Source organism: Acanthopagrus latus, chromosome 19, assembly GCF_904848185.1.
Source record: "Acanthopagrus latus isolate v.2019 chromosome 19, fAcaLat1.1, whole genome shotgun sequence".
Taxonomy (NCBI): domain Eukaryota; kingdom Metazoa; phylum Chordata; class Actinopteri; order Spariformes; family Sparidae; genus Acanthopagrus; species Acanthopagrus latus.
The window spans coordinates 5622162-5910519 of NC_051057.1; the positions used below are offsets into that span (position 1 = coordinate 5622162).

Sequence of the window (288358 nt, forward strand, 5' to 3'; positions counted from 1 at the left end):
CTGCCTCTCATCCTCATCTCTTTTTTGCTCTTTCCAGGTTTAAAACTCGCTTGCAGAAATGCAAAGAAAAGCGTCCATTTTAAGCGTTTGACAAGATCCACCTCTCTGGGTGACACGCGGCTGAGATTGTGAAAAGCTCACCTATACAGGCGCGGATGTAAAACGCTTCCTTGGATGTTGCGCGCACACTCTCTGAGGCTTTTTAATAGGAAGCTTGGCTTTATTCCATCTCTCAACTTTCTCAGGCGGCAGATCTTGAAGAATAACAAAACACCAAAGACAGGGACCGGCGGGGATGCTGCTGCTGATTATCTCTGCTTCCCTATCAGGCTTCTCATTTTTGTTCTGCAAGTCATGCAGTCATTTTTTTTTTTTCCCCCCTCACATCGAAGTAGCAATTTGTATGGTCTGCTGAACTAAAAATTAATAAAAATCAGATTCAGGCTTTAATGAGTATTGCGCAAGATGGCTTTGACTTCCTTTTTTTTTTTTCCTCTGCTGCTCTCGCCGCCAAAATAAAAGCCTCGCACGCAGCCAATTAGCTTTATGCATAGGTTCAAAATGTATGCGTTCAATTTGCATGTGTTAGGAGAACAGGTGTTATCAGCTTTCTTTGCTGAGCACTAATGAGTGTGTTACAGCTCGACTGCAAATATTCATTGACACTGTCCCCGGTTCTGCTTCTATGGAGAACCACTAATTACACTAGATTGAACAGCGGAGCCAGTCAGAGATTAAACAAAGGTTGGTCGTATTGAATAGCACTCGTACGGGAGCGACATTATGGATATTTCTGCTCCCGTGTGAATACTGGACATGGACCAGTATGCTAAGCCATGCTGCCACAGCAACACAGTTGGGATGCAGAGAGCTTAGCCACTTGTTTTCTTCTCATTCTGTTCCTCCGCCGATAAATCTGCTTCTCCATCTGTAGTTTTAACAAACAAACAGTTACGCATATTGTAACCTGCAACAGGGTTACACACATCTGCAGACCATCTGATAACAGATACCACCAGGCTACACAGCAGCTTCACTCCTGAGGCTGTGAGACCCCTGAAATCAACCTCAACACTCCACCATAAAATAAATATTCTTTGACTTGATTATGATGAATTAATTGGACTGTATAATACTTGCACTCAACGACAAGAATCCTTCAGCCCGTCTCGCTGAGATAGAGCAGTGCAGCGGTGTGATTGTAGTGATGTTTACACATCTTGCGTTATGATTTAACAGTGACAGGACAGGATGCATCCCTTTAGGCGAGTGTGAAACCGCGGCGATGTTTGCTTATACATGTCCAAGAGCCGTTAATCAGCTCTGTGGGTGCCTCAAAGGGTTAGCGCAAGGAAGAGGCCCACACAGAGGACTGAACTGAGGTCAGCTCACACACCAGAGGTTCAGAGATCACTTAATGTATACATTTCCATCTAAGTATAGAGAGAACATCCGGTCCACTGTAGGTGACATCAGTAGAGATGAGTTATTTCATAGGGGGTGTGAAGTAGACCAATCCACCTTGGATAGATGGACCCTCAATCCACCAAAGTGACCAATTAGAAGAAGTAGGTAGGTGCGGGGGAATGGACTTTAAAAAGGCCCCACAGGCAGAGAAAGTGGAGTGGTTACTTGTAGATTTCCTAAGATGGAAGGCTTGAGAGGATTTCTGATTTCTGAGCAGTCTGCTCTCACGCACAGAAGATATTTTCTGACCTGAGTGTGATCTGTTGCCCTCTGGCTGAGGATGTATAGCAGACCCCAGTGTAACCATAACCATTATAAAAACCCATTTGTGCCTCTCTCAATTAAGATTTTTTTTTTTTTTTTTTTTTTCAAACGCTGCTGGAGGCTGCAAGGACTGTGCAATGATTTATAGTGTTCTTGCCATCACTGGTTGTGTAATATTTGTAATATGTGCTCGTATTTATTATCATATTTATATTATTCTGCTATAATGTCAAGGTCCAAGACAAATTTCTACTGGGGCAATAAAGTTTATCATGTTCAGATCACTTCCAACATTTAACACAGAAACAATTAAAAAAAAAAAAAAAAAAAAACATCATTAATAAATAGTTTCATTTAGAGTTAATTAAAGTATGGGCTTTACAAACTGCAGCCGCAACTTTATATTAAACAGTTGTTTAAATAATGTGGTTATTATGGTGTTACTCTAACACTAACTCATTTATAAGTCCATGTTTGAAACACATCCATATATGAACCAAATATTTAAATGATTTTAAATAATCATGTCGTGTGAAAGTAAATAATCCAGTCGACTCTTGGAAAAGGGCGTCGTGTTTAATTCCTCGATCAACCCTCTTGGTGTTAAAGCATGACAAAAGTACAAAAGCAGAATTATGATGATTATAATGATCATCAATAAACGGCAGAGGTTCAGGCTCGCACACTTCTGTGTTACCTCCTCCACCACTCCTATATTTCAGAACACACACTGCTGTGACCTTACAGTCCCACACAGCAGCTATTTAGTCTCTGGACTGTAAAAGCTCAGCCGTTCTGTGTCGTCGTTTCAGCCAAATTGCATCAGCTCACCTTTGTCTGTTCAGTGGTGTGTATTCTAATGCAATGTTCCTGCTGAACCATGGGTTTTGCTGAATGTTGTATTTTAACAGGATTTACATAAAAGCTATTGATTAAACACAGTCTCAAGCACGTAAGTAGAAAAAAGGGGACTCTCCTCCTTTACTTCCACGAGTGAGTGGGAAACCACAAGTAACGACTGGTAGCACACTGTATGTACAGTCGTTATCTCAGAAAATGAGTTTTTATCTGCTGCCCTCGTTTCTGGCATACAAGAAAGGTAAAACGTCTTGGAAGCCTGTTAAACTCTCGATGTGACTTCATTCGGTGATTAACTATGAGGACATTCTGAGTCAGGCTGAGCACCTCTTTGGGACTGAAATGCTCACGACTCCTCTCATTAAGAAGCAGTAGGACAGGACAAGACCCCTGGTGATTGAGATTCTTGTAGCGGTCGGCCCGAAGATTCAAGCTGTGTGAAGTGAGAATTCTGCCATGAAATTGTCACACAGGAAAGGTCAAGCCAGTTAACGTCACCGCGAGCCACTCACGCCTTCACATTTTATGTGTCGCAGGTACCATGGTGACACAACAGAACATATCCGATCGTGTTCACGCTACATGTTTATGACCTCGTAGCAGGAGGTGGTGGAGTTACAGGTGAGGCTGCCAAATGTCCACTTTTGAAGGCTCTGATCTGCCTCGGTGTGTGAGTCAGTACACATTTTGAAGAACGCTGGTACGTTTTGTCACCCTAAAGTATACAACAAAGGCTGCGATGCCTTGTGAATCCGACCGGTTGTGCAAGCATGGATGACTGACAAAATGCATATTTTCACTTCATGAAAATTTTATTTTATTTTGGTTGTTATGTATATTGTTTATGTTGCTTCTACTGCTTTTTTTTACTTATATTTTCTATATTCTTTTAGTTACTTACTACGACTGTTTTTAATTGATGTTCTCAATTTTTGCAACCACTTTGCTGTTGTGATATGGCAAATTTCCCCATTGTGGGACTTCAGTGTGTGTAGAATGTCCTAAAATTATAGCTATATTGTTAAAGACTGTAACGTTAGCTCTGTTAGCTCTGACATGAGCAGTTCTTTACTCCCAATCATTCTTCAGCATACCTGTTCAACAAGCATAAACATGTTGAGATGTGCTATTTTAATGTGGCGTGACTGCACAGTGCATCCTTTTAGTTTTTTGCATGTTTTTGTTGTACTGCATCATTTCTATTGTGTTTTTCCTTTCATATTCCAGGTATATTTCAATTTCTTTTTTCTTTGTTTTTACATGTGTCATTTCAAAAAGTTATCTCAAAAAAGGAGTCACGTCAGTCTGCCTCACAGCTACGAAAGGCAAAAACACCAAAGTATGGCGAGATCCTGACCCACGTGATGTCAATAAAATGTGGAATCAATTCAAGGTTTATTGGGACACCGGGCCGACCAGACCAAGTGCAGTGCTTTGCTGTGTGTGTCTCTTAGCACGAGATACTGCAGTTCGAAGCCAAAGTGTGTGAAGCGTGACTCAGAGCCACTGTTGTCTCAAAGTATTACAGGTAATGTGGCTTAACCTCGGAAATCATGAGTCATGTTTCTCTGACAGGCACAAGCTCCAAACATTTAGACTGGATCATAGGATTTCTGCCCAAAACTTATGCACATATATATATATATATATATATGGAGGCAGAAGAAATAAGGACAGATTTTGTTATTAACATTCTGACAAGTAGCCTGGACCTAGAAATGTTAACTAACAGATAAGCACCTTCGCTCTCCATCATCAAACTGCCTGCGGCTGATTCTGCTGTGAACTTATGACTTAACTTGATTCCAGGACCTGATGTGAACAGTGCACTACAAGGCTGAGCAGCAGCCTACAACGTGGCCACAGAAACATCTTCAGTAGATCATCGATCGCTATTGTGTATCAGGAATGAGTTTGTGTGAAATCAGAAAGTATAAGGGAGCATCAGATGGACTGATGAGCCAGCTGGATCGCTTATTAGACTAGCTTATAGGTGACAGAGGGGGTATGTAATTGTGAAAAATATATTAATTAAATACGCTGTACGTTAAAAGAATGAAAATAAAACCAATGAGTTGAGTTTGTTTTTTAAAAAAAAGTATATGGATTACATAATGTTAATAATACAATCTGCTCTGGTATAATTAATGTTCTCAGATACAGATATTTCATGTTATGAGTCACGACTGGTTCATCTTTACTCGTGAACTCTTGTGCCTATATTGTCAAACACTGATTTATTTTACTTGTTTCTTTAATATCATATCTTAACACAGTGGCGCTGGATGTTGTGCGTGGGCGTTTTCATGTTGTAGACTTTAGCAGCCGAGAATGAACCTTGAAATGAAACTGAATGTAATTTCAGGTATCTACTTAAATCTCATACAGTTATACACAATGACATGACCACTTAAAAAACTTCTGTTCATTTTTTCCATGTGGCCTTAAGACCCCGGCACTTCTCATTGCATAGTGAGGACCTTGAATGTATAACATTTTTTCAATTAACCTTTGATTATAGAATACAAAGAGCATCATTTAGCCACCAGTAATTGATTATGAAAGACCTATTAAAGGGCCAGGTGATGGTCAATGCTTTCATACAGTCGTAGGTTTTTGCCATTGGCATGCTTCAGCTGGAAGTGTTCAGGGTTGAAGATTTTCAGGGGCCTATGATGATGGTAAATGGTAGATGGTCTTCCATTTTCAGACCATTTTCCAGTCTACTGACCGCTCAAAGTGTTTGCCATGTTCACCCATTCACACATACATTCAAACACTGATGGCGGAGGCTGCGATGCAAGGTGCCAACTGCTCATCAGGAGCAATTTGGGGTTCAATATCTTGCTCAAGGACAATTCGACACGCAGCTGAGGGGAGCCAAGATTCAAACCAGCGACCGTCCGATTACTAGACGACCCGCTCTACCTCCTGAGATACAGCTGCCCCATGATGACGATGATTTGAGGCAATTTCAGTACCCAGGAGTGGTTCTGGTGGAATTGTGAGCCGAACTTGGCCCAACTTTAGAGTGACCAACCACAAAGGCCTAGCAAATACCAGTCCATTTACACGTATTGACCACTCAAACAGACCACCAGTAGACAGACAGTTTGGGGTTTCGCCAACGCCCATCGAGCCCAGTGAAAGCCTCCATGTTGGGATGGCACAATTAGAATATTCCAGAGATACATCAATTTTCACTACACTGCATGTGAGCATGTCAGAGCAATTTGCAGCAACATATGTTTATGCTCAGATATAATCGGTACAGTCAACTGCACTCATATTGTCAGAAGGGCACCTCGGGGGGAATCTGAGTCAGTCTTATTCCATCAGTGTCTAAATTATCTGTGATACTAATCTGCTGTATGTAGCTGGTTGATAGCCAGACTGAGGCAGAGTTAGCGTAGGGAGCGGGCTAGAAGCGGCAGCTGTGCATGATGGTTAGAGGGGCAGTGTGCGCCCACACTGGCTTTCAGGGCGTTGTGTTTTTAACTGACTGTTTAACTTTCTTAACTGTCTTGCAGGCAACAGGCTATCTCCTGATTGCACTGAAGCAGGACGATGACGATACTTGGATGTAAACGTGGCAAGATGTTGAACCGCCAGACAAAAAAGTCTGCCACAAAGCGCGTCTCCTCTGCCCCTGTGATAAAAGCTAAAGACATACTAAAAAGACGCCGACATCGGCCACTGCTCTCTGCCTCGTTTAAAGCAACTCGGAAATGGGCTCCAGCGATTTCTACATCGAGCTGAGTAGCACTTATCTGCTCTGATCAGTTCAACCACTGGATGATAATGTGCACTGATCTTTATTGGTGAGGGAGCAGCGTGAGTCAGAGCTGTCGGGACAATGAAACTCGCTCGCTAGTTCGTAGATATGATTCATTTAAGGTTTGTATTAGGTTATGGAGTTACAGCTGTAAGCCAATTTTAGCTAAGCTGCTGTTCTGACTAAAGTCAAAGTCACTCCTCTTGTGGAAACTGTGACAGTTATGAAACAGCTTCAGTTACATTAATATGATCACAACTACAATATGAGCTGTGGGTCTGTATATTCTATATAAAGACGCACTCTATTATATCTATATATTTGCTGTATTTCTGTATATAACCATAATCCATCACTGCAGAGAGGCATGATTTTGTTGGGTGTTGGGAGTATGGTCGGAGCAAGGTTAGCAAAGTGTTATTCTACCTCTAATGAGTTGTGAAGGAACGAGTTCAAAGAAATCAATGAAAAGGTCATTACTCAATTGTCTCCTCTGTAGGGGGTTCTTTTTTCCTGCATGGTCAGTGGTGCTAAAAACAGCTCTGGACATATGAAATGAATGAGTTTTTTATTTCAGACAAGGAGGCAATCCAGACACGGCAAATACAGTGGCTCCTCATCATGGCTTTATAAACTAAAGAACATAAAGCAGGGCCGCAGCTTAAGATTTTCATTGTTAATTTTTCTCAAATAGTTGGTCGTAGGGATCAAGCAATTTTCTGACATATGCAGCATTCCTCTGATAAGGCCATCACTTTTCCCCTTATTGTTACAGATAAAACAAAAATGCTACTTTGGTTCTGATGCGGCCTCCATCACGTCCCGCCCACTACACGATCGGAATGATTACACCGTTGCATGTAACAGCAGATCAAGCTGAGTGCAAAACAGCCGAAACTGAAGTATTTAACCCCTTGTGAGTGGGCATGACGACGATATTGTGCGAGTGGAGGGAGGAACAGCTTGCCAACAAGATTTAGGCCGACACTGAACAGCAGCATCGTAGGCCACAGTGGTCGATGTGGGAAATACTGCAAAACATGGGCATACTTTAGTTTGCGCGAGGCTGTGCGGCGGTCGAGTCATTGAAAGCAGCCTGTTGCTTTGGTGAAGAGCATGGAGACGGCCTCCACCACAAGCTGCTCGCCCTCTACCTCCATTTGCCCCGAGATAAGAGACGCTGAAGGGCGGAACACTGAAAATGATTCAGTTTCAAATTCAGGTAAGAAAATATTCGGCCTTCATTGCTCCTGTTGATTTGTGTTGTCTAGCTGCTTGCATGATGAATCACTGTAGAGGCAATGGATAATGTTTAGCAATGGCAACGCGAATTTGATATGCGTAATTGTTTAACAAATGTAGTTATTTTTGCTGTTATTAGTGTCATTCACCAACGAAGAAAAAGGAAAGGAGTCAGTCAGTCTGTATTCCAGGACCAGATCTCTCTGAGACCATGTTACACTCTTCTGTTGCTATATTTCTGAAAGTGAAAATTGTATTCCTCATCTTGTCTGGCTGTGTTTGTAAGTAATACAAAAGTTAAAAGTTCAGTTGACTTTACTGCAGCGCTCATCAGTCCCATACCATATTAAGTATCTAAAATTGGCTACAGCTATAGCAAGGAGTGCGCACATGCATCCCAACCAGAGACACAAGAGTTATAGAAATCATTGGAACTGAGGACGGACACAATGTACATGTTCTTACTATTCTTGATATAAGTCCCGCATGTGCAACAGCCAAAGTGTCCCCATTTTTTTAACAGCTGGATAATTCATCCGTAAATCACTGAATGTACAGTTAGGAAAAAAAACATGTCAGTAACGCTGACAGAGATTTCCATGGCCTGGTAACATCTAGTCTACTGGACAACAAGCGGGAGGGAAGCCAGCGGGACCCGCAGCAGAGTGCCAGATCTCCTCCTGTGTCCACAGCCCCGGGTGCCCTGGTGGCTCTGCTGTACAACCAGAGGGAGCGGGCTCAGTGTGCTAAACCGTCGAATCAAATCACAAAAGAGACAGGAAATAGGAAATGATAACATCTCAGTGGTGCTGACAGAGATTTTCGGGGGGGGGGGCTGGTGCTGTTGTCTGCTGGAAACGAGGGAGGGAGATCAGTGGGACCCGTGCCCACAGGCGAGTGCCAGATCTAGGCTCTCCTCCAGTGTCCACACCCCTGGGTGCCTGGGTAGTCGCTGTACAACCAGAGGGAGGGAGTCCTGGGCCATGACTTTTACTCAGTGTTTGCCATTCCATTATACCATAAAAGAGACGAGCGTGCCATTTCCTAACTGTTTGTTCTAGTCTGGTGTTAATGTGTTGTGCTTAGTTCATAAAAAAAAAAAAAAAAAAAACAGCCAGCCACAGAGCTGATGTGGCGGGTTGTGAGGTCGCTGCCCAGCCGGTGAGCACACCGATGCATTGGCTGTCCTCCCACTGCTCCGCCACTCAGCCTGTTCGCTCTTCCCTACATGCTGCACCTTAAGTATAGCAGAGGGGCCGAGTGAAGAGCAGCTCCGGATAATGAGCGACCCTGAGAGGAGCTGCCGAAGACCGAGGGTAGAGGCCGAAGAGGTCGTTGTGTCTGATTCATAACGACGTGGCTCGGAAGTATTGGGAGATAATGCAGAATGGGGGCTCCGTAGTTTCTCAAAGCCCTGAGATGACATTCTCAAGAGTCTTGTTTTGATCCGCATCCATAAAACATTCTGTTTGCTGTCAAAGAGGAGGAAAGAAACCAGAAAGTATTCACAAACAGCAGGAATGAGATCATTGATCAACCACCAAAATAGTTGGTGATTAATGTCGCAGCTGACACCTCGTCAGTTCATCGATTGATTGTTGCAGCCCTAATTTTCTGTAGCAAGAGCGAATGGGAGTGCTGGATCTTTGGGGCTGGTTCTGATATTTATCTAAGGGAGTTTAAAAAATCTGATATTGATCGGATATATACAGAATACATACAGTGATACACACTGTATGCAAATGTGGTTATCAGATACAGGTATAATGTTCGACATTATCACACTTTATTGTCCAAAATAACATCAGGGCACTGAAACAGTAACTTTTTCTGTGGATTTGAAAATTATAGATCATCCCAGGCATCTTTTCCTCCACTGGCTTTTCATATCAGCACTTGGCTGACAACATATACATTATACCAACAAACTGACAGATACAGTTAGTTAGTCGGGCTTATAGCATGACAAGTGGAACACACTGAGGTGAAACGAACTGGAAAACAAAAGGAACATAAGATGAGTCTGAATGCATTGCTGCTAACACGGTGCAGTCAGCCGAATGAAAGGCACACAGCAGACGTGTGCACCCGTTCTCCTGTTCCCACTGGTTACATAACGCAGCCTGCCCTTCAATTGGAATCAATGGCTTTATTTTTTTTTGTTGTTTTGTTTTAACCTTGAGGGAGGTGTGCAGAGTCTAACCTGCAGCTCCTTATAATGTGAAATGGTGGGAATGTAAATGGCGAAAACAACCTCACAAACGCGCAAATAAACAGCGAGAGAGAGAGAGAGAGCCGGAGACGGGCAATTCATTTTCGTATTCAAGGCTGCTTCAAATCAGTCATAGGTCTCTGCAAGAACAAAAGACAAGAATTCCCTGCCTGGGTCTCATCGGGTTTGAGTCCTGTGCAAAAATTGATTAATTTCAAGTAGTGAAAAAGGGAAAGCTGCAATGCTTGAACACAAGTTTCCAGACTTAATTAGTTGTAAGAGCTGGTGAGAGGCACTTTCCATCGCTGCATTTCAGTTGAAATGAGCTTGCCTCCCCAGCCTGAACAGATTACACCATCCCATTTCATTCCCATCACCTGTGATATTGGTGTTGTTGTTTAACCTCTACAGTTTCACAAAGGTGAGTAAATATCATATATGACAGAACTTACATAAAAAGCCTGAATGCAATCATTTTAACCCCATACTATGACCTTTTCTAACTAAGATGATGTAAATAACACTCTGACAGTCATAATATGTCATGATATGTGAACTGTTTTTGAAAAAGTTTTACTTTGTATGTGTAATAAGACATTGTAAATTGTTGCTGACTTGACCCCCAGAGTCTTTGTTTTAAAGTCTAACCCGATGTTGTATAAAACATATTATTGTGAACTTGTCACTCCCGATGTCCTTCGTTCCTCTAAAAGTTATAATCTGATGGATCCTTACTTTCAGCTGGGAGACGTAAAAGCAGCTGGTTCTCAACTTAAGTCTAATAAGTCAACAAAATAATCTCACAAAATGTAAAGAAAGGAAAAAACCTTACACCATCTGAGTTCAAGTTTCTCTCTTTGACTGAAAGACTTGAGACGAGATTAATCGCCTTGTTAATTCATTGTAAAACACACTTCATTCAACTGGATATAAATTGAATCAAAGTGACCAGAACATTGTCTTCACAATCATGTCTGGTTTGGTCCAAATAAATCCTCAGTTCACGTATTAGTTATTAGTGGGTTAGTTAGTGGTTAGTGGCTCCTCGTCCTCAGAGTCATGGTCCTGATTATAGCTGCAGTAAATCGCCTCTGTCACCACATATCCCTCCTTCTATCTCAGATGCTGAGTTCAGTCCAGCTCTGGTGTCCAGCTGTGTTTACTTGGAGGGGGTCTAGTTGAGCCGAGCCCCGTTGCCTTCAGTGACTCCTCCCATCATCAAAGGGTGTAGGCACTTAGCTCCACAGCTAGCAAAGCTATTGGTGCTAACAGAAGCTAGTTACATATACTTTTGGAGCTACTTATTTGGTCCAACATATAAAAACAAACTGACACACATACTACAAGAGACAAGAGAGCCGATTTTGTATCTATTTTAAAACCTCCTCTCCATTTGTCTTGGCACTGAAACAGAAAGTTTGAAATGACACAACACATGTTAATCCTGTCATTTGTTTCTCTTCCCCCCCGCCCTCCCTGCCGCTGCATTTCTCCACCTACGTATATGTTAGGTGTGAGTTACAAACCACAGCCGACAGAGATATGGAAGTGTTAACTGTCTCCACTTCCACACCCAATCCGCTCCCTTCACCCGGGGCCCTCGGGTGACAGAGTGAGGCGCACGGGGCTGCCGTCAGCCATTAATACAGAAATGAGGCCACGTGGGTGCTGCTGGGGAGTAGGTGGTCACTTGTCCAGGTGAGGGCCGGTTCACAGCAGAGCCTGGTTTTCTGACAGATATTAGAGGCAGCACAACAAAATGTGAAAAAAGTGGACCTGAGCTGAAACACCACACAACACTGAATCCACAAAAAAAAAAAAAAAAACACCAAATTATCTCAGGCAAACAAATCCACAAAATCCTGCAGTTGCAGCCCTGACAGATTGACACGACTGCGTTTCTTGTTTACTCTCTGTTTTCCGTTTTTCTGATTTTTGAGAAGGAATATATTGGAGGGGCTGTTATTTCTTTGACCTTTAATTGACAACGCTGTGACGAACGCCGGACCGGGGCTGAAATTTTTGTAAAAAAATCCTCTCGAGTTCGCAGATATTGATTGGCAGTGCAGTAGAAAGAGGGTCGTCATGAATAATGCGTGTTAATGAGCACACTGCTGCAACACAAGAAATCACGCGTTCATTTTTCTCATCGTCTGAAGAAACAACCGAAGATGTGCTTAGACTGTAAAGTGTATTTTCACGGCTGGGTGAGCGCAGCTTAAATGTACCCACATGCAAGAGTCCGTTCCATAGTAGGGCTGCTTCAACTCAAATCGATAGCACCTCATTGCAGAGGGCTCTGTGAGGTCTTGGTTGCGCCATCTGAATTTTAAAATTCATTGAATCAACAAACTTTTCATGTAAATGAAAGCACTGTTTGCTCCTCTCCATTAGCGGCTCACACAGCGAACATGCTCCCAGTTCATGAAAAATTAACTTGTTGTAGGAGACGAAGAAGAAAAAAATATGTCTAAAAAAAAAAAAAAAATCAAAACTGCAATGACTGATGAAAAAATCACCCCGTCAGCTCTGGTTTCTGGCTGTATAATCACACTGAAAAACCCTCTCTGGAGCAGAAAAAAAAGAGCCAATCAAACCCTGTAATCTTCGTCAGCAATAGTTCAAGGTGGCGTTTGGAGAGATTGGAGTATCCAACTGAAAAGACACAAGCAAATTTGCCGTCATAGAGAGCTGATCCTGGGTGGAGTTCCTCCATTGTCCCTTTTAGCGGCTCCGAGTCAAACTGCGCTGTGCCGATTTTCATTTCCATTACCAGCGAAGACAATGACTGAAGCCAGGCCTAACCAGGATGGACCGTCACCAGAGGGGGGCCGAAGCCCGCCCGCACGCCCGCCCTATAACTTCATGCCTGTGCAGGAGTATGGCGACACAGTTATGTGGTAACTGAATCTCTGTGGTTCAAAGTGTGGTTTCTGTCATATGTACCTGTTTCTACTCTACACTTGTTTCAAGAGGTGATGGTAAAAAACCCAACATTTAATAACAGGGGGCTTTTATTATGAAGAATCTGCAGGAAGTGTGTTTCTCACCAAATTAGTGGATCTTTGTTGGCGACTGACCTTCAGTAATAATGCGTAAAGGAGGAGCATTTACAGAGGCTGCTGCCACCACTGCACCACAAGCGCGTCATTAGCCAGACACACCTTTCTGAAGCCAGGCCTGCCAAGCGAGACTGAGTCAAGCCAAGGTAGCGTGTGTCAATGGAAAAGCCCCAGAGGTGGTTTAGAAATTCAGAGAGAGCCGGGTGAAATGAATGAAGTCTCACCTCTAATTGGCACGGCTCCTTCCGGATAACCACATCATTTCGACATTATGGGTCATGTAAACAGCTGAATGAGACCTCCGCCTCGCTGCCACGGCCGCTAACGATGCTAAGATGAACAGCCGACGCGGCTTAAGAATCTTTGGGAGTATTTGCGGTAGCAGGGAGTGCTTTGTGTGAGCAGAGCGATCTTAAATTGACATGTATTTGGAGTCCTGATGTGACCATTTTCCCCTCTCTGATGCCCTCTGAAATTCTCCTCTTTATATCTACTGTAATAGGTGAAACGCTGCCAGCTGTAGAGTTAAAGAGAACTCTGATGAATGAAGTCATTCTGAGCCAGGTGTTTCATTTAGAATGGGAGTCGAAGCGAATAATGGCTCGCCAAATGAGCTATTTTACTACTTTTTGTCTGCAGCGGCATGAGTTCCAATCAGGAACTGAATTGCTCCCAATGGCAGCAACTGTGGCACTGGAAGGGCGCTGAAAGAGAGAGAGAGATGTGCTCTGGAGTCTTTTCTTGGTGTGTGGAAACGAAATTGAAAAATGGGATGAGAGCAGAATCCCCCCCCCCACCCGCACAGAAGTGGCTGAGCTATAATCGGTAATATCCAGTAGATCGAATTAAAGAACAGTCAAGTTTTCCAGCTTTCTGTCGTTATTATGGGCATTCTTTAAATTGCAGTCATCCTTTTTTTCAGCTATTTTCAAAGTTAATGTTTGTCAGAAAACAGTGTTTTCATGGAGGCAGGAAAGCGTTTAGTCATGACTGGAAAAACCAAGCCGTGGCTGCGTGATGCTTCGGTTCTATTTTTTTGCCGGTAGCCCAGGAGACGCGCCGGTGCACTCGCCATCCAATCACGTGGTAGCTTGCCCTCTAAAAACTCCGGGGGAGGCCGTCATCCTCCAAACACTCCAGCATGATAACGCTTGTGCACGCGTGGAGACCTCAGACTGAAGAGCGTCTTTACCTTCCGGTGCCGCAGTCGATCCTTCAAGTGTTTTACCCCCCTCGGTCGGGTTGTGACCACAGTCATGCTGTTTTTTTTTCCCCCCACAGAGCAACTAGTAAAGGCTTTCAAACAGCAAGTGTGTGGAAACCAAGCAACTGCTCTTCTGTTACAGTTGAGGGGCTTCGCTTTTCAGAAGATGTTGCCCCGGAGAGCCATAACAAGGGGTTTTGCCTCATTGCCCGAACTTTACAGGGGTGTAATGGTGGAGGACATCTGCTCGGCTGTGTCATAGCAAATGCCCGAGTAGGAGATAATGATATTTGATTTTAATCAAAGGGAGAGCCTGCTTAAGGCCCAAAAACAATGTGCGAAACGATGCCAAAGTGTCTCCAAGCCGGGGCTGTTTTTCAGTTGTGATTAAGGGTTGGTCAGTGATTGTAGAGGCATTTTTTTTTGTTATATATGTCGAAAATCTCTTAACATGCCAGCAGTAATCAATAAATCAAATGCTCTGACTGGCATGAGGTCAGTCTTCCATACGACTTGGCAGATAGATTGCTGATTGATGTGGCATGTTAGCACGTAAACAGTGGTGAGTGCTAAAGACCTCTGAGGGTGTCCTGTGGTGTCTGGCACCAGGGCGTGTTATAGTGCATCCTCTGGGTCCTTTCGCGGTCCTGCTGGGGGGCCACTGCCATCAGGTAGTGGTGTTGTGATGTTGGGGGGTGGGGGGGGGGTGTACTTGGTCCCTTGGTCCACAACAGTGTTTGGATGGGTGCTTCGTGTTGCAGTTCATGTTTTTTTTTTTTTTTTTTTCAGCATGCTGACACTAATGTTCTTCCAGCTGTGTGTCAGCAGTTTGGGTTTGGCCCTTTGCTGTTTCAACAGGAGAACACCTGACAGAGTTCATTTGAGTTGGTCGAACAACGTGATTTACTCAAACGAAGTTGCTTGCAATGTAAATCTTTGCCTCTCTTCACCCACATAGAATGCAACTTATACACAAGAGATTGTGCCTTGGAACACATTCTGACTTGAAGTCCAAAGTGGAGGAATTGCGTCAGGACAAACACAATCCAACTCTGCTGAATGAGAGGATACACAAATGGAGCCCTGACAGCAAAGCCGACGGCAGCTGCGACGCGACCTGGAAGTACTTGCTGCGGCTCGGAGCCGCTGCTTTTTCTCCGTTCCACTTTCTGGAAGCTTCGACACTCAGCCGCGGCGGTTAAAACCTTATCCAGTGTGTCTTTAAATGACAGCCTGCATGATCCTTCGTGCTAATACTGTCAGTTAATGTTAGGGCCACGCACATACGCGAGAGATAAATGGGACATTCGGACTGCACGCTCGAGAAAATTAGGGAACAGTTGTGAGCCATGCCGCGGAACAAGTCAGCCATGCAGAGTCACGCGGTGCAGGTAAAAATAGGCCAGTTGTATGTTGTGTTTTCTACACAAGGTACGCAGTAATGTGTCATGAAGTGTTTGATGTTAAAGTAGCAGCGCACAGAAAATGACAGCAAGCGTCAACCCGTGTGAAGTCTGAACATTTGCGTTCATCCTCTTGTCCTACCGATCAAAAATGACACTAAGCCCCTTAAATAAAGCAGCTCGATTGAATCCTAAATCAAAAGTCTGTTTTGTCATTCACCACAGACTTTGTCAGTGTTATCCCTCTCCATAGTCCAGAAAAGACAGCGCACACCAATCATTTTTATTACAACACGCCTGTCCAAACGTCTTCCTTTACTCAGGGAAAGGTTGATGATTACTATCATCATTATAGGTAGGGCACGTGTTAACCTTTTTTTTGTTTTTTTGTTGTTTTTTTTTTGAGCACAAGATAGCACTTGTATAACCAAAGAACGTAGCAGAAAAGTGTAAAAACTGGTTTACAGTGTGTTTTATTGAGGGGCAACAATATATTGATATATTCTCATATAGTGAAACTTGCAGTCATGGCTGCAGCTGAGAGAGATTTCCACTGGTAAACATGGCCGCTATTGGTTTCACCTTGTGGGTGTGTGTGTGTGTGTTTGTGTAAATGATTTTATAACTAGCGGTTCAACCCTGCCGTATTGTAGTACACTGGTGGTGCACATCCTTCCTGTGAAAGTAAACAAAGTCAGTGTTTCACTTTCACTCGTGATTGACTCATTTTAGGAAGAAAAAAAAACAAAACTCAAATTTCAGGTTTCTCGGGAGATCATTTAGTGGGTTTTCGCAGCTGTTCAGCACAGTGGCGGGTCATTTTTGACCCTTAGGACAACACGGGGGGGAATCAAGGGAACAGCATCTTGTTTTTGGGAATATTCTGAGATTTACACAGATGCTAAAGTTGAGCCTAAGGTCAGTATTCTGTCTGCCTGTCTACAAAGCATGTAAAAGATGTTCGCCAGAGGACATGATTTCTGTTGGAGCTTTGAACTAATGGAACCCTTGAGAGTTCTACAGGCACTACGGTTGAACTTACATGTTGTAAATAAACATTTATATATGACTGTGAACATTTGATTTCAAATGCTTTAATGTTAAAAACACATTTAATCTCAACGCCTGCTCTGTGCTCATCACATCAAGTTCCATTTAACTCTATTATCTTATCTTTGATATCACAATACAAACCGTATCCATAACATTTACTACTCTTAGCGCAGAGCTTTGCTTGGTTCTGCTCGGTTAAAGCAGAAATGGATCACTATGACCCGACGCGTACATACACTGCATTAGGCCTACAGCTAGCAGCCTGGCTAATTTCTGAAGCAAAAATAAACAATCAGATTAAAAAGAAGGAAGGTTTTGTCTCTCACTGATCTAGTAAGAAAGAACGTTGGTTCTGACCCGCCTCAAGTCTCTGTGGTAAGAGGAAACCCAGTTCAACAGGGAAACAGACCAGTGAACGTCCGCTCACTCTTGTTTTACCTCGTTTTCTTGATTCGACCGTGATTTTTGCAAGAGAACCAGAGCCACAAGTGTACATAGCATGCTGCAGTATGCAGATTTTACACAAGTTACACCACACTGTGCTGGGTTAAACTCCCACTGTAACAAAATGTGTCCCAAATGACGTCATGTGTTTTTTTTCAGATTACAGAACACTCAGAGTCATTTAAATACTGCAGTCACTGCACACAGACATACATGTGAGACATGCTTTGACTTGACAATTACACAAACACATGTGTGTTTGTCCTCTGTGACCCGGTCCACCTCTCATAGTGTTTGTGTGTGTGTGTGTGTGTGTGTGTGTGTATGTGTGTGTGTGGGCATAGCAGTTCCTCTTAATTAGCCGCGATAATTAATCAAGGAAAGCAGCAGCCTTCCTGTGCTGAGAGGGCATTATACAGCTATGCATGGGCACAAAGCGTGCGCACGTGCAGGTGCACGCACACACACACACACACACACACATACACTGCAGCGGAACAGAATTAAACAGCAGCCAGTATCAGCCTGCACAGGCACTTAAAGAACAGTTCTGCTGGTTGATGTCAACATCTGTAATTACAATAATAATAGTTCACAGCTGTGTGTGTGTGTGTGTGTGTGTTTGTGTGTGTGGGGGGGCTTGCAGCTGTTCGTATGGATGTTAATTGTCGGGCTTGACAACAGTCATTGATGACACAATAGTCATTGCTTTCTTTCTGGCTCAGCTGGACAGTAATGCTCTTTGTAATTGTTGTGCTAACATGCTATTCTTAGCATTAATGGGGCTAAAACAATTCTTAAAATCTAAGGTTAGTCCTCGCAGCAGAATGGCAGGAAAAAAAAAAAAGAGCGTGAGGTCGGCGAAATCAGCCGACCCTCGAGGCACGACTGAGTGATCAGTGAGAGAATAAGTACCTGTGGGGGCTTTTAGGTTTTGTCCTGGTGAACGTCCATTTCTATTACCGATCACATCCTGTAATTTGCCATGTTAAAAATGGTGTATGGAGTGATGAGTAAAAGCCACAGGGCAGCGCGGTTAATATTTCATTCCGTACCTCGCCCTGTCTGACCACGGAAATTGCACAAATCATCGTACCATCAAGCTTTACTCTAAACCTCTCTTTTTTTTTTTACATCTTTGATTTGTGACTATTTTTTTATATATATAATTAAGACACAATTTCAACTCTGGATAAGCACTTTAGTTGCTAAAATAAACCCAGCGGCTTTGTGGGGCCAGTTCGAAATTCACCCAGCTGCCATCTCTGACCTCGCTGACATTTATCAACTTGGATAAAAAATTTGATCAGATGCACAATGCACCGACCACGACAGGCCGAAAAAGTGTTTTTGCCCTACTGTTAAACAAGACGTGAGCATGTAAACCACAGCCTTCACAAAAACACTCAACCCCTGTAGCGACCAGCTGCGATCAAAGATTCTTTGCCCGCACGTACACAGAACTCTGGACTGAGATCTGAGCTCATCACACAGACAGGACTTCTCTTTCTCACTTCAAACAGACACAGGGACAACTCCAGCTTCAAGGACTAAGTCGTCTTATCTAATTCATTTCACTGAAGTGTTTTTTTTTTTTTTTTAAAGTCCTTGACACTGGTAGAATTAACACCCAACTCTGCAGAAGAGCACCAAAAAAAAAAAAAAAAAAAGGCTTTTTGAAATGTTTCAAGTTTGGTTTCTGTCATTTACATCACCTAACTAACTAACTGCCTGTGATCAAAATTATTTGAATTTTATATTTGAATAATTCGGAAAATATGCCTTCATGCTTTCATGCCAGGGGTTAGATGAGAGGATCAGTATCCCCCTCATGTTTGTACATTAAGTGTAAAGTTACTTCTAGCCGCCAGGATTGAGCGATTCAGTCTAAGTCCTGCAAGCCTTTGTAACTGTTGCAAGGTTGGACAAGCTTGACTGTAACTCGGGAAATTCCACTGGTGGTGTGACGGGGTTAGTTTTTTAAGTTTGCATGTTTTGTCACTTTGTTCCTTTTAATTGTGATTTAATGTTATATCACATATTGTGTTTTGACAGAGTTTTTTTTTGATTTGCATGTAGTTTTTTTACGGACTGACCCTGAACTATGCACCGACCCGCCCAGCAGACTAATCAGTGTAAGGAGCCACAGGTGGTGGCTGGTGCAGGTGTGATGCTTTTTATCTCAGAGCGGCAGTGAAGCACAGGATAGAGATGGGGAGAGGCGGAGAGGAGAGGAGGCCAGGACGGCAGGCATCAGGAACGGTGGGCGCCGGGAACGCCGGGTGCCGTGATACCGAGGACGTCAACGCCAGGACGGCGGACGCTTGGAATGCCGGGGCGGGCGTCATGATACAGAGGATGCCAGAACTCCAGGACGGCGGGCACTGGGAACGGTGGGATCCTCAGGAGAGACTTGGGCTGGGTTTATCTTTTATTTGTTTTATTATAATAAATCATGTGCACACTGTCAGTTGGACTCGTAGTTTTTTTAACTCTGCTCACCCTGATTTTAACTAAGAACCTGTGTGTTTTTTAAGAGTCCCAGGCTCTTAAACCTAGGTGGCATTGTCAGCTTTTTAACTAAACATCTTTTTAATCATTTTAACATTTTTTTTTTAGCCTCACCCTCACCACATTTTCTGCCACTGTCGGCAGGATTTTTTATTAAAACATCTTATGTATTTTAACCTTTTTTAGACCACTTTTTAAAGACGACGCCATAGTTGCATGTACATTGCAGAACGTTCAAAGTAACTCATGCCATCTTAAACATTTGTCACCATTCAACCTGTATGTCCTTTTTGTAAGTCTTTTCACTGATAACACAGAAATATAGAGGAAGCAAACCTGGTCTAACTCCTCTTGTTGTCACATTAGCGAACAGAATCTGTATTTGTGGACAAAACCAACTTCCTGTAAGGGTTCCTGTCACTTTAAACCATTCTCCTGTTTTACTTTTCTTCATTGATGAACAGGGGCCAGCTGACACCGTCCGTCCGGGTACCGAGCATGCTCGACTGTTGGAGTACAGTGTGAAAATGGGCGGGACTTAAGAAGGGCCAGTTGTGTGTTAACCAATGAAAGGCTCTGACAGTGAGTCTAAGAACTCAGACACCCAGATTCATCACAATGAATACAACTCAAGCGCATCCCCACAAACACGCACACGCGCTTACGCTGCTCACTCCGTCGCTTTCAAGCCGCTGCTATTTTCAGTGTTTGTGCAAACATTTTGTCTGGGCCTGTCTCCTGCTGTTGAGACACGCTGAGCAGAGTAAGAGAGCCAAGTCAATGCATCTCTGGCTCTGTCTCTCTGACCTCCTTTCACATCGAAAACGTTGCTCCTTCAATCACGAAACAGTGTGTCTCTGGCAAAAAAAATAAAATAAACTGCCCAATCTTCTTTGCAGATTTAAAGCCGGTAACTGCAGCAGCCGTTGGTTTACTCGGCATGTACAAGTTACTGTACATTGTCAGGCAATAGCGTGTCTCCTTCAGCGGTGTTGTAGCTGTCACATTAAACATGGTAGAATCTTGTTGGTGAGGCAATGGGTGATTTTAAAGTAACATGTCACTTTTTTTTTACCTTATCAGCTTCAGAATCATGCAGATGGTACAGCACCTTGTAACAGGTTGAATGGTCTCTCTGTCACTTGTTTCTGCTCCATGATACGTCAATGGGAGGGGAGGCACCAACTATCAGTGATTTTTGGTGAAACTGGATCACGTCCTCCGGTTTTCCCTCTAGCTGCTCTGTGAGTTTCCTGAAAGCGACCTGCGTCTGCACGCAGCAGTCCGACTGTAGCTACAAGCGAGCCGACTGCTCAGCGCCCCGACCAGCATTGGTGCTTACAGCGCCATCGCAGCAGCTTCGAACCACGGGGGGAAGGAAAAAAGGCGATCAGGTCCGGGGCTGGGATGGGCAGAGGAACCGGGCTCAGCGGCCTCACAGACAAAAGGTGAAGGTGAAGACGCTGAAGAGGATGCTGATGATGAGAAAGAGAGACAAGAAACAAGAGAAAATCTCAGACTGGCTGTTTTGACTGTCATGGGATAAAAGGCTTGGCTTGGTTGTTGGCTGTTAGCAAAGTTTTCAACAAAGTAGGTGTTGATCTCAGTGTAATTTTAACATATTTTGGACCCATGAGATGTTGCACACAGTTTGGCCACAATGTCAAATTGCCCTTTAAAGCCTGGCGCTGTCTGTGGTTCGACGGTGAAACAAAAGCAAAAAATAAATAATTCCATCCTCTTATCCTGTGTCACTGTATTCAGTTTTCATTAATCTCTTATATTATTCTAAATCAATGTCTAAATCAGTATCATTGGATTTTGCTTGCAGAGGATTAACCCTTTCCTTGCCAGGAAAAAATTAACATGATTCATTAATTTGTTTGCCCCCATGTGGATACAATCATCCAATTCAATGTGATTTGGGGTTACCGGCTCCCTCAGGATGCCGCGTCACGTAAAACTTCTCTTGACCTTTCGGTCGCTGAGCAGAGCCATATCTTAGTAGGAGTTGTGTGTGTTTGGATTTCAGCTGGTAAAAACGTTGTTTACGTTCCCAAAAGCTGTGTTGTTTTTTTTGTGTGTGTGTTTTTTTTTTCATCTGATTAATTTATTTCTCCCCATCCGGATCTGTCAGTGTGGTTGAGGGAGCTGTGTGTGTGTGTGTGTGTGTGTGTGTGTGTGGAGGCCAGCAGCAGTCAGCTCGGTAACTCACTGCAGCTCCCCTGTCTCTCTAACAGCTTCGCATTCGCTGACCCGACGGCCGCTCTCTGGTCATCGGATCAAAATTCCGTTTTTAAACACGCTCTTGTTGCTAGACAACCCATTCATTCCGTTGATCTCGGACAGCTTGATGTTTCTGAGGATAAAATCACATAAGTGCTGTGCTTTGGTGACTTTAATGCGTTTTAGGGCTTTTTACAGAATCGGACCCCCTGCTGTGCTGAGTCCTGTAACTGACCAGCTCATCTATCTGCTCCCTGGCTGTACACTACATTTCTCCTTTGCTCTCCTCGGTGTCGCCCATTGCTGTAAATGCACGGATCCATTAAGTGCCTCGGTGTGGGCTGACAAGTTCTCGTGATCTTGATCTGTAACGATTAGGCCGGCTGTCCCGTCACGCATTGACCTGACGCAGTTTCATTGCATGTTTATTGCATAAATGATCAATGCTGTGGAAGCTGATTATGAGATGACCTTAACCTAAACAGATTTTAATGTGGTTACGTTGATTGGATTCCGCAGATGTTTTTTTTCCTCGTTATTGATATTGATGGAAATACTGAACGCGTGTGTAATGAAAGTGGACCGGTCTCAAGAAGGTGTGCGTGTGTGAGGAAATATCAGTTATACCACACGGGCCCACGAGCTGATTAACTCTCATAATCGGGTGTTTCCTCCTGTGTCTTCGCACTAGCAACCCCTCTCTGGGGCACTCCGATCTGTTGTTATTCTGGTCCCGCTGCCTCTCTGCCTCGCAGTTCTTAACATTTCAGTCGTCTTTTCAGCGGTCAGTACGGCAGTACGGTCAGTACGGCTACTGGACATGGTTTTACAGTAGTTTTGACCAGACATGATCTTTTTTTTTTTTTTTAAGTCATCGGATCTTCATCCAAACATGATGGGAGCTACTAAGTGTACCTCTAATTGTATCAACTACATTGCTTTAAATAACTTTAGAGGACTGTTCCTCACATTTCAGCCCTTCCACGGCTCCTGCTGGCAGCGGCTGTTTGTCACCTGGCCTTGGTATCTTTCAGTCCCGTCTGAATTACTATGAGACAGTGTAATTCTCCGAGATCTGTCTCCTGTCCTCTCAGTAGGAATGCTATTAATATCAGGACTACCGCAAACAACACCAATGTCTCACTCACCGGCGAGTCCTTTATCTGTCAGGATTTTATAATGACTGAGAAAATTGGCTTTTTTGTGATTACCGAGGCTTGGCTCACTCCTGGTGACTGCGCTCCCTTCAGCTGAGGCCCGTCCTCCTGGGTTCTCCTCCCTCCGCCGACCAGATCGGGCTGGAAGGGGTGGCAGTTACCCACACGGATCTTTTGAGATTCTTAGCTTTATTTTAAAGTCTAGTGGGTTATGTTTAGTGTGTGTTGATTCACAGGACCCCCAAATTCTACTTCTGATTTAATTCTAAAGTTTTCTGATTTCTAAAAGTTAACACGGTGTCCGTCCACATGGCCAAACTTTTTCCGGCTGCTCTCTCCCCCGATCCCTCCAGGCCACTTTATCAGATCCTCTCTCTCTCCCTCTAAACTCTGAATCAGTGCATCGTTTGCCAAAACCTTCACTTCGGCAGCCAGCCTCTTCAGTTCATAATTCGCATTCTGTTGATTGAATTTTAACAGCATCTGCTTGCCCATTTTAAACTCCACGGCGCCCTGTTAATATAAAAAAAGGCTAAACCACCTTCTCTGTCCCAGATTAACGAGGACGTGTAGCTTTTAAAAGGGCAATGCAGTCGAGCAGAGCGCAACTGGAAGGAAGATGCATTTCCCTATTCTCATGCAGAGTTGCCGCCAGTAGTGCCCGATTTCAGCCCAGAGTCCTTTTCAAGACCAGCTCTGTAATCGGTCCTTCATTTAACTCTTCCATTGTTGCATGCTCTGAAAAATATGAGGAACTTGTTGATGAAGCTCGTCAGTCATCCAGGTCATGGTGAATCTAAGCGCTGGACTTGTTTAAGCTTCTTGACGTTGCACCTGCCATCCAAGAGGCTCCTGCAGCTGCAGGCTTTTAAACTCTGTGTGGGAGTGTCCTTACAGAGTCCAAAGTTAAGGACACATGTGAGCTTTGAATTACAGAGTCAATAGGGCCACTTGTGGGTTGTTGACCCAACCGGCCTTCATGTGGGTTGTTAGGGCTAGGTGAGCCCAGGTGTGAATGGTTGTTAATCTGTCTGGAGAGGGAGTTCAGCGCTGAATTGTAGGCGGGTGATAGGTAATGTCGTAGGTCACCCCGTATGCTCAAAGACGCTCGTTCCAGTCAGACAAAGATGGAATCTTTTACTCCTCTTTCAAACCATCTGCCTTCTGTGGCCAAGATGTTTACATTGTGCTTACAGGAATGGTTTTTCTTCTACCGATGTAAGTGGACAGTGTTGACCTGAGGAGTTGGCCCTGCAGCGCTGTGCCACTGGTTTATGGAGTGATTGCTTTGTCTGCGCAGGCCTTGCTGGGTATTTCGTCCTTAGGATGCACAAGTTTCTGCCTCAGTGTGTTGGTGGGTTAGAAGTGGAGAGGGACGCACTGTTTATTATTTCTCCGATGTTCCTGCGTCATTCCCTCTGTCGCATGATTAATGTCCGCCTGTAAGACACCTTGTAACTCTGGTTTTGAAAGGTGCTTCATAAATAAACGCTATTATTACTATATTCCACAGATGTTTTCTCGTCATTTATATTGACTGTCTAATGAATGTGGACATGTTTGAAGAAGGTGAATATCTCTCAGAAAACATGAGTTATTGGCAGTTACAGCGCGGAAAAAAGTATCAGTATCACCCTCAAAAGCCGAACAACTCCAGCTCTAATTCCCTGAGCTCTTTGCCAATCTGAGTTGGGGACGGGGACATGTATGTTGGACAGTACATCAAGACTGTTGAGACTTTAAAACAGTTTGTTTGCAAATACATTATAGATAATGTAGGGTTCAGGGACTGTAATGGAAGAAGAGTGCGTGGAATACAGAAGGCGATGTTTCTGTTCTGATGTATTGATTTTGATCATTCATTTTTTTAAACTGTCCACAATGAGACCGACGCTGCTTCTCAAAAGGTGGTGCCCGCATTGCCCACAATTACTCCCACAGTGACATCAGTCAGTTTTCACACCGAGGGAGGATCCACTCGTCCCACGAGACAGAGCCGCTGTTACAGAGAGCTCTTCAGGAAGGCAGTCAGCAAGAAAAGAAGGATCAGCCGCCCCTTCAGTGTACACGTGAGCATGCATGTGTCGCTTTAAGACACGCTTCTAAATACGTGATCCCTTCCTTTGAGCCGGGTCGCTCTCCAGTATTTACTTGGTCTGCAATGTAAACGGCCCATTGGTAAATATCATTATAAGATTTAAGCTGTTTATTCAATCCTGCGTCGTGTATTTGCATAATCCTGGTATTTAGTTATCGCCCGTGAACATAAAGACCACAGAACGTGGTGCTAGATTCTTTTTTTTATATATTTTTTTTTATTTTATTTTGTTTCTCTGTCTGAGTGTCACAAACAGCTCAGTCCCTCAGAAGAGCAGTCCTCCTCCTGCTGAAAGTTAATGCAGGACGCTTCATAAACAGTCTCAAGTCGTACTCCGGCTACAAGTGTTTCCGTGTTAACTTCCAGCGCACTTGCCGTGGTGGGATTCTGAGACACTCGATAAACACACTGAGCGCTGGTGACATTTACTTCTATTTGCTCAAGTTCAATTGAAACTCCCCCCCCCGGCTCGCTTTTCTCTCTCCGTATGCAGATGAGAGTGTCCAATAACTAGACTCCGAGGTGTCGGCTGTTCATTCCACTGATTAGGCTGATAAAAATTGAGCGCGGGCGTCACTGGAGCACGCCGTAAAAGATTTTATTTGACACTTGCAAGGGGAATTTATAAACATGTATATCAGCGGTTACTGCAGCGGCCGGAGCCAGTACACCTTTTCAATCGCGGCTCGCCGTTTAACGACGCTGCGAAAGCGACTGCTGTAAAATGGCAAACGTGAGTGTTAAGCATGAATTAGAAAGTTGTACTGCTGCTGTAAAAAAGAACTAAGCGCGCCCTCCTCTCGCAGTTGCAGCGGAGCTCGAAACCGACGGTTTTTGATTTGTGCGTGTCTTTTAAGTTAATTTTTGAGGCATTTGAGGCTGTCAGGTTTACCGTCTTCCTCGCTAACATTTGGGCTCGCGCCGAGCAAAGTGAGAAGAGGATGTTCGGGAGAAGGGGAAGGTTGAATAAACATACTTTTCCTATTCGAGCCGATGGCAAGGCCTCGGGCTGGAGCCCAACGGCAAACCAGCTTCCATCGCTTTCCTCTCCGCTTCCCACAAGTTGTCCTGTTTGTTTTATATTTCATACTTTCTAAAGTATACTTTTTATACTTCCTTCCTTGAGGTAAACACCTCAGTATCAGAATTGATTGACTATTTGAGAGATTTCGACGTGTTGTGCAAAACAGAGGCGGGCGAGGAAAGTGTTGAACGTTTTTTTTGAGGGGGGGGGCGCAGCGTTGTTAACGACTAAAGAAAGACTTCAGCCTCTCTAACAGGGCACACAGGGAGAGCAGTTAGCGAGCTGAATCAATATAAAGGCTCCAAGCCTTGAGAGCAGAGGGAGGAGAGGAGTGAGAGGAGGAAGAGGAGGAGGTGGAGGAGGAGGTGCTGGTGATTCATCAGGAGCAGATCCCCTTTCCGGGGTTGGATGACTTTTAAGGACTTGCCTCCATTCTGCTTCTTGGGAAAGCACAGCAGCTGTCTGCACCATAACGTCTCATCACAGGACACTGGTGTGTGTGTGTGTGTGTGTGTGTGTGTGTGTGTGCGCGCGCGAGGCTCCTCGCGGTCGCCCACACTCCGATGAAATCTGCTCACTTCAGCGTTTGTTCCAGAAGCTAGAAAAAGTTCTGTGGAGCATCTGAAAATGGTTATTTAAAGCGGGCTACCTTTAACTTTCGCTTCCAATGTGTTATAATTACTTTGTGCCAATGAAACGTATCTGTTGGGTTTCCTTCAGTGAAAAAAAAAAAAAAAAATCCATTAGCTCCACCTTAGCAATTCACTTCGCATCGCTTGATTCCCACCTATAATTTAGCGGGTGTTGTTTCGCATCAGCAGTTCCTCCGCTAACGAGCTGTGGCTGTGACTGGCAGGGAGCCGGGGGCCTCCAGGATTCACTGTCAAGCCCTTTTTCCCCCCTCACGACTCCCTTGACCCCTTCCCTCATTCCTGCTCCCTGGCACTTCATCAGACCAAGACCACAAAACGTGTCTCATTCACCTGAAATGAACGGAAATCCACAATGAACGTATACCAGAGACTATTAAACACGCACCATGATAATGAAGGAAAACACAAAAATCTCGCCTCAAGATCCATCCAGTGGCTCCTCTGGAGATTTAGACTGCATGATGTTCATGAGCGAGCAAATGTCCGGTGTTTCTCAACCACGGCGGTCACGTTCCTTCCATAATTTCTGTCTTTCGCTGAACAATGACTTAACAGTGATGGAAAACTCCAACGGCTGTCCGTCATTTTGACAGATTATATTATTGAGGGGGATACACCGTAACATTAGTAATTCATGGGCAACACTTTCAATAAGCAGTCCGGGGGCTGACAGAGCGTTATAGAGCTGTGGACTGGAGGCCCTGGAGCACATCTGTGACCTCTGCAGGTGACATGATGCTGATGGGCCATGGTGGAATCGAGTGGGGGGGGGCTCCTCCTGCCCAGGCCTCTGTGGAAGAGGTGGGAGTGAGAATGAGCTGAGCACAACGCGCCAGAATCAGAGCTGAGGTGCATCGTGGGTAATGCAGCCAGGTTTTGACAAGGAGGAAACGTGTGGGAAATACAAAAAAAAACACTAAATCAGTACGGCAAGCACTAGTTGTGAATGCCTGACGGAGTTTTGCTGCATTCCAAGGCTACGGTATAAAGTGTCATCCCTTAAAGTGATTTTTTTTTTTTTATGTCATTTGCGTTCACCTTCTTTTTATCAGCGGCCAGAGCGATCACTTCACAACGACAGCCGTTTCCCTTTTCGTGACATCTGTTTCTGCACTGTACCGCAATGAAGCAGAATCCTCTCCCCACGTTTTTTTGTTTTTTTCATACTCTGTCCTGATATTCACTTTCTGCATTCTTTCATCACTTCTGTCAAGTCACTTTTTATGACACAAGCGCTTGTGAGGGAGGCGAGAGAGAGAGAGAGAGAGAGAGTAAGCAAAGACAAATGGAACGCACCCCTAGCAGCTGTTTAACATGCCCTGCTGTACTTGCCCTGGGCACTCCTCCTCCAGGGGTCCCCGCTGGCATCTTAAGTGGCGTTCCATTACTCTGAAAAACTCCAGCGGATGTTTGAGATCGAGCCTTCAAGGGCAGAGCTGGGATGCCGTGTGATGTCCCGCGCACAGAGCACCGGGGTAGATTTAGCAGATATGTGGGCATAAGTAAACAAACAGTGTTTCAAGGTTTCGGACTTAAGCAAATGACTCATCCTCTTTGTTGTGGGTAAGTCTCATTATTGTTCATTAATGCTTCATTCTTATGCGAATCCCGATGCATTTACGCATGAAACTCACCAGAGCCGGATCCTGCGACTCTTGCAAGCGGCATCACGCACTGGGTCCTGATTTAAGGTCTGAGGGGGAAAGGAAAGGTAAACAGTTACATGCAGCATACGCAGTGGTGTCCCTGAACTGAGTTTTCTTTAGATTAAGAGGAAGGTTTGACACGTTGGATTTCTTTTCCAATGTGCGCAGTGCAGCATTCAAGTGTAGCATGAGGATAAGTCAGGACATGAGTGACAGAAGGACAAGTGAACAAAAAAAAAAAGGATTGTTTGTAAAATCCATCACAACCTGTGTCAGGGTTGAAGGCGACATCCACAGTGGCTCCCGTCATCGGACGAAATCAGCTGTTTCCCTGGATGTGTCACCACGAAGATCGTTCTTGTAAGCGTTCTTGTAAATGTAGTTTTCTATTTCAGTGAGCTACTTTCAGGATCCCGGCAATGTTCACGCTGACTCAGAGATGTGGCTTACTTCAGTGGCCCGAACACAGGAATATATGAAGAAACGATATATTATTTAAAAATCAAATTGCAGCCCTTTAGGTAGAATCCATTTCTCCTTCCACATAAAAAGGAATTCATCTGTAGTCAATAAGGGAGCGCCAAGGATCCCCTGTCTTCCAAAACACGCACCTCGACCATTAAACTTAACAACACATGCTCTTACGGCCTCTTGTCCCTTTGTCTTGGCCTGACTCTTGACTTTTCCTCATCAGGTCAGGTCGTCCGTCAGGTATGGCGCTTATGGTCTCACAAATGAGCACAAAGGAGTCAGCCCACTCTCAACACGTTCGACACAAAAACCAAGCAATTGAACCCAAAATTCAATATCATTAACTTTCATAAATTCCACATAAATAATGCACTCAGTTGTGCATGCTATCTCTACTTTTGAATTATATAAAAAAGGTCACCTCAGAATACTGTATGAACAGAGCTTTTGCTCTCAAGGTCTTTTCCTGAAAACCTTTCATGATTATTACATAAACCATGCTTGAGACTTCCGTGATGAGGCTCTGCTCATCGCGCAATCGTTGCCCTCGTACCACTCAGACAACGGCCTCTGACCAAGCTGTCGGTTTGGAAGAAACAGGATAAAGAACAGAGGGACAATGGCAACATTTTGGCCCAAACCCGCAAAAAAAAAGAGGCATGTCCGTCTCAAGTTGCACATGAACGTACAGCTGTGTCCTGTGAGTCTACCTTTGTTTGCATCCACTTCAGATTAGCAAAGCTGGATCACTGAACTATGCAAAACAGGCGCCAGGCCTGAGGCACAGCACACCCAGGAGTCAATTAGCACTGACAGTTAAATCAAATGGTACAAATGTGCACCACAGTATCAACAAAGTCCTTTATTGTTCCCTGATCAAGTAGTCCTATCCAATCGAGGGTTTCTTTTTTTTGTATTGTGGGTTATGGATGAAGGATTTTAGGATGAAGCTGCTGAATATTTCTGTGCAGGGGTGTTTCTTACCAAGGGTGCTCAACAGATACATCAACGTCAACAGTGAATGCAACAGGGTGATTGATCTGTCATTACGCAACACGGGCTCCCGCCCTGCTATACAAACAATGAACATTTACACAGTTATGTACGCAGTTATACACAGTTGGTAACGCATTTATTTTTGGCTCAATAGGCTTTACAATCTGAATAGTGAACGACATCCTTTGTCCTTAGTACATGTCATGGGCTGCATAACATATTGAGGCTTCTGCAATACTTGTTGCGAGGGGGCTGCCAAGCCAGTGACCACAGTGCAAGACTATGTTTCAACATTTGCAAGTGTCCAACCACTGGATATTTTTTAAGGAGACCTCGAGACACAACAGGCATTTTAAGCCAAAACGCCTGACCCAAACCAGATCATTAGCACAGTGTTGTCACAGCGTCAAAAACATTGGACATTTTTTTTTCTGGTTTTGAGTGGTTGGTCTTAAACTGCATATGGACCTGAAATAAACATTCAGTTAACTAGCAACAACCCTGAGCAGTCGTGCAGTCAGCAGGTCAGCAGCATGCTCTCACAAAACATCAGTGATACGGTGCAGAGTTAGATCTTTAGTCCTTTTATTGTGGCCAGTCGAAGGCACACCTGTGCATTCATAATACTGTTAAATCAGCATTTTGAGCTGCAACTCTGACAGTGAGCGACTTTTGCTCTTCACTATTTGGGGCCAAAAACAAGAAAACTTTAGCTTTCTCTGCATACAGTTGTTGAAAATGTTGGCAAGTCAACTCACCGATTCGTTCGATGCACGTACGACGCAACTACGTAGAGTTGTTTATTTATACTCAGCCATAAGGAGCATGCAGATGTTGAAGCGCAGATAATAAACCCCGAGGAACTAAACAAGTGATTTATACATTAATGGTTAGTGTGTAGATAAATATTTTATAGTCGGCTGAGTCGAGTGCAACACTGAGGTCCAGTAACAACAAAAATCTCTCCATTGCACTAGCTGTGTTCACATTGAACGTATTTATCATAAGTCTGGTATTACTTGGCCTATTAACACAATTTAAAGGTCTCATATTATGAAAGACATGTTTTCTCTGGTCTCTACATATACAGTGGCTGACCCCCATTGGACTTTTCCACATTTTGTCACATTTTAACCACAAATGTAAATTTATTTAGTTGGGATTTTATGTGATGTCAACACAAAGTGGTGCATTATTGTTATACATGTTTTTTTTTTTACAAATAAAAAACAGAAAAGTATGGTGTGCAAAAGTATTCACCCCACCTTTACCCTGATACCCTTAAATACAATCGAGTGCAGTCCAGTTGCCTTCAGAAGTCAACTAATTAGTAAATGGAGTCCACCTGTGTGTAATCTAATCTCAGTGTGAATACAGCTGTTCTGTGAAAGCCTCAGAGGTTTGATAGAGAACATGAGTGAACAAACAGCATCATGAAGCCCAATGAACACACCAGACAGGACAGGGGTAAAGTTGTGGAGAAGTTTAAAGCATGGTTAGGATATGAAAACGTATCCTAAGCTTTGAACATCACACATGTTCAGTTCACTGTTCAGTCCATCACCTGAAAATAGAAAGAGTATGGCACAACTGCAAACCTACCAAGACATGGCTGTCCACTTAAACTGACAGGCCGGGCTTGGAGAGCATTGATCAGAGAGGCAGCCAAGACAACTATGAGTATTAGACAACTATTATCGGGCCTTTATGGAAGAGTGACAAGAAGAGAGCCATTGTAGTTTGCCATAAGTCATGTGGGGGGGGGGGCACAACAAACATGTGGAGGAAGCTGCTCTTGTCAGATGAGACCAAAATTGACGTTTTTGACCTAAATGCAAAACGCTGTGTGGCAGAAAACTAACACTGCACATCACCCTGAACATGCTTTTCTTCACCAGGGACAGGGAAGCCCGTCAGAAGTGATGGGAAGATGGATGGAGCCACATACTGGACAATCTTGGAACCTTACTTCTACAAAGTATTGACTCAGGGGGGTGAATACTTTTGTACACCACACCTTTCTGCTAGAAAAATAGATTCTTGTCCGCGAGGGCCACCGTAGCTTCTGGGGGTGAGCGAGGGAGTGTTGCGATCTAGAACCTCACTGCTAAATGCTGCTAAGTACTTGCTATAGTACACGCTATTACTTTAAGCCTTTAGGGTATATCAGAAATCTGATGATCAAAAAGTTTGTTTCTGTAGCTGCCAACATTAAAAGGAGCAGTGCAACTAAATTAAAACAGACACAAATGCAAAATGACGTCAAACCAACATTCAGCAGCGATTGAGGTGTCAAAGATGTGAAATTTAAAAAGAATCGCTCGGCAACAAGCTGTACAGTAACAATCTACGACACACATTTTCAGATTTGTGTCAAACACAAACACCAAGCTGAATGTGACACACACCGTCTCACACACACTCTCACCCACACATAATCACTGCCACACGTATTTTGTTCAGCTTTGTGGGCTTCCAGTGGTGATGTAGCAGGTTGCATTGTGGGTACATGCCCTCCACCCATGTCATTTCCACACCAAGCAAATTATTCTAATGTGGGAGCGTGAAATTATCCCTTTAGGGCGAAACTGCATGTACTCAATCAACCTTGCTAAGACAGCAGAGAAGCTGGCTGACCCTCTGTGTGTGTGTGTGTGTGTGTGTGTGTGTGTGTGTGTGTGTGTGTGTGCCTATACATCCCTCAGGTTTTCAGCTCAAGCCTCCTCATCCATCCTCACCAGCCATCAAACAAAACACACGTCAAGCTGAGACACTGGTCTTGTCTAAGAGGGATGTTTTTTTTTTTTTTGGAAGGCTTCAACAGTTAAAGGGATACTCCCGAGCTGTAGCACAACGTCGTGACACTCGCAGGAGAACAGATAAACACACACAGTACATCACTGCAAGACAGAATCACCACACCCACCGACGTTTTTTCACGCTCCATACCACCAGTTTGTCACACATCCTTGCTTGGGGGGGGGGCGTGTTATCTCCGAGCCAGGACGACGTCCTGCGGATGACATGATGCAACTGTTTTCACACGTTGAGTGGTACTTACCATGATAAGTACATTTATGTGAGACGGTTCCCCTTTTTCATCAAGCTTGTCATCACATGTGTTAGCATTTAATTAGCATAGCATTAGAATGTAGGGACGTGTACTTTCGGATTTTTTTTTTATTTTTTTTTTTATGCCAGACAGAAGTTTAAAAGACTCAAAAATAGGACTATTGAGACCACTGTTTCAGCTGATGTTTCAACATTTGTAAGAGTGAAACTTCTGGATATTTTTAACATCATGTTAGTGGCATCAAAAGCCAAACTCCATCTCTCGAACCACAACCAAGTGTTTTGGGGGGTTTTTTGCGCCTTAACCAGACCATAAGAACAGGGGTGTCAAAACTGAAAACTGAACTTGAAGAAATGTGAAGTTTCAATATAACCGTGGTTCGCAGGGACATACCCTGCCAACATTTACTTTTGGCGATTGGGTCGGTTTCAAACAAGTCACAGGCAGTTCCACCATGTGTGGAGAGTCCACGGAGGAATGTTTTTTGTCGTGTACTGATGTGACGGGATGCAGTGTCTGTACCAACACTTGGGACTGAATCAAGATATCTCATCCCTGGCTGCACAAAGTGTCAACATTTCCTTTTTTTTTTTTTTTTTTAGTTGTCAGTCATTTTCAATCCCCAAAGTTTATTGAAGTGAACTACAAACACCAAAAGTATATACCATTTGTTTGTTTTGGTCGGTAATGTGAACTTGAGATCCTCTAAAAAAAAAAAAGAAAAAAAAGCAAAGGCTTCGATGGACACTGTGCTCATGTGTGTCTTTATGTAGCTGTTAATATAATGTGGCAGGATGACCTTCCCCAGCCGTGCTCCCCTTATGTGAGAAATTAGTGACTTAATCTTAATGAACAAACTCTATAAACTGGTTTAACTGATGCAGCCTCTCAAAGTCTGATTTTGATATTTTTTGGGGGGGAATGAAGCTGTCAGTAGCTGTTAGGAGAAAAAAAAACACTCAACTCCTGCAGGAACGCATCCAAATCTCAGTTCAGGTCCGGAGCTCTGAACACACAGCCACAGATCAATCGTGCCGTAATGTACAAGTCAAACTCTGTCTTCGTCAGGGGGTTTAATCGGAGCGTAACGCAGACTCCATCCAAAGACACACATGAGCTTTATAGCCACAGAGTAACTTCTGACCCGAGTGCGTGTCTACAACACGTGCCACGCGGCGACAATATAGCACAAGTGATGTACACTCTAAGGCACGAACATGAACATGCCCAGGAGCAGAGGAAATGTGTCAGGCCCTTGCAGAACATCAAATGTCAAGGTGCCTTTGAATGCGGCTCCCATCTGCTCTATCAGGACGGCACATCGTGTCCGTTTGTTCTCCACACAGAAAATTGAGGACAAGGAATCTGTTCCCACAACAAGGCTGGCACTGCTGCCACAGCGCTGCCCAAATGTGTAAAAATGCCACAGCAAAGCTGTTTTAGTCCCTGCTGGAGATCTCCACTGACTTAGTCAGCGCAACATTCCACCTTAAGCCTGTCTGAGCGGGACTCAGCAGTGCCTGGTAGATCAGGTAGTCATTATGGCGCAAACCAGCTCAGCCGTTTAACTGTTTGGGTGGATTTTCACCTCAGAGCTGAACATCAGGAGTTAGCTTCCTAAATTCTACCTTTTTAAGCTCAAATCCACACGGAACATCACTGGTACCCATCTACCAAGTACCTGATATATCTGTCTGGCGGTCTGACAAGAGATACAGAAGTATCCGCTTCCTTACTTCCATGTGTCGGAGCAGCTTCTTTTTTCCTTTCAGGCCGTGGAGGTATGTGTCCACAGGGGTGTCATTTGACGATAGAGCATGACGCGTTCCCAGCTCTGCACATTCTCTGTCAACCACACAAACGCTTACTGGCGGCATCCGATTGGCTGAGCACCACTCGCTGGTCACGTGTTTCAAAAATGGTGATTTGGATGAAGTAACTATGATTTGTGTCAGATCCTTTAAACGGATCCTGGGGACAGGAACTCATCCTCACCACATCACACATTGTAAAAAATATTTTTTTCTTTTTGTTGTGCCACCAGGTGTTACCGAATGAGAAATGAATTAACCTTGAACCTCAGTGAACAGAAGGAATTTAGCCTAATGTCATTTTTGCCATCATTTTTTAAATTCTTTTTTCTTTAATTACATTCCATGTAGGTTTGTTTTAAGTGTTTATGTAAATTATGAATGGCTGACCAGCAAGACATAAATGAATAAAATCGCATTTAATGTGACATAAAGGATTAGGTTAGTAAGAAATGAATGAGTGGTGGCCAGATGGAGAGGGGCTCTATTGCAGTGTATTGGATGGAGGTTATGATCCATTCGTACCTTTTTTCATCGTGTAATGTTTGAACCGTTCTTTGATTTCCAGGTCATGATGATGGCAATCGTTCGGGCTATGAGGAGAAGTTTACTGTTTCTTGACGTATCTGAAACCTACCTTAACAAAGCAAAGTGATCCTGTACAGTATACTGTAGTGTATTGCTTGTAGATTTGCAGTTTTTTTGACATTAGGTAAATGTTTTGGCAGATTTGGTTCCAGAATTTGGCGTCGGGAGCAACATGTAGTCTGACACAATAGCATGACCATTTCTAAGCACGATTAGCTGGAAACTATAGTTTATGCATGTGCAATACGTGTCATATTCAGCATTCTACCAGCAGCACCTCTTAGAGCAGGGGACTCGAACAGCCGCATCATTGCATCTAAAGGGTAAAACAGCGGATCCATTTCAAATATATCAGGGAGCAGTTTTATTCAGTCTGTGGGAGTGTTGAACGGAGAACGGAGCCATTAGATGCAAAGCTGCAGGCAACAGGCTCTCAGAGAGGTAACAGCTACTTTTCATTGGACTGCTTTCACTTTCTAATGGGAGTTATTTCCACACTGCAGATGTTTTACCCACAGGTATACCAGAGTCATGTCACGTGCGTCTGCGCTCTGCCACAAATTGTGCTCTGGTGGGGGAAAAAATAGGGCTTGGGTCCACGTTCAAAACTGTAGATCCGTGATCAGTGAAAAAATGCATGATGCATATTGGCCATCGCAGGACATGTTATATAATGTAAAATGTTTCCAGCAGCTTCTTCTTCTTCTTACTTGGGGATCGACACATCTGCGTAGAGTGTATGTGGTTCAGTTGAGCTATGTGTAGAGACCCTGGTGATACTACGCGCAAAGTTTCATGTTGTGTCGAGCTTTAATGCTTAAAAGTGCCCCATGCACTCCCATCGAAAATGAGTTTGAGCCGAAAACGAAAATACGGTCAATCGTGAAAGTGTCTCTCTCGTCCTAATTATGCTTTCACATGAAGGTTTGACTCATATACATTCACAAGAAAAGCCTAGGTTGCATTTTGACAAGAGTTTCACTTTAAGTCTGCCAAGGCGCAGTACTGTCAACAACTGGCATCACGAGACCAAGAAGTTCCAGCGATAATCACATAATCACTCGCAACTGCAGTTATAGGTATGTGTTATCAAAACAATAACAGGAAGTGTTCCTGACTAAAGGATCAGTAGAAGAGCTTGTATTTGTGTCTTTTTTGACATTTGTGTGCTGGCATCAACACGGAGTGTTTTATTTTGAAAAGTAACTGGTTGTTATATTGTTGTTTCAGTGTGTGACTTCCTGTCTGCTCTGTGCTAAATTCAGCTGAATTGCTGCGTTGAGCTCCGGAAGTCCTGCGCATCTGCTCCGGAGGGCTTCGGACTGCCGGAGCTGGGACGGAGCAGATACGCGGCGCAGCGGACCTCGTGGAGGTTAACACAGTCTACAGTGAAATCTATCAGCACAGCTGGCGTGGCAAAGCCATTTATGCAGGTTTATGTAAATGACAACTTTTTTTGAAAACAATGTTGTGTGCACGATGTTATTTTTGAAAACGGAGGGGGGGGGGCATATTTGTTTCTCTAAATACCCAGCTATGTGTAAATGTAGCCTTAGTCGCACTGTCTCAATTTCTTTTTTTGTTTGCAGTCTGCAGCCCAGCGTGCTACTGACTTTTTAAAAAAAATCAAAACAACAGTGTGGGCAGTGGGCAACAAATCGCTGTAAGCCCGACCACCGGGAACACAGACTTCCACAGCAAGCAACATATGAGCAAAAGTGCTGCCAGCTGTGTGCTAAGGAGCACAAAGGCATTTCATTTGTTAGTTCAGTGCAAGGTTTCAGTAAGTTATCTTCGAGTCAGGGGAAAGATTGTACTGTTAAAAACGTATCAAATAAAAAGCTCTACAAACTGCTGTTTGCGTCTTTGTACTAATAACAATGGAACTCAAAAAACAAAAGAAATATGCCTGTTTTGTAAGACTTAAATGCTGTAGTGGCATTAGAGGCATGCTGGAGAGCTGATCCTCTGTCACAGCAGTGACCTGCTGGCTGCTGTTTATTCTGCTTTAAGCCTGTGTGTGTGTGTGTGTGTGTGGGTTGAATGATATAAAACACCACTGTGTGATGTCGTGCCCTTTTTAAAGCTGCAGCGTATACACGGATAGTCACTGACAATTGTGTAAATGTGTCAGAGAACATTTTGTCACTAAATTAATATCAGTCACTGTTCCCTTTCTAAATAGTTATTACAATACAACAGCACCAGCACTGATGGCCTCAGTGTGTCTGAAACATACAGCACTGTGCTGATGAAAGAGCTTTTTATTGTTCCTTCTCATTCTTTGCTCTTTTTCTCTTCCGCGTGTCACTTCCACTCAGTTTTATCGTATGTCAGTCACAGCCCATAATTCCGGCTCACCGGGAGGATTCAGGTCGTATCCGGCTCATTTTGGCTGCTCTGCCCGGGAAACCGACTGGAATCCCTCATTTTTCGGGGGCGGGGGGGATGGCAGCACTTTTTCTGTGCAGCACGGGGTATGAACTTTTACATCCATCGCTACTTCAAATAATACACTCTACTTTACCGAGAGATGGAGGCGCCGACGGTGGAGCGAACGCCGCCTTAAAACCAGCAGGGAGACGACGCTGCCGCGGGAGTTAATGGGGTATCGTATGCGGCCCTCGGTGGACGTGCCGTTTGTTACTCTCACATTCTCACTGCAGATCGAAAGATGTGAGTAACAAGTGAATTGAAGTAGTTCGACTGAGGCATTTACATGGTTGGGAGGAGCCTAACTTTATGTTATTTGACACTCAGGTTCAGAGCTGTACGCTCGCCCACTGGAAACATCTGGAACATGGACCAAGAGGACCGTCAGCATAGGACGGTGATAGTTGGACAGCTGGACACAAACGCACATTAAAATGAATCCTTATGTTGCTGTCTGCCAACATGTGCACCAGCTCAAAATTGTGAGCAGCTAATATGTTCATGTTCAACAGAATGTCTGAATTAAAGTGCTGTTTGAGTAGTACCACGTGGTGAAGAAGTGTGTAATCCCCAGCTCCATCTCATCCCGTAGCACCATTGGGTCACTCAGTGTACGTCTCTTAAAGCTTCTCCCAGCTGGGGTTGGTAGTTGCAGCTAATAGCATGTACATTTACCAGGTTCCCCGCGGAGCTTCTCGACCATCAAGCAGTTTCGTAATGAATGGGTCCCCATTTCGTGTTTGTCTCCTACGTGATAAACACTCCTGCCTGTGGTTTTCCACTCCGCCAATCCGCGGTAAATGAAGCGGCGATGCGGCGGCTAATGCAGTGAAGCGCAGAACGGCGACGAGCACGCACGGATGAAAATGTTGAGCTTTTCGAGAAGTTCAAGAAACGACAGCTCAATGTTTTACGAGGAAGGAAACGCAATCGACAGGTTGGTGGGAAGCAAAGCGTCTGACATGTGCGTTTCAAGGTACGTCTGCTGTTTTAAATGGCTGATCGTGCATCAAACTGCCTTGACACCTGTACTCAGTGAGCATGCCTGCTTTTTTTCAGCTGTGGTTCCCATTTGGAGAGAGCTAAAAAAAAAAAAAAAAAAAGATAAAACTTAGGGAGAGAGCGAAACAGCCATCTAATATCTGTGTGGTTGTAATGTAAATGACATGTTTGGGCTCTCTGAACCTGCCAATGTCGGCAGCAGCTGTTTGTGAACACGCAGGCTGTTTCAACTGATCCAACCACTGAACCAGTGACCACAGTATCACCAGATCATAAAGTCAATTAAGAGTTGCTGAGTTTGTGAAATGGCTATGTTGTTTGTCTCCTTGTGAAGAGTGTCAGTTTGTGGCAGCCTGTCTGCTTCTGTGTCTGAAAGTGTGCTTTACCTGCCAACATTTAGCAGCTGTTTAAACACACCGTTTACACTGATTTCACCATTTGCATTTCGACATCAGTCTTTGCGTCAAAAACATTGTGTCTGTTTGTCAAAGTGATGGATGGGTTTATTTGCATGTAGAGCAGGAAGTGACATCAGATCGCAGGCGGTCACTCAGACAAAGGTTAAAGTCTGAATTACTTCTTTTTTTCCTACAAAGCTTAACAGGTCACCTTTTGAACTGTGAGTTCTACTGTGTAAAACATGATTACAGGTCATTCTTAGTCTAATTTCATGTATTCTGTGGGTGTAATGTCTGGTGTATTTGCCTTTTATTTGCACAAAGATTGGGATTTTTCACTTCTTCAAATCTACTTCCGGGAGTGAAAAAAACATCAAAATTATTGGGTCACACATTTTAGTGTAAACTGGTGGACATAAACCCCCCGTGCAGCACGTAAATGTACACAGGATTCATTACAGTTAGGATCAGTCGGATATCCTGTGGATGTGGTCACATTGCATGTGGGACGTCCACCCGACAAGTTGAAAGGTGGCTCTTCACTGCCTTGCTATCATAAGGGGAGTCCAGCAAAAAGCCATCAAGAACCCTCCACCTTCTGAAAGACCAGCAAGAGCCCATCGAACAGCCATAACTCCCTTCACCGTCTTTTTTATTTGTCCACATAAATCATGCTCAAATATTTGGAGCAACGTCTGATGGGCCTCATTTTTAATGTCTTTCGCCCGGGCAGGTTAGAAGGTGTCAGTGGTTGTGATGTTGATGACCCTAATTGCATTTAAGACAATTTAACCAGCCAACTGTGAACAGGATATGTCGGTTTCCTTTTCTGGCCCCCCTTTAATCCACAGAGGAGCGCAGGTTACATCTTAAAGGTGCACCGACGTTCGACCCAGGCAGACACGACTCATTAAAACGTTTGAAAGTATGGGAAAATAGATGAGAATTCAGAGGAAGATTGTTCATTAAATCATCCGATGCACACAGAAAGCTTCTGAGAGGAGGAATCAAAGAGAATGCATTTGTGATCAGAGATTAAGGGAAAAAAAAAAATTCTCCATATTAACAGCTGAATGACAAGCTCGGGGTAAACACAAGATCAAGGCAATATTCAAAGGCATTGCAGCTTAATGGGTTGTTAATATGAATATTAAAAATTCACCACACACACACACAGAGAGAACTCGTGTTTGACCACTCCGAAATCTATCAATAGCTATGTCGGAGGAGCAGAGGGCTGCGATGACTAATCCGGCGTGCTGGATTCAGAGCTCAGCTCACAACCACAGCAGTGAGAGGAACAGGCTGGCCACATGTGTGTGTGGTGTTTCATTCTGGCGCCCATGTTAACAGGTCAGAGCGGACACACTGACGGCCTCAGAAGTGAGTGTCGTTCGCGGCGGCCGCAATCGCTTCAACTAGAGATTCTGAGTCTCGCCTATTTTTACCCACAAACGCGCTCGAGGTTCTCAGTTAAAATAGCCCAGAACAGGACCTGAAGACAGTCGTGTGGACGGCATAGCAGCGTTTCACTCCAGTTTTTAATGTCTTTTTTTTTTTTTTTTTTTTTGTGCATTGTTTCCTTCTCTCCTTCCTCTCTTTCTCCCTCTTTCTCACTCTTTCAGCAGGGATAAAAGGAAAATCACGTCACATTTACATCATATTTATTGATAATTATCAGAGTCAGCCTCAATGTAAATAGACAGGGCAGCACCAATGGCGACACTTCGAAGTGTGTGGGGTGTGTCGTGTCCCATTTGTGACCAAGACTTGTTGCTAATTCATATAATTTGCTGTAGGTATGTTCTTAGTCTAGTTGGTTACGTTGTGTGGGTGGCGTGAGTTTCGATTGTAGGCATCTTAACCTTTAGCGTGACATCTTTCTCAATCCAACCAAACCAGGACCATTAATAACAGTCCAAAATTCATCGTGTAGAGTGTTGGTGACAGGCTTTATTTGAAAGAGTAACCAGATGTTGCAGATTACATATTACTGCTAACGTGACCGTGAAGCCCTTGACATGCAACACCGATACAAGAGGGGCACAGTAGGTAGGTAGAGCGCCCACAGTCGGCTTCATGTAACACACATAGCTGCCTGTAAACAGTTGGTTGACATTAATATATACCAACGGCTGTGACAAACATTGAGACCGGCGGTAAAAGAAGACATTTCACTCAGTTTCGAATAAAAGTTCTTGTTTGCAAAGTCGAACCAAAAAATGGTGGTGGGCATCACTCATGCCTCAGAATACGGGAGCGTCATCGACGTGAAAAAAGAAGTGGTCTGACTTGAAGCAGGGTGGCAAAGAGCACGTCCCTTTACACTGGCACAGTATTTGCGCCACAAATGGGGGACGAGGGGACATCTGAGCCCACCCACCTATCTGACGAGCTGGCCGGGATTATTAGAAAATCCCTCGGCAGTGGAACATTGACGGAGGCGAACGGGGACATAGATGTCCCCGGATGACTCAGGCGTGTAAACCTTGTGCATTCATGTTTTGTTTTCACGTTCTGTAGAAAACGCTTACATTTACACCGACAGTTTCTGTTTCTGTTAGTCACTGCATGTTCCAGCTTGAGCTGAGCAGCCGTGTGAACCCAGCGTCTCCACTGCTGCACCTCGTGCTCCTCAGCCCTCCAGCAGCAGATGTTCCCCCACAGGTTCGGTCCAGCAGGGCCAGAGGTGCACAATCGACTCGGGGCTGCCAGGCAGTTAAGAGAAGTAAAAACAAATGTGTCTGTGAAATGAGCTCAACAATGAAATAATATCTGACAGACAGCACAATTGTGTACATAGCTATTATTAGGTTTTTTTCACAGGAGATGCACACGTACGGCAGCGGGATTTAGCTCCCGTGTCCGGGAAGGGGGAGTCGGGCTCAGGGCCAACCTAAACATCGGCGTCATGGAGCCACTTTATGTACACACACACACGGCTTCGTAATTTGGCACGTTATTGGGCTTGTATGATGGTTTTCCTCATTGAGGCAACGCCATCTGCCCTTCAGAGGCCTGATGGTGCGCTCCGCAACTGGCACACACAGTTCCTCTCACATGAGCCCTGTGGGTCGGGGAAAGGGATGAGCAGCCACCACTTAACAGAATTCATGAAAGCGAATTCATTCTCACTCATTGCCCTTACAGCAAGGTGTGAGTGGAGTCAGTAGAGCCAATTATTACCCTGTTTTAATTTGCCTGTTCACGCCGACCATATAAGGAAACTTTACATACGCGGTCTCATTCCCAGCTCATCAAAAACTGACGCTTTGGGGTGGTAGGTCGGGACAGTCGCCACCCCAGTGAGACTCAAAAATCAACTTTTCTTGATAATAACACGACCTTTAAGGTGGGCTGAGATATCCCCGACCTGTCAGCCAATTCTCTCTGTAAGATGCTGTTTGCCAGATATCCCAGAGTTGTCAGCGCTTGCAGTGGGACTGGCACAGCTTCAATTCTACTGGTGCTTCTCTTATAAAGCCTGATAAGGTACAGAGCTCTGACAGAATGACACATGGAAGTCAGAACTGACTGCTAAGCCATGATCGTCATTAGCCAGTAGATCTGACTCACCTCTAAAGATTTTGCCGGGAATCACCCTTATTGTACATAACAAACAGCTCTGCACACAGAACATGTTATGAAAGGTTCATTAATAGTCATTTTACAACACTAGGGTGGCAGAACAAAATGTGAGCTTTAGTTCTTTATGCTATGAGAATAATACACTTGTTTTCAGCAGAAACGTGTGTATCTGTTGTCAGATGGCAGCAGGGTGAACAGACTCTGGCTGGGTGGGTGTTGTCTTTTAGTATCTTTGGGTTCTTCCTCCTGAAATTAACTCTCGTTGCTGTTTATTATATGGCTGACAACTGTGGTGTCGTCATCATACTTCGCAGTAGAGTTCTGTTGATGTCTGCGAGCGCTGTCATGGGTGCACAGTGTGAAAAGGAGGGGGCCGAGCACACAGCCCTGGGGAGCTCAGGTGTTGAGCGCTAATGTAGAGGAGGTGTGTCTGCCAATCTGAAATGACTGTGTGGTCTGCTTGTCAGGAAGTCCAATAACCGGAGGCAGAGTGCTGCACTGAAGCCCAGAGATTTTAGTCTCCCAATCAGCTTCATGGTGAGATTGTGTTTGAACGCTGAGCTGAACTCAACAAACAACCATCCTGATGCATGTCCATACCAAACTGAGGTCAGGAAGTCTGTGTTTTTTTTCGAAGTGTATATAAAAATAACGTTACCGTTGTGTGGCAGTTGCAAAGATAATACGATGCCAAGAGAATGACTTGCTCCTCTGATAACAGTCATTGACTGCCTGTGTGTGGGTGGGTGATGAATCGAGCGCTCTTGTCGTCAATATGCAGTCTTTGGTGCTTCGATGCGAGATACTGCAGATGAGGTGACATAACAACATCCTTTTACATGTGAACTAGTTGTAGTGCAGTGCTGTTCATCCCCAGTCAGACGTAATTCTCATCATTATAGCCTGTTGCGTTAATACATGCGCCGTTAAAAAGTGGCCATTAATCATGCCGGCGCAGTATCAAGATTCATTGGAATAAAAGAACCCTTAGCTGGCGTGTTGAATCAGATATGGGTCGTTCCAGAATTGGAGGACATTTGAGCTTTGGAATTTTAAAAAAATTAACCTTCTATTTGACAATTTTCTGTTTGATGATGTCGCTTCCAGTCTATCATGTGGCTAACCCTTCTTCTCCATTTAACAGGCTAAAAAGTTTAAGGTAACAGGGTCACATGCAAGTTGTGGGACACGGGTTTCTTGCATAATAATACTTAATAAAGTAAATATAAATAATAAAACATTATATTTTATTAAAAAGATGCTTCCCCATCTACAAGAGACATCTATGAACAAAACAATACATAAGAAAGTAGATTTAAATGTCATTTTGACAGTTTTCATCGGAGTTCAATTTGATCACCAACGGTGTGGGACAAGAGAAAAAGAACATATTAGGTGGTACTCCAGACTTATTTGGTATTTTTAAAAAAATATTTTCAAATTATTTTTTTTCTCCAAGTTTGTTTAGAGTTGGTAAAGTTACACAACAACTGCATGATTTTGTATTTTGTAAATGTATTATTTGAAGTTTCATGGGTGGGCTCAGCTTTTAGAAGAAACTGCATCTCCTGTGAGAGTGAGATGTTAAAAACTTCAGCCAGCTGATCAGCACAGGGTTGTAATACACAGCCACGGTTGTTATCCAGACCAGCAGCTTTATTTATATTCAGTCTCTCCCTTATAATAACAATAATGATAATAATAATAATAATGATATACTTTCTTTGTGTAGAAAAACACAGTTACAAAGTGCTTTACAATTAAAATACATTTTAAACACAGACATTAACAAAATAAAAGCCAGAAAATAAAACACATTGTCAAACAATATGTGAAACTACAAGTCAGTTTCCTGAGGAGGGCCAAATCAAACAGATATTATATATTATGCATGATATTTGAGGTCATTTGTTCCATCAGCTGTTGGGTTCCTAAACGAGCTGTAGGTTTATAGTTGCTATTGCACTAAACATGCACTCTTAGAGCTTTCTTGTACTTATTTTATTTTTATTTCTCACTGTATATTTTCATGACGACCTGTATGTTATGTCACAATATATTGTATCTGTTTAGGATGATGAGTACTGGTTCTGTTGACAACTGTTGCAAACCAAATTGCATCTCTGGGACGATGAAGACTCTCTTATCTGATCTAATCATTCGATTGGGGCAACAAGAATTTGCTTCATCGTTAATGTGACCTATCCAACTGTTAACCTAAATTTTTTAGAATACATTTCAGTAACAGTATTGTGTAATGGTTACAGAACATATTTGATGAGATGTTTTGTAGCACCAGATATCCCTGTTTGTATTTCCTGTCCTAAAATCATCTTTGTTTGTGTGTGCACTTCAGGGACTGTCACTGGTTGTTTATATGTTTTAAGAATGGCTCCTGTCACTTTTTGTGAATTATTTTTGATATAAGAATCAGAATTGCTGTAATTTCCAAGTAAGTTTACACATACAAGGAATTTGCTGCGATCTGTAGGTGCAGAAAAACAGAAAAAATACTAAAAGTACATAAAAGATGAATAAAAACTTGAGTGTGAATATAAATATGAATAGTCCAATAGTGCAAAAAGTTTGACCTAGATTGTTCAAGGTCACAGTAGACACTTATAGTGCCATGTGCTACTAGCCTTTGTTTTACACAATGTGATCAGTTTCAAACTACTCATGTTTTAGCTCTGTTTAAAAAAAAAACTTACTAATTAACAAGGTTAGAAAATAAGAAAGCATGAGTGTTGATGATGCACAAATTACAAAGTAGTTCTGTACTTTACCCGTTTACCTTGCAGTGTCATTGGGAGTTCCGGTACTCCGCACACACACACACACACACACACACACACACACACACACACACACACACACACACACACACGACATGACTAAGCAACACCAACTTTTCCATCTTCCCTCCCGTCAGCTCATGGTGGAATCCTCTCGCATTAGTTCCGCTGAGGGGCTGGAACCTCATCAACACTGCTGGACACACCAGCGCCAAATCAGTTTTATGTTGGATAAGTCCTTCCCTCAAGGGGCTCCAAATCCACTGAGTCATATCTCTTGTTTGGATTGCAGGACCTTCTCAGGTGCCAGAGGGACGAACCGGAGACGGGGTGGATACAGTAAGTCTGCCAGGGCTGTGCAGTGGTACGGCTGTGGTGTCAGCCGGGGTCACTGTTTTACAACACAGGGGGATAAATCTTTTGAATCAACATTACACACCGGGCACCTTGACGTATCGGGTAATGAATGGCCTCTTTTTTCTTTTCTTTTTTTTCTTTTTTTTTTTCGCAGGCTCACCTAGAACACTGTATGATGAAGAACCAGAGAGCACAGTCTGAGAAAACAATGAATCATTTATTTGCTTTAGTTTTGGACAGATTTTAAAGGGAGTGTGTGGTCAAAATGGCTACTCTCAAATTGGCATCACATCAGACAAAATCCAACTTTAACCAACCTTGAATCACACCCACGTCAGGTCTTTCACACATGAGCCTTATTTACAAAGGAAATCACCAACTTCATTGTACAAAGTCTCATTAGAGCAAAGCCAAATTTCTGGCCGACCACTGCACTCCTTGACAGTGAAACAGTTAAGCTCGGGACTCCTCTGGAGAGACCTGTTTCCAGTCAAAGGGAGGAAACTGGGACAGAGATCAAAGTGTATATTGTTGGCAAATACAATAGCATTTTATATATGAGATTTTTAAGCGAAGATGAAAAATCCAGATGAAACGTTAATGACCCCTGTAGGGAAATCAACCTGCAGCTATTAAAATTACTGGTACAGGTTTTCCAAGCAAAAACCCAAAGTGGCTTTTTACAGCCTGCCAGGATCAGGCAATAACAAAAATACAAACACATGATTTCAGTTTGTCTATCATTTTTCACAAGCTGAATTGAAGGATTGAAGACTTTTTTAATGCACATTTTAGACATTGACCTTTCATCGCCAACAGTCCAAAGCACAGCTCTGTGCTAATCATGCTGCAGTCAGTGCATCCCCCCTTCCTTTTGTCTCTACCCCACCATTAATACATCCACGCTCGTACCACTAATACTCTCACACTGTCAATATGTCAAGACGCTATTTATTACTCTTGTCAGGCCCCAGGAGAAATCCATTTTCATTGCGCAGAATTATTTACCATTTGAAACAAGTGACACTTGTACAGAAAGGTCAAGTGGGTTGGCTTCCAGCACACCGTCCACGCTCATCTCTCACACGCTCACCAGCTGCAGCCTGCTGAACTCCAGCGCCGTCGGATCTATGAGATACTCGCAAGAAAACGACATGCAGTGTTTATCAGTGCAGTCACCTGGTAACAAAATGCACCTGTTATTATTATCAGTTATTATCATATATCCTCAATAATGCTAATCTGAACAGAACACATGACACCGTCACATGAAATCAGTCTTTTCACATGAGAAAGTCTAAATTTAACATCCTCTATATCCTCTATCACCCTGATAGGAAACTGTGTTTAACATAACTCAATAATGAATTAGTTCATACATTTTGAACACACCTGTGTTAAGCGGGCAGTGATAGGCTGATAGGTTCAGGCTTGTTTTCGATATGGTGAGTCCTTGTAAGGACAACTCTGTAAGGACACTCCCACACAGAGCTGAAAATCCTGCAACTCGCTTCCAGTTGGTAAGAACTGAAGAAATGGATGAGAGAAATGTGTTCAAGGAACTGAAACAGGTCCAGCTGCCTATGATACAGCACTTACATTACATACATGAATGTTTAAAATCTGAAAATTAGACAAATTGAAAACAAGTAACGGGCACATCTGCTTTACGGTCAGCATGTGACTGATGCTGTCGATAAGAGTAAAGAAGCGGGATAATACATAGAAGTTACCAGAATCCACAGGGATAACATCTCAATTAGGAATTATATTTAAAAGGAAACCATAAATATTCTCATACACTGGCTGCCACATAAGCCAGCTAACAGCATGTGATGGTGGTTAGCTGATGAGAGAAGCCCCAGTTTAGAGGAAACAGCAGCCGACAGGAGAGACACTCCGCCCTGTGCTGTGATTTGAAATCCAAACTGTGAGAAGGATGAACTTGACTTGACTTTCTCTGAAATCTGATGTATTTTTCACATCGCAGATGAAGAAAGGCATTAAAACACGAGTCGGAGGCTGCAGGTAAAACACACTGCTGCTCGCTGATAAAGAAGTTCGGTGAGGTGCTGACCTGAAAAAAAAAAAAAAAAAAAAAGATGAATGGCTCAGATGCAACTGATAAAATCCAGACTGGGGTACAGCCCTGTCACATCATCCTCCTGATACACTTGACTACACAACTGTTGAAACTAAGCAGCGGTTTATTTCTATGCTTTCAAAACGTCTCCTGTTCGATAAAGCCTCATCCGTCATCATCATAGTCGACACAAGAGAATACAGGATCAATCAGAGCTGAATGTTCTTCACAGTCCACACAGTTCATTTATTCACAGATACAAAGTTCGCAGCCTGGTGTCTTTTCCGTGTTGATATTGAGTTTCCATTTGTGCTTAATTCAACTTGGATTTGTTCTTCACAATGCAGCATTATCAACATCTTTACCAGGACCGCATGAGTCCTTTCACTGACGAGCTGTGGATGAGGAGCTGTAATAGTATGCAGGGCATTTCAAAGAGAGCTGCATTCAGGGACAGGTCAGATTCTTTGTCCTACCCTCACGACTACCTGTATGAGCGGTACAGGCTCCAGAGAGAAGGGAGCTGCAGATAAGTCGAGGCCACACTGTGCAAGCAGCACGCGCTGCAATAAAGCGCACGCGGTCCCATAGAATGTGGCCCGAGCTCAGCCAGAACCGTTGCGATCTATTGAGGGGGCTACGGCTTCGAGCGGCTTAAGCCTGTGAAGGACGTGCAAACAGGCCACAGTTTGCTAACGATGATAGTCGTAATGGTGATGAAATGTCTTAAATAAATTAGTTACATCTGAGGTTTGTTAACAAGTGAAAGCGGTTACGGGGAGACTCTCTATAGCTTTTTCAATTAGTGGAAATGACTGCATTAGTGTTGGCGCTGGATTTTATATCAGTATAATTAGCAGCTGTGGTGGCTCTGAAGGCGTGTTGTCACTGCTTGGTCTACACCTCTGTTCACCAAGTTAGAGACATCACAGCTGTCACAGATGCCCGATCCTCCCAGTTTGGAATCTCATCGCGGCTCAGATGAACAGTCTTTACTGAAACACGGTGCTGGTCCTGGTAGCTCCACATTCACAGATTTGTGCTGGCACCTTTGGGTCGGAGTCTGGAGTGGCGATCTTATCCGTTCATCTGCCTCTAAACCCATCATCCTCACCTGTTCTTTCTTGTCCTCTTCATTTCACCGCTTTCTTCCTATCCATTTGTTTTAGTCTCATTTGCCATCTTCCTGTCAAGTTTCCCTTCTTCCTACCTGGTACACTCTCTTTGTTCAGTGCTTTTTTGTGGCGACGGTCTGTGACGGTCCGCCTGAACTCAGCCGCCTGGCATTGGCACTTGATGGCACAATGACTGGTCAACGTTTGCAGAATATTTGCTTGTGTGTGTTCTCTGTCAATGTTCCTCAGTGGGAGGCAGCATTGAAAATATTTGATGGGGTTTCATTCATTTGGGCATTCTCTCAATAAGAAAAGGCAAATGGATTGAATAACTCATGAAGAACAGACGCAGCGGTCTCATAGAAGTCAGTGGGACGACTAGTCATTTTGAAATGTTATGCCTTGTTTAATGGCTGCTATGTCCATAGTGGTAATTGAGCATTTATCGATAATGTAGTTATAAATTACTGATTCAGTTCAGTTGAACTTCATTCAAGAAGTCCCACGCTCCTTCTGGATCTTGTTCGAGTTAAAAGGTAACTTCAAAACTGTACGGGGCGGGACAGGCCAGGCCATGATGGCATGCTAACTTCGTGCCTTCGACATAACATCAACACCATTGTTCGCTGACTCTGGTGATAACTGTTAGAGATGATGTGGACTAAAATTCTGTCTGGATCCGACAAACTGTCTCTTTAATCTGCTTCAGTAAACACTCGTCTTTCTCCACCAACCACTTGATCACTCTGTGCAGCGTTTGGGCGCGAGACAGATCTCAACTCCAATAAGAGGAAGCCTCGAAGATGAAAAAAGGCAGTTTTTAATTATGAAGTTGATTTAATGATTCAAAGTTTAAGTTAATTATGCTTCCTCTGCACAGCTCTGAACATCTGGCCTTGTTCCACATTTCAGCACCAATGAGCGTTAGCGAGGGCTGAAGATACAGTTTGTACGGGAGGATTTGATGAAGGTGATCACACACAGACACAGACCTCGTACAAAAAAACACTTTCTATGTTTTGCCACATTCACTTTGCCGGACAAACTCAAGTCAATTTCTAAATGAAAATAATAGGTTGCTAGGTTAGATGCATGTATCATGTGTAGCCGTTTTGCCAAATCATTAAAAGGCCCACGGACCAACAGCTGTTGGTCGGATTCCTTTCCTGAGTTTACTGAATACCAGCAGCTATCAAACAGCACAAGGATCAATATGTACACACATGTGGCACAGCAGGAATAACTTCAATTGCTTATTCAGGAGTATTAAACTGAGACAGGATCTATTTTGACAAGGCATCAAGTCCTTTCCAAAGCCTGACCCTCAGTGTTTTTGTCCTTAAACCTAACCAGACAATTAGCACTGCGTTGTAACTGAACTAATGAAACACAAAACAACATATCCATCATCTGCAGAGATGTAAAGTACCGATATTTATCCTGGTGTGTGGGTTGGACAGATACTTAGAAACTAAGACTGGCTTATAATCTTTATACCTGGCAGTCCTTTAACCATAGAACGGTTTTCGCAGTTTTCATGAATCTGCAGTTATCCACTGATTTGTTTCTGCGCCTTGTTCTCAAGCGTTACCTTCGCAACGCATAAGTAGGTCAGCCTCTCATTTGCCAGAGCTGCCAGATGGTCAGTCGTGTCCACCCAGGACAGAGTTTTGATAACGTCTACAGTCCTTTAATAATGCCTTTTGTCGCTCTTAGGGAATATTTAAGTGCTCTCTCAACGGGACCAGTTCACACAGAGCAGCTGCCGTCATTAAGCAGGAATATTACAGGTCAGTGGGCAGGGGAGCCACAGATTAATGGTGAGCATTATCTCCTGACTGGGTTCATTTCATTTGTCAATTCGCACAAACTTTTTGACCACCGACGATTGTTCACAACACGCAGTGTCCATTACACATCATGTAATACGCAGTGATTAAATCCTGAACAAAGCTGTGCTTTTTTTTTTAAAGCGCTCCACACTGTCACAGTCACAGTTGGTATCTGCCCAGTTAAACCACAGTCTGCTCCCTTGGCCACCCATCAGCTTCACTGCAGCGGCTGGGGATTAAGTGCCTTGCTTAAGGGCACGTCGGCACTGAGATAAAAGGCGAGCACTGTTTCATTATTTCCGACCCAGATTTATCCCAGATACAAACTTGTCCCTATTTGCGGAAAGTTTTAGCTCCTTTTTGTTATTCATAAGACAGAAATGCCCACACAGTCGAGGATTAAGTAAAGTGATGGATCAGTGATACAAAACACAGCGTGAGGCAAATTCGGTGCGTGGCTCAGCTTTGGGGTCATGGTTTGGTACAAGTTGGGTACAACGGACAAAATACCAACAAAAATACCCAAATGCGTGAGGCTTATCTTTTCAGTTGATTTTCAGCAGAGAGCAGCGAGTTACGCTTTGTTCCCCCTGAGACAGTTGGTACAGTCTGTACTGCATGAAATGGTAAACACACACTCTCATAGCTCATTTTGTGCAGGACTGATAAAAACACGTGTAAAAGTGATGTAAGTGCTGTTTGCTTTGGTAATGTCTTTGCCACCGTCGGCCTTCACGGGATGCTTAAAAACAGCAGGAGAAGCTGTTGGACTTGTGATTGACACATCTGTGTTGCCACGTCATATGTGCCAGCATGTCACATGTGTTTTCAGTTACATTTCACATATTAGGGCATTCAAGCAGACACTTTTATCTGAAGTGACTTACAGTAATTCACACATACATCCATACATATATTGAGGTGGCTGCCATCCAAGGTCCCAACCAGCATATCAGGAGCAGCTTGGGGTTCAGTAGTTTGCCCAAGGGCACCTCGGCATGCAGACCCGGGGAATCTAACCTTCCGATAACATGTACCATTACACTCCTCGTTATCAGGTATAAATAAAAGTATCAATACAACTATAAAAAAAAAAAACCTCTCCTGACTGATCCCTGGACTGCTCGCTGGTCAATATTTTATTGATGTCAATCCTATTAGCCTCAGCGAATTAGCAGTGTTAGCATTCTAACAAGCTGAACAAAGTTGTGTTTAGTTTTGTGCCTGCGAGTACAGGATTACACAGTTGCTGCCATGGCTGTAAACTCTTACGCCAAATCCCAAACACCCCCTGCCCCTACAACTGAACACTACTGATGAGGCATGAGGGTTTTGAGGGGTTGTCCCATTTCATAGAGGGAGACTTAAACCACTAAGCCTTGTGCCTCTGTCAGAATGGGCTAAAAGCGCCCTGGAAAGGGAGGGTATAGGGAAAACATCTGGAAATGGGACTGAGCCTTGATCTTGTTTGAACCTAAAATCTTAATCTGAAAAGATAAATTCTGACATAAACCCAGCAGAGAGCGGTTTTCTGTCCTGAGTGATCCCTGAGTGAAAGTTAACAGTATTACATGTACTGTGTCCATCACATGACATGCTGTTTGGTGGTGTCCTCTTTGTTAGATGTGGCCTATTTATGAACTTAACCTGAACCAGAGCTATTCTTATCAATATCGACTCATTTGTATTCAGTTTCAAATATCCCCCCACCGCTATTTTGCACTCCGCATTGAGGCGCTGCGGGTTTTGCTGATGAGTTTGCGGTGGAGGTGAGGCGGAGGCCCGCCAGTGCGATTCGGACAGGAGAGCTAACCTGTAATTTATTTTTACCTGTCACTTTTGCTGCCATATTGGTTGGACCGTCATCGACCACGGTGAAAACCTGAAGCTGTCAGAGAAGAGAGCTGGCGCCTCGCATGGCAGCAGGAGTGTGCCGGCGTGCCAAGCACTGTGGGCTGAGCCAGTCGCAGAGCTGCCAGCCCGCCGGTCCAACCAGTAACACTCTGATTCTGTCAGGGGCCGAGTCTGGACTCATCCCACCACATGCTGTGCAGCTTAGGTTCCAACGCGAAGCTGCTTCCCTTTTCGATCAAATATAGAGCGCAAGGTGTCACTGTTAAACTTCTGCTGTCTTTTAATTGAGCAGTGTTTCCTTTATGTAATCATACGTGGTGTAACACCGGAAGGTCGTGGGAAGAATGTGCGCACAGGCGAACAAGCGCACAGATCCAAAAGTCAACGGGAGTCGGTGTAGGTGCATCAGAGAGGATATGAACTGTTTTCATATCTGCCAATCAGAGGGCTCTACCATTCTGCGTTACATGGAGGGGTCCATGATATGTTCAAAGGTCTGTTAAAAAAAGATGCAATTGCTTTAAAAAAAAAAAAAAAAAGTCTCTACAAAACAACAAGTCTGAGACATGCGTGGAGAGCAATCGGTACCAAGGTCCGACCCCACTGCTCATAATAATCTCATCTCCGTCTGAGTGGAATAAACAAACGCAAGAGCAGGAGCTGCTCTCTGTCCCTCTGGAGGAGAGAGCTGGCTAATTAAAACATCACCAGCATCACACATCTGTCTGTCTGTGCGTTTCTGTTCTTGTCATGCGATCCAGACATTCGTTCCAGGTCAGAAACACTTCCTGCACTTCCCGGGAACTGCTGTTGGCTGGTTACAGGCAGAGCTGAAGCCATCGATTCATTTTCTATCAGTCAACGCAAAGCTACTATTTTTAACTGTGCGGCTGAAAAAGGTTGACAGTCACAAAAGCACGCAACACTAACAAAGTGACACACTGCTTAAATACAGCCTACAATTACAATGGCATACATATTGCACTGGAGGCGTGTCCAGGGTCACATGCAATGAGATCAGGTCAAGATCACAATCAGGAAGTGTTAGTCATACTATCTCTGTAATCACAGAGACCAAGAAAAACACTTTTGACTTTAGTACTATATGAGCAGGGAGTCAAGTTCATAGCATGTAAATGCCCCAGAGGTTCCCACAGCTCTGAGATCATCCATCATGGTCGTAATGTTTTAAAGCATCTGTTCTATATGTGTCACAATAATCAGAGGCACTGGGGAGTGAGAGATACAAATAACAAGGGAGGCAGAGAGAAATGCAGCACTCTTATTCAAAATAAACCTGAAATATAACCTAAACTGATGAGGGGATGAGATGCAGGCAGAGAGATAGGAAAGAGGGGGCTCTTTATGTCAGTCTGTATGTTTGTCAAACTGCTGATCCTTGATTAGACTGGTCTTAGGACTGACATAGCACAAAAAAGAGGCAAAGACACAAGCCTCTGACTATCTCAGTGGAGCTGAGCAGGTGTTAAGAATCATCAGTTTTAGGTTCCTGGGACGTAACATCACAAACAGCCTGTCATGATCTACACAAATCTCCACCATGGTAAAAAACAAACAAACCAAAAAAAGAAGAAAAGGCTTATGAAGGTTAAATTCCAGAGCTGAATTCCAGTCAAGGAGCAACAGAAAGCATCCTGACTGGAAACACAACTCAAACTGGCATGGGTCACCACAGCCCAGGACAGGAAGGCTCTACAGCGGGTGGTTTCAACCACCAGGACATCGTTGAAGTGAGATGTCTGCACAGAGCCTGAAGACACTAAAAGACAACACCCACCCAGCCCCAGTCTGTTCACCCTGCTGCCATCTGACAACAGATACATAAGTATCTGCTGCCGTACCACCAGAGTAGACAGCAGCTTCACTCCTCAGTCGCGAGACTCCTGAACTCATCCTCGCCACCATAAAAAAAAAATGTTTTTCTTGTGTAATATAAAGGGACTACAACTTACAATCTGTTGTACAACCCTGTGTTGGAGAACGACAAATATGTGAATCTGAATATGTAACCTGTCAGGTACACACAAAGAGTTTAGGTCAATCCCTTAATCAGTGAATTTATCACCGAACAACATACAATTACTGTTGCCTTGTTTCAGGGTTAAGGTTACATCCAAAACTTCAATTCGAAAAACAATAAATGTGACCTGATAATAAATACAATCAGCCTGAGGGGACAGCCACTGTTCCCCACCAATAAGTGACATCCAGCTGGGACAAGATTCCTCTCCATCAACAGCCCGAGGCCACTCTCCAGCAGGAGGCAGAATTACGATTTCAGCCATGCCACGCGCTGACCATATCAACAATATTGTCTCTACCATACAAAAAAAACAAAAAAACAAACACCAGAGTGCCCATGCTGTCTTCTTATCCTTAGTTGACACACACAGCACACATGAAACAGGACTTTCATGAGCTATTTCGAGTCGCAGGGTGCAACCTGGGGAGACAGCATGGAGCACCTAGCCACACGACATCAGCCAGAGAGGGGTGATAATGATGCTGTTCAGACGACAAAGCCGATGTCGTCACAGGTTTCACATGTCATTACATTCTCACCCCCAGCACGTTAAAAACAACAGCCTGGTCGGTGGCCTTTAGTTTCATACAATGTATACTGTACCTACCACTAGTGTCAGTTTTACACATTTTTACATTCAGAGCCTGTGGTCAAGTTAGCAATAACACATGACATCCAGTTTGACTTTCAAATGTTGACAATAGTTCACATTCTGACTTCTGGTTGTTCATTACTTTATTCAAGTTAATAGGAAAAGATCTGAGGAGATGGTGGTGAAGTTACAAGCGAGAAGGTTGAATGCAGTGCTGACCACATTACAGTACTGCGTTTGACACCACTGGATATTTTCATTGAGATCATAAACACGAGGATGTTTGAGGAGGCAATTTCCAGTCATGTCTGCCTGTGGGCGATCAAACGGCCCGTCCTCATCAGAAGACCAACCGCATGGGTCAGCTGTGAACGCAGGTTATTACAACCCATATAGACGTTTCTTGTTAGACTCCTAGTGGCTGTAGTCGTTATTGATCATCATGAATGAGGAAGTCAAGAGGAGTGGTGAAAGGAAGGAAGTCGAGAACAGATGGTCGGGTCGAACAGGCAAAGGACTTTCACCCAGGAGAGCGCTGTTTGTGTTCAGTGTGAAATAAAAAATCAACAGCGAGTTCTTACTACATTACATCACACATGTGACGTGACTGCAGCAGTTACATTTGTTACTGAAGTTACATAAGCGATGTAGTTATATTAAACAAACCATGACCTTTTTCTAACCCTAACCCGCCAGACAGTCTGGCACAGCTGTTTTGGAGTCACTGGCGATCGACCTGTTCCGACGTTCAGGTATCAGGATGTGTCAGACTGTGGGCGACTGTGGCTCAGGAGTAGAGCCAGCGTCTTGTTATTGGAAGGTCACTGGTTCGATTCCTCTGGTCTCAAGTGACCTTGGGCAAGATGCTGAACCCTAAAGTGCTCCTGATGTGCTGGATGGCACCTTGCATGGCAGCCACCGCCATCAGTGTATGGATGTAATTACTGTAAGCTGCTTTGTACACAAATGTCTGCTAAATGCCCTTAAATGTAAAATAGGCATTTTAAGCCAAAACAAGAGCTTTACCAGTGTTTTTTTCTGCGTAAACCTAACCAGACTGTGAGCACAGTGTTGTCACAACATGATATAGGAAACTGAACCTACTGACATAAAAAAAACGAATAATAAAAAGCACAGTATGTGGCGGTATGCATCTTTAACATTGGTTTGCCAGCCACCAATAAGAGACAGAAAAGAAGAAGAACAACAGTGCTGTTCATGACATAGAGCTGTTGCACCTGTGTAGAGCCGCGCAGTGTAGACAGGAGCCATACATGTTGTCGCCTGAATGTGCGTTGTGTTTCAAGCTCAGATGAAGACAACACAATCGTAACTTGCAGTACATGTTTCCAAGTGTTTGGAGATGAGGGAAAAAGTACATGAGTGACAATAAACACTATTAGAGCTATGAATAATAAATCATCCTTTATACCTTTGCAAACTACAGGTTATGAACTTCATTTTAAAATACAAAAATGCAAAACTGCTATCGAGACTGGCTGAAAAAATCTGTATCCTGCATCCCTAAAAGAAGTGTAAAGTTTCAACACGTCTGTGCTTTGCAGGAACGCTCACTGCCGACATTTATTCTGGCGGGCGGGTTGAACGTTAAAACCCTCTGAGCGCCGCAGCCTTCAGTTTGTTAGTGCAGCAGTGACTCGGTCTCAGCCTGCATCTATACAATACAATCAAAACCACAGGCAGCGATAATGGAAAGCTTTCATTCTCAAAACGCACTCTTCTTGCAATGTATTCAGTGTCAAAGAGCCCCCCCACCCCCACCCACACTCCCTGTATTTGGCAGAGCCTGTGCTGTTTTCTGTAGAGCTAATTCAAATTTCCAATTTCGTCTCCAATCAGAGGAGCTGATGGAGCAGCGGCGGCGGGAGCAGGGCCTCGAGCGAAGGGGGGGATGGAGGGGCAGGAAGCAGCAGGAGTGTAGCCTTGAGCTCCGGTTGAACTGTTTGGCCTTTTTAAAAAGAGACTTATTGTTTCAGCACACACATTATCCTGTGCAGCCAACACACAGTATTCTTTGTTTGTGTTAAGTCAGTAATAGCTGGTTAGGGGTTAAATCACTTATCAAATAAAACTAATGAACTCCGGTTTTTCTCTTTGTGTTTCAGTGCAGGAAATTTGTAATTTATGCACTAAATGAAAAAGCAGATCACTGAAGAAATAAATGACAGACAGATGATGAAAATAATCCATAGTTTTGGCCCTAGAATTCATCTTCTTTAATTGAATGCACAGCCAATGATGTCCTCGGGCATAACTGAAGGAGTCCCTGTGTGCTTTCAGCATTCAAAATTGTCTGTTGGAATAGAGGGAATCCTACCAACAAGGTCTTTCTGGTCCAGCACTACAGCGGAGAGCACTAAAATCAGTCATCTTCACATCTGTCAAACATGCAGGCTTTGACCAAACTTGATGGATAATGCCTTAAAAAGGGTAAAACGTTGGTAGCAAAACACCTCAGTATACCTTACTGTGATCATGCATTTGATAGCATGAAGCTGGGTGACTGTCCTGAAAAAATGACAAGCCAAAAAGAAAAAAATAAAAGAGGAACGTTTTTTGTTTAAATTATATTGATAAAAGGCTGAACATTATATTTACCTATCAACGTTTTTTTAATCGCCTATATTTTTATTGTACGGAAAAGTAATTTCCTTCGTGATTTTATTTTCAAATTGGACCAAATACATGTGAGTGCATGTGTGTTTGTATGTATGTGTAAAGAGGATGATGATATAAGCTGTTGTGCCGTTGTAAACCATAAAGGGATAGTTCATGTTTTTTCAAGTGGGCTTGTGTAAGGTTCATGGTCAGTGTACAACCCACAGCAGATCAGGGGTCAGCGGGACTGTGTTCTGTTAACTCATTTCAAGTTTTAAAACTGTTTCTGATTTTTAAGCTCTTATCTGTTTCTGATTCTCGTGTTTCTGTTTCTGTTGTACATTTCTAAGCGAGCAGACTGTAACTGCAGACCGTTCGAAGGTCCGGGTCCTTCGAAGGATGCAGACCCTGAATTGACACACAGCATGTGTGTGGTATAAGGTGCGTTCAAGTTGAACTCCTGCTGACTGACTTCATCAGCGAGATCTGCGGGCGACTGCAGGGGCGGGGCTACAAGGGCAGGTCCTGACATCATGAAGGTGGGTCTAGGATCTCGCAGTACCTGGAGAGCAACTCCAACTGCTCTGCAGCCACCTTGCTCCTGCAATAACTTAAGGTCATGTGACATTGAATGCAGAGCAGACACCACTCCCATCCAGGCAGGTCATCGTGGACACATTTTACACCAGCATGCATCACGATTTAGGCAGCGCTGCGTGATCTTGAACTCGCCTATTTTCCTGGGTCTCAGAGGTGCTCTGCAGAGGCTGGGCGTGGCTCCTGCCTCCCACACACCTGCAGCCCATCTAATCATCGGTCCAACACTCTGCTCCTCTCTCCACTCGCTGCCTGATAGTTTCCACTCTCCGCTGTGGCATTTATGGCAAAATCGCTGGCGCCACCTTTTGTGACTTTCTGCCTGTGCTGAACTTTGCTTTACCCCTCACGACTGATATCTGATTTTTTTTTTTTTTTTCGTCCTCGTCATTCCCCCGCAGCCTGTGCGACTCCAAAGCTCCGGCTCCACGGCTGCCCCTGCTGCCTAGCCTCCTGCACCTCTGCCACCAGCCAAGAACCCTCTCTGGATCCTCCACCTAAGCCTCAGCCTCAGCCTCCCAATATCTTGAGCCCCAGCTACTCCATCTGCTGAGCCACCAGCCTGAGCCTTGAGCCATCCTGCTGTACCCATCCACCTGCACCACCTAAATCAATTCCTTTTAACCTTCACACCCTGTCTTGGTCTTTATTGAACATGCAAATTAATATTTTGTTTCTTTTTGTTTATATCCAGATACAAAGTGGTGCAGGATCATGCTAGACAGCGATGTTTCTGTTCACTGTTTGCTATTTTGGCATTTTCAGTTTTATGGTGACGGGTAAGAACGTGTGTAGTCTGTCTCTCTCTCAGGTTGCAGTATTATCACATTAATACTTCCAGTGTTGAGTGAAGTCTTGACTGGCTTCAAATGTGCACCAATACATGTTTAAGGGGTTGGAAATAAACTAGTCACTGTCTTTGAAACAAGTTATCAATTGTTATCAGTGGCTGTAACACTTTCAGTTTTATTATTTCGAATGATATGGTCAAATAGTCAATCTGCAAAAAATAGATTTTGAAGTGTAAACAGCTGGAGTTATTCAAATGTACGAATTTAAATCAAATGTACAAAGATAACACAACATGCCACATTAGTTGTGTTGAAATAGATGCTTAAGTTCAAAGAAATGCTGGTGTAGGTTCAGTAAATTAATGAATTTAGTTCAAACGACCAGATTAATTAACCTTCAGTAGATTTTCAGGTCCAAGCAATTACCCTAGACAGTTCAATCAATTAACAAATATTTGAATTAACCAAGCACACAAGTGGCCATTTTAATCAAGCTGGAATAGATTTGCAGGTTCAAACAACTAACCTGAGCATTTCGTTGTACACAACGAGGGACATTCAATCCAAATTAGGTGACGTTGGTAGAACAAATTGTACTTTTTCACCGAACTTGAAACCTTACAGCAGCACTAGATTTTATCACGTGATGACATCACTACATCACTGTACACAGTGATATCAGTGAGACGTCTGCACAGAGCCCAAAGACACTAAAAGACAACACCCACCCAGCCACGGTCTGTTCACCCTGCTGCCGTCTGACATCAGATACAGAAGTATCTGCTGCCGTACCACCCAAGTAGACAGCAGCTTCACTCCTCAGGCTGTGAGACCCCTGAACTCATCCTTAACAACTTAATTCTTGAGTCTTATTTATTCATCAGATGGCGCAGCTTTTGTTTAGTCCTTGTGTGTGTTTACTCTAGAACTACATCACGAGGCGGAATGTGATTTTGATTTTATTAAGCGTGCTTTTACTTTGAATTGGTGTTTTTAGTGTTTGCTGTCTTTTGCATGCTTTTATTTTGAAATGTGTTGTGTGTTTTTAAGTGTTGGTTTTACTTCCGCCTCGTGCATTTAAGATTAAGGAGTCACACCTGGGGGCCCAAAACGTTTGGACTAGGGTAGAAAAAAGAGAGAGAGAGAGAGAGAGAGAGAGAGAGAGAGAGAGAGAGAGAGAGAGAAAGCATCACGGAAGGATAAGAACGGCATCGACATCGGCCTGGAGGAAATCAGGGACCACACACAGAAGAATACATAAACACCGATTGCTAGCGGCGACAAGTGGGAGAAGGTGACACTTCTCCCTTCTGCGTAAGTCCCTCAAAAGACTGGTGTGTTTGTTGTGGTGAATAGTGAACAGAACTGTGGCGGAGTAAAGAAGGACGTTTGACTGGCCCTGAGTTTTTCCTCCACAGGCTCTGCCGAGGGAAGGAGAACTGAGAGTGGACGCTGGCAGTTGACACATGAACTCTTAACCTCCTGCCCCTGTGTTGCCGCATTATTTCAGTCTATACGTTTTATTGTTTTATCTGTTTTAGCTGTTGTGCTCTTGTTTTATTTTCCTTTTTTTTTTTTAGGGAGGAACTTTTGGTTGTTTTTAAGCGCTCTTCGAATAGATATTGCTACTCCTCCATTTGATTGTGTTCACTATTTTATAGCACCACTAGTTTTTCACTGCTCTCCCCTGATTAAAAAGAACCTTTTTAATATTTTTGTCTAAATTTTAATCTTGGTTATTTTAAGAGGTCCTAGGTCTCAACCTAATCCTAGGTGGCGTTGTTGGCTCCAATTTTAACATCAACCTTCCCCGGTCACAACTACATCTTAACACAAATTTGATTTAATTTGTGCCCCGCTGCATGTAGTGGCAGCAATACTGCATTCTGTTGTAACTGTGTGACTGCTGAAATAAAATCAAAGTTTCCTGTGAAAACAAAGGAGCCGCCACTGCTCAAAACCTCCGGTGTTGTGCAAAACCGATAAAAGACAACACGATTAAACATGAAACGATATATTTATGAGCTGTTTTCATGCAGGAAGTCATGATACTTTTCATGAAATTTGATGACTGACAGAAGTATAGCCAGCATATTTCTTTCATAAAAGTCCATGTTTCTTATCCCACGTGGATGACAGTGTTCGAGATGACTGGTTGCCAAGGTAATGAATGAAATGTAATAAAGATCCAAACTGTTTGGTGCTCCTGGAATTTTATGCCCCTGTAAAGCAGTTTGAGTCCGAATTAAGACACAATATATTAAAAAAAAAAAAAATGTATAGATATAGAAGCATGAATAAGAAAGGAAGGAAATATTAAAGAGCCTGTTGGGTTGTACAGAAAACAAGTCAATCTGCAGTAGAGGCCAGGAGACTTTAACACGTCAGTCTGTGAATCCAAAAGGTTTTCTTTGGTTAGGTTTCCACATTCCGTGGAAGAACGCGAGACGCGTTTGTTTCTTCCTTTTTTTTTAATATATATATATATATATATATATATATATATATATATATATATATATATATATATATATATATATATGTGTATATGTATTTATTGCTCGGGAGGGGATCCAGACTTTAATAACAAACTTTAATAATAACCCTTTTCTAGTGTTAAGCTGTGTGAAACACACAGCGCAAACCTTCGAGGAGCACCTTTATGAAACACTTTATGAACATGGACCCAGGTGATGCAGTTTAGTCCCAAACATATTTTTGAAAAAAAAAAAACAACAACAACAAAAAAATGAACATGAACAGTGGTTCTCGTTCTTTTACTGGGCAGTGGTCAGGCAACATTATGCCCCTCCCGAAATACAGTTTAATATAATGGACGAAGACAGCGCGCCCATAAAAACAGTGTGTGTCTGCGACGACACTTCGGTCCTCAGATTTATGTGTGGCAAAACGAGGCAGCTGAGAAAGCAGCATGTCTCTTAGACGGAGGACGGATCCGCGAGCAGCCTCTTAAACAAAGAGCGCAAAGCAGAGTGCGGCATAAATCATCAGCAGTGAGATTAAAGTCTGATATCAGTAATCACCTGCTGGCTGCTCCTCCGACTCAACTTCAGTTTATAGAGTGTGCTTATTCATTCACAGTAGCAGAGCCTGTGTCTTCCTCTGCTAGCAGGAATTAAGCTTTACTTAATTTTTGCCGGTTTAGCGCCAAGCTAACATGGATCGGGATAAAAATGGAACCGGGCGACTCTTATAGACTTTCCAAATCATATTGGACCAAATTGCCCAAATTCTGAGTCATGTCATTAAGTTAAGTAACGCTGCAAACACTGTAAAACGTGTAACTCAAGTTGAAGCTCAGCTGATTTCACGTGAAGTTGTTTAAAATTATAATAACAGGTGGAAAATCAGTGATGGCTGCAGCCTTTGAGCTCCGTTTTCTCTAACAGAGCACAGAACCATAGCTGGCGTCCTCCTGGCCAACTGAACAGAGTTAATATGCGATAAGGGATTTTCACATTTTGCTGATGGCGTACAGTACATTTCTGTTTGTAGGGGGGAAAAAAATGAGACAAAAGGTTTGAAATTGAAGAAGCGGAACCAGATCAGTTATCTTTTTTTCTTTTTTCTTTTTTTTTTTAAATTCCACACATTCCCCCTCTCCTCCTCCGCCTCCTCCTCCTCCTCCTCCTCCGCCTCCTCCCATCCTGGAGCCTCCACCGCCTCCAGCAGAGATGAGGAGCTGGGCTGCAGAGGGCTGCTCAGCTCACTGCTTTATAACTCCACACCAGCAGAGTCCTTCCATTTCAAACGTGCAGTGACATCACAGCGCTCTCTGGACACACTGAATGCTTATACAACTTTTTTTTTTTTTTTTCAAACACACTGGCCTTTCCAGCACGATGTGACAAACCCATCTGCCGCTACAGGCCAGGTTTACCTTCTGCTTTCACGAAAATGATTATCAATGATAAATTAATGAGTAAATTCCTTTTTTTAAGAGCGGATGAACCCCTGCCTCTGTGAAGGGAGAATGCAGAGCATGAATGTTCAACAACTTTTTTTTTAAATTCCTACAGAATGTAATTCAGTCTCTTGCACGATCATACCAAAGTACTGAAGGATGTCTGTGAAGTCCAGCAGCTGTAATACGGTTCAAAATGATGAATTTATTGCCTTTTGCTGCAGAGTTCCGTCGGCGCTAACATGACCTGGACCTTGAGAAGCAGAGGAAAAAGGGCCGGGGTAAGACGCTCAAGCAATCGCGGAAATTCACAAAAGCTCATTTGAACGTATGAATTTTGCAGCAGGTCAGAGGTCCAAAGGCAACGCCGGTGGAGATTTTCTGGCCAGTTTCTGCTGAAATCTGATACCCCGTGTCTCCTTCGAGTAGCCGGAGCCGTGTCAGAGTGATCCGAGTTGGCTTTGAAAGTGTGGATTTGATCCGTTGCTGTGCTCGTGCAGATTACTGAGAGCCCGGCGTGCCCGAACCGAGCTTCACCAGAGAGCCGAATAATCCCACGTTCAGCAGTTAAACCACCGAGTGTGATGCACATGTGATCACAGCAGTTTTGTGTCTTCGTCGTTCCATGCTCGGTTTCCGTCCGCAGCGGCACAAAGCTAGCCTCTTCGGCGCCGCTGAGACCAAATTCTTGGAACGAATGCCAGGAAAATACTGGCTACCATTCAGAGTGAGTGGCTTTTCCTCCAGAGTGAAACGTAAAGCTCGGTGGTCTTCGTACACGCAGTGTAATGCTGAACACTTGTGCAACAGCCTCTTCAGATTCTCTTTGAATCGCCACTTGCACATGATGTCACATCTGTGGGGCTTTGACGGATCGCGGGACAACCGTTTCTAAAATCCGGAACCCATTCCACTTTTTTTTTCTCCGTTTGAAGCTGCACACAACTTGGGAGTCTGGGCAGAAATCACATCATTTAGCACACGGCCTTCAAGCCACAAATCCTGCAATCATATCGTATCACACAACATAGCTGATTACCAACCGGTCCAACTCACTTCTCACCTGTTTAGACTCAATATGCAAAATAATCCAGTCACCTGTCAGAGTGTAAAAGAGGCCTCAGGTGGGAAAAAAAATGGTGCAGAGAGGAAGAGGTCGGAATACTGACGTCTACAATATATTCCACTTCCTCTAACACAATCCCTGCCCTACTCTAACCCCTAAATTCCACCAGATCCGTGTTCGGTTCCGTCTCTGATCCACCACGGCAGTAGAGGTTTCACTCTAATCTATGTGCGTACTTCCACTGGCGTGGATCTACTCCATCCAGACCCTTCCACAGCAGACACGCAGGGCTTATATTCTTGCCTCATGCCAGAGCAGGACGCATCAAATCAGCTGATTTCAGCACAGAGCAGACAGGAAGTCACACACCAAAACAACAACACAACATCCGCTTACTTTGCAGAATTAAGCACTCTGAATCTAGAAAAAAGAGACAAATCCAAACAGTTCCTCTAAATTCTTCAGTCGGGAACAGTTGTTGTGTTTATAATACATACGTTTAACAGCCGGTTGCACGTGATTCTGTAATTATTGCTGGAACTCCTCAGTCTTGCCAATCCAGCCATCCGGCAGCTTCACTCAAAACAAAGCCGCTTGGGGTTGACGGGCGACTTGGAAACAGAGCAAAACCATTCCAGTGGAGTTCCCGAGGTAACAGTGTTACAGTCTGAACTGTACGTGTGCAGTCTAACTCTAAGAAGCTGGCTGCTGGGTTTCACCGCTTGGAACAAACATGCATTGGATCCTATTCCGATACAATGACCGTGTTAATGCAACACTGGGATGATACTGGTGCGGCGAATTCCGTCGTTTGGAGCACGATCAATGACAGCGTGCCTCGTGGATACGGAGCAGCACACCTGCCCTGGGGTCAGGCTGGGCTCACACTCCAGAGCTCCAGGGCCAATTGAATCCTGCTTTCTGTCCTATGTGGAGGAGGCACATTTTCCACATCAGTGTTCAAGTTGATGCTGTGAGAGACATCAGTATGGTAATCGCGTGTCCTGTTTGGTGGAAAGTGAACGTGTTTTGTATGACGGTATTATTGGTGCAAAAGGTGTGAGCACCTGTAACAGTGGAATATGTAGTTGTGTACAGTGATTGTGTATGTGCATCAGTAAATCCTATCTTACACGCTCACATTTTTGCTCCTGTTGTAGTATATTTGGTGCAAAACACATTAGTGCACCTGTATCAAACAATGTGAAGTTGTGGACAAATTTTGAATATGTGCAAATCTGAATGTGAACTCGTGCAATAAATGTTCAATGTATGTAAAATAATTTCTCACGAAAATATCTTATAAGTACAACTGCTGGAATCTTCCCCTCGAGTCACAGATTCTGTTTCCTTCAACTAAGAATCGCAAATCCAGATATGCGCGTCGGTAGAGACTTGGCTTGTGTACTGGAGGGAGGGTGGCTGGTTCAAGTCCACAGAGACCACAATATGGAAAGTGGACTGGTAGCTGAAGATGTGCCCGGTTCACTTCCTGGGTTACTGCATGGGGCAAACCCCCATGAGCTCCATGAGCACCTGACATGGCAGCCCACTGCTCCTAGCTTGCAGTGCGTGTGTATACTTACAATGTGCAGCTAGTGATGGACTAGTGACGAACTAATTTCAGGTGTGCTGACCTGAGATCGACTGATCCCACAGCCAATCAGAGGAGAGGGGCTTAAATTTCAAGTGTACAAGTATTCTTAGCATTATGGTAAATGCGGAGAAACAGCGTATTCAAAATAAAGGTATTAAGAACAGTAAGCTATAATTTGAACCTCCATTTAAAATAAAATATGTTACATTAAAGTGTTTCATGCATCCATGATGAATAAAAAACGCTTAATATCAAGTATCTTTACATGACCACCTGAAATTAGTTCTCTGCATTTAACCCATCACTAGCTGCACATTGTAAGTATACACACACGCTGCAAGCTGGGAGCAGCGTCAAGCGCCCGGGGAGTTTGGTGCCTTGCTCAAGGGCACATCAGCAGTAACCCTCTTCAGCTACCAGTCCACCCTCCAGTCCCCCAGCCAAGTCTCTATCGACTGACCTACTGCCGCTAGTTGATTTTGTACACAACTTCACATTGTTTGATACAGCTGCACAAATATATTTTGCACCAAATATGCTACAACAATAGGAGCAAAAATGTGAGCGCGTCAGTTCTTTAGTCTGTGACTTGTAAAATAGGATTTGTGCACCTGTAATTAAGAATTTGTGAATGTGTTGTGTTGTATTTGTGGAGGGAAAACACCAATAATACCTTCATAGTTTTGAGAGCTTCGCATTTCATTATGCAAAAAAGATTTGTTGAGTTTTAACCAAATTGTAGGCCAGGGAAAACCTGTAATCATCTGGTATTACTTCTGTCAGAGAAAATGTTCCACAGTTTAGCTCTGATTTTTTTTTTTTTTTTTTTTTAAGGGCCCCCTCTGTGAATCTGTGTGACAGTCAGAAATGATACACTCAGACCTTTTCACGCATTCAAACCTGGTGACGGCCTCAAAGACAAGGTTAGGGAGTAAAGCCAGCATGCACAGGGAGCTCAGGGGAACCTCCGGGCTGTCAGGATAGTAATGCTGCTCAGAGCGAGCCCGAAACTCAAAGTCAGCTGCGAAACCTGTGGCACGCAGCTGCAAGAGTCCTGCACTATGCGGATGCTTGATAAGGACAGGAAGCCTGCAGGGAGCACTGCTGAGAAAAAAAAAAGGCCGAGCCAAGTGGCGGAGGACCAAACGGTCCAACCATCTCTGCCTCACAGACATCGCATGCACACAAGGAAAGTCCTCACCCCTAACATCCATATTCAGACAGAGACCCAGTGAATCCAAGTGATGAGAATGATGGAGCAGCATGTGTCTCTTCACCACAGTCACAGGATGGATTCGACTCCGGCGTCACTCGATTCAGTCAGCTATTTTTAACCTGTGCAAGACTGAGCATGTGGATTTTTGAGTGGAAAAAAAAAAATCTGCAGTCGCACTACGTCTTCATCGGCTGTATTAACGTGCACTATTTGCTATTTTACTATTACACTGAATATTGTGCTTTTAGGCGGGGGCAGTGCGAAGTCATGATGTGAATGCGCCGATGCTTGATTTAGTCAGATTGCGTTTGTCCATGGACCACACAGGTGTTGTGCTTGGAGGGAAAAGTTGACAAGTGGGAACAAGACTCCAATACCAGCCTTCAAACTGGCAATAGACAACTTTTGTATTTTTTGCGTTACGGTTTCATTATGAAGTAGATGTTGACTGCGCGATGTAATAGCTGTGGAGTATTTACACCACCAGCCCTTACATCCGCCCCTGTAAACGAATTTGTCTGCCACTGGGCATGAAATCTCCCCAGCTGGCAGCCTGGAAATGTTTCTCTGCTTTCATGTCTCCATTATATGAATATATAAAGTCGTGTTTTTGTCCCCTGTTGTTGGCGGTTGACAGTCTGATGCAAAGAAAAAATGATCCCGTGGTCTTCAACATGACACCGGCACCAATAATACCACTTGGAAACACAACGGGAGGCAGGGGGGTTGTCTTTTTATTCATTTCATTGCACATACGTAAAGAAACTCATTATAGGTCAGTAAAAAGAAACAGAATTCATAGAGAGCATAATTAATTAGTTAAGAGACAAATACGCTCAAGAGCAGAACAAACCCATCATTGAGCGGCTTTCCTGATGACAGAGTTTGGTACAAACATACCATGACACGGCTAAATGTTCAGCGGTGTTAGAGAAATACGACTAGCGAATAAAAGTGTGGCAGGGAGTGATTACAATGTCGCCCCGCTTAACTGGACTAATAAAAACCGCATGCTTTGCCTCGCGAATGAATTGAAGTCAGTTTCAACAAAGAGCTCCTCTGAGTGGCACAGAAAACCGAGACAAAGGCTGTGCTGAACGAGGTGAAGACTTCTGAACGACCTTGTGTCGGGACGACGGAGCCGGGAATCATAACCCTGAGACACGTTTCGAAAAAACAAGACAGAGTGAGTTGTGAAGGGACTGAAAGAACAGAGCAAACGTGAAAATGGTTTGGATCAGATTAGCGGAGCCAGAAAATCTGTCAGATCATTTTGGTGACACATTCCTACAGAGGGAAAACAAAGTTGAGGATGCTTTTAGTGGTGCTAGCCCATACAGTGTTCCAGTATGAGATGTGTGGATAAATCAGTGTGTGATGTGGACTGAGGGAGGATTTCTGATGTTGCCACTGAAGAGTGAAAGCCGTCTGCAAGATGGAGATGTGAAACCTGCGACACATGCAGCAGGGGACATCCAGTACAGCACACAGACGCCAGTGTTTCCCACAAACTCAGACTATCCGTGGTGGTGGCTGTCCAGCTGGGGTACCTTAGAGCATGTGCTCTCGGTTGGTAATCTTCTGGACTCTCCAAATTTTATTGGACGCGTCTTACACAATGTTAGCTTTTGGGAAAAAGTCCCAGGTGCATCGCATGATGATGTAATTTCAAAGCTTGGCCACGACAAAAACTGCCTTTCAAGGCCTGGCACTCTTTGAGGCCAGCCGTCTTCCCTGCAGAGGGAGTTAAAGTCCAGCCAATTGCGTTAAATAGTCCTCCTCTTCTTCGTTGGTTTTACCAACAAACTAAAAACCGCCATCCACTGTATTGGAGTCTGTAAGCTCATGCTTTTCACTGACGGGTGCGCTGTCTTGAGAGAGTGAGAACGAGACACGCAGCTCCAAAAATAGAAAGTCAATACGTGGCCGGCAACGTTCCAGCTCCAGTCCTCTGCAGACAGTCATTGAGAGGACCAGCACTTATTTTCTGCTTATGTTCCAGTCACAGAAAGTTATACCGAAAGTCATTAAATCACGGATCTTTTTAATTGAGCCGATCACATTCAGGGTTATTATTTCCACACAGTCTTCTTCTCTCGGGGTGAGTGCACACCCGCACCTCTTTCACAAGCAATCCAAGTTCAACAGCAGAGCAAAAACAAAAAAAAAAAAACGTTCTTTTGCAGTGAAAACAGTCCGACAGATCATATTTAGCTAAACGGCATGTAAATCAGATGAAAGCCAGCTGGTCTCATTCAGACCTGTGACACATATTACACATGGGACAAGATTAACAAATATAAACCCTAATGTTCCAATGGAGCATCGCTGCACTTGAACCCAACACGCTGCATTCATACCACCCACCTGTCTTTTTCATCCATTCACAGGCTGACGGCTGGCATCAAATCACATCAAAAACTTATACCAAAGTGCAACTGAATGTTCCGGATCTCCTTCTGGAGCAACTTGCAGGCTGCGAAGCAAAGCCTTACTTTTTTTTTTTTTTTTTTTTTTTTTTACTGTCTGTGGATTCCAGGCCACAGCTCCCTGAGTAGCAGTTGAACACAGAATGTCTTAAAAATGGTCTGGTACACATCCAGAAGAGAGAGCTATTAATAATAGAGAGCACATTAGAGCGTATGGCCCCCATTATCTCTCCGGACAGTCTTGTGGGGATAATGTCACAGGGACTGGATGGGGGTCTCATGCCCAGCTCAATATTCATAAGTGCATGCAGTGAAAGTGGCCTGAGGCCCTTCAGTCAAATTTAGAAGTAGGTAGGAAGTGTTTTTCACAATCAGAAGCAGAGGAAAGCCGCCGGCCTGCAGGTCACTGGACTTCAGTTCTTCTGCAGGTTATTTTAAGGCTGCGGATGTCACCCACTGTGTGCTCTCAGGTCTCTCTTATATGACCTTTACATGACAAATATGTTTCTTACATGTGCCCTTTTAGGTGAGAAATTGTCAAATGCATTCATTCATTTAAAAAAAAACAAAAAAAAAAACAGAATATTTTACACGGTGTCCGCTGCATCGGAATTAGGACACGCATAAGAGATTTTAACAAAGTACTGTACATACATGTTGATAGAGTCGTACGTACCTACACACACACACATAGTCATCACTATATCTGAGTGTCTCCACCGGGAAAACAATAATTAAATGATTCATATATTTAATTATATTAAGTCAGTCTTGAGGTCATTTACATTTTGGGGTTACTTTACGTTTTCCCTTCTAAAAAGGTTTCCACACCGTAACAACAATCTTACACACCACGTGTACAGGAACGCTTCACTTTAAGTCCGCTTATGTAGGCTTTATGAGCAGCAGTTAAACAATTAAAGGAGCAATTTGTAAGACTTTTAGTTTCAAAAGGGCCAAAAAGGTTTCTTTGGTACGTGAAAAGCTGCGATGCTAAAAGTCTTGCACGCCGGGTCATGTTCAAGAAAATGTCCCCTAATACCTCTTTGTCCATTCGCCCCTGTAGTTTCAGCCGAGAAACACATACCGGCAGTGAGGTTGCTATGCTTCACAAGCTCTATTAGCTATATACAGCTATTAGCTGCGGGAACATGAAATACTCTTATACCTGTTTTTCTTACTCAATAGCAAAATACAACTGGACACATTCTGCATTTAAGTTTATTTCTTTTACCGAACGAAGATGAGTTGAATTTGCCAGGTTTATTCACAAAACACTCTTCATTCAACTGGACACAAACTAAGTCAAACTCATCAAAGTGGCATTGGTTGGTCTCCACAATCACCTCTGGTTCGGTCCAAATTCATGTCATATCTCACAGGGTAAGATGTGATGTAGTAATATTCTGGTTTTACATGTTGTTTTTGCCCACCATTGTTTTTGTCACAGTCCTGGTCAAAGACGCTGTAAATCACCTCCTTCTGTAAACTGACCTCTGCTGGTCCCTGTTCAGTGTTTGGCCTCGGTACGGACAAACTCCAGGGCCACTGGCTCTACAGCTAACAGAGCCAAGAACTGATCAACTAATGGAAGTTAGCAAAAGCCGAGGACAGCTAACAAAGAAACATTTGTCGGTAACTCTGGTGATATGCTGGCCCCCGATATTTTGTAAGATATTCATTAATTCTGGCCATATTCTGCAAATACAACTTTAATCAATGTGTATAACACACTATGATGGAAGAAGATGCGAAGACACTTTAAGATTCAACAGTTGTTTTCTTAGGACATAACCAGGATCTGCAAAATAACACAATATACTGCAGGTCAACATCATCAAAGTCAATGCACTACTGAGTCCTATACTTACTATGCAGTACACAAGTAAGAATAATATGCAGGATCCTGATATAATGCCTCATTTACAAGTAAATTGGATCTTATCCCTCATTCCACACATTTTCCAGCATCTCACTATCATCTGACTTTTTTTTTTTTTTTCTGTTCTCTAACTTATCACTGATCATTGGCTTCAGCTGAGGCATCCTTGTCAGATTTCACTGAATCTGTTCCCCAAAACTGGTTCAGGGAGAAACTAGAATCTTGTTATCATGTCAGGTAAAGGTGAAGTCATGTAGTCTTGTCTGTATTTTTTTTTTTCCATTTCTTTTTTTTTCTTGTGGGAACAGAAGACCTTTCTGATCCTGTCACCAGTTAGTGATGATGTGTGTCATAAAAGCGAGTAAAGCATGGGAGGCCGGTTTTGACCTCAGATCCTCGAACACCTGAACCCTGGTCCGCTGGGATGTGGTCGACTTTTACAGAACGTGAAGGGTAAGCATTGTGTATCCCTCCTTGTAGCTCATGTGTACGTATTGTGCACGGCATAATTATGATTTTCAGTGGCAGTTGTTGCAGCCAGAATGAGTCATGGTGCCTGTGTACGGGAGGTGAGCTGAGGTGACTGCGCAGCCCCCCCACCCCTCTGCACTGTTCCCATAGCCTAGCCCTAACATCATTGTTTACCCATCGACAAATGAAACGCACCTCCACGCATTCATCCCCACATTCATTATTGACACACTCCTAATTGAAGTTGTGGGCTGTGGGCGTTGCACTGGTACAACTAATTGGCTGCTCATATAGCTGCAGGAAACGAACGGCTGTCTTGAATTCCTGCAGAATTTACATCAGGGAGAGTCCTCTGCGATATACTCAAAGTGCTGTAAAGCAGAGAGGAGAGGTAAAGTCTCATTACGGTGTGTGCACAGGAGGTAGAGTCAGGCTCCAGCGACGACCAGCCCATCCTAGAACGGCCCTCGCAAGGCACTGACACCACAGTGGACTCAGAGGGGCCGATGACTGTTTCCGGACTCTGGCTTCGTTTTAACATGTGTGTGGAGGTGTGTAGCACTAGGACTCAGAAAAGCAGCAGGCTCTGTAAAGAGAGTCTGGGAGTCTGCCTGGGCCTGTGTGTCCTGCACTACAGAAAATGGAGGCCCTGTTCACATTTGGTATCACCATCCATCACAAGTGGGCAGCTTTAAGTACAGGTGTGGACACCCCCAAGATGCATCGAAGACGCATTTTGGGATCCGATTACCCAACGGACGTCTGAAGAAGAAGAAGAAACAGCAGCAGAATGGATCACACACCGTCTGGTCTCCAGGTGCTTCACCGTGACGTAAATGACATGTTTGTTAACCTGACAGTGTTAGCAGCACTGTTACAAACATTTACACTCACATCATGAAAGCAGATATTTTACTGATGGTAAACATGTCAAATTTAACAAGTGCAGTAAACAGGAGCTATTAAAAGCCGCTCCTTTGTTGTCCATGGAGAAAACCTCCAGACTCCCTTAAAAAAAAAAAAAAAAAAAAAAGCTTAGTTTTAAGACTTGATGAGTCAGGAGAAACACATTATTAACTGTTTGGGCCTTCTTGTTATTAGAGAGTAGAGTAATATCAACCTCAGCCATGCATAAAATTAACTTCTCTTCCCCTGTCAATAGTCAGATTGTCAGGCTCATATCTCCCTCTTGCTGAGCCAGTGAATGAACAGAGGTTAGCACATTTAGGGCTCTAATATTGAGTTTAGTCAAATATTGACCAGGGGGGGAAGCATTCAGGCCGGTGCACACCGCTGTGTATGTGCAGCTGGATCGCAGCAGCGCTCCCCAGGAAATAAAAAGGTTTTATTAAATTAGCTCTTGTCACATGTGCAAAGATACATTTGAGGCTGAACGGAGGTTTGATGACTGAATTAAATAGGCACTGCTTCTCCAGACCGCTCCCGGTGAAGGCTTCAAGTCCAGGTCGGGACTCCTGTTTGATGTCAGGATCCTGGTCTTACCTGTAAAATACCTCCCATCACTGGTTATCTAGGCAGAAGTAGCAGCAGGATGATGTACGGCGGCGATAGCTCTTTCATTCTGATGTTACCGGCGGCTGTATTGGAGATAACTTTTACCTCGCGTATCTTTTCTTTTCAAACTGCTGATGGAGCCATACCATGACGTAAGCTCTCTACAATTAACGCTGCACACCAGGTGGTCACATGTACAAAATCTGTACATGTGTATGGTTTGCATCCAAAAAGGCATCAAGATCTTCATTAGAGTGGTTAAATATGTCTGAACAGTCATTTTGGTGCAGTACTAGTCCAAATACTTCTCTCCTGCAATTGTTGGCATGTCATATATTCTTCAGTGCAGATCATACAAGTTTAACAGTTTGACTGAAAAGTTGAATGAGTTTGATTAACATTGCACTGCATTAACATCAAGTTTGTGGAAGACACTTGTAAGAAACGTGCCTAACCCTAACCTGCAAAAACTCATCATGAAAACATCTGTTGCTGTGGAATACTTACCTTTTAAAAGAGGAATACGGAAACGCAAATGCCGCTTGACGATGATCTGTCAGCCAAGCGCTGAAAAATGTAATCATGACCTGAAAATTGAAGTCAAATCAAATCTTGGATTTTTTTTGGGGGGGGGAGAATTGTTCTTAGTATTCCTACACATTATATCTGCAATCACAGAGAGCATCGTGAGGACAGTTTGTTTCCCTCTTACGTGTCTGGAAACAAGAAAAGAACAAACTAAATTAACTGCACAGTTTGCAGCCCGCATTGTGACTCACACCGTGTGTTTAATCCTGCTACACTGGTATTTATTTCCAGCGGATGAGAGGAGGCGGCGCACAGGGCTGAAATAAGGTAAGCCCACACCTTGAGGAGCTGTAATGATGTTCAAGCACGATGCCGGGGAGAGGACTTTCAACACTTCCAACACTTCCAACATGCTGGCGAGGTGAGGGGAGGCTGGGACGGCATCCGTGACATCACACTGTCCCCCTGGACATGGCTGAGCACATGAACGTCTTGTTATTATCAACACCATTTCTGTCTCACAGGTGGTGGCGGTGGTGGTGGCTCCACTTGTCACCACCTCTAACTACCTGTTGTCTGGTAACGTTAGCCTCCAGGCTAATGTTCCCCTCTTCAGCCCGGCTGGGAGCTGCTTCTTTTTTTTTCCCACTTGTTTATTAGTTGGGTCTGACACAGCAAGCGTTTCTTCTTCTTTCTTAGCCGGTGTCTGAGTTACTTTCGGATCTTAACTAAGATCAGCAGGTGTGTCAGGTCATTGGCTCGTGTGATTTTCGGGGGCAGCGTCTCGATCACACAGCAGGCCACATCAGGGCGGGGAACCTCTGGCAACTGTCACGATTCAATATTGATTTAGATTCTCTAGAGTCCAAAACAATGTAGAAGTGATTTCAACGTTTTCATTCAAAATTGACCATTGTGTTAATTCATTGTTATCGAATAGTTCAGTCTTTTTGCTCCGGTTTATCATGTGCTCAGCCATCAACTTCAATGTGTCCTGGCGGTGTTCTAAAAAACATCTATTTCTTTGCCCACCCCCAGGCTTCGTGTTACCAAAGCAACAACAAACTGAATGTTTATGTCAATTGTTTTAATAAGTAATCAGCTGGTTGAACATAAAACTAGGTTTTTATTGCTTACATTATGATGAACATAAATATTGCTCGCTGTCCAGACAGGAATAAGTGGGACCTTTCCACTTGTTCCACTGTATAACTCAGTGACGGTAGTAGAAGTAACAGAAGTAGGGGCAGAGGGAATTCAGTAAAAGTACCAGTAGTAGCACTAATACTTTCAGTAGCAGTAGTAGCAGACGTTTTCCTAATATTAAAAGCAGTAATAGTGGTAGCAGTTGTAGTGCTATTAGAGGTAGTGTTGGTACTAGTTCCAGCAGTAGTACTGGTTGCATCAGCAAGAGCAGCAGTTGCATTAAAGCAAAACTCTCGCCAAAAAGCAACCTGGACTTTTATTGAACGTATATGAGTCAAACCTTCATGTAAAAGCATAATTACGATGAAGGAAGCACTTTCAAGACTGACCGTATTTTAGGCTCAAGCTCATTTTCAATCGGAGTGCATGGGGCACTTTTACAATAGCATCAAAATCGCTATTTTCTAAACACTAAGAAGGCTCGACGAAACATGAAAATTTGCCCGTAGTGTCACCAGGGTCTCTACACATGAACACGAGCACTGAGAACATTGTTTGTGAACATGGTTTGCTAAAAAGAACTTTTTTGAACAACTCACGTTAGCCGTAGCTTGTTCTGCTAGCCGTCGTCATGGCAGGCCAGACGTATTCAGGGATGGACAGAGCAAACTCTGTGCACACAAACAATGTTCTCAATGCTCGTGTTCATGTGTAGAGACCCTGGTGACACTACGAGCAAAGTTTCATGTTGTGTCGAGCCTTTTAAAAATAGCGTGCTAGCGTAAAAGTGCCCCATGCATTCCCATTGAAAATGAGCTTGAGCCGAAAACGGAAATATGGTCGATCTCAAAAGCGCCTCTTTCGTCGTAATTTACACGAAGGTTTGACTCATGTACGTTCACAAAAAAAGCCTGGGTTGAATTTTGGCGAGAGTTTCACTTCGAAGGTGATATTAGCGGGGGTGGTACTTACAGTGAGGGCATTAGTACACAGCCGTTCGCAGTGTTGGCGCAAAAGTGTTGGAATGCGCCCTGTGAGCCGGTGCCGGTGGAAGCCCCGTTTGATCGTGTCACTTTCACGGAGACGCGGGGCTCAGGACGAACACGGAAGACGGGGGAGAGCGGGGAGGACAGCGAGGTGAAGCTGGTGGCACAACAAGATGTTTTTTTTTTGTTGTTGTTCACTGCAGCAGATGCTCTGCCGTGCCGCTGCCACCGGCCAGCCAAGACAAGGCTGAACCAATACTGCGACGAGTCACACTCACACTCACGCACACACACACACACACACACTCCTCCTTCTTATGTAAATACAAGATTGTGCACTGGTGTGAGAGAGATGGATAGATGGAACCACACGATGTTACAGAGAGCACACAGAGATCCTTTTCAATACTTCAAAAACACAGGGGGGAGAAGCTGCAGCCCGCCCGGCTGCCAGGCAGGACCACACTGCCCTCTAGTGCAGGAGGGCGGTACGGCAGATGGAACACTGCAGATGACTTCATCCCCTCCCACTCCAACAGGATAACAAGTGGTTTCTCTCTATGACACTGTTTTTAGTCCGCCTTGTTTCTCTCTCCCTCTCTGCAGGCTCATCTCCCGTGGGTTTGAACAGCGTGGCATCTTTATAAAGTGATGCTTCTGTAGTCGGCCGCGGCTTTAAGACACGCACGTCTGAATCTACACTATGGAAGTGTCACAGGACGCTTTGTTTGTTTGCATACGCCACATGGCTTTATTTAATAGATATGTGAGTGAGGAACTACGGGAATGTCATCGATACTGAATAAGTGGAGGAAGGTTGTGTTGAGATCGGGAGACAGTGAAGGTCACCCTCATCAAACAATGAACCCCTCATGACCTGTGTACAAGTGTTTACTATATCTAAGTCACTACTACTATGTATTAATGAGCTGACATGTATTTGAATATTTTTTTTATCATCCATATGTGAGCGGATTGTAAAGTAGCATGACAAATGAGATCTTCCAGTCTTCTCTGGTGTGGAAAGCTGCTGGATTGTGGATGTTTACATTTTAGGGCATTCAGCAGACGCTTTGTCCAAAGTGACAACTGACGGTAATTCATACGTTCATACACTGATGGCGGTGGCTACCATGCCACCATCGGGAGCAGTTTGGGGTTCAGCATCTTGCCCAAGGACACCTCAACCAGGCAGACCAAGGGAATCAAACCAGCGACTTACCGACAACAAGAAATAATGAGAGTTATTAGCTTTTCAGCCTATTTTGCGTCACTGTTTTGCCCTCCCCCCTGCTCACTAGGCAGCAGCAGGTAGCTACCTTTTTCAGTGAGGAGCTGAATAAAATGTTCAAGATGTCTGGACCCGCTACCCACATCTCCAATTTGTCCTGCAAAATGAGTTCTTTTTCATTTCTGAGACTGGAGACACGGGCACGATTATGGAGGATGGGACGTTGTCTTCCTACGAGATAGCGGGCTACCGAGTTGCGCTTTGTGGAAAAAAAAAAAAAAAACGCCAGCAGGCTTGGATAAAACCTCGGAGTAATTACTTCAGATCAAGATTTTGTAAAATTCCTCGTGATCAATATGAAATGTGGTTTGTAAAATGCCATCAACTTGTGTGTTGACAGAGAGTGATGCTGGAGGGATGGACGCGTGACTCGCTACTGATTAGCAGGGCTGCTGATAGGGGAGGGGGGGGGTGGGCGCTCAGTCATTATCTCATCACCCCCACGCTGATAGAAGTCTGGTGAAGTCCACAAGACATTTTCTGGAGCCTCACTGAAATGCAAAGAAACAATCGGGGGGCAAGAAAAATAAATAAATTGGCTCATTACAAAAAACTAAACTATTTGCACTCTCGACATCTGGTTGAGCTCGTGCAGTGTAGTGACAGTTTTACTTTACGGGTGAACTGTTCCTTTAATGCTGACGGCTGTCTGGTGAGCCACTGTTTGCTAACATGTCCACACCATCAACTCTGACTGGGAGGGTTTTTAATTCTTCATTTCTGTATAACCGTTTTAAACCGTGTCGTGAGTCTTGCCGAACAAAGAAAGAAATCGTTTTTACCGTGAAAACCAAGTCGTGTCAGTCTGTGTCGGATTTACTTCAACTTTCTTTTTCTTTTCGTCCCTTCATTCACAGTGAGGTACGCGGGCTTGTCCTCCCACTTGCCAGCTCTATTGGGTGATTGTGTGTCACTGCTGTGTATTCAGCTTGTTTCAATTTGCTCAAGTGGCCAAAACAAAAATATCAATCAGTTCATCTGGGAAAAAGAAAAAATGAAAAAAAATCTACAAAACACCACAGAAATCGAATATTAACACGAAATGCGACAACTCAGTGCTGCCGTGATTTATAACTTGAAAAGCACGCAGCTTTGAACCCCCGAAAAATAAACCCAAAACTTTTGGACCTGAGGAGCCCGCGTCTGTCATCGAATTCTCGGTCGAGCGTATCCCCCAGGCGCCCTGCGACGGCTCCGCAGAACCTCTGGGGAACTGACTCTCTAATAAGGGAGGGAAGAGTGCATTTTAATTACTCTCTGCAGTGCTTTTGCACGGGCAGCCCAGAGCAGAATTTACAGACGATGGTGTCAATTTCTAAAGGTAAACAGCTGCAACTGCTTTAACTGTGCTCGCATTATATCGTCACTGCTGTTAATTAAAGCCAAAATACCTCCATGGTGGTCACGTGGAGGGCCCACTCCACCTCACCGCCGCTGAACCGCGATTTCAGTGAGTTCGGGCACGATATTCAGCTGTCGACATGAGCAGCGAAACGCGCCTTCACGACTTTTTTAATGGGTGAAATATGAAGCGTTTGGATCTGTTCCATGCGTTTTGTTCTCCTTTGATCGGATTGGCTGACCGACAGGAGGTGGCGTGACATCACTTGTAGCTCACGGAGGAGTTTGATAGCGGGGAAAGCGTTGCATTAATAAAACATTATGGTAAATGGCTGTTGAAAGGCTCTCTGGGAAACACTCCTCCTGGAGTAGATGTGTGAAGCAGGTGGAGGGAAAAGAAAAAAAAAAAAAAGTGGGCTCACCATGTAATTATCCTCCTTCATCACAATGTAAATCCAGCAGCGTGTTAATGAGTCATGGCAGTGTGCGCTAAGTTTTCCCGTTAATGCTCTGCTGGCTCTTTCTGCAGGAAACGGAACATTAAAGGAGACGTATTGATCTGATCACGTATAAATATGCATGAACGTGTTTTATGATGGGAGGTATATGGTAGTTTCACCGGTAAAAGTGATGGCGGTCGCCGATATGCTAATCACGGCGCCACCGGTAGTAATTAGCATTAGCAATCATTATTTAGCCAGAATGCAGCATAGGGTTGTTAATGAGGAAAAGGCAGACCGGCTGAAACATTCAAGGTTTCAAAATGAAAGACCACGCTGTCAATACGCACTAGACCAGGGGGTCTGCAACCTGCGGCTCTGTCGCCCCTCTGCAGCGGCTCCCTGTGGCTTTGACATTTTAAATGGAAATGAAAGATATTTTGAAATGGACTGAAATAAAATACAAACTGTCCTGTGTCCTGTTTTTTTTGGGGGGGTTTTTGGTTTTTGGTTTTTGTTTTTTATTCATACTGTTTTTAAATCTAGCCTGCCGCTGTGTGTTTCATTTATCATCAAATGAGGCTTCTTCTTTATTTTGGACATTTCCACAAACACAGGGAGGACTTCAATAGGTCTGCATGTATAGCTCTGTATTGCCACTCTGTTTCGATTTATTGAAAGCAAATGTACCAAAAAATATGGCATCATTGAATTGGAAATATAACATGGGCACAAATAGTCCACTACAGTGTTGCCACGTCATGTAGAAATATAAATGAATGCTAAATTAGACCCATTATAAATCCCTATAGGCTACTTTAGACTTACTAGACAGCGTTACGTACATTATTAGGCACAAAAATGTTTTGCAGCTCCAGACAGATTCGTTTTTTGGGGCAAGGGACTGGGGCGAAAATGCCTTTTTTTATCGTAAAGGTTGCTGACCCCTGTACCAGGCCAATTTATAATGACATGTTTACTAAGAACATAAATTTAAAATAGCTAGTCTACTGCACGCTGAATGACGCTGGCTCAGAGAAAAGTGAAGGCCACAGGTCCTCGTTTTAAAACAGATGGAAGAAGAAACGCGGGAGAATCTTTATTCACGTCATACAGTGTGCAGCCTGGTGAAAACGACGCCATGCGTTTAACCAAACCCCAGGGAGTCATTTGAGCCCAATTTATGTATTTGCTGTTGTGTTGTTGGAGGTGACGGAGAGGAGTGGACTGTGTGTTCTGTGAAAGCACAGCTCCATCCTCCTGATCAACACGCTGCCTTCACCTCCGCCCAAATCCAACCCAAACCCCGGCAGTCGCAGTATCGGGTGTGATTGTGTGGCAATTGGACATCATGAAAAAAATAATCCTGACTCCCCCTCCTCCTCCTCCACCTCCTCCTCCTCCTCCTTCATGTCTCCGTCAGTGAAGAGATGAATAGGCAGCTGTTGCTCCTTGTACTTCAATGAATCAGCCGTAATGGAGAATGGAGCTGACTGAGGGGCCGGGAAAATGAAACACAGAACTGGAAGTGGGAGGGGGAGGAGGAGGTGACGGTGTGAGCCTGAGGAAGAGAAGAGCGGGAGAAGACAGTGAGTGAGTGAGTGAGTGAGAGTGAGAGGAGGTGAAGAGGAAGGAGCGGCAGATAATGTGAGGGGGTGGAGCGACAGGGAGACGGGCAGACTCCGGAGGACAACAAGCGCAGCCAACCAGGAAGATGTGGATGTCGCTCGCTCATTTGCATTCATATGAGCACATTCTCTCTCTCTCTCTCTCTCTCTCTCTCTCTCTCTCTCACTTTCTCTCTCTCTCCAGCTCTGTCCCTCTCGATCCCCCCTCCTTCACGAATCCATCCATGATTGTAAAGGTCATCAAAAGCATCTCTGCTGAAAGAATCCAGCTGCGTTAGAGTCACGGCCAGTGTTATGAACCGATCCTGGTGATTTGGACAGAAGACACAGATGTTCCAGTGACGTCATACAGAGGCATTAACAGCTTCTGTCCAGCAGATGTCACCAGAGGAGCAGCACCCTCTCTCTTTCTCTCTCTACCTCACTGTCATCTGCAGGACAGGGCCACAGTGGTCAAATCTCCTCCTGCAGTCGCCTGAGGCCGGGGATCCCAACACGGTCTGATCACGAGCTGCATGCCTCGTACGCAGCGAGATGTTTACGTATTTTACAGGCCTGAAGATGTGAAGGATGGTTCATTGTCGCAAAATTTGCAGAAAACTTCTGAAATATTACGTCGCTTACATGTCCAGTTTAAAGTTCTCTGAGTGTCTAGGAAAGATTGTTTTTATGTGTCGAAATCTTGACAATTTGAAAAGAACCAGATGTTTTACTGTAATGATATTACACTTACGATTTGTGTATTTATTTTTCCACATAATCTTTTCTACTTTATGCTGTATGAAATGCCATAAAAATAAAAACTATGAACTTTATTGCAATTGTGTTTTTAAAGCTAACTGTGGTTTTAAATGTGCAGTTCCAGTAAACTATGATATCTGTGTGAGGCAGATATAATCAGGGTGACCAGGCGTCAGGGACCCCGCCACATTTTTCTGTCATTTTTCATCATGTTTAGTAATGATCATGTAGATAGGTGATAAGTCAAACATCGTCACATCATTATTTTTATTTATACTGATCCTTCCCGTCCATGCGTCCCCACATCACGCCCTGGTTACAGGTCGCCTGGTATCCACCCAAATCATCATGGGGTACGACCCCACTGGAACATTGCCAGTGGCAGGAAGTCCTGGCAGTGTTGCTGCAAATTTGGACGAAGGGCTAATGGTTCCATCATTTACACACTTGCATACAGCAACATACTGGATGACAGATGAGAGATGGATGTGAGTCACTGTGGTATTCTTTAAACTAGCATCAGCTTCTCTGTTGTCTATCAGGTCCAAAGACACACACAGCTGTCAGCTCCTGGCAGAGATAAGACCGTCGCTGTCAGACTTAAACAGCGCTGAAAGAGAGGGGGTTCCTCTCGGTGGCTCTTCGAGGATTCATCATCGACATCTCTCGACTGTACGCTTCCATTAGAGGCGCAAGGAGGAACCCTCCCCTCAAACGTGTTAAACTGGTCAACGTGGGTTTTTTTTGTAAGAGTTTGGAACAGATTGACTCCTTTCCTCTGTCTTAACACAAAGAATAGCAGACACTTGAGTGGATTCGAGTGCTTTGTGCTCTGTGCTCGTTTCCTCTGTAAATGATCGTTCCATTAAAGATGGAGCAACAGATGGAGCCGCAGTTTGCTCAGAAGCACCACTCTCCAGCCCTCATACTGGCCGTTACATTGCTCATTCGGAGGCGACACAGACTTAAGATGATATGTTTTATTTGAATTGTTTACATTATTTAAACATGTATTCAATCGCTCAGTTACTTATTGTTTCCATAACATTATTACTCTGGTCATGTCCGAACATGACTGATGTTTTATTAGTTGTCTTTCAACAGGCCTAACTTTCTATGACTAACTTGTGTATTTGGTTTTAATACACATAATTTGGCTCAATAATACAATGTGTTACTGATGGTGTCCAGCGTGTGTGTGAGTCATTCAAATATTGATATGAATAAATTCTCCTTAATGAAGCCCTTATGAAAAGTGGCAATAAAGTCATCGACACTGCGGGGGATGATTGACTGTTTCACAAAAACTAAAAAAACATTAGGAAAAAAATGCCTGTCTCCTCCTGTCTCCTGTCTCCTATCTCCTGCCTCCTGTCTTCTGCCTCCAATGTCCTGTCCTCTGTCTCCTGCTTCCTGTTTCCTGCCTCCAGTCTCATGCCTCCTGTCTCCTCCTGTCTCCTATCTCCTGCCTCCTGCCTCCTATCTCCTGCCTCCTGCTCTCTGAAGGAGACCTGGCAGGAGAGGGACAGTGATGAGGAGAACGACTTGCGCGTGACACTGCGTACGCGTGCGTGGGCTCTGCGTGCACGTGCGCGCGGTAGGTGGAGGCAGAGACGAGGAGGCAGAGCACGCGAGGATGGAAAGCGCGGTCTCTGATTGGCTGCGAGGCATTTGGTACCCAGCTCTGTGAAGCAGATTTAGCACCGATGTCACCGGAAACGGCACTTTCAAAACGCTCGTGAGGAACCAGCATTTCAGATGAAGCTCGCCCTCGCCCTTGTAGTTTTCACGTGTTAATGATCCTATACGTATTTTACGGGAAAACATCAACACCCGAAAGAGTTGGGAACGCCTCCAGTCACGACGTTGTGGTGTTTTATTTTGGCGGACGGCGGAAGTGCGTGTTGTATTGCGGCGGGCTTCACTGTGGTCCAGAGACCGAGGAGACGATGTGACTACAGCCTCCGTCGTGTTCCTCGTCGGCCCTCTGCTCGCTCCGCTGGTTTGTTTGTGTCCCCCTCCCCTGCGTTTTTACCGTCGACATGGAGCTCGGTGGAAACTAGCAGGCGCTCAGCTCCACGTCTTCAGCCTTACATCGGAGAATGATCCACCGGCAGGTTTTTTTATCCCAGGTAGGTGGCCCTCCATTGTTGCTGTCTACCCGTCAGGTGATGTAGCGTCTTCGGGTCAGTCTCAGCAGCGGCCCAGCGCTCGGTTCTGCCCCGAACATCGACTGACTCAGTGGGGTTTGTCGGTAACAGGGTTAAGGTTAACCCGGGAAAATGGTTTCATTCTGCATTATGGAGCCCACTTGCATCATTGGAGAGAAATTGTTCTCCCGTAGCATAATTATGTCGTTGCTAGCAAACCACATCACCCCTAAAAGTTGGCATTATCCGGGATAAAAAGGGTTAATTGAGTCACTGTGAGCTATTAAATGTGTGCCGAAACACAGAGCAAAGACAAATCTGAGAAAATCTCGAGTCATCTGTCATGTAAAAACCCTCATCTGTCTCAGCAAGACGCGCAACATGAATGTAGTTAATTTTGTGAATGGTGTTTGGCGTGATGTATGGGCGCTGGAGACGTCAGGGCCATGCAGCTTCGCCCCAGTTCCTCCTGATTTGGGATGTACTACGAGTCCCAGAATGAGGACTCCCCCCCTCCCCTCTCCCCTCCCCTCCCTCTTTGTGTTGGAGGTTCTCATCCTCAAAATCCTCTTAAACACTGGAGCGGCACGGCACGGCAGGGCTCTGTTTCCTTTTGTCTCGTCTCCGTGGAGCTGTCATGAGTATCAGCCTCACGTACTTGGCAGCAAATCACTTTTAATATCTGTGACTTTGGGTGACACATCACCAGTGATGGGGAGGTGGAGGAGGGGTTGTCAGGTTGTCAGGACGGTGAGTAAATCATAATGTCCTTCAGCTGGTGAGCTTCACACATCCCTGTTGACACACAGCATATAACACTGTTTTTCCACACATGCAGTGTTTTCTTTAATTGCCATAATCACACATCTTGTCAATTTTTTCGGCTGTATTCCTGTTTACATCTCAACAGAGGGAATAAAAAGCTGTACGTGCATCGACTCAGCTCCGCCGACAACAGGGAGGGTAAACTGGGTTTGGTGGTTTCCTGTCCCACTCCATCCCCAGATGAAATCCCACTCTCTATTTTTAACCCTCCTATGAATATGCATGCTAATGTTCGTTTGGTGCCAGTTAAGGACGACATCATCCAACGCTTGCAGCGGAGCCGCGGTTTTAGGGTTTCCTGAGGATGTCGCGTGTTGTGTGTGGAGCGCTGCAGTGGTTGGCTAAGGTCCCTGAGGTGTGCTCAGGTAGTCTATGAGGACTCTGAAACACTGAAGATCCAGAGCATTTTAGTAATCAGCTGTTCAGGTAGCCATTTATCTCCCGCGTCTCCAAACAGAGGCTCACCTTTGACGCCGTTGACATCTTACGTGAATAGAACCTTTCGGCACACATAAATCTGGTGGACTTCTAAACTAAATCATGACACCCCGAGCTCTCTGTGCGTGAGATTTTTGTGCCGGCGCTGCCTTCTCTGCGTGCATTCTTCAACTTAAAGAAAAGCAGCAATTTGACGTTGACAAACACTGTTTTCTTTGAGTGACTCAGCCTCCTGCAGAGAAGATATGAGGCTGTGATAATTCTGCCACACACTGGCCCTGATCAGACAGACACAGACCAAGCTGACGGTGCTGTTTCTCTCTGTTAATCACGGACAAATCTGGCTTTTCCTCTGACATTTACCAAAACACAAATCTAATCACAGATGTATCGCTATGGGCCTAAGTGTTTTCCAATATGAAACCCACAGTCAGCCCACAGTGGCATATCAGAGATTTTTTTACAGAGCATAATGCAGAACATGATGCTTGGAGTCATTAGTAATTATTCAATTTCCAGTGTGTTCGCAGTTTGATGACATTTTGGACAGGGAAGTTAATGGTTGAACTGTAAAATAAGTTGCATCCCTTACATCTGTATCTTTGTCAGTGCACGTAATAACCTTATTTGGAGGACCATTATGAAAAAATCTATGTATGCACTCTGTTGATATCAAGACTATATCAATTTGTATTTTTGTTTACTCTCCAGTAATGGTAACCACATCAGCCCCAAAATTCCAGTATCGCTTAGGCTCCATTCTACAAATCCTTTGAGAAAGGAAAGAAAAAGTAGAACAGTGATGGAGTGATGTATTGTTGTGTTGACAGGCTGAGATGGATGACACAGGATGGCTTCATACTGAGTGCATAGCTTCCAATGTCGCCACCATTGCTGAAATGTACAGATCTCTGATTTTCTCAAGCAAAAAGAGGTCCTAAACACTTGACAGAGGAACCATTTCAGCGTGCCTGTATAACTGGGTGGACTTTTCTTCCAGGTCTGCCTCAGTGACACCTGGCAAATGCTCACTGTTAAATCATACGTTCCCAGAAAACAGGCACTGCAGAGACAACAGTTGAATTTTGTAAGATGCTGTGAGTGCAAAATCAGTATCACCTTCAGCTGCTCCAGGAAAGCTCTTTTTTTTCAGGAAAATAAGTGGTGGTCAGCTTAGAGAGTTTAGAACGGTTGGGTTTTCACCAATGTTAGAATCTGGTCTAAATCCAGACATTTTCTACTACTTTCTGGCAGTGTTTTTGCGAGAGGCCCTGCGGATATTTGCTGTAGTGTGGGTGAACAAGCTCCACAGACATATTTCAGTGAAGCAGCAGCCTTTACTGAACAAGAGAAAACACTCTCTGGGTCCATTCTCTGAAATAACATTATCTGCCACATCTGTCTGATATGATTATATTTATATATATGCTTATATGACAGTTTATATAGCTGCAGGCAGCCCCACACATTGCACACTGTAGTGTGATAGTGTGCACCACCTCTATACTGAAAGTGAACCACAGAACAGTCTGTTGAGAACTTGCTCTGCTGCTGTTGAGACGTGACAGAGTCTTGTTACAGAGAAGGCTAGCTACTGTAAGTTGCTGGCTGCAGTCATCACACAGTGCTGTATATAGAATTTGTATTGATCCACAATACAGTATGTCGGCCAGTGCAGAGACAGACAGGAGACGATCTGAAGCACAGAGCTTCAGTCCAGCAGGGTGCTGGATGAGTAATGAAGTGTTACCAAGTGTTTAAATTCATTAACTGTTCTTCAGTAGGGTCCCAGATTTGATTTACATGATCTCAGATGGATTATCATTATGGTTATGATAACAATTTAGAATCATTGTTGGTAATTTGTTCCCATTAGAAGGAAATACTCACCAACTACTACATTGTTTCCTGAAGATATCCACTGTTTTATACTTGGAAATAGTACCTGCTGAGATTTGGTTTGATTTATTTAAAATTTTAGGCTTAATATGTAAACATTTTAGCTGACTCTGTCCGGGCTGGGAGCTCAGAGCATCGGGAGGGATTGGTGTTGTTTACCATCAGACTTGCACTTACCATCACATCTTGCTAGCTGGTTAGCATTTTTACTTCAATAGACCTCTCTGCAACACAATACATGTGTGTCTTCATAATAATGTTCATACTGTTACTTCTTACTATTGTGTAGATCATTTCTAATGTTTTTAATGATTTGCACCTTAAATGTAAGTCTTTTTTACTTTACTTTCTGCAGAGGTGGCCAGGCTGAGACCAGTGGTGGCACAGAACTATGTGTCTTTATTAGTCATGCTAGCAACATGTCTCTGGGATTGGACATGTCAATGTATGACTCTGTCCACCACTTTGGACCAGACTGAAATATCCGCATGACGACTGGAGTGATTTTCATTGACATCCTACAGTTTTGGGCTACCTTAACTTTCCACAACATCATTGCTAAATTGTGCACTATTGTCCAGATCTCATTCTGTAGGCGGCAGTGACTGCTACATGAGGACCAAACTTTCTAGCTCTCTATTAGGAATTATTCTAAATAAAATTGGCATCATGATGTGACATTATAGCTGCTTAAGACAATACAGAAATAGCAGTGATGAGTTTGTCCATTTGAATGACTTGAGTCAAGAACTTGATATATGTTGTAGTGAGTATTGTCCACAGGGAAGTGATCATGCTCTTCCTCTGTCGGTATCCTCTGTTACTCTTTCTCCATGGTTTGCTCTCAGTTACTATAATTTGGCACCACTAACTGCTGGTCAGTAGCTTTCGTATAATTCTGACGGTTCCTCTCAACCCTGATGCTAGCTTGTTTTTGAGGATTTTTTGGTAGTCTCAGCTGCCATACTTTACAGGGAGTTCATTTGATATTGAATTATGTATAATCAATTATTAACATAATCTGATTTTATTTGAATCCAACTGTTTTTTTGCTGCCAGCAGCTGATGGACTCTGCAGCTGCATTGGTTGCTACCAGGCAGAGCACTGCATTAGATAACAGTTGGGGGAGAGGGGCAGATGTTCATGTAAAGCTCTTTCAATGTAACTGCATTTCTTTTGATGAATGAATCCATCTTCTAGGCATTGAGGTCTCATGTCTCGCTGGAGGCTGTATGTCTCGATACTGTCTCAGGCCCCTGACACACCGTCTGTGTAAATGTTGACAGAAAGAAATCAGTTTCAAAGCAAAGCTATCTTAGCTTTCAGCCACTTCCAAGCTACTGCAACATAACTGGTTGATTTCATTTTTCATGGCTCAATAAATGTGTTCAAGATGTGATGATATTTTCGGTCTTATTGAGTATCAAACAGTAATGTTAGCTAAAAGTGAAATAATGCTAATGTTTGCTGTTGTCTCACAGACGTTAAGGGGATTTATCAAATTGGTTGTTTTAGTTCGAAGTATGACCCAGCATCCCTCTGGATCTTTAGTTTTGAAAATTGGTATGATTCTACCACAGCACTACACAATTGACGGGCTAGCAATGATCCAACTATCTCAGCAGAACCTGTTCAGGGCAAGAGCCACCACTGGCAGCATGATTTCTTCGTTTTTTGATGGGGGATCTTTTTCATGAAACACTGAGAGTGCGTATCAGCTTTCACGTGAAGTGTTCAAGGGTGAAGGATTCATGAGGACAGTAATGATTAGATCATATATCGAGTGAGTTAAGGTTAACAGTAAGCGTGAGGAGTGGTCAGGAGATCATTAGTGAGCCACAGGATCATTTCGTGTCTCTACTGTTCTGCCTGCCGTACGTGTCTGCCGAATTATGAATCCTGTCGTCTTGAACACAATTACAGTAGTTAATTATGCAAGTGTCAGAACAAGTAGGAAGGACAACTGGGGAGATTTCCCTGGAGATTACAATGCATGTCTGTTCGTGTAGATAGATAGGGTGCCATGCTAATATGGCACTACACGTCTAATGAGGACTGTAGGGACCGAACATGAGCGTGGAACATGACGTTGTGAAGTTTTTGTTTGTGCCCGTGCTCGTAGATATTTGCATACGAGTGCCCAATTGTGCACACAGCTGTGCCTACACAATCCCCTCCTCCTCTCTTAGTAGTAGCTACAACAGCGGCGCTGCTGGAGTCTGTCGTAAGTTGGCTGAAGGGACACATTCATGCTGGTCACGCCGTCACAGTAAGCTGGGACAGCGTGGGGACAGTTTGAAAATATGAACATCAGGGAAAAGATCACTTGAGTTTGATTGTGTCTAGGATTTTCACCATTGCCATTCAGCAGCCGACTCTCAAATCGGAGATGTCAGACTGTCCTTGAGTACACCAACAAGAGAAGAGTGTGTTGTATTTTCTGTGCGGACAGAAGTCAGAGCAAGGTCATAAAAATCTGACAGTCTAGCTGTGTTGTTTGATGAGATTTTAGGATGTTTTCTACGGTTAACCCCATCAGCTCACTGGCATAATGCTGAATTGGTGAAAAGCAGGGTAACAAGGTGATTTATCATTATACAACACAGGGTTGAGAGAAAATGAGAGTCTGAAGTAGGACTCAGTAATGGGGATTGCTCAATTGCCCATGGCAAGTAAAAACAGAACTAAACAAATCTTTTCTGTTGAGCTATCTCCCTTCCCTTGCTGGTGAGAGTTGTGTAGGTGCTGTTGCGATTGAGTGTTTGTGAGAAAATGGCGGTCGGGGGAGATGTTTATGAGCTGAAGCCCAAGAAATCATTTCAATGTTACTATAAACACATGTTTTGGTGGGTGGCGTGGTTGCTTCATATCTATAACACACTGTCCTTGTTCTGGCTCATTTACTTAAAAAAAGATTGAACATGGCAATTAACTTTAATCTATATGTATTGTGTTTTGTATAAAGAAATTCAAATAATTCATTTTGTACCTGCTTCTGGGTATAAAGGACACCACTTATTAGATGCTTTGATTATTATTATTGTTATTAATTATTACTACCAGGCTCCAGTGGAATGTGTGCAGCACAGTATTTTCCAGAGGTCAGCTTAATGTTACCTGTATAGCAGTTTAGACCACATTTTATCATCAGTTGAAAACCAAAACACTGAGGTAAGCTACCCGCAGAGTTTACATGTCGAAGCTTCATTTTGCGAACCCCAGTGGCAGTGATGCATCGAAGGCAGTGATGGTATCTGCCGTTTGCACAATGATCAACACATTTGATGCCTCTCTGTATGAATGGTCGGCCACATGATTTGGTTATTTTAATGTCAGCGCTTTAAACCCTCTTGTGTATTTCGGGATGACAGACGGCAGCTGTGTTCCCTTTTTAATCTCCGATATTAGCCAGTATTGCTTATCTACCAGGGCAGTTGTTGGGAAAACAATAACTGGATGAATGAAACGCTACGCTTTATTCTGTCATCTGTATTTATTCTACCACTATGATGGAATACATGCAGTGTTACGGACTACTTTCTTAAAAGGCTGCTGTCTGGTACAGCAGTGTGGTGTTTTATTAATGCATTTCAGAGATCAGAACACTGCTGTTTGCTTTGTATTAAAGTACAACATACACAGCTAATGCAGTATTGATGAATGCAACCAGCGTCATGTCTTTCCTTCAGAGGTGAATCAGATATGACACCATATTCCTGCTAATATGTTCTTCCTTTGCAGGCATGTGACCATCCATAGATGCACATGAACGCCGATGAAATATGTTAACATCATTATCTCTGTTCTGATGTTACATGTGTTCATCGCTGTGTGTCTTCTGTTCTCCATCTGTCTGTGTTGAGGTCACGGCGTCTTTGTCTCTCTGTGTTGGTCCATCGGTTGCTTCTGCTCCTCCTCAATAATTCATCTTTTTATCTGACAAAGATGAAGTATGAAAGTATGATGATACTGCTTTTTTTGTTTTGTTTTGTTTTTTGTTTTTGTTCCCGTCTAACATAAGTGCACACGGATGCCATACTTGATTTCACCTGCTGCATTCACTGCCTCTGCTTTTTGTTTCTGGTTTGTAACCCACCGCCCTTCTCCTCCCACTTCCCTCAGGTTTTGGTCTGCTTTGGGTTGACTGGTCATTATGCTGATGCAGCTCTGTAGTATCAAGGTCAGTGCCCCCCCACCCGCCACCACCATCACCCACCATGTTCTCCATTTGCCTGCTTATCAGTACTCATCACCCAGTTTATCTGCAGGAATATGGGATTTAGAAAGCTTCCGACAGTACAAATATATATTTATGGGCAGTGTAGGCTTAGTCAATAATGGTGCTGTCTTACATTAACATTCGTATTATCGTACAAATGGCACTGTGCGTGCAGAAAACCTTTGTTCGTCACTAACTGCACAAAGTGTTTGAGCATTTAGACCAATGCGTCAAGGCTGGCTGAGTGGTGCCCTGCAGCTCCTTTCTAACTGGAGCATCCTCTGATCTGAGCTGAGATCCCAGGATGGAAAACTCTCCATCACATTTGGACCTGCTGGCCATAACAGGGCCCACGCTCAACAGACACCGGACTCTTAGTGGATCACGCCGCACCGTTAAACCACATTTAAGGTTGCTGAGAGGTTCAGAAACGTTCCTTTGATGAACCAAATCCTGGTCAATGCAGTTTCTTCAAAGTAGGATCACTGGCCAAGAAACTGAACCTTTTTATACACCATGCTGTAAGAACCGAACCTCCCTATAGTTCTGTGCTGTTACGGTGCATACTATTGTGGTAAGGTTATTCTGCTATTGTGTCCACCCAAATTCAGAAAATGAGAACAACAGAAATGCATTGTTTTGATTGCACTGTCAGGTGTTTCTGTTGATGCGTTTCTGGTTCTGTCTTGTATGGATCTATATCACACAGAAGTAAACCAAAGCAGGCTACTGTATCTGCTGAAATGATTGTTTTAGCCATAGTTAGCCAGTTAGTTTGAAGAGTTTGCTAAAAACTCTTCAGTTAGCCTTTTAATATTTACATGAGACTCTTTTATAAGTGCTACATCGTAACAGGTTATGGGAGACTAGTTAGAAGACATAACTACATGAAGGTTCTCAAATATGCATATGATGGCCACGATGTAATAGTAAAAGGCTGAAGGCACATGTTCCGTAGGTTTTAGCAGGAGGGCAAATTTAATGCTTTCCTTAACAGATTTGGCTGTGAAGTGTAATCCAGTCCTGAACCAGGATTTAACCCCTAATCCTTGAATATCATGAAGCTAGCTAAATATAAGTAATTATGGTCTTTGGCTTTTGCAGTAACACAAGGCAGAGTCTTCTGTCTTTATGTTGTCCTGTAAATATCTAGTTAGCTTGCTAAAATTAGTGCAGACAAGCATGCAGTTAAATCTGTTTCGTACACTTTCACTCTTCTATTTTGGGTTTTGGATATTCAACAAAACAACACCCTTCAGGTCAATAAGAGTATCTGTCTGTCCACAGCTCCATGCACAGTGCTGCAGTATGTGGAGCGATCCAAAGTCTTGACAGACCTAAAGTCCTGCACAATTTAAAAAGTCTGTTCAGACTGTAATGTTGAAGGATCGATATAGCAGAGGTCCATTTACTTCATGAGGTAACATTAATGTTTCTCTTTGCAATAAAAGTGCAACATTCAAAACTGACAAATTGACTATAATAAACAACTAGATCATATGGATTTATGTTTCATTCCTCCCTCATACTTATCATCCATTCCACTTGAGTGACCACTTGGGCCTACCAAAAGGCCTAGACTAGTTTTCTTTAAAGCAAACAAACTTTTGGATGTTGTAAAGTGTGATGTACTAACAGTTGTTGAAATCTCCATCTTCTCCCTCACTGTGAAGAGTCATGTCAGTATCTCTCATCACCACAACGTCTCTTAACTGCCTTAATGATGGTCCTCTACCCATTTAATCTTTTGTGTGCACTGGTCCAAAAGATGTGTCAATGCATGTTTGTTCCCTGTGTGTTTTTGTACAATCAGAGTGATTTGTCAAAGGATTTCTCTGCCAGTGGGTGTGAATGCTGTCTTTTCTGGCTCATTTTAGAAATTATCATCTTTTTCATTCCTTAGAATGAGTAGTTCACATAGCTACATCTCCATTTGATGTTGTTATTATGCGTTTCAAACCTTTTACCCTCAAAGCATCAAATACCGGCAGCAGTGTCACTGTGAGTGTCTGGAAATTATACCACAATTAGATAATAGACCTTTCGATCCAAAAACAGTGCACAAGTACAAGTACGCGATGACAGTGATGTCCTGGAGGATCAGCACAGGGTATCAGTTTGATGAACGTATATCCCTTTATTTAACAATTTAACATTTATCACTTAAAAACTCATGGTGACATATTTCCAGAGATTCATTTAATAGAATGTTTTTTTAAATATTGTAGAGCAGTAAATTTAAGAGACAAGAAGCAGACTTTATAGGTCCAACAACAGTATGATAACATGAATAGGCTGGAAGGACGGAAAGATGTCAACTATTACCAGCATGTCAGCTACTGATATCATGAACCATCATGACAGACCTTCTCCTGCAATACATCAGACTCCAGACAAACCAGACAAACTAATATCTACTTCCAGCTGATGACGCAAATCTGAGGAGAAACAAACTCCTCCAAGGACGTCATGTTTTCACCTGTCTGCTAGTCGGTTGGTATTTCAGCAGGATTACATAAAACCTACTGAACAGATTTCTACAAAACTTGGGTCTTGGCCCAGAATAGACCACGTTAACCTTTGGTGTGGATTCAGATTAAGAGACAAATCAGTGATTTTTATGTTAATGTAAAAAATGTATAATTATTACTAAATATTAAGGATAATCCACGAATACTGAATGTTAAAATGAAGTTCTTACTTGAAAAAGGATGTGCTGATGGAATTGGCCCAGGGTCTCACCAATGGTTTTTCTCAGGAAAAAAAAGAAGTTGCAGTGTACAATGAAACCAGGAGTGCGTGGACGTGTACTAACTCTCAATGTACTTACTCTCTAACCTATAATGGCCTGACACTGAGTTGAAAAATTGTGCTCAGAACAAACAAAATTTAACTGTTTGTTGGTCTAAAGCTTCTGCTGTGTCTTGTGTTATAGAACTTGTACCAGAATCGGTTCCTGGGCCTGGCGGCCATGGCCTCCCCGACCCGCAGCAGCCAGACCCGCCAGCGCTGTAAGGATGCGGTTCGTCACAGTTACGGCCCAGAGAGCTACGCTGTGAATGGTCTGAACCAGGAGGCCTTCATGCTGGGGCTGTCACGGTCGACCAGCGACACTGATCTGGTGTCGCCGGACGCTCGCTCCACCCTCACCATCAGCTCCTCCCACTACACCATTGGCCAGTCCGAAGACCTGGTGATCACGTGGGACATCAAGGAGGAGGTGGACGCTGGAGACTGGATCGGAATGTATCTCATTGGTAAGTGAAATAAAACATGATGATGTTGATTTTTTTTATCATAGCAAGTTGAATATTTATCATTTCAGTTTGTATTTACTCCCCTTAACCAACATTACCAATGTTTGTTCCATTGTCTTAACTCCTGCACAATGGACCCAGCAACATCTTGACATTCACCGTCACACATTGTATTTCTGCTACACAGAGCCATAATGTAAATACCTAAAACACTTTGCAGTATTGGAACTATTGAGAGAATTGTGGAGGGCTGGAGTATAAGTGTGGTTTCATCAGGTTAGTCTCTCCTCCCAGATGAGGCCTTGTCTGAGAACTTTCTGGACTATAAGAACCGCGGCATCAATGGCTCTCACAAAGGACAGATCGTCTGGAAAGTCGACTGCAGCTCCCACTTCAGTGACTGTAAGTAACAAAAACTCCTGTTTCTGAAACTGTTCCAGTTTTTCAGCCAGGTTATTGCAGTGATCTACAGCCTTTCACATCAGTGTCTGCATATTCATAAGCCATTAGAAACTAAACTGCCTGTGCCTTACTACTTGAATTACAGTTGAATTGTCTTCAGAAATATGGAGACACTCACTCACTCTGCTTAAAGGTGCTGGACAGTAAATGTTTTAATGATGAAATAAAACATCTCTGATCTCATAGTGGAGCAGCTCAATGGCACAGAGCTGCTAATAAACAGTAAAAGCATGTAAGAAACAGAAGAAGCACTAAAATATGGTATAGTATGGTTTACTTTGTCAGGAATGAAGAGACAGCAGTTTCATATTTGAAATATGCAGAAATTGTCTGCATTTAAAGGGGCAATATAACAGATATGGCCAAAATTAGATTAAAACATTCAATAAGCGAAACCAACATTAGAACATTTAGAAACAACAGTGCTGACGTTCTTCCAAAGACGTCTATGTATTGTGTTACCAGATGTAAACTCAACAAAATGACAAGAAAATGTGTTTTTTTTAATATGTATTGTCCTTACCAAACAGAAAAATTCAACCATACACCGTCCAAATTCAAGCATCTCTCTTTGACTGAACTAAGACGTGCTTAATCGCCTCGTTAACTCATTGCAAAGCACACTTCATTCAAACTGAATCAAAGTCACCAGAGCAGTTTGGTTTGTCTCCACAATCACCTCTGGCTCGGTCCAAATAAATCCTCCATTCACAGAGTAACATGTGAAAATATTCTGGTGCTACACGCTGCTGATCTCTCTCTCTCTCTCTCTCTCTCTCTCTCTCTCTCTCTCTCTCTCTCTCTCTCTCTCTCTCTCTCCTGACTCTCTCTCTCTCTCTCCTCGTTCTTGGACTCATAGTTCTGATCGGAGCTGCTGTAAATCACCTGTGTACTATATCTCCTGTCTTCAAACTGACCTCTGTGTTCAGGCCCAGCCCAGGGAGGCCAGTTGACAGACTGCCTTCATTGGGGACACTTAGCTCCATGGACAACTGAAATACTTGCAGCTAATTATTTCAGCCAGAGGTAACTGCAGCAAAGAGTAGCTGGAAAGGTATAGTGAGCAGCAGTAGATTTCTTACAAATGACACCTTAGTTGAACCTGATGTGTTTCTGTCTGTTCTCTGGTGTCACAAAGAGAATAGCAAGAAGAGCTTCACTGAGAGCTCTCATAGCGGTATAAGCAAAAAAACTGGCTGACATATCAGTTTGTTTTAACGGCAGGTTAGGTGGCAAGCACCCTCAGTAATACACAGTATAAGGTCAGATATAGGAGGACCCAAGACAGAACATTCACTGACCGTCAGGTGTCATTTTAAAACTCTTCCAGGTATTCACTCTGCCCTCAAACAACCAAACTACTAATATGATATGACTTGATATAAATTCATCTCCCTGTTAATGTGCATGAGATCAGATCAAACAAACACTGAAATCAGTTCAGTTTAAGGCCTTCCAATAGACAGCTGTGTCACCGTCACATGATAAAGCTTTGTATCTCCTACAAGTTTTCCTCCTTTTCCAAACCAAAGTGCTCTGTTGTCTGAACATAACCACAGATGGAATTTAAGATGGTCTGGACCGTCCACCATTCACCTGACCACCTCCTGACCACTTTAGTGTAGCATTTAAATGTACAGTAGAGCTTTATTCACACCCAACATAGTCCAAGTAGTAAGTGAAGGTAATTTAGACGAGACAGGGTTGCCCCGTGCTGTAGTTGTTACGATGATTATTATCTTTAATGACTAGAAGCAGCTGCAGTTATGACTCGCACAAACTGTTCTCACTGTTAGTCTTTGTACATTTCATTTATTTCACTATTACTGTCACCGGCATGTACAGTAATGGGATCCTGGTTCTCATTAAAAGGTACTTAAACTAAAGACTTTAACTGCGTTCATCATATGAGTGTTTTCAAGACATTTAAGGCTGTCCAAACAGAAGTCACAGTGTTTTTTTCCCCTCTCTCTTTTAGACTCCAGGCACGCTTGTGTTCATTCAGTCACTTAGGTGCAGTGCTGCCGTGTGTTCCCCCTCCTCTGGCCAAACATGCAGGAAAACATGGAGCTTTAGTATGACCTTAATCTCCTCGTGACCCCCAAGCCTTCTGCTTTTGTGTCTCTACTTTACCTATTCACCAAAATACATTTTAATTGAATTTGTTACAGGAATAAAGGTGCAGATAACTGTTTTGTCTTCATTTGAATCACAGCACAGGCAACGAGAAATTCCCACGACCTAACTGTTATGAAAATACTCAAACAGATTAATCAAGGTCAGATATTATCATGCTGTCAAGAAAGTATTAATTGAAATACAATTTTACATAAATATTTAGAGCTTGCTCTGAAATATGGAAGTAATACATGCATTACATCATGCATGTTATTTCTTCAGGCCTGAACCCTGGGCCCCTGCAGTGATAACAAGGCCTCTGCACATGGGATGCACACTCTACCAGCTGAGCTAACGGGGCGCCCTAAAACTTTTCTGTGTCTTTTTACACACCTGCTCATAGCTGTATATCCAAATTCACTTTATGTTTTTCCCAGCTCTCATCAATGCAATTCAAATGAACAGTGTAGACCTGTTTCACAGCAGCTATTTTGACATAAAACAGTACAGTGAACACGTGGGTTACCATCGATACTGATTAAGATTCTGTTCAGGTCAAACAGAGTCAAGAGGCTGCTGTCGTGCATGTTAGCCCACTACAATAGTCTCCAATACACTAAATGGAATTGAGCCTTTGTTAATTGTCAATAATTACTCCTGTTTTTACCTGCTATTTGATATAAATATGCGTGTCATTGAAAAGGTCTGTTCCATTTGACAACAAGAAGGAAGTCACTTTCTTCAAAACCATTTTGAATTTAAACAAAGGGACGAAAAAATAACAAAAACAAATTATCTTGTCTGGAAATAAAATCATGCTGGTGAAAGGAAAGTAAGTACTTGCTTTTCTCTCTCTCCCTCTCTCAGCTGAGACACAGGTCTGCTTCAGGTACTACCACGGAGTCACCGGAGCACTGAGGGCAACCACGCCCAGCGTGACCATCAAGAAGGGCCCTGTGCCGGTGAGTGTCACCACACCTCACAGCTTTATGTTGACACAATTGGCATTTTTGGGCTTCACTGGGCACTTCTTCGTGGTGAGGATACTTTGTAATTCGTAATAGCTAGTCTTCAAGTAGGTTTTGCTGCAGCCACATCTCTGATGAGAGCACCAGAAGACACTGAGTATATCTCAGACAGAGTTGCAAGTAGTTATTCACTTGGAATTGGTAGGAAAAAAAAACCTCTCTGCTCTCTGAGGGAGCTTTCAAAGAATCTGAGCAACGAGGAGGCTTGAGCTGAGAGCTAATCCCTGAGGATACAGTGTCAGATACAAAAATTCACATGAACACAGAGCACAGAAAGATAACAATGCTCCAGCTTCAGTCACAGGAGGTTGAGGTGGGATGGTGGGAGAAGGAGAGGGAGCAATCAGTGTTGGCATTAGAGAATCAGCACAGTAATAATGAACTGACAGGTTGTAAAGGCTATAACACTTACATGAACATGATTGGATGATACTGGTCAGCTGGTCGCTGAATATATCATCAAAAAGATAATAACATTGTGACTGCTGATGCTGATGAGCTGAGGTTAGCATGACTTCAGTGATCTACCTTGCTTTAGTCCCACACACACACCACACACCCCAAATCCAGAGAATCAACTGTGATATTGATGCAGCACAAATGGGTCTTGGTCTTCCACAGGTCCATAAACCTCTGACAAAAAAGTCTTGTTAGATTCCCAAAGGCTCACTTGATCTAGTCCAGTAAAACACAATGTTGCATTATAAACTGAAGAATCGCAGTTGTGTATGTTGTTATCTGTCCAAATCTTCCAGTATTTTGCTTCATCATTCTATGTATTCATTGTATTTCAGCCATATTTCTGTCTGAGTAGAAAGGAGAGAAGCTCTCTCTTCCCTCCCCTCTCTCCTGAACCACTCACAATCCAGTTACTGGATGATTGACACAAATTTCAAAACAGCAATATATAATTTTATTGGGTTGTCTAAGGCTGTAACTCTGACTGCACCTTATGCACAAATCAGGTAAGAAAAGAACTTCAATGGGTTTTAGCTTCTGTTACTCTAAAGCATGGGACCCTGTAAGATTAAATAAAAAAAGACAAGAATAAAACTATTCAAACTCCTATAGCTCAGTGCCAGACTTCACTGTGCTGGGTGCTCCAAATTCAAGAACAGCTTTCAATTTGCTTTGGCTATGACTTTTAACAAAATGCAAAACAACACAGGTCCTTTGTAAAATGTTTTAACTAGTAATCATCTTGTAATGAATGTCACTTCAGTTCTGCGTTCTGACTGTATGAGTCATCACAAGCAGTAAACGACACAAAAAATATGTACGCACTTGTAAAAGGTTTCACCACGAACTCAACCGACTGGCTTCTCTCCCGTGATTTCTCATTAGTCTCTTCAGACTGTAGCACTGTGCGTGAACTTAGTGTGAGCTTCTTGCTTCTGCTTGAAGCTGTGTGTGACCCTCCAACTGAACTCGTTTCCACAAATTGAAAGGAAAAACTGAAAAACAGTACAAAACACAGAAAGTGTTATTTTTAAGTGCAGAACTTCATCAAAGTAGAACTCTCTCAATACTTACAGTGCAAAGAGAGACCAAACAAACTTCTCTTCAAGCATGACACAGAGCTGAGAGCTGGCTACATCTACACTGCCCAGCTGAAGATATTCTAGGCTATTACACGCATTGTCAGTCACAATAACGATGCTATGGTTTGGCCTTTTAAGCTCCCGGTCAGTGACAGCTGCTTGTAAAACTTCAGCTATGTTTGCCCCTGTGTGGGATTCTGAAAGTGGGATTACAACATTTACCATCTTCCCAAGCATTTGTCAGCGTTGTCTGGCCCTTTGATTTCCTCACAGGTGCAATTGATTTTAGTAGAGAGCTGTGGTGGTTCTGTAGTTGTCTTTGCATAATGCTCATTTTAGCCACAGTGTACTATTTCTGTTTTCTTACAGTGCTTACATATTGTTCGTGTCTTGTCTGTCACAATCAGACTCCGTCATGCTGGCTGCTGCTCTGTCTGTTATGTAGCATTTGACCTCGACAAAGACATACCATGTTTTAATATTTGTCATTCCCCTAGTAACTAGAGTATTACAGATTGGAGCAGTGTGTTATTTACTGCATGAGAAATATCACACAGATGTAAATGTGTTCTCACTTGTCAAGAAGCATGAAGGTTGCCGTCACTTGATTTTGAATTGACCTTTAGGGCTTTGGCTGAACTGTTCCTCGATAATTAGAGCTGATGTATGAAGCACCATCACAAGTGACATTGAGAACCTTTTATATAAAAAATTAAAATTGTGTATCCTGTGAGGGCTTCTGACGTTGATCCCTATTAAGGTCAGGAATTCCCACAGGTAATGTGATGTACTGTAGTAGTGTTCATGCAGTGCCTGTCAATAAAGATTGCACCTCTGATAATTTGACATATAACATAGAACCCTTGGTAACCAAAGAATAACATATCAGCCATGTTTTTAGTGTTTTATCCTCAAGAGAAAACAACATATAACAGTGCAGCTTTTGGTCATGTTGAGTGCAGCATGAAAGTGGAGCACTTAAAGGATAACCCCACCATTTTTACACATTAAACTGTGTTTACAGGTGTTGGGGAGTACTGCTGTGAATGTGAAACATGTAGCATAAAGCCTTTAGCGACTCTAGAGGAAGCTGCATGTGATCTGATAAACTGCCTCAAGCGATGTCACTCAGCATCTCAGCTGCATTGTGGGTAATGCAGTTTTAAAGAAGACGACGGCCGTGTCATTTGTTTTTGTGCAATTATCCACCAGCAAACTACTTTTCAAAGCCTGGTGGCCACGTTACCCACAATGCAACTTAAACACTGACTGACATCAGACGTAAAGAAACATTCAGCTTCCACTGGAACATACATACCTCTTATTTAAAAAAATGTGTTTATTTGTGTTTTTTAACATTATGTTTAAGGGGTGTCCATCTGGGCCATTAAGGTCTACTCATAATTAAGACATTTTAATGCAGAAATGTTCCATACTAGATCTTTAAATGATTCAGAGCTATAGCCTGGTGACCTATGCCTGGCCTTGAGACTGTGTGTCCAGTGTCATTTGACACTTTCATAGCTCCGATGTCCAAACCAATCAAACCCAAACCTCTGTCAGAATCTCCCCCAGAATCTCTTGAGATGAAAATATATATATCAGCGTATCAGTGTTGTCATTGCCCTTGTGAAGCCTCGTTCAGTCAGACAGACAGCTATGAAGAGGGTGTCCAGCCGAGCGATTGTATTTCAGTGTTTGCCTTGCCATTCTGCTGCTGTGGGCCCCTGGAATTGCTGATGGGCCCAGAACTTGATCTGCACTTGCTTCCTGAGGACAAAGGAATAAAAATAACTGGCATTAGGAAGGGAGAGAGGGGGAAGTAGAGATAGCAGAAGAGAGTCCACTCCAGGTAACTCATTCAAGTTTATGGAGGTGAGGGCTGGAGAGCACCAGGTCAAACTGCGGGAGGCAGACCCAACAAAGAGAGATCGAGGAGGAGACTAACGGTGATGGACAGACGGGAACGCAGCACAGGGAGATTTGTCTGCTTCGCCTGCCGTTTACCGTAGATCTGTCAGACGCTGCAGACAGAGAAGACACAGCGGTTTTGTTTGTGTGTGATGGACGGCATGTGTTTCCAGCTTGGACTGTTGTCTCCCAGTCACCCTGAGAGAAGGAGCGGCAGGAGGACGAGGCTCAGCTGGATAGCCTGGGTAAATGTAGATATTCACCCATCGCCTTTCTCTCGTCTTACACACACGTGTGACAACTCGTTCAGTTATCTGTGTTTTCTGTTGTTTTCTAGCAGACAGGCAGATTGAGTAGGACATCATTCATTTACACTGAATCTGTTTACTGTCTAGATGATAGATGGTGCGCCACATGATTAAACACATTGTTGATAATTGCTTTAATATTTTAATGTTGCATTTATGGCAAGCTGGTGCATTATTTGGCAGTGTCTACTTCAATGTAGCCTTTAACTTGATCTATCTGATAGATCGCCTTCGCAATTGTAGATGAATCGATAAAAAGACCAGATTAAACATTAAATGAGTAGTTCAACTTTTTGCCAAATTTCTGGCTTTCTCTGCTAGAGTGAGGTGAGAATGTCCATACCAGTCACTGTGTGTTGAGTACAGAGCTGGAGTCAGGACATGGTAGATTTGTTTTGCGCAAAGACAGTCTGGAAGCCGCCTGGCTCTGTTCGAGTAAGAGAGAAATGCCTGACAACAGCTCAAACGCTTACTGAACAACAATTTATGGGTTTAGAGGGACATTCCATTTCCTTGACAACAGCAGGTGTAGTGACTTTACTTGTCATGAATGAGGTTCCCAGGTTTGGCCTTTACAGAGAATGTGCGGCCATTAAATATCAGGCAATAGAGACTGAGGTGTTGTGCAGAATACTGGACTGATAGATAAACAGCAGGATAAGAAGAGAGGCAGGTGAAGTGATGCACTCATCATCTGTAGTGCCTATTGTACAAGCCTGTGGGGTCATGTTATGATCTGGGGTTGATTCAGTTGGTCAGGTCTAGGTTCAGCAACGTAATGTGCCCAGAAAATGAGGTCAGCTGACTACCTGAATATACTGAATGACCAAGTTTTTCCATCAATGGATTTTTTCTGCCCTGATGGCAGGGGCCTATTCCAAGATGACAATGCTACCAAGTTGTGAAAGAGAGGTGAATGAGTGCCGTAATCAAAGCTAAAGGAGTTCCAACCAAATATTGGCATGTGTGACTTTTTTTTTGGATAGAAGTTCCTAACCTGTAGTTTGTAGTAAGCAAAGGTGGATGCTTGATATTCCATGGCTCTAATAAGATCTGTTGTGTAAAAACTCTGAGGCTTTTTTCTCTCCTCTCCTAAAACCTCTCCGAAACCCTCGCTGGACATGTGTTGAAAATCGCCATCATGTTGCCCTTGCCTGAAACTCAAGTTAAGGTGGATGGTTGGGTAAAACAAACACAAGATCTCAAGATCTGTGAAACCAAAAGTCACCAGTGAGTTCTTTTAACTTACATGTAATCATGTTACGGTATGAGTTCCATAAGCACTGTAGTTTTTTTAACCCAAAATGCATTCTTTATTAACCCTATCCAAGTAGATTCCTGCATAAACCCAAACAAACTGGGTTCATACAAAGAAGGTGCAGCACCGTTACGCTGCAACCTTCATGTTGTTTTTCAGAAACAGTGACAGATGTTGTTTTGGGAGTCACTGGCAATCACCCCGTTGACATTTAGGTAAGAGGATGTGTTGCTTTTTAATTCACTGAAAGCAATTCAGCTTCATATTATCTGTTCTATTTATAATATGATTATAGCTGATGCTAAAAAAGTTCCCATCACTAGCCCAATACGTCACTCATCCCCACTTCTGCTCTGATGATTCAGAGGATTCATAAAATATGATGTTATGATGTTACATTGGTATGGTGATGAACAAACTCATGCTGTTCCCTCATCCTCTATCACATAAGGACATCAGGACAACTAGAAAGTTAACTGTAATGACAGTTCATTTAAGATTCTAGATGATAAATTCTCCATGCCCCAGACTATCCTAACAACTATGTCATGGTTATCTCCACTGAAGGACGTACAGCACCAGGTCCATGACTGCTGCTGACTGATGGACATTGAATTAAGACATTTGACAAAGCATCCCGCCAGACCTCCTCTTAACACTGAGCCGAGTGTGACATAACCTCCTCTACGCTACCCTGTGCCTCTGTCCACCACTCTAACTCAGTTAGATCACTCAGCCTCTCAGTCTTAAGAGGCACCGACATGTATTGAAATATCTTATACCCAATCACCCAGAGGTGGAAGCCTCGGTGTATCTGACCTGTAATCAGATGTGGATCCACTTTGTACATGTAAGCTGTCTCTCTCAGGGCTCGTCCTGGTGGGGGGTTGGGTGCTCTATTGTGTAAAAATCCCTCTCCTCTTACATCATTTAAGATTCGCGCAACCCTTGAAGGATGCTCATGAATTGTACATACAGCTCCCTCTATATTTTGAAAGTGTCTGTCTCTGCTTCCTGCAGCAGGATGGTAGATTATATAAAGTGTGTTGCGGATGCGTGAAGTTGTCATTCGGTTTTATCTGCGAGATTAGAATCATTGAGGAGACCCACGCAGGCACTTTCCTCTCTGACGATGCTCAGCAAGGCAGATTAGCATCTCATTAAAATGAATTGGTCCAAACATCTGTCACTTCCTTTATCCCTTTATCTTGTTGTTCCCACCACCAGTTCATTTTTTTTCTTCCCAGCCCGTTGCGTAAGCTTTCAGAGCTCATGGGGAGCGTTGGAAGGAAATACTGCAGCATTTCTGAAAACTGTGACACACTGCCTGTTTACATGTTCTTTTACTGGCTGCATTTAGCAGCCTAACTTCCTGTGTCATACTGCTTTCCATCGATAGTTAACAGAATTATCAGTGGGTCTAAGATGACTCTATATTACAATTCACTATGATTAAAAAGACATCTAATTCTTCTTTACAATAGAAATGAAGTTTCCACACCTGTCCGTGGCAACAAAAAGGGCTATTTTGACAGAAAGTCGGGAAATCCCTAGCAGAGCCCGACTGATGTATTGGTTGGCAGATTTTATTGGCTGATATTGGCCTATGACAGATAGATCAGTTGTGGCGTATGTGTTGTCTGATATGCTATAGTATGGAAGATTCAGTGCCCCCACAGATTCTAAGTGTTACTACAAAGAAAATTTATGACATCATAACAATGTTATGTGTTGAAAACATGTATATTGAAGTCAACATGTATGTAACACTATGATCCTACCCTCTCACTGAAATTATATAGAGCAGAAAGAAGTGGGGAGACACTATTCACCTTATTATGTGTCTCGCATTACTCACTTCAGTTTGGGGTATACATTTTTATGGTGCCTACTTGCACCAGTGTGTTATTGTGCAGCTGGTTGTCCAGGATTACTGATAACTGTCCTCTCCTAATTGTGTTTCAGTTCACTAATGTCATTTTGACCTATAACATTTAAACTATAACATATCCTGCCTCTGTTAGATATCTTTGTTTGAATACCTCTTCTTAGGGATGACTGCAAAGACTGTGTCTTGAATATATTCTGCACATAACTTACCCTAACCCATACAGAATATATTTTATTCAAATAATACAGGTCGATATATTGACATGTGAATTCTTTGCCTCTTAATATCAGGACTTGCTCAGGTCCCAGGGTTACCGCTGGTATCGGTCGGCCTCTAATCTCTACCCATTGCACAAGATTATGATTGTGTCCCCATTGTGTCCCCCCATGTTTTTGTAAACCAAACCATCAGCACAGCATTGTCACCACATAACTTTGAAGCTGTTAAAACAATATGTTGCATTACAAAGAAATGTAACGTTTCACTTTATCTGGGGTTTGCAGAAACATGTGTAAGATTTGTTCTGGTGATTGGTTGCAACAGCACTGAAAGTTTCATCTAGACTCTGGTCATATTTAGTATGAATGTTACTTTCCACAAAGCATAATTTATTAGACTTGGTGACCCCCCCCCCCCCGACGTCTAGCACCACTATCACACCAACACGAAGGTTCATTTGACTTTTTCACTTGCACCAGCAGGCGGATATTTCAGTTTATCCAATTTATGACTAATCACCTGCAAAATCCATGTAATTCCCATCAACCTCTGCTGTACTTTGTGCTAATGCAAATTTGCAAGTGTAAATATTCTGAACACTGGTGGTTATGAACACGGAGAACATTAGACCTTCTTAATATCGGCAAGTTAGCATTGTCCCTGTTAGCATGTTAGCACATTGACATCTCACTCTACGGCAGCTGTGTTTATAGAGCGTCACAGAGCTGCTAGCATGACTGGAGATAATTCAGGAAGAAATTAAATGAGTTGTCAGAAGCCACTATCTTTAACACCATCCTGAGAACATGGATGAATATTCATTGCCTTAAGACTGCTAAAGCTCCAAGAAAACATGAGGTCTTGTTTGCGTTGATAAGGTGTGTACTTATCACAGAGGGGAAAAGAAGTCCCGAGGGAAGAATCCATAATGTGTGAGACTCAGGATTATGGCTGTAATAATTTGGTGTTTATCCCTTAGAGATATGCCACCATGTTTGTTTTTCTGCCTGGTCATATGTGACTAGGTTCAGTATGATTGGGACATCGAGCTAAACATTTCCGCTGCATGGTGTTGCTGACACATGACAGCAGTATTTCCATCTCCCTCCACCACTTCCCCTCTCTCTCTCTCTCCCTCCACCCCACACGCTCCCCCTCTTCCGGGCTGCAGAATCAATGTCAGGATAATGAAGACAGCGTATTGATCGCAGGATGCTGTCAGGCTGACTGAAAGTGGAGCTTTAAAAAGGCTGTTGAAATGAGATTGGATGTTTTGTCCCTGACTAAAAACATACATGTATCTGAAATCATGTCAGTATCTCCAAGATCCGTCATCTGTCAGCTTTTTACCCTGTAAGCAGTCATAAATGTTGTCGCAGTGTATTTAATTGATGTTTGTTTTGCTATTGAGTATTCACTTTTTTTCCTTATTCTCTCTTGAGTAGAAGTTTGTTCTGTGTTGCTTTTATACCATTATTTGGCTGCAGTGACCTACTTTCCTCCTGGGCATCATTAAAGTTTTATCTTACAGCGGAGACGGCGGTGTAGAAGAGAAGGAAGGACCGAGCATTTTTCACGTTTGTTTCATTTGAGGACAGTTCTTAACTCCTCGTGTCTGTCTGTGTCTGCAGGTCTTAAAGCCGGTGGTTAGTCCTGAGGTCAACCATGGACTGGGCAACAGGAGACTCATTAACTTCTCCCTGTCAGGTAGGAGCATCCGTCTTCTTTTTCCCATCCATCCCCGTGTTTATTTGCTGCTACGCTCACACTGTTCAAACACACTGTCCTCATCTGACCCGTCTCTAGTCCTACAGCCCTCTCCATCAGTGTCGCTCCTTTTTTATGCTGTCCCTCTTAAAAGTATATAAATCTTGACACTTTGAGCCCCTCTGTCCCACTATAACCACTGTCACAGCTGGAGGATGTTAGCAGTTAGCCAGACTCAGCGTGCACCACAACAATGTGGGTGTGTTTGATTTGTGTCACTTAGTGTGCTCGCCAGGTGGTGCATCAAGTCAGTGATTCATTTAGGTAGATGCAGCCTTTCTCTTACTATGTTGAAGTAATAATGCTAACCACCACATACCCCATAATGATGTAATTATTGAACTATTGATTAATTGCAGCTAGGACCAACCCTCCTGACACTCGCCTGTGATGGTTCCCACTCAGCATGTGTCTTCTGTCTCCTCTCTGGAGCTCAGCCCTCCTGCAGCTGCAGGCACACCGCCAGCTTACAGAGTTTTGACAAACATGTCTGCGTCCTTCCCTGCTCTTTCATTGCTTCCATGTCCCCCCTCTGTCAGACCTCCAGGCAGTCGGTTTGAAGAAGGGGATGTTCTTCAACCCCGACCCGTACCTGAAGCTCTCCATCCAGCCTGGAAAACACAGCATCTTCCCCTCGCTGCCTCACCACGGCCAGGAGAAACGCTCCGGGGTGGTCTGCAACACAGTCAACCCACAGTGGAGCACAGAGGTGCGTGCCCACACATGCTTTATCCAGACATATTGATGTTTTCAGACTACATTTTCTGTATCTATACTGTTGCTGTGTGCAGTGAAATTGGGGTACAGTGGGTCAACATGTGAGGGGAGGACAAGAAAGAAGTAGCTGTCTTTTGAATGTCTATGAATTAAGTTGAAATGATGTCACAGAATCTTTCCCTCTGGCTTCCAGTGGATGTCTTCTGACTGTTGGACAGAGAGGCTGAATTGATGTCTCTGGATATGTTTTGCTCGGTGGGTTGTACCGTTTGTGTGCGAGGCTGTGTCAAAAGGCCGACTGAAAGCCTCACAGACCTTTGCTGAAAGTCGTCCGCTGTCACTGAACATGAGGTGGAGGAAAGTTTCACATCACAAAGAACAATTTCCGCAGATTAAAAGAAAAGGTCAGGACTGGAAGGTGGACGGTAGAAATGTAGTGATAATATAGAATAATATGTTAAAGTATATATGTGAGCATGTGTGTTTGTGTGTGTGTACATGCATGTGCACGTGTTCTTGCTCTGTAGATAAGGATTGTCTCTGACTTTGAAAGGATAAATTACAGTGTTTTATTGGTAGTTTTAGTTTCTTTCCTTTTCACGTCTATGTTATGTTATCTTTGGTAACACATTTTCTTGTTTTTTTGTTCTAATTTACTCTAAAAATCAGCTTTCCTTCTAGGAACTGATTTTGTTTGGTAACATCACTAAAATACTGCACATGATGCATTTTTTGTCATATTTTTTTCTTTCAGTGCTTGCCTTTCATTTAGCTTTTCTTTTTTCAAATTTTTGACCTAGTTCCCCCTGGTGCTGATGCATCGATGTGTGATGTGTGTCCCGCGAGATAAAAACCTGAACCTGGAATAGATGTTTTCTGTTCATGGATGGAAGGCAAACAATGGTTCTTAAAGGTTTTGTCCAACATAAGTCATCTCAATATTGGATTTAAAGCATTTTTGAAAGAGACAGTAGGCGGCAACATTCTGCCCATTATAAACCCTGTACAGCAGAGTGCACAGCACACAAAGGGGGTGATTGGTTCTTCTTTGGTTTCTGCAGCAGAGTAAGAGGATCAATGTAATCCATGAAAATCATGTTTGCTGTGTGGAGAACACGCTCAGCCAATTGATTTTCTCATTTAGACTTTTTCTTCAGAAACCAGATGTTTTTAGTAAGTTGACCAGTAGTAATCAGTCATGTGGTGGATGCAGCAGATTAGTTGGATGAGCACACAGGCTCATGTAATAGTTTGAATATACAATGATGATAAAACTGTGTCACAACACACTGTCATGATTGAAGCAATTTGCGATGCTAAAGTAGTGATTTAGTCGCTTTGAGATGCTGCAGAAAAATTGTAAATTTTAAGGAAGAAGGTCTGGTTACTGCTGCTGATGACCCAGATCCAAACACAGCCGCTGGATCAAATAAGCCACCTTTATTTTGGCCGATGTCCAGTGTTTTCTCAGGGCCTGCTGCAGCCTGTCAGCTGTGCTGCCATTTTACTGGTCCACGAATCACCGCCGAGTGTGAGTGTGACATGGAGAGACTGAGGAAACAGAACCAGGAGAGACTCCATGTTTTGTGTATAAAATGACGTGGAGTTGTTTTGTGTCTGACTGCACCGTCTCTCTCTCTCATGATGCTTTTCAGCCCAGTCTCTACCGTTCATTATGTCCCTCAGAGGACTCCATACACTGATTTAATGCAGAGTCCCTCTTGGCAGCATCCACTCAGCTCAAAGCCACTTTCCTTTTCCAAACGGCTCCCATGTTGAGTGCAGCTCGGCTAGCTTGGCAGTAATGTACTGTATAGCTCTAATGGGTCTCCTTAGCATGCTGGCTCAGTCAGCGTCCGTCCCATGCTGCAGTCCAGTACTGGGCAGATTTAGGAGACGAGTCTGCACCATCTCATGATGAAATAAATTGATGAAATATCATTAGTGCAATAAAAAATATGAGCTGTGATAAGAATGGAGCCCGAGAGACGGCTGTAATACAGCACAGTGCTTCCCATAGAGCTGAATTCTTTCTGCAGATGTATTCTATAAATAGTGGGGCTGTAAAGCACTTTGAATAATACATGCAGGGTTATATCTGCTTTCATATTAGATCAGTGTTGACCATGATGAGTGCATTTTACTGTTCTTCAAGTTTGCAGTATCTGATATGGCATGATTGACTGTTGATGATAAGAATCAGTAGAGTATTAATCCTCTGGAGTCTAAAATATGTTAATGTAGATATGGCTAACAGTCTGTAATAGTATGTTATGGTCCAGGAGTTGTGGGCATGCCCCAGTGGGCCCTATTATGATTGTCTTGTGTGTCCAAATGAAACTAGCCGCCATTTTAGATAGATAGAATAGAGCTTCTGTCGGTAATACATCTGTATCGGAAAAATTGCGTTGGTTGGGTGGCAGTGACCCTCTCCCAGTTGTCATTAGTTGTCATTAGATTTGACTTGGTTTACATGATCATCACGTAACTGTTCTGTGTGACTTTTATTCAGTATTCCCCCTTTACCTGAGGGTACAATTTGCAAGACGAGTAGTCATATTTGCACGTAGCTTTTTCTATGAATATTTTGCAAATTGGTTCAGCAAGAAAAGCCTGCTGTTCCATGAAGCAGAGGTCGACAGGACCAGCTGAATTTGGCTCCGATAGTTGGCGATTGCTGCACGGCCTCCGCCGACTGCGACCACCAACCCTGAGTAACACTTTATTCGGCAGGTTTCTGCGTACAAGGAATTTGTTTTGATGCATGTGTCAGAAAAGCAAAGTGAAGAAATAAGAACGCAATGAAAAAGAATAAGCATAGATTTAAGAAAAAGCACAGAGAGTGCAGAGACACTACTCATGTTGAAGTCCAGTTCAATCAGTTTTTTTTTTCGACAAACACACTGTACAAATATTCAGTATACACAGTGGAAAATGGATTTATGATTTTAACATGCAAGACACATACAGTGCATATAGATTTTGTAACAATCAAACATTGAAAATAATAGAAGTTATGAATGAGGAAAATTGCAGCCAAAACTATCAGACTACCAGACCAGATCACAACCTTTTTACCTTGTGCAAATGTAATGTACCTATGAAAATATGCATGTATGTCCAGTGAACAGCTCAATGCAAACGACTATTTCTGTGGAAGGATCAATACCTCTCATGTGGAGAGAGGCGTGATACCAATACTGTGTGTCATTATGATCGAACAGTGACTTTTGTCGGCATCTCATGCACATGTTGTCATGCTAATGAAATGGTGCTCTGTACCCGTGACAAGAGGGTTTGGCTCAGGTTGACCTTGAGATGACGCTTTCAAAAAAGTAAAATAAAAATGTAAAAAGAAATAAACAAGATTGTGTAAAAGTGGTAAGTGATACATGCTAATGCGAAGTTAGAAACAAGTGAGCTTGTGGGGATTTATTTGGCAGTGAGGGTCCAATGTAGAGACAGCTCTGTTGAGTTCTTGTGTCCAGTTGCATTATGGGAAATGTAGGGTAGGCTCCCATGTTTCTTAAGTTTGACCGATATTTAGTACTGACAGTGAGGATACACTGTGTCAGCCTCTGCTGCACGGATTTGGACCAGTCATTTATAATCTTTCCTTGCACAACTGCCCCAAATTTGTGGCAGTGGAGGTTCCCTTCTAACCTTGTCTCTGATTGGCTATTTCTGCTCTGAGCATACATGTGACTAATCACACGATCCCGTGAGCTGCTTTTAAACGATATGTCTTCACTTTGCTGTCAGTCATTCGATACATTTGTCTTGTTCTTTATTAGTGAGGAGCCTTTTTTACCCTTAAATTCTTAAAATTAAATCTCACAGCTTTTACATGACAAATAGGCTCAGTTTCCGTTATCCCGCTAGATTCTCTTCTTCTCGTCCTATCCCTTTGTCTCCTCCCACCCCTCCTCCAACACCACTGTCCTCTGGTCCTCCTCTACAGCTTGATTACACTCCTCTTTCCACAGATTCACATTGCATTCTGCTGCTGCGACAACACACTCCCTCCTCCCCCCGTATCTCCCCTCTCTCTCTCTCTCTCTCTCTCTCTCTCTCTCTCTCTCTCTCTGTCTCTGTCTCTCTCTCTCTCTCTCTCTCTCTCTCTCTCCCCCCTGTACAGCTCACCCTCTTTATTGAGTTTGTTGTGCATCCTCCACTCACAAACACACACTTTTGCTCTGTCTGCTCCCTTCTGGCTCATCTTGTAAATTATTCACTCTGACTCCTTTTCATCCTGCACGCTGATTTTTTTCCAGCCCAGCCTTTCTCCACCTCCTCTTCTCGTCCTCTTAGCACCACAATGTCATTTCATTTCATCCCATACAGATTGTTTTTACATTTCAGTGGCCTCCTTTCCTTATTATTTGCCCTATTCCTCCCCAATTCGTCGTTCTGTTTTTCCTCTTCGTCTGTCATCTAGGATTACAACCAAACACAGCCAGTATGAAACACACAGAGTCCCAGACTGTGATGTTTGCTGAACCATGCATGCAATACTTGAATCAATTGTTAGTGTATATCATTTTGAGGGAATTGGCTGATACATAATTTAAATGAAAACCAAACTGAGGCTGGTTGAGAAGGAAGACCAGAGAAAACATTCAAGAGGAATTGCTAGAAATGATCTGTTAAAAGCAAAGAAACACAATATACTGTACAGCTTTTATTCTTGAGTCTGCAAGCACAGGCAGAAGTGAGGGAAATTCAAGTTTTGTTTAATGTTTTTAAACTTTTGTCCAAAATGTCACCTAGTAGATGGTCCTTGAGTATCTGTGAGGAAGAGACTGTGTGTTGCACCAGAAACGATTTCTGAATCGCTCACAACAACTTAAACTACTTTGTGCACGCCACTCATTGAGGAGGTAAGCTCTTTGCCTCTTTAAAGCACAGATTTGTTCGGCCGAGCAGAACCAATACAATTTACAAGAAAAATAACGTGATGCAGCCGGCCCGACAGCAGAGCCAGATTACAATTATGTACCCGGAAAGCGAGCTATGTTTTCCAGTTCATAGACACCTAAGAGAACGCTGCTTCTGCTCCAGGCTAGTTGTGTACCTCAGCAGAGCTGTCTCAGCTGTAAAGCTTCAGTATGGTTCCCTAAACACCACACTCACATGTTTACACATTTATGATGCCATAAAAATACCTTTCATAAAGTGCTCTGTAACAATACATGTAGGAACTGGGATGTCCTTTAAATCACTGTGAACAACATATGAAATGGTCCAAGTCAGCCATGATACTGACTTCATTATATTGAGCTATCTATCACCTAACCTGCTTACCCTGGTTACTACTGGCACTTACCAGTCATGGTAAAGACTCAAACTTGGTAGGTCTGGTCTTTTCATGCATATGCTGATATCAGAATGAAATGTGAAATTTTTCTGTATAACGGGCATGACTGAGTCACTGTGTAACAACTGCTTTTCCTCTCAACAAGGTCTAGGTCCCAAAGTCTTTTTGAATAATCAAGGTAACATAATAAATGGAACATTTGAAATATTTGTTGAGATGTGTGTGAGTGTATACAGAGGGATGATGCAGCTGAAGCTCCAAATTTAGCTTACCACAGCAAAACATCTAAAGATGACCTCTGTCAACTTTTATGCTAATAAAGCGAATCAGAACAAAAATTAGAGAGGTTGTCCTACAGAGCACTCGGGCAGAATCTCCAAGTGAGTCATGTTTGTACATCTGTGCCATTTAAAAGTTCTCTTATATGTTACCATAGGTGCATAAGGCTGAAGGCTTTTTCATGATGAGGTTCTCATGTTCTAATTACCATTGTAACCACAGAAGCCACTGTTCAGCAACAGTCACATACTGTAGTCTGGCTCTAAGAAGAATAAAGAATATGACCATTAACCCCAGTGTTGTCCCCACATGTAACCTAAATCACGGGGCTATGAATAATATGGACAAAGCAATCTAAACATCCAGCAGTCACTCACCAGAGCTGGTGGCTATCAGGCAGAGCTGTGTTGTGACTCCTGCTTCAGAATGCAGGTGGACGTTTTGGAGAAGTCATGAAGGAGAAGTAAAAGTAAAGAGGCGAGGAAGAGAGATCTGTGTGTGGAAGCACATTCACTAATGTACAGTACATTTGCAAGTGTTGTACCACTATGGCTATTTGTGGATTAAAGCCACTAATAGTTTATAATTAGAGCCAATATTCATTTAAGTGTTAACAATTTGAATGCTGCAAATGTGGAAGCATGTCTCAAAGGGCTTTAAGCTGCGCTCAGTGTTTCTGTATGAATTATATTTTGGTCGGACTGGGGAAACGCTGTGGAGGATTTGGACAGTTGAAGCTCCGTGTTCTGAAGCGGCGATTAAGAGGCTTGGACAGCGATCAGACCCCCGCTGAGAGAGACGGACGGGCAGTGAGCGGGAGAGCGAGATAAATTATTTCATCCACACTATAGCTTTAATAAAAGAGACCATCAGCCAGCTGTAAGAAGAGAGATATGACAGTACCTTTTACAAAGGAGAGGAGAGGCATTATCAGTTGTTATTCCCCCCCCCCCCCCAAGCTGGTGGAGAGTCGGGGGAAGATTCGTAGGCAACAAACTATTTCTGGAGCTTCACAGCAAAACAGTGTTGCAGCGTTCTCCTAAACAACTGAAGTAGCTGGGGACTCGTTTTAAGACAGAATAACAACCAGAAAAACACCAAATGGCATCCATACAGCTCGTCTGCTGTAATCCAAGTGTGCACAAGTCCCAAGATCACAGTTTGAAATCCCCAACTGTAATAGAAATGACGGGGACTGTTTGGGCTCTCACTCATTTTATGAAAGAAGACAACAGTTTAGTGAGTTGTTGAGTTAGGAGAAGCTTTATAAACTGTTTGAAATTCTGTCTAGGACAAATTCTTCACTATTATTAACTTCTTTCTTTTCCTCAGTTTGAATTTGGATTGTCTTTGATTGGCTATTTTCCGGATACATTGGTTTGTAGTTTGTAGTCATCTTCCTGATCCGCTGACACTGTGGTTCCACTGTGAGTGGATCGTCTTAATGGTATTCTTCCCTCTGTGTCTGTCTGTTTCTCCAGAGGTTTAACTTTGTGTCTCTGCCCACTGACGTTCTGGAGATTGAGGTGAAGGATAAGTTTGCCAAGAGTCGGCCAATCATCAAGCGCTTCCTGGGGAAGCTGTCCGTCCCAGTCCAGAGGCTGCTGGAAAAACATGCCATTGGGTAAAACGCGCAGACACAAATGCTTCACATTCATGCCGCGGTTTATTTTTGTTTGATTGTGTTTGTCTTCAGAACAAATATTACTTAGTGCTCGATGATTCAAGTCTGTGGAGCTGCGGAAGGATTCCCACACATGTCCATGAGCCCACACAGACAGTGAATGAGATGACGAGATGAAGGATGTGGGTGTGTGTGGCCTGTTTACGTCTCATGTGTCCATCTGATGTTGACTGTGTTATCATCAACCTTAATCTGTACGGACAGTCTGCGTCTTCTTTAGTCCGGGTTCTTGCTTGTCAAAAACAGATATCACAGCAACTTATGGATTTTTCAGTTATCCTGTTTTCTTCCTGTCTCTCAAAGCTCCCCTGCTTCACACACTCATTTTCTCCCGCACTCTGTGTGTCCCTGACTTTTTTCCACAGGGATCGGGTGGTGAGTTATACACTGGGGCGCAGGTTGCCCACGGATCATGTCTGCGGCCAGCTGCAGTTCCGCTTCGAGCTGTCTTCTTCTATTCACCCAGGTACATGAGGCATCATGTCACTTAGTGGCATGAACAGATGTTATTAATCCGGCTGCTGGTTCACAACGAGAAAGAAATCTGACAATGTTACAAGAGTGAAAAGAGAGAAATGCTAAAATGTGTACGAAACGTCAGTGTCATCAACGTGAAGGCACCGTCCGACAGTGAGTTCAGGTGATCTGTAACATCTCTGTGTGTTCTTGTCTCAGATGATGAGGAGATCTCTCTGGTGATAGAGGCAGCCTGTCCTGAGAGGGAAAACGCAGCCAATCACAACCATGTTCTCGAAGCACCTGATGACGACACACTGAGTGTGGGACCTGACATGCCCGACCTCCCGCTGGACGCTCCCCCAGACCCTCAGACCTCCCCGCCACAGCCCCCAACACCCGAGGGGGCTCAACCCGCTGAGAAGGAGGAGGCCGAGGAGACACCCGAGGCGGAGGAAGGGACGGTGGAGGAGGAGAGCACGGTGAGGGAGGAGCCCCCCTCTGCAGAGCCACAGGTGGGGAGAGAGGAGGTGGCCTCTGCTGAACAGCAAGAGGAGAACTGTGGAGTGACAGGGGAGGAGGGAGAAAGGGAGGAGAGGCAGCTGGTGGATGAAGTGGAGGAGGAGCAGGTAGCAGAGTCTGCGACCCAAGCTGAGCAGGAGGTGACCGGAGAAGAGCAGGAGGTCCGGGAGGAAACACAGCCAGAGCCTGACTCTGACAGTCCTGCAGCAGTTACCGCAAACAGCGAGGCTGCTGCTGACGAGGCCCCCGCAGAGGAGAACACCACGGCCCAGGAGGCTCCTGTACAACCGGCAGAAGGAGCCACACAGGGGGTAACAGAGGGAGGAGAAAGAAGCTGTGTCCCCTGCGCCTGCCAGTCCCTCTTCTCAAACTATAACTCCCAAGGTCCCTCACGCCGCAAAAACCGCCCCTGTTCCCTGCCGGTGTCGGAACTGGAGACGGTGATCGCGTCAGCCTGCGGTGAGCCGGAGACACCTCGATCACACTACATCAGGATCCACCACCTCCTCCACAGTCTCCCCTCGGCCCAGCAGAGAGCCCCCAGCCAGGAGGAGGAGGAGCCCGGGGAGGGAGACACCACCTCCACATCACCGACACTTAAAACCTCCAAGGACGGGGAGGGGCATGAGGACGAGGAAGACGAGGACACAACACTATCTCCCTCTCAGGTACAGCTCGCAGACACAGCCACAGTGGGCAATAATAAGTACATTACTGAAGAGCAAGTTGAAGTTAAAGCAACATCATTTAGAAACTGCTATTCTGTGTGAAAGTTTCTGAGTGCAACACCACTGTGGTAAATGCAAATCCCCGGTGTTTAACAGTTTGTCAGGTGTAATGTAGGTGCTAACTACAAACACAACTCATGACATCATCACAATGTGATGTGTTGAAGTAAACACTGTGATCCTCCCCTCTCACTGAGGTAACAACAAGTGATCTTGATTATCTACATTAAGACAGTTCTTTTTGACATTTTTCTGAAATGTTATGTTTAAATATCAAAATGGGGCATTATCTTACTATAAATGCACTGATTTGCCTACATTTACATCAGACACAAATCTGAATAAAGGTTCAAAGTGTTTCGTTGACACACTAGAGTCAAAGATTTATACAGTGGGATTCCTTGAAGTGTATTTTTATTACTCCATAAATCAGAAAATACTGTCAACAGCCATAAAAAGCCTTGTTTGTAACAAAAGAATGTTCTATAAATGTGGCTGTGAATAATCTGTGAAAACCTTGTGAAAACAGAAAGGAATAAAATGTTTTCAAATATTGCTATACAAAAAAATGGTGAGTAGGGTAATGTTTGAACCCATGAATACCACAATGAAATGTCCCCAGTTGATAACGTACAGTAATTTGTCTGATAGTTTATATCTTAATATACCAGTAATCATTAAATATGGGCAATACAGTAAACACATAAATGTGTATTTTGGATGTTTTCTTGTCAGCAAAATAACCCAAAATCTATGGTGTCACATGGTGTTATCTCTCTGACATGTATTGTCTCCACCCACCACAGTGTTGTCATGCTTGTTGTCCCCTGTACTGTTTCTTGGGAAAAAAATCTTAAAAACAGACACACATGGTCCATTTTGTCAAAAAGTACACATACATGATTACTTGCTACAGTGTTGTTATTCATTCAGATAATTAGATTTCATTCAGATAATATAGATTTCCCATTCCCAGCTGGTATCACAGACAACCATGATTGGGTGTGAGCCCTAACAATCCAGGTCTGTCCATCCAAATGAAAATAATCTTATTCAGATCAGAAGGCAAAGAACACAAAAGTATGCCCAGAAACTGATTGCCTCGTTGTCTTTGTGTCCCTGCAGGTCCCAGAGTGTCCAGGCCCCTGCTGCCGTCGCTCTCTACCCCGCAGCCTCTCAATTGAACGTCTCTCTGAGCTCACCCAGCTCCTGGACGGTGGGGGAGTCGGACATGTTGTCAGGAGGATCTCTCCTTCCTGCCTGGAGAGCGAGGAAGGGGATTCGAGCAACGGAGGTGGGAGAAGAGTCGGCGGGGGCGCCCTCAGACCTCCAGGCGAGAGCGAGTGTGAGTTTTGCGACACCTCCTGCTACAGCACCTCCTGCTACAGCACTTCCTGCTACAGTACGTCGTGCTACAGCAACTCAGGCTACGAGGGGAGGAACCGCTTCTGCAGCCACACCCGCCTCTCCTCAGTGGACAGCAACAGACTCTCCGGCAGCACCGTGTTCTCCTCCCAGGATGAAGACGAAGACGAGGAGAGCGCCTTCGAGTCGGTACCTGATGTCGGCCAAACGGCAGAGGGCCAGGAGGCGGGCGGGTCGGGAGGAGAGAGGAGGACGGGCAGGTGGAAGGAGGCCAGGAGGGGAGAGCAGGGGGAGCCGGCTGTGGCGGGGCCCAGTGACAGGAGCAGCTTCGGTGAGATAAACCATGATCCTGTTATTGGCCGTCTGCTCGAGTCTCATCTTCACACTTTCAGTGTAGTGTGCGATAGCGCGTGATAGGCAGACATATTATGATGACACAAATCTGAATGTCTTCTGAAGGCCCTCCTGGTAGCCTGATGGGTTCCATTCTAGCCAGGGATCTCTGTTAAATGTAGCACCTCATCCTTATCACAGTGTTTCCTGTCTCAAGTCTCTGCAGTGCAACTTTCAAAAAATAAAAAAAATACTTTTGTTAGTTTATAAGTAACAAAGTCACAATTTAAGGACTGACTTAAAAAACTGCATTAATAACAGGCAACCATTAGCATCAATCAAGTGCCTTAATGACTCAAGTTTAATATTATAATTATACAACTTTTACTAGGAAAGTAAAAAGCATAAATGAAATATATTCATGTTGTGGGGAAATTAGCTGTCAAATCCATAAACTTTTTGCTACTGGAAATGTTCCTGGAAATACACAGGCTCTAACTACCGCCTGGATATCTATATAAGTAATTTATAATAATGACCTAGTTTGCTACTCCAGCAAGTAGACAGACCCTTAGTAACCATCTAGCAACAGAGATGGTTTCTAGTCCCTATTTAGTCAGCCCTGAGCTGATCTTAATGCTCTCTAGAGATGATGGGATTTCCCAAACTAAATAACCGCCACACATCTAAAATACAAAAACGCTTAGCTAGCTCTTGTTGATGAAAGTCATCCAGGTCATGGTAAATCTGAGTGCTGCATCGTAGGCAAGTGGCAACATAGATGGATTATATTACTCCTCTTTCAAACCATCTGTCTTCTCTGGCCAAGATGTTTACATCGTTGTCCTCCAAGGAAGGATTTTTCTCCTTCAGATGTAAAAGGACAGCAGAGTGTTGACCTGAGGAGTTGGCCCAATTGTGTTGTGCGATGGGTTTATGGAGAGGTTTTTTGTCACCCCACTGTACAAATTGTAGCTAGCTCTTGGTATAACTAAGATATCTGCTGAAAAAAGATTATTGTCCACAGGCAGATTCAGCTACTACATCCACAATCTTCACATTTATCTTTAAGCTAGTAGCGTGATGAGCCCTGCTCCCCTGCACAGCCTATTAATGAAGTACCTGACATAAAGGCTGAACAGTTCCTAAGTGATCCAAACATTCCAGTAACTCCAGAGCATCCAAAAGTCAAAATGAATCGAAATAAAAAGATGTAATCATATCAGATGTTAACAGCATGTGTCAATATAACTAAATAGTCTTCTTTAATCATATTTGTTGGTGTAGAGCCTTTCACAAATAACATTTTCAACGCGTTCACAAACTGCCCTTCATCAAAGAAAGTTGATCCAGTAAAAAATAAGACAAACCGTATAAGCTGACAGAAACAGCCAAACTGAATGTTAGAGACAAAATATTCTCACTGTGGGTCGAGATTTAAGAAGTTTCAGAAACATCCCACTCTGATTTTTTTTCACAATTTTCACCCTGTGTATTACAATGAATATGTTGGCCTTGGCTCCTGATCTGGCATCAAATAGGAAAACTACAATTTCTCAGATAGCAACCTTTTATTAAATTAAATGGCAGAGAGTGTTTTATTAGAAAGGCCTATATTAGAGAGAGCTTCCAATTCCTAAATCTCTGGTTCAATGCAATCTAGTCATCTTAATGAATTCACCATCGCCATGAGTTAGGGCTAACCTTAACCCTTCTTTACCAGGTTTAATAAATAATGACAGTGATGAAAAATGTATCACTGTTATCACTGCGAGAGGAGTAGGGGGACGTTAATTAACGGAGACCTCTGCATGAAAGCCCTGAAGCCATTAACATTTACAGGATAGATGGAGCCAGAAATGTGACATGTTCCGGGTGTGAAAGGGGGTTAAAAGGAGGTTAAACTGACAGACACACGACTGTGAATGTTGAGGCATTTGATCTTGATTTATTAATGAAGTATGGAATATCAGTTGCATGTATACAGGTGTCCTTTATCAGATAAAAGTGAAAAATTGAATATGCAAAATAAATGAAATAACCTCATTAGAAATGCTAGCCGCTGTGTTTGGCCTGCAGTCTGACTGTTTGACTGGCCCTCCACTGAATATGGCTTTATGTTTGTACATTGAACGTGACGAATTTTACAGACTGTGATGGAAAAGTAGGTCACACACACACACACACGCACACACACACACACACTCTTGCAGAAACAAAATGAAATTTCCCTCCTGTGAAATGCAATCAGCGCCCTGCCAGACTCCCTGCCAGGTCTTATTCTTTCACATGGTTTTTCTTCCCTTTTTCCCCTTCTGTCCACGTCAACACACATCACAACATAATCTAGCTCAAGGTGTTTCTTATTTGGAACAATGCTATTTCTCAGACTGTCCACACATGTATGCAGCTACTTTTCAGTGAGAATCTGATCTGGTTCAGAAAAGGATAATCTGATATTGTTTACAGGAGTCTGTTTGATTATATATCTTAGATCACTCCAGTGCATGTTTGTAGGGAGGCCTTGCATATCTGGTCTTTTAAGCCAAATATATAGTAAAAGCTTGAATAAACCCTTTAGTTTCTCTAGACCACTCTGCTGTAATACAGATATGATGTGTTATCACTCACTTAAATGATTAGGAACACTGTGGCTGCTGTGCTCAGATTAAGAGTCCTTGTTATATATGCAAATGATTTTGAACGTGGGTGTGAGGAAGATCAGATTTGGGTCTTCCACCTCCGATAGCGTGACGTAAAAAACGGTTGAAGACCCAAATACAGCAGAGTAAACAGGGAAGCGTGTGAGTAAATGCTGTGCTGAGTTTGGAGTTGTGGCTATTTAAAGACATCTGCAGAGTGAGTGTCATTGTGTAAGAGTTATTTTTGGTCCAAACTGTTGGAGGCTGTGACGGCCCGGTGGGTGTGTGCCGGACTGCGGCTTTGCTGGAAAACATCCGAGTGATGCGAAGCTTCGTGCTGAAGACAGTACATGTGTATTCTGTTATTATCAAATGACTGTCTTTGATTTTCAAATATATTAGTATTATTATTAGAATTATATAGTGTCAAAGGGACAGTGGCAGATAGTCATGAACAACATCCAAGCTCAGGCTGAGTGCTTTGTGGGGACTGACCTTTGCTTAGACTTGTCAATTTGTACAACCTGATGAGGTGACTCACACCTACCATCAACAGTGATCATATTACACCTGGCATCTGGTCTCATTTCCACCTGGTCTTAAATTCCTTGCAGACGATGCTGGTGATGTTTCTCTCAACCCGCATTCATTTATTGATGTATTTAATTGGCGATGCCAGGTAGCTGTAGCTGATGTGAACCTTCCTCTGCTGCCAAACATTACTTCAGCTTTTTGGTTTGAGTCATGACTGTGTGTTACGTTGCAGTGGGCGTAGCCTGTGTTAAAATGTTCCTAATGGTGCTTTCTCTTACCCGCTGTGATCACAATGATGTTTGTGCCTTTTCAATGATGCGTCTGCTCATGAATAGACTCACGTCTGCTCACCTTTCAACAGTGTCTTTGGTGATAATGTTTCTACTGGGGAAAGGGAATTCATCCTCATTAATGTGATAGCAGCTGTTTGGATTAGGTCTCTACCAGACAGACTCCAGCTGATCTCACCACAGTCTCCTCTCAAAACATGCTGTGTTCTTTCATTGAGCATTAACACACATTTCCCCTCATCTGGCTTGGCTGGCATTGTATTAGTGGATGGAACTCTGAGGAGCCAATGAGAGTGCATCTTACAGTGAGGTGATGTAGAGTATTGTTTCATGTTGAGATCACTGGTTCTTACGTTGGTGACGCGACAGGAGACACTTGATGTATCTTGATATCTGCAGTAATCACTGTTCTGATATTTACAGTGGCTCACATGACTTTTGTGATGTGAGTGATGATACGGGTGATGAAGGCACAGAGGATTCTCAGTTATCACTAACTCTGCAGTTCACCTCAGCTCTATTACATGTCTTATCCTCTTTCCGTTCATTGTTTTTATTTAACATATTTTGTTTCAGAGACAGTCAGAGACCAGCCGGCGAATACAGCGGAGCATTTATCAGCTGAGGAGCCAGATAGAGAATGAGTTAGAATGAGAATGATTAATGGACCAGTATTCATTTATTGAGCATGAACACCGCTCCTAATGAATGCTGTGTCTGCTGGATGTGTCAGCAGACAATTGTTCACTACAAAGTAATATCAGCTTGATGAGTTGATGGTTTGTCAGTGTGTTTGCCCCTCGCTCTGCTGCCCCCAAGTGGCTCCAATCAGTCCCAGCTGCTTTACGGTCAGTGAACCATGGTTAAGGTGAGGCAACTCAAACACTTCAGGGAAAAGTAAGGGAACGATCGCTTCATTGGTTTAAAAAGGCATAAGTTAACTGTGACAGCTGTACTAATTCTAATGTATGATACAGCCAGTGCACCACAGGCACATCCACCAACCCATATGTCAACACTCTGGGCCCAGTCCCAATACACTCCCTTCCCCAACTGACCTCCAGCTCAGCTCGGCTGTGACGAAATGTGACACTACATGCTCCACTCCTCTTATAACACACCACCAGCGGCCAGATATTGGAATAGTGTTTGTTCTCTCTGATGACTTGACTGAAGTGTTGATTGTTTGCCTCCATGCTCCTCTATCTTCATCAGATAAATGATCGGTCTCAGGATTGCCACGGTAACACAAGAGAAATCACCACAGCTGAAGACAGCATATTGGAAACATCTTGGCACATCTGTTTACATAAACGCCATCCACGGCTACTGATGACATATGAGGGTCTTGATGGGCTATTCTACAGTATATCATAAGGGGAGATTTGAACCACTTGCCCCTTGTAACTCTGTTCTGACGGCCATGATGAGACTTGAGGGGTACAGGTAAAAAATGTAAATGCGATTTAGCCTTACATTCACCTTGAGAACATGAAGGGGAAATCCATCCTGCTTTGGCAGTCAGTGTTGTCTGCTGGACAAAAACCTCCCTGTACGTCCATAACTGCCAGGGATGCTAGACTGGAACTACACGGTCAAGTGTTTCCACATCCAAAGCGTGTGATGAGCAGTCTTCTCCTCGTCTGACAGCTGTCGTAGTATCTCCCCAGCCTTGTAGTGATTGATACCATCCTGTCTCTCTGATGTCCTGTAGGCTCAGACCTCTCCCCTCCTGTTGGCCATCTTCCAGTCCTGCGACCCAGCCATGACCTAAACCATTTTCCTGCTGCCACTGACCCAGCCTTACCTCCAAGTAAGAACCTCCACCTCCCAGTCTTACTCTGGAGTCTCATCCATGCACCTCGGTTTGTTTGTGTGTTTGTTTCAACCATGTGCATGCTGCCATGTATGTTTGCTTTGCAAACATATTCCATCTCCTCTGTGTTCCCGCTCATCATCTCATCCTCACTCCTGCACACCTCTTTAGGTTTAGATGTACAGCGCTAGACTGCTCTGGCTCCGTGGTTCATGGTTGGATCTGCACTCAGTATTAAAGGTTCACTGCAGGCCTCCACTGTTTCAGATCGTGACGGTCAGCAGAGGGAATGCCAAATTCATATTAGGGTCTGTATATCTGTATATTGTTTTTTTCAGACAGAAAAGTGCTGGCTGTGCTCTTAGGATTGCTGAGATGAATTTTTGTGCACTGAGAGAAAAAACACTGCAGGTGCATCTTGTCTCCATGACAACAATTTCTTGACAACTGCCTTTGTATGATCGACACCGATCCTTTATGGTTTACTATCTAATTGTTTTTTTATTCGACATCGAGACATCAGAGAGAGGAGGATGTGGGTGATGACATAGGAGATAAAAATACACTGAATATTATCGATTAGACCAGGAAGAAGAAAGAGAGCCACAGTGACATCACCAGCGCCTTTTTTGAGAAGTTGAGAGATTTTCAACTCAAAGCGCTCTGATTGGCTGCACAAAAAAAAAAAAAAAAAAAGGACGCTGCACCTTTTCCCATGGTGGTCATTAGACGCTTCCTCCTCATTGTCAACAATTGGCTTTCAGAAAAAAAAACACGGGCCCTTAGCTGTTACATTTTCATGCTGTTTGCCTTACATGTGATGTTTTTTGATTAAAAAAAAAAACAACATTTTTAACATTCTTTCAAGTTCATTCCAGCTGGACTTAAAGAATGTGGAGGTCAGTAGCAGTTCAATTGAGGCAGATACTTTACATCACAGAGGCAGTGTGCTTAACTGACACCGTGGAGTGGATCCACTCACACCACCGGAGAATGCTAACTCCCTGTATATGGACTGTGTGTGTGTGCGAGCGTGTGTGTGTGGGTGTTTGTGTGTGTGTTGGTGGGCAGAGGAGTCGTGACAACAAACAAGAGGGTTTTTCTGTCTTGAGTCTTCCTCTTCCTTCAGCAGTTAGTCATAGGTGGTAAAAGCTGCTACGGTGGCTGCTTCACACATTCACACCGCATGTTTCCGACACACGTTGTGGCACATCCATTAGCCAAATCAACAACAGTGCCCTAATTTCACTTCCAACCTGCAAACGTCTCTGCCCTTCAGCAACAGAAACAAACACAGATGACGGAAGTAACACGCTGCACTGAGCAGAAGAGTTAGCCAGATAATCAGAAACAGAGATTAAATGTCTTTACTTTAAAGACAGCAGAACATAATGTGTGACACGCTGCCCAACGATATTCATACTGTCCTGAACAAAAGGTTTTTAGTGTCTAAAAGCAGAACTGATTACAGCCAAGAAATACAAAACATGACTTGAATCAAAATATCCTTTATGTCATGATAGAATATGTGATCATGTTTTTTTATTTTCTAATAACAGTGAGTCAGATGTGTAAGTAACAAGCAGCTCCCAGTGATGAACTGACTGCAGCTCACACATCTACTGTCCCAAGTCTCTAGTAACAGAAGACAGACGCAGAGATTAGCTAGTGCACATAGTGGAGCATTTAGCAGCCAGAGACAGATGTTTCCACCAGGGACCTTAGCGAGTGACTACTGGACTTGCATTCATCAGGTGATGACAAAAACACAACTCTGCAAATTGGGAACAGGTGGAAACAAGATTGCCACAACAAATTAATGTAACAGACAGAGCCCAAAGCGGGGGTTCATAATGCGTGTCGTCCATTAATTCCTGATTATGAACACCTCAAAGGGTATTGTCCTGCTGTTACCATGGTGACCTAAAACACTAAGATCATTTATTTATATTTCCAAGTGTTTTTAAATCAAATATATATACAGCCAATTTAACTCCCTGGCAACACCTGAGGATATGGCTAATACCTGAAACAATAATGAACTCCTCTTTACACAATGAATTTTGCCCACTACTCCAGTAAATAGGATGGACCTTAAATATGACTTAGAGATAAACTGGTCCGCTCAGTTCACTGAACCCTTCAGCTCAGCTGTTAAGATAAGTTATGCTAGAAAGATGCACAGCCAATAACACTGTGTATGGTCGACAAATAATATGTGACCGTATGTGTAGGAATTGTAAAGACTAGATGATCATGTCATTGTCTCCTAATGATGTCCATGTGCGATGTCAGCCACGGTGAATGGGATGTGAGATGATCGCTTGATACCAGTAAAGCTGCGTTTTTCACCCACGTACTTTTGGTATTATAGCCTTGGAACCTGTACGTAACTGAACCTAAACATCTGTTTTGTGTTTCCACCGCAGACAGTTTCTATACATGTAGGCAGGCTTGTTACCATCCGTCGCCAGAAGCTGCTGATACACTGTGACCTGTGCTGCACATTACTGCCCTGCCACACGGCTGCAGACAGAGGCACAAAAAAAGGACCACTTCTACATCAGAGCGCAGAGGATAAGAAGACAACATTGCTCCGACTGACCAATCGGGGGTCTGGGGTGTTTTTAACTCCACCTTTTAGTACCATCCACCACTTTTGATAATTGAAACACTAAAATATCCTTTTTAATGTTTGACCAAAGGAACCAGTGTCCTTGGTGGAAATGAGGCTTATGTTCAGGGGGACAGTGTAGGCTCCCTGCTGGAAAAAAACAGCATAGGCCAGCACCAAAACCACCACCAAAACGCAACATATGCTGCTCTTGTTGAAGAACAGCATATGTTGTGTTTTGGTGCTGGTCTGTGCTGGGTTTTCCAACAGGGCTACTTCCTGTAGCTTGTGTGTTGAGGCACCATCCTGCAGCAATCAGAGAGTGATACTCTGAAGGATGACACTCAGCTTCATACATAGATTAGTTAAACTCATATACAGGCTGCAACACATTAATTTAGAAGGGACAGTTTCACTGGAACTGCTTGATTAGTTCCATAGGTGTGCACCTATCAGGAGTTAATTGAGACCCTGCAGCCAATCAGAATCAAGTATTCAGTCAGTGACAGAGATGTTTGCTGCTCTTAATAATGATGTGTTTCAGTAAGCAGGTTTCATCAGTTGTGGACACACATGGTGCTTCACTCTAACATTTGCTGTTCTGTTAAGATTTATACTACTTTCACAAAATGCAGAGATAAGCATACATTATCCAATCATTTGCTCCGTAGGCTTGGATCCCTCCACCAATCAGTTTGTCAGAACAGACCCGAGAGTCCTGGTGATCTTCAAGGCAGGCATCAGAGCGTGCCTGAAGGGATTAGTCCTGCACTCAGTTTTGGTTTTATGATGTACAGCATCAAAGAGGTGGGAACACGCCCTGCCTCCCCATCGCTCTTTAAAGTAGAAACTCAGTCTTTGTGGAAGGATGGTGGTCGAAGCAAAACAGATCTGAGACAAAATACTGTCTCTGTATGCGCTATTTTCTCAGCTTCAGCTGTGTGAGAAATTTATGTGAACTAACTTTCAAGTAAAGCAAGACAACAGTGCGCCTCCTTGAAGGCCACGCTTTTTGCAGATAAGAAATAATGACATGAACAGTTAAACGGTGCATTAGATGTTGTATTTGAGCTCTTTTAGATCAATTGATAGGCAGTATACGTTTTAGCTGACAGAGAAGAAAATAACAATTCGGCCTAAACGAACTAGTTGAGATCATCCAACTAACTGAAATGTGATGGACAGCCTCGGTCCTCACAGCGGACTCCTACACATAGCTCATATATTTGTGTAACTCTCCCCCACCTCTCTGTCGTCCACAGACTGGGAAGCTCGTATCGACAGCCACGGCAGAGTTTTCTACGTCGACCACGTCAACCGCACCACAACCTGGCAGAGACCGAGCCACAGCGGCAAGTGTCACCACGGCATCCCCCGCTCGGGATCCACCCAGCAGATGGAACAACTCAACAGGAGGTCAGACTATGATACACAGAGACAGACAGACAAACAGAGAGAGAGAGAGACAGATTCTTTAATAAATTTTGTATATGATCCTGCGCTGTCTCAAGGTCAGAAACAAATTGAAACCATGTGTGGTTTGACCAAAGGTCAGATTTTGTTGAATCACAAATACCAAATAACATCATGCCCAAAATATGCAATTTAGTGTACATCTGACTATTGACAATCATTCTGAAGTGAAAGAGCTGAAACACGATGGAGCGGATGCACAGCGTCAGTCAGTCAGTACACCGAGCTGCATACATGCAGTGTAGTGGCGTTAGGCTGACATCTGCTGACGGGATAGGAAACTCAGAGTTGGCTTTGAGCTAGTGAAAGCTGCGGATACCCGGCGATACTTCAGACAAATAAAACATGTTCTGTCGTCTCCTCACTGTGTGTGAAGGTACCAGAACATCCAAAGGACCATGGCGACGGAGGAGGATGGCGGGGGTCCGAGGTTAGAGCGGAGCAGCAGTACAGAGGCCGACTCAGACGCTCCGCAGACAGGTGATTATAAAAACATCTCTGATAATTTCTCACCCTAATGTCGTTTACAATATAATATGATTTTTATTGATTGTACACACTGCGTCATACCTCGCTCTTAAAACTGTTTAAACACTGAACAGAGAGAGTGATATACCTGCTGTCTGTGTGCAGGCCCCTCCTCTCCTGTCAATCACCAGAAGATCAATCATCTCCTCCAGTCACCTGCCGTCAAGTTCATCACACACCCTGAGTTCTTCACTGTGTTGCACAGTAACTATGTGAGTACTACATGCTGTTACACTGGGAGACATGTCCCCCCCATACAGCATCTGGTTTAATGCTGCTGAAAATCGTCCCAAACAAACATGCCATGCTCTCCTGTTGTTTTGTTTGATGTTTGATAAAACCACAGTGTCCACATGTTTAATGAATTGTTGAGCCTCTTGACTTGTTTTTAAAGATCGAGGTCTCAGTAGAAATTGTTTGAGAGTTATACTGCGGGTAGAGAAGTAGAAAATAGTTCTTTTTTATTTATGTTTATTTTCTTTTTAACAGAGAAGGACATTCTCTATTAAAAAGAAACCTTATGTGTCAAAATGAATGCAATGAAAACTTTTAAACATGTTTTACGATACAGTGTCGTAAAATAAGATATCTTAACAAAAATCTAAATGACAAAATATTGCCTGCATCAAGTCAACACAAGACAGATAACAACTGATAGTCTCTCATCATGAACTAATAAAATGAGTCATGTAAAGGACATTGAAGGCTTTCAGTTTTCTGTATGTCGCGGTTTCTGCTCAGTTAAATGGTAAAAATGCAGTAGTGATTAATACTGTGCCGAACCATTTCATAATAAAAAGACGCAGGCACATCAAGCGTATTCACTGTGGGATTGGTGTCACTACAGCATAACACTGATTTATTCAACACAAAGACGTGGATGAAACAGGCCATTATAAATTCAGTGCAACACTGAGTAACACTGTCTGTTCACAGAGCAACACTCACCCGTGTTGGCTCACACACACTGTGACACACTCTCACAAATCCATAACCAAAACACGGCAGTACTTTATTCGCTCCTTTGAGGGTAAATTTGTGGCTGTTGCATCTCCAGGCAGCCTACCGGATGTTCACCAGCAGCAGCTGCGTCAAACACATGATCCTGAAGGTGCGGCGCGATGCCAGGAACTTTGAGCGCTACCAACACAACAGAGACCTGGTTGTTTTCCTCAACAAGTTTGCAGACACTCAGCTGGAGCTGCCGCGGGGCTGGGAGATCAAGACTGACCCCCAGGGCAAGGTGGGTCACATGTGTGGAGTGGCCCTTTATTGGATCTGTTATTGGCCTGAAAATGCCTCTGTAGCTATGAACAGAACACTGACTGACACAAACTGACATCATGTTCAGCTGTTTATTAATGTGGAGTTGAGGCAGTATGAACCCCAGAAAACATACTGTACATGTAACACACATACAGACCTCAAAATAAAATCAGTAAATGCACAACAAACACTGTTTTTTTTTGTCTTCCTTTCTGATTTCAAAGCAACAAAAACATAACACACACTTCCCAAAAAGATATACTGTAAGCTCTGCTCTCATTCAGGGTTATCAAACTTTCCAAACAGTTTGCCTGTTAAAGAGGCTGGTGACTAACATGAGAGGTCACGTGTCACGTACATGCTCTGCAGTGTCTATCCTTTCTTTCCCGCCTTCCAGTCGTTCTTTGTGGACCACAACAGTCGGGCCACGACCTTCATCGACCCTCGCATCCCCCTGCAGAACGGCCGGCTGCCCGGCCACCTCGCCCACAGGCAACATCTGCAGAGACTACGCAGCTACAGCGCTGGGGAGGTACCCACACACACACACACACCTGTACAACTGGTCCACAGTTACACACTTCACTTTGAAAGCAATTACAGCTTCTGTAGCGTGGAGAGGCTCTCCATGCGCTGATGTGGCACAGCGCCACACAAGGATTCACAGGATTGCAGCCTGAATGTTAATGTGCGGCGACGCAGCAGTCAGATGCATTAACAAGTAGACACTGATGGTTACATGACTGTGTCCTGCTGATATGCTAACGCCCTGCTAATGTGCTAACATCATATAGAAGCACATTAGACGAGATTCATCAGAGGAAACATGATGAGCAGAAGACAACTGTCAGAAGAATAAGCAAACAATGAGCTGGTCACTCGAGGGAGTGTTAAGTCACACGGACACACAGCTCATGCAGGCAGTTAAAGAGCTTAAGCTGCCTCATTTCTGAAGCTAACTCATCATGTTTTTTCTTGAAGTCAGTGTGACTTTGTCCATAAATATCCTCAGAAATCAAAGAAAAAACACACATGTCTGAGAATCATCCATCAGTCAGAAACTGCAAAAAAAAAAGTTGCACTTTCTATTTCCATCCTTGAAAGCATTATGTGGGGAGAGTCTGTGTTTCTCAGTAACACCTGTGTCCCGGTGGTTTTTGTCCCCAGGCGTCTGATGTGTCCAGGAGTCGCGGGGCGTCTCTGATGGCCAGACCTGGCAACAGCCTGGTGGCCGCCATCCGAAGCCAGCATCACCCTGACCCACAACAACTGAGCGCTCCATGTAGGCACTGTCATAACCTCTCTTCATTCATGTGGAGCCACAACCAACCCGATACGATACATTGTTTGAACTCTGACTGATTCTCTCTCGCACTCTGGCTGTGTTGATGTCTGACGGCGTCTGTCTCTCTCTCTCTCTCTCTCTCTCTCTCTCTCTCTCTCTCTCTCTCTCTCTCTCTCTCTCTCTCTCTCTCTCTCTCTCGCCAGCTTACAATGACAAGATCGTGGCGTTCCTTCGACAGCCCAACATATTTGACATGTTGCAGGAGAGACAGCCCAGCCTGAGCAGGAACCACGCACTGAGGTGAGTTTTTTCATTCCTTCTTGATCTGAGAGCTCAGGAAGTGAAGGAGAATGTGTCTTAGTACCAAAGAGAGATATTTAGGTGTGTTTACTCTTCAAAGTAAAATCAAGACATTAATGGAAGAACTGATCAGAACTTTGTCTTGTTGACTGTTCAGGGAGAAAATCCACTACATTCGGACAGAAGGGACTCAGGGGGTGGAGAAGCTGTCATGTGACGCAGACCTAGTCATCCTGCTGAGGTAAAGCGCACACCGAACCCTGTATACACATTAAGGCTCTACCCGACTCTGAATTCGGTCTGGCGTTTCACATTTGGCTTTTCAATAGGAAGATTGGACTGTTTGTTCAAACAGAATCCGACAATCTCTGTGATGTGAAAACATCATATTTCACACACAGTCGGACAAAGTCAAAGTGTTCATGCTGCTCAGAGTTCAGTTATAAGATCCCGGCTCCCTCCTGCCGAGCCGCTGACAGAGCTGTGGGGTGAAGAGTCGGTCACTATGGACGGCAGTGGAGGAGGTTTTACCACCGTCTGCTTCTGAAGCGCTTAGGCTGACTTCGCTGACAGTCATGACAGCGTCTGAGCAGCTAACAGACTGAAGTCATGCTGGCTGCCTTCTGTTTACATCACCCCTCTGTGCCTCCAGCACACTGACTTTTGTAGTTTGTTGTCATTTAAAGACTCACTTTGTAGAGTTGACTTGCTGCCATGCTGTTGCTCCGTGTACACTGATGCAACTAAACAACAACAGTGTCTCAGTTCACCTGACAGACTACGAGTCTACCCAGGGCCTTCGACTTGTACTGGGCAGCCATAATACTGATGCAGTGTAAAAACAACTCTTTTCGGTTCCCAGTAATGTTCTGTGAGTTCACACACACAGCTATTGCTAAAATAATAGCACAGTAATGCTTTGATAACATCCTCCTTGCCTCTTTGTGTCCTGTTCCTGTAGTTTATATGAAGAGGAGATCATGTCTTATGTCCCGCCTGTCCCTATCCACCCTGGCTTCAGCTTCTCTCCTCGCTGCTCCCCCGGCTCCTCGCCACAGAACTCTCCTGGTAGGTCCTCCAGACTCCAGACAGGGACAAACAGTCGGAGCTCGCTGTTTCTCTTCTCTCATCATTTTAACTGGAAATACACATCGACACATCATCAACATCTAAGTACAACACAGAAAATAGAATAAGACTTGTGGAGCATTTATATACCTGAATTATATATATATATATATATATATATATATATATATATATATATATATATATATATATATATATATATATATATATATATATATATATATATATATATATATATATATAATATTAATAGAATATATACACACTGTGTATCATGTGTCAATTGATGTGACTGCAGCCGACCCAAAACCAGACATCATTTTTACATTTTCGTCTTGACCCAGCCTGGGTTAGCCAATTATCCATGTTTTAATCACAGAAATCAGTTCTCTGTATACTGTGGAGTCCTGTTGACAGTGAAGATCCAATCTAGCAAGCTAGACACACTCACACACACACACACACAAACACAGAGGAACCCTGTAACAGTAATCACTGCTGTTTGACAGAGCCTGCTGTGCTATGTTAGGGTGCACTAATGTTATCCTAATGAGCTACTGTGTGTGTGTGATTGTGTTTGCGCGCGCGCGTATGTGCGTGTGTGTTATGAGAGGTTCTATAAAGAGGAAGTGGGTCACAGCAGGGGAGCCTGGCTTGTAATTGTGCTTCATTCATTAGCCGTGTGTTGTTGTCTGTGAGAACCTGAAGTGGAAGAAAGAACAGAGTTATAAATGTTGTGAACTGAGCTGAACTGCTCCACATCATCAGTGTCACTGTGAGACAGAGCCTTCAGAGCTCACTTTGTCCATATTGATTCTTGACATGCCATTGAATATCTATTTTGTCTTAAACACTGGCAGTACAAGGAAGATAATCAATGCTCGACTTGAACTAAGGCAGACTTAGTGTGAGGTGTTTGTCCATCAATGCTCACTGTGCTACAGCTGACCCTTCAGCCTGCTGACTGGCAGTGCAGTTAGTAAGTATACACGGCTCGATAACACTGTAATGTCTGATTACGATAAGACTACATTGAGTATCTGCCCATACTGTTATCGAGCCGATACAGCCTTTCCCTCTGTCTCACACAACAGAGCTATAGATGATACATACGAACTGTAGAACTGATATTCTACTTCTCTAAAGGAAGCAGTACAGACACAACAACATGAAGCAGTTTTTTTCTTTTTCTTTTGACTAACTTTCTTGACTAACAGAACTTTTGGCTCTGTTCATTCAGTTATAAGCATGATTCATTTACTGACTTCTTCACAATAAAAGCCCCATTTATTAAGTCATTTAATGCTTTTATTATGAGGCAGCATTACAGAAAACGTAACATGAGCAGTAACTAAACATGACTCCTGAAACAGCTGAAAGTGAACACAATGAAACAGTAAAACATTTTCCCCGATCAGATATCTGATCCAGGGATTTTGGGCAATATTGAACCCAAACCGATACTGAATATCAGATCGGCACATTGCTCGCAGTAACAGTCACATCTCGGGTCATTTCCAGGCTAAAGGTAAACACGCAGCAGCTAACTTAATGAGGGCTGTGGTCCGTTTCAGTGACCCAGTTAACCATGTCAGTGTGCCAGTATAAACAGCAGCAGGGCCTGAAACTGGTGAAGTGAAATGGAATGCAGCCATTGTTACTTTTGTTAATTGCACCTCTGTTGACATGTCGAGATGTCTGCCGTTAAAAATGTCAGTTATGGGTCAGCTGTTGTGGTTGTCAGGTGACTGACTTGACATTTTGCGGTCAGTTCACACCTTCACTGCTGTTCAGTCAGGAAACTGTTTCCTGTTTCCAGCTGATATGTCATGTAAATGTAAACTTTAACACTTTTACTAGCATGTATTTTATTACACACTGTTGATAATGCCTCTGCTCTTCAATAAAGACTATATTTTGACTATAGAAACTACTCTGACACATGGTTGAGTGCTTGACTTAAAGGTGCAATATGTAAATCAAAGCCAGAATTTAAATTTAAAAAACATTCAGTTAATGAACTAACATTATGAACAGAAACAACAGTGTTGATGTTCTGTCATAGACATCTGTTTCTGCTGAAGTTAGCATGCTAACCTGCTAGCCTCGGCTCGTCCCGTGTCCTAGCACCACTTTGTCCTTCAAGAGGTTAGGAAGCCAAAGTCAACTACAGCAAAGGGTAGACAGTCCGGTATAGTAAGCAGTAGGAATCGGTTCTGATGATCCCTGTCGTTCTGGAGGAGCAACCTTAAGACTCAGACCATTCATTACAAACTGAATGAATTTTAAACATTTACAATACTCATTTTTTAGCAATCACACCAGCTGTGACAGCAGTCAGCATGTTCACACTCCCAGCCATGACCGTTCATTAGCTGTTAGTATGTTATCACATTGGACCACACCCACTCAGACTCACCTTCACTTTGATCCGAACCACACATCTGTAACCTGTGCTCCACTGTTGTGATGCAGTCGTGCTGACGAAATCTACTCACAGACAAACTTACTAACACCACATCACATTAGAAGGGCCAACTTTAGCTTGCACACAAAGACCTTTGGCAGTGTTTCATATGAACATATGGTGTTTGTTTCTGTTTTTTTTGTGCGTGTGTGTGTCTGTGTGTGAAGGTTTGCAGAGGGCCAGAGCTCCAGCTCCCTACCGCAGAGACTTTGAGGCCAAACTAAGAAATTTCTACAGGAAGTTAGAAGCCAAGGGATACGGCCAGGGACCAGGCAAGATCAAGTAAGACAAGAAACACTACTAATACTCTAATTATCCCTGAGCCTGACACAGTACACATCCTCTCCTCTGAGTATTTCCAGAGTATTATAAACTGTTATCTTTTGTGTAAATATTTTGTTTTTATTGTAGTAGTATACTTACACAATACTATCCGTGGAGACAGCGTACCACAGAGACAGTGAGGTGACTTTCTCTGAAAGTTGTTGTGTTTCAGCATAAAAATGATTTAAATTTGAAATCGAACGTTTTGAAACTGAATTTAGACTGAATGAAGGGAGTCCGGGGGAGAGTCCTGTCTAAAGTTGTGTCATGGGGACAGTTTTCAGTGTGTGATGTGTGAGCTGTGCTGGTTGGTGCAGGTTGCTGATCCGGAGAGAACACCTGCTGGAGGGAACCTTCAACCAGGTGATGGCGTACTCCCGCAAAGAGCTGCAGAGGAACAAACTCTATGTTACTTTCCTGGGGGAGGAAGGGTAAGACACAAACACACACATACACACACAGACACAAACACACACGCACACTCACACTGCATTCACCCGTTTGTGATTAACCATTAAGTAAACCATTCACCACAAACCAACCACCCAACAAATATGCTTTGAACCAAAAGTGTGTCCTCACTCTGTCCTCCTGTGTCTCCAGATTAGACTACAGCGGCCCGTCCAGAGAGTTCTTCTTCCTCCTGTCTCAGGAGCTGTTCAATCCGTACTATGGCCTGTTTGAGTACTCGGCCAACGACACCTACACCGTTCAGATCAGCCCCATGTCGGCATTCGTTGAGAACCATCTGGAATGGTAAGATGTGCGATAACTAAAAGACGCTCACAGTCAATCAGAGGACAAACTGACATATGAGGCAGTGCTCCTGGTAATCCTCGAGGTAGCACTACACCATTTAATTGTTTCCTCACTAACTGTCAGTCGTAGCGTCAGTTTGACGAGAGAACACACTGAACAGACAGCGCAGAAACATGACTCAGTCAGTGAAGAAGGAAAGCTTTTTAAACAAATGTGTTGCTGTAATCGACCTTATGTTCAACTGTTTTTATTCTGGATTATAGTGTTTTATAATGTGTTTGCGTGTGTGTGTGTGTGTGCACGTGTCCAGGTTCCGTTTCAGTGGTCGTATCCTGGGCCTGGCTCTGATCCATCAGTACCTGCTGGATGCTTTCTTCACCAGACCCTTCTACAAGGCTCTGCTTCGACTGTCAGTACTCACGCATACCATAATATCCATCATGTGTCCTTTACTGCTAACAACAAACAACACAAGTACTAATGTGTGGCTATTTGCATGTTTTTCTGTAGTCTTACATACTTGCTCTTACGTGTGCACAAAGAGGTGCACGTATGCAGTGTGTGCGTGATAACGCTTCCGAAAACACAATCTATAAAGTATTATAGAGAAGTACTCTGGAGCTGTGAAGTGGGAGGAGTGATTTGGGAAATCTCAGGTTCTGGAGGTTAAGTGGAATTTACTTTCTGCACAGTTAGGAAACTCTCCCAGTCAGTACAAGTCTGAGGCCCTGCCCACAGGTTCACTGTGATTTCTGACAACAAAGCTTTTCCCTTACTGTTTGGCCTTTAGACAGATTTTTGGAAACAATGCAGACAACCACATTTGTGTAATTGTGTCTGATCAGAGTGTGTAGCATCACTGTCAAATGTGAGTGTTTGAGTTTGTATAGTGACATGATGGATGTTTTATTGTCTATTCACAAAACCTAAATACACAAACCAACACTGATGACAGGCCAACACTACTGGAAAAGCGAGACAGAACAGCTGCTGCCAGTGTTTGACTAAAAACAACATTGTCCAGAAGGGGTTCTGTGAAGAGATTAGTCTTCATTTTGTCCTGTTTTCATGAAAGGTGACCTGTTGCTGGCACCAGCCCAGGTACCTGTAATGTAAAGTAAAAGTAGAAGTAATGAGTAAAGTAAGTAAAGAGAATGGGTTGTATTATTTTTGTGTAACCAAGCAACCAACCACAGAGAATGCAATCTGCTTCCTGTTCACATGCAAACACCCTGTGTGATTATTTTAACAATGTAGAGAGGGGTAAATACCTCCAGACCCAAATCAGGAAGAACTGTCCTTTTACTTAGAAACACTTACAGTAACTTCCTTCATAACAGCTGTAACATTATCGTCCTTGTCCTATTTTCTGAGGTTGACATGAAAGTGTGTTAGCTAATTGCCGCACACTGCGTGAACACGTTATGTATGTGTGTCGTTTAGGCCCACCGACCTGTCTGATCTGGAGTATCTGGACGAGGAGTTCCACCAGTCACTGCAGTGGATGAAGGACAACGACATCACTGACATCTTGGACCTCACCTTCACTGTTAACGAGGAGGTCTTTGGACAGGTCAGCGTGTGTGTGTGTGTGCGTGTGTGTCTGTCTGTCTGTCTGTCTGTCTGCCTTATCTGAGATTATTATTATTATCTGTGTTAAATCTCATCAGTCCTTTATGTTTTACATATACATGCTTCCACAATGACAGTCTCCACTTGCTGCTCTGGTGACTGACCGTTGCTTCCTGTGTTGGCAGGTGACGGAACGGGAGCTAAAGTCGGGTGGCTCCCACATCCAGGTGACCGAGAAGAACAAGAAGGATTACATAGAGCGGATGGCCAAGTGGAGGGTGGAGAGAGGAGTGGTGCAGCAGACGGAGGCGCTGGTCAGAGGCTTCTACGAGGTAAACGATTCTGTTTCACCTTCTCAGATCACACCATCCGATCAGTTCAACAACATCATCAGAATCTATTTTTATTGTATCAAGCCATACGTCCACCACATTATCAACACCTCCAAGTAACTGCTTAAACCAGTGTCCACACGGACTGTATGAATTCATCATAACCCTAACCCTATGTATAAACAAGTGCAACAAACAAAGCAACCACACACACCTAAAGATAACCGAGACTCTTGTGTGTTGTTCTCCGTCAGGTGGTCGACTCCAGGCTGGTATCTGTGTTCGATGCCCGGGAGCTGGAGCTGGTTATTGCTGGGACGGTAGAGATCGACCTCGGTGACTGGAGGAGCAACACCGAGTACAGAGGAGGTGTGTGTGTCCATTATTTCCCCTGCAGACCCTTTCTAGTCACACATAATCACATTCAGTTTCCTATTACAAACAATATTCATAATGGAACTGGTCAGCCCTCAATCTGAGCTCATTCTGATGTCCCGTGTTAACTCCCAGGCTACCATGATGGTCACATCGTGATGCGTTGGTTCTGGGCCGCCGTGGAGCACTTCAACAACGAGCAGCGCCTCCGCCTGCTGCAGTTTGTCACTGGGACGTCCAGTGTGCCCTACGAGGGCTTCGCCGCGCTGCGGGGGTCCAACGGCCTCCGCCGCTTCTGCATTGAGAAGTGGGGCAAAGTCACGTCACTACCCAGGTACGAAACCCTGTTTTATATAAAGACGTGTTCACAATGGCTGTGTCTCAATTCAGGGTCTGCATCCTTCGAAGGACCCGGCCTTGGCGATCTTCGAAGGCGAGTCCTTTGGAGCGACTTTTGAGGGCCACGTCAGCCGTTGTTAAATGGGACGGTCTAGCCTTTGGAGCATTTCCTGGTTGCATCACCAGATGTACCCATCTTTACCCTTATGTCACGATTTCTGCTGCCCAGGCCTGCGAAAGTAACGATCTACGCCACACGTTGTCGCCATTTTCTCTGTTTCTTTCTTCTTTTTCGGGCGTGCAAAGCATCTTGGGATATGTGAGGCCACAAAGGTGGCGCATCCTCCAAAAAGAGGGAAAAGGAGGCTGCATTTTTGGGCTGCATCTGGAGAAGCCTTCAGATTGGGACAGCCTATGCGTGACTTTGTGACCTAATTGGCCTTCAGATGCAGCCTTCAAAGGATGCAGACCCTGAATTAAGACATAGCAACTTGTCCTCCTCACATTGTGTTGTTTCTTAAAGTTAAATGTCTACTTGCTTGATGAAAGTCATGCTTCTCCCCTTGGACACTACAGAGGTCTCAGCACTATTAAGTGTGTGTGCATAAATCAAGAAATAATCCAAAATGTAGCAGCATATTGTTTTAGCAAGTATTCATTCATCACAGGCCCTGTAAGCTACACATAATGCATAAACGCTCTGACTCTACAGCGCACCTGCTCAATACAAGAGCTATTTTGGTATTTCCCCCACTCTGTGGTGCAGGTGTATCTGATAATGTCTGAGGTGTGTTTCTCTGACCTTACAGTAGGGCATGAATTCAGCAGACAGCGGTAAAATGTGAGCGTGCTCAGCGGAAACAGAGGACAGGACTCAGGTGTCAGTGCAGAGCAGGAGCAGCATCACAGTTTGACTTTGTGGACAGTGTGAGCATCAGCAGTCACTGTTTACCGTGTGTACGATGATATGAGGTATGGAGATGTGTGTGTTGATACAGCTGAAGTCGTATAAAGTGGAAAAAAAAAAAGTAATCTTCTGTACATTCAGGGGGCTTTCTGCTCCAGCTTCATCTGGTAGCTAATGATGGCTAATGCTTGTTAATGTCAGCTAGCTGTAGATAGATATTACTGTGCAGTGAACTTTACAGAGTCACTTTATATCTGTTTTCTTTTACCAGCATCATGTAGTTGTCAGTTGTGGGCGCTAATGAGCTGAGTTAAAGCAGCTTGGTGGAGTTTTATGTTTTAGCCCTGACAAATGTGTTGAACACGTGTCACTCACATGCGTACCGGAGTAGAACTGTAACAATTTATCAGTAGTTTATAACTGTGTATTCATTGACATTAATTTGTTTTACTTTTTAATAAAGCATCATTAAACCAGGTTTTACAAAATACTTTGGTAGACAAAGCAAAAGCTGGAAACTCAAAAAGACATACAGAACAAAACAACAACAACAACAACAAACAGAATAAGTTCTCAATAGTCAAGCCTTGTGTATGTTGGGGCAAGATATAGAGGAGCTTTAAAAGTCATCAGTAGTATCTTAAACTTAGGGTTAGACTGAAAATCTGCCCTGGTTGATTATCAGGTCAGTATCCAGCTTTTTCCTGATTATATGTATGTGTGATTTTTCTGTCAGATTGCTGATAAAATAAACTAAATAAAACATGTGCTACTTTAGCTATGATGCAACATAATCTGAACCTGCAAAGTAACTTCTAAGTAAAGTTATCAAATGAATGTAGTGGAGAGGAAGAATAAAGTAGCAGAGAATGGATATACTCGAGTAAAGTACCTGAAAATTCTACAAAAGAAAACAGTGCTTGAGTAAATTGTACTTTTATTTCTGGTTTATTTCATCACAGGTCATTGAAAATTGTGACAGAGAGCTTCACTTTTTGCAACTGAATATCAGTTTTCAGCCTCCTTGATTTCTATTAATCGGTATCCGAAAAAGCCATACTGCCCCCCCAGTTAAAATCAATCAAAACAATCCAAAAAATCAGAGGCGGACAGGGGCTTCGAAAATCGATTAATTGGTTTGATTCAGAAAAAGATGTCAGCTTGTTAAATGTGAGTATTTTCTGCCTTCTTTCCTCCTCTGTGGTGGTAAACTGAATGTTTAGGTTGAAGACAAAACAAGACATTTTAGATTTGGACACTGGTCGTCATTTTTCATCAATAACTAACTGATTAATGGAGAAAAGATGAACAGACAAGGAAAATAATTGTTCCAGAGGACTTTCCATCATTCCTTTTTTCTTTCAACAAGTCTACATGTAGGTTTAAATGTGTAGGGGGAATTGTAGACATGACAGCGGTATAAATCTGATCGACCCCTGGTCAAGAAAGACAATGAGCATATTACCCAAAATGTCAAACTATTAGTTCAGGTGTCTTTTGGTGACATACTAAACATACTAGGCGATATTATATGTTGAAAACGTGATGTAGTAATATAGAAGCATGTTCGCGCTGGTGTCCTAGAGCCTCCTCAGTGTTTTCAAACTGAACTTAAAAAGAAAGAAAAGTAAAAGCTGTGATCAGAACCATAACTCTTCACACCGTCTAACAACCTGCGTGTCTTTGTCTTTCTGTCTCTGTCAGGGCTCATACGTGTTTTAACCGCCTGGACCTGCCTCCGTACCCATCGTACACCATGCTGTACGAGAAGTTGCTGATCGCGGTGGAGGAGACCAGCACGTTTGGCCTGGAGTGAGACGGCGTGTAACACTGGCTGGGCTGTGACGGGGGGGACAAAAAAAAAAAAAGAAAACGAGCAGGAGTCGCGTCGCTTAATATGTCGTATAGATTACCTGGATTGTACCGGACAAAGTTTTGTGGATATGTGTACGTCACTGTCACGGTCCTACGTGTTGGAGTCTCTCACTTAGCTTTGAGGATCTCATGACAGGCAGGACTACCGTTATTTTTCTATTCATCGCGAAGACCGGAGCAAATGAAACACTGCAGCGGCGTTTTTTAACGAAAAAAAAAAAAGATTTCTATTTATATGCATACAAAAGGGTACGGAAATGGAATCAAGATCATTTAAAGTTGCATGTAGCAAAACGCATCGTCCGTCCCACAATGAAAAACACTTGACAAAAATGAGTAAACCAAGTTACACAGCAGAGCTGACGACAAGGACTTTATATCAAATCTAAGATATTATTATGACATACAGATACTTTGGATGAATACTGGGCTGAAATGTTGAATTTACAGAAAAGATTAGAGTAGTGAATAATAAAACCCACAGAGTGCTCATATATTATAAAAAGAAAGCAGAGAGAAACAAATAGAATACATCAGAGAGATAATAAAAGAAATACTAGAAGTATTTAATATAAACAGAAAGTACTACAGAGCAAATACTGCAGACAAAACAAAGCTCCAGGTCTGCACCCAATCAGAACTAGAGATGATATATTACAGTTACCATTCTTAAGATGTTGTTTATCCAGAAACAGAAGAAATCTAATTGAATATGTTACGGCAGAGTTGTGACGTACACATCTGCGCATCTTTTCTGTGAATTCAAGCTTGGACGTGTGCGATGTGCGCACACCGCAGCACAAAAGATTCTCAGGTGGTTTGCTGCTCTCGTAAAATTCAGAGGAGTCTGTAATATATGCGGCTTTGAAAGAAGTCGTTCAAAGACGTAAAAGAGCTCATCAGATGAATGCAAAGCCAGAGAGCCCTGATGCCAAAGGAACAATCATGTCTAATCTGTGATCAGCCCTCAAAGATCAGTATCTGTTTTTAATCTGGGAGGATCTGAGACTGGAAGTAAAGAATTAAAGCACTGCGGTGTCGTTTGCTGAACCTTACAATCAAATCTAACGTTATACCCCATGTACAGAATTATGTTGCATCTGTCTGTCCAGCCAGGAACACACAGAGCTGCAGAAGCAACGGGATGGATTAGTTTTCGAAAACCACTCAGCGTCCTGGTTTAAGTTAAAGAAAAACTGGTGATTAAGGAGCCCTGCAGTTTGCCAGGTGACTAAAAATCGGGAAGAGCTAAGCCATCCATGCACACTCTCTTGCTCTGCTCTCAGTTAACTATAGCAATTCTTTATCAAGCAATGTCAATAATTTGAAACTCTTCAACAAGCTCCTCAGCAATGAGCAGAGACACAAGAGAAGTGCTAGAGTCACTGAGGAATCAGAGGGATTTGGTTGGAAATAGGGATGTAATACAATTAAAATAATCTAGGAAAACTTGATGAACTCTTAACAGCAAGTCCACGCAAAGAGTGTCATATACCTTCTCAAACAGGAGGCCCTAATGAGCCAATACAGACTCAACAACCACTACAAGACTGTGCATGTCTGATACTCAAGAGGTATTGATGTGGTACGTATGCATATATCGTGAGGACAGCGGCTGGACGCAGACCCTCCATGTTCTCAGTGGACGGAAATGTTACTGACAAAACTCCCGCGGCCTGTCGGAGCTCTCCCCTTCTGCCATGCTTCTCAAAAGCAGACACAGTGATGTCACTCTATCATAGTAGCCATCATTGCCAACACAAGGGCTTCTGGGAGTGTGACCGTTGTCGACCGAGCGAACGGGAAGTTCGCGATTCCTTGACAACAAAGAAACGCACGCACGGACGTCGAATCTCCAGCCGGCTGAAGGACTTCCTGTGATCCTGTTGGCAGGAGCGGTGCTTCACCTCTCAGCATCTCTCTCTGACTGTATACCATCACCGTGGTGTTGCTCCCTTCGTGGAGCAGGCACTCCAACGTCCGAACCTTTACCGTCTCAAACAGTGTGACTGGTGCAAAGCAGCATGTAGGTCTCCAAGGGCCTGATCGGGGGCCCCTCTGGTACAAACTCATGATGTGTTCTAGGGCCCTTGGACAAACCAGTGTAATATATGCAATAGTTAAGACCTTTACTCCGATCTGTCCACAGTCTACCGCGATCTTCCAGACGATGACCGACTGCAGTGTACCCTCAGCATCCCCAGCCCCCTTGTCTACATTTCTAATCCAGTAATGAAACTGTGCCTCAGTTACTTACTGCCTCGTGTGTGGGCTGTGGGGTCGTGGAGCTTAGCGGGTAGAACTTGAGCCTGACCGGAGGAAAGTCCCGAGTTCAGAGATATAACAGTTTGCATGTTCTCCTAACATTTGGGTGGGTTTCCCTCAAACTCCAATCACAGGTTACATTCATAGACCATACTCTCAGGATAGGAAGCTCAAATGTCGTACTGCTGTGTTCCAGGGTTGTAAGTCACAGAAAACAGAGGGGATCCAACAAATCGTTGTCATTTCACTGCTTCCTGACTGATCAGCAACTGGAAAGACACTGGACAGGATCAGTCTGCAGGGACATCGGCCACATTTCGTAATAAAACAACATATTCAGTAGCATGTTAGCATTTAGTCGCTTCCTAGGTAACATTACCATTTGTACGACAGGACAGGTACATTAAATTAACTCTAAAATATCAACAACACACATCTTTTTACACATTTATTTAAGCCTGGAAGTGAAACTCACTGGATGTAATTAATCGGTAATGTTAACCGGGAAGTTGTAGAATGCTCACGTTAGCTGATGGATTATCATATTATTGTTTTACTTTGAAATGCGGCCTGATGTCAAACAGTGAAATGATCATTTGTTTCCACTGTTTACACTATGTGCAGCCTGTAACACAGCAGCATCCTGAGCACGACATCAGAGGAAACTAGCCCCTGTGTGACTATGGTCTGTTGCAGACTGATGCCCCATTTACACTTAGCCACCTCGTGCGTCTGGGCAGCTAGCTATGGGATATCAGAAAGCGTAACAAAGAGTAAACTGAATAATCTGATTGTTGAAAATGTAAAAAAGCCTTCATACTTTATCTATACTCCCACATTGTTTATCTGTTGAGTGAGCTGTATAGTTAAAGGGAAAGCTCCACTAATATTACACATTGGACCCCGTTTGACAATGAAAAACATGTTGGTGTGGAGCTGGACAGAGGTGAGCTCATCAGACCTCTGCAGCTGTACGATCATGGCCCTTATCAGACGACCCAGCAGCAACACTCAGTGCCCTTTAGTAAGGCAGTGGAGGTCCAGGTGATGGGCGGAAGCGTCCGTGTGTCAAACCTGTCCCCTCACAGACCTGAAATTAACCTTTTAACCTTTTAATTAATCCCAAACAATCCCAAACCGTGACGTGGTGAATGGTCGCCTGGCCCTAGCCGCGCTTTAACCACAGTTTAATCGCCATGACGACAATCTGTCCCTCACTGTGAGCAGGCTATAGACTGAAGACTGTGTGCAACTGTCAAAACTTGCCATTTGGTGTGATAGAAAATACATTTAAAAAAATATATAATATGGACGCTCCCAGCTGGCTGTGGGGTTCAGTGAAATGCCAAGTGTAAATGGGGCCTGATTTGACCATCATTACCCATCAGCAGCCTGTCAGGTCTCATGACAGGGTCTGCTGCTGAACATTGACAGGTTCACTTTTTCTGTTATTGTATCATTTTCATTTTAAAAGAATAATCAAGACAAACATCTCAAATGATGCGCGGTGACAGCTGAACAGTGCTGTGTGTGTGTGTGTGTGTGTGTGTGTGTGTGTGTGTTAGCTGCAGAGATGATCACGGGGAACGTGAACACAGGATGTTTCTGTTAGCGACACAGTCCTCTTCTCTCCCGCTGAACTCGCGCAGACACCCAGTCCGGTTGTGCTGCGCTCACGGGGCGGCGGTGGCGAGGCCTTATCCTCTCATCTGTGCGAGCGCGAGGAAACAGCTGTGATTATGTTGCATCTCCCCTCTCTTCTTTTCTACAATCTTTTCTACTGTTATTTATACTGTATCATATTTATAAGTGAAGGGGAGCCCCGGAGCTTTCCCTTGAATGTTTTGTTTGTTTGCAGTTTTGTTTTTTTTTTTGACGTCGTGACAAGAAGCATCATTCAAAGAGTTTGCCTTCACTTTTGAAGCCTTTTGTGTTTTGATATGTATCGATATCTTTTTTCTATTATCTATCTATCAAGCTGGCTGGTTGGGAGATATGCTACCGCAGAGTCTGTTTCCGTTTTATTTCCATTCAGCTCGAAGTTTCCCTCTTTTTACTCTGGTGGCATTGCCAGGTCCGTCATTGACATTCTGTCTTTTTCAGGATTCTTTCTTGTTTTTTTTTTCATGTCACAAATGTATAACTATGTCATATATTTCAGAGCTGCATGTCTCCAGCGAGCCATGTGTGGTTTGGACAGTTTATGGCAACGAATGACATGCAAACGAAAGAAGATTTTTGTATGTGATTTGCTGAAATTGTACAGAGGTCATGTTTTTATTGTTGACTCCACACACTGTAGATCTCATATTTATTGTGGAAAAAGGATCAGAGAAGACCACTCCCATGACACTGAGGTGTAAGCGCATCGATAGAAGCTATTATAGAAATATTTAAATAAGCTTTTGGGGGAAGTGAAGAATGATGGGATGTCTTCAGAGAGGTACGGTGGGGGGGCAAATTGTAGCAGCTGTTTGTATCTGTGTCTTTATTTATTTATCTATTTATTTTTCATTCTTTTTTTTAATGGAACATGTAACTGGTCAGGTGGACGGTGCTGGAAGGTGACACTGAAGCATGCAAACTCTCCATCTGGTTTCTAGTTGTGTGTGTGGGAGTGTGTGTGTGAGTGTGTGTATGTGTGTGTGTGTGTGTGTGTGTCTGTAGATATACACGTGTCCATAATGTTGACGGGTACAGTTCTGATTTGTCTGAGAACGGGTTGCTAAATACTCAGGCTGTGCTACCGCTCCACCACACAACACAACTGTTTATGAATCTCAATTAAAAAAACAGCTCACTTTGTTACCCTGCCTCCTTTGTCGTCTCCTTCTAGTGGTTTTGCGTCACTTGTTTTCTTCCACTAATAGCAGTCATGTCTTTTTAGTCCTCCATCCGTCTGTCTCGTTGTGTTTTCTGTCTCTTTGTGATCGTTTTTTGTGGTCCTTTGGGCTCAGTAGATGCGTCTGTGTTGTCATTTTGCATTTCTTTTCGGCCATTTGTCAGAGTTCACACGAGTTTAACCGCAGAATTTAACTAAGATGAACTTCTTTCTCTACGGTGAGAAAGCCTAGAACAACACAGCACTGCCTGCCTCATGGCTGAGGAACGAGAGGAGGACGTGCTTTGAACAAAAAGATTATTTGACAGTGAAAAAACAGTCCCCAGCTGTAACAAATAATATCAGAGTTTGACTGGAGTTACATTACCAAACATTTAAAAATGTAAACATGAGCGAAAAGTAAGTATGACCAAACAGAAATGAAGAGATATTGACAGAGAAGAAACCTGAAGCAAAACTTCTCTTCCTCCACATGCAGCGACATCTGCAGCTCCATTCTGTGTGAGATATTTCTATCAACGTGCAGTCGTGTAAAGTTGAATAAAAGAAAGGTTGGTTAGGATTCGTTGCTGTTTCTTTTCTTGCAGCAGCAGTAGCTGGTGGGTTGTTTCAGGACTGTTTTGGCATTATTGTTGCTCCAGTTATCAGGAGCTGACTGGACACATTCAGTCACAGTTGTTCTTCAGAGACTGACTGATAATGAACGCATCATCAAAAAAAGAATCCTAAATACAAAGGGACATGTGACATCAAATGTGTCTTTACAGGCTTTACAGACTTTTATGTATGAACAAAAAATCTATAATGAAAGAAGGAACTCAAATCAAAGAATCTGTCAAATGAATCAGCAGGTTAGTTCTTTGCAGTTTTATAGGATCTATTAAAGCAGCTCTGTGTGGTTCTGTTGAAGAAATGAAGAAACTCTTTGTTTTCATGACTGAATAAACAACTGACATTAGAGGACAAACAGTTTATACTGTTCTGCTTAGTTCATATGTGGCGGACCCTGCCACTTTTCCAGCTTCAAACAGAGTTCTGGGACCTCATTTTCCAGCTTGGTTACAGTTTACCTCATTAATCATGTAAATACTAAACTTCTGAGTTTGAATGTATTCTCCAAAACTACACAGTGTTCCTTTAATGTGATATTTGTTTGTTTAGATAGATAGATAGATAGATAGATAGATAGATAGATAGATAGATAGATAGATAGATAGATAGATAGATAGTACTGTATTTTGGAGTTCTCAAAGTTTTGAAGTCACAACAAAGTGAGCCCTTGCAGCAGAGCCCCGCCCCCCTGTATGACTCCGTCTGATTGGCCGGCCGGCCTGTCATTCAGCACAGTTGCCGAGGTGACGGAGCAGCAGCGGTGCGGTGAGTGAGGAGGTGACAGACAGAGCAGAGCAGCAGAGAGGAGCGGACCGAACCGGAGCACAAATATTACCTTCAAGATGAGCCCGTCAGCCGCGTTACCTGTCACAACGTTCAGCCGCGCGGGTCGCTCCAGCTCCGCCTCAGAGCAGCACTGATACTTCTCGGATGTTCTGCGGAGCCTCCTGTCCAGCGGGCCGCGTAGCGTCGTACCAGTGAGTCAAACTTTCACCTGCTGAGCAAACCGTCACCTGAAACCGCGCCATGATCCCCGAATGTCCCCGCGCCGGGGAGGCGAGGAGCCGAGCCCGCCTCCAGCACAGCCCGGCGGCCGCCGAGCCGAGTCCGAGCCCCAGCCCGCGCCCCGGACAGGGGCGCCCCAGCGCCATCAGCGGCTTGTTGTCCGAGATCAAGACCGCCGTGAGCCGGGAGCCGTTCACCGACCACTACACCATCATCCCCGGGAGAGAGCTCGGGAGGTAAGAGGGGCCGGGTCGGTCCGTGAAGTGTTCTGACTGTTTACTGCTCTTTTCAACGGTTTTATCCATGTTACCAAGTGTGTGCCGTAATAAAGTCACATTTTATAAAGTTACATGTTGTAAAGCATGGGGTTACATATGTGCCATTATCTCTGTGTGTGTTTCTGTGTCTGTCTTTGTGTGTGTCTGTCTGCGTGTGTGTGTCTGTGTGTCTGTCTGTGTATCCATCCGTCATCACTAGGACTGGTTATAACTGACATGTTTACTGCAGTTGTTCACAGCATGTCCTCTGTAATGTCTTTAAATGAACAGCTGATGCGTGCAGACCTATTGTCTGTTACAAGTGTCTCCTCTGGACTCATCAGGTTACTTGAGAACAGCTCCTGCCTGTCAATCAGTATCAGATTGTATCACCTGCACTTCTGCTGTCAGCTCATCATGGGATTGGTATTTTTTCTAGAACTGTCAGTATGACTAAATTAAACTCTGACTCCTTAGCAGAATGTGAACAAAGTCAGCCCGTCGTCATCAGATCCAAAAACACTTTAGTGGATTTATCAGCGGTAAATCCATTCTTTGATGCCGGGGATCAGACTGTGAGCAGCTAATGCTTCACAGGATTTCTTTCGAGGTTAATTATTGGAGGAAAGGCCCTCCCTCCAAACGTCCCCTCCCCAATTGGCTGAACTGATCTGGGATGGAGCCTCTGGCAGAAAGTCACAAGGCCAGTGGCTTTTTGATTACAGTATGCTGTTACTGTGACTGATCAGCCTCGGTCTCTGACAGATCTGTGTGTGCGCGGCTACAACCCTCCGGACCACAGCCAAACACTCCCTTGCTATACAGCTGTGTGTGTGTGTGGCTTTGCGTCGCATGACCTGACATTGTGACTGAGATTAGTTGCCACAGGACTACATGAAAGGCTACATTAATCTACAGCATTGTGTGCAGCAGATCAGCTGACACCGAACTGTACTTCTGGCTCCGTCTTGTCTTAACGTGTTGTCTGAATGAAAGCGTGCTTATAGCTGTAGATGTGGTTATGTAACTCACTTGTTTGAAGTTTTAAAGCTGTGCGTAATGAAGGCCAGCCCTGAGGGTCAGGTGTCACTGGACGTGACCTCTCAGCTGTGTTGGTGGTGTGTGGGTGCCTGCTGGAAAAGTTGCATGCAAATATTGGACAAGTAACATTAGCTCTAATGTGTACCAATGGACCGTAGAAAATGTTTTTGCTTCTATGACTTGAATCAATATTCATATTTTAGAATTACAGTACTGTGTGGTCACCCTCCTGTCTCTTTAAAGCCCCCTCCTGCTCTGATTGGTCAGCCCACACAGGCCTGAGCCAGCACCACTCCCCATGCATGAATCTACTTTACAGAACCGGGTATGATGGCGCTGCTCAGCCCCACTAGCTAAAAATTCCCGCGTGACCCAAAAAGCATTTTCACTGTAGGGCTCCATTATAAAAGACGACCCTGTAGAACTGTTGACAGGAAAGAACTGAACAAGAACTGCAAACAAGCTCAGTTATGAGCTCAGTTATCTTTCATATTTGTAACCACTCATCTATTCAGAGTGCTGCAGAAACAGGAAGTAAAGCCGGAAGCTAGAAACCGTCTTTGTGTGTGCACCAGGGCAAGCAATGATCACGTGACTGAACAGACGCCATCTTTGCCTTTAGCATCAGGTTCCGTTATAAATCTGGGTCGCTGTGTCTCCCGTCAGTTCTGCATCTGTTTTTAGCCTCCAGTTCGCAAAAGAGGCTTCTGATACAAAACCTTCATCGCTGCTCACGTCGGAGAAGGAACATGATGTGTCACTTCCCAGAAGGACGCTGTAGCTACAGCTACAGCTAGCTACTGCTGGGTGCTAGTCAAAGTCACAAACAGCTGACAAGCAAACTAATTCCTGCAGTTTGACCATTTTTGTTTTGTATGCACACATACTGTTCTTTTTCTATCAAGTAAGTGTACACATAGCAGCAACACGCACACGGATATCGGCTTCATATAACGACAAAGCTAATGCTAGCCACGCTTGCGGTGCGGTGCAAATGCAAAAAGCGTCACGAAAGAAAACACATTCACAGGCATTTAAAGTTATTTAGCATGATTCAAACGCGGCGTACCGTTCACACACTTTCTCTTGACTGCGTCCAACATCAGTCCGACATTTCCCCCGGACTGGGAGGAGCCACATTAGCAGGATGCTAACGCCTGCTTCAACAGATGTGTGTGTAACAAACATTAAACCAAACGCGGCAAAACTTGCAGTTCCCCAGTTTGACGTCACTGCCACAGACAGCTGGTGTGGACGGTCCAGTTACTGGCCCACAGAAACCCGACTGGATGTCCTATTTCACAGCTTGGGGTGGTTGGCAGGCACCCCAGACACCAGACTGTGTGAGCACAAGCAAATGTTTTTCATAATAATTGTGGGTCTGCCTTACTTTCATATCAACACAGGCTTTGGTGATGTGTTCAACTGAACACTCGTAGCTGGCAGATTACTGGCTTCAGCTGCTGGGGCCTTCCAAACAGTCTGGATCCAAGTCAGACCAGACCAGTTTAGGTTCTGGTCCCTCTCAGGTGACTCTGTCTCCTTCGGTCAGTGTGCCGCTGGCTGTTGTCTTCAGCGGAGGACATTGTTCTGGCCGTTAATCGGTGTAATAACAGATGAAGGGGGATGCCATTCATCGGCCGTACAGCTTGTGTTTATTCCCCAGTGACTCTTGGCCACTGTGCCGGTTGATCCCTCTGAACTCAGCTGTTGAGGAATTCCATTCATGAGGCTTTATTTCAGATTAAAGCCTCGGCCTTAAACTTGGCTCAGTCTGCCCAGGGTGTTGTCAGGTTTTACCTGGACAAACACCATCAAACGCACGAAAAGAGATTTAGTCCCGGCTGGAACAAAAACATCACTTATTTCCTTATGTATGATTCTGCCATAAGTGAAATTGTTGTTTTTCTTTAGTAGGTTCTGTGACATTATTCCAGTCTGCGGTGTCTCTGCTGCGGGTGTTAACAGCCGTATAGACGGGCCTAAAACTGAAGCAGGATCGATGCAGAACATTCTGTCTATAGCACGACGTTCTAGCACTGTGTGTGTTGATAAAGTGTGATGTGCACGGTGGGCAGTTTAAGTGGACAGACGCTGCCCAGCTCACGTCTCTCTGCCCGGCTGCCCTCCCATCAGCCCTGCTCTGTGGGGAACCCCTTGTATGCAGACTGAACAGCTTCTCACAGGACAGGACGATGCACAAGGTCCCAACAAAGCCTTTGCTTGTACATACACGAAACACTTCCTACGATCACCTTCCATTCTTACTGTAAACGAAGAGTGTCGAGAGAAAGAGAGACAGACTGAATGGCGGAACCAGGTCTGTGAGGACTTGAAAGACCAGAAGTTGGTTTTCCTTCTTCGCAGATTGTCCGTTTAAGTGACAGAACAGCTCGACAAACAGTTTATTTTATATGAAACGGTAAAAATGATTGATGATCAGACTTTATTCCTGTTGTCAGATGACACTAGCTTGCGTCACTACCTTAACCATTCAAAGAAAAAAACCTTCTTGGTAGAGATGGTAGAAAATGATTTGACCTTTATTGTTGTTGCTTACTTCCTGTAAGGAGGCGAACTTAACCGGCCTACTACTTAACGACACAGTGACATGTAGCACACGTGGTTAGCATACCACGGTTAAATCAGGGGATAGAGGTGACTCGGGTAGGTCGAGTTAGTTGAGCACACATTTTGGTAAAACATGCAGGGGGGTCAAAAGTTACACAAGGTACAGTGTGTATTGTTGTAAACTCTATAAAACACTGTTGGAGCATTAAAAGGACTTCTGTCCGACCCGCTCCAACTGGCTGCTTTCCACATTTGGGGGCTGAGGGAGGATGAGGATGGGGGAGTTAAGGTAATACCCTCTGTTAGGTTCTTTACGGTGGGAGTCCCAGATGGCCGGCGGCCAAGCTCCTTTAGCGACTACGACAATGGGGAAGCTGTCATTGAATTCCATATGGTTAAGACCCAAAGCTTTTTCCGCGAGGGGTCTTAGTGACAGGAATGGCCACTCTCTTATTAGCCCATATGGTCCTGGGCAGAGCTCTTAAGTGACTGCAGGGGGTGTCTCACCGAGCCCATCGTCATGGCTGCGTTACAGTGAAGTGGAGACTGAAATCACTGATGGCTGACAGTCATTATTTTATTTTTTGATGAATTCCATTTTAGATGAAAATAGTAACCGATCTGTTTAGATTAGCTCTTTTTAGATAGGTGATCATAATTTCTCACCAATTCTGAGGAGCTGGCCCTCCTGTGTTGTGCCGTTCATTTATAGAGAGGTTGTTTTGTCTCCCTAGTGTACAAATCTGCGCTGGCTTGGCTGGTGTCTTTCATGGGCTTGAACTCTATGGTGTGTCTGCAGTGATGTGATGATCCAGACTGTCTGTATAGTTCAACCTACAGTCCCTGAGGTGTGACCGTCCCTGGGTGAAGGACTCAGTGTCACCAGCTGATGAGTTTTCGTCCCTACAGGACTGCGTCTCAGTCATCCCGCCCCATGTGTTTGTGGCTTCAAGCCAGCCTTGTTGTGCACATGGGGAATTTGTTGATGTCAGTGGGAGTGTTTGGCCCAGGGCCAGTGAAAATCTCTATTTCATTAAATGCATCCAGGGCTGCCTGGCAGCTTGTCACAGAGGACAGCCATGAAACTGCAAACAGCCTCCGCAGGCTACATGAGCAGACCCAGGGATCCAGACACGGGTTTATAAAGCTGATGCACTGAAGTACATCTGGACAACATGCCTTGTTTTTTTTTTTTCTCCACACTGTCCTCTGGTTTGTGCTTTTATTGGCCTGTTTGATCATAGCCACAACAGACATAATTTACACCCCTCATTTGTTCGATGGAGACGATTATTTTTTTACATTCAGAGGGAAAAGATGACTTAAGTCATCTTAAGTCAGTCAGTCTCATCATAGATGGAAAGAAGATCAGGAATACTCAAGGTTCAAGGTTCATTTTATCGTCATTCAGAGTATTGAACTGAAGCTTGGAGTGTTTAGTTTACAATCAGCTTCATGGCCAGATTGTGTTGAATGCTGAGCTGAAGTCAACAATCAGCATCCTGATGCAGCAGTTCTCATTCTCCAGGTGTGTGAAAACTGAGCGAAGAGCAGTGGATAGGCGTCCTCTGTGGATCTGCTGGTGTTGAAATCATACTGGTGAGGGTCCAGGATGGCAGGGATTTTATCTGTCGGTTGTCAGTTTCCCAAAGCACATCATCAGTTTGGGTTAGAGCCACAGGGCGGTGGCCATTAAGACACAGCTGACTTTATAGGAACAGGAACGATGATGGCTGTCTTGAGGTCTCCTCTGAGAGTGAGACGTTATCAGGACCAGCGGCTTTACTTTAGTTTAAAAAAGATAGAAAGTGGTCGGTTCCTCTGGAGGCAAATATCTAAGGAATCTGCACGGTGCACAGAAAGTTTAGCTGGTCATCCCTTTAAGATGCAAGGAGGTGATGGAACTGGGAGACAGGCATGTCAGTGTCGTGTCAGCACTGTGATGCAGCGGTCAAGACACAGGGTTAGATTGTCCATCAATGATGAATTCATTTCAATTTTTTGAGGAAATATCTCTGCAGTTTAGATATTTACTCTCATCATCTCGCTCAATACTAGTTTGTGTTTTGCAACTCTTCTCTTGGTAATCACCTACACAATAGGCCATATTGAACCTCTGAACAGCTGGTGCAACCTGCTGCAGCTGCCCACCAGATGTATTGTGTTCAGATCTTTTCAGTGCATTAAAGCGACGCCGAGGCTCTCTGCTGCAGCGACCCGCAGCGACCCACCCCAGAGCCAACTCTAGCTCCATTTCCACTTCTTTACAGCAGTGGTAACCATGCCATCACCTCTGGCTCAGTTTGTGTGTGCACACACACATGTAAACACACACACACACAAAAGCCAACTCTGTCAGGGTGTAGTCTGTGAATGAGGCTGCTGGCTTTGGAAATGTGCTGACGCTGCTTTAGAAAAGGCTGTGGTGGCCCAGTATGGTTTCCAAAGAGCGGGCCCGGACCATCTATCTGCTGCGCCCAGGCAGGACCACACCCACACCAAAACACACTGCTTCACTGCTTCCACCGGGAGAGTGTGTCCTTAATGTTAGTGTCCTGTTGATGCTGTGATGCTGCAGTTTATTGGTATACTTCTACACTCTAATGCTTCTATTACTCAGTCTTTACAAGCAAAGATATATTAATAGTCCCAACTGTGTAAAACTGGTTTGAAATTAGTGAAGTGAAGTTTGGAAAGACTTCACACGACAACATGCACAAAGTGAATTGGTAGTGCACCACAGTCCCTGAGTTTAAAGCAGCAGTAAGCCACAATAGCCCCATTCATGTGGCCCTTTCAGTGCAGGAATCATGCTCTTTTCCGCAGTCGTCTGTGTGAAAGTTACGGATGTGGAGAGGGGGTACAGCTTTGCTCCGGCTCTGATCCTCCAGGAGGTAGTGTCAGAGCCACAGCAGAGGCGAGACGGCGTCTTGTGTGAATGGAAAAGCCGGCACCGTGAACAGGAGTGTGTCGGGTCTGATGGCGTTCACAGTCTGACAGCTAAACAAATCCTTCACTCACCGCATAAAAGAAAAATGTCCCACACAAAGCAACGTTACAGGACGAAGAACGGTAACGGGGTAACTGGTCGTGTCTTTGGCGACTTTACAGGCGAAAGTTTATTATTAAACTGGTCGGCGTCGTCAGATCTGCTCCAACGTCCATTACGATCCAAGTTTGAATGAATGAAGGATTGACAGAATGAAAAGGAAATGCCACAGCAAACTCAGTGGACAGAGAGGCCTCTGTGAGAGTCGGATGTGAGGAAGGCGTCATTGTAACATAAACGGCCTCCTTCAAAGCGTCCAATGAAAGGAGATCTGAAGCTGCAGTGGGCCTTCATGAATTCTCCCATGTTTAGAGTTAAAAAAAAAAATAAAAATCTAGTCAATGGTACTAATGTCTGCCACGTCAGCAGAATAAAATGCTGGCCGTTAAAGTTTATTCAAACTACTGATGCATTCAGATTTGCATAGGTCATATCTATCATCTATCGCAATCATTCGCAATTGTTTTTTGTTTTTTTATTCAAGTTCAATTATTTTAAAGATGGAGTTTCACCAGTAAATTGACGAATAACAAGTGTCTGCCAGGATTTTACAGTATTTAAGGAACAGTTCACAGCAAGTGTCAGCCTCATGTCGATGGAAAGTCGATTGATAGTTGACGTCTGGAGCTTCACAACGCAACATCGACAGAGACTCGTTTTAAAATGTAAACAACAAATGAACTGAAATAAAATGGCTCGATACAGCTCGTCTGGTGTAATGTAACTCTGTGGAAGCTCTGACATAAAAAATGTATGTGAAGGGAACATTAAGCTAATGCACCCGCTTCAGACAAGCTGCAGCTACACAGGTGATTTCAGTTGGAAAAAAGGGTGTACAGGGGCTTCTGGAGACTTGGATTACAGCAGATGAGCTGTATGGAACCATCTGATGTGTTTTTTAAAAAAAAATTTTTTTGGTTGTTTTTAAGTCCCCAGGTACTTCGGTTGTTTTGCTGTGAAGCTCCGGACATGTTTTGTGGTCTACGAAACATCACCTGACTTTCAATCAGCATGGGGTGGGGGGGGATGATGACTGGATTTTCATTTCTAGATGAACTTATCCTTTAATGCAGGACCGTGTTGCTCGGGGCTCGATCAGCCCCATGACTCTCACATGAGGCCCGCTGTGGATGAGGCAGCCCAGCGTGGCGCTTCGGGCCCGGAGCTTCTCCTCGCGCTCTTGTACCCTGATACAGGCTCTTTATTGCCGCCACACAGTCTTCTTCATTGTGTTTTTATCTCACCACTTCTGTTCTCGCTCTCAGCTATAATTTCATTTAGAAAAGGAATGAATTACTCATCCCAGACGTCTGCTTTGCTCTTGTTGTGCTCGTCTAAGTTTGGATCAAGTTTTAACCGCCCCTCTAGCGGTGTACAGTGAATATAATACTCCTCTTTGTGAAAGTCTGAGAGACCTTGAACTTTTTGTTGGTGTATTTTTTTGATCCAGTCACTCTGCACTCTTAATGTGTCCTTATACTATTGATGCTAGACAGTGTTTCCATCAGAGTCAGACTTTAATTGTGGCGGTGGCTGTCCAGCTGGGGTGCCATAGTGCATGCGCACTCAAGACTTCCGCTGACAAAGTCAGCTATCTTCCGATTTACCGCTGATCGATGTGGATGGGGATGAAGTGTAATCTGGCGGCTCTTGTAGACTCTCCATTTTATTGGACTGAATTGCCTAAATTCTAACCATAAAACAAGTGATTTTGCAGCGGTTGTGAGACTTTTGTTACTACTTTACAGACGCGTCTTTCACAATGATAGCATTTGTGAAAAAGTCCCCAGTGCATCACATGATGATGTGATGACACAGCTTGGCCACAACAGAAACTGGCTTGAAGGCCTGGCGCTCTTTGTGGGGGCCTGATGTTGACAATGAGGCCAGCCGTGTTCTTTGCAGAGGAAGCTGCTGTCAAGCCAACCGCACTTTATAGTCCTCCCCCTCTTCTTCGTCAGTTTTACTGGCAGACTAAAAACAACACTGCTGTCCACTGTATCGAAGTATATAACATCATGTGTGCGTGAGAACGGGACGCCCAGCTCCAAAAAAGAAAATCATGTGTCCAGCAAATGTTGATATTGTGCTGGACTGCCACAGATAAATGAATGTGTGGGAAGCACTGCTAGAGGAGATGGATCATGGATCATATGGATCATGGTATTGATCCATAAGTCTGACCCTTTCCAGATATGTAATGTGACTGGACACCCTGCTGGTCGATATCTCAAATCAACTCTGGATAACAACACATTTTAAACCTAATGAGGCCACACTCACCATGTTGGATCCTGAAGTCATGTAGCCAGCAAAGGTGTTTGAAACATGTGAGTTCAGTCAGGTTCATATACTTGCTCTGTATCACCACTAGAACATCACTACCTTGACAATTTTATTTTGTTCTGATTTAGGAGTTGTAAGAACTTTGCAGGTGCAAACACTGAACATGTTCATCTTAAAATGTTCATCGTTTGCATGTGAGATGTTATAATCCAACTGAAATCACATCCAGCCATCCCTGTCTCTCCTCAAAAATTAGCTTTTTGTTCTCAAAAAGAAGAAGGAAATAGATCAGTGTGGAAAAAAATTGAAATTGCGCTTTCAGGTCTCAGCAGTGTGGAGGGGCGTGTCATTGTGTGTGTGTGTGTGTGTGATTGACAGCAGCTGGCGAGCTGCCAGAGCGCCGATGTCACACAGAGACACGGCAAACACACTCGTGTCGCCTAGGTGTCATGTCAGTTAGTGTTAGACCCACACCAGCATTGAAACAGACCCAGGTGACATTAGCAGGGGCTGTTGTTGGCTGCTGTTTGATGTGCTGCAGCAGTTTGTCTCATGCTGGTTATATCTGCACGCATCATTTTTCACAGCGTCACTACAAACAAATTCAATCTACTTGAATGTGAGGCTCAAGCTCTTTTCTCTCCTAAGTGGTGAATAACTCTGTAAAGCTTAGAACCAGTGTTTTATCACATTTCATTATTCTCTGTTGATACGAGTGTTGTAATGGTATGAGATCTCACCGTACGTTAACCGTCTTAGAAAATATCAGGCTACACAGTACACAGTTATTTGTCTTATTTTAAGTTACAATGAGCCTCAAAGGAATGAAAACAGAATGGGCTGAACAAATGTTTTAGTTTAATTTCACAAGTTATTCTGTCCTAACAGACATGAACTTTGATACTAATATTGTGAAGAACATCTCTGCTCTTCACAACTTTTGAAACAGTAAAGAAAACATTTTTTAGACTTTATGTCCCATCATTTATATCAGGTCACACGATGACTTGCAGCGTTTTGAAAAGAAGCAGGCCGAGCAGCTTTGGCGCGTCGCTGTGAGTGAGCCTCGGCTATGGACCGGTCAGGTTCAGCCAGGGTGCTGCTGCTGATTATTGGAGCATGGACCGCCAACCAGTAGCCAGAGGGAGGGCGCGATGTGGGCTTGTCATCTCCATCACCAGCTGCATGTCAGAGGATTTCCCCTGGGCAGCGCGCACATGTGTGCACACCCGGCGCTGCTGTCCTCACATGGGAGCACCTTCCAGCCTGGAATAGAACTGGGTCAGGCCAAATGCCTGCGATAGAGGGAGAGGGCAACGCTGCCAACAAACATCCACAGCCACGTCCACCAAATGTTTGACTGCTCCAAAACCCAGCACTAACGCCAGCACTGTACCCGTCTGTGTTTCACACTGATCCAGAGCCAAACTGACCTGGATGGCCAACTGAGGAGGCCAAGAAGAAATGTAAACAGCGTGTCTGTTGTAAACATTTATTACCATTTGAACCTAATGGTTCAGCTTCCATCTTCTGTTGCGATCCTCAGCCCTTGACACATTACTCTGTGATTTGTTCACCAGGGCTCCAAGGTGCCACATGCATCCAAAAAATCTGTCTTTTTCGTCACTTGCTGGTCTGATTTTTTTTTCCGTTTTTAATATAATGCAGCCTTTTATTTTGGAGGTCGTCACATTTTTTTTTTTTGTGCATGCTGTTTAAATTACGGCCATTATCAGCTGGTGCACCAGTGCAACCAATGTAGACAGTTAAGCCCGAATTTGATTAATGATTTTCTGTATTTCAGTCTGGATCAATTTGTTGATTCCATTTGTGAATTTGTCATTCTACAACAAAATCTAAGTTGTAGCTGGTTTGTGCACCACAAGAAAAACATTTTTTTTTATGGTGGAGAGGATGAGTTCAGGAGTCTCACGGTCTGAGGAGAGAAGCTGCTGTGTAGTCTGGTGGCATGCTGTTTTGTTGACATTGGATGCGATTAAATGTCGATCAATGCCGCTCATGTTTGCATGATGCATCCTTACGCGAACATGGCCTCTGTGTGTACAGCACTCTAATGTATTTCTTGTCTTGCAGGGGGAAGTTTGCTGTGGTCAGGAAGTGTGTGGAGAAATGCTCGGGCCAAGAGTATGCTGCAAAGTTCATGAGGAAGAGACGGAAAGGCCAAGACTGCCGGACGGAGATCATCCATGAAATCGCGGTGCTCGAGTTGGCCACGGCCAGCCGACGAGTGGTCAACCTCCACCAGGTCTACGAGATGGCTTCTGAGATGGTGCTGGTCCTGGAGTTGTGAGTATCCAACCTGCACAGCACGCCAAAACACTCACACAAGCCTGAAATATGAATGCACTCTTCTATACAGCTATTGAGGAATTCACATGTCAGTTTTTGATAAGAAGCATATCAGAAGAACCATAAGTAGAGAGCAGACAATACGTTCTTCTGTTTGGTTTGCAGCTGTCCGATTTGTTGCTGAGTTGCAGTTAAGTGTTATATTTTAACATTGTCCAGGGCTGTTCTTTAGAATATGGACCTCAAGTGTTTGTTTGACTACTCTGAGATTTGGTTTGCCTGTGACTAAACATAGAAAACCCACAGGACATGAGCACAGTGATGTTCTCAGAGGAGACGTGTGAGCAGGGATGTTTTAAGGCCTGCAGAGCTCCAGGCCACACTTTACTGCTCCAGCAAACACCAGCTATTCCAACAATGTGCCTCGCTTGTGTCCTTTTGTACTCTCACACACACATAGACACACACAGTGTTGTAGCAAATGGTGGACGGGGTTTCCTGTGATTCTGACAAGAGGGGTGTCAGACTGACAGCAGTTAAATCCATCAGTTACAGTGAATAATGACCAAGTGGGGTACAGCTCAATGTGACCCAGTGTCTCACACACACACACACACACACACACACACACACACACACGTGATCCTGTATGGTGTTGACTACAGTAGCTGCACCAGTTGTCGATGATCTCATCTCTATGGTCATGCCTGGGCCATGCTTGACCTGATTCCCATCGTGTGTGTGTGTGTGTGTGTGTGTGTGTGTGTGTGTGTGTGTGTGTGTGTGTACATGTGCATCAGTATATGGCACGCCCGGCTGAGAGACGGTCTCTTTCACTTCCTCTCTGCCTTCACATGCCATATCGGATTTTGCCTGCATCCCTCACCATAGTGACACACACACACACACACACACACACACACACACACACACACACACACACACACACACACACACACACAAACAGACAGATGAGATGTTATTGACATGTTCTGAATCAGCTGTCGTCTGTGGTTTCTGTGTCCTACAAGGCTGTTAACATTACCACCTTGGACACCCTTCACTTCTGCTCTGTGGGTTGGATGGAACAAACAACTTAAAGATGTAATCTCGGGCTCTGATGAACGCTCATGAACATTTTCCACTATTTTCCGACATTTTATAAAGAAAAGAAACTCATTCGTGTATTGAAACAGTGATTAACAGATTGATTTAAAAATCATTTCTCACTGTAACCGCGCTCTGTGTTTAAATGTGTTATTGATCACGTTCAGATCCATCTCCACTGCATTCACATCACCACTCGGCTGTTGTTCGAGTCATCTGCCCCCTCAAGTGGCTGCCAATTTGTCATAGCTAATGTTGCTAACACAAGTTAGCTAAAGTTAACGCAACACTAGCTAACTAATATTTAAGGAAGTACTGCTGGGCGCATACTGCAGAACTGAATCTTTCTTACCCTTTTTCACACAAACTGGCAACTAGTAAGACTGTTGATGAGTTATTCTATTGGCTGACAAACATTATTAGAAGCTGGAACCAACTTTCAGACCTCTGAGACAAACAAAAGAATCATTTTGGACCTGACAAACATTTAGAATAATTAATTCACAATCATTATGATTATGAGATTTGAAGGGACACGATGTAGTTTTGGAAAAGAAATTAAAACTTGGGAAGGTAATATTTACAAAATTTACGAGGTAATGACACTCAGTTATGTATTATTTTGAAATAATTATTAGATTTTTTCCATGAGTGAATAATGAAGATGTTCTCAAAGAAAAAATAGTTCCCTGAATACTGTTGGAAGCGAGAAAGTGCCTAGGCTGTTCAGTTGGAGGGTCCTTTACTGCCTTTGAGGTACTGCAGGTCCACAAGCCACAAGGGGGTAAATAAATTTCCCTTGGACAGCACATTCCTAATTCCTAACTTGATATTTTTTTTAATGCTGATCATACAGTCATTTCCTGCTTCTTTTGCATACCTTCAGCTGGCATTTGATACAAGTACAAGAACAACTTTGTCTGCCACATATGAACAACGTGAACAAATATGTCTAAGTGGACACCTTATTACTATTATTGTATTATTCATACTGGAGAAGAAGCCATGTGCACAAGGTGCAAATCAGAGTTGCAGCAAATTCCCAAACACTTGTTGTTGCAGCTGAGGAGGAAACACATCTGTGAAGTTTCATCCACTGACCCAGAATCATAAGCCGTATGAATGTTCTCCACAGTTTGTGTTTGTAGCAGGATGTAAACTTTGAGCTGATGACCGCAGTTGCTTTAAGTTTTCGGTCTAAATAGCTCCTCCCCCTTCACAGCATCATTAACTTTTCCATGTAACCTCAACTTAACTTCAACAGTCAGCTGTGTGAGCCCACTCTCTGTCTGCTTGCAGTGAGACGTGAAGGGAGACCCAAGGCTGCGGTGTTGTAGGATTGTGGAGTTTTACAGGATTATGTGCTGTCAGGAGTACATGCCATACAATGCAATCTGTCCTGTTAAGGAGATCCCATAAATGCTCCTTTAAATGCTCCAGTCAGCCCAATCCTCCCCCACCTCGGCCCATAATCCCAATCCCAGCCATTGTTCATAAAAAGGATAATCCCTGAATTAACTGCTGCCCGGAACCAGGGTAGTGCTCCTTGTCAGGGACACACACACAATCGACAGGGCCTTAGTCTCGTGCACACACAAGCCATAGTAACACAGGAAGATGCCAAAGTTTTGATAGTGTTATAAATCCATTTAAAAATTCCTGGAAGCGTGAAAGAGTTCCTGAAATGAAGGAATAACCAGAAGTGACTTAAAATGATGATCATTGTAATCAGGCAGTAAAACAACTAACAGTACATTTGACTCCTAATTCATACAGGAGGTGTGGCAGAGGGCTCATGTTCTCCTTCTTTTAATTTCTGATCAAATAAATACCTCTTAAAATATGACACAGCTGCCTCTCTTTGCCTGTAGTCACTGGGTCGTCTCACTCTCCTGCCCACTGATACTGTTGACCACTATACCATGATTGGACATCTTACAGCCACTGGGTTTTCCTGAATACTGACATACTGCAGGTCCACAAGGGGGTTCCACAAGGCTCAGTCCTGGGCCCTTTATTAATGACCTTGTACATAGATTGCCTTGGAAAGCACATTCCTAATTCCTAACTGAACATTTCATTTACTTCTCCTACCTTTTAGCATTAGTGTGCAAAATGTTACATCTGATTATCTGAGAGTGTATTTTCTGTTAATTTGCTGTTTTAACTCTGTGTTGCTGCCATTCTTGGCCAGGTCTTCCTTGTTATAGAGATCTCCAATAGTTAGTGTCATTCATTACCTTCACACTCGAGCCTTCTGCCAGGCGAGCTGGCTCACGTACTGTTTAATGCTTTAACTTGAATGGGGATAAAATTATTTAATCATGCGGCTGAATTCACTCTTAAGTTGCCCTGAATGTCATCAAACACACTCAAACACAGTATAAGACAGTGTGTACAGTCATCAGTCTGTGTTAGTGTGTGTGCATTGTTTGAGATGGAAGATATAGCCAGTTCAGGTCTGTGATATGATGATGATGATGATGATGATGATGATGATGATGATGATGATGATGATGATGACATGACTTGACATGACCGAGAGTGTCTCATGGAGGAACCTCCTGTGTGAGTATAAGAGCTGGTGGCTGCAGCGATCAGTCCTTTCTAACCCCCTCTTTCTTTTTTTTTTTTTTTTCATAGCGGAGGGAAATAGAGCAGAATGCTTCCATTCTTTTTGGGGGAGTGGATGTTGACAACACTCTCCTTTTTTCTTCACCCCTCTCCATCTTTTATTCAGCCGACAGCTGACAGATATTTCGGGCAGTGGGGCAAGTGGCGATGACGGAGGATTGCGGGATAAATGGAGGGGGGGGGGGGGGGCAGATATTCTACGAATGAGGGTCAGCCTCACATAGAAAGCTATTCATGTGGTGATGGGTTGCGGGGGTGGAGGGGTGGGGTGTTGGAGTGGAAGGGAGGCAAAGGGGCCACAGTTTTATTTGATGCTGGAGGGGAGAGAAGGAGATGAAGAGGGAGGGAGGAGGCAAGAACAGTGTAAATGAGAGGGTGATGGAGAGAACAGTTAGAGAGAGAGAGAGAGAGAGGCCGTCCACACAGAATGAATGAGAGCGACACACACAGCTCTATGGCCTCATTGCTGGCTGAGCTCCAGCCCAGAGTTCATTATGTCAGTTGAGCCGCACGAGCGCACGTGACCAGCCAAAAGCATGGCCGCTCGCCCGGAGAGAGAGTCATACAGAGAAACAAACACGGTTTTGACTGGATGCTCTATATGGACCTGTTACATCCAGGCTGACTGAATGTAGTCGTACAGATTCTGTTATTGACTCCTGTCTGCATTTATAAATCTGTGCATGGGTTTAAAGGACCAGTTCATCCAAAAAGTACTCCAGTCATCATCTCCTCCCTCCATGCTGATGAAAGATTTTCTGGAGCCTCACAGTAAAACAGAGTTGTAATTATTATTATTATTATTATTATTATTATTATTATTATTATTATTATTATTGTTATTATTATTATTATTATTATTATTATTATTATTATTATTATTATTATTATTATTATTATTATTATTATTGTTATTATTATTATACAAAATAATAAATAGATCAAATAAAATGACTCCATACATCTTGCCTGGTGTCTCTGGAAGCCCTGAGATCACAAACTGACTTTTAAAAGTGTTATTTAAACCCAATAGCTACGGTGAAGATATCAACTTTAAAAACTACAGATCAGTTTGGGATCTGAGGGCTTCTGCAGTCTTGGATTACAGCAGATGAGCTGTATGAAGACATCTGACATTTATTTGCTTGCTCTTTGGTTTTAAAACAAGTCCCCAGTCACTTCAGCTGTTTAGGAGAATGCTGCAGCATCGTTTTACTGTGAAGCTCCCAGAAATGTTTTGTGGACTATGAAACCTCACCAGACTTTCCATCAGCATAGGGGGAGGAGATGATGGCTGAGTTTTACTTGTTGGTTGAACTGTTCCTTTAAGTTTTTCTGTAAGCTAGGTGATCAGACAGCTAATATTAATTATCTTGTTATTTAGTTTTTTTTCCCAGTGTATTTGACAGACTCTGAGCTGTACTTCACGATGAAAGGGGCATCTGTTTAAATGTGAGGGACCAAGAACTTTATTATTAATTAGATTTAAATCAGTTTCCCGAAAGCTTTGTTTTTGTATTAACCATGAAGCACAATACAGACTAAAAATGTAAATATAGGATCTTTAATAAAACGTTGCATATTTCAAAATAATAAGTTGAGAAACGGTCTTCAGCATTGAATCCTGGTTTGTTCCTGTGTCTCTGGGCAACATGAGTCTCAGAGATCATGTGTAGGGGTTTTTGTCATTCGGGACACACGGCTCATTTTTGCCCCAGAACCCCATGGCAGGTTCATTTGACCCTAAACACAGTAAATGGTCATGTCAGATTTCAGGCATTTGGGAGGATGTGCGTTTCTGTGTCTCTGCAGCAAACGGAGGCCCCCCCCCCCAGTGTGTGGGAAAGTCCAGTTTGCTGGACACAAATACACGATGAGGGCAGGATGGAGGGCTGACCTCGCTCTGACTTTACCGTCCCCCTCTCTCTGTCACGCACATGCATCCCATTGTCTCTGTCGCTCTACGGAGAGGCTCTCCTCCTCTCGCCTGTCTCCGCCGCTGCGTCTCTTCATCCTTCGCTGTGATTTAGGAGCTTCGTTTCTCGCACACTGGGCCCCCTCGGTGTGTCGTATGAGTGGGTGTTAATGGTGTGTAAACTGGAGCAGGTCAGATATGAAGCTGGTTATTTAGGTCAGCTGACGTTCATGTTTTGATCTGTTTAGTTTTTTTTTTTTTTTTTTTTTTTTCTCCCATTGTGACGGGCGGCTGATCAAAGCTGAATTGATCCGTTCCCACAGCGCTGCAATTTCATTAATGACATTAGCAACTCGCCAATCAAACTCTTGACTGCTCACTGGCCTCATGGGCCACCGTCAGACTGCCGGGCTGCTTCTGTTTTGGACGGTATCAATGGAAAAAGTTTTTTTCAGGGTGTGTGTCCACTGCTGGAAGTGCGGATGACGTAGTGAGGCTTCTCGGTGACTTCGTTCTACGCGTTAACTCAACAGATTCAACTGGAACGTTGACGTTCTGTTGATTCCTGGCAGGCTGTTGTTACTACGAAAGCTCTGTTTCTTTATCTTTTCCTCCTCTGCTTTAAATGTCGTGTCGTCACATGAGCATCAGTGAATTAAATCTTATATTAAAATTATTTGAGTGGTTTCAATTTATCAAGGAGATAGTAAAAACAGAGGAGCCCAGGGCGCGACGATCTAGATCCGTCAATACGTGAGCGTGTTGTTGTGTATCGAAGCATCAAAAGGTGAGCGAGTGCAGTCGCAGTTTTAACTGTTTTCCTGTTTGTCAGACTGGATTATTTTCTGTCTGATCCTCTGAAGAATGAATGTTCATACCAACGGTTTAATGCACGTGTAGGACGGGGCCATGACTGCAGGTGTGTGTGTGTGTGTGTGTGTGTGTGTGTGTGTGTGTGTGTGTGTGTGTGTGTGTGTGTGTGTGTGTGTGTGTGTGTGTGTGTGTGTAATGGTGTCACGGGTCAGAAACCAATCACTGCTCACAAACAGGCCCTCAGTTGACCTAATTATATATCATAGTTCTCCTCTTCTTGTGCTCTCTGGTTTCTGGCACTTTCTGGTTAAAGCAACAGTGTCTTACACACCAGCGCTGACTTACTTAGCATCTGCCCAATTCTTTAGCTAAACTCAATGAAAGGTTCAACAATGATGCTGTTTTTGATCTGTGAAATGACCTGATTTAACGATCAGCACTGATTGAAGTCTCTTTCTTCTGTGGTCAAAGTTAGAAGTTGTACCCGCAGCGTGGCCTCTGTCCGACTGTGGACGGATCAAATACAAAAGACATATTCACACAAAGAGAATGAATAAAAATTCCAGTTTATTACAACTTCAGTTTTATTTTTTCAGAGTTTTGGAAATAGTTTCCATTAGCCATAAACACTCTGCTCTCACTAAAATGTCATTGAACACCTGGGAACACTGAACAGTGTGTTCCAGTCCAAGATGTTGTTAAAGACAGTGATCAGTGATCATGAGCATAGAGTAAATTTAAGGGATGCAGCATATACAACACAATATTGAGACATTTATATTATCAGCTACTGGCTTAGAAATAAAATAATAGCCAATATACAGAGCCAAATTGCTGTCATTGACATAAACGTACATGCACTCTCCTGTACAGTAGGAGGCAGTGTGCACATTTAAAGGTGGTTTACAGTCCACCAATCAAGAGCTGCAGTGAGTAAGTGATAGATGACAGCATGGTGGCACACTGCTGCCTGACAGTTAGGTCCTGGCTTTGATTCCCGCTGAGGGAAGGGTCTTCTTGTGCCGACTTTCAACATGCTTGAGTGTGTTTCCTCTGGATACCCAGGTTTCCCCCACCATCAGAACATGCACACTAGCTTAATTATCCGGTCAGCGCCCTTGACCAAGGCAGTTGGTCCCCCGGGCGCACACACGCCACCCACTGCTGGGCAAACGGAGTACCAGTTTCACCATGTTGTACATTATATATGTGATCTAGTCTTCCATTCTCCTTCCCAGTTAGCATCACCCTAGTTCTCTCCACAAAAACCCGATGGGATATTATTAATTGTATTTTGATTACTGAAGGAAATAATCTGTCACAAACACCCATTTATGACGCTTACACGTTTTGTTCAGCATGATAATCTTCGCAGGTGGACGCCACTCAGTGATTTTTGAGGGGTGAATGAAATCAGCAGAATTAAAAAGGCTAATGTTGGGCTAAAAACTTTCACAACATTTAACAGCAACCTCTGTAGTCTCATTCAGCCACTTGCTAACGCAAACGTGTTGGCATTCACAGACGTGGCATTTTATGTTGCCGAACAGAACGTGAACACCTCTGGTGCTTGTGCTCGGCACGGACCTCATTTCAGATATCTGACCAAAGAAAAAAAACAACAAGGACAGACGGTCATGATACCGTACCGCCGTACACCAAAAGAGACACACACATCATAACTGCTACGTGCTGCTTTACACAACAGCTCTTAAAATGAGCTGTGAACTGACGGCTCACCGCACCTGAGCCTTCTCTCACTCTCAGGCGTGTCTGAACTTGTCTAGTTTATTTAATCATTGACTCATTGACGTTCTTTTAGTATCCCCCATGATCACGGAGTCAGTCACAAGACTGTAAACAGTAGAGGTCGTGGGAACAAAGTCCAACAGGTGAGCCGAGTTATCCTTCAGGGAATGTTTGACTCGACCGAACAGAGCACTTCCTGTGCCGCATCAGGTCAAAGCTCCGCACTGTTTTCCACTTTTTTTATCCTCTTCAGGCGGGTTAAAGGCCTTCTTCTTTCACCTTGAAAAACCAAAACACACCCGCCCGCCTGCCCGCCCCCTCCCGCTTCCTCCGTCTCTCCACCTTCCTCTGAGATAAAGCCTACTTCAGCAGCACCCTGAGGGGACGCCTTGTCTATTCCTGACTGCCCTCGCTTTTTCTCTCCAATCATGCGCCCGGTCTAATTGAGTTTATCCATCGGAGTTAATGTCCAGGCAGAGGAAATGAAAGGCGCTTTAAAAAGGAGGGCAGTAGTGTGAGACTCTCTGTCGGTTCAGATGTATTTTTGTTTTAATATGTTTAAGTTTGTTTTATAATCACAAGCCTGTTTGTGACGGGAGAGCCAGAGAGGAAGCGTTCAACAGTGCCAGCGGCCTCGTTCAACTTCCAGCTCATAATTAGTTTGCTATATCTGGAGGTGTTCTGCTATTTTTTGCTGCTTCCTCCAGCAAGTCTTAACACTCACATGCGCACACACACACACACACACACACACACACACACACACACACACACACACACACACACTCAAGCACATTTATAGTTTGGGGCCCGTGGGATTGTCCATAAAAAGCCTGACGTAGGACGAGTCTCATGATTATTGTGGTGAGCCTTTGGATAAAGCGGGAACGCAGACTGTAGTTTGGGTTTCCTGCGGTGCTACTGTTTCCTGCCACAGTCCAAACACACACTGCAAATGGCAGATTTATGTGTTAGCCTGTGTCTGTGCGAGACAGGCGACCTGTAGCACGTGGCCCTCCTGCATGGTGGGAAAGGCGGCAGCTGAGCAAAGTGTCATTTTTGGGTGAACGAATCGGAGGAAATGAACACGTGCCTGCAGAGCCGACGGATCTACGATGTTTTTACACGACAATGTTTGCGTTGTAGACTGATGTCCTCCATCTCTTTGTGTGTGTGTGCGTGTGTGTGTGCGCGCAGTGCGGCTGGAGGTGAGATCTTCAACCAGTGTGTGTCCGATCGAGAGGACGAGGCCTTCAGCGAGGGGGATGTGAAGAGGCTGATGAGGCAGATCCTGGAGGGAGTCTCCTTCCTGCACCAGAACAACGTGGTCCACCTTGACCTAAAGGTCAGTTGACACACACACACACACACACCCTCTGTTACTTTATCTTGCCTTTACTGTGTAGCGCATTCATCTCCTCTCAGTTGAGAGGACGCTAACATGCGCTGCGATGTCCCGTCAGCCTCAGAACATCCTGCTGACCGGCTGCTCTCCTCTGGGGGACATCAAGATCGTGGACTTTGGTCTGTCCAGGATGGTCTGCAGCCACCGGGAGCTCAGAGAGATTATGGGAACTCCAGAGTACGTCGGTGAGTCGGTGCTGATCTCTCACTCCACCACCTGACGCTCTTTTTTTTATATTCATATTTATTTTGAATAATAACTAACAACTCTGTTCATTTTTCAGCTCCGGAGATTTTAAACTATGAGCCCATCAGCACGGCGACGGACATGTGGTAAGAGCACTCCTCTGATTGCACAATCGTCATTATCTTAGACCGGATACTTCACCTCTCTCTTCACAGGCACATACTGTAGGTCTCTAGCTTTGATTTGTCAGGTCTGAGAGCCTACAGCCATGCTGCAGCCCTGTGAGGCAGGCAGCAGTGCTTCAGGCTAAATGCTAATATAAACATGCTAACTCATCATGCTAATGCTAAGCAGGTATAACATTTACTATGTTCCCTATCTTAGTTTGCTAACATGCTCACAGTCACTCATTAGCAGTACACTTAAAATACAACAGAGGCTGAAACAGGTGAACATTTAGACCAGATGAAGTCATTACAGTTCATTCTTCAGGGACCATGGTCGTCTCTACCAAAATTTATGGCGCTTATTCTGTAGTTATCAAGACATTTCAAACTATGAATCTTGACTGTAGAGTGTAGCATCCATCCTCTGTGTCCGCAGTCCATCATTTAGTTTAGATATGTAGGTCCGGATCAACTGAATGAACCCCCCATCCACAGAGCATGGCTACAACTGAACACCATTAGAGAATGAGAGCGATACAGTTATCACATAAACCTTCGCGTGACCTTTGGTGACGCATTTGCGTGTGTTCCAGGAGCATCGGCGTCCTGGCCTACGTGATGCTGACAGGGATCTCTCCGTTCCTGGGCGAGGACAAGCAGGAGACGTTCCTCAACATCTCCCAGCTCAACGTGAGCTACAGCGAGGAGGAGCTGCAGCAGCTGGACCCGGCCGCCCTGTCCTTCATCCAGACGCTGCTCCGCAAACAGCCACAGTCAGTCCCACAGGACACACACACACACACACACACACACACACACACACACACACACACACACACACACACACACACACACACACCTATCTGCTATTCTGTTCCACCGTTCAGACAAGCAGCAGGCACACACCGTCCATTTTTCACCTTACCAACACCAAGTGGAACCAGTGGCGTTCATTAATAGAATCTGGTTCTGTTCCTGTCATGTGTGATTTTAAAAAAATCGGCATCATTTTGACGAGTGAAAGAAACAATCAGAACCATTTCATCTAATCTTTGTTGTACAATCTGATACAAAGACTACACAAACTCAGGTACAACTAACATACAAATAAAAAAAAAAAATCCAGGAAACAGTCAGCTCCATCATGTAGTTGTAACAGTTCAGAGATGCTGGTGTTTCGATCAAATCTAAAACAGAAAAATCTTGGTTAGAATGACATTTCACTTTGTTGTTGGATGGTGGTACAGTGTTACATTCATAGCAACCTGGGCGGTTGATCTGACATAAACCAGATGTCGTCAGGGCTGCAGATAGAATTGTGACTTTATGATCATGAAATCATCAGACAGATAAACAAATATACAAATTCAAAGAGAGCAGCTGTTTTTTATACTGGTCAAACAGACCAAATGAACTGCTTTATAAGTGTGGCAGCTCCTAAAGCTCCTTCCTTCCTTCCTCCTTCCAGTGGATGCTGAAACCACTGAGTCTGTCTGATAAAATCAAATATCTACCTCATGTTTACTTTGAAATGTGCCTCTTTTGCTATTACAGAAATAAATTAAATAGTGAGACAGTTTTTCTTTCCCCTGCACTCGTTATATCTTCACCAAAGAAGAGGGCCATGACCCTCTGTGGTGTGTCGGTGACAGCTAGTGAGCACTGATGTTGGGAGGATTAGATGAGTGTTGAATTTCACAGATGCTGAGGTCATCGCGCGTGCCTTAGTGTGCTCACATTGGATTACAATGTCAGTTAGAATGATGGCTCCAATTTCTTTCCTGCCATATTTTGTCATTTTAAGAGTTGCTCAGAGAGAGTTCAGAGAAAGTTTATAAAGTTTGTGAAACGGCTATGACGAATTCTGTTTACTCTAATTTCAGCATTTACACTCAATCTATGAAAAAAGACGACATTTTATTGATGCTGAACATGTCACATTTGATATATACACTAAATGGTAACCGATATAGGCTAATTGTGGGAGACTGTCCCCAGACTCCCTTTGAAAATGTCTCAATTTAGTGAGTTGTTGAGTTAGGAGAACCTTTCTAAACTCTGTGAAACACTGTCTCTGACAAATCCGTCATTATTTGGGCCTTCTTGTAAATTCAGCAAAAGTTCTACGTGGACTTCTTTCTGTCTTTGTGTCAAAAACATTGTGTCTGTTTGTCCCAGTGATGGACAGGTTTATTTGCTGACAGAGCAGGAAGGAAAATTTCATCACAAGTGGTCAGTGCATGATGTTAATGTCAGCTGTATGTGGTGTGTGTGTGTGTGTGTGTGTGTGTGTGTGTGTGTGTGTGTGTGTGTGTGTGTGTGTGTGTGTGTGTGTGTGTGTGTGTGCAGGGATCGGGCCACAGCGGAGGAGTGTCTCCAACACCCCTGGCTTCAGACCTCGGAGCCTCAGGAAATCCAGACGGCGGAGGACATCCTCCCGGTGGAGGACCAGGAGGCATCCAGCTCCAGCAGCAGCTCCACCAGCAGCCCTGAGCCTCCCGGCAGCACGACCGCTGCTGAGGAAGAGGAGGAGGGGGAAGACCCGGTGACGGAGGAGCTGATAGTCATGGCTGCCTACACCTTGGGGCAGTGCCGCCAGTCCTCCACCTCGGAGAAGGAGGCGCTGGCTGCTGAGCAGAAGGCCATCTCCAAGCGCTTCAAGTTCGAGGAGCCTTTCAGCGCCCTGCAGGAGGTCCCAGGAGAGTTCATCTACTGACCACGCCCCCCTGGATCAGTTAGTGTTGTCATGGTAACAAACATAGACCTTCTGATTATCCCGTATGCATATAATCAGACGCTGTTTCACAGTCAATCTGATACTATTTAAGCAGTTGGGTTTTAAGTGCTTTTTTTTTTTTTCTTCAGGTACCCACTTACATTTTTTCCCATAATGCATCACTTTGGTTGACACCCACCCAGCCCAGCTCCTTTAGCAGTTACAGCAGGTTCATGTCTCTTGTATTTCATTTGGTTTGCTGGTGTATTTTTCTTTACCCTCCGCCAAACGTAGACACTGCCACCTCTCCTGACCATCCAGGAGAGTTCAGAGGTCAAACTTCTTCGGCTGTTGGTGTTGAAGAGCGGCGTCTTCTCTCTAGAGGCAGGCAGAACGAGGCCGTGAACAAAGATCCACGTCCATGTCGCGACCGCTGTCAACACCAAGACACGAGTATTTTTTCTGAACAAAATTTAGACTTAGTGAATTGACACATTGTGTGCGATGTAAATATATAAATAAACTTAACATTAAAAAGTTCAAAATATTGATCCAGATTTTACTTTTGACCTCGAAAAACAGCACTTGGCTAAATCTCACCGCAGCTTTCGATTACCTCACACAAGCGCCCTCAGTTCTCTTGATAGAAACAAAATGTCCAGGGGGGACGTCCTCCAAAAAGGTTTTTGAAATTTGAACTGCAGTTCCATGTCAGCTGGCCTGTAGTGTAGCACGTCCACAACCTCCAAAACAGCTGCAAAATTGGACCCCCCAATAATCTAATCCTTGTCTTACTGTTTGACACATTAATCGGTATTATTATTACTATTATTATTATTAAGGGACACAGCGACATCAAGTTTCCACCAGAGACAAACTGAGAGGGACTGTTTCATAGTTGAGCCCTGTCAGCCAATCAGAATAAAGGATTGGGGATGAAGCATGAAGGCAAACTGCATTCTGGGAATCGAGACATCAGTGACCAATGTAGAAAACAAAAAAAAGGAGAAGTGTCCAGCCACAGGCACCAGCTGATCCACGCACCGATGACTGAAAGCACAAAGCTCTCTGCGGGATGTAAAGTTAGTGTATATAACGCGTAGTGACACAGTTCCAGTCATCATATATGTGCATGTGGTCTGATGACTGAAGGGTTGATTTGCGGCTGGGACTGCTTCGTCGCACAGTAACTCACCTTTCTTACTTTTTTTCATGACTTTTTCTTTTCTTTTTTTTTTTTGAATTCCGAAGCCAAATCTTTGTTTTCTTTTGAGTCCATTTCCTCGTCCGTGCCGCTCTCCTCCGAACACAACCAGCTCCTCGTCTGTACATCGTCTTCTTTTGTATTTGGTGCCATGCTTGGAGAAAAATATTTGATAATCATAGCTCTTGCCATTTTTTTTAAACATTTTCATTTCTGTTTATTATTGCTGACATCTCTGAGGAGTTTCTGATTCTGTGTAAATAACGCAAAAGACCCGTGTTGTTTTAAGAGGTATATTCGACAGTACTGTGTGACATCCTCCTCTGACATCGCTGACTGAACCACGCTCCCGCCGGGTCCGTACTGTAAATGTATGTTTTATGAAACAATAAGCTGTTACTGTGGGAACAGATTTGTACATGAATGTCTTATGCTGTAAATAAATATTTCAAAAGTGAGTGGAGAGGACTCATCATTTGTGAGCAGAGGCAAACAAACACACAGCTTCCTTATACAAGAATCCCAGCAGTGATACAAAACCTTCCCCAAAAACCAACAGAAGGAGGAATAAAGAAAACCACGGTCAGTCCTATCACATGCCTTCACCTGATCTAATGAAATGATTCAAACATTGATACAGTACAGTTGACACATGTTTCACAAGTCTCTGACATATGATTGGTCTCAGTGGATTATTAATTCCAGAAAGTTTTGTTTTTGTTTTTTAAGTTTAAGCCACTGAACACCAGTATCAGTCCTATTTGTGAACACACTTGCATCACCTCACACAGGTCGTCTCGCAACCATTATGGCATTTATCAGAAGCTTTTGTCCAAAGCGACTTGCAGTAATTCATACACTGATGGCGGTGGCTGCCAAGCCAGGTGCCGACCAACTGATCGGGAGCAATTTGGGGTTCAGTATCTTGCCCAAGTGCACTTCAACGTGCATACCAGGGGGAATCCAACCAGCGAGCTTTTGATAAAAAGGGTCTCTTCCCCTGAGCCTGAGACACTGCCAGAAGTGCTTATAAAGATCTGTAGGCAGTCCGATCCAGTCCAGGGGCTCAACCAGGAGCAGCAGGGGGGCAGAGAGGTAAGAAAATGACTAGCAAAGACATTTCTGTGAGCACCAATCACTGCATCCACTGAAAAGAGGTTGGAGGTCATCAGCCAGTGGACTCCCTGACACCTGACGCCATCTTAAAGCAGAGACAGGTTACCAATCTCCACCCATATACAGCCGCCAAAGGAGCAACTCCATCTGCTGAAACATGACTGAAAAGTCCTTAAGATTTCTAGTAAACTGAACTTAATCCAGTTCTATCATCATGGTAAGTGATTAACCTCAAGCTCAACCAAAACATATGGTTGTGTTCTGTCCTTCTGTGTTGTTGTTGTTGTTGTTGTGTGATCTCATTCTGCTCACATGAAAGGACATGCCTTCAACACATGCAAGCCAGCTGACACATTGCAAAGCCGCAGCACTACCTCCACCGACCACCAGATGGCACTAACGGTGTTCATATGGAGGGCCGTGTGGAGGACGTCATCACGCACCTTCTATGAACTGATTTTACAATTCAGTGACAGTGACGCTTTTGGCGGGTTAACTCAAAAAAAGTCTGTTATTTGGAACACCTGTTACATAATAAGAGAATAAAGTAATTGGCATCAACTACAGGAAGAGAATTCATGTCCACCAAAACACACTGTAAAGATATGTGTCTTTGAAGGAATCTGTTTCCTCTGTTCTGCCTGACCTTTTGCTGTTTTTTTTTGTTTTGTTTGTTTGTTTTTTACCGGACCTTGTAAAATTAGCAGTGCTCTTTGTTTGGGAGGCTGACCTCCTTTGTTAGTAACTGAGCGGTCCTGAGGGTTGGGGCTGTTTGCAGAGAAGAGAATGTTTTGACGTGTCATCTGCCAATCTGGCGGCCACACACTTCACATCAGAAACGTCTGCCTCTCACTATCGTTGTGACTGGATGGCGTTCTTGTGATCTTACTATCACCGCTGAACACACGTTTGCTTGGATTTGATAACATGGTGTGGGAAATGAATGATTCATGTTTTGAATTCAGCCATCAGCGTGTGGTAGAGAACATATAAGGATGTGAGAGGGGAGGAGATTGCCCCGACACCTAAGGTGTGGGGGTTTGTTAGTATGAGAAACAGGTCAGAAAGTCGTATGAGGGGCAGTTCTCTTCGCCGGAGGTGTTTACAGGAAGGTAGAGAGGATGACATTTACATTCAAATAAAACAACAGATGGTCACTGGCCTGGGAAAGGCAGTATCGAAACAAACACCAGGGGGTCATTGTTTTGAGAGGGAGTGATTAGTAACTATCCTAAAGTTTGCAACCACTGTCTTTATGTCAGAAACAATTGAAAGACTGCAGAGAACACTTGTCTTCATGCTGCATGTGTTAAAGAGATCTGATTCATCACGCTGAATCTAAAATTCTATAGAGAATTAGCGACACTCTGCCTCAACCAGGAGAATTTCCCTTACGTTTGTGTAGATTGGGACATCATGTACAGAAGCTGAAGGGTACACTATAACGAATTGACTGTAGAATTTACAGTAAATACGTGACCAAAAAAACTGCTGTTAATAACTGTAAAAATAATTACAGTATACTACTGGACATCTTTTACAGGTTTTTGTTGTACATAAATTACACTTAATAAAATAAATTAATTTGTTACGGTGTAATACTACTGTAGCCCTGAATGAAATACATTTAGACATCTGGAGATAAATAATTGATGTAGACACATGAGCCTGAAAATATTCTTTACAAATATGTTTTAATATGGTTAAAACGTTGATATAAATAAAGTTTGTAAATGTAATTTGAAGTTTAAAAATATCTGGAAATATATGAGTATTATTAAGTATTAATTCATTCATTAATTAATCTTTATAGTTCTAAGTTTTATGTCTGTCAAACTGCTTCTCTAACAAGTGAATTTCCCCGATGTGGGAAGAATAAAAGTCTAAAGTCTGAAGTCGAAGTTCGTGGATCATGTGAAGTAGCATAGTTTGTATGATATGCACATGTATTCAGTCTTACAGCCGAATTTACAACCGAATATGTCAATCTTGTGTTTTCTTTATTTTAATTGGACTGTCGTAAAACAAACAGCCAATCCATTTCCATATCCAGGTAGAGTAGCGGGGCTTAGTCGCAGGCAGCTGCTATCACCAACAAGAGAACAGGAAATATAACGAGAGCCACAACGCTATAACTTCAGGGATTGACGAGCAGTTATCCTTTGGGTTTTGATGTGTATGATGTAAAAGAGGTAAAATTAGTTTTTGTATGTTTTTTTTAATACTGTGACTTCACGCTATTGTGCAAAAGCTATGTGTGTCGCTAATTGCGGTTAGCCGTTAGCCTAGCATAATGTCAACAGCTTTGCTATCAAACTGTTAGCTTGGCGTTTGATTAAAATTGATTAAACAAGATAACGTTACTTTTAAAACGCCAGTAAATAGCACTTGTTGCTTAGCTGATTCGTATGATTCTGGACAGGGACAGCTGTGACTGCGGAAGGACCGGGAAAGCTCCCCTGGACCACTGTGGAGAACAGGTTCCCTCCTGCTGGTGTTGTCTGTCCCTACTGTTTTTTTCTGAGGAGGTCTCTGCTGAGCGGGCTCTACCGGACCTCCATTATCCTGTTCCCCATGCCTGCCTGGTCCAATGCTGGATTCGTGAGTACTAATATTGACCTTAAGCGTTCCTTTTTTATATTTCTTGCTTATGTAAACAAGTGAAACTACCACAACATTCTGAAGCCAGCACGCTCCCAAGCATCGACCCAGGCCTGCAACAAGTGTTTTAGTCCATTCTGGCTTGAGTTGCAAGTAAGGATGTGTGTGAGAGAGTGTGGGCCCACATATGGTTAATGTTTAAATATTAAAGATGCTTTGCACTGTTATCAAAGCTTAAAGGAGAACCTTGGTCAATTTAAACATGCAGCTTCATTGCTCAAGCTACCCTTGACTTGCCAGTGCCAAAGACGTGAACACATTTGGTCCAACCATTACAGGGCTCTGTGAACGAAGAGTTAGCATTGACAGCTAACAGCATGGGGTCAGAACTTTACACTGTGTTTTAAGGGCCTTAACATGCTCCAAATCTCACCCCAAAAGTCATGCAACATCAGCAGACACCTTAAAACATAGCACTGTAGCATGTATGACTCAAAATAAATAAAAACAGTGTGTTTGTGCAAGGAGCTACATACCGGTTTGTTGACATCCATGTCTTTTGGTAGCCAGACCAAACTAGTATATCCATTGAGCCTGTGCTTAACAGGTTTAACAGGCTATTGTAAGGCTCATGGCTTATGACAGGCTGTAACAAGGACATGTACATTATGAACAGAAAAACGAAAATGCAGGAACACGTTTCTGTCTGCAAAATTCAAGTTTCCGTCTCTGCCAGTGAGGGAGTAATTGCACGCTTACATCATAAGCAGACATCATAAACAACAGTGACAACAGATCAGTCTGTGTATATATCAGTATGTATATACACTCCCCTAGTCAGTTAAACACCTGTAGCTCACATCAGTATCCTCACTGTGCTGCAGTATTATAAACTATATTGAACTCATATAAACTTGGTATCTGGAAACCAAAGAGCAATACTGCCCCAAACAGGAGGCTCACTGCTGTATTCACTTTCTCACAGTTCATTTCTGTGAATTAAATGGTTAAGGCAATGGATTACAAATACATTGCCGTATTCCCATGACTGTTACAGCAAAGGTTGCCCATTTTACGTCACTAAAACTGAGGATCTTTTAAAAACATTGTCTAGTATCTATAACTTTCTGATTTATTCTTGTCATCATCTGCTAAGAGTTTGTCTTGTAGCCTCAGTTCTATATTCAATATTATTGTCACATTTAGTTTTTTTTTTTATATAAATATATGTTGAACTGCCTTTTTTCTGTTGTTCCTCCTCCCTCTTTCTGTTTTTTTCGCCTCCTCTCACTCACTCCCCCACTCCCAACACTGATGTAGAGTGCTGATGTGGCAGACATTCCAGCTGTTTTCATGCGATGGTGGTATAGTGGTGAGCATAGCTGCCTTCCAAGCAGTTGACCCGGGTTCGATTCCCGGCCATCGCAGAATGTAACTTTTTTTTCATGTCTACTTCCTGAACTCAGTACTGCATCAACAACATGAACAACATTAACAAGTTCATGCAAGAGAGGTCTATTATAACAAATGTTTTGATTTCCATATTACGCCACTAAAACTGAGGATACTTTTAAAACATTGTCTAAAGTGGACATTTTTCGAAAGGCTGGTTTCTGTGTGTCTGTAACTTTATGATTTATTCTCGTCATCATCTGTTAGGTGTTTTCTGTTTTGCAGCCTTGACTCTATGTTCATCATTAATGTCCCATTTAGTTGTAAATATGTTGAGCTGCCTCTTTTCTCTTGCTCTTTCTCCCTCGTCCTCTCCTTGCTCCTCCGTACGCAATTTGATCTCCTCCCCATTTCCCAACACTGAGGTAGGCCCCAGACGTGGCAGATGTTCATGCTGTTTCCGTGCGATGGTGGTATAGTGGTGAGCATAGCTGCCTTCCAAGCAGTTGACCCGGGTTCGATTCCCGGCCATCGCAAAGCATGACATGTTTTTTTTTTTGTTTTTTTTTTAAAGCTTTATTCATGTCTACTTTCTGAACTCACTTCTGCATTAACATCAACACTTAGGCTCCAGATGTGACAGACGTTCGAGATGCTTCATGCGATGGTGGTATAGTGGTGAGCATAGCTGCCTTCCAAGCAGTTGACCCGGGTTCGATTCCCGGCCATCGCAGAGCATGCCTTGTTTTAAGTTTCATTTCTACTTCCTGAACTCAACTTAACAACATTGTCATTCCCTATGTCGTGGGAACATCTGAGAAATTCAGGAGGATGAACATAATATCCCGGTTCACTGTAATCCTACTGACACACTAAGGCAGAAACATGTCCGTCCTTAAGACAAAGCAGCCAGGCATAAGCTGAGCAATGTAGCTTATGCTGTTCAATGCAGCCAGGACTGCACAGATTTATACGTAAAGGCAGGAACAGACCGGCCTAACTGTTGGATGTCTGAAGTGTTTGGAGAGACTCGGACGAGGTTGGAAACAAATATGTTTGATGTGTTCAAAGCTTTTGGAGCTGCTTGGACGTTGTCTGTTCCGATTCAGCATGCGAAGTCTGAGGAGGTGGGCCGTCTGAGCCATTGGATTCTGTGATTTGTTGTGTGCCAGCTGAATGGCTGTTCTGATTGGTGGTGTGCTAGCGAATCAGCGTGGTGTGTGGGAGGGCGGAATACTATATGCGTTTTGTTTTTCTATGCATTCCGTTCTGTCGTTCCCTGTTTTCATGCTTTGCAATACTGGCATGAGACTAGTTGTTATGTCTGTTCAGGACAAATTAATTTCTGTTTGTTTGGTAATCCTTCGCTGCATGTATGCAAATGTTTTTATCTGAAATAGTTAAGTTTTGTTTTGATTGAAAGTAAAGAGAGTTGCGTGCATAAGCCTCTGGTTTACAGCTCACAACACAAGCGCCACCCACTTATTGCATCTTGTGCAAACGCAGAACGTACACGCTACTGTGGAGTAGGCAGCACATGGGAGTGGTGTGTTTCCTTTCTTTGAGAACAATGTGAACATCTTGGCTGGAGAAGTTCAGTATGACTGAAATCCATGTGAACATATTTGTGATGATGACAGAGACAGATCATGGCCTTGCTCATATGCACATGACAAACACTGTCCTCTGCAGCAAGTGTTTTCCAGCCTTCACTCTATATTCAACATTAATGTCCCTTTTAGTTCTATACATATGCTGAAAAGCCTCTTTTCTGTTGTTCTTTCTCTCTCTTCCTCTCTTTGCCCCTCTTTATGTGACATACTCTCCTCCCCATTGCCCAACACTGGCATAGGCTTCTGCTGTGGCAGACATTCCAGCTGTTTTCATGCGATGGTGGTATAGTGGTGAGCATAGCTGCCTTCCAAGCAGTTGACCCGGGTTCGATTCCCGGCCATCGCAGAGCATGTTTTAAGATTCATATGTACTTCCTGAACTCAGTACTGCATTAATATCAAGGTCATCAAGGATGATGTCAGAGGAAACAGTCTGCCCTTCTTGGACTGTGTAGTACATACTGAAGAAGACGGAAGCTTCAACATTAAAGTGTACAGAAAACTTACACACACATATCAGTCCTTGCTGTTTGACTTTCATCACCAACTGACACCCAAGGTGGGGGTGATCAGAACCCTGAACCATCAGGCTGAGAGGCCGTCCACACAGAAACGCTCTTTTGTGTATATGAAAATTTTTTGCATTGTTTTGGCTGATTACTTCGTCTCTTCTTCTCCGTTTTTGGTGAATTGCAAGCACCATCTATAGGCATGGAATATGAACAACAGCGCTTTTGGTCGTTTTCAGGGGATCCATATGGATCCGCTGCCTTCAAAGCAGTTGACCTGGGTTCAGTTCCCGGCCATCGCAGAATGTTTTTTTTTTTTAAAGATTTATTGTGTCACTCACTCACTCACTCAGGGCAGAGGAGTTGATTCACGTTCGGTAACCGTACTGCTAAAATAAGCGCTGCGTTGCTAACATCAATGTAGCATCATGTTAAGTGTCATGCTGGGGTTAAAAGGGGGAAGACTATGGAGATAGGAGGTGGACCCAAATGCAGTTTTCTCTCAAGACAAGAGGCAGGATTAACAGGGAAAACAAAAGGCGAGCTTTATTAAACAAACAAAACAGCCAGGTATAAGCAGAGTAATGTAGCTTATGCTGTTCAATGCAGCCAGGACTGCACAGATTTATACGTTAGGGAGACAAAACAACCTCTCCATAAAGGAATGGGCCAATTCCTCAGGTCAGTCCAGTATGACTGAAATCCATGTGACCATATTTGTATGATGACAGAGACAGATCATGGCCTTGCTCATACGCACATGACTGTGATAACAAACGCTGTCCTTTGCAGCAAGTGTTTTCCAGTCTTCAGTCTATATTCAACATTAATGCCCATTTAGTTTTTTATATATATATATATATATATATATATATATATATATATATATATATATATATATATATATATATATATATATATATACACTATATTACCAAAAGTATTCGCTCACCCATTCAAATGATCAGAATCAGGTGTTCTAATCACTTGGCCTGGCCCCAGGTGTATAAATTCAAGCACTCAGGCATGCAGACTGTGAAACAAGACATTTGTGAAAGAATGGGCCGCTCTCAGGAGCTCAGTGAATTCCAGCGTGGAACTGTCATAGGATGCCACTTGTGCAACAAATCCAGTCGTGAAATTTCCTCGCTCCTAAATATTCCACAGTCAACTGTCAGCTCTATTATAACAAAATGGAAGCGTTTGGGAACAACAGCAACTCAGCCACGAAGTGGTAGGCCACGTAAAGTGACGGAGAGGGGTCAGCGGATGCTGAAGCGCATAGTGCAAAGAGGTCGCCGACTTTCTGCACAGTCAATTGCTAGAGAGCTACAAACTTCATGTGACCTTCAGATTAGCCCAAGTACAGTACGCAGAGAGCTTCATGGAATGGGTTTCCATGGCCGAGCAGCTGCAGCCAAGCCACACATCACCAAGTGCAATGCAAGGCGTCGGATGCAATGGTGTAAAGCACGCCGTCACTGGCCTCTAGAGCAGTGGAGACGCGTTCTCTGGAGTGATGAATCACGCTTTTCCATCTGGCAATCTGATGGACGAGTCTGGGTTTGGAGGTTGCCAGGAGAACGGTACATTTCAGATTGCATTGTGCCAACTGTGAAATTTGGTGGAGGAGGAATTATGGTATGGGGTTGTTTTTCAGGAGCTGGGCTTGGCCCCTTAGTTCCAGTGAAAGGAACATTGAATGCTTCAGGATACCAAAACATTTTGGACAATTCCATGCTCCCAACCTTGTGGGAACAGTTTGGAGCGGGCCCCTTCCTCTTCCAACATGACTGTGCACCAGTGCACAAAGCAAGGTCCATAAAGACGTGGATGACAGAGTCTGGTGTGGATGAACTTGACTGGCCTGCACAGAGTCCTGACCTGAACCCGATAGAACACCTTTGGGATGAATTAGAGCGGAGACTGAGAGCCAGGCCTTCTCGACCAACATCAGTGTGTGACCTCACCAATGCGCTTTTGGAAGAATGGTCAAAAATTCCTATAAACACTCTCCTCAACCTTGTGGACAGTCTTCCCAGAAGAGTTGAAGCTGTAATAGCTGCAAAAGGTGGACCGACATCATATTGAATTCTATGAGTTAGGAATGGGATGGCACTTCAGTTCATAGAATGAGTAAAGGCAGGTGAGCGAATACTTTTGGTAATATAGTGTTTGTGTATATATATATATATATATATATATATATATATATATATATATATATATATATATATATATATATATATATATATATATATATATATATATATATATATATATGAACTACCTCTTGTCTAGCTCGTCCAGCTGTTATTGTGCGATGGTGGTATAGTGGTGAGCATAGCTGCCTTCCAAGCAGTTGACCCGGGTTCGATTCCCGGCCATCGCACAAAGTGAATTCTTAAATTTCTTTTCCTAAGATTTATTCATGTCTACTTCCTGAGTTCATGCAGGAAGATTTCAGAGGAGACAGTCTGCTCTTCTTGGACTGTACAGTACACACAGAAGTAGTCAGAATTGAGTACAGAAAACCAACACACACCGTGCAGTACTTGCTGTTTGGGGGTCATCAGAACCCTAAACCATCAGGCTGAGACTTTGCCCACAAGAAAGAGGTGAAGGAGAAGGAACAGGGAGGAGGAAGACAAAACAACCTCTTCATAAAGGAATGGGCCAGTTCCTCAGGTCAAGACTCTGCTGTCCACTGACATCTGACAGAGAAAAATCCTTCCTTTGAGAACAATGTGTCGAGTGTCATGATATCATTGTTCTTAATGAGCGTATGGAAACTTCTGACCATGACTGTATACTCAATCTGTTTTCAGGTGTTTGTGTTCGGCAACTTTAACATTGACTGGAGGTGGAACATACGCTACTGCATGAACAACATCACAAAGGGGAGAGGAGAGAAGATGAGAGAAGCAGAGTCTGTGGTGAGTAGGTGACTGAATGTAACCACACAGAAACAAACACCCTCGGTGTGTATACTTGTTCTCTAATGTTAGCTTAAGGCTGATTGAGCTGCCTCTTTACTCTTGTTCTTTCTCCCTCTTCCTCTTTTTGCTCCACTTTATGTGACACACTCTCCTCCCCCACTCTTCACACTTACGTAGAGTGCTGATGTGGCAGACATTCCTTCTACTTCCATGCGATGGTGGTATAGTGGTGAGCATAGCTGCCTTCCAAGCAGTTGACCCGGGTTCGATTCCCGGCCATCGCAGAACCTGATGTTCTTTTAGACTTTATTCATGTCTACTTCATTAGGTTGCTGCTGCTTCTTCCTTAGTGTTAATTTAAGCTGAATAAAACTCCCGGAGTCACACCAGATAGATTTACTCATGGAGTGCTTATGAGCTCCACTTAGTTTACTTTACTGTACATCAGCCTTAAGCTAACATTAGAGAACAAGTATACACACCGAGGGTGTTTGTTTCTGTGTGGTTACATTCAGTCACCTACTCACCACAGACTCTGCTTCTCTCATCTTCTCTCCTCTCCCCTTTGTGATGTTGTACATGCAGTAGCGTATGTTCCACCTCCAGTCAATGTTAAAGTTGCCGAACACAAACACCTGAAAACAGATTGAGTATACAGTCATGGTCAGAAGTTTCCATACGCTCATTAAGAACAATGATATCATGACACTCGAATTTGGTGTTTGGTTCAATAATGAGTTCATTACAGGTCTTCTGAAAATGTGACCAAATCTGCTGGATTATAAATATACATACATTAATTCTAGTATTCGGTTAAATGTCTGTCTGTCTGGCCTTTTTCACCATAGTTAACTGCTTTTGATAGCCATCCACAAGATTCTGGTTGTCCTCTGTCTGAGTGTCACTCTTCTTGACAGAATCGGGGAAGTTCAACTCAAGTTGTTGTCTTCCTGTCACAGACTTGTTTCTTCAGCACGATCCACATGTTCTCAGTAGGGTTCAAGTCAGGACTTTTGGAAGTTCATTCAAAAACCTCAATTCTAGCCTGATTCTAGCCATTCCTCTACCACTTTTGATATGTGCTTAGGATCATATTCCTGTTGGAACAACCAACTGCACCCAAGACCCAATCTTCAGCTAGATATTGGAATGCAGTAATTAAGAACTCTGCAACTGAATGTTCTTAGGTGATTAAAAAGGAGGGATTTATCACCATGTTGAGTCACAGCAGTGTAATGTTTGTCAGATGTAATGTCACGTGTGCTGCAAACAAACACATCACAGCAGTGTCATGTCATGAAATGTCTCGTGCACGATGAGACATTTTCGCCATGTGGCAGTCAAAGCTTACACAAGCACTTGACACAACTCAGTCACAGCACACCAAGCTAAGAAAACATGAACCAGCAACCAAAACAACACATGATCCTTTAGTTGGCAGCTGATCGTCCAGTGTAGTGGTCCAGTCATGACAGAAACTGATCACTGATTTTCTATTCACGTCCTCTATCAAAGCCCCCTTTGGTCCCTTCACCCCCTCAAAGTATTAGCAGAGCCTGCTGAGCCCAGGTCTGCTGCCCACTCGTCTGGCTTGGGTTCTGTTGCTAGTCTTATGTTGTATTCAGCAAGCGACACTGCGGATAAATGTTGTGTTCATTGACTCAACATGAGAAATCTACTACCTAGTATCACCAGCAGATGGTAGCGTCCGTCTGTATCTTCACTGGGAAACCACTGACTCATTGCGCAGGCTGTCACCGTCACATCAGACTATGTGGCAAGGCCCTCCACAAATGACGCCCACTCACATGTGACACTTTTAAAAAAAAGAAGAAACTGCCTGCGCCACCGATGGAAGGAAAACACTTCACACATTTTAGTCAGTTGGGTTTCCCTGATGCAAATTCTGTAGAAGATACCACCTATGATTAAAAATGAACCATCTAAGGCAACATAATACAGGGCCTTAATAGAAAAAAAACTTGACTCATGCCACAGCAATGTGATTTGCCTGCTAGCTGGGGAATCCTCAACAAGCAGCTTCAGGTGAAATGCTACTTTGGGTTTTTTCATTATTTTATTGCTCTTTCCTGCTCACATACTGTAGAATGTGTAGCAGGAACGCTATCAGTCACGCAGCTTCGATTCATGTTTTCATTCCCCTTCACCAGTTTTCAGCATGTTGGCCTTCAGATGTCCTGTTGCAACTAAATGTACAAACAATATTCAAGATGCTGAATGTAAAAATCTCAAGACATGGAAGAAGTATTATTACTATTATTATTAAAGGAATACTGTAAAAAATACTCAATTACAAGTAAAAGTCATGCATGTAACATCATACTCTAGTAAGAGCACAGCAGTATTATCATAAAAATGTACTTGATATACCATAAGGTAAAGATACATTATGGGATTATTTACAGTAAAGTGTGTAAATGATGATGTCAGTTGTAGTTAACTCTGAACATTTTCTGCAGTCTATTTTCATAAAACCTCAGTTCTTCCCTAAAATCTTTGCACAGTGAAAAATCATCATTAAAAGTGCGATGGAAAAGCCCATGACTCGAAACTTGAGAAAAGAAGGTTGGTTGTTGCACTACGATAACAGGAAAGTTGACCTCAGAAGATAGTAACGATGATTTGCAATGAACAGGTTGACATTTCAATACTACAGCTGTCAAATGAATGTAATTATTGAACATTATGCTTAGTTTAAAGTAACATCATGATATAAAGTAACAAGTATGACTAAAAAAAGAAACACTCAGGTAAAGTACAAGTACTTCCTAACTACTGCAGTACAGTACCTCAGTAAATGTACATAGTTACTTTTAATAACTGGAGAAGTCTTGGATATTCAAAATTGAAGTGAATGTGAAACATTTGAAGAGGACCAAAACTGATCTATTAAAAAGTTTGTGGTGTCTTTTTTCCCACCAAAGCAAGAACTATTCCAGGAACCTGATTTCCAGAATAAATGTAGGCAATGAAATAAATTCCTGCAAACCAGATGTTTGTGTAAATCCATATGTTGAATGTCTTTATGTTAACACTGTGCTTGTGGTCCAGTTAGAAGATCATGGTTGGTCTTTACATACCTGGTTTAAATACCTGGCTACAAACAAAAAATGACATTACCATCAGCCTCAGCTGCACGTTGTGTTTAGAGCGACTTAAGCAAAAGTTAGCATGCTAACAGATGCTGAGAATGTGCTTTTGCTGACAGTGCAGCCTCACAGAGCAGAAAGCATGGCTAAAATAAATCATCTCATATCATGACACTTACATGAATTCATAAAAAGAGTCTACGTGGGAGGAGCAAATGCAGAGTCTTGCACTTTCCAGTGGGCTGAGGCTGATGTCGCTATTCACAGATATTCAGTAAAGAGACTGAGAGGGGAACTTAAGTGTCGCCCGCCCACTTAACTAACCAACGTAACTCGCTTGGTCCTTTCCATTGAGCCTTATCGGCGATCACAGCTGCCATTTCTCTATCAAATACAGAATCTTTGCAGACAGTTTAACAGCTGGAAATTATGAGAGGATTTGATCAGAAAAACCTCCTGTTGCTTGTCAGGATGCTGAGTTAGAACAAGAATGTGATCAGCGGACTGAATATGAAACATCCTGTTTTAATTTTACTGGAATCCGTCTCAGTTGTGAAACAGGAAAACCGACATGAATCGTCTGATACAATTACTAACTCCTGGAAGTACAAGGGGTGTTTGCTCGTGGCCTCTCAACGACCTCTCCTTCCATGCAGCTCAACTCTTTGACAGATTAATACAGGAAAGTTTGAAGTTATTAACTTTTGTTACAGTCCTTCCAGCCCACTTCTTCACAATGGCAATGGCTGTCATCCAGGAATGTGGATTTGAACACCTGCCCTCCTCACCTGACCTGGCACCCCTCAGACTAACACCTCCTTGATGAGGAAGCAGCTCCCACGTATCAATCACTGAAATATCACAGATGGGACGGTATTTTCACTGTATTGAATTTATTGCATGACACATTTAGAAACTCTGGGCTTTTGTCTCTCCGCTCGACACCAAAGAAAACACAGTTACCACGATGGTTATATTTTGTAAAAAGCACAGCAGGCCTCATCTCACAGGATGTACGAAACACAAGTCAGATATTACATGCATCCCACAGAAGTCATGGTCATGATGCCATTAATATTCCACAGGAATTAACGGGAGGACGTCCACAAAGAACTACATATCGCACATATTCACACTGTGCACACCCATAACAGATAGCTTACATATTTTAGTGATGAAAGAACTTATTTGTACAGTCTGCTAGACACAGTTTCATGAGGAAAAGAAAAAACTACATGTTTGATTTGCATGAACAAGAGCCCCACAGGGAGCTCTGGGAAATTATACCAAATAGCTGAAACTTAATGCAGCTCTTCCCACCACTGTCCTGCAGAGTTGAGTCCCATTAGTCCATTTAAAGTTGAGCTAATTCCATTTACAAACTTGTAAACAAGTGAGCCATGTGGCCTCCAGCTGTCCACCTCTCGGATCTCTTCAACAGTCCTCCAACAGTGAACAATGGGCCGTACTCTGAAGCTTAAGAAGTATGAGGTGGCTTCAACTTTAGCTCAGCCACAAGAATGTTAAGCTTTGGTCCGGTGCTAGCCATATTCTGAAGCAGGGGGGCCTGTTACCAGTTTACAGTAACCCGACAAAGCCCCCAGGTCAATGTACAAGGAGCCCTTCCTCTTCGTGTGTCCAGAGTCCTCAGAGTACAGAGAAGATTCTGCAGAGAAGAGAGGGCATGTTAGATAGGGAAAGCATCATACCATCGACTGCTAAAAGCAAATTGACATCAACACGTTGCTCCTTACCCTGTATGGTGTCGTGGTGCTGGCTCTGCTGTCGCAGCATGGTGTTGGTGACCTCCTCCAGGGCCGAGTCGAGGCTCCAGCAGCGTGGCTGATCCTCCCTTGACGGGTTGATGGCCTCGTCCTTCAGCAGCTCGGACGCCGAGCTCCGCAGAGCAGGGTTCCTCTCCAGGGCTCGTTCCAGAAAGGAGCGCATGTCGGGGCTGCAGTCCTCCGCAATGTCTTCCAGAGGGGGGGCTTGCTTGTGGATCTGTCAGGAAAGAGAGAAAGCGGCTGTTAGAGAACTGCACTATGTAGAGGGAAAAAAAAACAAACTAATTTACATAAGACAAGTAAGGCATCCCAATAGCCACAAACAACAGGGAGCATGTAAAACACATTTGGTTATGGTAATGAGGGACGAGGAAGACTGTCACAGCTCAGCCTGTAGAGGGGACCACGCAGCGTTACTTCTCCATGACAGCAGTTTCACAAGGAAGTGACTACTGTAGTTGTCTAAATCAAAAGAGCTGATAAGCATTCGCAAAAACAGAAACAGAGCCCATGTCATGGAAGAAAAAAAAAGAGAAGTAGAGACTGACTAAATGCACTGAAGGGCACGGCCTGCAACCAGTCACGTTAATGGTTTTGTGGGTCATGGAAAAGTGTGTCGCAAACAGACGGACTCCATCTACCTCACAGCTTGTGTCATACGACCGCTATGCTAGTATCTCTGAGGGTCTAATGCTAAATGCAAAAAATAACAAACTTTAAGACGGATCGGATTTTGACTCATTTGCCTCAAAACACAATTAACTGTATAAAAAGTGGATCATTTTATATATCTAGTTATCAGATGACAAATGAAAAAGTTTCTTTTGTTCGCGTGTTATCGTTAAGTGCTTCAGTTTAGCTCGTTAGCATGCCGCAATGGACACAAGCCTTATAACACAACACTGATACTTCTTAGCAAACACATTAGTGTGCTGTGTTAGCAAATAGTTCTTGTGTTTACTCAGTAGGCGTGATACATCTTTAATTCAACAGTAGTGATTACCGGCGCCTTAACGCAGCTCTGCAGTTAAAGCTAATGCAAGCTCCATTAATTCTCTCAAGGTATTCTGTCATAAACTGATGCGGAGAATCATCAGAAACAGTTGTTGGAGATAATTAGTCATTTCAGTCTCTAACACGGCAACGCACCAAGAGGTAGACAATACTTACAATGTAGAGATAAGATGGGTAGGCAGTGCGTGGGTATCTGCGGACCCATGGAGGGCTCCCAGTCTGCATGTGAATGATTGTGGTCCCCAAGCTGTAGATGTCCGTCTTGGTGTCATGTCCTCGACACAGAACCAGCTCTGGGCTCATATACATCTGAATAAAGGACAAGAAATTCGATTTAACAGGGCTGCAGAGGACAATGGCAGGACACGGTGTGGCCGTGTTTTCTTATCAGCACATCATCTTACAGTTAAAGGGGTTTTTTTTTTTTTTTTGGTCTCAACAAGCAAGATAACCTTTAGACCCACGCCGTGCGTGTTGGACAAAGGGTAGTACACAACTGTGCTGGCCTTTTCAGTGTGAAAGTAAACACTGCAAGTGTTCATCTCTTTTCTCTGCTGGAAATTCCAGGCTGCTCTCCCATGTTAATGTGGGCCTGCTCAGCCTGTTAGCTCTGTCACTCTTATTACTGCTGGGTGTCTGCCCTGGGACTTTCCACAGGCAAAGCCACAAGAGGCCCTAGTGTGCATGTACTAAGACCCATACAAACTTAGACATACACACAAACAACAAAAAAAAGCTAGGCAAATACATGATGGGAGAACCGGCTCGTGAGAAATCTCTGATTAATCCTTAAAATTTCCCAAGTGATTACTGATTGCATCTGCACTGAGAACCCTGGGCAAAAGCCGACTATTATTAGCATCAGCGGGGTCAATGAGTGCAGCGTCTGCTCTGCATTGACGCTTGCCAATCACTGACTTTCTCTAATGATTTTGGAAACAACGGAGATGAGTGCTGACAACTCTTGAGACTCCTTTCTTTCCATCCCTGGGGAAGTCTGAGCCTGAGTCATGCATCAACAAGAGTGCTGCCTTTTTCTATTAAAAGCACACTCGAGATCAGAGACAGTCAACAAGTATTGAAAGGACTAAAAACAGTTGGGTTAATGCATTCAATACATACAGTGTGTGTCAGAATCTATCAGGTCATTGGTTTATTTTCTCACCTCTGTTCCTCTCAGGTCTCTAGGAGTGTACACGTCCTCTGTCATCTGCACCGTCAGGCCAAAATCCACCAGGACTGCTTTGTCTGACATCAGCACAATGTTGCTGGCTGAAGAAAACAGAGGCAATAAATATGCTTTGCCGTGCAGCTTACATTTGAAGTCCAATCAAATGTACTTAAATGGCTTTGATTTAATTTTTGACTGAAAAACACCAGGAAGCTTCCCAAGAAGAAGTCAAGCGTGTCTCGCGCTTTTAGCGAAGGAATTCAACAGATAATTTGAGGGCAAGCCCTTTCATGAAAAGTATCATCCTTGCACTTAAAAACCGCACCAGGGTTTAATTACATATTTTGATCGCAGGCAGGAAACGCAGAGAACCACGGCAACATGTCAGAGGGGCCAGGTCAGCCATTGTCGTTAGTCACTTGCCTCCCTGGACCCTACATTTAACCTCGAAGGAGCACGAGAGGAAGGCACCAAACAGCCTCCAGGCCATGAGGCTGACAGACACTTGCCGAGAATGCTTTGATCCCAGCAGCGCCGCTGCGGTCCGGCCAACATTAAATTACCTCACTTCAAGCCTCAGCAGAACCCCACCCACTGTAATAAGCATGTCTTCTTGTAATCAAAGTCACTAACTGCCACATTTTCTGTCGGTGTATCCTGGCTACCAGGAACACTTCCTCAAGACACGTTCATCAAACCAGACGATCTGACCATTCTCGGCAAGAGTTCTGTGATCTGTGTGATTTGTGGGGACTGATTCACCTACTTCCTGCTTGGGACTTGTGACTCTCTCTAGACTTCTTCGCATGAACCGTATCGGTCTGTGGCTTGACTTTGACGTTAGAGAGGGAGACGTGACACAATTCCCTGACCCCCTTTTTGCACAAGCTTACTACAACTTACGTTTGATGTCGTGGTGGATGACATTGTGGGAGTGCAGGTACTCCAGCCCCCGCAGGACTTGCTTGGTCACCCAGATGATCTCAAATTCCCTCATGGGCCCACAGCTGTCCAGCTTCTCCAGGACCGAGCCGCCCTCTCCGGCCTCCATGAACAGGTGGACGTTCTGGTTGAAGAGCAGAGCGCCGTACAGCTCAGCGATGTTCTCGTGACGGAACCGTGCCTGGAATTCCACGTCGGCTGCTTTGAAGTTCTCCATGGGGATCTGCGAGGATTGTGACGATGAGATGTAAATCAATTGAGCTATCACAAGTCGATACCATTGTTCTATTTAAAGGGATAGGTCAACATTTTCTGCTGAGAGTTAGTTGAGAGGATTGATACTACTCTTTCACTTGTTTGATAAACATAAAGCCAGAGCCAGCAGCTAGTTAGTTGAGCTAGCATAGCATTCGCCTGTCTGTGTATGACGGTATCAAAAAACACTCTAAAGCAATCTGATTCTCATGCTGTATCTCGTTTATTTGGTCTAAAGCAACAGTTTGTGGTCTATGGGGCGTAACATGATTGCCGACTAAAAGGCATAGCGACTTCCCAGGATATTGGCTTCATTGTGAGAATGCCTGGCAACCGTTGGGTACTCCCATTTTAACACTTTGTTTTTATATGGATTAAATGGATGATACATATGGATTCAACGGGATTAAAATGTATGTATTTAGAGGTCCCTGCTGGAAAAATCAGCATAGATGGTTTGTTGTGTTTTGGTGCTGGTCTATGCTGGTTTTTTCCAGCAGGAAATCTGGAACCACAAAATCTGCCTACCTATTTTGTTAGCTTTGGACAGAGCCAGGCTAGCCAGGCTTTCCCAGTCTTCCCAGCCTTCATGTAAAGCCAAACCAAGTGGCTGCTGGCCGCATCTTCATATTTGCCATTAAAACGTGAGTGGTATTGATAAAGCTACAGCCAAGAGATGCTAGGCTTAGCTTAGCTGCATAGAATGACCATGAGAAGACGGAAAAAGCTGTCAAAATGTAAAATCTGCCAACCTGCCCCTTCATCTGTTGTACATACAAAAAGAGTAATTTGTGGTTTTAGGTTGGTGTGCTAAGTCTGCTACCCAGCTTTATGCTAAACTAAACTAGCCAGAGAGAGAGAGTGCTATCTTCTCCTTTAACGTTCTGCAAAAAAAACAAAACAAAACAAAACAAACAAACAAGAAAGCACCAAGAATCTTTCCCTAAAATGTAAAAAGTATTTCTTTAAAAAATTCTCTGATACACAACGTACACATTTGTGAATGATGTTCATCTGATAGCAGTGCTTTTCTAGTTCGTCTGCTGACGGTGCAGGGGATCTATTGTAACCCAGATACGGAGCACATGTGCTCCTGACGGTAAGCCCTCTCTGTGTATCCGTTACAGTGTGTGCTCTACACTGTGTCAACATCCCGTTCTGACGATAGCGCCTGACGGGGGGAAGGAAACTGCTGCATCTCTTGTCAATATTTTCCTGCAGGTGAAGAGTGCAGTATGAGATAGATAAGGACAGATAAGAGTGTGTTGTAAAAAAAAAAAAAAAAAAAGACACTGCTGGGAGCTGCGGGAGGTAAATCACAACATGTCTATAAAAGGGAGTTAGAGACAAAATTCCATTGTTGCACATGATCAGGGCCTGTTTTGTAAGTCTGACCCCGCTTCTTCTTTTAAGAGCGTTGTTCCTGTTCTCGGTAAGTTGAAGGCAGGACAGTAAATGGCATGTTGACGTGCAAGCTATTTGCATTAAAACAAGAGGCGCTGCCCTGTGAACAAACAAGTCCTTGGCAGGTGAAGCACTCTTCCACCTAGGGATTCCAGTCAGCGCTCGGCGGGACTCACCAGTTTGCAGGCCATTCTTTTCCTGGTGGTGGTGTCCTGAGCCAAGTGGACTTTCCCAAATGAGCCCTTGGGCACGAGGCCAGAGCCGTGATTCTTGTAGGTCAATTTCCAGGGAAACAGGAGCACGTCCATGTTGATCTGGTACCGGCCATTCTTCACAAACATGTACTTCTGCGAACAGAGGCCAGGTACAAAAAAAAATTAATATAACATACTGAATTTCATGCCCTCGGACAGCAAGTCTCGTTTTGGGTCCTCACCTTGTTCAGCAGGACCCCCATCTCCTGGGGCAGGTGCTGCAGGGCTGCTGCCTGCATGCTGGACAGCAGGTTGACAAAGGACAGGAGGTCTGTCACCGTCCCGTACTGAACGCCACCGTTGACGTAGTCCTTCTGCGGAGTCCCCGGGCCCGCCGAGTCCCCTGCCTCCTCGATCTCGTCCATCTCCTCCTGAGAGAGACCCTCCTCTTCGAATGATGAGCCTCCTTCCTCCTCTTCCAGCTGATACAGAGTCTCCGCGGCGTTGATGATGTCCTCTATGTTCATGTGGGCCAACAGCAGTTCTATTCCAGTATCATATTTGTAATCCATGTTGATTCTTGACTGGTGTCGCTCACTCTAAAATAAAATAAAAATAAATAAAAAAACGTAAGGTGGTGAGTCTGCGGACATTGTTCAGCTCAGTTAAGACTTGCAGCAGATTCCTATCAGCAACTTTAAAGTTCAGGCGGAGCGACAGATGTGCTGAGACGCTACACTGTGAGGCACCGAGGCTTTGACCCAGCTGGCTGGACACACAGCCGGGAGGGGCTTAGAGCACTGTTTTCCAAGCAAATGAAGGGAGTTTCACAATAAAGCTGGGAAGCCCCTTGGAAAGCCTGGACCTTATTTATATAGGGGTTTTTTTAAAACCTCTGCTGCTGATCTACTAACAATATGATTAAACTAATATATCTCGCTAATAGTCACTGGGATGTGAACAGACACCCAGATCACACACATTCATACACATTCTGCACAGGCGTTCTTTTTCTTTTCTTTTTTTTTTAGAAACAGATTTTTTTTTTTTTTTTTTTTGCCTGCCAAACCCCATGTTAAAATTGACCAAATACGATACTGAGTTAGATTTCTTGATCACTGTTTTTTAAAAAAAGTGCAAATTCTGATTACGTGCCTCTCGAAAAGACAACCGCAGTAACAATTCGGGATGCTGTAAAGAAGTGACAGTCGACCTGTTAATATAATAAACACATAGCTGCTCTTTCTCAGTTAGATGATACAGATTGTTATCCCGCAGGTCGGATGAGACATGGCGAATAAAAAGATGCCGTACTTGCCGTGATCTTTGGGTCAGGCGCTCAATGGGGCTGTCGTCTCTCCATCGCGTGTCCGCACCAGACGTCTGCATGACTGTCTGACTGACTGAGAGGATCGGACTGTGTTTAGAAGGAAGTAAACAGAGGAAGTGCCTCCGAGCAGTGTGTGGGCGGTGTGGGCTGTAACGTCAGGTGCTGCCAGGCGCGTTCCTCTCCCGTAGGTTTCGTTTTCCCTTTTCTTCTGTTCTCTCGGACTGAAAAACAAAATTGCACGTAGCGCCGCTGAGACACAGGACGTGACCTTCCACGAAACCCTCGGGTGTTTTCCTGTGGGAGAGAAAAAATGTGCTGATTCTTGTCAAAGAAACTCTTGAATAAAACAAAAAGTCATAACAGAAGTATAACGTATTAGTGTACGTCCTTTACGCTCATTAGTCACAGAAAATTACAGCTGGATTGGAGCTGTGGAAGCTACCGAAGACAAAATAGAAGTAAACTCATCATCCAGAACTTACACGTTATCTATCGTTATCTTCTCGTCGTGCGCACGAATTGTGCCTCTCAGCTGCCGTACGGAGAGGCACGCGCATGCGCCGTTCCGTCTCTCTCTGAATAGCCATGGCGTCCTCCTTAGGAGTGTGCAGGTTACATTTGAGGGGCAGGGGCGGCTTGGTGAAGAGCCTGCGGAGGGTCGAAACATTTCTCCACAGGAATACCGGAACAGTCGTCACTGCTGCGGATGGCGACCCGCCTCGAAAAGTTGAAACCGGTCAGTTTATCAAATGACAAACAGACCAAGTTAGCCTGCTTACTAGCCATGATGCTAGCTCACTCTCCTGGCAATAAGCCTCATTCCAAACTTCATTCAGAAGTCTGTGTGTTTTGGGTTGGCCTGGTTATCATCCAACATGCCTGACTTGTTGAATAGAATATGTAAGGACGAATGGTCTCGGTTAAAATTCGGCGTTGTCTTTTCTTTACCAATGAGTCCTGTTTAAGTGAAATCTTCTCCTGAAGTCATTGCAGCTGTCATCTCAAAGATGAGCTGAAGTTAATAGATGTTGCTTTGTGGGTGATTTATATGCCACATGAAACAGTATCTTAACCAAGAGTTAATGAAAAGGTGCTATTCTTCGTACAGCTAATGCTGCACAGGTCGTCTGATAACAACATCATGCTAACTGCACAGGGATGAACAATGACAAAATAATCCAAGCTATCCTAAAAGTGAAACTGCAGAAGTGACTGATGTTCTGCCTCTCTGTTATCAGATGAAAAGCATGGACGCAGGTCTTTGTCTGCTGTCCAGGCGGAGAGACAAGGACAGGCGGAGAGATCTGTCCTCATCAACTGCAGCCCCAGAACCAATGAGAAAAAGTTCCTCAATTTTTTATCAAGACATGGAGATGTCAACAAATACTTCTTTTATGAAAGCTATGTGCGTGAATGACCAAGCATTATTTTTCAACATGTTACAATTTGCATACAAGACCATCTTGCATGGAAGATGTAATGGTGTGTATTTGTGTTATTTTTCAGAGCATTTATGCCTTAGTGGAATTCACCAACCAGGAAAGTGTAGCATCTTTACTTGAAGAGGCAGCCATCCCCACTGTCAGCCATGAAGCCTTGGTGCCTTTTAAATCAAGACTGCTGTCACTGAAGAACAGCGACTCAGTGGGCTTCATGAACCAGCCATACCAACCACAGACCACTGCTCCCATCAACCAGCTCATACAGAGGCTGTCCATAGAGGAAAGTGTAAGTGGACTGGTTGTCACACACATAGTTACAGTCTTGATTAAACAATCCAGAGATTCAACTTTAATTACAACACCGACTTGTGAATGTAAATGCGCTGACATGGTATGTCATCTCTTTTCCCCCCTCAGATAGACCGGCAGGTGATCTCCCTGACAGAGTCCTATCAGCTAACAGAGGAGAACAGCCGACTGCGTTTCCTCGTCTGCTCTCTGCTCCAGGACATGGTTGCTGCTTATTTCCCAGAATGCGCCATCAAGCCTTTCGGCTCATCGGTGAACGGTTTTGGAAAGCTTGGTTGTGACCTGGACATGATCCTGGACCTGGATGGCATCAGTGGGAGAAAGGCAAAGACGGTAATAATGGGAGGTTGAAGAGAGAGAGAGCTTGGTCAGTTTTCAGATTACAAGCCTAATCTTGAAAAAGTCTGGACACTCTGAAAAACATATAAGACATATTTGAATGAGCAGAATCTGAGAAATGTCATTTTAGTCAATGTTGCCTCAGTCGGGCAGATAGAAGTTCATTGTTTCAGATATTTTTATCACCCGTTCGTCGCGTCTACTGTCCGTGAGGTCATGATCAATTCACTGACGGGTTCAGTTAGGGTCATTTTCATATTATCTTCTTGCAGTGTACAGCTTAAGTCACATAAAAGAAGTCTTATTATAAAAGAACTCTAACCTGCTGTGGAGTGGTGGAGGTGCGAGGCTGGACGCCCTGCGCTCCACTCAGCCTTAGCATCAACACGCAGCAGCTAAACATAAAGAAACAGTCTATATTTCAAACACACAGTGAATGGTGCACTTATTCTAAACAGGGGAACACTAATGAAGCTACCTGAGCCATGGTGTGACTTTCACATCTGTGTCCTGCTCCGCCCTGACCCCACTCAGGAAGGCTGCGTGTCCTCACTCCCCTGCACCTAGGCTGCGAGCTTTTGGTTTCCACTTTAATGTCGGACTACTTCTTCAAATTTTCTTAGCCAGCAGCATTGGTCACATGTTGTGACACAACACATTTTTGTATTGATGTTTTCCACACTATGTCCACCCAGCAACATATTTCCTCTTGTCCCAGCCTCCAAAGCAAGAATACTGATTTAACACTGTGTGGACATTGGGATATTAATCAGGGGCCTGTAGAAATTGAGAGCTGAGCCTTGATTACCTTCACAGGAGCTGCTCTTAGCCATTGGTTGAGGTATCTGGGCTGCACCTGGGTCAAAATCAGAACAAGGGACTTGGAAGCCTTCAGAGAACATATATATGCTGCGGGCAATAACAACAAGTTCATGTAGACCCTTTCCCTCCCTCTGTCCTAACGCTGACATATGCTCCACATGCGGCAGACATTCCTTCTGCTTCCATGCGATGGTGGTATAGTGGTGAGCATAGCTGCCTTCCAAGCAGTTGACCTGAGTTCCATTCCTGGCCATTGCAAATTGAGTTTGTTTTAAGCTTTATTCACGTCTACTCTCTGAACTCAGTACTGCATTAACATCAAGTTCATGCAGGGAGATAGTAATGTAGCTTATGCTGTTTAATGTAGCTTATGCTGTTCAATGCAGCCAGGACTGCGCAGATTTGTACGTTAGGGAGACAAAACAACCTCTCCATAAAAGAATGGGCCAACTCCTCAGGTCAAGACTGCTGTCCACTGACATCTGATGGAGAACAATCCTTCCTTTGAGAACAATGTGAACATCTTGGCCAGAGAAGACAGATGGTTTAAAAGAATCCATCTCTGTCAGCCTTGAACGGCCGTCTTTTCGCCACAGAGGATGTGACCTACAACATTACTTATGACAGCTTAACAACCATTCACACCTCATCTAGCTCTAACAACCCACATGATGTGTCCTTAACGACTCTGTAAGGACACTCCCACACAGAGTTTTAAACGCCTGCAACTCCCCCCCAGTTAGTCAGAAGTGAAGAAGCCTCTTGGTGAAGGTGATGAGTCTTCAAAAAAAAAAGTCCAGTTGCCAACGATACAGCACTTAGAATTAGCATGATCTGGATGACTGAGAACTGTCATCAACATTATTAGGGGTTGTTCAGTGACTGTTGACAACTATGGCCATGGACAGTTTTATAAATGAGGCTACCAGTCTAGGATCTGCATAAACTGTACACACTCAAAGATAGTGCTCATCTAAATACACCTGATGTTTCTCATCAAAATCCAATTAACTGAGAACGTTAAAAAAAAGCCCTTTCTCACGATGTTACAGTGAGATTAAAATTCCTGGAGCCACCCATTTATCTGGATTTGCACAAAAGTTGGTGGTTAATAGGGGAACCCATCGTCTGTCCAAGTTTCATAGAAATCTGTTCAGTAGGTTTAGTGTAGTCCTGCTGGTAAACCAACCAACAGACCACAGGTGAAACATATCCTCATTGGCAGAGAAACAGATACCTGACAGTTGACAGTAAAAACAGATACCAGTTGCCTTTTTGAGTTTTGTGAGTTCTGCAGAGTGAAACTGAAGACAACTGTTGAGAACAAAAAGGGTTTGAAAAATAGTGCAGACCTATTTTGCTCTTTGAATTAAAGCTTTTTAGCATTTTAGTGTTCGAAATCATTTAATAAATGTTTGTATACTGCTTATAAATGCAGAAATTGAAGTCTTGGAGCAATACATGACATCTAAATATTACAAGATGTGTTTGGTTTTTTTTTTATTCTTAATAGTTCTTCATATTGCAGAGCTGAAACAGTCCATCAATAGTCAGTCAGTGTTTAGTGTCACCAGTGTCCGACGGTCAGGCCAACACCTTGGACTACCAGATGGTCGCAACCCCTCACCATGTGTTTGGTCATTTTGGATTACCAAAGTGGAGCAGCTGATGCAGAGGACCCTGCTGATGTGTGTGAACAGTGTAGTTAATCTGCTGCTGCTTCCTTCCATAATCAATAGTTCACTCTGCAGTGAAATGTCAGACATGAATCACCGTTAGCTGCTGTTTTACTATAATGAACCCCACTTTTTTCCCTCCCATTATTGAAGCTTCAAAGTACACAGTATGGTGCAGGAATAGTGCACTGAGAATTTGTAAACCTGAAGAAATGGTGTATGGTAAATATAGTGCTGTAAGTTACAAACAGAGCGTGATTTTGGATCATTAATTCAACTCTCTGTGTGCAGCCAAAATCAGGTTCATCCGTCGAGTACCAGCTGAAGAAGGCTAGCACGGAGCGGGCCGTCACCCAGAGCATCCTGTCCGTCATCGGGGAGTCTGTGGATCAGTTTGGCCCGGGGTGCGTCGGAGTGCAGAAGATTCTTAACGCGCGATGTCCCCTGCTCCGTTTTGCCCACCAGCCCTCTGGTTTTCAGTGTGACCTCACAGCCAACAACAGGTAATCACCCCAGCTACATATATACAGGACCATGGCTTTGTGTCTGGATATAATCTATGCAGTTACATGTCATGGCCCTGGTGTCGCAGTGGTTTCTCAAAGAAGGGGTCAGTTTCGGGATCATATCTTGAAATGTTAGTCGGAGCAAGTCATAAGCCTGTTGCATCACAGAAACTGCTGGTTAGTTTTCTTTTGTCCTGAATATCTTCTGGCTGCACTGGCAAAAGCCCAAAACAGATACCAGCCTGTGGCAGGAAGTGCTGCGAGGGCTCAGTTGCATGCTGCCACAGTGAAACTGAGCTGAGGGGCCATGGGGGGGGACTTGTTTGTGTTTCACTTCTTCCCTCTCAGCCTCATTGGTCTCTGTTGATTGTATAACACACCTGCTAACGTACAGAAAACCACAGTGCACTTTCTAAGGAAATGGAGTCGAAGCACCCAGTGTGGGTGGATGCGAGGGGGACTTTTTTCAAATCGCGCTCTGTGATCTCTGAAGCGCAGCACCTTCCTGCCTCTGAGAGTGTGTGTGTGTGTGAGTCCGCGTGTGTCACAGAAACCGAAAACTAGCAGCAGCTGAGTGTGACTGGCTGAAGACTGCCCTCTAGTGGTGGTTTTGCTGACTTTCTGGTTTCACTGACCCTTCACCTTCACCATAATTAAGGATTTTACTTTCTGCAGTCAGGAGTGTGTGAAATGTCTGGATCAAGTGGATGTTTATCATTTGATTATGTTAAGTCACAGTTCTGCAGGCGCAGTGTTTAATGCACACGTTAGTACAGAGCCACAACGGACAGATCAAAAGAGTGAGCAGTCATTTCTTAGAGTACATTCCCCTCACAGGGCAGGTAGCACCCAGCACTGTGGGGAAGGATTCACAACTAGTTTAGTTCTAACCTTTTATATTAAAGCCACAACAGTTATCATTTCATAGTTTGGTTGTCAGTAGGGTTGCTGTGACAGACTGTTATCAAGGTGTGCTGTTCTTGTACCCTGTACATGAGCTTGTCTGTGTTGGTGAATCATTTAAAAAAAAATAGTTTCATGTCTGTCAGGACATAATATCTTGTGAAATGATATTAAGTGTTTGTTTCACCGTAAAACATACTGTTATGATTCTAATAAATATAACACCACTACTGATGAGGATGATAATAATTGCAACACAGCTACTGCTGAAGTGTGTATTTCCTTTTATTTTTCATCAATAGATAGATGCAGAAGCTTTAATCTTACCATCAAGAATAACATCCTTGTTTCCTATTTGATATACTCATTTGTATTTTATATATTTTTTTTATGAAAGTCTCCAAACAGTGATATAACCTGCCACAAAGAAGCCCCAGTAGCAGTTTTGTGTGTTCCCCACAGGGTGGCGGTCAAGAGCACAGAGCTGCTCTACCTCTACGGACAGCTGGACCCTCGCGTGCGCTTCCTGGTGTTCACCGTGCGCTGCTGGGCCCGAGCTCACGGCATCACCAGCAGCATCCCTGGAGCCTGGATCACCAACTTCTCCCTCACTGTCATGGTGCTCTTCTTCCTGCAGAGGAGGAGCCCTCCCATCATCCCCACCCTGGACCACCTAAAAAGCCTGGCAGGTAGCACCTGGCACCACCTGACTGACCCCACTCTTTTTCCCCTGTAACCAAGAATAGAACTGGGATTAGGGCAATATGATGACATGTAATAGTAATGGTGATAATGATAATAACTATAACAACACGACTACTACTACTAATAATAATGATGATGACCATGACGATGATTATAACAGTAATGATAATGGCTGCTGTGTGTATATAGCACCTTTACAAGTTACATAATGCTTTACAATAAAAATGTCTAATCAAAATAAATAAGATCCAGAAGACAATAACTATGAATACGATTATATATGATTATACTATACTATGATCAGTTAAGGAAAAGCCTTATAATTAAAAGGCTGAAATTTAGCAGCTATGCTAAGTCTGGCACATTTACACTGATGCTTAACGCATCAATGTTAATGAATGTGCATTGTCCCAACTACAAAAATGAAAATGAGAAGAGATTCTTAAAAAGAGAGTTAAAGGTTCGAATCCTCAGGCAGTGAGTGCCATGGCCTGTGGAGATTTTGACACCATCCGATGGGGCCCTGCTCAGAGGACCTCCAGCAGTGATCAGGCTGACAGGCGTTAACAACTCATCAATATAGTGGTATTTATTTCCTTAATATTTGTGTATAAGATATTTGCAACGGTACAAACAATTAGCACAGCTGCCTGTTTTTCCTTCACAGTGATGTAGTGTTTGAATTTGTAAGAATTAAGTTACGGTTGAATATGAAATGTAACAGTTTCCTAAGTGGTGAGACGGAGGTTTCAGTGTTGGCTCTGCAGCAGACATTAGAGCACACCTTCCCTCCTCATTACCTCGTGTATGAATGTGTTCTATGATAATATGAACCGCCGACACACCACACTGCCTGTCACTGCAGCTCCTCCATCTCTGTCTGCTCTCTCTCCCTCTCTGTCACCTTGGCTGCCTGATAATTGCCTTCCAAAAGCAATCTACCCCCCTCCCTCCTCCACCTCCCTCCACTGTCTCCACTTCCTCCACCTCCTCTTCCTCTGCCCCGTTTAGCACAGACTCTATCACACAGAGTGCTTACAGGACAATAAAAGGCCCATCACTCCGGGAAGGTCAATGACCCCACCTCCTCCGGACACACACACGGCAGCATACAGGCAGCTATTTAAACAGCGGTGTTACACACACACACACACACACACACACACACACACCCACCAGCATCAGCTGCCTCATGGTGGTGAAGGAGACTGGTTACAAGGGCACCGCTGGAGAAGAAAACCAGCCAAGCAAAGAGATGATCCATACTCTCTGTTCTCTGACCACTTTCATATTCATGTATGTTCATGCAGCTCGCTGGCCTTCCCCCCCACTGTTCCCTCTCCACGATTGCACCGACACCATCCGTCTGTGTCTTATTTATGACCATCATATGCCTGTTAAGGCAGTCATTTACCTTGTATCCCTGCTCTCGTCCCACAAGGTCCCGCGGACAAGAGCATGATTGAGGGGAATGACTGCACGTTTGTCAGCGACTTCAGCAGGATCCAGCTCCAGAGCAACACAGAAACACTGGGTGAGCACGAGAGCGTGGAGTTCGGAGCTGCAGGGCTACAACTCACTTTGACTGATACCGCAGTTTCTGTTAGCCACTAACTCCACTTTCTAATTTTTCTCTCAGAGCAACTGCTGTGTGAATTCTTTGACTTCTACGCCACCTTTGCTTTTGGCAAGATGTCCATAAATATCAGAAAGGTATGTATAATTATTCATGTTTATAGAGTCCCATTTAACCACAGTCGATGGAACCTAAGATGACAATTCACATTATGTCTTGCATATGTACCTCAGTGATTCCTGAGCAGGGGTAACCATAGAACTCACCTCTGATTGGCTGAATAGAAGCTAAATGAGTGTCTGTACAAACATCCATTCACTGAGTCAGCTGTTACACCTGAACACTGCGTAGCTTACAAGCACACAGTGAAACATGAATCTGCAGAGCAATTTGTGGTTCCAACCGTCTAACGTCGCCGCCATTACTGCGATGGAACCTCCGCCTGCAGCAGTATGGATGGATGAATGGAGACCTTGATGTCTTTCATATTTTTCATAGTAATCATTGATTATGACAATGGCCAGAATAGATGATGGTGGAACACATTTCAATTGATGAAGAACTGTGTAATATATTAACGTTGCTGTACTAGCTGGTTAGCATAATCTATCAAGTGCGTCATTTAATCATTACAGACCAGATGCATCAGAAAAACATTTAAAAATACCAATGTGTCCTTGTTTTAAAAACATATGTGCATTCAAGATTATTTAGTTAGTAGCCTGGTGATAAAGACAACTAGGCCTCATGTACAGAGGGTCAAAATTACAACAATGATAAATTATAAGTAATTATAACATTGATCTACTTCTGGCCGACATCTTGGTCTTCTGCATATCCAGTGAATCTATGTAAAGTGTTTGGTCTCAGACAGGCCACTCATCAAGAAGTTGAGGCTCATGTACTTCACATTCAGTTTGCTACCACAGTTGAAGTTCGGCACTGTTGCTGGAGCAGCTGAGAACAGCACAGGATCTCGTGTCTTCCTGGACGTCGTTGTCAGAAGTAACATTGCATAGAAAGTAAAGGGAAAAGTACAAAATCGCCCGCTTCTGAACACAGCTTGCATTCTAATGAGCAGATATTGTTGAGCGAAGCCGCCGCTGTAATGCCAGCTTGTCTACTTCGGATGCTTCCTCAGATGTGTGTATAGATGAGCAAGTGGAAAACAGTCAAAAAGTAGGCTAAAAGTACTGTTTGAATAGACGAGAAGGATTTAATTATCTACTTACTGTATTTCCACGATTTATCTGTCATTTCTAATAGTACTGCTTAAATGGTTAGTGGTTGACATTGTCATCCCTCAGTCATTGATAAACAGCTGAAGCAGTTGGCTAGAAGTATTGGTTCTTTGAAATCATAAGCTAAAAGCAATGCACACATGGTTGAGATGTCCAGTTTCTGCCTCTCCCAGCTGATAACACAACAAACTGAACGAACATTTCATTTTGTGAAAAAATGGAGTTTACGTCCAGTTTAAAATGTGACCGTGAACGTGGTGGTCTGTAGCGACGGACCTCCGGGGGAGTTGACAGCTGAATCTGCAGCTCCTCTCAGCTTTACAGAGCTTTGATGGCCACGGCATCATTTCATCCAGCAGCAAACAGACACAGTTAGAGACCAGCTGGTGAACAAGCCGGAGTCAGATATTTCCTGCAGGGTTTGCAGAACCCTTAGATTTATCTGGAGCGCAGATGCATGATTCCAAATGAACGGCAGTGTGTCTGTGTATCTGCTCTGCTGCCTTTCATGCAGACTGAAACATCCATCACGGCGACTGATGAGAGGACAGACACACCCGTCTTCCTACATACCATAACTCAACTCACCACACCACTTCGTTCTATACATCGGGTGCCAAATATCATGTCGGCGTTCTATCTCTTAAAGTGGACTTTAAAGACACGTTTTTATTGCACCATCGGCCCCCTGCATAAATAATAAATAACTAAATGGAGCACACCTCCTCTCCCTGCTGTCTTTTAGCTCTGAATCCATCGTATCTGCACGTCTGACATAACTTTTTCTGTTGGGGACACACAGCCATGGTGACAGGCTGACGGTTTTAGAATGACTGCAAAGACGCCGGCTCCCCTTTGTGGCAATTCAAACTAAATCAGGAAATCGATATAGGACCGCATGTTATGGAGCTGGACAGCTTCTCCAAATCACTTATGTGAGGATGTTCTCAATATTCAGATTCACCATTATCACAGTGAAGGAAATTCCCAGAATCGACTAAGCCTGAGATTTGTTTTATTCCAAACCGTGATGAAATCTGATGTCGTCCCATTTCATCCCCATCACGTAAGAGATAGATAAAGGCAGCGGTGTTCCATACCCACTTTATGTACCACTCAGGGCCTTAGAGTCTGTCCTGTGGACACTAGCTGCTGCTGTCTGACACTGTTCTGGACCACTGGACCAATCAATCAGCTGGGCTATTAACAGCCGATACACGCTTAATGCAGAGATGATATGTAATAAGGACTGTCAATTCAAATTTTTTTGGTTTGTTTTTCCACCAGAAAGCACTTACTACTTCTTTATGTTTTGAAAATAACCTATTTTCGAGGATGTTGATTAAAAATACTTAGTAAATACCTAAGGAATCCAGCACCAGTCAGGCTGTACTCACAAAACAGTTTGTCCTTTTACTCAGATGGTTTCTAATCTGACTGTAAAATCTATCCATTGCATCATTAACTCATGAGAACATAAAGAATATCCTTCGGTGAGGGGCTTCGGCTCTTAGGAAACCCAATTTCAGCCTCCGTTCAAACGTCTCCTCCCAGTCTCGGCTCTGCGCCCCAGCAGAGAAATCTGTTGGTAATAAAGGCGATGTTTGGTGGATGGCGTCTTCCCACACACCACACACAGAGATGACATCTGTCCTTGTCATGTGTGATTGATGCCGGCCCCACGGGGCCCGGCGCCCTTAAGCTGGGGCTCCAATTAGGAGCTCCATCAGGCTCAGCGTAAACAAACACATATTTATTCTATTTAGAACCATATTCAGCCTGTCGTCGCGTGTTGGTGCCTGTGTAATACTTTTTAATAGGCACTGAAAGAGCATCCACGCCATCTCAAAAAGTGTGTAACATTTAAACAACCTCCTATTTATCAGCCGTTAACGTTTGCCACTAGAGATGTAGCTGATAATTGAATTGGTGAAAGTAGGAGTCTTTGGTGGAACATAATATGAGATGCAGGGGGTTTAACTAATTGATGGTTATATAATATACGAGACTAATATCAGGTTTATCACAGCAGAGGAGGAAGCCTGCAGGTAGACTGTGGCCATGACCCATGCCAACAGGCCTTCATCAGCCGAACAACAGCCATAAATCTTCTTTACCGCGCTACTATTCTCTGCTTCGCTCCTCTCTGACTGATGGCTTTATGTCGCCATGTTCTGTCCCCTCCTGCCACTTTACTGTCAGGCTGTAGGCAGTACACGGTATGCAGAGTACGGTAAAAGGTTCCCGACTCCTCACACTGATGGTTCGCGTGATGGCCGTGACTCGCCCTACGGACGCAGCACGCGCCATATACGCTTCTGTTGCTAACGCGTTCGGTGTGAGCGCAGCAGGTTTTCATATCAGTCAAGCACATTCCTCTCATTTTTTTTTGTTCCACTTCCTGAATTATTTTCTCTTTTCACGACTTGAGTCGAAACACTTCCAGAGCCACGTGCGCGTCTCCCCCTCTCCCATCTGCTAGCCCGTGGAGAGGTGTTCAGCCGGCTTTAGGTGCCCCAGATACAGCAGAAAAGAGTTAAAACCGTGACCGATGAGATAGAGATGGACCAGAACACACTGTTACATATAGGACTGCTCTTATAGCTGCCGCTGCTCCAGAATGTGTTTCCATCTGCCAGCTTTGTCCTTCCTCCTTCTCTCCAGGGCAAAGAGCAGAACAAGCCGGAGGTCGCCCCGCTGCACATCCAGAACCCGTTTGAAACCTCGCTGAACGTCAGCAAGAATGTCAACGCCACGCAGCTGGGGCGCTTCGTGGCTCTGTGTCGGGAGAGCTCCTGGCTGCTCCAGCAGAGTGAAACCACCACGCCCACAGGTGGCGCCGCAGGGAACACTCCCAGACCTTGGGGCCTCGCTGCCCTTCTCCAGCCCTCCCAGGTCGCAGAGATCAAAAGTCGCAAAAAGAGGAGACGGGAGCCAGCCAGCGAGAGGATCAGGACCCTGCTGGAATCTTTGAAGAATAACAAATAACCAAACGAGCTGGGACTCTTGGGAAATCTCAGAATTCAGCTCCATCCTCGTACTATCACTTGTTTCATTGGAGGTGTCATTGTCAGGTGTGGTGTCATTGTCCAATGTCTCACTGAGGAGGCGAGGAGCAGCTTCTGCACTGGACTTTAGTTCCAAACACGGACACTGGAGGGTGTTACTGAGGTCTGTATGTGCATATGTCTGGGACCTAAAATAAGGGATTGATTACTGCATTCTTCACTGTAGACTCCCCTACCCTGTTGTGATTAAAGCTAGTACTATGGAAACTGCCAGATGCTCACGCAGGAGCTGAGAGTGAAGATCTGTCTGTTCATCTGATTCAGAATCTGTTGCACATGGATTTTATCATTTAGGCGCATCATGTGTTTACACACCAAACTACATCTCTGTGTATATATCTTTTGTATTAATGGTATTATACAAATGCAATAATCAAGGTTTTATTGAAAACACAGCGTTTGGTTATTGTGGCACCTCAAAACTGACAAAAGGCAATAAAAGGGCTATCAGACACATCGAGAATGCGTCAATAGCATCAGTTAAAACTGACGAGCGTAGAGAGCATACATTTTATTTTCAAAGTCCTCGTGTGCGACATCAAACTAAGGCGTGTCCAGGTGTGCTGTGGGATTGTAGGACGGAGATGTTAGGTAACACGTTATATAGAGGCCATTTTGCACAGACATGAATTCCGGTGTGAGGTCTTGAGCGCTAAAAGTTTGAAAACCACTGACTTGGAGGACTTTGCCATGGAACTTACCTGAAAAATATGGTGGCAAACAGCATCAGCCTTTTCACTGTGAGCTACTTGTTTTACTAACTTCCACAATAATCCTACACTAGAGCAAGTAAAGCTAACTGTCCATGCTACATATTACTGTCATATCGCTTTATCAACAGTTAACAGCAGCTAAAGTGTCTTTATAATGTTATCAATCTGTGTCATACATTAACAATTAGAAAAAAACATCTACAGGCGCTCCTCGTGCCAAAACATTGTTTTTCAAAGCTAGTTGATATTGTCAGTGTTAGCTTGAGGGCTAAAATGTTTTTGCTGCTGTAACCATATTACAATAGGCTAGCATAGAGTATGGATGGGTAACATGACCGGTTAAGTTTAGCTCTAAGCTAAGTACAGTGGCCTAGCTAGTTGATAACATGTTTGTGCTTTTGTGTCAGTTAGCTAGCTCAAAGGTCACTTCCTGTTTTGATCAGATGCAGGTCTAAACATTAGTCAAATTTTGGGAAAAGTAGAGAAATTGCGGCAAGATGAAAAACTGCAGAAACTGGAGTAGCTTAAAAATGAGCAAATCAGACACATTTTGAATTTACTTGCTCAGTGTATTGATGTGAAAGGAAACTTATAAAGCCCTTACATTTGTTTTCACATTGCATTTTAACTATTTAACTAATACTAGTCTTGTTAATGTATTGACTCATATTCTTGACTTGTCTGTTAACCTTTAACTGCCTTTTGTTGTTTTCTTTCTTCTTTTTCTTTAAACAAACGATGGTGAAATGTTAAGCCCACATCTGGATTAAAGTTTGGAGACGCAAATGATGCTAAACAATGACATAATGGTGGTAGCATGTGTTTAAATTGATCCAGAAGCAGACAGCCCATCGGTTTGGTCACCAGCCTGTCGGAATCAAAGTGAGCCAAGCGCCGTGGTGAGCTCTGTAGAATGAGTTGACCTCTCTTGAAACCCACTGGGTTTGATATGTCACGCTAAATACGTGGAAAGAGAAAATGTCACTTCAACTCTGCCTCACTCGCTTTCCAGCTCACAGTGCCTCATCACGTCCACTAATCACACTGTATGAGATGTGGTTCAGGACGAGGGCTGGTGACAAGTAGTCAAAAATGGCAAAGAGGTCATTCCCATCCGTTCTTTTTCCCTCCATAGTTGCATAGCCTGAGCGTATGCAGGCGTCGGAGAGACAGAGGAAGGAGACCTGAGGGTGCATGTGTTAAGAGTGCATGTGCAGGTTCACGTCCTCTGAGTGCGGCTGAGTGTTCGTCTCGGCCCATGGGACAGTGTTTGAGGAGCAGGGAGTGTGCAGCCCACAGCTGGTTTTCCCCTTATTGCTGTGGGAGGTCAGAAGGGTGAGAGGATCGACTTTTAACTACCTCCCCCTCCCATCCCACCCCATCCCACCCTCTGCCACAGGGCACGGCATGCATGGGAGGACAGGAGTGAGGCGGAAGGGGCTCAGACCCCCTTGCTTTTGAACTTCACTCAGTGTCCCTGCCTCCTCTCCTCTCGCTTCCATTTCTCTTTCAAATTCATCATGCCTCTCTCTCTCTCTCTCTCTCTCTCTCTCTCTCTCTCTCTCTCTCTCTCTCTCTCTCTCTCTCTCTCTCTCTCTCCGGCATCTCTTGCCTCTCCCCTCAGAGTGGCAGCGTTCTTTGAGGTTTGCGGAGTTTGTTTATTTCCATGAGTGAGTTTCAGACTGGATGTGCTCTGGTGGAGCCACAGAGTGGTTATGAAACGCGGTGGTTAGAGAAGCACTGGGTGGGGAAATCAACACCTCAGGAGAATTGCATGAAATAGGACTGCTGAGCGCTGTAGGGTTCATCAGAAGGAGCTCGACGTCAGCGCTGTGGATCCTCTGATTTGTATTTGGTGGCTCGGAATGTGCTGTGCTGTTTTTCTAAATTTATGGACCCCCTGTTTGATGGCACTCTCCATTTATTGTGCACTTTATGGGGGTAATTACAGGCATAGATAGAAACTGTGGCCACTTGCCAAAAGGTGCCACAAGTCAATGTCAAGGTTAATCACATTTTTTTTTCGTGGCTCATGCCAACCTTTGCAGTGTTAGGAGTTTATGTGACCATGTCCAAGTGAAGTTCCAAAGGCACCAAGGTTGTGCTTGGTTAACTTGCCCAGCGGTGACCTTTTCTGCGGGGTGTTTGCAGGCGGCACACTGTGGGCTCTGATTTATTAGAAAAACTGTTGAAAAGTCCAAGATGGATTGGCCCTCTCTCAGGAAGTCCAGAGGTTTTAGCGGGCCGATGGCCAGAGTTTATGTTGCTGCCTTTTTTTTTCTTTTTTTCTGGCTCCTAATGCGCCTTCAGAGCCTGAAAGAATGTAAAAAGGTGGCCTGAGGGTTTGACAAACACAAGGGGGATTTGAGGAAAGGCGTTGAGGGGGGAAAGGTAGGAAAAAACAACAAGAAATGAGAACGACCTCGGCATGCGTGTTAGGTTGAATGCCCCTGAAAAATGTTGACAGTCTGGAGCAGAGAACTGTTGTTGGAGCTCCAGGAAAAAGGCTCGAGCTTCTGGGCCACGTGGTGTTTGATGAAAAAGCGCTTATCAGTTGGAGCGCTTTCAGAAGTTATTTTATCGAGCCATCCGATCGCCCCGCCACTCCTTCTACTTATCACCACAAAGACCTGAGAGCAGCGTGGAGGACGTAATCTCAAAGCACTTCCCCCCCCACAGTTCCATGAATTGTCCCCAGAACATTGTGAGAGGTCGTTACGCTGGTTTCCATAGCTGAGGGACGAGCGTCTCGGTCGTCCCCTTGGGAACCCAAACTTCCCTTTTCTTCCCTGGCTTCCCACCCACCAACACCAGGGTTCTCTCGGAGGGAGCAGGGAGCGCTGGAGGCCCCTGACCTTATCACTTTGTGTAGCTCTGGTTGCAGGCCCACTGCAGAGGTGTCATTCAAGAGACCCCGGTGAACAGCAGACTGTGCAACGTGTCTCCGTGTCTTTCTACAGTGAAAGCATGAGGTAAACCGTTGGCGACCGACGAGATGAGTTAAGCCAGTGTGTTTATGCTATGGGAATGCCTGGGACTTACTGTACCCACCAACAGTGCCATTGTTTCAGTGGCGGACGCATGGCTGCCTAATTGGAACCTGGCACAGAGAAAATGGCAGCCAAGGCTTCCCAGTGTCAACAAGCGCAGTGCCTTGCACATTCTTCCTCTCGCTGGACAGTCGAGCGGCTACCTCCCATTCAGCGCAGGCCAGATCAGTCCCCGTAGGAGCTGTCACATGGATACACCGCATGCAAGTGCACATGACCATCGGGACATGGGTGTGTATCCATGGAAACGCACCCCGCTCATCCGCAGCCCTCCTGGGTGCCTTTGGAGGATGCATGTGTGGTGCCACGTATATGCATGTGACAGAGTCCCCGGAGCTCCAGCTGCTGCGTTTATACCTTCACATGTGCTTTGCTGTTGTGTCAGATCCGCCATGAAGAGGCTGACACCCCTTTGATGCGCGCTGTCTCCGCAAAGGAGCTCAGTTCAGTTCTTGCTTGATCTATACATAATCAGGCTGAGAATGTATTTTCTCCGGGTCTGCAGTTTGATGGTTCGAAGATCAAGGTGATTTATTCATCATTATACAGCTCGGAGATACATCACGAAATAAAGGTCTGTAAACTCACTCCATGCTACACAAACAGAGAATATGCACAGTTAATTACGTAAACACAGCCAATGTGCATTTGAGCCCAGGTGAATGTAAACAGCAGCAACAAGAAGGTGATGATAAAGTGGTTGGCATCCTCACAAAAAAAAACTTCGACAGAGTTGGATTTGTCTCTTTTTTGAGATTTCTGTACTGGTGGAGTGTTTTATTCTGAAAATTAACCTGGTGTTGTGTTGTTGTTTCAGTGTGTGTGTGTGACTTCCTGCCTGCTCTGTGCTGAATTTGGCTGATTTGGTGCGTCCTGTTCAAGCATCTGGCAGAATAGCCTTTGCGTATCTGCTACATAAGGGTCCGGAGTTGCAACCTAGATATGTAAGACAGCAGAGCCAGTGAAAGTACACACATAAAGTTAGGGTTGGAAAAAAAGTAACATTTTCAGAACAAAGCTCCTCATGACAAAGACGTCCTTCATCTCTACCCATGGATCATTCAGGGCTGAAGGGGCTTAAGACTGTCCCAGCTCTCCTTGGACAAAAAAAAAAAAAAAAATCTCTCAGTATAATCACAATCACAATTGTAATTGTATTCCTCTAGTCCAAGATTTTTTTCGTTTTCATCCCAAGAGTGGCGACACTGCTATACTGTATTTGCAGCCAATGGGCTGTCGTAGAAAGTCTACTATCATCGCAGTTCTGAATAATAATTGCTATGTGAAGACAGCACTTGTTTAGCTTATTTAATTTTCATCTACACACTTTTCTTTGTGAAACATTTGAAAGCCACATTCATGAAAATGAACTGATACGATAAGCCTCTGTCAGCGCAGCCCAGTGTGCAGGATGTGGACCTTGAACTGATCAGCAGGCCTGTGTCCAGGACATTTGGCCGTCTGTGGGCGTCCCCTAAAGGAGGGTATGGACTGGGCTATTCCAGGGACAGTGTTGGGCTGCAGAGATAATAATGTCGCTGGGGGGGTTGATCACTAACATCCCCCTCTCCCTCCTCACGAGCCAGATTTCTCCTCCCTTTTCTATAAGAGCTTAATCTACAGTCTGCACTGCAGCCAGAGAGGGCCTTATCAGCTGTGTGAGAGCCGGCACGTCAGCTCCAGCCTTGGCTCTCCTCTCCGAACTGAGGAGATACACACTCACTCGCACGGACTCACGTGTGCACAGCCACAAGGCTAGCTGAAGTTCACACTCGGCTGCGAGAGGACAGCGGCAGTGTTTGAGGGGGAATAGGTGCAGAGGCTGCGGAATATAAAGCAGCATCAGTTTACTGGGTAGCTTACAGCAGTGCTCTGTTAGTCTGCAAACATCTCAGTAACTTGTTGGATGGATTGCTATGAAATATGATGCAGACATTCATGATCGGGTCATAATGTCACTGCAGAGCTGATTTAATTCTCATCTGCCCCGGCTCTGCTTTGTGTTTTATGTTAATAAGATATTTTGAAAAAAAAAAAATCGCATCACATCCCCTCCAGTTACACACATTCACACCTGGAAGCTCCACTGGAACGGTGGAGGTAATGACCTTGCTCAAGGGCACCTCAGTGGTGGTAATGAGGGAAGGGCAGCGCTGCTTTGTTTCACTTTCCCCACCCAGGTTTATCCTGCCGGCCCAGGGACTGCTCACCGTTAGGCTACCACTGTTAGCTTGCTAACTTGCTGTGATGGGGAACATGGCTACATGTAAGCATGTTCTCTGTGAGCATGTTCTACCATGCCCAAATTAGCATTTAGCTTTAAAAAAGAAAGAAAGAAAAGTACAGCCCACAGCAAGCTCCAGTCAACTTTCCTAACAGTCAAACCATGTGAGGTATTGTGATGCAGTGTGGCCCCCAAACAGACTTTCTCCCATAAGTTTACATTGTGAAAGAAGTGTCTGTAAAACAGTGGATGCATTTTTTTTTTTTTTTTTTTAAGCGTCACGACCCCCATGAAGGACTCATCTGAATTTGATCAAGTGGGGCCAATAAAATTTGGAAAGTCTAGAGGAGCCACATAACTACATTATTTTAAGCTAGCTGAGCGCTAAAACGGTAGTTTGCCAGCTCGGCTGGCAGAAGTATCCAGTGAGCTCGCCCTATGGGCCGCCAACACACAAGATCCAGATTTGAGGCAAGTTGAGGTTTTTCTGGCTTCACTGCAACACTGAGCAGCTTTCAGGACTGGAGCTCCACCTCAAATATGACAGAGCAAACAAGATAGCGTAATGCAAAAGTTTTATTATGTTAGTGTGATTTCACACAGCAGCCATTAGACAGTGGACTGTAAAGGCATACACATTAAGGTGAAACTCTCGCCAAAATGCAACCAAAGCTTGAATGTATATGAGTCAAACCTTCATGTGAAAGCATAATTGCGATGAAAGAGGCCCTTTTAAGATTTACCATATTTTTGTTTTTGGGTCAAACTCATTTTTAATGGGAGTGCATGTTAGCATCAATTATTAGCTATTTTTAAAATACTAAGAAAGTTGGACACAACATGAAACTTTGCTCGTAGAATCACCAGGGTCTCCACACATGAACGCGAGCATTGAGAACATTGTTTGTGTACAGAGTTTTTGAACAACTCACGTAATTATGCTATACATTCACAAAAAAAAGCCTTTTGGTGAGAGTGTCACTTTAATGTGTATGCTTTTACTGTCCACTGTCATGATCGATGAAAAAAAACAACTCAACTTTAGTACATTTGCTTGCTTTCCTCGCTTTTCCCACAGTTTCTCCTTTTTCTGGCGCCGATTCACCTACACAGCGCTCAGCCTGGACAGTGTGTCGGGGCCCTCGCAGGACTGTCTTCACTGTGTTTCCTCTGTAGCTCGGTGGGTATTGATGATTTTTGCACGACTTAGCACTGAAAGACGGGTGTAGTATTACAGTCAGTAAAACTAGACTATAAAGTGAAATGGTGTGACACCTCATCTGAACATCGTACGACTACAACAGTTCTGTCAGAGTGATATATCCTGCTGATGGTCGTTAAATGATTCAGTCCAGTTCCATGTTTGAACACATTTCAGTGCAAATTCAAGAACGCTGAACTGAGCTGTGGCAGAGTAATAATGCATGTGCATATGTTAAAATTGGCAGCATACCCCTTTAACATTTTTTTTTTTTCTTTTTCGGTCCAGACTCTCTTTTGTGTTTGGGTTCCTTTAGCTCCCATCCATTTAGACATAATGGCATTCATTCCAGGAAAATCATAAAGACACAATTCAGAGACTGTTTTTACAATCAGCAACCGGGGGCTCCTCTTTTTTTTTCTATTATTTTTCCAATCAAAGCCACAGTATTTCATTCCCCCTCAGTATAAAAGATTGTTTTCCCTCAGCCGTGTTGCTCATGCAGGGTAGCCTGCGACCTCCACGCGTTTCGCTTCTACGGAAAACATTTTCCTCCCTCGACTCCTCCATGCACAATTAATTTCAGATGTCACTTGTAGGTGGCTGGCGAATTCCTGAAATACTGGAGTGTTTTCTTTTCTCCGCCTCACTGTATTCCAGTAAGTACAAATTGGGGATCTGTGCATCAGAAAGGAGCGACGGAAATGAAATGAGACGGACTGAAAACAAGCCTTGTGCTGCTGGTGCCCTACAGAGAGGGACTCATTCAAAATGCCACGCTCAACTTGAAGCTACTTTTGACATTATTTAGTTTTTTTTTTTTTTTTTTCCTGAACCACTGGGACAAGGGCAATCAGATGTTGGGCATGAAGGCAGACGGTGTGACACAGAACAATCAAAAATTTTCATGCCAACCCCTCACCTGTAACAAATGCAGAGGATGTGATGCCTTGATTTCATGTCATTAAAGCACAAATGTGGAGTGTTGTGAAGCACAGAGTTCGGCGTGAGTGGTGAAGCAGGTTGAATTTGTCTTCAAATGTAAGAACTTTACATTGCACCCCATTGGAGTGTAGAACTGGGTTCTTAGTGGGGGGGCTTTTAATCTGAAAGTAGCGACCATTAGTAGCTTGCCACAAAAGCCACAGCCACAAAAAGGACAGCTGGATTGCTGCCCTGTTTTTTATTTCACACTCATGTTGCAAGCAACCATATAGAGGGCCACAACTCTATGTATTGCTCCTTTAATGTTGAGCATTTGGAAATGGCTTATTATCGTCTGATATTATCACATATTTACATTTAGCAGATGCTTTTGTCTAAAGCAACATACAGTAATTCATACATATAGTACACTGATGGCGGAGGCTGCCACGCAAGGTGCCGACCAGCAACGTCAGGAGCAGTTTTGGGGTTCAGTATCATGCAGACCAGAGGAGTCGAACCAGCAACCTTCCGATAACAAGACGCTGGGTCTATCCCTGAACCACCACCACCCACACATATCGGTGTGTGATAGAATGTGTAATCTTATTATTTGTCAGACATTTGGCGGGTAGGACTGGCTGTTAGACTTTCATCTGTAGACTATGAATGTAGGACGATCGTAAGCAGGAATCAGACAGAAGAATGAAACTCATAAAGCATATGGTCTGTGATCGTCCCTCGCTGCCTGCCAGAGACAAACTCGTGTCTCATAGTCATCCAAGTTTTTCTGCCAAGACTCATTTTAAAGGTATGATAGTAATTATTTTCATCTTTCTCATATTTTCTCAGCCTTTAATGTCCACAAATTTAACTGTCTAGTTGTGATGACCACCATGTTGCCCTGTCACATAAGCAGGGTAGCTTTCGTCACGTGTGGCGCTCTGTGTTACGATGGTCCCTGACGCAATCAAAATGGCGTGCTGCTTTGTAACAACATCAACATTTTTCTAATGATTTATGCCTCTGTAATCCATGGTTTATTTTGTGTCATAGTCTAGTGTTCAAGTTTCTTGCCTCTCAATCTGATGACCCAGGTTCAGTTTCCACACAGAGAAATTTCTCATGCTTAACAAATCCATCTACAGCTAGGGTTAGGGTTAGCTAGCAGCTAACTAGCACTAACTGGATTTGTGTCTTTAACTTTGAACTTGACTAGTTTTAAGTTTCACATCTAACATGTTATAAAAAAAAATGAATGATACATTTCTATGGCATTAAAGTCTGATATATTAGCTGTGCAACATTTAAGAACTTACCACTTTTTAGATTCATACTTAAAACAAATAGGGGGCAGTGTATTGTCAGTGCAACTGTAGCTGCTGTCAATTAGCTCAGTTAACCATGAAGCTAGCGGTCCATACTGGGAGATTAGAGGAAACATCACTAACACAGAAGTTATAAACTGGGAAGAGTCAGGGCTATCTGATTAGCATAGCTAACACTATGTATCTATGATGTCAGAACTGTTATTTATTTCCTGCTGACGATTCTTGTTTAGTTTTTTATTGCAACTTCAACAAAATGTTGACTAACTGCTGCACTTTGGTTTTGCAAGGCAGCACGAATCTGTGCTTCTTTCCTTTTAGATCTGGAAGGTCGAGATGCTCCAAGGGAGGTGATGGAAACAAGCTCTTCACTTGCTGGGCTCAGTTCAGGACAATACGGATGTGAGGGTGGAGGCCACAAAGGCGTCTCTGTGTATCGCCATGAGCTCGGAGTGGCTCTGCTGGCAAGCACACATAGATCAGTATTGTCTCGTAATCTATGGGACCCGGAGTACGGTCACGCCCCCACAGTGTCACATGAACTCATCCAGATGTGTTGAGTGTGCATCACAAGAGGGGAATCGCAGTTTTACTCCGAGAAAACGCGGAAAAATAGGCTGTAGTACTCTCTCCCTGTTATCTCGGCTTCACTACCAGTGTGTTGTCACAGGGAACCGGGCCTGCACCTCGTGTTTATCTCTGCAAGCTAAAACCGGCAGTGCAGCTCTCGTATCACCTCTTGCACCCTGACATGAAAAATCTACACTGAGAGGTTTGGATAAATATAGGCCCTGAACTAACTGTGGAGGTATCCAGACTTAGAATCAACCCAAATTCCTAAAACATCTGAAAAAGTACCTCCCAAGCCTGCTTCTGTCAAACATCACACCCCGTCGCCTCTAACAGCTCCTGATGCCTGCCGCCGGCACAACAGGATTGAGGTTAGCTGCGGAGGAACGAGAGAAAGGGAACAAACACAAACTCGTCCTCGGGAGTATTATCCTATTTTTGTGGCACATTTTCTATTTATCTCTCCCTTTCGCCTCTACCTCTGATTTCCTCAAGATCAGGGGGAATAGTAGAAAAGGCAGAGATGAAACGCCGTCTTCCGCCTTCTCCTTTCTGCTCGCCCCCTCTCCCACCGTCTCCCAATTAAACTGGCCCTGGTTCCTCTTGCGTAATAAACCCTAATAAAACCCCCTATCGGCTTCCTGTGCAGGTTCATGGTGTGGTTAATGAAGCTGCTATCAGCTCGCGGAGCGGGACAAGGTCTTATTAGAGCCAGCGGAATGTTGCGAGGCCCACTGGATCAGAGGCTCCCAGCTCATTAGAAGGCATCTGTAGTGGTCCACTTACTGTACATGGGAGACTGACTACATGATTGGCTGATAGACTGGCTCACCAGACTGATTGACTGTGCTTTCTTTTTTTAATGCATCAGCTCTCTCCATGTGCCTTGTTTACTTTGGTTTCTCTTGGTGATGTCAGCTGTGGGCCAAAACAATTAACTAGTTAGGTTGTTGGCCAAAACTCTGCGAAGACACAAAGGTTTCTTTAAAAGGAAAATTGAAGGCCTCTTGTGTAGACCTTCAGTTAAATATAGCTTCTTTCGAGTCAGATCAAATAGATATCAGTAAAAACAGAGATCGTAGCTCACCATTGGAAACAGTTGAAATGAGAAACGAGCAAATCCTACAAATACATTTGCCAATAAAATTTAACATGGTCTCTGACATATTTTACATATTAAATATAGGCCGCATTACTGTTTCCACTGCTGGGGACATCATCAAACGTCTTACCCTATAAAGCTGATATGAAATAGTTTCCCTTTTACCAAAACCTTCACACTCCCTCTAGCTCTGTTTAGGTTTCCACCGCCTCCCGAGGGAAAGCTGTGGCTCCGATTAACTGTTTCATCATGCTGGTCGCTAACTTTTACTGTCCACCAATTACCAAATGACACCGCGTGGGTTGAGTGCTGCCGGTTTATTAGAGACTTTTCAATAGAAACAGGTGCCTGCTGCAGCTGGAGACGCTGATTAGAATGGTTTAAAGCCATGGACCCTAAAACCAAAACAATGAGCTGAAAGTCACTAAAATGCTGCTTAGAGCTGAAGGGAACACAGACACAGATTCTTTTAAACATGAAAAAAAAAAGTCTGTAGCTACACCTCATGATTATAAAGTTTTACTATCCCACTGTACAACTGTAATTCCTAATCCAAATTCATATTTTCACTAAACAAAAACTAGAATTGCACTTGCAGTAGAGCGCATACCTCCGCCAAGTCCAAAAAGCCACCAAAATACGCCTCATTACTTTTAAGGCAACATTATGGAGAAATTACCACAAGGTGTGATTTGGTTCTCTGTGCAGCTTCTGAGTGCAACACCACTGTGGTAAGCACAAATCCCAGGTGTGTGAAATTTTGTCAGATGTAATGTAGGTGCCATCTACAAACAAAAACTCATGCGCTGGATTAAACATGTCTGTACCGCTGTGATCCTCCCCTCAAGTTACATAGAGCAGAAACAAGTGACAGGAACACAATCCAGCCTATTACAAGACACAACGTTGATAGTTCAACGTCAAAATGTTACATAATGTGGCTTTAACATCAGGATCCATGCATAATTCACTGAGAAAATTAACATGAAAATGAAAAGTTAATGTGGTATATTCTGGGATGAAACCCAGCCTCCATCCAAGTTCAGCGGGAACCTTGGTGGGAAGCCTTTTGTGTGATCCTGCTGACAAGCCAACCAACCAACCAACTAACAGACATGGGTGAGTACATCGCTTCCTTGGTGGAGGTAATAGTCACATTAGTCCCTTGACAAAATGTGACTTTTGCACTTCCTGTTTCCATTAAACCAAATGGGTATGTAAAAGCCATTTGTGGCTGAGTGTACATATGGAGGAGAAGAGAGCTGACGGCACACACAGAGCGCATGTATATTTTCCAGTGCAGGAAAAGTGATGGTGGTGCCAATCACTCCGGACACATCTTGTGAGTGCATATCCCACAGAGCGTGGCGCAGACTGGCAGGCAGCATCGGCGGAGACGCTGCTATCTTTGATGGACGATCAACTGTTGAGCGCTGTAGCATTTTTTTTAGGGAAGGTGAATTATTCCTTTAACTCCCTGAGGAGGGTCGAGCTGCCCTGTAATAACCGACAGTTCAGGGAAGACAGGGCGGGAACATTGCTCTTTAAAGATTATGCCTTGGCGATAAATCACTCAAGTGAATCACTCAGCATTTTATGTGCTTCTAAACCTTTAAATATGGCGGTAATATCACAATACTTAAATATTTCGCTCCGCGCGCGGCTACGTTTAATGGCAGCAATCAATCTCGTGCATTATTTGGCCTTGCATGCTCCCCTCATACAAAGTCAGTAGGTCACAGGGAGAGAGGTCACAAGGGTCAGGCTCCCTGGGGCTTTTCATGTCGAGCAAACCTATTAACCAGCCCATTAGGGTTCATTTCGGCCCTTGGCTTTACGTTGTGTTTATGTTTTGCATGTCTAATACCTTTTAGCCCGGTAGCCCTTCGCATGAGGAAGCATCCCTTCATCCCATCATCCATCCGAAGGGGCCCCCAACACAGAGCGCCATTGTCTGAGTTTGGAAGAGGCCAAAGTTGGTTAAGACTTCGCGTTTCCTCCACTGCCAGGGTGGAGTCCATTAGAGGTCTTCTCTAGGCAGAAACGGACAGAGAGGCGCTGGAATAAAAAAAAAGAAAAGAAGACAAGAAGTGAGAGGGGGGATATAAGCCTGACTGGGGGCCCGGGGAGAGACTTTCCTCTGCAGGGATTCATTATGGTAACACGATAGCCCTGTCTAGGATAATGGAGCGGAGAGGAGAGGAAGAGGCCGGGCGGGCGAGAGCAGCGTGATGTTGATGCTTTTTTCCTGGACGGAGGCCGTCGTCCGCAAAAATCCAGCCTCGAATAGCCTGTAACAAGAGCTGTGTTGTGGTTCGGAAGAAGGCCCCGAAAGCTGTTGCGTTGAGGTTGGGGGGGGGGTTTCATGAATTCAGCTGATGTGGAGTCAGATAGGAGTCCTTGGAAAGCAGTTAGCCCCTGGATGTTGGAGCGCTCTGAAAGCTCAGTCGATCTGCACATCCTCGTACCGAAACAATGGAAGTCCTGTGCTCGTTCTGACCCGACAGTCCGTCCTCCTCTTGCCTTCCTATGCGGTCGTTCCTTGTGCCACTTCCCCTGACATCCTCCTTTGTTCTGTAATAATCCCTACGGCCACTAGAGGTCACGCTGAGACATCTGCGCCCCGAAATGCCCTTCTATTTGCGTGAATGTGGAATAAAAGCAATTCCCTGACTCTATTCAAAGCTGTATTTGACAAGAATGTGAGTCAAGAGCCATATTTTCATTTGGGCTCGTTTTGTCAGAGTGCAGGGGCTGCCTGCAGGGCGTGCCTTCCGCTGCTGTGTTTAGGTAGCTGGCGTGGGGGTAAAGAAGCCTCCGCTCTCCCAACAGCAGGTTTCAATTCTCCGCCCGCAGAGCCAGGTTAACTTATTCAGACACCAATATGTGAATTTGGCCAGGTTTATTTTCTTTTGATTAAGTAGGTATTCGGTGCATGTGCAGGCGGGCTCGAGCCTCCATAATGCCTTTATTCTCCTGGCCTTTCTCTACAGGGAGTCGAGGGGTGGTAGAGGAGCCGATTGGGGGGGAAAGCTGCAGCGAAAGGAGGACGTGGTGGTGGACTCCTCTTCCTCTCGTCTCTCTCTGACATCTTCGCCCTCTTCTCCATCGTCTTCCCTCCCCACGTCGAAGCTCTGGCACCGAATTCCACACATGCCTTTAATTTGGAGCGAGGCAACTCAGGAGCGAAGTTATCTTACCGCTGTGGAATTTTCCACTCTTGCCTCCGACGTGAGCCCAGAAGCAATTAAGCAACAAAAAGCGGAGTGGGGTGTGTTACGGGGCTGGGTAAGCGGGGCGACGGCCGCCTGTGAATGAAAGCACATGGCGGCCCTCGCTTCTGTTCGTTCGGGGGCCAGTGTTTGCCAGAGAGCGTGAGCGAGAGTGGCAGGATGGAGAGATAACGACGAGGAGGTGAGAGGTGACGGGAGGGATAAATGTTGCGGTCCTCTCCAGGGTCCGCGAGCGCTGAGGAGGGGGATTGAAAGAGGACGGATGTACGAATCTTTCTAAGAACCCGGATGACCCCCGCTCGTTATCTCACTTTCCCTCCTCACTCATTCAGAAAATGTTTGCCCATCGCTCCCTGATGGTGAGCCGAATCTCCACTGAGTCATGCCTTCTAATGGGCCTCAGCCCCCCGACAGTAATGACCACTGTTATATAAAAATGGGAAAAAAAAACATTTCCGACATCCCACAAAACAGCTCCTCTTCCGTCTCAGCCAATCCTCCTCTGGGGAATCTGCGAGCCATGAGTAACCCAATCACTGGCTGCATGATGGATCTGCTGGATATGTTAGATCCGTGGCTCTGCGTTTGACCGCCTGGCCTGCTTTTGTACTCACGTCCCTGGTTTGGTTTTTCCGCTCCTTTTGTCTGACTGCTGACGAAAGACGCCGAGTTATAAAAAGAACAGTGATGGAAGGCCTTTGAAGTTTTTTTTTCTGCTGAGAAATTGCGGAGAGGAGCGGGGGAAACGGTTAGCTCCCTTCCACTTGAAATAGTAATTATGCTAACGCTTTGATATTTTGGATACTGGGAGCACACGTATGAGCCTCCTATTCTCCGAGCTGTAATGGAGCGAACGTGTTCCCATTCTCCTGAATAATAACCACACTGATGTGCAGAAAAGATCTTTATTCCAAAGCGGCTTCGGAGGCGTGCGCCGCTTTTTTGTCTCTCACAAGAAAAAAGAAATCTGAGGGAAAAATTCCTTGTCGAGCGCTAATTGAAATAGAATCTAATGACCGGCTTCTACTTCCTCTCTCTGTCCGTTCATGGCACTGCGCCTGCTGCTAAAAAGAGAATTCGCAAATCAGCATCATAAGAAATATAGGCTACGCTCAGGCCCTGCTCCACTTTCTGTTTGTCCAGGTCAGACTCTTAAAACAGCTCTAAATTCAAAGGGGTTCTGTCTTGACTGATATATGTTAGAAGCTGGGGCGGGGGGATCTTCGGGGTGCAACGACACTCTGGCAGGCAGTCGTCTCTTCTGCCGTCTGCGGTCGGGAGAACATACAACTGTGCTGCAATGAGCTACTAGCAGGAAGTGAAGGGAGTACGACTCCGGGCCCTTTGCACCAGTTCCAGTTACATGAAACCACCCCTGCTGTCTGTCTGGCCAACTCTGGCTCTCAGCCTTGCGCTGCGAAAGAAAACATGGGTGTGTACCGGAGAGAGAGGAAGGAAGGAAGAAATATCCCCTCTTTTTTTTCCCCTGAAATCTCTCTTTCTTAGTCTGGCTCTCGAGGATATCCACAGAATTAAAAGGAAACCTGACAGAGTAGCGTGACGAAAGGCCAGAATGAGATGACGGTATGAAAGGAGGACAGTCAAAGGACTGAATGAAAGCGAGACAGAACAAGAACCAGCAGACGTTTAGAGTAAAGAGGGGCTTTCCGCGGAGGAGAGGTGAGCAGTTTGTGTGGTGGGGTTTGTCTGCTCCGGCCCCGGCAGCTCGCTGAGAGTCTCTGTCCTCTGTCTGAACTCAAGACGCAGGGAGGTGACGCAGCCTTCTGCCTCTCAACAGTCAATATCAATAACCACACTCGACATGACTTGAGGAGGAACTGAGGTGGAAGGAGTGGATGCTCTTTATGGGTGTGAAACCTTCACTTTTCTCCATTCTGCTCATGCTGTGAAAAGGAGGTTTATCAGTGGGTCAGACTGGTTGACTTCAAGTTGGTCCAAAATAAGAAACAAATGCCTTTTTAAGAGACAGTTAACAAGTGCTGCAATAATAAAAAACAAAACAAAACAACCAGCACTGTTAAGTTCATGAGACAAAAACAAAAACCACACTGTGAGCATGAAGTCCTGGATGACCTCACGGCTTCACTGAGATGTTGATCAGTTTGTTTTCCAGTAGCACATTTGTTCCCTTTTGAGAGGTCTGAATATTGTTTGGATTCAGTGATCAAGACCAGTGCTTTAGCTCGTCCAACGACCTCCCTCACTGACTCTCAAATACAATTTCACTGGTAAATTATCAACAAAGCTATTTGAGCATTTTCGGAGCACATAGTTACTCTATTATAGTATGTCAAACATTTCTCCTCGACTTCTTTCACTGTGTTGTGTTTACCCATGTTCTTTGTTTTTCTGGTGTGTTATGTTCAATGTGACCAGGTTCTGACCTGGTTCTGATCTGGTACTGACCTGGTTCACTGGAGGCCAGTGATGATGCTACAGTGATAACTTTTTTTGCTATCTTTCACTTCAATCCCTCTTTGAATCTCAGTGCTGACTGAATGAATTTTCAATGGCTGCTTGAACAGAGAGGGGTGGAAATATATGCACAAAAGGCAGTGATAGTTACGTTTTGTACAACCAAAACAATGAGCTGAAAGACACTAAACTGCTCTGTTGCACTGAGTTGAGCAGCAGAGTAGAGGTGACAGTTCGCTCCTGATTCACCACCTCTCATATTACACAGTCATTTGTTAAAATAAAAGGTTTGATTAATGCTGCTTTAATGTGGCAGCACCTGGGTCAAAACCAGAAGGAGAGAAGTGGAAGCGGATGCTCAGGTCTCTCGAGACTCGGCTGTCCACTGACATCTGAAGGAGAGAAGAACTGTGTGAACATCTTGGCCCAAGAAGACAGATGGTTTGAAAGAGGAGTAAAAGAATCCATCTGTGGTAAACTGGAATGACCGTCTTTGAACGGAGGAGGTGACCTACGACATTACCTATCACCCACCTACAACGCAGCGCTGAACTCCCTCTCCAGACAGATTAACAACCATTCACACCTGGGCTCACCTAGCCCTAGCAACCCACATGAAGGCCAGTTGGGTCAACAACCCACAAGTGGCCTTAATGACTCTGAAACGCAGAGCTCACATGTGTCCATAACAATTCTGTAAGGACACTCCCACACAGAGTTTAAAAGCCTGCAGCTCCCCTCCAGTTAGTTAGAACTGAGGAAACCTTTTTTTTTTATCATGTAACCTACTCTACCATGTACCATTTGACAATAGAGTAAACTGGCTGCATTACTCCCATATACCAGTAGGACTGGCCAGTCTGGGGGCATGCTCTCCTGCAAGATTTTTTTTCTTTCTTTTTTTTTTTTTTTTTTAAGTTGAAGGCAATCTGGTGCACTTTTAGAAAGAAATTAATCTCATAAATAACATGACCATGTATGAGAAAATGTGCAAAACATAAATTAATAAAAAATAATCACATACAGCACTGAGCACTGGCTCTGCTGCCTGGTGATTAGTCCAGTCCTCGCAATTTACTCTACAACACACCTCTGGCTACACAACGTTAGCACGAGACAATAAGCTATAGTCAATATCAATCTATTCCTTTTAACCTTGTAGCCTATCAGTCCCGACATTCAACTAAATGTTGGTTGGTCTTGTTGAGTGCCATGTTAACTACATACTGTCTGTTCTATGCGGTTCATGCTGCTGCTGGAAAACGTGAATCATCATTTCGTGCGCGCCCATGTGGGCGTGTACACGTGAAGAGCTGCGGTTCATTAACACGCTGCCCGTTGGCATTTATCAAACATAATGAATGACCTGAGTTGTATTTCTGTCTGACGTTTTTCAGGCACAGAGTCACAGACCAGCGCAGGAAGTGGCTGGTAAATAAGAGACAGACTGAGTCCTGTTAATTAATGGGAAAAACTACATATCTACTTATTTGTGTGTGTGTGTGTGTGTGTGTGTGTGTGTGTGTGTGTGTGTATTAGGGCTGTCAAAGTTAACATGTTAACACAAATTCTTCTAAAATTCTTCTTCTTGTTAATGTTTTTCATGAGTATATCACATTTGCGTTTTGACCCTCGGCCCGCCCGGTGGTTTGGGAAATCAGAAGGCAACACAGCAGCTGAGTTGTGATGGCAGCAGAAATGGATAAAGAAAAGGGTCTTTTGATTGTCAAGTTCAGCTTCACGGCCCTGCCAGACGGTTCTCCCCACAAGGACAAAGTTATTTACGTTTACTGTCGATGTGAAATGAGTTGCCCCTGTACTATGTCGAGTATCAAATACCACTTACTGGCCGAGCGCACAGCTGATGCAGAGAGCCCTCCTTCCTCTTGCCACAGGCAGGCAGCACTGCTGTGTTTGAAACAGATGCAACACGGAGTGTTTTACTATGAAAATGAATCGGATGTTACGTTGTTTATTCGATGTGTGACTTCCTGTCTGCTGTGTGCTGAATATGGCTGAGTTGATGTGCAGTGCTCCGGCATCCAGCAGAAATAGAAGCCTTGTGTATCTTCTACAGAAGTGGTGCGGACTGCTGGGGGGTGGATACATAACACAGCGGAGCCAGTGGAAGTACACACATAGACTGATGTGAAACGCTGTGGTGTAGTGGAGACGGACCGAACACGGATCTGGTGGAATTCAGGGGTTGGACATTAAGTTGTGTTATTATTACTTCAGTCTGCCCATCTGTTGTTAACTGTTTCCCTTGTCATGTTATGCATTCAGCGTGTTTTGAGCATGCAGAATCTTTTGAGGTTATTGTGGTGAATATTCTGGACAGTGTTTGTTGTTCTGGATTACTAAACACAAATAAATAATAATATTAAGTGTATTTGTCCACACCCATGTTGATTACAGTATTCAAATCTTGGAAAATATCCCTTTAAGGTACAAATTTAGAAGAGATAACAACTGTTAAATAAAATAAGTACATCTGACTGAAGGTCTGCTGGCTAGACTGTGTTGTTAAGACTGAGAGTGTTTTCCTAAAAGGAGAAATGTCACTCTGCTCACCTCTAACATTTAAATGTTCATTAGACACTGGCAGAGGGACGCAGTGATACGTGTGCGAGCGTTGAGCTCTGGAGAAATGGCAGGTTTCAGTGAGAGCATGTGGGAGTGAGGGACTAATGCACGCAAATATCTCCGGGCGCTTTTAAAACCAACGCGTCAGAACCGAAGTCTTTAGGCACCCAGGCTCACTGGACCATACCATTCACATCGCCACGTGGCGTCCACCCAGAATCTGGCCCGCGACCCGTTTCAGGGCCCCGGACTGAAGTCGAAGAAGTACTCCGCCACGAGCAAAAAAAAAAAAAAAAAAAAAAAAATGGAGATGGCCATCATTGTTGATTTTGGAGTCAGGAGTTACCCAGTGTGAACTTCACTGGTTCAGTCCAGACCGGGCCTGCTGATCCGTGCTCTGGCTGCCTCACCAGACCCTCGCTGCTCGCTAACTCGCTCGCCTGCCTGCTGGGCTTCCTGTGCCGGGGAAAGGGAGTAAGAGCGGGAGGCGGGTGGCAGGCAGCCAGCAGCCAGGAGCATGTGTGAGCAATCTGTAGAGGCAGAGCAGCCGAGAATGGTGTGCGTGTGTGTGGATGTGTGTGTTTGGAGGCTGGGGCCGCTGTGTGTTTGTGAGGGAGGGGGAGTGGTTGCCATACCTGCTCTTTGACATCATGTCTTAATCATACCTTCCCATGTTGCTCCACACTCAGCTGCCTACACGCAATCCTTCCAGTGGGGAGCTGGGGATGAGAGGTTTCCGTCTGCCGCTTTTTTTTTTTTCTTTTCTCTTATCTGCTTTGGGGAAATCTCATTTGATTTTCATGTAGAACACAAAATGCACAAAAGGCGAATTTCTCTGCGGAGGACCCGCTTGTTTGTTTTCCTAATGCCCAGATTAGCGTAAAGCGCGCTATTGGACAAGCACGCAAACCGGCGACCCTGATCCCTCGGCGTCCGTCCCCACCGCCACCGGCCCCCGCAGCCTTGGAGAGCCTTTGGGCCCTGACCCGTGAAAGTGACCGCCCGCCCCTCTGGGATTAACCCCTGACCTGTACCTTCACTAATGTTTGACCCTCGTCTAGCCCCCACAGAGACACAACAGAGCCCCATTCAGATGACAGAGTTCCCGGCTGCTCGTTAGACACACACACACACACACACACACACACACACACACACACACACACTCACACTGTGGGCTCGTGTTGGAGCTAGACCAAACACTGCACTTCTGACTGCTACCCCGAGATGCACTTTACAGTTTACTCGAGCATGCACGAGCCGCGGTGTTTGAGACATGACTCGGCTCTGTTTGTCCCACAGCAATTTATTAGTATAATTTCCTCTCCACCTCCGGGACAACAAACTCCCTTCATTTCATAACTTAGCGAGGCTGCAGATCACAGCTGATCCAGTTCTACCCATAAACAAGGAGCCCCGGCAGCCCGCTTGCGGTGGACGGTTCTCTGAGAGACGGAGGGGCCTGTCAGGGACTGGTACGCTGTTTTTGCAGGAGATGCTTTTTTCAGCACGAGGGCGCTGCATGTAGCGCACAGTTGCCAACTTGGCCTTGGCTCGTAGCTTGAACCGCTGAGGGCAGTCTGTATTTGAGTAATGTGTGGAGGTGTACTGCTAGAAAGTTGATTACTGGATCAGCCTAAAACATCACCTCCCTCCTCCGACCTACATGGAAGCCCATTAAACTGACATGACAAATGGAATTTCTTCGCTCTGCAAATAATCAGCACGTGGGTGTAAACTTAAAAGCTCGCGCCATAATTATGATGGATGCCTTTTGTTACTGTACTTCTTCAGAGTTACTGTCAGTGGAGCGCTGGAGGGCAAAAACTGCTTCTTGATGGAATCAAGCCGTCTTTTGTATGAAGTCTCGTATTTATAGTGTGTTATCAGGTTTGTTTTGGAGCACTATCGCAAAGTTGCGCTATCGGCCTTCCCATGCTGTTTATCTCGCGGAATGTTGATCGCCACTGGCTGGTTTCCCACAGAGACGGGATGGGTGCGTCTACCACCGGAGAGACACTGTCCAGAGCGAGCGAGGACGCTGCAGACATCTCAGTTTTCTCTGGAAATCAAGAGGGGGCATTGACACGAGGCTGACCCCACTCAGCGTGTGAGATAAGGAGGGGAGGGAGGACTCGCTGCACAGATGAATTCATCTGTAATTAAACTGCATTCTCAAATTGAATTACGGACACTCGGAGTGTATCATCAGTGTGTGATGTTCAGGGCACTATATGAAAACATTTCAATAATTCAACCCCGTCAGTAGCCGGGGGTGGAAGGGAAACACAACCACCCCCCACCCCCCCGCAGACAAACACCAGGAAATTGGTAAAATGTCTGTTAAATGATTCCCCATTTAATCCATACAAAAGATCAAACTTCATTTTATTAAAAGCAGTAATGCAAAATGACCCTGCGTATCTAACAGCTGCGTTCTGAGAGCACTCTAATATATTTTTCTTTGTCAAAAAAAGTCAAATCAATGAGCTTATGGTTTATAGTTGCTTTATTATTATCTGTTATTATCTATCTATCGGCCTCTGATGATGGCACTATGTGTGTCTGAATTCATTTCTTGTCCTTGTTGAAGTGCAACAAATTGTAAACTCTAACCATCTCTAACCATCATCATGTTATCACCTCACTGTGGCAAAAGTTCCCTCTTTACATTAAGTAGGAGACACAGAGAAATGTTAGGATTAAAAAAAAAAAATTCTAAATATATCCATTAGTGTCACGCTTACAAATGTTGAAACACAGTCCTGGACTGTGGTCACTGGCTAGGCAGCCATCTCACCCGCAACTCCACCACCATCCCCTCCACCTTTGGACACGAAGGTCAGGTCTTAAACATGTAACCTGAACATGATATGACACATTTTGTTGAAACGTCTGTATGTTACTTGGCTTTGGACCTGACAAATATGGCGGTTCACTAGCTTGGCCAAAATATGTGTTTGCTGTTAAGATGCACTTAAAAAACCAAAAAAGGAGCTGAAAGACACTAAACCTCAGCGGAGGGACATGGTCTGCAGAGTGGAGTGATAATTCTCTCTGGTTTGTCTGGATGACATCTTTAACATAATCTAATCATAGCATTTTCTCTAGTGCGGCTGTAATTCATGAAATGCCAGCTGCTCCTCACGATGCTAAAATCCCCCAAAATCCTAGAAGAAAAAACGCTGAGCATGGGGGAGATGGTTTTTCCAGGTGAGAGCTGTAATTCTTACTCAGAGCAACATGTGTTGTGCATTGCATCATGGCCACAGCTGTTAGAAGAAGAGGGATCTCTGCCTCCTCTAAAGTGGAGCTGGATTTCACCCTGTGTGATTACTGACTTTTGGTGGTAAATGATGGCTCGACAAAAGAGGAACTTTTTTTCAAATCAGATTGGGCGCAAACGTGGACGTGGGTCACCAACGACTGTTTCTAACAGCAGCAAAGTGTTTAATAGGGGGATTCTGTTTTGAATCTATTATCTAACCTGCAGGTGTCCAAACATTCATCACTGGTCTACTTTTTAAAAAGAAAAACAGCTCAATTAACCTCCAGGAAGCAGCGTTATCATGAGATCTACCTCAATGCCGACCTCGACATCAAACCCACTTGGGTCAATATTTTCATAGTTGTCTTTTACCTTGTCCCATTTCCGCAGACATCGACGAGGATGGCGCGGCCAGGCGATAAAAACCTGTAATACCCACCAACCGAGGGAGGGTGGGGAGGCGGGAGGAGGCGACTGCTAAACGAGGCCTCACTACCTTGGTGGTCCTCCCCGCCTCACATTTTATGGTACCGTCTAAGTCAGTGCTTTCAGGGCTTTCTTGGACGGCAGAAGGGGGCACGTAGAAGTGGAATGCAGTAATGTGTTACACGTGGGGTCTGTTCCTCTTCTCTTGAACAATGATGGTACTGGAGCGGACTGTAAAGCCGACACAGCGCCAGCTGCTGTTGGAAGTGAAATTAATTCCATTTTTTAAAGATGAATAAAAGAAAACTAAGAGTAGGACGGAGAAGAAAATGTGCTGGTAATGACAGCGCTGAATAAGTGGAGACAGATTGTTCAGCCGTCACATTATGCGCAATCTCATCTCCCCTCGCTACAGTGTTTGGGCTCCACGGCCGCCTCGCGTCCCTGACTCCCACCACTGTCCCTGAGCTGCAGCTGGACTGCACATTACCGCTGTTTACAGGGGAAGAGGGAGGCGATGGAGGTGGCTGCTTAGATAGTTGGTTGTTGGCTTCACATCATAGGTTGCGGCATATGAAAAAAAAAAACCTCAGAGCGAAAAAGAACCGTGCCAGGGAGCCCCAGATCTGCCCTCCAACACGACTGGGGCTCCTAACCTGCACTGGGTCGCTGGCTCACAACCCGAGGAGCAAAATGTGAAAAATATGGGAAAACGTGTAATTACTTTACAATGAAAAAAAAGGAAGCAATTCTTAACATTCTGTTAGCTTGGGTTGCAGTTTCAAGCATCACATTAAGGGCACGGGCCCACCGGTTATAAATGAAGCATTCCATCTTTGGTACCCATTAAATGTATTTTATTTTCCCACACAGTACGTTTAATTGATTTCAAATGATAAATTCATGAGAGCTAAGTGTGTATTCAATATGCATGACCCCTCCATACGGATGCATGCTGTAATGCAAGCACTCACGCTGCATTTAGATGAACTACACTCAACTGTGATGGCGGTGGGCCGGCACACTCTGGAGACCACCTGCACGCTGCAGCAGGACGGCAAGAACGCGGCGTTCAGCTGCTAACGAGTCCGGACTTTGATGAAGAACGTGTATTGATCAGTGTCTGAAACAGCCCAACATGTAAGACAGCAAAAGTGGGCTGCAGTGGTTGAGTTGTGAAACATAAGGTAGTGTGATCCGGGAGGGCCCGGTCTCATCAGACACTGTGACACATGCAGAAAGGAACTGACAACTCTGGAAATGTATCACAGCAGCAGCTGTTTCACGTTCACCAAATCAGATGAGCAACAGGAGAGAGCCACCAGCAGGGCCTGTTGGTTCTCAAGGAGAAACTCCTTCATTGCTGCGACGGCTCCTCTTTCAATGAAACAAGGATAAATGTTGTTTAGCGGTAGCCCGCTGCGCTGGCATCCCTACTGCACTGGTGGGCTAACCTCATTCAAACCAATCAGAGGGCTGGGTGTTTTAATGCAGGGCTGAAGTTGTTTGCATTGCCGTTTCTGCAGCATCCCTCCTCCTCAGGCTTGTTTGGACTGACTGAGGCAAGACCAGGCATGTCTGTGAACAACTGCAGGACACAGAGCCACAGACAGTGTAGCCTGGACATAAGGTTATGCTTTTTTTTTTTTTTTTTTTCTTTTTTGCCACGCAGCTATCTAAAATATTCTATATTTCCTGAACAAGAGGTCACTCAGATGCCTCTCACTCAAACTGGCTGACCTTGCAATGACCAGCACAAAAGGCACAGACACATCTCACTCTGGCTCCCATTAAAATGCAAAGGGAGTGACCGTAACCTAATGATAATCTTCAGCTTGAAATAGGAGGGAGCCAAATGCACTAACACATGAGAACACATTGTTTCTTGGATTTTGACAGACCAAACACTGTTCCTTCATCAACAGATATCAGGCACTTGGCGTTCATAATATCCAAAAACAATTTAGGGATATAAAAAAAAGAATAGTCCAGCTGGACACTAGACATCCGGCAAGTATCCAGTAAAATCTAACGACTGCATGTACATACAGCTGATTCATGATAAGTGCGCCGTATTTACTGGGAGTCGATACATTAGTGTGTTTGTTCTGCATCAGTTAACACAGCCTCTCCTTCTGCTGCCTCCCTCCGCCATGATACATTATGTAATCACGGCACTCTGTGCCTGTCGAAGAACAGTGGGAGCAACGTACAGTGCTGTGCATGTTCACCCTATAGAGCAGATTAAGTGATTAGATACTGGAGCACCTAGATGCATACATTTGCATACTAATGAACGCACCGTGTCCTCTTAATGCTTTAAGAGCCGTTCATATTAATAGTGGCGGTCACGTGAAGTATGTTGACTCCTAATCATTGCGTTAATTCGCTGAATTAATGACCTCTGGCGCTACAGATTCTGTTAAATATATCATGGTGATTAGAGCGGGGATGGTATGCCGCTAAAGTGCCTCTACATTCTGTGGTGGAGCTGAATAGTTTAACACAAATCTCAGTTCAATTAACTTGTGCATTGAGTGATACTGTATACGCACCTTTAAAAAAAAGGCTTAAAGCGAAGAGTTCAGCTGGAGATGGAGCCGGCTGGGCAGCGGTAATTCACCACAGCTACATATCTGTATTCAGCAGACTCACTCTTATGGCTCTGAGTAACCTCTGGAAGACTGATTCAGTGGTGATGCACTGTGTCTGACCGTGCGTGCTGCCTCCAGTCTGCGTGGATGGACTCACAGTGAACTGGGCAATTGCCGATAATGTTAATAAATGAGTTGCTGGAAGTCAGTGGGACGTGACGAGCGCCGTGTGCAGCTGCGTCGAAGGAGCTTGACGCGATGATGATTGGAAGCAGACCTAATCGGGTGGGGCTCGCTGCACAATGGAGCATCCATATTTAGTCCCAGAGCTTCCTGTTGTCATCTGTTGTGGTGTTTACATGAACTCAAACTTGTCAGATGCAGATGCATCGAGCTCTAAAGAAAGGAATCTGTCTGTCTGGATGTTATTCACACATCTCAAGAACTGGTCATCCGACCTACTTCACACCTCACAGGTTTGTTGCTGATGACACAAAGAAGTGCAGCGTTGAATTTGGTGCACTTTGGACAAGCAGCATTTTCAATATTCATGTGTGATCTTGTGGGGAAGCAGACGTAAACAAAATGGAGATGAGCGTGGCGCAACAACTTTGCTGTACTGAATGTGTCGCCTTGAGATAAAGTGTCCGTCAACTGTAGTGTGCTAGCAAACGTTCCAGGATGCCTCTCTCATTAGTTGTTTCGTTTCGGCTTGGAAAGTACAGATGTAATCCTCCATGTTTTACGCTGAAATTTCAAACATGTTCGATATTATCAGGGCAGCTCCAATGAGTGTTAAAGCATTTCACTAGGCTTAGAAGAGACTTATTCTGCTGATTTTCAGGCTCACAATTTAATTTTACTACTCAAACAGGTCTGCATGCTTTAATCCTCAAAAAACTGTCCAGTGCTGCAGAACTGTACTCTCCCGCCATCTGTTTTAGCTCCTGTCACTTTAAGACCCTCCTCCAGAATATCCGGTCCTCTCCAATTGGTCAGCTCATGCATGCCTGAGCCAGCATCGCTAACATCGACAGAGCAGCTCTGCTTTTTCAATTCTTGTGTCAACCTAACTGGTAGGAATAAAAATAAAGTAAAATAATCAAATGTGGATGTGTTACGCAGTGTGATGTCATGATGTCACGAAATTAAAGGTAGGAGCAGTGTTTTCAGCGGGAGAGAGGAGCTTCTGCTGGTACAGATTTTGATCTTTGTAATTTTCAAGATCTTCAACGCAAACAAAAACATATAAAACAGTGAAGGAAAGGAAACGGACATTACAGGCATTCTCTAGCCATTTTTGGTGTTGTAGGGCTAAGTAGGCATGGGGAGCCCTGATGAAAGGTCTCCTCTAAGGCTGTACACCTCTCAAATTACCAGGCAATCTGTGCCGAACAATGGCCACCGCCGTTGTGAATTATAAATCTGACACAGATGACACCTTCCCCAGCTCCGTGCTCATTCCAGAGCAACAATAACGAGGCAGCGACCGGGCCCTTGAGAGTTGCGAACTGAGCTTTTAGCTTCATCCTTGAGCGACTCCTCGCCGCAAGACCTCCAGCGTTGCACGGAACAACACAGAGAGGTTAGATTCTGCTCAGGATCAACATGCCGAACAACAACAAACGCTTTCAGTCCTCTTGGCTCGACTCCTCCGCCCGGCCTTTACCTCTCATGAGCGCTTGCATTGGAGCTCAGCAGAAATAACACTGTGTCATATTTCCCTCTCCCAAAGTGATTTAATGTTCAATTGAGCTTGAAAAAGGCCGGGTGGTTCTGTTTGGATACACTCACGGCACACCTCTCCCACTTACTGCTCCCCCCCCCAACGCTGCACTCTCTCCTTGTCTCTCCGCTTGTTTCTTTTTTCTTCAGTTCTATTTTTTTCTCTCCTGGCTCACTTTCCCTGAGATTTCTGCATCCGATCGGGCGAACGTTTGCCAAGAACTCCAAATAATGCTCCTCGGAGGAGAACGCACGCAGGTAAGCCTTTTTAAAGCGCAATGGGGTCTTACGTATGGTTATCGGAAGTGCTTCTCGTGCCGCGGGCTCCCACTCCACTCCCACAGAACACGGCCATTTAAAATAAAGTAAGGAGTTCGTAAGAAATATGAGTTGTTTCCTGCGTCTAGTAAGAGGAAAGTCTTTTTTTTTTTTTTGTTTTGCTATAGGCGAAGGCCAGGGAGTGTGTGGAACAGCTGGCTGTAGGACTGGGTGCAGATAGGCTGACACTGTAATTAGTCACTGGAAGGGTTCTGTGAAAAGCTAACAGTGGCTGCTGTGAGTCCTCGGGGCGGAGGAAGAGAGTTTCTTGAACCCTGAACAACATGTCGAGAGAGGGAGGGAACCTGCGGAGGAATCTCAACCATGTCTACTGTGTGTGTGTGTGTGTGTGAGAGCACTCTCCATCAGCCTTTTATCGTTCATCCATCTCTTACGCCTGTTTGCCCCCACCGGGCGAATCGTACTGCTAATGTCTCTTCTGGGAAGGATGGATGTCGTTGCCGGGCCGAGCTGTGCGACCGAGTGATACAGCGCGCGCTCGGGGAGTAAATCCTAACTTTTTTGGGGGGGGAAATATACCATGAAAAGGGGGGTTTGCAGGTTTTAGCTCAATAAACATGTTATCATCACCCTCAGCTATTTTGGAATTCCATTTTAGTTTTGATAGGAAAGACTTTACAGACATTCTGCAATCCTGTGGTTTTGGTCAGTTTCAATGTTCCCTCTCAGCCTCTTGTTAACTGAACCACCGCTCTGCTTTCACACTAGCAGCACAGACTGGTTTTCAGACTGCATGGAGAGCTTTCTCAGAGAGTCCTAAGCTCTACCAGCCGACTCAATTTGATAAAAGTTTAAGAAAACACATTCAAATTCAAATTCTGACACCTGCATATGACCGAAAATCATCACCCCGCACTCACTAACTCACGAAAGCACATCATGCTTGCCAAGGTCCGCCTTGTGGTTCCAGGTTTAAATCTAGATAAGAAAAAAAGCAATATTTTCTCATTCCTTTCTTTTCCCTCTCATCTACCAGTCTGTAACAAACGCCGTTTTACACAAGAAGCAGGACCTTCTGGGAAATGTCACCAGATCTGCCGAGGAGGTGAGTCAAGTGGCCTTGGCCTGGGACAGACATGCCTGTAACAGCAGCCAGACAGAGAGAGCCAAACAGTCAGGGTTGCCAGGTCTTCTGTGACAAAATCCGCCTCAACGGTCAGTAAAACAAGCTGAACACCACAATGTCTGGAGTCAACTCGAGTCTTCAGCTTCCAAGTCGAGTGTCGCGCTGAGCTGCCACTCAGTGACCGTGATGCGAATCGATACTCACCCGACGCCGCAACTCCGCAGCAGCATGTTTTACAATTTTTTAAGAAATACAGTAAAAAGGAATTGGACTAGATTGGAAGATTACATCAGCTGGTGGGAACAGCTGCCGGCCTGAGGGACATCAGGACTGTGGCGGTCTGAATTGGAATTCGGTCGGTAGTGCTTGAAGCGCGGAAAACTCACAATTACAATTTCTTGGTTAGTCTGGAGCACAAGAACCATTTTTATAGGTTTTTTTTTTTTTTCAGTAGATAATGTTTCCAGTGAAAACTTGTCGGCTGCTGGATTATTGCGACATTCTCTGGAATGACACACGCTGCTGCTGGTTTTCTTTTTTTCTTTTTTCTTTTTTTTTTTTCCACAACAAAAATACAAACTGACAAACAAAATGTTTCTGTGTGGCTCGGTGGTGCAGGAGCTAAGTGAGAAAATGTGTTTTGTTTTTTTTTTGTGTAAGGCGCTGTGAACAACCCCCTCTTTAAAACCTCAGCAGTAGCCTTCATGCCATCCAGCGCTTGGCCCTGAAATAATGCACTTTCGCTGCATTGTCAGACTGATAATTACGTTGGCTGCGGTGTAATTATGCATTACTGCAAACCTACAAAACCTTGTTTTTTTGGGGGGTTTTTTGCAGTTTGGAAACACTGGGCCGTCTACACGATAAGCCTGTATTTTCCCTCTGGCGCTCTTCCGTCCTTCTTCCCTCACTTTTCCATGTCTGGCTCACAGGGCTGTCTGAGTGTCTGCTGTGCTCAGTCACATCCCGGGAGAAATCGGGGACAGCCTGTATTCCTCTGACCATGTGTGTGTGTGTCTTTTCGTGTGTGTGTGTGTGTGTGTGTGTGTGTGTGTGTGTGTGTGTGACTGGGGTTGTGTGTTTTGCCACATAACAGGCTGGTGATACTAAGAGCAAGGAGGAGTGCAAACAGCACACTGGGACGGCAAAATAACACAGCGGGTGATTCACTGAGTCGTCGACCACGTCTGGCAAGCATTTTTCCGAAAGGAGTGATCCGTCCCGGTGAACACACTCTGAGTCGATCCGTCACCGTAATGATATGTGTGGTGAAATGAATTAAACATCATGATTAATGAGGGACTGTTTGGGTATCTGTGCCGCGGAGGGGTTGGTGTGACTATCGCCACGGTATATTTGGTATATCCGGGAAAAGGCACAGGCAACGACAGCCGTCTGTCACGCCGACTTCCTCCCGCGTCGCCCCTTCTGCGAAGTGTACTGATGTCATCTCTGGCATGAACAGTCGCGGCGTGGACGTATCGAATTAGCCACGATGTCCGCATGAAAGCACTTATCTGTGTGACTCATATACCAAGCAGAGGTCAAATATCTGGCCCGTAGGCACCTCATGTCCTGGCTTCCCAGGACATCTATATCTTATCCATGGGAGATAATGGAAGGCATTCTTTTGCATTGTAACAGCGTGACGTGCCACAGAGGGGAGCAGCCCTGTGCTTCGTCACTTCTCTCCGGGTTGCAGGTTTGATCTGATGCATCTTCCCTGTTGTGGCAGGAAATCCCCCCGACCCACCCTCAAAGAAATCCCCTCCGAGCCTTAACAGAATGTGAAGCGAACCTGAAAAAGTTTACATCAAGCGCGGTCTCGTGACCTTGCCGGCTCCGTGAGGAGGTCTCAGGCTGGCAACAGCAGAATGAGGGGTGGATTAATTTCATTTACCAATTAGCGCCAAGACAGAATGGGTGTATCATTATTTCATTGGTTCCACTCCCACCAATTATATCACCACTTTTAAACACGCAGCTTAAACCAGATTAAATGAGACCTTAGTAAAGCAAAGGGGAGAGGCTGATGAGGTCCGCAGTCACGCGGCTCGCTTTTTCGCAGCGCTCGGCTAAATAGCTGGGATCCGCTGAAAAGAGCAATTAACTACTATGCTTGTATTGATGCAAACCGCTTCCTCGGCACACTGCAGTCTGTTTTTCCCAGCAGATACTCAAAGGTCTGTCTATTGAGAGAATGCTGCTCAATGGAATTTCTTTAAAAAGAAAAAAAAAACGTGCAAACATCTTTAGTGATGAAGAGTACCAGCATTCTTGACAGAACTTGTTCTCCACTCATAGAAATGAGAAATTAGACCAGAGTGCAATGTAGCTACGAGACGTGCTAAAGTCACTTCCTGTCACATAACAAAAAATAGTTCCTACTGTTAAAAATGTTCTGTTGAACTGATGTTATCTAACACAAAGCTGATTTATAACCCTTCTCCATACAAGTTACAGTGATCCTGCCCGAGTATAGCCTCCATCTCTTTGTACTCCTACACCTTGGGAGGAGCAGAGTCTCGGCATTTGATCCATTTGTCCGTTGCTTTTAGATATCTGCCTCTCTGCCCGCATGCTGACTAGATTTCAAACGCTGAGTCGCAGTGTGAGGTGTGAAGGTGTTGGTCAGAGGTGTGTCCTTTGAAGCCTGCTCTATTGTTACTGGCAGTTCATCGTTCACTATGGCAATTAGAGCCAATGCATCAGCTGAGCCAATAAACTGATATTAGTCTGTCTGGTTAGGTTCTGGTTTGTTTTTTTCTTATCTGGTTATGTCACCACAAAAATGACTGGTATTGCCGGGATGTCTATTTAAAACAATGTGCAGGCCTCCAATGCAATTTGTCCCAACATCTTGTCAGAAATATCTAGTTTTGTTGGCTGGGAAAATGTCTCAGTGTCTCGTTAAAAGTATCCAGCGGTTTCTTGCTTACAAATGTTGAAACAGCTGTTAAACGTCAGCGGCTTTGGCGCTTACAAATGCAGAAACGTTGCCTCGAGCGGTTGTCTCTCGCCTGGCGGCCGTCCCGCCAGGGCTGGAACGCCGCCGCCGCCATCCCCTGCTCCTCCTGTCATGAAAGTGAGTTGATATTCTATGTAATCTAAATCATGATATGACATGTATTGTAGAGATATTAATATGAGAAGTATGGACCAATTACTTTTGTGATTAAATCTGTGATTAAAAGAAAGCACAATGTAACTATTTTACTATTTTCAGGTGGGCTGAATGGGAGGAGCCTTGCGTTGCCTATGCCTTCTGATTTATACCTCGCTGTTATGAATTATTTCACAATCTTCAGTATCTTAGTTGATGATATGCCCCCTATTGCACACTTCTTAAAAAAAAAAAAAAAAAAAATTAATTAGTTATAAACAGGTAAGTTGGGGAACATGGGGCTCCATCGGGGGCCCATCGCTCGCTACTTGCCCTGTGGCCCTGCAGTTGGTTGATCCAGCCCTGGTTGGAGAATGTTTCATCTAAACAGGTAGATAATAAAAAAAACAGGTAGATGAACATGCAATTTCCAAAAGCAGCTCCCTCACAGAGTACGAACACGGCCGTCTCCGTGAATGCGGATCAAGGTGGATCAAAGTGAATCTCTGCATCAACACGAGGCAGCTGTTCACACTGCGGGTTCAGAGGTGAGGGGGCTTTACATGATCCTCATGTGTTGAGAGTGGCCCGCGTGCCCTCTTCCCCGCAGATCTCTTACCTTACAACAATAACCACGGTCCGCGGCCGGACCAAAACACAGAAAAAAAATCCCCGGTCGGCACCTCAGATCTCCCGAGCAGATGCCTGTGGGTGGTGCGATACGGCCGCGGAGGCTCAGACCTCTCACAGTCGGGCCCTCTCCACATCTGTCCTGAGTTACAGTAGGCACTTCACTCCGTCAAAACCCAGCTGTTTAGGGATTTACTTTGTTGTTTGCAGGGCCGGTTTGATCGCGGCCGTGTTACATGGGAGGAGGCTTTAAAATCATATTAGAGAACGATTTGGGTGCTCCTGTGTGAGCGAGTGTGATCAGTATGTGCTTGTTAAAGCTTTCCGTTTCACTGAATTCTCCCTGGCGTTTCAGCGAGTTGCTGACCAGTTCCTAGGAAAACAAACACTTTCCACAGGAAGAAACTGAGCAGATTAGATAACCAGTGTTGGGATATGATGTAATGAGCTCACTCCTCGGTGTATTTGAAAAGTAATCATCCCGTAGCATGTGGTGGCTGAGCAACATGTTTTGTTTTCAGACGACTGTCTTGTTCAGACATTCGCAGTTAGGCAGACGGACGGACAGACAACAGCATTAGTGAGCAGTAAACAGGGAGCACATGTTCATAATCACCGCCCGACAATACCCCAAATGTTGACGACGGTTTCCTGCCGTCGATTCACAGATTCAATCGTGAGGCCGGTGGTGACGGACAGAAGAATGTAACACAGAATCAATTTTGTGTTTACGTTGGACTGTGGGCGCAATTGTTTGGGCCCAGAGCAGCTCCTGCGGCTCCGTGAGATAGATTCAGAGGATGCAGTGACCACTGGATACCCTGGCGTTCCTAAAATAATCCTAATTATAGGTCTGCAGATGGATTCTGATGGGAAATGGACAATTTCGGTCCACGAGGCCCGCAAATGTGCAGTTATTATAGCCGCGCCAAGTTTAGCACATTCCTTCTGTAGGAAAGAGAATCCAGCTTCTGAAAATCAGCTCGATAGGCTGGAAGCATTCTCTTTGAGAGCGAGCCACCAAGGTGACGTTAAACAAAATCCATCTGGAAGCCGTTTCGCATCCCCTCAATAGCTCAAATGGCCTGGTTCAAATGCTTTTCTTTTTTCTTTTTTTTTTTCGCTGTCAAGAACAAAGTTGAAATCATCATCAGTTGTTCCTCAGAAGAGAAGCCCGGAACAAACGGCGGGGCCTGAGCAGCCAGCTCCTGCTTGGGTGACCAGTAGCTGTAAATTATAGCGATCACAGAAAGGATGCTGTTTGCCAGGTGGCACCGTAGCACCCTGATGGTAATCTGTCTGGCCCATGCCAAGCTTTAAAAGGTGGCCACGCTCGCTACATTAGCACTGCTACAATTACAGCCTTCCAAAGCCCATTACCTGCTGATCTATTTAGAGCTACTGTAGCAAGCCTCTTTTTTTTTTTTTTTCTGCCGTCGCCTTTCATGTGAGCCTCACCTCAGCAGGTAGTGTTCACAATACACCAGTGCACTGATTGAACATAAAGACGGGGACGTGCAGACTTCTCACACAGGGCTGCAGTTAGAGTCTGACTTTCTATTTTTCCTGCAATTTGGGAATTTTAGCTACCCGCACTGGAGTTTAAGTTCCAAAATGATATTTTTAAAGGCTCCCTTCAGTAGATTTGCAACTCGGTATCTTTAAATTTGATTGAGTTATACGTGGCCTAACAAGTAGCTGTCTGAAGGTAGCAAAGTTTGCCTACCAGTGCCTCCAAATCTAACTTACTGACACACTTTTTCCCAGTATGTTTGATGTGAACAAAGAAATAATGTGTAAAAGCAGTTTACACAGTTGTGGTCTTAAGTGCTGGACTTTAGCCGCCGTTGAGGACATCAGCGAGCGTCTGTGGCTCCGGTTCTTCCACACCGTTGGCACTAGCCAGTCTTTTCTGGCGGACGGAGCACATTGAATCTGAGGCTGAGCCTGTCGGTGAGAAAAAAAAAACACGATACAGCTGGCTTTTCAGCTAAGAGAATCAGCGCGTTAGAAGAAGAACAGAAAAATAAAGGGAAAGTCCCTCGAGCCTGTAGCTGTCGCATCCTGGAGTTTTCTGGTCTCTCTCTTTGATCGGCGAGTACAGACTACCACCAGTTGCCTGTATGAACAGGTATTTCCTCTCACGCGGGGCGCAGAACGCACAAGCCCGTTGGCCGTAGTCTTTGTGGTGCATTTGAGTGCAGCGTTTTTGGCCCCAGCAACAGTCAGCACTTCAACGTGGCTGGTTTCTTGGATCTGGGCTTGGTGCGTGCGGGCCCTCAGACGTGTGCTGTGTACTGTTTAACCTCCACCGGCGGGGCTCTAGCGGCTCCCCTGCTCTCTGTCTTCATGCTAAGAGCAGAGTCGTGGCAGTATTCTCGTCGAACTTTCAAGACGAAAGCAAAAAAAAAAGAAAAGCACATTTCCCACGAACAAAGCCCTTCTAAACTGTGGCCTGCCGATCACAAAGGGGGGAGGGCACACGAGTCAACAAACACAGAGGAGCTGGAGGACGTTTCTGAGACCATTCGAATGAGGCTTTTGCAAAAACTGACTGCAACTCTGTCAAGAAGCCCCAGATATTTTAGTTTTCATGCATATAAAATGTACTGCCTAGACTGTAATATCCTGCTCTGTGAGAAATTCAGCTACTGCCCTTACTCTTAAGATTCATGAATTCATTGCTACCACACACACACACACGAACATACACACACACACACACACACACACACACCTACAGAGTCAAGACGTTAACCCAGAGTTCTGGGGAGCGGCAACTGCAGCAGCCTACAGCGGGCAGCGCCGCTCACCCGGCTCGCAAATGCTCAAGCACGAAACCACAACTGGCAAACAGTGACATCAGCGTCTCTGCACCACATTTTCGGCGCGTTGCATACGAGCCGCACATGTAGGACGGCACAATTGGAACCAGACGAGGGGAGACAGTGGGCGCAGTGCAGCTACTCTCTCCCAAACGAAGGCAGCGGCGTTGACCTTCAGCGAGACTCAGCAGAAGCCAGAAAGTCACAGGCCAAGTGAAATGATACGCTGTTTCAGACTACTGTAACACAGCGGCTACAGTATCTCATGTCAGCTCCCGTTGTTCTTGTCAGGTTCCTTTCACTTTTTCCTCAGTTTGTCCGTGCCTCGGCATGTCATGCAGTCCAAAGTCATAACATCTACCATCCAAATGCCTCATTCTACTGGACAAAGCGTGTGCAAACGCCACGGGGAACTGCAACTGTTTGACTCCATTAAGTCATTATACATGTTTTTTTCTCCATGTAACAGTGGCCAGAGGGATATGTAAAGTCAACAACTGGAACAATGGCTAGCTTTACAGGAAAGGAGATGGCAATCTAGGAGGTAACCGAAAGTTAAGCTTACTTAAATGTAAACATGGCCATTACTGTTGCGGCGATTGTCGAGGGGGCGCCTTACCAGCCAACCCATCAGCCGGAGTGGACGGCGACGGATGAAGCCCCGGACGTATTTCACTTCACTCACTCAAATGATTTCCACGGTGGGAATGCACAAGCCAAGCCGACACAAGCCTGCCAGCCTCCATCGCTTTCAGGGGAATTCGCTCATATGCAACATCTGTGTCAATATTTTGGAGGTTTCCGGCTGGAAAAGGGGTGTACAAGTTTCAGCTCTGAGGGCCTGGAGCCAGATGAGTGTGAAGTAGGTTTTGACAAACCTTACAGGAGAACACACACGCGCAAAGAAATTGGAGCAAAGTTGGATTGACCGCTGTAAATAATGTTTTATAATAAAAAAAAGGTGCTCTGAGAAGCAGTTTACAACAGAAACATGTGTTGACTTCAGTGTCACTTTAGTCATTTTGTCTGTTTGGTCTATAAAGCATCACGTCACAATTTGTGGAAGTGTCGTCATCCAGAGACTGACCAATAATGTTTGGGAATGACAATAACATTGCTGCTGATATTCTTATAAGACACAGAATATACACTCTACATAAGATCACAAGTTTTGCTTCAATCGGACACTGATAAATATATAATATCATCGATCAGCAGTCAACAAATGTTGATCCGACCGAACACAGTCCAGAGCCCAAAGGGATTCAGTTTTATTGTGATGCCACAACATGTCACATTTGAGAGCAACAAAACAACCAGAGAACAATCAATGAATTATCAGATTGTTGAGGCTCTGTATGTAAACATCTAGGAAGGAGCAGAACAACATGTCACCCCTGTATTTATATAGGCAGCATGTCAGGATGCACACACACAGTGCACAACATCATGATTACATTTCATATGCAAGTTCCCTCCATCGACTTACATCGCTCACTGTGATCATCAGAGTAATTGCTGTTTGTACATTAGGTAGCAATTACAATCATCTGCTAATAAACAGTCAATAAATCAGCAGGCAGACAGACAGATAGGTGATGCAAATATAGAATAGAGAGTTTGATGCCTTTATGCTGAAGCTGGCTGTAAAGTGACCTTGTGTGTCCAGCTGCCTGCCTCCTGTTGGTGTTGGAGCAGAGGGATGTCTCCTGCTCTGTGCTGTGTGAGCTGTGTGCTCTGCTGTGTGAGCTGTGTGCTCTGCTCTGTGCTGTAGAGGGGCTGTTCCCTCGCAGATCTCAGCTCAGTCCGTCCAGAGCAGCGGCGGGGATGAGCGCTGGGGACTAGGCGGCAACGCGACGACGCATTGAACAGGTAAGAGCGGCTCCGGGTCGAGCTGTATGTAAACCCGCCTGTAACCCAGCCGTCCACCGGGACTTGTATTTCCCCCTACATTTCGCGACACACGCGGTCGGTCAGGGGAGGCTTGAGAGCGGCTGCTGTGAGCCGCACACAGAGGTGGACGGTCGCATCTGCGCTGCCTTCAACATTTCCAGCCGTCCCTCAACTTGAAGCCCAGCCAGCTGCCTGGGCTGTCCGGCTGTCTCTGCCGCCTGCGCCGGGACCGGAGCGCTGAGGAGAGGGACCGCGGCGCCGCGAGGACGCGGCATCGGAAGGTGACGCGGTGGGAGGATGGAGGTCTTTACGGTTTCACTTGAAGGCGAGTGTGCGGTGTGACTGCCACTGTTTTGCGGACGCGCTCCTATCAGCTGAAGGTTAAAGACTGCTGATGGAGCTAGCTGGGCTAGCGTTAGCCCCGTGTCTGCTGTGGAAGAGAGGCCAAACTCCGTCCAAAAACGCAGTTTTAATTGTCCGAGCTCAGCAGCAGAGGTTTCTGTCGGGAGGAGCGCTGATTGAGGACTGAAGGGAAATACTGCGACCGAGGCTTGTGTTCGGTAACATTCTATGTCACTCCAAACACCTATTACTTGTATACTGTTATAAGTTAGAGAATTGCTTCCCCTTCAGTCTCCTCAGCAGTATTCCTTCCACAGTGGAGAAGGGCTGTGATGGGCTATACTTGCAGCTGGAGTTATAAAACAGAAGAGTGTCTCATTTAAAAATACAGTCTGAATTGTGGGTCATTCATCCGCCGAATTCACCCGAGGACCTCTACTGAGCCGTAGGAGGTGTGCGGGCTTCACTCAGGTAAGCATTTGTTCCATACTGAAACGAAACCTTAAAAACAGACAGATGTTCGAACGGAATTCGGCGTGCTTTCTCCTCGCATCTGTGAACTGCGCGCATTCGGGGTGGGGGGGCGGCTGCTAGGCTAGTAATGCTACGGCGGCAACCCGCAACGGAACGAGCGGGGGGGCTAGCGTCACGCCGAGCCTGTCAATCATTTATTTCATAAGGACACGGTGACAAACGGGTCCTGCTCTCGGTCCCGGTCGGTGCCCCGGGAGAGCCAAATGGCGATGGGGAAACGAGCTGCGAACAGCTCTTGACAAATGGCTCGCCTAAGTTTAGATAGCTTTGATCTGTGTGCGTGTTGTCACTCTGTCACACCTGCTGTTCGCGTGATGATGATGATGATGATGATGATGATGGTGATGGTGAAGAGGATGATGGCTGCTGCTACTGCTGCTCGACCTCTCTTCTCCTTCCTCACGCAGCCTCCCGACCTCACTGTGAACAGCCATCCTGCTGTCAGTGGCCTGGACCTGGTCAAACAAGGTTGACCAGCTTCAGATTTTTAATATTGAAGGCTGGTTTTCACAGTGTTGTAAGAGTGGACGGATGGAATAGTTCCCTGCAGCTCGACCTCACGTCCTGCCACAGTGTTAGCAGAACGCCTGATGACTTTAATTTTGGTGGGTTCTGACCATGAGTTGTTTCTGTCACAGAGGGACCTCTAGAGGCCACCTCTTCAGAGATTTCACCTGATCCGTTCCAACTTCCAGGACTGTATCGTGCAGTTCTCGTTCGAAGCGGTTCTGTCCTGGCCTCCGGTCTGATTGTTTTGGTAGTGTTACTTATTACGGAGGCACTGTTGGATGTAACATTGCCCAGGCGTGATCCGCCCCTTCTTGCCAAGACCTTTTGGAGCTCATCGAGCTCGCATCAAAAGCTGTTAGTGAGATGACAGTAAAGAAGAAGTAACAGCGGCTGAGGGGTTTAAAAACGGCTGCAAAACAGAGCCCAGATCAGCTCCGGCTAATATGCAATTTACACAGGGAAAGGTACGAAGGATCCCAAAGTGTGTTATGCGTTAGGTCTTTCACACATCCTTGAGACTGGGATTGTGTGTGAACACAAGGCCCTGCTAGATACCCTGAGGGGGGATGGGGTGGGGTATGGTGGGACGGGGAGCGTATTAAGAAGGGAAGCAGCTCATTAATTCCTTCCAGCAGCGGAGGAAAGGGTTGGTCAGCGAAACTGGAAAGGGGGGGGCCCTCCACGGTCCACATGAGATGAGTCATACCAGTTCAACTTTCAGGAGTGGTCCGAGCAGCCAGCGATAAGTGTGGGCTCGGATGGCTTCCTGGTGTTTGCAGGCAGCCCGGTCGTCCCCGGGCTAGACTTTCCCTTTCCAGTAATCGTGTGCGTGCATGAGTTGTTCCAGCGAGCACGACAGTCTCCCTTCTCCCTCGTCCGCTCCATGCCTGTCATCGGCTTCATTTTCTAGGCCATCAAGAAAATGAGTTTCTCTGCCATTGGGTGGCTATAAGCAAAGCCTTTGAAAGTCATTTGATGTTTGCCCGGCTACAGGGATCCCCTCGGAGGTCCTGTGTGATGTCACACGTGATGTCAGAGCAGAGGTGACGCAGGCAGGAGGAAGGAGGCTGGTAGATGAAGCCAGCCAGAAACGTGTGAAAGCTACTGACATCTGCCAGTGTTGCTCCGAGAGTGAGAATGCAGGGCAGCGAATCTGAGGCCTGAAATGCACGTTAGTCTTCCATATCGTTGAATAACCGGTGGATGTTCACATGTCGGGCAGATGGCTGCCTGCTGTGTGATTTCTCTCTGTCAGTTTTATGTCGGCGCTCTGATGGAGCCCTTGAGATAACCCTCGTGTTTACGTAGCCCTTTTTCCAAATGCATCAGGCCATCTTTCATGACAGCCTTTCATTCCACCTGTAATCTGCACCACAGTCAACCGTTAGCATAATTCCGTGTCATATCATATGTATTTTTAGATATTAGAGGTGGGAAATTTCTCGATGATAAGACGCATCGTGGTGAGGCTGTGGAAGATTCTGCATCGATGCAGTAATAGAGCACGAACTGGGGATAGTAGCCTACGTCGATTGTTGATTTTCCCTCCTTTGATGGACAATGATGTTGTAAAGTTCTGTTGCAGCATTGCTTTGTTATATTAACTGGCGATCGAGGAGAGATATCAGCAGCAAACGGCAACAAAGGCACCCACTATTTTGAAAGCGGACATCCAGACATATTTCAGATGCTGCAAACTAGGTGGGAAGTGAACTGGGTGAGACACACTGTGTAATCTGCCCAACAAAAATGACCAACCGTGTCAGCTGTTTTCACCCAAGAATACAGTTAAGTCCTGCTAATCAGCCAAGAACTGAGGAGGGTGCTGTCAACTGTGTTGTCCAACTCTGATACCCTTTTCACACTGGACAAAAAAAAAGAAGCATCAATTAAACTTCTGGCTTTTGTCTTTAGTGTGAATGTGTACAATCAGCATTTATTCCTGCGTCAGTTGACTCTGCAGTAGTCACGGGCGTATCAGCTCCAGCTCCGACTGGCTGTGGCAGAAAATCAAAACACCTTTCAAATCCGCCTCTGTTCAAGCGGCGCTCGACCATCGTTCTGTCGGCACTTTGAGACTGAAGTCAAAGATATTAAATAAGTAACCACTGGTGGTGGCAGTAAGTGGCTTTCGAGATGTCTCCCTCTAGAGCAACTTCAGAAACTCCAGAAAAAATTATGTTCCTATTTCAAAATGTTTTTAAAATGTCTTCTGGGTGTAGTCTCATGAGCTTTGTGATCTGCTGCTTCCACTGTTCCCTGACAAAATCTAAACAGAAAGGCAAACTCAAACTCGTGCACTGGCAATGGAAAATGAGTTGAGCGCCTATTTTTAGCGCCTGTACCTGCTTTTTAAAAAAACCTCCATATACAAGTTAATTTTGGTTTAAAAGGTTTATAAGACAGGTGCGTGCAGCGGAGTCATGTTAGCCAGAGGCTTAGATCAGCTTTGTTCAAACAATATCTTTGTAGATTTTAGTGCTCTTGTGGTGCACTGCAGACAGATTTATGTTGTTTACGTGCTGAGATGGGTCACGTGCATCCTGGCATTTGAATGATGCAGCTTTTTATAAAGTGATAATGGAGGTCTGTCTGAAGAAAAAGGATGATAGAGCAGCCGCGTGCAGCGGTATAAGAAACTTGAGGATGCCACACATTGAGATACAGCAAGAGTGACGATCCAAATCTTCATCAAAATTGAATCATTAGGCCAGTTGAGATTCACACCTCGAATATACATTATTTATACATGACAGCTTCAGATACGTTGATGAGGCACAGTATCTTGGATCTTGTCTTGCTGTGTTTGCAGCGGAATCTACCTTTCCCTCTGTAAGACTGTACAGGAGGCATGCAGAGTCCATCTGATTAGCAGAAAGCCAGAGTGCGCTAACCCTTTGATCACTGTGTTTCTAGCTGATAAAGCGTGCCACTGTCATCTCCAGCAAGCCCTGGACCTTGACAGACACTAATTACCATGAAGCCAGTTTGGCATGCTCAGAAACAGCATGGCTTGGGAATAGTTCAGTGCAGGTGAAGCCCACTGTGCTTCACAACAGTGCCTCCTAATAACCTCTACTCTATGTTTTTGTTCCTCCCTTAATCATAAGGTAATTGTCAAACGCTGGCAGGAGCTGCGCCGTTTGAATCTTCCTCCACACACGAGAGTTGGACACATTCAGTCGAAGGAAATCTCATGACGTCAGATTTCAGCTGACGTGAGTTAAGCCTGCTATACAATGGAAAATGAATCCATTGATGTAATTACCGTCACATTGTCAGTTTCTTACCGGTTGCTGCACATCGTTGCCTTGTGCATTAATGAGCTACAAGCTGTACAGTTCTTGTGTGTAAACTTGTTTGTTATTGAGCATCTTCCATCAAACTCCGATACTGCAATTGCATAAATGTTTGGCTGGACTACTTTGTGACAGACTGAAATGAATGAGAACCAGACCGTACTGTTTGGGACTGTAGTGTGTCGGAATATGGTGGAATAAGAAAACAACACCCCAGCACCACCCCACTCAAAACCCCCACCTCCCCACCCCGTCCCATCCTGCCTTTGATTTAGCTGCCAGCAGAGTCTGCCTGTAATAAGTTTTGGACTGAGGCAATGCAGCGGGAATATCTCATCGGCCCACATGCTATTGTCTGCGAGCTGCCATTCACAAAAGCAAAACAACTGTTGCCACGGGAGACGCTCAACAAAATAACGTAAGTGGGTGTTTTTTGGCTAAACCTTTCCACATGAGCTAATTGACTCACAATGCACGGGCCCAGCCTGTCGCTGCTCTCCACCAGGAGGGCGTGGATGCCTGGGAGAGCACATGGTTTGCAACGTGGTGATGAGCTCTCTTCAGTGAGGGCTTTTGTTGTTCATATTATTTGAACAGATGTCCACATGACAGTTTACAAAACTGATTTTAAACCTTCATTTTCCATCATTGTAATAGTGATTTAATTGCCTTAAACTGCACGGCTCCTGAGCACAGTGTGATATTTTCTGATGGATGGTGGGTGTCCAGAGGGCAGATAGCTCCCCAGATAATATGCCCACACTTTATGTTGCTGAGTTACAGTCTACCTGAAGCAGAGAACATTGTGCTTCCTAGAGGTCAGTGTGCGGTAAAATATGGCCGGAGGTGTGTAGCTGCTTATTCCTCTGGCCCTCTAATGTCTTTCCCCGGGACAAACAGAGATCCTGATTGGAAACATTTGCGACACTGTCGGCTCTCCTCCATCTCCGCCACGACGCACTTCCTCAGGAAGAGAGACGGCACAGTGATGTCACATAGATAAACAATCAGTGGACCGTTGCTGCTTGCTGAATGTGATGGGCTGTCATCCCTGAGAAACCCCTGTGCGTGCACAGTCCTAACAGATGCAGGCCAGACACTAGCCAAGCACACGCCCACTTGGGTCAGTTGTTATAGATCCAAGGTGACTGGGAACAATGTGGCGGCGAGGTGCGGCTCTTGTGGAATATTTTGGGAAGCAGGATAATCGTCTTTTTGGTTCCAGGCTCTGGTGTATGAGATTTCTTTTTAGGTTCCAGGGTCTGGTGTGTGAGATTCTTTTTGTTGTGGTGTTTTTTTATGCTGGAGCCTGTTAAATCCAGATTTGTTTTTGTCTTCACTTTTCGGAGGGATGTGCTATTTTAACACATCTGTGTCTTCTTCGGGACAACATTAATCACTGTTACTCACTTTGTTTCGACGACAGGGCAGAAAAAAAAAAATCTGTTCTTCTACTTTATGCTTCTTTTTACATGGACCTTCACCGCTGCTGACTATTTATAAAGTTTATTAAAATAGCCTGTAACCCATGCTTGCAATCTGGACTATATACTAACACCCTGTAACTTTGCAGTTCTGTCCTCCCTGAGGCCTGATCTAGGTTTCTGTCCTCCATTGTCTGCCACCCATGCTGTCCCTCTTCTTCCTTTCCTCCCCACCTCCCAACTATGCCCTCCTCTCACTTGGGCCATGAATAAGGAGCTGACACCAAACTGTCAACCTGCAAGCTGTCATGCCCCTGCAGCCTGCCGCTGGTGTCGCCCCCCCCCCCCCAAAAAAAAAAACAAAACCTACACAAAATGCTTGTACCTGTTTTAAAGAAACAAGGTTGAGGCCTTGACAAAAGTTCACTTGACCTCAAAAGCGGTGCCCTTACATGTGTGACTACATAGTAAATGTAAATGATGTTAATAAATGGTGTAAAGAAGCTGATTGGAGAAAGTGGAGGCTGGTGTGAGGGTCGTCTGTAGGGAACCGGCAGCCCTCATGTGGTTCTATTTATTTTTAGCTTACTTTGCAGCATATGTTATCCATAAACTGTATCATTAATTTCTCTCTTTGACTGAGCCATGTCATTAAAATGCTGCAGATCTGCCCTTTTTTTCCAGTTGCTAAATTCAAGAGCCTGTAATGCCAGTCTTTTGCACACAAGAAAGCATTGTAGCGAAACACAATGTTGTTGTGTTTGGGGGGATGAAAGCCGGCCATTGTTGCATACCGTTGCTTGAATCCGAGGTTTTATTTGATATAAAATGGGTAATTCCATTGCGTAACGGCATTAGCAGTATTTAAACCGAGCTTGTCATGGGAAGGAAGGAGCAGGGCTGGGTTATGGGTGGGGGACTGAATGAGGGCAGGTCACTTTACCGGAGGAAATCCTCACTTTTACTGACGATGGATATAATCCTCATTTAGTGATGACACCAAGAGAAATTGCCTCAGATTAAGGCTTTAGCTGGATTAGATAGCATATGGATGTGCAGTTGAGACAGTTTAATGTGCAGCTATCATAATAAAAATGAATTATCATATTAATAAACACAACCCTTGACCTCAGGCTCACTTAATTAAGCCTTTAATGGGATAGAGATAGTCTTCATCTACAGGAAGAGTATGTGATAGGCAGAATGCCAATCTGACTGATCTTTCAGTCTGATATCGGCTTCTCCCACACTGGTTTTGGTTCTTCATTTAAAGAATCAAAGATGTTTGCATTTTAGAGAAAAAACTTCATCAGGTGGCTTTGGTTGAGTAATCTGTAGTGACAAATGGCCACAATATAACCATCTTTGCTTGCTTTTACAGATTTTAAGGGACACCACGTGACATATTGACCATGGTCACTGGCCTGCTGCTGCCCAGCTCAAGTTCACCCACAGTTCATGGAATAGCACTCAATGAAAAACTGTATGTCCCAGGTCCACGTGCTCATCTGGAAGCAAATTACATAAACCAAACACCCTCCTCACCCCTTTTTTGTTGCATTGGCATCATTCACAAGAACCCTTCTTTCAAACTCAGAATTAGCCTCTCCTTGAGGAGATTACTCAAAATGCAAATGGAAAGAGTTAAACTCAACAAAAGTATTAACTGGATAAGCGCCAAGAGTCAATCCTCCACAACTAACAGGTTTAAGGTTTTAAATGAAAAAGATAATCGTATTAGAGAGCCAGACATACAAAGGGAGTAGCATTTCACGGTCTTGGATCCCCTTAATCACCTGGTAGGCTGTCCTAGGGTTCAGGTACAAGGAGGAGGGAGGATGGGAGGGAAGGAGGGAGGGAGCAGAAGGAAGTAAGGCAGGGTGGTGATTCTGCCCTCTGAGTCAGGTTTCCTTTCCTAGATGGATTTTTTTCATCTCTATGGGACTATCATGGCTAAACAAAGGCTAAGAAGCAAAACAAATGCAAATCTGTTTGCAGCCGAATACATTTTGGTGAGGCTGTGCTGGCCGTCTGTTTCGCAGAACCGAAAACAAGCAATTTGGCTCTGCCATTCAACAATCATAGTGTGATTGGCTTTTAAACTGTCTGAACAGCATTTGATTCTGGCAACGAGTCTCACGCTGCTGTTCCTGAATGCCATTTCTTATTAAGGACAGTCAGGTTGTTGGCAGTCTGTTCCAGTGGAGAGTATTGAATGAGTGGGCTGCAGCAGCATCTGTCCTGTCGACAAGGCAGCAAGCATGACTTCATCAAGGGCATTACATCATGAGCAGATGCACCCCGGGTACCATCAATTCCATTCCTCACCAGTCCTTGATACTAATATTTACAGTCATTTTTTGGTTAGAAATCAAAAGTCATAATGCTAATTTACTTTTACATCATTGTAAAATATAAGGGTTTACTCAGTGTAATTGCAGTGTCCCTTGCTCTATCGTTTTGTGGGATGCTATGTCATTATTGGTGCCCGTAAAGAAAACACATATATTAACTATTATTATTTGTTAATTACTTTCTTGATTAATTGCAAGCTCTTTGAAATAGGAAAAAACTGTGACAAATTGCCATCACAGTTGCCCGGAGCACAAGGTGACTTCTGTACCCTTTGTCCAACAAACTGACAAAGCCCTGAATATACTCAGTTGACTATCATAGAAGATTAAGGAAACCACCTGAATATGCAAGAAATATGCAAATCCCCATCCAAGATGGATTTTTTTAGGGCATAGAGCTGGAGAAGAAAAAAAAAAAAAACATCCTCATCCTTTTAGACTTTAACCATAAAATACTTTTGAGATGAGCAGAAGATGTCGAGAGAGAGGATGTGGAGGTGAGCATTGAGAAATACAATCCCCCAGCTGCTTCATTGATGCAGAACATGAGCAGTGCTTGGCTGCTAACAGCTACCTTACAGCCACTGTATGGAAGTCTACAGGGAGCCCACTGTAAACAGTGACATTTCACTGCAGCACCAGCAGCCTTCTGAAAGTCTGGTCGCCACTGATCATCATGCTGTTGACGGTTGTTTTTGAGGGTGTTTTGTTAACCTCCCAGTCCTCCTCAGTACTGGACATGGATGGGTTTGGTGTCGGTGATCGGAGATGGAAAGAGGGTTGTTGCTAGGAGGACTAGGGCAGGCGGTTAGGAAGGCGGGTGATTTCGGTTTTGTCGTCGCGGCTTAGAATTTGGGCTCGGGGGTCCTTTTTTTTGTTTCGTCCTCTCAACTGTCTGTATGGGTTGGGACCCTTGACTGGACACGGGTAGCGGGGATAATGGTTTTATCGTCACCTTCTTTTCTCTGTCTCTCTTCCTGTTTCTTCATGTCGTCCCCCTCTGTCTTTTTTTCCCCAGTGATGGCCTCAGCTGCGCAGCTGTGCCGGTGATCCTGCTGCTGCATGTAGGGAAGAAGCAGAGACGCCTTGACAACCGACCTACCTTCCTCTCTCTCAAAAAAAAAAAAAAAAAAAAACAAGAGAAAGGAAAAAAAAGAAAATACCACCAGCATAAACAAATGCGACCATGTACAGCGTGGAGGACCTCCTCATCTCTCATGGATACAAGCTGCCCAAGCATCCAACATCCTCCTCCACCCCTACCCCAGCCGCTGCATCCTCATCCCGCCAGGCTCCCTCATCCTCACCGCCGTCCTACAGCAAACACCATGAAATCCTGGAGAACATGCCTGGCCCCAGGACAGTGAACGGCTATGAAAGAGGGCCCATGGTGCCCTATAGGAATGGCGGCGGAGCCAGGCAGCCACAAGCGTATGGTGGTGGCTGTCCCAACAACAACAATGAACCCAGGGACAGAAGCCAGTCCAGGCGTGAGGGGGAGAACCGGAGCCAAACTGACACCCACTCGTTGGGAGAGTCGCTAACCTCAGACAGCGGGTAAGACACAGGCTGAGCTGCACCTTGAGAACACTGATGTGCTCCGGTCTGATCGACCCTTTTGCATGTTCTGCCCCATTTATGGTAGCCCTCACTCTTTATTGATAAATGACACAGTCATTCGTTGTTGTGGTGCTTTGATGGAGCAGCTTAATGAAATTAGATCAAAGAGTTTTGCATGGGGATTTTGCGACTACCCAGCACTGCCACTCTTGCCATCTTTCTCTCTTTCCCCTTTTGTGTAACTTCCTCCAATTTCTGTCCTCCTCTTCCCAGTCAAGTCTCGTGTAGAGGAGGAGGGATAATGTATGCTGGAGTCTTAACCTGCCACATGGGACCTTGGAGTTGTAATCAAAACAGCTTTTGGGCAGCCCTATGTGCCCTATTTGAGCATGCCCAGTTCAACACACACACACGTTTACAGATTTGTGAGGATACCCTTTTCCCCATTCTATCCTCAACCATGAACAATATGCATAACCAGCCTCTTCTTATTCACAAGCATTATACCTGCTTATATAAGGCATACCCCATCAATAATACAGGATTCTTATACGGTTTATTTAAATATGTATATGGAGGATAGGCTATATTTAGCTTAGTCTGGAGTTATGTAATTGAAACCCTCTCGGGTAGGGACTGTTAGAACGTATGATGCTTCCAGAGATAGCATCAGGCTGCAGCCAATTTATTTTTTCCTGAAAATAGGAATGTTTAGATTGCCTATTTGCACCAGTTCAGGGGGTTAGTATGCTGTAACCAAGACAAAGTCAATACAGCTGTTCCCATGTCCACACATTAAGCAGGCTTGTCAGATTTTTTCCCTTTTTCCTTACATTTTGTTTGGCTGACTTTCTTTTTTTCCTCTAATCCCTTTTGCCACCAGCCAGTGACAGAGCAAGTGAAAAAAAGTCAGATGACCTTGAATAATGTCAGTGGTTGTGTCAGTGTTTTTTTCACTTTTGGGTTTTATTCTTTGAGACCAGTAATCCGCATTTTCATGTCGCTGCTCTGCCAGTGCTATCAGAGCATTCTACTGGGAGTGTGGGAATTGCTAAGACATATGTTCTGTGTTTTCATTCTGTTGTTTGTTCATCCCTCTTTTTTCCTCTGATCCAAATCCGTTTTGCCTGGCAGCTTGAGTTTAGATAAGGAACAGGCCTATCTTGGCATTCCCATTAGGCAGTGCTACTTAGACCCAATTAGACTAATGATGGCAACTCATCTTACATGAGATGTCCTTAAATTTAGACGATTGGTATTGCTACCCCCCTTCTTCCAGCAAACATCTCTGGCCAGTGATGATCATGGATGGAAATGTCAAGGACGCTCAGTGGCCTTGGCCTCGAGGGGCAGTACACAAGTGCGTGCGTCTCGTTTGCATTGTCAGTCAGTCAGTCACTCCACAAATAGCCTGAAATGATCGGGCTGTATGCAGAGACCTATTGCGTCTTGCTGTCAGGTCTGCTATCAAACATCTTCTCAAAGACATGGCAGGAACTTTCCCTACACAGGTTTTTGTGAAATCCTTACAATTTTCTCAGATTAAAAGCTAAAGAACAGTGCAATAGAGAGATTGTCAATGAAATGTCCTCTAAATTGCTGATCTGTCTTGGAGGACATCCGAGACTAACAGCCACAGTGTGTCATTGTGTAATGTGTTCATTATGTCCCATAGGAAATCACAATTACCAGACACTGTACTGCTACTCGTGATCATCTGTCTCCATCTAGTGGGAGATCTTTTTAATCCGTCCACATTGTAGTCCACGTCAGTGATTATTTTGCCTCTTATTCTTTGAAAGGTACATATTTGCTTGCATTTAATGTGAACAATTATATTTCAACCTTTCGATTGCTTTAATGTCTGATAGTGCTTAGCTTTGCATTGTATATTGCATTAGCTCATCTTTGAACCAACCAAAAACGAACCTCAAGGATATTAAAGGTCGGGTTATGTTCCAAACAAACTAGTTAATTCAGAACATAGTGTGACCTTGATTGATGGTAAAAGTGTGGCTGTTTTGAATGGCTATACTCCAAGGCTGGCTGAACTGCCTGCCATCATCAATCAACTATGAGGATAGCTGCAAATAGTTTTGAGCAGAATTTCAGGGAAGAAATTCATTGTTTAGAACATGAAAGGGAACAAATGTGACAGAATTTAAAAACGATTTATTAAAAAGCCTACAGCCAGTTCTGACATTGGAAAGTTGCTTAGGGGAATGGGGTTACAGACGCTATTTGAGCATCAACAGGCACTTAGGTTGAAGTGTACCAACAACTTTATTTGTGTGTGTTTCCTCATAGATTCTGTGATGGCACCAGAGGTCCTCAGTCACAGTCCAAGGACGTGTCGTACTGGCGGAGGAGAGGCCAGGACTTCACTGTGTTGCTGGACTACGCTGACTTCAGAGAACCTCATGGAGGTGGGCAGGGGGTTTATGGTAGGCCTGAGGGGTCTCAACAAGCAAGAGGCCAAGAATTGTCTGCGGAGGAGCGTCAGAGGTTGGCTCAGGAAAGGCAGCGCTGGGCAGCCCAGGCCCAGGCTCAGGCGCAGGCTCAAGCGCAGGTCCAGGCTCAGGCACGCTCTAGAGAGAGGGAAGTTGCCCTCCATCAGTGGAGGATGGTCGCTGAGAGGAAGTGCCAAAGCCTGGGGACAGATGAGTGGCGTCCAGCTGTGAGCTTTGGCCGCCAGCTGTCACAGAGCGAGGGTGAGCGTTGGGCACAGGAGCAGCAGCGGCTTCATGCCAGGACACCAGAGGGCATGGTAGTCCACCCCAGGACCAAAGCAAAATCCCAGTCCCTGCCCAGGATGCTGCAGCCTGAGAGCCTGCAATATGTGGACATAGCCTCCTCTGGACAGGAACTGTACAGGCGGATCAATGGCCACCCACTGTCACACCACGACCTGTACAGGGCGCCCCGCTGTCCGGAGAATGGCAGGCCGGCTAGTGCCAACCAACTCTCAATGACACCAAAGCCCCGTTTCACCCGACCCCCAAGACCTCCGTCCTATGAGATGCACCAGCAGATCAGGGGAAGCTGTGAGGTGTTGTCTGGGAGGGACTCAGTGATTTCCATGTCCCGGGACAGAACGCCCATTCCCATATCAAGGACAGTTGACCCCCAGTTGGACTATTTTGCACAGGACTCTGGACCTCCAGGATACATCCCTCCTCCATCTTACAAAAGAGCTCCAATAATGGGAGGGGGGCGCCGGGGATATGGGGAAATTGCTGTTGACTACAGGTAAACTGCTGTTTTCTTGTGTTCATTTTTTGTTTTGATGTAAGAAATGTGATAGCATTGGGAGTACAGATTATCAAGATTTATCTAACATTTCAAGACATAAGAATGCTTTAAAGGGACTAGTATTTTTAATATATCAGGCCCAACCCAGATTGGGACATATGTCTCCAATTGAAGTTTATGTCATCAAGTAAGAATAGGGAGGCTCAAAGCTTCTCTAGATAAGTTACCGTTATAAGTTCTTCGGGGATATTTGTGGATATTTGTCCCTCTTGTGCAATGAAGGTACATTGGTGTTGTATTCAGGAAATGAGCTCCGCTTCTATTGAGTCCGAAATTGCAAAATTTGATGCCAACTTGCAAAAATGATGCTGGAGTTAAATTTGCACTGCTAACATCATTTAAATGATTTCCTTAAGCCCACACTATTTTTGTAATCCCCTTTTCTTGTTGAAGTCCTTGCTGCTAAGATTAAGTGCAACTGTTCTCTTTTCACTTACTTAGGTACAGAGGGGATGTGTACCAGCAGATACATGTGGCTCCAGATGGATCTCACTGGTTCACCAGACATCCAGCTGGCTCCTGGCCTGATCCCCAGAGAGATAGGAACATCCCTGGGCAGAAGCAGCTTTACCCGGTGTATACAACCCAGGAACACCCTGGTGGAGGGATCCAGTATATCCCCTTTGATGACCCCCGCATTCGCCATATTTCCTCAGCCCTGGGTGGCAACTCCCTGACGGACGCTGACAAGATCCGCCACATCCGCAATGAGCTTCCCAGCGTCACCGTGTCGGAACCTGCATCCGACGACAGTGCCTTTTTGCCCCCGCCATTGGGGCCTTTCATCGCTGCCAAACTGGCCAATGATCCTAACCAGACGTCTTCTAGCAACTTCGACAATGACAATAACAGGTGGCACAGTGATTTGCACAAAGAGACTGTCGATAACTTCCCAGCAACTGACCAAAACTGCAACAACAGATATCCCAAAAACCAACGTCCTCCTCCATCTCCCTCTTCAGCTTTCCATGCCCCATTAACAAGGATGTCTTCTCACCAGGGGTCCAACTCAGATCAGGTCTTTTCAGAAACCATCACCCAAGTAAAGAAAATTGCCCCAGATTCAGGGCCAGAGAACAACAGAAACACAAAGAGAAGAGTGAGTGAAACCATCTTCTGCCTTGTGTCTGTCCCTGTTCACACGCCGACTAACATTAACAAAGACTTAGCGGCAGATCAGAACAACAATGAGACAATGCCAAGCCTGACTGTCACCAGCACAGACACGTTCGCTGTGGGCCTCAAAGAGAGCCTGAATGTGCGGAGTAAGTCTGTGAATGAGATGCCCATCAGACCCCACTACTCTCATTTTCACACCAGCAGCACATCCTCAATGAGGAACTACAAGAGGGCTCCTCTAAGGAAGGAGATAATAGATGCCTGGGCACTTCAAGCTAATGAAGACAAAGAGTTATGCTACGCCGGGTCCTGGCCCGGAAATCAGTACCGTAACCAGGAAACACAGACTGGATCACCTTTGACAGTGGTGAAAAGTCCAGAACCACAGAGTCCTCCTAGGGGTCAAGAGCCTGTTCAGTCTGTCTCTGACATAGCCACAGACAGTGGTCTGGGGACAGACACTAGCTCCCCTTATGGTTACCCCATGGCAGGCCAGAAAAACCTCCATCTCTCTAGCAACAGCGCCTTCTCCCGTCTCAGCCTCAGCCCAACACAACCGTCATCACTCCAACCCCCACCTCAAGACCCATCCTCGCCATCAAAGACACAGGATCAAGGGGACCAGCAGCCATCGTCTCCCAGGAAGAGCAGCTCCAGTCCCCCAGAGAGTGCAGAGCAAGTGGCCTTTGGTCAGTTCCTCTTAAAGCCCGTGAACCGACGACCCTGTGATGCTATTGGTGAACTGGAGAGCATTAATAAGGAAATGGAAGACACAATCAGCAAGAGACCCAATGTTGGTCGCTGCATTGACGATATTGATGGGCTGAATAAGAGATTAGACCACTTTAAATCAGGAGCACATTACAATGCTGGTCCAGAACCTGGCAGAGAAGCCATTAGTCTTCCTCCAATGCACATAGAAAAACCCAACATAAAAGTCAGATCAAGGTCTTTGGCTTCTACCACTGAACTGGACTCAATGGACATTGGGAGTGCTTTCTCCAGGCCACAGGCCAACAACATGCCACCAACAAATGAGTTATCATTACTCCTCAACCCGAGCCCCAGAGACACCTGCCCTCCATCCTCACTTCCCCTACACAATGACTCAAACCTGCTCTATAGACAGGACATCCCAGTCCCTCAGGAGTCCTTGCTTCGGGATGTGGGGTTAACAGTCTACACAGAGACTCCTGGTGGTCCTGGGGAGCCAATGCACCGCTCACTCTCAGTCCCATCTCCACTCGATCATAAGGAACTTGTTCAGCCAGTGCAGGTGAATGAGTGCAAGACAGCTCCTGTTGAATTTAGTGGTAGTCCTGAGCACAAGTCAAATAAAGAGCTTAAAGCTGAGGCAGAGAGAAATGCTAAATCAGACAACATTCCACCACCCAGGGGTAAGGTGAATTTAACCATCTGTAGGAGCAGGAGTGAAAGTAGCCGATCACCTCAGAAGGAGGGGTCACCACATATCACTAGGTTGACCAGGGAGGTTTCTTTCGTGTTTGGGATTGATGATGGTGATAAGAGATACGCCATGTCTGAGCCTCTGACCTATAAGAATGAGTCAACCATAGCAGATAGGCACTTGGAGAGCTTACTAATCCTGGAGAAAGCCAATTCTTTACCTACAGAGGATCTCAGCAATCTGTATGAGGTCAAATGTGCAAAAGGTATCCCTGAAAATGAATCCATTGAGGAAAGGGCTGCTAGGATCCTGGGTATATCCGTCCCAGTGGAAGCCTTGGGTGTGGCCGACAAAGAGTCAGAGGACAACCAGGACGATAAAGACACCACTGTAAGTGAGAAACCACAAAGTCAAGCTGTAGAGACAGAGGAGGTGATAGGAGAGTGTGAGCAAGTCAAAGAAGAAACCTTGATTGTCCAGGAAGCAGAGACGGAGGAGGTCAAGGAAACAGGATCAGGAGTGGACCACGAAGAAGGAGAAAGACAAAAGCACAGCGGCAACCACAGTGATGGTGAAGACAGTGAAGACACAGAGATTCAGTCCCTGGTTGTACTGGACATGCCCGAGTTCCCACCCAGTAAGCTTCCCCTATCCCTACCTGTCACCCCTGATGAGAAGCTAGCACTTAGCATGTGCAGTGTGGAAAAGAGGGAGCGAGGTGGAGCAGGTAAACTAATTGAAACCGTGCAAGATAAGCTACACTCTTCCACTTCGTCATCTGCTACATCTTTGGGCAGGTCAACCCCAGATAGGATGGCCAATCTAAAAGAGCTGGACTCAGTGTCTCGATTAAGACACCTCAGTAAGGGTTCAGACTCTGAAGAGAGGGATGGTAGCAGAGAGGAGACTGAAGATCAGGAAGAGACAAAGGAGGAGGCTGTAGAACAACCAGAAGAAGAAGAAGCTAATCATGTTGAGGCAGAAGGAGGGAAGGAGGAAGAAAACCCTGACGAACAAAATGCATATGAAATGCATGACAAGTTGGGAGATCCTGAAGAAGCTTGTATACCTAAAGAGGAAGTGAATGAAGAGATATGCGAGAAAGAGCAAAGTGAAAAGGATGTAGAAGAGATGAATGTTGAGATAAAAGCAGAAAATGAGGGGAGTAAAGAAGAGGTTGTTGAATTAAAAACAGAAGAGCCAGAAGGAGAGTTGGAGCTGAAATGCGTGGAGGTCGACAAAGAAAAGCCTGTGGAGATGGGAAGAGATGGGCAGACTTTGGCAGACATCGCTAGAGCTGAGGCAGCACAAGGCACCCAGGGAGGAATGCTGCCCAAACCAAAGCAGCGCACCAGGCTCAAGAAGCCTCCCCTGCTTCCTAAACCTCGCAGTGTCCCCAAGAGAGAAATAATGCTACCACTCAGCTTCAGCACTGGGACCTGTGGCCCCTCAAATATGGAGGAAGAAGAGATGCTCCCTGTCTCTGGTGGGTACGACGGAATTGAGACATGAAGCTTATTTATGCTATGCATTCTATTGGTGAAGAGAAACTTGATCATTTGGAAATATGTGTTTTCTTTCCGAGTGTGAGTTGGAAAGAGTGATATCAGTTTTGTTGTAAACACCACCTTGACAGGATATCTGTTGTTTGCATAGAAGTAGTTCAAGCACATAACTCCTAAAAAATAGTAGTTTTTACACATCTGTGTATGCACAGGTTGTATTAAACAAAAGAGATTCACAACAGGATCATTAGTAAAGATCAGAGGTGTTTGTAGGTTTTTAATCAGCAATCAGTCAGTGCTTTTACATGACACTCAAGAAAACCGAATTACTGGGTTAGTCTGACTATGATTGGATTTTTAAGATGCATGTACACACCTTAGTCTGACTAAAATCAGACCGGATCAGATTTCTCATAGTCGGATTAAAACACCTAGATTATTCGATTGCTAGTTGCATTACTCCTGCATGTATACGTTCTATCAGATTGGATTTGGATTTGGGTTCTGTGCAGGCTCGATATTTTTTTCCCAGGGCTGTGAGCTGGAAATAGAAGGACAGTGGAGGATGCAGTTTCAGGACCCTAGTTTAATACTTTTTGTTATGGTTTTGAAGGTTTATTCCACCCAAAAACTACTGTGTGACTCATTATGTATAATTTTAAGGGTTGAAGCCAAAATAATGCTGATTTATTATTTATAGTTTCAAAGGTAATACCAAGAAACAACAAAAAAGACAACAGTGTGAAGAGAAGTTATGAGTCAGCTGAATCAAATCTCCAGCTCACCAGGCCTCAACACCTCTGAGACAGAGAGACTTTACTTTTCCTGTCCCTTCAATATTCAAACCTCCAACTGCGGAGTAGTTAACAGCACTACTTACCACTTGAATGGTCGTCCTTCAGACTTAAATTGTTCATCTATCAAATAAAACTTCATTCAACTTCAGAACTCACACTTATTTGCCCTCCAGCTTACTCTCGTCTATGTGTATGTCTTACCTCTCTATCGCAATAGGGGTTGTCCAGCTGGGTAGCTGGCGTTGTGGTAAAGCTAGAACTAGAGTCCTAGAAATGCCGTCCTGAAGGTGCAGCCTCTTAGATATTCCATTTATGAGCACCTCTGTGTTATGGCTTGGGAATGAGACCATGCTGCAGGTTTCTGCACTTTGTTAGTTCATCATCTTATTTTTTTGACATCCCCTTTTGTTTTGTTTTTAGTTAAGCAAGCCATTGTGGCTGTTGTATATAGCTTATTATTGCTTAAAGTAAAAATTATTTCCTGTATACATCATACCTGGACCTACAAGGCAACACCAGGCAAGTTCGGTTCATAGGATTGGAATAACATGTAATCACTGACAAATTAATTTCGCCTATGCAATCATTGTGCGTTGGCAGAACACAAACCAAACAGGACCCCGCATTTCAAAAGATTGCTTTGTAGTACTGTGTACTGCTGGCTGAAAACTCCGCAGGGAACCTTTCATTTCTACCCTTTTCAGGGCAAATAATATTGTTCTGACTTGTTTCGGATTGTGTTGTTTCATCTTTTCTCTCTCGCTTTTCTCATCAGACTCCTACGACCCCAGTCGAGTGGAGAGAGTGTAACCTCTGACACTGCCTTCTCCACTGTGGAAATCTGTCTTTCTCAAGTTAACAGCTTTTTCCAACAACAAAGGCTTTCATCTCACCTCACGACTTAGTCAGCTGTGACCCCTCCAATATTGTCACACATTACTTCTCACAGAACTGACTGTCCTGGTGCTGCGAGAGCATTTTTACAGCCAAATAAAGGCACTGCTGGTGCCAATTCTCCAGGCCTTTTCAACCTCGGCGTTCCTCATCCTTCCATTCTCTCCACCTCTCAGAAAGTTAATTTGCTCAAGCAAGCAGACTTCCTTCTTTTGAAGTTGTCTTCCTTTGCTTTTGGAAAAAAGGCACGTCATTTACTCCCGTCTGCGCTTGGGCTCCTTCTCGAGCTTGGGTGTTGAAAATATGAATGTAAAAGTGCTTCTGCTCAACAAACAAAAGAAATGTAACGGCTAAAACAACGAGAAGGCAACAGTATTGCATTACAATCAGTATTATTAACCACACCAAATGTAAATAAGAAAGAGTTATAAGATTTTATGAAGAATATAAAAAATCAATTTAAGACATTTAATTGCTGAAGAAATGTATATTTTCTTATCTATGTTAAGAAAAAGACTAGATTTTTGGAAGTGTAGTCTTTGGGTGTGCTACTAATGAAACCCTGTGCTCCTTATTCTTATACTTGTGTGATAGAGAATGTACTCAGAGAGTCTGGATTGCAATGGGAAAAACACTGTGGTCCTTGAATAGTTTCACTCAAGAGCAATATAGTCGTCTTATACGAGATGTTCGTGACATGATTTGAGTAGTAAGTCTCCATTTCAAGGAGCTGATCGCATTTAAATGTCGTGCTTTAAAGCTCTACCTTTTGGTACAAGTGTTAGGTTTGCACTGCTGAGATTATTGGCTTAATGTTACCAGTGAGCACCTGATAATCTCTTCAAATACTCAGAGATTACAGTTGAGGGATTCATATTTGCACCCTCCCTGTTCTCCGGTGCTGTCGGCCTCGGTCTCATCATCAGCAGTCGCAGCGTGTATCACAAACGTCCGATTTAAGTGTTATTTTTGTTAATCCTCATACTGTTGAAGAAGAAAATCTATATTTTGTGGCATTAACAGAAGTCTATATTTAACCGTGGAGTTTATTCTTTGTTCACATCTTGGTTTCTGTGTGATTTCAGAAGTGCTTTTTTGCAGGAAACGATAGATGTAGCTATATTGATCGCAGTGTGCCTTGTACACACTGTTTCTGTGGAGAACTTCATTTGTGTGTAACACATCCAGTGTTGTTGGTTTTATGAATCCTGATTTAAACTGGACATGAGTAACTCATTTTTACTTTCATGACAACAGATACATTTGGAGTTTTTTGGCAATAATAATAATAATAATAATAATGATAATGTTTAGCTGAAGAAGCTTACTATTGATGCTGTACAGAACATTGCTGTTGGGATACTAATTGCAGTATCTAAACACGTTCAATAATTTAATGTTGACATATCAGTGCTTTATAAGTTGTGGGCATAACTGGCAATTGGTTAACACTCACTTTACTTATGGGGTAGCAATACGAGAAATTAAAACACATACCAAACCAAACTTTATGCTATGCATTGGACATCTACATTCACTGGGTTTAGCACCAAAATTATAAATTAAAAACTGCAACTTCTGGTTTGCTTGTTTGACTCTGTCACCCGTCGATCCAGCTGTGTGTGATGTTGTCGTTGGATCTGGATGTAGACATGTTGCACGGAGGTGGCTCTGCCTGGAGTTCATCGGTGGAAGCTCGGTGCGAGGTTTTGTCTTTGTCCTGTTACCAGCCCAGTACCCATACCTCTGTGTTCCAGGTAATGTGTTATCTGGTCGTTCTCGTAGGTCTTTTTGTACTGCAAGTTCTTTGTAACATGATATAGACTATTGGTGCACATCTTGCTTTGATATTTTCTATTTTCATACAGAAGTATGTACAGCTTCTTTTGTATGCGCAGCATTTTTTTTCTCTCTCTCTCTTTTTTTTTGTGCATGAAATGCGTAAGAAGTCACACAGAGAAGGTGTATTTGCATATAATTGCATTTGGTACTATATAGTCTATCCAATAAACAACTGTTATATTTCATATAATGTATATTTTATTTTCAAAAAGTTATGCTACATATTTAAAACAGAACAGGTATTTTTAGATTATTGTGAAAAGGGAACTGTTTGTGAAGGCACAATATTTGTCTACGTCTGAAATGATCATTAAGAATGATCAGATGTAGAGACAACTGTGTGCTGTTGTACAGTTACTGCAGAGTATTCATAAATAAAGTCTTTGCATGAAATATGTTGTCTCTGACTTTTTGTACATTCATGTGTGTGTGTGTGTTTGTTCGTGGGCAGCTGTGGTTCAGGGGTAGAACCAGCATCTTGTTTTTGGAAGGTCGTTGGTTTGCGTGTCAAAGTGTGCCATCATCAGTGTATGAATAATTGTAAGTCATTAAGGACAAAAAGCATCTGCTAAATGTAAAGAAACAGTTCAACCAATAATTCACTCCCATGCTGGAACAATACTGCTCGGTCTCAGTGTTTTACATGTGACAAGACTTAAACAAGAACATTTTTATCTTAAATTAAAATAATTATGGTTGATCATCTGTGAGTCGGGGTGTAACATTTGTACATTATGTTTTTTTTAAATAATTGATTGGATTTATATGACTATATGCCAGCCCAGTGACCACAAAATCAGTTGTCCCAAAACAAGAGAATAACATTTCAGTTTGAAAAAACATTCAAATGTATCATACATACTCAAGATGAAAGAGTAGAACGAAAAACATATTTAAAACTAATAGTAGTGATTTTTTAACAAGAATTATTTATATTTAACCAACATATTTAAGGTCAGTGAGTCCATATCAGGCCATTAGAGCATTTATTGATTGCTGAAACCGAGCTCACTGTTTGTCTTTTCAAAATTGGAATCTATTTTACCCAAATTCTTAAGAATCAGTACTTCCAGGTTTAGTTCCTGACAGTGTTTAACTCTTTACACTTTTGGTTTGTTACATTACCGTACTGAGGTTCAATATCTAACCTAAGTTTAAACAATTCTGTAATCATTCTGTCTCACATCAGCCGAATCAACACCTCAGATGAGTTCTAAGAGAAGAAAGACAAAATGATTCTTTTAAAAGGCATTTTTACAAAAACTTCAACAGAAGATAACCCTGAACAGTTATTGATGTGTGACTGTGCACTGCTCCCTCTCCGTGTAGAGGAACAAAACCATTAAGCCATAAAATTATTTTTTTCCTAAAATTGACCTACTTTTGTAAAAAATAATTGCAGTGTGGATCAAGGAATCCAATATACAGAAAAAGATGATCCTAGTCATAGGACGTGTTCAGATGGCTCCTGGCTGCGTTCCAGGAGAGAATGCATCACAAAATGAATCATTGCTTTGATTCCGACGTTCAACATGTAACTTTGTTTCAGCACTGCGTTTACATTAAAGCACAATTGGTTCTGCAGCTATGTTTGACAGCGTAGTTACTGACGCTGTACTGTAACACGCTAATGGCGGATCTGATCAGAGTTTGTTTTGGTAGTATCTCTGTCTCTTATCAGTGCAATCTCCAATTGATATTTCTACCTTATCAACAAGTTTGTAGTGCAGTTTAAGTATTTTTGTTGGTTAGTTCTTAGATGTGTTGTTTTCATAAAGAACCCACACAGGTGGACTGAATGAAACACCACATGGACTTCTTACATTTTTTTCTAACTGCTTTATTGCTGAACATACAGCGCTGTAATTAAACTGTATGGTAACTAAACATACCTTTAAGAAAAAAACATTTGAGATGACTCCACCGTTGGAGATGATAATCAACTTACATGGACACAGATCTATAAAGATAAGCTTGCTTCCCCTTTTGGCCAGTAGAAGTATTGTTACAGAGAGGCCTGTCAGTCCAGTCTCACAGCATTTCTCTCAGTATCATCACAGATCATTGTAAAAAATGAAAAAACCTGTTTCAATGAAATAAAGTTCTGACTTCTCTTGAGTAAATCCTTTGTGATCTTTCCAAGAGGTGAAGGACTCAGTTTGACTTATTGCACCAAATATGCTTAAATATATTGAGTTAAAATGAAAGCACATTATGTTTTTTACTGTTTGGGAGTTGTCTTGCAACAGGGTGTTAAAGAAACAGTTCACCCAAAAAGTAATGGTCAGTCATAGTACCTTTTTCTTTTTATTTAATTACAAACTGATAATCAAATTTTTTCATTATTTCATACCAAAGGATAAAGTGGCATTCTTCTGGTTATTGCATCCACTGTTTGTTTACCTGTGAATGAATCATGATGTGTCAGCTTGAGGCAGAAGAACTTACTGCATCGTATCAAAACATCTTCAGATATGTTTGACTTGATCATGTTTTATTTACCATGTAGTTGTTTATGTGTGCAGTTTAGGTCACAGAAATGTCATTATGAAACTTAAACTGTCTTGAGTCTCGGATGCCGGTGTGCTGCAGATTCAGGCACATTTTGTCTGTCTTCGCTCAGACTGACTCTGTGATGAAGAGTAAAAGGGGGCATGATTGTTTCTCCCTGCTTAAGCCAACACTCCCTCTCTCTAAAAGCACAGCCTGTGACCGCCTGCTGGCCTTTTGCAGGCTGTTTGGTTTTCAATCGTTCTGCAGTGCAGGTAGCCCTCAGTGTTGGTCCTTCGCCTAGTATTGTGACAGTGTTAGAGCTCCATCTGCTGGAAACAACGCACAATGATTTGATTTTTTTTTCTTTCTTATTTTTAATGTAGCACAGTAAGAGGTTTTTTTTTGTTACTTTGCACTACAAGCTGCTCACACATTGACCAGTTGATTCAATGAGGTGTGTTATCGTGGTGGTACAGTGCTGAGCATAGCTGTCTTAACAGCACATTTGCTTAATATCTACGTACAATCTGAAAGACTGTGGCACTGGATAACCAAGAAGACAACTCACAGAGTTCCCTGCAAAGGAGCGCATTCGTGCACATAAAGCATACACACTTGATATGAAAGGAGTACACATGTATATAAGAAATGTATCCATTGAAGACATATATTACATGGATAACAGTGGTATGATTTATGATATTTATGATTTATTATCAGCATCAAGTTACACTCACCTGTCAGAGAGCGACTCAGCAGAAATAGTGGTAACATGCATGCTTCTGCAGTGAGCTGACGCTTCGAGGGCTGGAAGTTGATGCTTCCCTCTCATAACTACAAGACACAGAAATAGGATATGTCAGCACATTTGTAAAATGTCTAGTTCAAAGGCTATATGAATGAAGGCAACACAAATACCATCTAACAACATCGGCTCACAAGTACATTGCCTCAGAACAGTAGACTTGGCCTTTCACACTCTTCTGTAACAGTCAGAATGACTCAGAAGAATAGCAGACTACTGCCATGTGAGACATCTTTACACGTAACATTACTGGGCATAAGGTGAAAAACTGTCTCAGGATCCAGCTCAGTCCACACTGGGGTACCAGGGGCAGGAGAAATAAAACGGACTACCAGGGGTGGACATTGAGAAACTGTCTCAAGATCTGGCCTAGTCCACAAAGGAATACCAGGAGAGTGATGTTTATAACAGACTACCAGGGGTCTTAAAATTTTCTACCAGGCATGTTACATTTTATCAAAGCATCCAAAAATATATCAGTAAAGTAAAGGAGTAATATTTTATAGTAAGGAGGAATGTTTGGGTTAGTGAAATTGGATGTGTACATGTCTTATTAATATATTCAGTATGCCAGACAACAAAATCCAAAAGGATTCAAATAATAATCTAATAATAATCTATATCTAATAAGTATCTTGATAAAGATAAAATCCCCAGTTATACCTAAACATGCACACATGCAAAATCAAACATATATATATATAAATATATAAAATATATTTAGTCGAGGATTTGATTAGAATAATTATCTTGAAACATTAAAACAATTAGGATAGATAAGACTTCACAGGAGAGGGGTATATAAGGTTCATAAACAGATCGAAAGACATTAAAAACAAAATGTGCACGTAAAACACACTCTGTGTGGGACCTGTAGGTGCTAAAAAAAAAAGGGCATGCCATTAAGTGCTGTTGGGGCCATGCATCAATAACACATAAAGTAAATATAATAATAATAATAATAATAATAATAATAATAATAATAATAATAATAATAATAATAATAATAATGATAATAATATTCAAATGTTACTGAAATTCCCTATTAGTGTTGGGTAAAACCCAGAAACTCACCTTTGAAATGTCAAAACAAAAAAAGAAAGACCAAGAACAAAAACGTCCACAACTTGCTATTTGCAGGATGTATCTTAGCTGATATGTCAGTGGTGCCGATTCCCTTAAAAATGTATAGTCACATTACCATAAAAAGCAACTGACACAAAGTGAACCAGAACACAGTTTTGCACTCCTTGAGTGTCTGAGGGTTTTCCTCTGGGTCTTGGTTGATAATGCAGTCTTGAATGTACATGATTAGTAAGGCATCATTTTAAAGTGGGATACAATTACTCCTCAAACTTGTCTTCAATATACTTTGATGTTTTAGAAACCACAGTTCAGTGTGACGTACCAGTAGGGGATCTCAGAGAGTTGTATTTGCTTCCTCCAGCAGATGGTGGCATTGGCATGTGAAACTTTCTCTGAAATAATAAGCACCACTCTGAAAATACTCCACAACAAGTCAGTGCTGCAGTCAGTAGTATGTATGCAAGTATAAGTTGCAAATGTGAGTAAAACAATCAAAAGTATTAGTAGTATTATATCATGATGATGATGAAGATGATGATTTATTTTATTTTTTTTATTCAGATTTTTTGCTGCATTTTGTATGTTATCAATTTAGCTCAAGGAGATATTTCACATTCTATAAAGAAACAGCCAATATTAAATCACCAGATTTTGAGAAAGATGTTTTTTAAACTGGACAGGAGGGTCATGATGTTTCCTTTTTATTCGGAGAAGTAACTGGTAAAGTAGATTTAAAAGCACAATATTTATTTCTGAGATGTAGTGTAATAGAGGTACAAAAATTGCATCATATGGACGTACTGAAATAAGCACAGGTGCCTTAGATTTTCTGGCCATACTGGATGACTGTGAAAGCAGCCTATTATGACCAGTATTTCCATCTCTTGCAAGGCAGCAACATCTTGTGGCCATAGTTGTATTTTTGGCAGCAAAGGGGGAAGTGAGGTGTAGTGTGGAGAGCGACGCGTTCATATGGGGAGGAAGTAGGGATGGATGCTTGGGTCAAATAAGAGCAGGGCTTTCATCAAGAGCCCACTGGTCATGTATTATTATTATTTTTATTTTTATTTTTATTTTTATTTTTATTATTATTATTATTATTATTATTATTATTATTATTATTATTATTATACATAGTGAAACTGAGGTTACATAAGCAACATAGCAATTTTATGTTTTCTGAAAGCTTGCCAAGTAGTTTTCTTGCCAGAAATCAACCAAACTGTTCATGTATGGTGAAGGTTCAGTACACCCATCACTGGTACGCTGCAGCAGGCATGTTTTATTGGGAGTCAGTGGCAATCAAATGGATTTGATTAGTATCTTTAGTACTGTACTTAATGACTTTCCACTGCTGCATACTAGTTTACAGTTATGTGTGCACATTTATAGTAAATCATATATATATATATATATATATATATATATATATATATATATATATATATATATATATATATATATATATATATACTCTTACTGATATCAGATGGAAGTAATAAGTGTCTTGTTTAAGATGGCATCAATTCTGTCTCTGTTGCTGTGTGTGTCTCTGTGAAGTCTTATCTATCCTAATTGTTTTAATGCAGAGACACACACAGTGTGTGTGTGTGTGTGTGTGTGTGTGTGTGTGTTTAAATGAGGCGAAATGTAAATACTTTCGCTCGAGCATTTGGCTTGTGAGTGAGCTGTCTGAGACAATGGTGTGTGTGCATCCCTTCCCGCGACTTCTCTCATGCAAATTTGTGTTGTTGTTGGTCTGATATCACTTAAGAGGAAACACCCATACAGAATGCACACAGCGTGTGTGTGTGTGTGTGTGTGTGTGTGTGTGTGTGTGTGTGTGTGTGTGTCCAAAGCCCTATAATCTTACCCAGGACTAACACTGGAATCCAGCCGGTCACAATGTGGTCTTTGTAGGGAGTGCAGAGCCAGCAGGTGAAAGACCATGTGATAGAGAGTTGGTACAGAGTGCTGTCTTATCTTCATGTATGTATGTGCACATGTGTCTAAGTGTGTGTGCTTGTGTGTGTACGTGTGTGTGTGTGTGTGTGTGTGTGTGTGTGTGTGTGTGTGTGTGTGTGTGTGTGTGTGTGTGAGACTAACCAAGTTTAAACCTTTGAGGATTCAGTGATTTTTGAATGTTCCTTTCGGTCGGTTCATCTTAAATGAACCACGTGTCATTAGTTACAAGGCAAAAACATCCTGCCAGGTAAGACAGTCTGATAGGCCATTTCACATTTCATTACTTCGTTCAAATGAATGAACAAAAAAAACAAAAACAAACAGACACATTTTTCAAGTGTTTGAATTAAAGTACAGAACGAAGCTGAAGGCCACGTGAAGTTGCTCCGGTCGCAGTTTCTATTCAAGCCTGAGTTGCTTCATCATCACATGAAAAAAATGAAAAAACCGGAGCAGGGCCCGATCCCCCCTGCCGAGCCCACAAATCTGCATCTGAGCTTTGCTTGAGTAGGCCGGCAGGGCGCAGTGGCCCCGACACGAAAGCAGCACGTTCGGCCTCTCTGCCATTAAGACGCCATTCTACTTCCACAAAATGAGCAGCTGCACTGGCAGAGCCACAGATGAAGATTCTGTATGTGACTATAAGAAGGCCAGATTCCTGCCTATGGCTTCATCAAAAGATCATCGTGTCGACATTATCATGTCGTAAGCAAACTTCAACTCGGTCTGTTTAATTGCTCCCACCCAAATTGGTTTGCTTGTTGAATGAGACGTGTGTTTGTTTTAAGGACAGGAGTGTGTGGCCACAAACGTAAATGTGCATGTACCAACAGTGTATTTTTGCATTTGTGGCCACTGTTACCTCCTGCTGTTTGCGTGTTTGTGTTACCCTCCGCCGGGCCGAGACAAGCAGGATGACTAAGGACATGACACAAATACTCTGAGGTGAGTTTCCCCACACTTGTTGGCGCCGTCTAGCCCTGGCTGGGAGCCCTTGGGCAGGGATTGTTGCCCCTTGAGAACAGACAGACTGGTAAGTTTTAACTCAGTGGAGCACAAGTTGATTTAAAAAAAAAAAAAAATTATGAAAATGCAGTTGTAGTGCTGCTCCAGTCAACGTAAAAGCTTCACTGTGTCGAATGATGTATTCTGATGATGTATCAGAATGTCGGTTTTAGTGTATGATTTGTGGGATCACAATCCTGCACCAATATTCATTTAGGCGTGATGTGAAAACTTGAAGCTCACACGTACACTAATAATGTTCTTAACGGTGAAGTAAGAGACATCTTGTGTCCAGCAGTTTAAGTTTTGGAATGAAAAATAATTGCACATTTTAACTTAATGTGGATATTTACCAAGGGAGAGTGAAAAGGTGCAGTTTTAATGTCATAATTATCCTTTTTTTCTGCAAAATCCACGTCAGAGACACATTTTTTACATACTTTACTACATGGATGGGGGCATCTACATTTCAGATTACTGTCCAGGAGGATAAGATGATCCTCTATTCAGTTATAAGATCTGAATGATGAGTAAGGAATCTAAGAGGAGAGCGAAAGCAAAGTAGCGAGCGAGCAGAGACAACCTAAATTTCAAGCTCTCACCGCAGATATGCGTCTCGTTTTCAGATGAAGCAACCCTAATGTCGCCCTGAAATGCCCTCTGCGTTCAAAATTGCACTTTACACCCAGGGGACCCGCAGCCCTCCAAACAACATTTCATAACCCTTTTCACTTTGAGGCACACAAACATTCAGCTGAGGAAAAAACAAACTGTCATCAGGGTATTTTTCTTTTTTTTCTGCGTCACATTCGTAAACAAAGGAAAAGTGTGGACACTGAACCTCTTCAAAGGCTCAGTTTGTGGTTCCACTCTGCATGTTACCATGTAGATGATAGTATGATGTCACTGGGTATATCTGGGCTGCAGACATTTTACTCCAAGTCCATCCAGTGACGGCCCGGGGTCTGTCATCTCAGCGTGACAACAATCTGGATCCTTTTAAAACAAACATAAAGTGAATTATTTGTTAGCTACAAGCAAACGAATACAAATAATCTCTCAAAGTGCTTCACACTGGCCGGGTGGTCCTCGACACATGGCATTTTTCACTTTCCCTATCTGTGGCGAATTATCAGCACTACCTTAAAACCTTTCATAAAGATAATGTCAGGGAGTTTCCGTGGTGCGCTGTCAAGTATACCTTTCCCCCCATACACCGCATTTGGAGGAGGCTGACGGTAGCAGAAGACTGGAGCTATTTTATTGTGGTCTTGAGGTATAGTTCTTGAAATCACAGACCCCTCTCATCAGGCCACCAGTATGGATTCCATCTGTATCACATCAGTAACTCTGCGCTGTAGATGTCCCTGCCCCGTGGGGTTTTGAACATAACATAACCCAGCACCGAAAGTGACCAGAACACCAGCCACTCCACTGATCCCACAGAAACCCCCACTGAGATGGATATCGCACATACATTTTAACACAAAGCAGGAGCATGATCACGGCTGGCTGCTTTGGCTGCCTGAATCTTGACACAGGGCTGGTAACCAGCGGACTCTTGAGCTGCATTCAACATCCTGGCTCCGGAAAAAAACTCAATGATGGTGTTGTGGAGTCTGTCGGCAAACACAGATCAACCGTAAACAGCCACAGCAACTACAGAACATGCAGCTGACAGAGATTCTTCAGCGGCTATAAATCTCGCCCAGAGGAGTCATTTCCTTACCTAAGGACAGGAGCTGAATCTGAACAGCCTGTAGGAGCGCCGTTTTACCAGTGGGTGGGCTGCAGAGACCATGCAGGAATCGCTTGTTTTCCTCATTCTGGGAGTTGGCAGGCTTATATATGCAGAGACCAGAGAAGACATGTTTTTCATGATATGGGACCTTCAACTTGAAAGATCATGTAAATATTCTATATAAAACTGCATTCATATTTTTTTGTTCATAGAAACAATGAATGAGATTGCTATGTGTAGAATAAAAGGTGTGAGCACATAAGATAACCTGGAAGATTTGGCACTAACGCTGTACAGGTATTGTAAAACAGTGTAACCGTGTGTATTTGGCCATACAATTGTCTAGTCTAAATAGCCTTTATTCAGCTTTCAGATTCTCAGGGGTGATTCTGACACGCTTGATAAAGATGAGTCCAGCTATCTTTCATTTTGAGGAAGAGCGTAAAAGAGTGAAAAGGTGAGTGGATGCTGGAGTTACTCAAACTTTGCCACAGTTTAATGTTTCAAACTGCAACAATCAGGCAAAAGTACAATACGTCATCGTAATATGTTGCCAGAGACACGGCTGCTCAGCCATGCTAATGGTGATCTGGCTGTGTCTGCTATAATTGCACATGTAAGGGAGAAGGTTTTGTTGTCAATAGAACCATAAAGAATTCCCAAATGCAAGAATAGAACATTTACCATCAACTACAATGTTCCAAGTGCAGATCAGCCACCGGTTTGCCTGCACATTCCTGTACAGCGCCACTAAATTTCGCTTGCTTGTCTTTCTGATGAATCTAATGCTCTGAAATGAGGGTTAAGTTCAACCATATCGGACTCAGTGCTTGTTAGAACAGTGAACTCACGAGCAGGAAGGTTTCTGACTTTTATTTTGTTTCTGTCTGGTTTAAATGAAGTGTGTTTCATGATAACAAATGTGCTGTTTCTGCCAGTGGAGTGTGGTGCATTTGGCAAAGGCCATTTGTGATTACACAAAAATCCCCAAAAAGGTTCGTCTCAGTGGGGATTCTTTCAGTTATTTTAGACTTAATCGCAGACTTACAATCGGAGCCTGTCAAAACAAAGACGTAATTTGATGATGTGCAGTCACCCAGAAGTATTACATTGTGGCCCATTTCGCAGGAGTCTCACTGAGCACTGAACCAATTTAGGAAAAAGAAAAAAAGCATCATAGTTCAGCATAAAGTTCATTCATCCAACCATGCAATAACTGTGTGTGTGTGATTGTCCCTGACCAATAGTAGCTCAAAGCTCGGTGCAAAGACTGCCAGGAGACCCATTCTGGGGAACTGAGTTCATTTTCAAATCCACGATGAACGACTTCATCCAGCAACCTGTAGTGCTCTCCCTGATTTAACAACCTCTAAAGTTATAGCTAAAGAAAAGAAAGCATCCCTCTTTCAAAAATAGTCCTCAAAGTTGTTTAAATGCTCCGAAACAGAATGTGTTTATGACAGTGACTAGCCCGTCACAAAAAAAAAACAGGGACGGGCATACGCTAACAGATATTGCTGGTGGAGCGGGAAGTGAAGCTTATGCACTTAAACCTGGCGTTAAGAAAAGCAATTCAAACCTATTCCACTTGCCAAAGTCAGCCTGCGACGCTGTCTCGGTCAGCACAGTCATGGTCTCCCAGGTTTCGACAGGCCTGGGATCTGCTCTCTCTTTGAAAAGGCTTTGCAGGGAGCATTTCGTGTCAGTCAGTTCGCGTTTTGTAGCCACCGAGGACGCTGACTAGTTGCAGGGGGAGTACGTAGCCAGGTGGTAAATCCATCAGATGTAATTTTATACTTAGGTTTGGTGGAGCGCTCAAAGTTATTTACATGTTAATGCACATGTTCTTTGTTGCTTTCTTTTGAGTTTAACATTGTATACGTCTGATGAAAATGTGAAGCAGATTGTAAGTAGGCCAATACAGTCTCACTTGCTATTATGGAGTCAGATATTGAGTAACATCATTGGTCCTTGGTGCATCATTGGATTTCTTCCTGTTTATGTGCAAACAACCTGGAGATTTGTAGCACTGACGGCGCTCTGATCCTGTCGTGTAAAATAGTTGACCCTACCAGAATTTTTGTTGCAGAGTTGTCCAAATCTCGGGTTAGTTCCACGTGGGTTTAGTGAGACTTATTGCAATATGAATGCTCTAGAATTACACATTGTTCATTCTAGGTCATTTATGTGGGTTTGTGGTTGTTAAATGTGTATTTAACAGGGTTAATTTGACGTTTTATAGTCATAAAACTATAGTGATAGTCATAGCCTGCTACTGTATTCTGTTTCTGTCGTTTTTGTTTGAAATCATTTTGGTATTGAAAGCTGCCACAAACTGCAAAAGCACATAGGCTGTTGTTCAAAAGGGCTCGCTGACTAAAGCACTCTGTTAAAATGATCTTTTGCAAATGTGGTCAACAATAAAACTACAGCTACAAGAACCCCAGAAGAAGAGAAATTTGGGAGAAAAAGCAAGACAAGACCCGAAGCATACAGTGACTGCTACACAGAAATGGTTTAAAGACAACGAGGTCAATATTCTGGAGTGGCCGAGCCAAAGCCCAGACCTCAATCCAATAAGGAATTTGTGGCTGGACTTGAAAAGGGCTGTTCGTGCCCGATCACCGTTCCTCATTCACCTGACAGAGCCTGAGCAGTTTTGCAAAGAATGAATGGAGCGTCCAGATGTGCAGGCCTGACTGAGAGCGATCCTCACAGACTCAGTGCTGTGATTGCAGCCAGAGCCACATCTACTAAATACTGACTAGAGGTGGGTGAATACTTATGCAATCACTTATGTACACGGTACAATTTTAATTAACTGACATTACCTTGCAGAAGTATGTTTTCACTTTGACATGAAAGAGTCATTTTTTTCTCAAAAAAGCCTAATCATATTGTCCATGACTTGATTTTTAAAAGCAATAAAAGTGGTGAAAACTTTTTAATAACCCTCTACTAAATCAAGTACTTCAAGGTGAGATTAATCAAACATCAGATATGAAACTCACATTTGTTCAAGTGCTGTGGTGGTGTGTATGCACAGTAGAAATATAACAGAAAACAATGTTATCTTATTTTGGAGCAAATGCACCAAACAGAAAAGAATTGCTCAGTGCTGAGATAGCTGCCAAATGTACTTGCTCCAGTATAAGGTGATGTACATCTGAGTGATGTAGACTCTCAGCTGTGGTTGTGCTGTCTCTCTCAGCTTCCTGTTGTGACCCTCTGCTCGGCCAGGTCACATTCTCCTTCGGTTGTGCCTGTTTGCCCGGCGAAGACATTCTTTTATTGGCCCAGTAGAGAGTAAAAGCATGTTTGACCTGTGCGAGCAAGAGACAATGAGAAGTGAACAGCGGTGCACGGGGTGGAAAATCAAGTGAGCAAATAGTTGGTGGATTTATGTCGGACTTTCGTGCTTCTTCTGACTCCTCCGGAGTTTGTCTGCGTCTGTATGGTTTTCTGTGTGCTCCTCCAGTCCTATATGGCGACTGTTTGCATTTGCATGCGTGTGATCCTAATCTTTGCGCTGTCTCTCCTGCTCTCGTCTGTCCGGCGTGTTTGCTTTGTGCTGACATATGGTGCCGTGGACGTTTATCTGCACTTTAACTAGACACACAGGCTGTTAGGAATGTGTGTGGGAGAGGACATCGCTAAGCCAACAGACCCTTGTCCCACCGTAATTTCTATTTACCTGTTATTGTTCACAGCTTCTGTGCGCAGATGAAGGGAAGGGAATCATTTGTGTGTGTAGTGACAACAACAAGTGTTTGGGTTGCGGTGGCGCCAACGCGCTTCCTTATCTTGTGGAATCAGCTATGTTTATTTGTGGAAACTTTCACAAAAATACTCAGCTGCAGATTAATGGAGGCTATTATTTAAGACTCGCTGGGTGAATATTCACTGACATGCTCAATTTACTGTATGCCACGAGGGAAATGAATGCATAAGGTGATTTTAGAGGCGGATTCATTATATTTTGTCTTTTTCTCATTTTAAAAACAACATCTGGCAAGCACACAATTCCGTGGGAAGGGACAACTGTGGTTTCTTAATGAAGTCAAGTCGACCACCAGCCGACTCCTTCTCCTCCGTTCAACCCCCCTGTCCCCTTCCCCTATGCTGCATCTGATATTGTTGAGGTTGTTTTTCTCTCTTTCGTCAAGAAAAATGAGTAGTGGCTCTGTCATATCAGGTAATGTGGGGCTCTGGGTTGTCTCCTTCCTGTTGCCTGTCTTATCTCATGCATAGATCCTGGCCTGGCCTGCTGCAGTGTCAGGCCTCTGCTCACCACCCGCCCCCCCTCTCAGTGGAGGCACAGAGGAGGTTGGGAGAGGAGGATTAGTCTGTAGTGCCCCCCCACCTTTCATATCCAGCTCCCTGAAAGAGCAAAGGAAGGAGGTTCCCACCAGCTCCCTCCTCATACTGGGACCCTGTGTATAAAAAAGTTTGGTTAAGATACAAGATGAGGAGGAGGAGGGGTGGGTGAGGGGTGGGTGCGTTTGGGCTTTTACTTGAGGCCTCAACATGAGGTCCTCATTTGTTCCCGGGGCCATTACTGTGACAGACTGTTTACAATCAGCGACAGATTAGGTTTACGTAGAGATTTATGTTATTCCCTCAGCTAAAATGTATAAACATGGCTGACCCCTTTTTCACCGCCCTGTTGTTTTAAATGAGTACTGCCTGCCGGGACGCAGGGCTTATTTTATGCACGCTGGAATTGTGTGACGAGGAATTGAGCGGCGCTGATCTGTGCTGCTGCCAGCTGGCTTTAACCTCTACCTACTCTCTTCTCACTTCAGAGAGCTCAACCGCCCATGAAGAAGCGGTACCTGCCTCATGAGAAGTCCACTGCCACTGGGTGGTGCAATATGAAAGGGAAGTTGCTTGTAATATTCAGTAAATGCATTCATGTTTCTATGTGCTTTTATCCTCTCAGCAAAACTGAAGCAGCAATTTCCACATTTTTTGTAACATCCCCTGCAAGGTAACCCTTAACTTTATCCCTTACTGTTAATTAGTACTGTAAAGAAAGTGTTATATTGTCAATCATTCATTAACTGTTTATGTATGGATGCTTCAAAAGGAGAAGTTATAACAAATAAACATTCATAAGCATACAAAAAATATCCTTATACAGTTATGCTCTATATGAACATAAACATTTATTGAATCAGGTAAGGTTATTACAAAACTAAATTGGAACATAAAACTAGGTGTTGATTCCACTAATACAAAAACGAATGGCTTCTAGCACAACACAGACTCACCAGGCTGCCTTTCTTTCAATTGAAAAGGTAAATCATCACTGCAAAGCATCGTGACATATATTATATTTTGTTTTTAACTGTCTAAAGTTAGGTAATGATAGCGTGTCTGCTAACTAAGATGCAAGCTAATTAACAGTAACGTAGCAAAGTATCGCCTTGGGTGGACAATGTTCCTTCAGACCATAAATGTATTATAATCCACATCCCTGGGCTGATGTATCATTTGCTGGTAAATTGGCTAGGTTGCCGTTCGCAAATGACCATCAGCAGCAAAGCAACTGATGTGAGATCCATATCCACCTTTACACCTCCACCTTCAACCCCGCTGACTGTGGACAGCACCTCACTCTTTGGACCAAAAGGGAGATGTTGGACCAGCCACAATAGAGCGCCTAACAAAGTCTGGTAAACAAAGGTAAGTGCGCCAACCCTAGTGTCCAGTAGGTGGTGCCTGGTTGCCAAAGTCCCACCCCCATTTGAAAACGTCCCTCTCCTATTGTCTATGAGTGTATTTGAACGCACCCTCTAAAAACAGCTGCACACCTGTTTCACTGCTGTCTTGATGGAAGCATCAGCTTTTGTTAGCGCAGCTGTTACTGAAAGGGAGCAGCCCAACTTTTTGGATTTTACCTTTGCTTAGGCCACAGTCTTTTATCTCGCTGAACGAGCCAAAGCTACCTGATCCAGAGGAAAGATGTGCAACCCAACCTCTCATCCCTGCAGTCGTGAGGACTTCTCCTCTGAAAGCAGCCTGCGTTGGCCCGTTTTCTTCGCCAATGCTGACTCTGCTGTTTCCTCAGCTACAGCGCAGAGAATGGCCACTGTCAGCCTGCTATCTGCACGACACTGTAGCCAGCCTTTTATCCTAAACTCCCCTTCCCTCAAAAATAAAATTAACTAGCTGGGTCTTGACATCCTTAGATAGGAGCAGAAGATGCTATTGTCGATTCTTGCAGCCAACAACAGAGCAACTCCTGTGACTGGCTCTTGATGTTATCGCTATACAGACCCTTGTCTTGTTCATGTGGCTTCACGTTCAAGAATGTTAAATGCATTGGTCCCCGTATATAAATGTGACTTTTGCAATTTCGGTGGGTGGGGGGGGGATATGTAGACATGTTGGAGACACATTTTCTTTTTAACAACTTTTAAAGGTGCATTTTGCATAATATGGGACCTGTCAGAAATACAGGACCTCACTAGACATCACTGCTTAAAGATACCAGTGCTGGTTATATAGTTTACTTTAGAAAAATAAACAGATTCTCTCGTAATATACGATAATGCAACATTTTCTATCTGTTCTTATAATCATTGGACCTGATGATCATTGACCCATGGACCTCTCCTCTCCTCGTCCTCCACCACCTCCACTCTGCTGCTGGACTCTGTGGGCCTCAAGTCCTGCTGAGAATGTCTGTCCACTTTCACCGGAGGGGGTCCCAGTTTTAATATGGGCCTGTAGGACACACACACACACACACACATCTATCTCTGAAAGTCATACTCAGGAGTGATGAAGTCAGCTGGGCTCATCTCAAAGGAAAAAAATGTTGTCCTTTAATAAGGCCTTTCTCGAAGTGTCAGAAGGAAATGGGGAGAGGGGGTCCTGAGGGGAGGTCAGGGTCACTAACAAAAGAACCTCACACTGAACATTAGGACAGTTGTTACGTTCTACGCTCTATTTCGGATGAGTCATGTTTAATTGAAGCTGGTTTTATTAGTTGTAATGATCCATCACGTATGGGAACGGTGAGCTGTTTCAAATTCCTACCTGTAATTAATTACCACAAACTGTCTTTCATTATGCCGGCTAACAGACAATTTCAGCACACAAAGGTCAAGTTATTAACATGAACATGAGAAGGCGTAGGTGACATTCTCTCTAGAGTCTCTTCGGAGCAGGTCAGGAATGTTGACACGGTGTAGTGATGTGGTTAATGGCAGCCATTAGTTTTTCCTGGCACGCAAGGAGTCGCGTATTAAAAAGTGATTTTGCTAATTCCCCACACTCAGGCCAGTTTAATTAAGAATACTGTTCAGAGAGGAAGTCACACTGAGGTGGAAAATGGGATTATAGTACTAAAGAAAGCAATAAAACAAAAAAAAGCAGTGTAGGCAAATGTCAAGGATTAGAATAAAGAATACAGTGAGTGTTTTGGGGACATAACTTTCCCACACGGGCACGCACACACACCCAAAATACTCACACTCTTTCCTTCTCTCAGTCCGTCGTAGGAGTTATTATTAAAAGTTTTCTTTCACAACCGCCGCGTTTCCACACAAAAGGCAGTTTGTTCGGCTCGTGTTTGCTCAGTTTATTAAAATAGATCCTTCGCTAAAGTGATCAAACCCTTCTGTACCCCCTCTAAATCTAGGTAGGCACTCTAAAAATATGTAATATGCACCATCAGCGCAAAAACAACAAGCTGCCCCTCAGCCTCCCTCTCCGCCGGCGCATTAAAACAACACTCACAGACGACGTGGAATGCGGCCATATCTTCCCAATAATTCCCGGCTTTTTGAATTTTGCTGCGATGCCTCTCGTCAAAAAAAAAAAAAGCCCTCTTGTATGTGAGCGATATTGGTTTAAAAAACAAACCTGAATTCATACATTGTTTAGCAGAGAGAGAGAGAGATATGGGCCAAAAATGTTGGGTGTTGTGTTGGGCTCACGTTTCCCTTTGACCATGTCGAGGCGTTATCTTCTTTCCTCGTCAGGCGAAGTCTGCTCCGGGTTATTAGTGCTGACCTTCGCCGGAGGAGATAAAGCTTTTAAGTCTTCTATAATTTCCAGATTTGTATACGTCATGCTTTAAACATGTAAACACATTGGATAATCCAGGGATTAAGTTATGATCACTACTTGCAAGGGACCCCACCAGGTTTTAACGGAGCGACCAACCGCTTTAAACTAGTGTAAGTGTTTCTACTGCGGAGGGCTTCGCATGACAGGTCAATTAATCCTACAGTTTCCATACGTCCGAAATAAACTGTGTGGAGAAATGAGCAAAAACATCGGCGCTCTGCCTTGACCCAAAATCCGAAACCCGACATTCATAATATCCACAAAATAAATGACCCCGCTCCCTCTGAACTCCGGTGGAGCCGTTTACAGTGTAACATAATCCGCATTCAAAGTGTCGGACGCACAGGCCTCGCTCTGTCCCTCAGTGGTGCCCTTCCACTCGACTCCAAAAAATGACACACAGAACAGCATTGTCATCCCCTTGTCCTGTTCTCACCCACAGCCCCCCACCGCAACCCGTCGTCATCCCTCCGACACCGCCACCCGGCCCTGCCTGCCCTTTCATCTGAAGAAAGTGCCCATTGTGGCGATGGATTGTCGTAAAAGAAGGGTGTAGCTGTGCCCGGACGGCGGGTGCTGAGTTTCCGTCTCGGTAGAGGGGACATCACTGGCATGTTGTGATTTCAAGCGCTTTGGTTCAGTGCTCAAAAGATGCGCCATCAAAGCTATCTCTGAAAAGACTGGTGTTGTTGAGAGAAACGGAGAGCGCTCCTTTCTTGGGGAGTGATAAAAAATGAGAAAACACTTTTTTTTTTCTCTTTTTTTTTTTTTACAGAAACGTTGCCAAGCGTGGGATGTACTGGGATGTACTGCTCCCAGGAAAAAGCTACGACGCAGCTTTTATACTGTATCACTAAACTAAACTAAAATGTGTATAAAAGCTTAAACTGTCTTTAGACATTATTCAAAGCATTGGACAGCTTTGGAAAGTGCTTGTTTGCTTTCATGTTGAGAAGAAGAGAAGCCTCACACCACCCTCATGCCTGTGCAGTAAAGACAAGGCTAGTCGCTAGTTAGCTTATCAGAATAAAACAGGTAATATTAAGAAACAGGTAGGATCACAAATTGACATTGGACATGGATGTCATTCCTTTACTCTGTCCCAAAAAACCCCCACAATGATAAAAATGTTATTTTGTGGAAAGGAAGAACTAGTGTAGCACGTAACCCCATGAAAAACTATCCTGACGTGCCAGATGGTTTGTTGCACAGAACTATCTGGGAAGTCATCCCTGGAAACTGTTTGGAAAAGGGCAGGCACTCTCAAATACTTGGCACTTGGCAGGTGATTGGACTCACAAGTCCACAACCACCAGCAGAGCCAGACTGTAGTTGAAAATATTTTGGTGGAGTAAGCCGAGAGAAGAGTGATAAGATGTTTTTTATCGAGAAAAAAAAAACAAAAAACAAAAAACAAAAAAAAACCCTTCAGCACTGTTCTTTGCTCTTCCTCCAATGAAATAAGAGCTCCTGTTCTGATATAACAGATGCTAGCAGCATCCCCACTAGAGGCTGGTGGTTTATGTACAAGAGTTAGACAGGATATTTAGCATGTGGATTATATTAAAGTTCGCTGAGACTTTACATTGCTGCAATGCCAGTAAATATTTGTTGTAACTACTGAGGACTCGTGCTGATTACTTCTACTCAATGCCGACACTTAGCATGCCTGGAACTCCTGCTAGACAACGGCTCAAACTTAAAAACATGGAAAACTGAAAGATCTGATACATGTAGCGGTGCAAGCCAACACGTGACAAGTCAAAATAACTTCTCGACGCCATTCCCAGAATAAGATTAAAACGTTTTTATTGACACCCTGGGATTTGACTTGCGAACCCCTTTTTACAAGACCATTACAAACACTTTCTTACGAGAGTTGAAGGGAGTGAGCCTCACTTTCATTTTCCCCCCTTTTTTACTTTGCCCCTGGATAATCCTCTTAAGCAGGGCACACAAAACCTGTTTTCACCGTGGAGGGGAAGGAAGCTGTGGGAGTCTGGAATACCAAGACTCTCTGCGTCAGAGATTCAGGATGGAAAGTCATTATAATCCCCACAGAGGTGCTGGCATAATATGTACAGTGTGTTTGTGAACACACTGGTGGCCAGGCTCTTACTGTAGGAAACACTGCCTTTGGCATCTTGGCCTCCGGAACGGGATGGATCGGGTCCCATCAGGCCCCCCCACTTTGCCACGTGCCTTCTGATGACAACTGGCAACAGATTTCCATGACCCCAACACTGATACATCTCCCCTTTCCAGACCAGATGACCCGTTACTCCATATTTCAAGTGGTTCTTTGTCTTGATTTCGATTTGTGTCCTCTGAGTATACTTCTGTCCTTGTCCAATAATTCCAGCTCATGAGTACCATCATTTTCCCTCTCCACACTCTTTCTTTCCTTCCTGGTGGTCCCGGCTGGGACAGCGTAACTTCAGAGGTGGGATGAGTTCCTTTTCTTTGAAGTTGAGGGCCACTGAGAGGAGGCCCGACTCGGCCTGAGTGACAGAGCCCGGCAGAGATCAAAAAGACAGGTTTCCCAGTCCCTACAGTAATGTTTCCAGCCCGCCCCCCCCATGACTCCCTCTCTCTGGACCCCTCAACCCGCCCATCCACATCAAACTTGAACCCTTTTGTTAGCTTGTGATTAAAACCAGGCCTCCTGTACCAGAGGTGCTACCGGGGTCAAAGACCACGTTGGGTTTGAATCCCCCTTTTGTGGGAAGGGACCAGCCGCAGATGAACAGGGGTACAGGCTCCATGTGAGATGAGAGAAAGAGGAAGTGTGGACGTGATGCCAAATTCATGTTGGGCCCAGAGTTCTCACAGTCCTTCAGATGTTTTTTTTTTTTTTTTCTTTTTACCATGAATCTACCAATAGAGTTTTTCTGTGTGTCCTTACAGGCACAGACTACACTCAGAATGAAGACGTGACTCATGTAAAAGCCTTGGAAAACAACAAACAATGTCAGCATAGGAAGTTACAGAGCACAATCAGCAAAACAGCACTTGGGTGAAAAAAATAACATCGAAGGGGAAAATTGAAGCTCTCTGGTTCTTTTACGAGGAGCTTCTTGAGGGACTCCACATTGCCTGATGCGTCCTCGTGTCCTTTAAGTACTCACGAGTAAACATAACCGAATTTGCTTTTGGGGTTTTTTTTTTTTTTTTGTTCGACTTGTTAAAACATGACGTTTATTAGCTCGGTGTTCATTTTCATTGGGGCTTTTAGCTCCATTAGCCTCTTAAGTTGCCCCTTTATATGCCTGAGAGTGTTTATCTAACCATGACTTACTTGACTAGGGCTGGACTGAGAGGAAGGGCAGGGACAGAGGGAAGATGAAACACGGCATGCCAAAACTAGTCGTATCAGTAATATCAGTGACAAGCCGCAGTCTGAAAATGTCAGAGTAAGCCTTTTGGCTGTGATGCGCCCATCCCTCTCATCAACTCCAATCTCTACAAACACTGGCTGGTTGGGTAAACTTACCCTCTAATTGGTAATTTGCCTAATGGATGTGAACTCAAGTCTCTATAGTTATCTTGGCCAGGAGGGACGGAGAAAGCGGAGGGGTGGAGGTCAGGACTTTACAGGATTATTAAGGCGGCTCGCAGAGTGCTCTGACCTCATTACCTCCACCTCTGTTCCCATCCCTTTTGAGAGGGAAAATTCCAACATATGAAGTGTCTCTCCTAACCGCGTTCTCATAAACACGATGCTGGCTAAGCTCAGATCCAGGTTTGCCCCACAGCCAAAAAGACAGGGTGTCATTACCAGAGTAAGAACCCACAAGGTCAAGTTTGTACAATGGGCTTTTTCAGGGAGGTGAAGAGGAACCTCTGCCGGGCTGGAGGAGCGCTTCTCACTGGGTCAGCACAGTCAGCACTGCCAGAGGGGAAATGTTGCTATATGTTACTATCATAACAGAGGTTTAAAATGATTATTATATTATATTATATTATATTATATTATATTATATTATATTATATTATATTATATTATATTATATTATATTATATTGCTGTAACTTTCTGGTGCTTTCAAAACTATCCGACTTGAACATGGCATATCTTGCTGAGAAAGTTCTAGCTCCACTTCCAAGTTGCTTCAAATGAATGTCACGGGGCAGGAGGAAATGCCAACATCAGTTTAAAACGAACTAAGTGTGACATAGTGGTCCTTTTCGGAGTTCAGAGAATTTCCCCCACAAGACTTGCAATGCACAAAATAGCTGTCTAAGTATTGCCTCATGCAGACTCTGTAAATGGTTTGATTAGTCATTTGGCAGAAACAATTCACATTTACACAATTCATACAATAAACTCTAAACACCAAAATGTGTGCAGTCTCAGTATCTGATGTTTTCCCTGTGTCAAAAAGGATTAGCAAGTCATTACACTCTGTTTTATTCGTGGTTTAAACTCTCACAGTGCTGTGCACAAAGATATCTCCCACACTTCAGTTTCATGAGTAATTGCGAAACGCACTGACAAAGAAATGACACCTTAATGGATTTGATGGCTGATACGGCGCTTCAGTCGTGAAGCATGGATCGGGGAAAATGAAAGTTGAACGGCTCCTCTCCATGACAACTGGGAACACTCCATCTCCTGAGAAAAGATCACACGCCATGATCAAAAGCTCCGGGGCAGCTATTAGATGGACCTCAAGGTGAGACTGTCTTCCCACCTGCTGTTTGAAAGGTCAAGAATGAACTTAGAGCTGCAATTCTGCCTCAGATATTAAAACCTCACTTAACATGAACGACCTGATAGATTGCAGAAATTCTGTTTTTTCTACCTTTGAATGAAGCAGAATTACAAGGGGGTTCTGAGTGTAAATCAAAGGTTTAATGTATTCCAATGAATCCGTATTCATACTAATAGTTCATAATGGTAGTTTTGCCAACTCATCTGTGTGTATATATTTTTACAGGACAAAGTGTCGACATGAACCTGAGAAATGTATCTTCACCATGTTCCCTGTGCAGATTTTCTCTGATTAATGTCAATAAAACAACCAAACTGCTTGCAGTGTTGAGCTGCATGCCTCTCATTTTCCAAACACTGCACCCACCATTCGAAAAGGAAGCATTGTCCATATGTAGGTATTTCATAGTAAATGAAATAATGAGAGAGTAGTGGGAGAGAAGGCCCCCCCACCAGTCGCCAACAACTGAGAGCTGGAAGTCAGGCTTGGCCCTGTTACCAGGATACCAGGGTCAGAACCTGTGGGAGGCAGTGTTCATTGGCCAGTCTGTGGTTGGGAGAGAAAAGAATGGGGAGGTAAAGCGTGAGTGCTGATCAAGGTTTGGCCAGCGCCCTGCTGCTCTCCAAATAACCCCCCCACCCCCAACTCGGGCTCTCAGCGGCAGCCTCGTTTCAATAAGTCTCCCTTATTGTACACCCAGTCAGGGGTCTTTCAGCAGAGACATTCACTGTGACCTTCCCACAGGATTACATATCTAAATATATAATATGACAAGGGCCTCTGTAGCGTGTCTGTGTGGTGTGTGTGTGTGTGTGTGTGTGTGTGATTGAGACAATGTGTGTGTTTGTGCGTGTGTGTGAGAAGCGTTTAGTGATTCTGTTAAATTAACCAGAGCTGAAGAGGATCAGTATGTTGAAGGGCCCAGCTCACACTGGCTGCACTGGGATTAGAGGGAATTTACCTCAGTGTCCTACCGAGCGCCTACTGCGCATAACTTCAGCCATAGTGTTGGTGGGAAACTGAAAATCATTCACTGTAGGATAAAGTTGTCCATGGAGGAAGATGAGAGGTCTCAGTCAGTTTCTGACTGGTTCAGGAAATACTCAGCAAAAATAAAAATGCATCCTCCAACTGGTCAGATATGGTGCGCAAAGCTAAAGACATCCCAGTGTTATCATTGTGCTAAACATATTATGTATATTATTATCATATAATA

At 44.0% G+C, this 288358-nt stretch overlaps 5 protein-coding genes, 1 long non-coding RNA gene and 6 other non-coding genes across 26 annotated transcripts; 11 read left to right on the plus strand and 1 right to left on the minus strand.

The window, feature by feature from the left end:
* The first annotated feature begins 18630 nt into the window (after positions 1–18630).
* LOC119008287 lies at positions 18631–21239 on the plus strand. Its single transcript, XR_005071384.1, has 3 exons — positions 18631–19377; positions 19960–20077; positions 20579–21239. It is a non-coding gene; the product is annotated as an uncharacterized LOC119008287 (long non-coding RNA).
* Positions 21240–83356: 62117 nt separating this feature from the next.
* LOC119008756 (E3 ubiquitin-protein ligase HECW1-like) lies at positions 83357–146093 on the plus strand. 7 transcript variants are annotated; one of them, XR_005071522.1, is made up of 31 exons: positions 83357–83672; positions 94008–94329; positions 94624–94731; positions 97777–97871; positions 106697–106772; positions 107372–107541; positions 114627–114769; positions 115195–115295; positions 115505–116475; positions 117661–118231; positions 123414–123512; positions 127392–127545; positions 127979–128082; positions 128236–128342; positions 129188–129373; positions 129794–129928; positions 130564–130678; positions 130885–130981; positions 131139–131222; positions 131943–132049; positions 134705–134819; positions 135179–135292; positions 135465–135617; positions 135931–136029; positions 137064–137193; positions 137378–137524; positions 137779–137893; positions 138035–138233; positions 139048–139210; positions 140850–140957; positions 144851–144868. XR_005071522.1 is itself a non-coding variant. In XM_037079395.1 (31 exons), exons 2-31 carry the CDS (start codon positions 91007–91009, stop codon positions 145020–145022), a joined length of 5124 nt encoding a protein of 1707 aa, XP_036935290.1. In that variant the 5' UTR covers positions 83357–83672; positions 90976–91006; the 3' UTR covers positions 145023–146093. The 7 variants fall into 7 exon arrangements, 4 of the variants coding, with proteins under 4 accessions (XP_036935290.1, XP_036935289.1, XP_036935295.1 ...); XM_037079395.1 differs by lacking the exon at positions 139048–139210 and adding an exon at positions 90976–91033 and having other exon boundaries at positions 144851–146093; XR_005071521.1 differs by lacking the exon at positions 144851–144868 and having other exon boundaries at positions 140850–140984.
* A 1381-nt stretch (positions 146094–147474) lies between these two features.
* Positions 147475–173418, plus strand: stk17a (serine/threonine kinase 17a). Of its 2 annotated transcripts, XM_037079859.1 has the most exons (8): positions 147475–147980; positions 159043–159255; positions 168674–168821; positions 168940–169066; positions 169165–169213; positions 169828–170007; positions 171584–171983; positions 172100–173418. In XM_037079859.1, exons 1-7 carry the CDS (start codon positions 147766–147768, stop codon positions 171948–171950), a joined length of 1299 nt encoding a protein of 432 aa, XP_036935754.1. In that variant the 5' UTR covers positions 147475–147765; the 3' UTR covers positions 171951–171983; positions 172100–173418. The 2 variants fall into 2 exon arrangements, with proteins under 2 accessions (XP_036935754.1, XP_036935753.1); XM_037079858.1 differs by having other exon boundaries at positions 171584–173418.
* A 4808-nt stretch (positions 173419–178226) lies between these two features.
* trnag-ucc lies at positions 178227–178298 on the plus strand. The gene has a single exon. It is a non-coding gene; the product is annotated as a tRNA-Gly (tRNA).
* Positions 178299–178727: 429 nt separating this feature from the next.
* Positions 178728–178799, plus strand: trnag-ucc. The gene has a single exon. It is a non-coding gene; the product is annotated as a tRNA-Gly (tRNA).
* A 125-nt stretch (positions 178800–178924) lies between these two features.
* Positions 178925–178996, plus strand: trnag-ucc. Its single transcript has one exon. It is a non-coding gene; the product is annotated as a tRNA-Gly (tRNA).
* Positions 178997–180150: 1154 nt separating this feature from the next.
* Positions 180151–180222, plus strand: trnag-ucc. Its single transcript has one exon. It is a non-coding gene; the product is annotated as a tRNA-Gly (tRNA).
* A 2483-nt stretch (positions 180223–182705) lies between these two features.
* On the plus strand, positions 182706–182777 carry trnag-ucc. The gene has a single exon. It is a non-coding gene; the product is annotated as a tRNA-Gly (tRNA).
* A 759-nt stretch (positions 182778–183536) lies between these two features.
* trnag-ucc lies at positions 183537–183608 on the plus strand. Its single transcript has one exon. It is a non-coding gene; the product is annotated as a tRNA-Gly (tRNA).
* A 3974-nt stretch (positions 183609–187582) lies between these two features.
* Positions 187583–195086, minus strand: map3k8 (mitogen-activated protein kinase kinase kinase 8). 3 transcript variants are annotated; one of them, XM_037078910.1, is made up of 9 exons: positions 195011–195086; positions 194513–194822; positions 193441–193797; positions 193181–193351; positions 191307–191568; positions 190398–190504; positions 189389–189541; positions 188189–188435; positions 187583–188100 (listed from the first exon to the last, which is right to left on the minus strand). In XM_037078910.1, exons 2-9 carry the CDS (start codon positions 194585–194587, stop codon positions 187976–187978), a joined length of 1497 nt encoding a protein of 498 aa, XP_036934805.1. In that variant the 5' UTR covers positions 194588–194822; positions 195011–195086; the 3' UTR covers positions 187583–187975. The 3 variants fall into 3 exon arrangements, with proteins under 3 accessions (XP_036934805.1, XP_036934804.1, XP_036934806.1); XM_037078909.1 differs by lacking the exon at positions 195011–195086 and having other exon boundaries at positions 194513–194970; XM_037078911.1 differs by lacking the exon at positions 195011–195086 and having other exon boundaries at positions 194517–194969.
* LOC119008522 (mitochondrial poly(A) polymerase) lies at positions 195045–207909 on the plus strand. The gene is made up of 9 exons (XM_037078908.1): positions 195045–195264; positions 195767–195933; positions 196035–196256; positions 196388–196612; positions 199408–199619; positions 200988–201214; positions 202672–202764; positions 202870–202943; positions 206712–207909. Exons 1-9 carry the CDS (start codon positions 195114–195116, stop codon positions 207033–207035), a joined length of 1695 nt encoding a protein of 564 aa, XP_036934803.1. The 5' UTR covers positions 195045–195113; the 3' UTR covers positions 207036–207909.
* Positions 207910–234666: 26757 nt separating this feature from the next.
* Positions 234667–265644, plus strand: jcada (junctional cadherin 5 associated a). 6 transcript variants are annotated; one of them, XM_037079288.1, is made up of 5 exons: positions 234667–234753; positions 253833–254371; positions 256682–257623; positions 258128–261699; positions 263291–265644. In XM_037079288.1, exons 2-5 carry the CDS (start codon positions 254001–254003, stop codon positions 263323–263325), a joined length of 4920 nt encoding a protein of 1639 aa, XP_036935183.1. In that variant the 5' UTR covers positions 234667–234753; positions 253833–254000; the 3' UTR covers positions 263326–265644. The 6 variants fall into 6 exon arrangements, with proteins under 6 accessions (XP_036935183.1, XP_036935181.1, XP_036935180.1 ...); XM_037079286.1 differs by lacking the exon at positions 234667–234753 and adding an exon at positions 243486–244632; XM_037079285.1 differs by lacking the exon at positions 234667–234753 and adding an exon at positions 243486–244330.
* The last annotated feature ends 22714 nt before the right edge of the window (positions 265645–288358 follow it).

Coding starts and splice junctions, on each gene's coding strand:
- stk17a (XM_037079858.1), top strand. CDS start 147,766: ATGATCCCCGAATGTCCCCGCGCCGGGGAGGCGAGGAGCCGAGCCCGC. Junction 159,256..168,673: donor ATGGTGCTGGTCCTGGAGTT/GTGAGTATCCAA, acceptor GTGTGCGCGCAG/TGCGGCTGGAGGTGAGATCT. Junction 169,067..169,164: donor GGGAACTCCAGAGTACGTCG/GTGAGTCGGTGC, acceptor TTCATTTTTCAG/CTCCGGAGATTTTAAACTAT.
- LOC119008522 (XM_037078908.1), top strand. CDS start 195,114: ATGGCGTCCTCCTTAGGAGTGTGCAGGTTACATTTGAGGGGCAGGGGC. Junction 199,620..200,987: donor GACCTCACAGCCAACAACAG/GTAATCACCCCA, acceptor TGTTCCCCACAG/GGTGGCGGTCAAGAGCACAG. Junction 202,944..206,711: donor TGTCCATAAATATCAGAAAG/GTATGTATAATT, acceptor CCTTCTCTCCAG/GGCAAAGAGCAGAACAAGCC.
- jcada (XM_037079288.1), top strand. CDS start 254,001: ATGTACAGCGTGGAGGACCTCCTCATCTCTCATGGATACAAGCTGCCC. Junction 257,624..258,127: donor GAAATTGCTGTTGACTACAG/GTAAACTGCTGT, acceptor TCACTTACTTAG/GTACAGAGGGGATGTGTACC. Junction 261,700..263,290: donor AGAGATGCTCCCTGTCTCTG/GTGGGTACGACG, acceptor TTTTCTCATCAG/ACTCCTACGACCCCAGTCGA.
- map3k8 (XM_037078910.1), bottom strand. CDS start 194,587: ATGCAGACGTCTGGTGCGGACACGCGATGGAGAGACGACAGCCCCATT. Junction 188,436..189,388: donor ACCCATCTTATCTCTACATT/GTAAGTATTGTC, acceptor CTTTCCTGACAG/ATCCACAAGCAAGCCCCCCC. Junction 188,101..188,188: donor GCACCACGACACCATACAGG/GTAAGGAGCAAC, acceptor TCTTCTCTGCAG/AATCTTCTCTGTACTCTGAG.
- LOC119008756 (XM_037079394.1), top strand. CDS start 83,643: ATGATCCACCGGCAGGTTTTTTTATCCCAG. Junction 83,673..94,007: donor GGCAGGTTTTTTTATCCCAG/GTAGGTGGCCCT, acceptor CTTGTGTTATAG/AACTTGTACCAGAATCGGTT. Junction 123,513..127,391: donor TGACCCAGCCTTACCTCCAA/GTAAGAACCTCC, acceptor TGTCGTCCACAG/ACTGGGAAGCTCGTATCGAC.